Below are 285,297 nucleotides of genomic sequence, written 5' to 3'. Positions count from 1 at the left end.
CTGCAGTGCTGCCATCGATCAGCTGTTACCCACCTCCACAGAAGGAAGCACTGGGGTTTTTTTATCACAGGACAAACAAATCCATGGCACATTAAAATGCACTCACTCAGTCACACTCCCTTTATCAGGAGTATTTCCGTCATCTTTTCTTCTGAGGAAATTTCCCACCTATCTGAGAATTTCCCCACTTCTTCACTCTTTTAAGTAAAAAACCCCAAAACCCTGGTATTTACAGAAGTAAAAAATGCATAATTACTCACTACAAATTGTGACTTTCTCACTAAAGAGAAGCAACCAGAAGCAGATCTCTCAGGAATACATGGAGTTATTTCTAGGAGGTGAAGGAAAACATCCTCCCTGGAAGATGTCACTTCATGCTAAATACCTGGAAACATTTTGCCAAAGATTTTGGTGACCCATGTTGTGTAACTTTCACGTTTCTTGTCCAGGAAGGGGAACTGTTTGCAGATCAGTGTTACTCTTTCACACATATCTAACCTGTAGAATGTGGGCAGTATTTACCTATCTCATAAAAAGCTGTAGCTCAGCCATGGTTTTTAAGTGCTTCAGCTCAGTAAAGAGCTAAATGAAAGTTCAGCTCTACGGAGTTGAAAATGTAGTGCAGTTCACTTTCTGTCTCTGTTTACCAGATAGGCCTGAGTTAATTATTAGCCAACCTTCCAATACTTGTTTCCTCCTTTCAAACCTTTTGTGTATAAACCATGTGTATTTGTTCAGCCACTGTTGTTGCAAGATCACCCCCACCCAGCTCAGAGTCCAGATGTTTACCAGTTTTGTTTAGCTAATAAATTCAAAGATGGGTAAGATAAGACAGGCTTTGTAAACCAATTGCTGCCTTTCATTTTAGTGATACTCCATTTCGTTACAATTTGGTGTTGTTGGGTTAAAATTTAAAGTATATTACAGTTTGAGGCCTTTAAAATTCTTCTCCAGTATTACTATTTGGAATGGTAGTTAATGCTTAAATTAGTGATTTAGAAAGTAAGAGTGACATACAGCATAGATAGGCAGCCTATGTGTCATGTATATTTATGTCCACACACATCTACATTCTTGCCACATTAAATTATAAATAACCCAGTTTCCTGGGGAGTATTTAAGGTTAGAAGTCTTACTTCTGAGAGTGCTGTCTGAAGGGTTTTTAGGCACTTTTAATCACTCTTGTCCTCCATAGTGTTTAGGGTTCCACTATGCCATGAATAACAAAATAATCTACAGTTTTGAGCTGATGGGATTTGCACTCTTCATAGTGATATTATTCAGCACAGATGCTCCAAAGAAAGAAGGAACAGAGACCTTAGGCTTTCCTTAAACTTTCCTGCAGTTGCTGCTATCAGTGACCAAGGCTGTGGAAGACACAAGGACCATTTCACTACTCTGTTTTTAACTTAGATATGAATGTTTGACAACTATTGATTTTTTGTTATTCTAATCTCTTAACTGTTGCCCAGAAGATTACAGTTCTTAGAAACAAAAAGACATAAAAACAACCCTGCTGAGTCAGACAGAAGGGCTGACTAGCCCAGGACACCATCTCCCAAAAATGGCTCTGAGGGGCTGCGAGGGCAAAAGTAAGAACAGGACAAACACAGCTCACACTTGTTTTCAGGGGACTCCTGAGATGGATGTAGTGGCATCCAGTAACCTGGGGATTTCTCTTCCATGCATTTGTCCAGCTTTCCCCAGCTGATAATTTTGTAAATCCGCTATATCCCTGCTAAGCTGCCTCTTTTTCTGACTGGTGAACACTAGGCTACTCAGCTGTTCCAGGCAGAGAAGTAATTTCAAACTTTTAAGCATCCTTCTCTGAACCTTTTCCAACTCAAATGTATTATTTTTGAAATGAGGAGACGATGCTGTTTTTTTTCCTATCGTTCATATGGGATCCATGTCTGAATTTCACTCTGTGTGAAAAAAAAAATCCATATATTATACAAAAATAGAATCCCTTCTTACTTTGCAATTGGTTTTGCACTTATAATATTTTTTCTTCTTTTTTTTTTTTTCCCCCCTTTTTTTTTTTTCTTTTTTTCTCCCCTCTTAGGTACTTTGACAGTTTTGAACCTTCTGGCATTAAACAGTTACCAGCACAGTGCAGCAATGTAAGAAGTCCTACAAGCAGATAGAAATGTCCAACCCTGCAGGCAGCACACCTTTTCTCAGCTATTAACAGAAGAAAGAGAGTGGAAAGAAGAAAAGGGAATTAGTAAATGACTTTTAAAAGCACAGGTGCTTAGAATTCATAATTCTGTGCTGATTTAGGAAGTCATGAGACACTGTAAAGACAAAAAGGTAAGAAATGTTAATACTGTTACATAGACAAAGACTATTCTTCTGCTCTTGTCACACTTCTCTGTGTTTTTTTTTTCTTTTCCCACCCAACTATTTCAAAGGCACATCCTTACAATGACGCATCAGTTTTCTGTCTGCTTGAGGTTTAGAAATAGCTGAGCTGTTATAAATAGATCACAACCTGCAAGAGACAAAGAGGATGGAAATATTGTAAAAGGTTAGCTGAAAAAAATGAGATGTGGGTTGAGATTTCAGATGTCTCCCAGAGTGGAAGTGCTCAGTTTGAAATGCTTTGTTAACTACAGCAGAGGAACCCGTGCTCCTGGGGCAGCAGTGAGGAGCAGCCAGGTGGAATCAGGTCACACTTCTGGTCACGGTGCCAAGCAGGGAGTGGCATCCAGCCCCGTCTCTGCCAGGTCACGGGTCAATGACATGAGAAGGCACCTGGCTGTTCCTTGCTGTGAAGCTAAAACACAAGAGGCAACCGCTCTTTTAGACACTGTAGAGCCACTAAATCAGAACATATAACTTCGACACCATCGTTGTTCTGGCAGTACTCGTATGCTCCAAATCGGTAGTGTTCACCAAGTTTGCTTCCTCCTTCCACTTTGCCTCCAAATTGCCCTAACTTTAGCCAAGTGTCTTAGCATATGGTTGAAACCTTGTCCTTATCCAACAAGGTGGTGAAAAAGTCAAAACTGGGAAACAGTCTAATATCCTTTTGTTTCCACCTAAGTACTCCCTTTGTCATGCGACTAATATTGGACCTGGACTTTGCTTAACCTGTGCCTCCAACCATCACTGGTTTTAACAGAGGTTTAGGGCAGTACACACTGCAGAATCAGGTTCTTTAAACCTAAATAAACATTCTGCTAAAAACTAAACGTGTTGGTTTTTTCCACTGACAACAATTTAGTTTCCAGGTTTGGAAAAGAAACACTGCTGGGGAGGAATCCAATGTAATTATTAATGAGCTAAATAAGTATGGAACTATTAATATCTTCTGAGATTTTGTTCTTATTTATTTTTATCTTCAACTTCAGATGCTGAAATAAACAGATATTCTGAAGCTTTCCACTGAGAACACTACAGTCCTATCTTAAACACATTGTGATCTGCTCCAGCAGAGGCTGGAGCACCTCTGCTGTGAAGACAGGCTGAGAGATATACAATTTTATTATTTTTTTTTGGCCATGTAAATGGCAAGACCTATTCCTTGGATTAAAGAAGAAGAATAGAAAATGCTGTGTAAAATCAGAAGTAATTTTCTTGAACAGTCTTTCAATATGTAGAATACTCAACCTCAATTTAAATTTGTTTTGGTCAGGGAATATTTTGCTGTGCATTGGTATTGTATTTCCTTCAAAAGCTATTCTCAGAAACTTAATTTAGTTAAAAGCTGAGAACTCAAATTCCCATTGACCTCAAGTAATTGTCTAGTGATCAGGAAAACAGGGATATCGATCCTCTGTGCATTTTTCATGGATGTAAAAGACAATGTTATCAAAGAATTCCTTGTTTGAATGCCAGTAATTGCTGAGCCCCTTTGCTCTCAGAGGAGATAGAAGGGATAGAACTTCCTAGGGATCAGAGAGAACTGGTCAGCTTGACATTCCTCAGTCATATCCCTGCAATTATTAAAATGTTAGTACATGTTAAGCTCAATAGTACTTAGTACACTCAGAATACAGTGTAAAAGGCATACATTTATGTTATTGGAGCCAAGTGTGGAAGCAAGGACCCATCCTGCCAGGACATAGTGGACAGAGGAGGTGGGTGTCTCTCTCATTTTTAACTATTCCATCTGCCTAGTAATTTTGAATTTTTATTTTAACATTTCTAGGTTTTATTTAGAATAAAATGTGCATGCATGTGGGGATGGTTTAAGTTTTAGAAGTTTGGTCTTTTCTGGGCACCTGACTGTAAGACAAGGTCTAAGCAGATCCATCTCAAAGCTCTGGACAGCTAAGCCTCCCTCCCTCCATGAAGGCAGCCCCACGCAGAATTAATTGCAGGTTCAGTGGATAAATTATGTCAATTGTCTCTGGCTCCTGCCTGGATTACAGAGGCACTGGGGCCTTGCACACCCTCCAGTCTGTAGCAGTGGAGCTTATGACAGGATCAAGGTCATCTGTGTTTGCACATAATCAATGGCATCAACGTTAGCAGCAGCCCAACATACACAATGTGCTCTGTGGACAGCTAAACTAATCAAGTTTTATTTCATGTGGGTTTGTCTATTAATGCTTTTACAATCCACTCCCTTGTCTCCACCCCTCTAAAAGCCTGAGCTGTTCTGCCCCTTCCCTCCAGTTCCCTCCTCTGTTCCCTATACCTGACCCCCAGTTCTTCACAGGGTAACTTAACTGCTGCTCAGCTACAAACAACGATTCCCTGGCCAAAAGGAGCCCCTGTGGAGTTCATGCTGGGGGCTTTCCTTGCGTGGAGGACACTCCCTTGCCTCTCTCTCCCTTGCCAGCCACCAATGTTCACACAACCCTGTAGGAATTCAGTGTTTGTGAGACTGTCACTGCACATCAAATTTGATACCTGCTGGTGGGTTCAGGGGTTCTTGAGGTGAAAAATGTTTACAACTGTATAAGCAGACACCATGCAAACACCAATCTTGTTTGTTGGGGTTTTTCTGAGGGGAAAAGAAGACCCATGCAATAGGAAAAAGTATGTATATACACACACAGAAAACAATGATAGTAAATGGAGTTACTGTAACTAGTATTTGCTTTTGCACGTTGCTTTGCCTTCTCTGTGCTAACAAATGTCATACTTTAAGAGCGTTAGATTAAAAATCAGAGGAAGAGAATCCTCCAGTTCCTGCCAAACCAGACTGAGCACTGCAACAGTAGCTCTGTGTCTTACCAACTGTGAGTATTTTGTCCTCAGTCACCATTGCATGCAGCTGTGCATGATTTACTGATTCACTGGGTGACTACATCTCATTTCCTCCTGTGAGATTTTTCTCTTATGGGTAATATAATTGCTTTTAGTGTTTGAAAGAGTAGGGAAAGGCTACTTTGTTCCTCATCATGACTTAACTTCTTCCCAGACTTATGCTGGGATATGTATATACTGGTGTGTTATGAAGAACTTCCTAAAGAGGAAAAAAATAATGCCATAGTTGCCTTAATGTAGTGCCTCTCCTAGTAAAGGACTGACTAAAAAAGTTGGTTTGTTCATGCTACACAAATTATATTCAAGGTCTGATGGAAAGGAAAGCTTTTCTGTTGTGTGCATTGTACTCTGGAGCAAGTCCTAGCAGTACAAATCTCACCTTCAACTGATCTTTCTAATCTGACTGATGTAAAAGATTATTCCTTTTTTTCTTTGGCTCAGAGTTAAAAGCTGCTAAAGGACAGCAGGATATTTTGTGTCAACCAGAAATTCTTGATTTCCGAGTACAGCTCTAGCTTTTGAAAGAAACCAGTAAGTTTTCCTAAACATTAAAATTCAAGCTCCTAGAAACTGTTTCCATCTACTTTACCATTGCCACTACTGGAAAATAGCAGCACAAGATGCATATATTTACCAAATGCTTTTCCATGAAAGTTTTATGTGTCATGTTGTATTTGTTTTAATTTTCCTTTAACCTAAGGAACAAGTTACTGAGTCAGTGGACACCACTGAGTCCTTCACAAGAAAAATCTACTACGGTTAGCAATGTGCAATTCCAGGAGGTATTTGTATATAATGTTGTTTATATTACTTTTAAAAATAACCGCTTTATTTTTTCCGTTTATTTGGGGCTTTCTTTTAGACGTTGAAGGTTTTGTTTGGTTGTTTTTTTAAGCAGTGAGGCATTTATAACTATTTATGGCAAGTACTCATACCAGGGTATATAGTAAAGTGGTAAAGGACACGTGAATTGCAATCTTTATGAAGTAACATATGCATTGAACCAAAAGCCCCCAGAAATCCACAGGCATTCTTTCAATTTCATGGACAAGTTTAACTCGGGCGTGGGTTTACAGTGAAGAGTTTATTATATGCCATGCATATGTATTAATTGTGTGTATTTTATAAAGTATTATTTCTGAATATCCTAATATCCAGGTACATATTTATTAGTGTCACTTTGTTAGCTAAGAGAAAAAGATTGTTGTTTCGTAGTTTCTCTATATATCACATTTTACTGTGATTCAGAGCTTGATCCCAGAGGTCATTGAAAAAAAGAGATCCTTCCGTGAGTTTAAATGGTTTTACACCTGACTCAGCTTTTTATTTTCTGTAATGTTTTTACTAGCAACTGTTTTAATAGAAAACTTTGTACTTTAATTAGCTGCCCAAGGTGAAGGCTTTTTTGAAGTGATGCTCAGTGCAAGGAGGCAACAGACCCCAGTCTGAGCTATGTGACCTAACTCAGTTGGTACTGGGTTGAGCTTTTAATTTAAATAAGAAACCATTTCTATATTTTTATATGTATCTATGAAGAAAATACTGTGAATGACTCTGTATTGGTCATATTCTATATTCTGGTCATCAGCTGTAAGTTCTTGTTCATGTGCCAAGTTATGCAACAGCCTGCAAAGAAGTGTTACTCATTTTGTCCTCCATTCAGAGAGCAGTGCATTTGTGTTTTTTTAAATGAAATATCACTGGCCCTTCAGAAACCAAGTAGAAGGAGGGGGGATGATCAGGGTGTAACTCCTTAAAGACACAGCTCCAGGAAAAGATAATCCAAGCCAAGGTGCAGAAGGTGGTGACATTCTTTGTGTGTAGTGAGGGGGTCCCTGCGTACGCAATGTTGAGTTACCAGGGTTTAAGGAAAGATGGCTTTTATGGCTCCAGCCAATGTAGTCTGCAGCTACAAAGATCAGATTTTCCTCTTCAGTTCACAGACAATGACTGGAAATTACTTGAAATAACATGTTCTCCCTAAAAGCATTTGTAGTAACTTGCCAAAAAGTCTCCATTGTGATTAAATCCTTTTGGTTGGAGCTGACATCTGGTAATTACAGTGATGTTTTGCAATAAAACCCCTGCTCTGTGAGCTGGTAGCTGTCTCTCAGAGCTCGGCAGGGCTACAGGAGGCCTGCACTCCTGGGCTCCTCAGACGTGTTTTCTCCCTGCCATTAATTAGCTGTGGGGGAGATTCACAGAGATTAAGAGTCTTGAAAAATCCTTCCAGAGACAGATGATAAACAAGCCTTCTCCTGCCCCAAGTCATCTTCCTACAAAAATTCAGCTTTTTGTCTCCCGTCTCCCTCACTTAGAGGCCTTTACTGCTTTTAGTCGGATGGTGTCCTCCATGGCCTTTGTATCCGTATGCAAAAATCATCCCCCATCCTGTGTTAGCCTGCCAGGGGAACAGCCGTGGGAGAGCACTGCTTTCCATGGGGACTGGTAAGGACTCAAACAGGTTGAACAGCCATGGTGCTCCCCTTCTGCTCTGCTTGCCTCAGTTATGCAAACTTGTAGTTTTCTCTCAGCTTCTTCCTTTGGGCAAAATAATGTTTGGTTTGTTTCCTTGAGGAAAGGAGGTAAGTGTCAGAAGATGCCAGCAGTAATGCATTTTCCCTGTGCTGTCCCTGGTGTCTGCAGGCTGGTCCGGTGCCCCTGAGAGGGGTGGCCAGGGGAGTCTGCTGGCTCCAGTGACTCTGCTTGGACCATGGCCCGGTCTGAGATCTTGAAGGTGATCACTGAGCGCTTGAGCTTACTCCTCAAACAACTTCGCTGCCTCCCGTTCCGTGTGGGGCCGATAAGCACCTCAAACCTCAGGCTGGCCTTGCACTTTCGATTATTCCCCTTCTTTCACCCAGCACGGCGGAGGGCTCAGCGGCGCGGGGGGGCCCAGCTGCTGCTCGGGAGCTGCCCTCCCTGCCTCTGCTTCTCCGCAGTTACTGGAGGGGGAGGGAAGTTTGTGTCGTTGTTTTGAGCCTTCGTGCCTTTTTATTTGGACATCATTCTCGAAACGGTGCTGCTGAAGGGATGATGCCAGCGGCCGTGGAAGACACTAGAGGTAATAATTTCACTCTTTACGCTGCAAATACATCTTTGAAACTCCCGAGGAGCAGGAAGCACCGTGCACGGTCTTAAGCTTTTTTAGGGCCCACGAGCGCTCCCTAGACGCGGTTTTCACCCCCCGCTGGCCTCGCGGAGGGGCAGGGCCGGCTCGGCGGGGAGCCGAGCTGCCTCCCGCCGCTCCCCGCCCCGCAGCCCCGCCGCTCCCCGGGCCGCCCCGCCGCTCCCCGCCCCGCAGCCCCGCTGCTCCCCGGGCCGCCCCGCCGCTCCCCGCCCCGCAGCCCCGCTGCTCCCCGGGCCGCCCCGCCGCTCCCCGCCCCGCAGCCCCGCTGCTCCCCGGGCCGCCCCGCCGCTCCCCGCCCCGCAGCCCTGCGCGACCCGCGGCGGCGGCTCCGGGCGGTGCCGGCCCCGTCCCTCCCGCAGCGCCCCTGCGCGGCGACGCGGGGCCTGGCCGGGGGGCGGGCGAGGGTGCGCGGAGCCGCCCGCAGCAGCCGCGGCGGCAGCGGGAGGAGGAGGAGGAGGAGCGGGAAGGGGCTGCGATGCTGCCGGCTGAGCGGCCCCCCGCAGCCGCCCCCGGGCGAGGTGAGTCAGCGCGGCCCCGCGGTGCCGGGCCGGCAGCCAGGCCCGGCTGGAGGCCGCCCCGGCTGGAGGCCGCTCGCCTGCCCGGCCCGCGCCCCGCGGGGCTCCGGCAGCACGGGCCCGGCCGCGGGTGCCCAGCCGGGGGTGGCTGCGGCGCGTCTGGCGCTGCCGCCGGGAGCCGGGCAGGCAGCGGGAGCCGGGCAGGCAGCGGGAGCCGGGCAGGCAGCGGGAGCCGGGCAGCCGCCGGGCGGGTGCGGCCGGCCCCGCTCCCCATCGCGGAGCCGGCACCGGCTGCAGCTCCCTCCCCACCGGCGCCATGGGCCTCGTCCCCGCGGCCGCCCGGGGTGCTGCCCTCGGGCCCCCGCCTCAGCGCTCCCCTGCCCTCCTCAGCGGCCGCCCCGTTCTGCTTTGCCTTTCCGGAGGTGCCTCCCGGGAGGGACGGAGCCGCTCAGCGGCTGCTCGGAGCGGGCTGGCTCGGCTCCCTTCGAGGTGCCCTGGGGGTGGTTAGTTGCGGCTGAGCAGCCACCCGGTTAGAATGCCAGCCCGCATCGCCAGCCGCCTGGCTGAGGGGTGACCGCCGAGACCCGCGGGAGCGGAGCGCGCAGTGCCGGGGGCGCCGGAGGGGTCCCCTGTCCCCGGGGGTGTCCCCGGGGGTGTCCCCTGTACCCGGGGTGTCCCCCGGGAGCTCCCGCACAGGCACCCCTGCCCCTGTCCCTGCTGCCAGCCTCCCGGGTGGCTGCCACTCCGTTGCTTTAGTCCGTAAATTACGATGTTTTTTAGTAAGCAGGTGGTCATTTGCCGCTCTGTTTATTAAAACAAGCGTAGGATCAGGTGCTTGTTTAATAAAATCAGTACCATAGGTGTTACGGGTGCCTGTTAAGATGGAAGTGAAACCCTGTGTTGACACCCATAGGTGGTCGGCAGCTGTGAAGTTTTAACAGCAGCTCTTTTAAAAATGTCTTCTTAGTGAAAAATGCAGTGTTGAAGAGTGATAAACTTGAGTTTAGCAGAGAGGTGAGTGGCTGTTTGAAGACAGCATTGAAGTATTTCAGTAAAAACTCACCCAAAAGATGATTATGTTGCTAGGACATAGAGGTTCTAGTTGTCCACTGTGTTTAGTAATGATTGTAAAATGCTAGTTTTGTACGTTGGCTAATTTTCTTGTATTTGTTTCCCTGGATAGAAACAGTGGACAAAGAGGACATCAATGTTATTGTTTGTATTCTCCGAAGACATCTATCTTATTGTTTGTGTTCTCCCAAGACCCACAGGGCAGTAAGGGAAAAGAAAACAATCCTCTTTTTAAGAATGATGGCAGCGAGAAACCTAGTAAAAGTCTGAAGAAGGTTTAAATAAAATTAATTCACAGGTGGAGTGAGAATATGAGAGCAAAAGCTGCTGGTGTGAGGACCTAATGTGAGGAAGCTGTGGTTAGTCATGAGCTGTTAGCAGGCACAACTGAAATGCAACCTAAAATTCATCTCCATCTTCAGCTACTCCGGGCACTTCCCTGTGCTGTGGTTGAAGGCAGGTTTGTTGTTTACCATCATTCATGAAGTGTAAAGCTTGGCAGTGTGGGTCTGTAGTTGGTAAATCAAAAACTGGTGAAAAAATTGGAGGCGAGTGAGGCTCAAAATAAACATTAAAAAATAGAACCTACTGGGGCATCTTAATTTGCACACATGAATCAGAAAACATGATTGGAAAGCAAGAGTCGTAAGTTGTTTTTCCTTTAGCAGATGAGGATCTGATGGTGTTCTTGGCTTCTTTGCTGTTAATACTAGCACTATTATATCAACTTAGCAACTTCAGACCTATGAAAAAGTGCATTAAAACTATTATAAACCTGATCTTGACATACTGTAGTCTCTCGATCTAATTGACAGTGTGTCAAAGTATGTGGGGTTTTATAGACATATCAAACGAAGTAGAAAAACCTATAGACCAACACATTTAGTGCAGTGAATGCCAAGCATCACAAAATAAGAGATAAGCGTTTTAGAAAGAGGTGGTTTCACTTCATGGAAACTTGGATTGTGGTGGTTAATGTTACAACACTAATGTCTCATTTGAGATTCAAAACAAATATATTTCTCAGCACCAAGTTACTTCACTAAATGTGACTTCTTCCTGATTTTATGAATTCTGAGTAAGGTGTCTGTGCTGGGGCCTCACAAGAGCACTGCTTACCTTTAGAGGGCAGGGGATGGTGATGTGGGCAGGTGGGTCAGCCTGACCTGAGCTGGTCTGTATGGCTTGGCAGGGGACAGCCCTTCCAAGGGCTCTGTCTGGAGGCTGGCACACCTGAGAGAGGTCTGGGGACATGATGCAAGAGCAAATGTGAAGTCTGTGCAGTTCTCTGTCTTGATGTGAGTTGTTTGCATAACATTCTCCTCCTTTTTGGCATGGACACAGACAACAGCAGCAGGCTTTTCCTTAGGGGTGAAATTTGCTTGGAAATGGAAGACATGGTCTATTATTTATGTTTATTACAGTGATGCCTTGTAGGCCTGCTCAATGTGGGGCTTAATTCTGAGAGATGCTGCACAGCATAGCAGAAAGCCTTTAATCCAGAGGTTTTGTAGTTTAGATCAACGAGACAAGGGGGTGAGGTGAGCTTTCTTTGGAAGACAGATAGTTTTTAAGTCTACTTCTCTAGCACAGACCTCTTCTTGAATCAAACAGTAACTAGTGACTGAAAGGTTTATTCCAGAAACGTTTTTTCTATTAGCAGATTTTTAAAAATGTTTGTGTGAAAACTGGATGTGGAATTTAATGTGTTTGCTACAAAGTCAGTTTGCTAGTCAGTGGAAGTCTGAAAGGGGTTAAGTAAGATGTGGTGCCATGTTGGCTGGCTTTGATTTATCCACACAATGCAAAGAGCAAGCTGGTCTGCCATGTTCTTACAGCTGCACGTTGCTTGAGAGATTAATTAATGATTCCTGTTCTGAAATTCTACTCTTAAGAGTATGTTTTCCAAGCCTGTATACATATGAATCTTCTACAGTGATTTCCCTACATATTAAACAGGTTGAGCTACTCTTGTTCATTTGCACTGTCTTCTGATGAGCTGTCCCGTGGGTTTTGTTTGTTCTTCTACATTCAGTATACACCCAAACCCTGACTTTGAGTCTCTGCCTTGTGATTCTTAATTATAATTTAATTCTCAAAACTCAGTGAACGGAATATACATGCTGAATAACACTTATTTCAAAGCAGCAGTACTCCTTCACCCCAAATCTGACTTTCTGTTGGTCTGCAAGTGAAGTTTTAATGAGTTTTAATGCTGTAAACTGTATCATGATGTTTTCCCTGAGAGGTTTAGGGATTTGCTACCTGAGCCTGACCTGTTCATTGGCCTTTTTTTTTTTTTTTTTTTTTTTTTCCCTGAAGTACAGTGCAAAGCAGGTGTTTTGAGGTGTTGTGTTTTTTCTTCCAAGGTTTTGGGAAGTGACTCCAAGGGAACAGCTGAGTTTTTGATATAATATGTTATTATTGACCTTATTATAATTTGCCTTCCTTTTTTAAGGAACTCCTTGTAATGTTAGGTTGTCTTGAATAGATTAGCGTTTTATCCTTTCTGAGCTTGAAATCCTCTTAATTATTAGGAGAGCTAGTGTAAATGAGGATCGATTTAAGAAACAAAAAAGGCAAGAATGCCAAGAAGATACTTAACTAAAAGCAGAATACCCATTTTTGCCTCTTTCCACCTACTCTCCAAATAGCTTCATTACAGTCATTAAAATGACTTTTGTCATCACTGAATTCCTGGGACGAATGCTTTTTTCTCTGTTCCTCAAATAGTTGCTCAAAGATAAAAGTCTGTAGAAAAGTTACTGTAGCTGTTTGCAAAAGATGACTGGCTGAAAGATGTGTCATGGAAGGGTTTGAAAGTGGATTTTGACTTGCTGGAGGAATAGATAACAAACTGGGTGGCAGCAATCTGTATCAGGAAACAGAAAAAATAATAGACTCTAGTGCTTATCTTAAAAAAATTGTATCTGTGCAAAGCTTGAAGGAAAAATAGTCTTGTGGTTAACAAGTATATTCTTTACATCTGAAAAGAAGCGCCTGCACTTGTGCATAAACTCTGTTCTGAGTTTTGTAGTGGTTTGGAAACATAAACCTGTGGGGAGACAAAAGCTTGTTTGTCAGAGGACTGAGGTGCTTTCTGGTGATGTACATCTGCTGTGCTGTCTGCTTGCTAAGCCTCTTCACTTTCCCTTTGTGGGGCTTTCTCAGGATCTTTGCTGAAGTTTCTTCCAGTTTGTGTGCTTGGGCTTTGTTGATTGTTTGTGTGCTTACCTAAGTTTAGGGAAGATAGCTTCAAAACTGTTACTCCTGTTTTTCTGTGAAATGTTACTACTCTGCAAGCTCTCTGGTCTCACTTTTCATGGCTGGACTGGTGACATTCAACAGTCCTCTATCAAAACTTTGTGCATGTTCTGTCTCAAAAGAGTGAAAATTTAAATTGATACTGAAATCTCTTTACTCTCTGAAGCTTTCTTCCTCACTCCTGTTCTCTATTGTTCTTTTTAAACTTGCCAATATGCTTTGTTCTATCCTTCTGTCTTGTGGATCTGCAGATGTTTTTGCAAAAAGGGAAGGTGTAGCATTTGAAAACTATGGTTAAAATAACCAGTGGGTAACTAGTCTCTTCTCACTTAAAAGTATGTTGTTTTTCCATCTGTTTGACTTGCTGCACATTCAATCACTGAATGGCATGGCTATTTTTTCAGTAGAAGGAAAGCTCCACAAATTAAGTTTTTTGTAGCTTTTTCAGTAACAATACTGCTTTGTTGGTTTTCTCATTTTCAGTCATTTTTTTTTTAGAATTAAAAAACCTGCTACATAAAATCACTTTCAAAAACCTGACTCCTAAACAAACTAGCGATCAAAACATTAAAGAATGCCATATGGCTCCTACTAGTCTTGATGCTGTTATATTTCTGGAGAGTACATTCTGTGTTATTAATAATACTCAATGAAATGCTCCCAGGGTGGGAAAATATTTACTGACATTATTGTGAAATATACTTTTCATAGTGTTCTTACCCAAGATGTTCTAGTCAAAATACTAGGAGTGTATCTTTTGGATTAATCCTTGCAGTGGGTTAGAAGCAGATGGATACTGGGGCAGAGAAGAGTTAGGGAGGGAGGAAGAAGATGCAGTAACACAAGTGTTGAAAGATAGCTGTGTAACAGTTTTAGTAGAGCTTCTTATATATATATGGATGGTCTCTGAAGGAACTGGAGAAGAAAGCAGTCTGTGTGTATGTCCTGGCATCGTTTTGAATAACTTCTGACCTTGAATACATGAATATTTAAGGTCCAAGATGTTTATGCAACCTTTTCTCTTGAAGTGAAACCAGAGATCCTGGTAGATAGTATCCCATAGAAATGACATTTAAAAGTGAAAAACACATGCAAACCTTGTGAGCGTTCGGGTTTTTAATTGTGGTATTTGTAGACTTGTCTGTCACTGAACTGTGTAAGGTTTAGATTCTTTTAATGGACTGCTGGTTTTAGATGCATCCACGGCTTGTTCTGTCAGCTGTCGTGCGTGTTGGATCAGTAAGAAACAATTGATTTAACGTACTTGTGAATGTAGGCATCTCTTTTCTGTTATTAGCCTTGCCTCAGTTTGCAAATCCATTGTCAGTATTTAAACAAATTCTGAATTAAATAATTTAGAGGCACTGGAAAGAAATATCAATGCATGACTAGTTTGAAGGGGATGATGCTGAGCTTTGGAAGAGTGCAGTTTCTGTGGTGCTCTTTGAGGGGGAATAAGGTACTGATGTGCAAAAAAATACTTCAAATTCCTAGAGACTTGATGATACCATTGTAGGGCCTGTGCTTATTTTCTGTCCCTTTGTTTCTTGCTTTCAGATCTTTGATGGCTTTGAAGTTGTTATCCCCGTTTTGAGAGTCCCTTGTGTTAAAGCCCCATCCTAATTCCCACCTCTCTTCCCATTCAGCCTAGAAGCTGAAGCCTCCCATCAATTTCTGCAGTGGTTGTGGAGTGTTTGGAAAATCATGTTTCAAGAGGAGATTGATTACTCTTTTGAAGGTCATCATGAGGCTTTGTATAATAATTTGTTGCAATAATTAAAAAAAACCCAGATACATATGTGGCTGTATTATTTAATTTTGAAATCATGGCTATCCTTTGGTATAGTATGGACTACTGGAAATAAAGCAGTTAGCCTTGGGGGAGAAAAGGCAACTTGAAAGAAAAGACTTGCAAATGCTAGCATTTAAGTGCCACAGTACCTTTGAATATATAAATCATTCTTTATCCTAAATGTGAAAGGTGCTTTATTGCACAGTGTTAAAGATGCTCTTGGGAGAACCACATAGAATTGGTTATGAAATATTTCGTGATGCTACCATGTACCAGCAATCTAGACAAAAGGCCTACCCTGGTATTATGTTTATTGCTCAGGAATGTCACTTACAAAAAAGAAGCTGTCTTTGTCCTTGGTGACTGTCATTGCAGGTCTATTCCCATGTGATACCTTTATCATCGTGTGCTTTATTTGTTTGCAGGGTAGCTCTAGTTCCTTGAGAGGTCACCAGATACTGGATGCTTGTGGTAAACCATGGCAGCTGATGATAAAGTTGCCATTCTAACCGACGATGAAGAAGAACAGAAGAGAAAGTATGTGCTTGCTGATCCTTTCAATGGCATTTCCAAGGATCAAGACTTGCCACCTCAGAACGAATCCCCTTCAACGGAGACAACCACAGTCCCAGATGAAGAGCTAGACTGGTTAGAGAAGCACTGCGTCAAAATAAACAATGATCTTCTGATCTCAAAGGTCTTTTATTTTTTCTTCTATTCTGCATATGGCTCCCTCTACCCCTTGCTGCCTGTGTATTACAAACAGCTGGGTATGACACCCGGTCAGAGCGGACTTCTGGTGGGCATCAGGTACTTTATTGAGTTTTGCAGTGCTCCCTTCTGGGGAGTGGTGGCAGATCGCTTCAAGAAAGGAAAGATTGTCCTCCTCTTTTCGCTTTTGTGCTGGGTTTTATTTAACCTGGGGATTGGTTTTGTTAGACCAGCCACCTTAAGATGTGTACCAAAGGGCCTTCCCCCAGCACATCCCACCAATGCAAGCAGCCTTTTAACAACAGCTTTGCAAAACGCCTCGATGTCTTCTCCAGTAACCACAGTGAGTACTTCATCCCCAAAAGTTCGTGGCAAGAGAGACCTGCTCACTTCCAGTCCGGTCACTTTGGAAACAACAGGGACAGCTAATCCTGAAGTAACATTCCTATTAGCTACACAGAGCAACGACGTGGCGTTGGTCTTGGAAAACAGTACCCATTTAATTTCGAAGAACGCCACTGCTAGCCCAGCCTTACCAGGGAATGTGACGCCGAGTACCTCTCCAGCTGCCATCACCACCAAGCCAATGCCTTCTGACCAAGCTGTGCTCGTTTATGATCAACAAGAAGTTGAAGCCATCTTTCTTCTCATTCTGCTGGTTGTCATAATAGGAGAATTCTTCAGTGCTTCCTCTGTTACTATTGTGGACACAGTAACACTGCAGTACCTTGGCAAACACAGGGACCGGTATGGATTGCAGCGTATGTGGGGGTCTCTGGGCTGGGGGCTGGCCATGCTCTCTGTGGGAATTGGCATTGACTATACCCATACAGAAGTTGTTATTGAAGGTCAAGGTTGTAAAGCTCCTGAGTACAAGAACTACAGGATAGTTTTCATCGTTTTTGGTGTGCTGATGACAATGGCATTGATTGTGGCCACTCAGTTCCGATTTCATTATGCGCACTTCAAGCAGGATGAAAATAAGAGAAAAGAGGCAGAAATCTCACAGGTGGACAGAAGTGCCTCCAATGAATCCTCTGATAACACTCCTACCAGTATGAGCCAGTCGCAGTCCTTCAGTTTTTGGGACCTAATTAAACTGCTGTGTAGTATCCAGTACGGCTCAGTGCTCTTCGTGGCATGGTTCATGGGGTTTGGATATGGCTTTGTGTTCACCTTTCTTTACTGGCACTTGGAAGACCTGAATGGCACCACCACTCTCTTTGGAGTTTGTTCTGTGCTCAGTCACGTGTCTGAGCTGACTGCCTACTTCTTCAGCCACAAATTGATTGAATTGGTTGGTCATATCAGGTAAGATTGTTAGCCATCCTTAAAGAACTGTACAAAAAAAAGTTGAATTTCAGGCCCAGCTTTAGTTACAAAGTGAAATTACAGTTAATGCTTTTTCTTTTTTTTTTTTTTTTTAAATGCTGAGTCCTGCTTGCCTGTTGGAGTTTTTAATTATTATTTTAAGAGCTGAAAAAGCTCTGAAATGCTTGCTTTGCATTTAAGTTGCATGTTGGTGTGTGCAGTATACCTGGCACCACAACCTTTTGCAGACAGTTCCCCAAGACATCTTAGTTCACTGATACAGAGCTCTGTTAGAGATCTTAACACATCACCACCTGCTCAAGGCTTGTCTGTTTTGACATATGAATACTATTCATTCTAGGGTTTTTTTTCCTGATGGGTAGCAGCATTCAGGAAACCTCCTTTAGCCTGCTTCTCCTTGTGGGCAGTTCTTTGCCCCCACAGTAGCCTGGAAAGGTGTCACTTGCACACCAAGAGGGGAGGAGGACGACATGATGAATTGAGGCAAGCACCTCCTGTGCACATGCCCTCATAATCAGCTTCTGGGTGTTGGCAGAATGAGGTTGCAGCCTGGTAGTGTCACTTTCCAGTTCAGTTCTTGCTCTCTTTTGTTGGAGCTCTGTGTGTTAGCTGCTGAAGGGAGGTGGCTGAGCAGGGCTTCTGCCGTTCTGCTTGCCTTGTGTAAGCAAACTGATTCTTCCAGCATGCTAGTGAATTCTCTAAATTCACAATTGGCTTAATTTCTGTATATTCTAAATCTCTTTACTTTTCTATAAGAAAGCTCAGGGGAGGAAAGATGGGGGTAATCTGAATTAATGAAGTTGTAAAGGTTTGGGGTTTTTTTTATATATATTTACTCAGGTACTCTGTGCAACTGAGCGCAGTATTTTTTAAGTTATCTGCTGTGCATTCTGTTCTGTGGCTTTGCTCTCTGTTTTTTTGTTTTGCTTTTGTTGGGATTTTTTTATTCATTTGACCTCTGCTAGAAGTTTTTAGATGCTGAGCACAGCAACTCGAGAGATTAATTAAAATATGGGGGGTTTTCTGCCTTTAAGCTGAGGAGGATCTTTTACTTTGAGCCGGTCTTTTAATCTCTGAATCTGACAATAATTAGTATGAGAAAATACAACATCTTGCATGCAAAGACTGGAGGAAGGAAATGATGATGGAGGAGTGGTGAGAACAGATCACAGTCTTGATAGCTAAAGATAGCTTGGATGTAATCTTTCAGTGTGTGTTGTTATAGTACAAAATTCAGGCTTAGACTTCTACTAGAGAAAAAACAGAAAACACAAAAGAATGGCAGGCTTGTGCATAAAATGAAATATAATGGGATAGGAGCATTGGCCAGTAAAAAGAAAGATGTTGTACAGGATTAATGCCTTTTTATTATTTTTTTCTTCTTCTTTGCATTGTTAAGCCTATGAAGCCAAGACTGGATTAAGATTCAGTTGTTAAAACACTAGCTCCTATTTGCAGTGAAACAACATTCTTTATACGTACACCTGGGAAACGCATATTAGTCATAATTTAATGTCATCTGATGCTTACTTGTGTTTAGTCATCACAGTTTGAGATGTCTCCTTCTGTTTGCCTTTCTCCTTTTACTTTTTGGACTTTGTATAATGCATGGTTTGTTCAAGAGGAGGCAAAATTTTTTTTGAGTAATAAATATGAGTTCACAGCTCATTCTTTGCTGGTGTGTGTATGTTATACACGCTGCTGGTGTTTCTAGCGTTGCATATTAGCAGGTCATGAGATGAATCTGGAGTAATGACAGTGATTGGTTTAGCTAGAAAGCTGTTAGTGTCTGTACAGACTTAGGAGAGGAGGGAACGTTGCAGATGTTAGAAGCTGTTAAAAAGATAGAAGTCATCAAAAAGTGGGGGGAAAGCCACAAGTTCCTTGTGACGGAAGAGCGTACAAAACTGGCTATCAAATGTTTAGACAGAATGGTGTCCTGCATAGAAGCACTCATAACTGCCATTGACTTCAGGAAGATGATGTTAATATCTGGAAGTAACCTCCCACTTGAGGTTAAGCTTGAATGTGTTTGACCACAATTCCAGAATGTAAGTTTTTATAGGAAGCAGACACCAGTAGTCATGGCTGTAAACAGCTTGCTCTCCTTGGCATAAGTACAGATTCAGTGCTTTAAATGTTTTAACCTGTAAATTGAATATGGTGTTTCTGTGTGTACTGTGTATAGGGTTCATAAGGATCATCTGCTTACATTATCCTGCTCGGTCTGATAAAGAGCCCAAGTGATTATCAGAAATACATTTTTGAAAAGACTGTAAAACACAAAGGTTCTCAAGCCACATACGCCTCCAAAAGCACAATTAAAAAAATCTCTGTAACCTGTAATTTACCTAAAACTCTGTACATATGCCAACAAATTAAAAGGTAGAACCTGACCAAATTTCTGCTCCTAATCTCTGATTCCAGATCTTTCTGCAAGTGTAGCAAGGCAGAAAAGCACAGGTAGCTAAGTGTGTTAGTGATGAGGAAAAAACTTTGAAGCCGGAGGAGACATATTCACATCTCTGGTCTGGCTGTGATAGGAAGGAGCTGAGATGGGGAGAAAGTTCTTGGTGCACAGTTTTTCCTGGGCAAAATTGAAATTAAGCTGGCAAGAACTGGTTCTAAACAGAGTGCTGGGCACATCTGTACTGCTGAGGGGAAAAAACAAGTGTATGGTGAGGTGATTCCTTGGTATCCCCAAGTGTGTGCATCACTCTGCTCCTTCCCGGTAGGGGAATGAAGAAAGGAACCTGCAGACCTTGTGTGTTTGTTTAGCTTTTGTGGCAAATGTGTCCTAACACACTTCAGAAATGTGATTGTACCTAAGAATTACATTAAGCTGTGGCTGTGAAAGGAACAAAGTTATTTGTTTGGAACAGAAGGCATTAATTAAGGAGATAGGAAATTTATGATGCATGGCTCAAAGAACAAGTTTGTTCTCTTTATTGTGTAATATCAAACTTTTTCATGGCTTCCCATGTTTTCTTCGATGAATGCTTGGGCCTGTGTTGCCTAAAGGCAGCTTAAACCAGCTGTTGATGGACATTACATGTATCTGGAAGCCACACATACTGGTCTGATGTGTGATTTGAGGGGGGGAGTTCCTGTAGGCTTACCAAACTGGCTGAAATCTGTAAATCCGTGTTGCTGTAAAATGCATAGACCTGTGTTGATAATTTGGAATGGTGTTTGATATCTCTGACATGATGGAAACTATAATACTGGTATTTCAGCTGTCAACATGTGTATTTGGAGACCTCAGATGTTAACAAGATGTTGCATTTGTATTATTGCATCTCTGGATTTTTCATTGGCTATGTGCCATTTAATTAAATCTCTGTGATTTTGTATGCTAACTAAATAAGCAGCACAGAGAATGATGAGCCCTTTCACAGTATCTGTCCTTACACCTTAATTATCAATTGCATTTATTTCACTTGTGCCAAAACGGGTCAACCAAGAAGCCAGGTTTGGACAACAAATAATCCTTGTCTCTGAAAAAAATCTTTATAAACGTTGCAGTAACATCTTTTCTCAAGCTAAAAACGTTTCAAATTAAGTCTTTGTTTCCTAAAAAATAAGAGAAAGGTAGTTTGATGAATAAGCACCCTGGAGGTAAGCTAAGCTAGAAAACTTGAAGGGAAAAGTCATCAGGTTAAACATGTGATGGGAAATGCACTGCAGAAATAGTCTTTGTGCTTAATTGTTTAAAAACTGGTTTAAGAGTGTTTTTTCTCCTCCTTCTGATCTGCAGCATCTGCTGCTTTTCAACAGAATGGTTAAGTTTTATCCTGAGGCATGTTGCTATTAACCATATTGCTTCTGTGGGATGTGTTTTTAGAGTAGCTCTTAGCAGTTTGCAGATACTGGGACTACAAACTTATATTAATTGGGGTAAAATTAATTAATACAAACCTGCACCAGGCTTACATTAAAATGGAAGATTGAATTTGTGCATGATGAGAAGATTGTTTGGAAGGGGTGTTGAATGTGCTCAGAAAAGGTCTCTCTGAAATATGCAGAGCGTGGCATGGAACTACAGAGTTGAGTTACAAGGGCAGCAGACCCTCTGAGCTTTTGCATTATTATTTTTTTTCCATTTGGATTTGGAAGAGAGTCCCAACTCTCTCAGTGTGAATGTGTTTGGAGTGGGCGAGAGGAGAGTTTGAGTGCAGGACCTGGAGTATTTATTTTGTGTTGAGCAAATGCTCAGCAGCAAATGTATTGGCAAACAGTACGCTTGCAGATGATTTCTGAAGCAGTAAGGTATATTATGAAATACCAAAAAAGGAAAGTGCAGACTGTCCTGACTTCTCTTTCCCTTTCTTCCTTCAGAGTGCTTTATATTGGTCTTGCCTGTAATACAGCTCGATACATTTACATCTCGTATCTGGAAAATGCCTGGACTGTCCTTCCGATGGAGGTTCTTCAAGGTAAGACAGGGCAGTCAACCCTTCAGTGTAAGATCAGGTGATTCCATTTATCATGTTTTCATGTGAACTGTTATTAAGTAAAAATCTGGTATTGCTCTGTTTTTTTGACCATAAATATCCCAGAGTGTCCAGGCTTATAAAACATGACTGTTTATCTTGGGAAATATTTGACGTCAGAAGGGTGGGTTTGCATTTGACTGTGCACAGTTCTCTGTTTATTCAAACAGAAAAGTGTGAGACCAACACACCCTTTAGCTAAACAAAGGCAGAAGCACGAGCTGGGTACACACCTACTGCAGATCCTGTTTGGTGGTAAATGTGATCTTCATTAAATGCAAAAGGTTCTTGATAGGTTGTCGAAAACCAAAACAAAACATAGCTGGGTGATTCTGCCTCTGTTAAAATATTCTTTAGCTTTTCAGTGACTATAGAATTTCCTTTTTTTAGTAGCTAGAGAGGAATTTCATGCAATAGCTTTGTCTGTGCTAGTACAGCTTCTTTAAGATACTTGCCCTTTAACTAATTTAAATAGGACAGAGGTGTGGTCTGGGAAAAATAATTAGAGCTTTGTTTTCAAGTCGTGTTATCAAAGAAGTCTGTATGATCTTCATTGCAAAGTGAGAGTGTACATGGTTCTAACTTAAATTTTACAACATTTTTTCTTGTCTTTTCCTGTCACTTCTCAAAACCAGATAACGTCTGAACTATTTTACTTGTTTTTCTTCAGGATTTGAAGAATACTGAAGTATTTGGGTTTGCAAGCTTACAAGAGAATGGTTAATTTAAATGCAGAAAATGTTTTCTCTGCCTTTAAAAATAATTGTACCATCTTTTTTAAAACTAGTATTTTGGTTTTATACAGTACTACTTAGAAAATTTTCCACATATTATACTTAGAAATTTTATTCTTCTATGTCCAGCATAATTGGAATTTGCATTAACTTTTTCTACTATGTTTACAGAAATATTTGTAAGGTAGATTTTTAGCTTGAGTTATAAAATGCCATTGGAGAGCACTGTGTAGATGTCTACATTTGCATAGAAAATAAATGTGTTTGTGTCCTGGCTCCTTCCCTCCCTGCTAACATGAATAGTTTGTGTTAAAACTGCCACAGCAGCAAACTTCTGAATTGTTAGTGAAAAAATCCCAAACCACAACTCTTGAATTGATACTTCATCAGTTATACCAAGTGTTAAAATACAAAAACGTTGCAAAGAACCTGAAAAATGCCTTGTGGTACTGAAACATCTCGGGGGAACAAATGATGAACACAAAGCTTTGGGTGTTACCTTCTAGGTAATCCTGTTTCAAAGACACCTCAACTCAAAATATAGGAAAAAAACCCTTGTGTCTCAACAATACAGCCATAAATTTGTGCCCGGAAGCATCCTGTAATAATGATTGAGAAAGAAGTTTCTGTTACTTTGAATCCTGGTTTTATTCTTCTGAAATTTCAATACGAATTGCTTAATATGTAGGTTTGGTTTTACAGCAAGGCTGTGAGGGAGCTTTTTTGGTGGTTTTTTTGTGTGTTGTAATCTTCAGTAATTGAGATTTAAAGAAAGAACCGAGGACCTTCAAAATAATACTGCCTCACGTGCACTTTTGTTAATCTTGCTGTGTGCAGTCATTTGTAGTCAGCAAATGAAAAGGCTGAAAGGCAAACACACACAATTTCTCAAAAGCCTTTGTGTTGTACATGCTCTTCTTACCCTGCATCTGACATGGTTTATTAGTGTCCACGATGTGCATAGGTGTACTATATGTGTGTCTAATTACTGCTGGTACATTTGTAATGTGCCAGTAAGCTCATTCAGTATTGCTAAATGGGAGATCAAGTTTATGTTTTTAGAAGTAACGTTGAGGGTTTTTTTTCCTCTATTACTTTCCCCTCCTCACTGTTACCAGTTTTGATCTTTTCTAGATTTGTTATTTCTTTTGCAGCAGTTACCAAATCCTGTTTCTTTGGGCTCTTCTTTCTTTCCTACACAGCCACTGAATCTGTAGGTAAGGGAGAAGAGGTGACTCCTTAATGAAATTTGCTGAGGTGGAAGCTGTTATTTTTGTTAAGTGAGTTTGTTGACAGAGTTGTAGCTGCTTTCCATGTATAAGGTTAGGAGTATTTAAAAAGAACAAAAAGAGAGTAGATTGTGTCATGAGGGCCATGTGACTGCATCAAGTTGATGGTCTTTTAATTCCTTGAACTTTTTCCAGGAAGCTGTCACGTTCTACATAATTCCAGTTCCATCAGCCAGAGGGATATTAAGGTCAACAGCAGTTTCAGCTGACTTCTGTAAAGAATTTATTTTTCTGTTTAATATGTCACTGCAATACAAGAAAGATTGTCTCCATGTGCTGTGCTGAAGGGCATGGAGAGATTTCTGGAAGATGACTCTGCAAACTGCATCTATTGATTGTAATAAGAACCATGCTGTGCTTTAGTTGCTGCCTGTAACTGGGATGGGGAGGACTCTAAGTGCGTTGCACTCTCGAAGGAGTGGAGGAGAAGATTCAAATTCAATTCTTAATTTAGAGTTTTTAATCTGTATGCTGTATTGACTTGCACATGCAACAGATAAAAATAAGAGCCTAGGCTGAATCTTTAATAACTGAAAATTTCAAGATGTCCTTGTAGGCAAATGCATTCAGCGTGTGCATATATAGAGAGATGTCATGTCATCAGTTTGCAAACATGCAATAATTCTTGGTCATTTCTCACGTAACAGATTTAAGTTTTGATATGCTTGTTAGCTGCAACTTACTTTTCCAAAGCAGTGGTCCAGGTTCTCTGGTAACAGCTGTGCTAGCTCACCAATTTGCATAACAAGAATTTTCTAAATTACAAAACTATATTGATGACCCCCAAATTAGCTACTTTAAGTCAGCAGATACCGAACAAACTCCAAAACAAGGAGTTTTTAAGAAGTGTCATCTACTGATGCTGCAGCAACACCATTTTGTCTAGAGAGCAGAAAGCTTGGGTATTTAACAGATACATCTCCCTTGAAGTAAATTTGGATCCCAAAATCTTCAGCTCTTGGTTTATATGTAAATTATCCTAAGTTTGCTAAAGATTATTATTCTAAGCATAACACTAGGGTTTTTACACTTCTTGGAACTACAGTCCAGATGGTGAAGTGAGGGTTAGTGGTTTTAGCAAATAATGTGTGTGTGTATATGTGTGTGTGTGTGTATATATAATGAACAACTTCTTTTTAAAAGAACTGTGGTTAGCAGTAATCCAGACCAGACTTCCTATAAAAGTAGTTGTAATAACTTCCAAATAGTTACAGTTGCATAAATAATTATTATAAAAATCACATTAGTGATGTACACACATTAAAAAACCCACCACCCTCCCTGTACTTTTACAGGCGAGTGAAATAAGCTGGTTTACAGGTATGGATTTAGGTTTCAGAGGAACTGGGAGCACTGTGTTCTATCTGGATTGTCTAGTAAAGGTGAAAACATCCAGGAACCTGTTTGTTAAGTTATGGCCTTTTGTTTTCAAACAAATACAGTGGTATTTTGCTCCACAGTTCAAATAATTTCTGGTGTGTTTTTGATTTGCCTGGCTTTAAAACTTGACCTACTCTTTAGTAGCTGATAAAGCTGAATGTTTTACATTAATTTATATCCTTTCTAAAACAAAAACCTCATTATCTGTATTAGATTAGCTTTGCTTTATTAGGACAGTTCTTGGTTACTATTTCCATTGCATATGTGGGTCTGCATTTTTAAAAGCAGACATTCAGTGAGCTGTAAAACTGAGCTTTTTGGATGGAAAAATCTGAGTTTTAAAGCCTTAAATTGTAAATGGTGAGGTAAAATACACTCGTCCTAATGTAAGCTTTTTATTTTTCAACAAGATGATGTGCTGTTACCAAAACCAGCTCTGCAGTGTATAAAAGTAGCCTTTACAAACCTGAAGCTTGAGACATTTTTAATTAGATTTGGAATGAAAATTAACTATACAGCCTTGTGGACATGTAACATCTATACCTGAATACAGTGCTATTTATCATTCTACAACTAAGTAAAATCCAAGGTATTCTGGGAGTATATTACAAAATCATGTCTTTTCCTGCTCTTATGAGTCTTCAGTCTAAATGCCTAAGTAATTATTGAGTGTCCAACTGTTCACTAATAAGTCAAGCATAGAGGACAGAAACATGTTGACTGAATCATCAGCTGTGCCAACATTTTTTTAAACTGAGGCAGTAGAGTTTAGGCATTGGTAAGCTGTGATGACTATTTTAATACCACTCAAGTAAGAAAAGAAATATTCCCACACAATCTGAGGGTGGCAAAATAGATCAGGCTTATTTAATGTGCGATGAGCTAGTTTTGTTTTTCCAACTTCTCCACAACCCTGCCTTTTCCCGTCCTCTTCTTCCCCACTCCACCAAAAAACCCCACCGAGCAGGTGCTTAAAGCTGAGGGCTCCACCTGCAGCCTGTTCCTGAGTGCTGGTGGTCATTCACTGTCCTTCCCCTCATGGGAGGAGAAAATGTTCCTAGCTCTGAACCAACAAGGCAACTGCCAGAAAGAGATGGCCGCTCCCTGAGGAGCTTGTGTGTTTGCCCATCCAGACCACTCAGTGTTAAGTACAGTCAGTGCTGGTGTTGAGTTCAGAGACAGTTTGCTTGGAGGCAGTTGGTCTGGGGAGGGAGGAAGAAGGGCAGGAGGGGATTAATTCTTGCTTCTGAAATGACATGGATATCTCAGATACTGTTTGGATTTTATCACCTTTGCACTGCCATCACTGTGGCAGTGAGGAGGCTGCTGAGAGGCATCAGTGCTTTCATTGCCTGCAGCTTATTAAATCAGGACTGTATTTCAGAGGCCCTGGGACATTTTCCAAGGGACGAGGAATCTGGCAGAGAGACTTTTTTAGGGTGCTTTATTCCATCTTCCTAGGGACTGTGTCTTGAGAAGAGAATTGAGGCCATCTTGGAGAAAGAGCTGTTGACAGACTGCAGAAGGAGTTGTCAAGTCTCCCTGCAGCTCGGTTGCCAGCATCACGTTACCAAAAGCTGATTGGTACTCCACAGCCATTTGTCAAGGAAGGGATGTTGTTGCTTTTCTCCAAGGCGTGCTCCAGCTGGTGGGGGCAGTGGATCTGATGTTGCGTTAGTCTGCTGTGGACCCCGTGCTCCTCACAGTGTTCCATCCCTGCAGGTGTCACGCACGCGGCTATCTGGGCAGCTTGTATTTCGTACCTCAGCGCGGCGGTGCCTCCGGAGCTGAGGACGTCAGCCCAGGGAATCCTGCAGGGCCTCCACCTGGGTCTGGGCAGAGGATGTGGGGCTATGATTGGAGGGGTTTTGGTCAATTACTTCGGTAAGCAAAAATTGTGTTGAAGGTTTTTATTTTCTTTATTGAAACTCTGGTTTTACTGAGCTATGAGTTTTAAGCTTATTTATGCATAAGGTATTGTTATGTTTTGAAGAGTAATACACTCTGTGTAAACCATGGAATCATAGCACTGCTTAGGCTGGGAGGGAGCTCAAGAGATCTCCAGTTCAGGTCCCTATTCAAAGCAAGGTCAGCACTGAGTGCAGGCCAGGTTGATTATGGCTTTGTCCTCTCAGCATTACAGGTTGATTAAATACATTATACCTAGATATTTTTAGTTTTGTATGAGCAAATCTCCAACCTGATCTGTAAGTAAGATGAATTAATCCTTTGTGAGAGAAGAGGTTGATACTATGCAGCCTCTCGATGAACAAATGAAAATCTAATTACTTGGTTAAAAATCCTTTGCAAAGTCTGTTGAAGAAGCGTTAGGGGAGGACAATGTAATGAGACAAGCTAATAAGAGTCTACATGGGACAACACATAATGCTGACTGATTAAGTTAGTAGATTCTCAATTTAGAACAAAAATCTCGTTACAGGTCCTGCTGCCACATTCAGAGGAATAGGGATGGCTTGTTTAGTGATTCTTCTTCTGTTTGCACTGATCCAGTGGATGTTGGTTCCTGATGAAGAAGAAGGTAAATACTTATGTCACTGAGAACACTACAAAAATAGAACTTGTGCAAAAAAGTGTCTCTGAAGCTCTCTGCAGCTTCAGTTTTGTGGGTGTGGTGTCTTTACTCAGATTTTGATAAAGCAGTTTGTTGTTGAGTGAGCAGGTTTTTCTTGAGCAAAGATAGAAATTGAAATAGTTGTGGTGCTGGTTGAAGAAGGGCAGCACCAAGTTTGGGATCTCTTCAGGAGGAAAGTGTTACATATTTTACTACCTCTATGTCCTCTCAGTTCTGGGTTAGTCTTAACAGCCATTTCAGTTGCATCTGTTCTTTAAGGTCACCCTGACCACTGTATGCTCTGAGACTCTACAGTCCAAGCCACCTCTGCCAGAAATTGTAGAGATGGCTTCAGAGGACACAGACTATTGTAGCTGCCTCAGTTCTGTTCTGGCATCTGAGAAGTTTCCCGTCAGGTGCAACTTGAATTTGTACATCTTCACCCTTATGAATATAAGAGCTAACCAGAAATTAAATACTTGGTGCAAAGTTAAGGATTTACCATAAATCTTATTCTTACAAAGACAATAAAACTGAAAAATTCTGGAAAGTCATGATTTTTTGAGCTGCTTTTTACCAAAATGTTACTTTCTAGTGTGAGCTTTGTGTATGATATGAAAGTTAGTTTTATTTAGCTGGAATATTAATGAATTGTCCTTGACTAGTTATCAAGTTGCCTGTACTGAAGTGTTCAAGTATTTGTTTTGCTAGAATTTTCTTCAACTCTGCTCAAGTGATAATGGCAAAAAATTGAAAGGTGAAAAGGATATTTGCTGCTTCAGTTTCCCATCAACTTTTGGTTAATTACACATGAACCTACAAAAAAGTAGTTTGTTCTTAGTGGCCTTATTCTGTTTAGTTTGTTTCAGTCTTGAGTTTTCATTTAATACACACTACCCATCTCAACAGCCTGTCCTTTCATTCTAAGTTATGAGGTTGCTCTTGACCAGACCAGCTGCATGAGTGAAACTCAGCATATGGTCAGGTGTGTGCAGGATCAGTCTCTTCCTTTCTTCACTAATAGAGAATATCCAGCCATGGCTCAAAATAGCCAGTACTATCTGAGAGTCTATAAACAAAATACAATTTTATGATTTTGAAAAAAATTACAGTCTTTTTAATTGGTAAAGTATTTCTACTCAGAAGAAATATTTTCTCAAGATTTACTGTATGTGCTGTTTATACTCACAGACAGCATACAGCTGTTACTTAAAACATCCAACAGCTTCTAACTATCTGTTTAATTACTTTTCATATATAAATACTCTGGCTCTTGAGACTGTAAGGCACATTTTGTTGGGTCATGACAGTAATTTTATGGATGATGTTTCCAGACAGTTGTGAAAACTCTTTCAGATTACGAGAAGACCTTAGATATAAAGATCTGTTGGGAGGATTTCTTCCTTTACTTGACACTCTGCAACAGATATTTTGTCTCCTCCAATATGTCACTAACTTGTTATTTTCTCACTAACCGTGTAACTTCATTTCGGTAACTATGGTGGGATGGTTTGTTTCTTAGATAAAAAAGTGAAGAGGCAACTTCTTTAAGTCAAATCAGTAGGTTTAGGAACTGTTCTGATGAAGTAGGCTGTGGGACTTCACTGAATGGCGCCTGTTTGAAGCTAGTGTTTAGTTACAAGTTGCAAGGTACAGGCTTGATGCAGGTAAGTTTGCTGCAGGTCTAAAAGACTGATTTTCAATTTGCATGTAACATGAAAATTACTTAAGTTTCCATGTAGCACAAATAAACATATTTCTAAGAGCTAGCTGGAAAAAAATGGGCTGCCTCATGCTCATTAGCTCCTCCTGTTCCTGCAGCCATCTAAAATACCTGTCTGCAGCTGCAGAACAGCCTTGCTTCTACGGCCACATCCACCTCATATTTCCCTAGCTAGGCTGTGGCTTGTCCCACTCCAGGCTGTCTGTGCCAGTGCTCTGCTTTCAGTGCAGTGATAACCATATTATGAAAGCAAGAAACACTTTGTTTTCATTGTCTGCTTCACATTTCTTTTTAAGCTTGTTGGCTTTTGCCAGTCATTCTTACTTTGCTTTCAACTTCAGAAAAGACAATGCTGGCAGAAAGGATCCCAGTGCCTTCCAGTCCTGTTCCCATAGCAACTATTGACCTTGTACAACAGCAGTCAGAAGATATCATGCCTCGGACTGAGCCCAGACTCCCTCTGAAGAAAACTAAACACCAAGAAGAGCAAGAGGATGTCAACAAGCCTGCCTGGGGCATCAGCTCTTCCCCTTGGGTCACTTTAGCTTATGCTGTCTACCAGATAAAAGAGATGGTTAAACTATCCAAAACCAATCCAATTCCTGAGAACCAGCCTTTGCAGGTAAACTTTTAATGTACAGGAAGTTCTTATGTATTTGTTGGGTGCTTGAAAACCTTTATAGCTGTGTCAATCTGTTAGTGCCTGGCAGGTATTCTCCATCAGCTTGTAATAAGTTTGGAGTTGTGAAACAGTAGTTGAAATGTGGCATGAAACAGAGATGATTTCTGAGTATAGTACAGCAGGATTAACTATTTTTGCAAGTATTATCTACCTGAAGAGGAGAGGAAGAGACATAGAAATACACTGTTTTACAGGCTTGGATATACTTGAATTCCCTGTAAGTTTACATTTGTTTTCATATTAGGTGAAATGTGTGGGTTATACATTTTGCAGAATTTCTAAGTTGATGCTTAAGCATGAGAAGGCACAGCTGCTTACCAGAGTGTAAAATGGTTCTTACTGAGTTTTGCTTCCTTGGGTAATGCTGTCAGATGTCTGCATTGTTGCAGCAATAGGCCTTCTAGACAACTACTGATAAGGATGCAGAGCCTTCTTTTCAAATCAAGTTCATATCTTTTTTTAATCTAGACTTATACCAGAGAAGAGCCATTTCGTGACTTAAAATATCTGATTGCTGGTGCTTATTTTACACCATTTCCCTTCTGACCAGTCTCCCCTCAGAATACCTTTTTAATACCTTCAGCTTCATCAATGATTGATGGGCTTGGATTTTGAGCTATCATCTGATGCTTTGGATGTGCCTTGCAGAATGAAGCTGAAGCATACTGCTTGAGCAAAGTAGGGAAATGCTGTCAGTGCAAGTTTTAGAAGAGCAAGCATGGTTAATGTTAAAATCTCTGTGTTAACCTGTCTGGAAGAGTGGGTGAGGTTCCTTCTTCTGCACCCGGTAGGCGTAAACACAGAAGTGCTTTTTCCACAACTGCCATCTTTAGAAATGGGTCATTTGGGATATGAGTATGAATCAGCAGAGCACGATGGGTAGGAATTTCACCTGGTCAGTGATCTCCTGTTTTTCTTATTTGTCTTTATTCTTGAAAATGTATTTACAGGCACATCTGCTTTAGGTTGGTTAAGTTTGTGAAACAGCCTCCTTAAAGTGAAAATAGATTATTTGGAAGGAGGGTCAGTGCACAGAAAATGGAATTGGTGACAAAAATTATTCCTTATTATTTATTTAAGATTTTGAGTTGATTTTGCTATTGCTTGCCTGTACTCCTTCAAGCAAAGGGACATACTTGCCATATTGTCTGTTCTTCAGTGGAAAACAAATAATCATAGATAGCGTGTCACTTCCTAACGTGAAGTGTAGTAGTGAGAAGACTTGCTGTTTGAACCCTGGGGAATGTAACTGGTGTGTAAATGTGCTCTTCTGTTCTGTAGTGAGGCCTGTTTGAGTAGACTGGATGGAATTGTACATCAGTACTGCAAAAGTTGTGCCTTTCAGCAGGTCCAAGCAGTATGTTGGGGAGGGAAGGAACTGTTGAGGAAAGCTGTGTTTAAGTTGCATAACCAAAAAAAAAACAGAATTGTTTGGTCAAAAGAATGATCATCTTTGAACATACTGAAGTCCAGTTAATTGTTTTTTTACCCCTTGAAACACAACAAGTTTGTTTTTTGCATGCTTCTTGGGAAAGTGCAGTTAGGAAAAGAGATGGAAGGTAAGCTACTGTCTGCTTGCTGTTAGTGTTATCTGGATTTAAATGTCCTACTTTTGCTTGGCTTCTTATGTTTGATTTGTTATGTTGCGGGCATTCCAAGTAAGTGCTTTGTGAAATTCCAGGAATGCCTGGATGCATCTGGGGGTATGTCACTGGGGATAGTGCCATGAGTGCTTGCATTCACTTCTTGCACACAATCCTTTCCCCTCTCTTTAGAAAATCAATGAGAACTGCAGTGCTTCATCAGCCAGTTCAACGAGTCAGCCCCCAAATCCGACAGATTCTGGGCAGTCCAGAAATTGTTCAGCACCAACACCTACAGCAACATCAGATTCCCAACTAGATGGCGACCGCGTTGTGTCGGATCATGATGCTCAGCCTGCTGCTGCCGGGCCCTGAGATATGCTCATCTTATCAAATCCAGTGCATGGAATTCTGCTTCTCACCTGGGAAACGCTGGAGTAGGAGCTCAAAAGTAGGACTTCCTTCATCTTAATGATCATAATATGATGCAGTGCAAGCTTTTAACTATATAAAGAATATTTATATGACTGCACAGAGCAACACGAGCAGGGAAGCCAAAAATTTGGAATTCTTGAAGAAAGTGGTGTGGCTGGATCCAACGGTAGGAAGAATTCTTGGCTGCTTTGCTAAAGCTGAGTCAAGTGATATGAGATTTCTTTGCCACCTAGAAAAAGGGAGTTTGCTCTTCACTTGTTGAGGCACAGAGTGTCTTGACTCGGTGGGGTGATTTTCTCCTTTGAATTTGTTCTCTGGACAGAAGTAAATGACTTTTTAGTAGAGAAACTGAGTTTCACTGCATAGTCTATGAGAAAAGATCCAATAAATACAGAAACAGCTTGAAACTGTCTCTGTAAAGATTTCTCAGAAACAGATCAGTTTTAGCAAGTGTATCTTCATGTTATGGATTAATTAAATACATATTCAGAGAATATGTTTTTGAAGGTAATGTTATCTTGTTTGAGATAAAGGTTTAGTTCTGCAAAGAAAAGATTCTCAACTGGTGTTTTAGTGAAACAAAAAAGCTGGAGGAAGGCTTCTGAAGAAGTTAACCTCTGTGCTTGCAGCCCCTCAGTTGGGCATAGGTTGTGTGCATTTGGGTAATTTTAAGTTTGATGTTGTATTGAGACAAGCATATTTGATGAGATTGCACAACCTGAGATTTATCAAGGGTTTCAGTGGACACACTGTCTTTTTGGGTTTTTATTTAATCATCTATACAATGGTTTATTTAATGCAGTGTAGTTAACATAGTTATTTATTAAGAAAACAGTAAGCTTTAAGTGCCTAGGGAAGGTGGGGGGTAGGGAGGAATCACCTAAAAATCTTTAGGATTATAGGGGCAAAGTTGTTGATGCAGAAGTCAAGTAGAGTGAGAGATTCTCAGGAGGAAGCAAACATAACTAAATTGCAGTATGTTTAGGAAATGACTTTGCCCAATGGGAAGACACTGGAAGACTTTGCATTGTTTTGTGACACTTTTCAATATTAACTGCAGCCAGCTCACTCGCTGGTGCACAGTGAATGTTGCTGCTTGAGAGATGTCCTTAGGCTCAAGGAGGAGTCTGGGGGGTTTAGTCAGGATAGTGTTTTGGCCCATTTGCTTTTATTAACAGCTTGTTCGTGGGAGATTCTGAGCACTCAGCTTCTACGGGACTGAGTATTGCTCAGCCCTCCCTGACATCAGATGCATGTGATGTGTCAGGCCTGCCATGCGGAAGGTGTGTGCTGGGGGACTGTACAGTGATCCAGAGGGAAGATGAACAGGAGCACAGGCTTAGGTGAGAGGAAGATGGCAGCAGCTAAGCAGGAAATCCAGTTTGCTTGATTGAAGAGGTGTCCCATAGCTGTGCTTTAGCTGTGCTTCTAAAACAACCCATGCTCTGGTGGTGCCTGGGACCAACACCATAGACAATAACAAGAAACATCGATGACTAGCCACTAGTTACTTCTTTTGCACTTGAACTTAAATGTACTGTACTCACATAAATCCTCATGACTTGTCTAAGTGTCCTTTAAAATCAGAAATGTATTTATTGTATGTTTGTATATCTTGGGGGAGAGCTAAAGACTGAACAGGTGACAGGACAGAAGGATGCTAAAAATCATCTTGAGGCAAACCAACCATTTGTTGAGTTCATGCTGTTATGGTGTTACCTCAGCTGCTACTGCATAGCACCTGGATTGTGAAGTGAAGAGCTTGTACACTGTGTTTACACTTCAGAATTGTGTATTTGAAATGCCTGCTCTTTTTGGAATTGTATAGTCATTCTATGTTGCAAAATGGACATGCACACCTGGATTTTGATATTTGTGAAACTGTAAAACCTGTGGTAAGAAATATATCCCTAATGTATTTAATTCTATCAATCTGAACTTTTATTACATTTGCTCATATTACGCTGCCAGCAGTAAACATAATAACTTGAGCTGAAAAGAATTCAACTTTTTGCTAGGTTCACTGCCTGGAGGATAGTGAACCTAGAGCCTGGGAACTACTCTGGAGCAGCATTAATATCTGTTCCATGATAAAATCTGATAGTAGGCACAAATGTCCTTGTGTGGGGCAGGGAGGGTGTAAGGACTGCACGCTGATGGGCATCATAAAGAGGCTGACATCGGGGGAAGAGTCAGAACTGGATTACATTTGTCCCCTGGCAGTTTTGAGAGAGAGGCTGCTAAGTGCTGGTCACGTCAGACCGTATGGCAGTACATCCCATTTCTGTTTCTGATTAGATTTCCATGGTTGCACCTGCCCTGTACAGTGGCACATTTGCCTGGAATTTGTTTTTATCTCAGGCATTTGACAGTTCAGTTTTTACGGTGTCGCTGCTTAACTTGTATGCATCCCAAAGTGACGATGAGGAGAGATCTTGCATGTGTGTACTGTGACCTCCCTTGTCACTTCATGAACATGGCTTTGTGGTAGTCTGGCTCCGTCAGAATGGGAATGACAGGTTCCTTCAGGGAGATGCATTTGAGGTAGGGGGGACACTTATTTTGGAGCAACCTCAGGTAATGCAGAGTTACAGGTTCTTACATCTGCAACAAGGGATGAAAGCTCAGGACATAAGTTTGCGTGGCTCCTCCTTGTCGTATGTCCTGCTGTTCTGAAGACAGTAAATGCATAAGGGAGAAGAACCACATATTTGAAAAATACATTTATTTTTAAAAACCTTGGAAGTACAAGGCAGTATATCAGGAATGCTGTACCGTGAATACAAAATAAATACGAAATTCTAACTTTTTTGAGTGCTGTGAAACAGAAGATAAATGTAATTCATCCTTCATTAAGGAAGAAAGGCTTTTGTAAAAGTTAAAGACAATGGATTAATACCCAGATTCTGTTCCAAGATATTCTGGCCGAACACCAGACAATACTTACCAACTTCTTAACAACTGTGTTTCAGTAAACCTGTGCAATCTCCATATATCACAGGAGCACTGTGAGTAAGCTCCCTGTTGGCAAAGGGCTCATATGACAGGGGTTGGTTTTGGCACATTTTGTTGATCAGATGCTTCTAATGTCAGGACAAGCTTATGAGGACTTTTAAAGTAAGTATCAACTATCCACTAAAGCAGTCTTCATCTTTCTCACATGCATAAAACCTGGTTTGTTCTTTTTTCCTTCTTTTTTTTTTTTCCTTGTTGGCATCCATATACCTGGTATTGTTCCAAGTAATTTAGAAAAAGGGGCAGTGTCTGAAAACTCTAATTGCCTGCTTTGTGTAGGGGTGTTTTTCCATTGAACATACTGCTTAGGTAAAATACTACCTTAATGTGTTACCTGGGCTATTGTATATAAATACACATTATGTACTTAAGGAAGGATAATCACCACTGCCTCAGTAAACAAGAGGAAATCAGAAGCACTGTGTTTAAGCTGATTCTGCCCCGTGGCCTCAAACCACATAGATGTGAGTTCTTAAGTAACTACAAAGTACACTGAAAAAAAGTGTACTTTAAAACATGCAAAAAATATATAACATTAAGACATCTCTTCAAGTATCCTTTTTTGACTAATCTGTAATAATTCTAAGTACCTCTTTTTCATGATGGCAACACAGGCAAATGCTAAATAAATCCTTATTCTACAGTAAAGATCATTGTTTGGGGTGAGGGAGTTTCCATCCTTCTCCCAAACCATCAAAGGTCATGAGGCTTTCCTCAGTTTTCACAACAGCTAATGCTTCTGGCTTCCTGCTAGTGACAGAACCCCAAGCCAAGCCTGACTTTGGGGTGTGCATGGCAATTTAACTGTGAATTTGGTAATAGCAGCCTCTCTTTGAAGTGACTCCTGCTGCTAGTGGCCTTCCTGAACAGAACTCTCTTGTAGTTTTTTAATGTCGTGGTCTTACCAGTGAGTGTATCTTGGATCATCTACATATGTATTTATAAATTTCTGGCACAGAAGGGTGGTAAGTGTCTCCTTCCTGTAAAATGGAAGTTTCTTTTCAAATGAAGCAACATTGAAGTTCTAGGAAGGAGGAAGGCCCATATAAGTAAGGCTTTCAAGCACCAACTCCAAGTCCTGCTTTATACAGAGGAGCTGTTGGAATGTACTACAGCAGCACTTCTTAGCACTGTTAGAGGTAACAGATTTTCTCCCTTGTCCAGCAATGGACAATGAGAAACCATGATAGTGCAGGTGCTGCTGAAGTCACACTGCATCACTCTCTGTGTCACAAAGAAAATATATCCCTTTTAAAATTAATATATCCTGCTCTGAAATGCCCTTCTGGAGAGCTGACTGCTTCCCACCACCCATACTGGTGGGTCTGTAAGATCAGATGGGGACAGAATTAATAGTCTTATGTTTTCTGCAAGTTGTACTGGAAGGCGAGGCTAGAAGAATACAGGGATAGTGTAAAGAACAAAAGAAGGAATTTACCTGTGCAGGTGGATAAACTGAGGGGACATGATCTACTCCCTAGCTGAGGATTGTGTAATATATAAGCTGAAAGATATCTGCCTAAATTTCTGTCCCTGCTCTTTTCTTTTCCTCCCCACGCACCTCCTGTGGTAAGTCCCAAAGAGGGATAAAGAAGGGGGGAGGAAGGAGCAAGGTAATGCTCCCTCCCTGTTTTGCCAGGAATTACTTTCCACTTTTTATTGAATGAGCAAACTACTGAGTACTCTGAGGACAGTGAAGCTGTGTGTGGGTTATCTGTATTCCCAGTTACATGGTTACAGCATCACTCCAGCTCTGCTGACAGCAGTTCCTCCAAGCAGCTGAAACAGCCTCAGATTTTGTCACCTTTTCTGGGCTGTTGAGGCCTAGAATAGAGGGCAGTGCCCATCGGAGGTCAGGTGACAATAAAATTGAAAGCAATAGTAAAAATACATTTGGGGATGGAAGTGCTCTGCTGCATCATCTGTCAAGAGACAAGCAGAGGTCTGAAGGGTTCAGCAGCGAGGGATCTGTAGAAGACAGAAGAAGAGTCTGTGAAGAGACAGAAGAACAAAGTACAGTGTCACTAGAGCAGAGACCAAGAACAGAACAGTGCAAGCAGAGGGTGAAAAGTCATGCAGGGCTTTGAAGAATAGTAAGCAGAGCTTAAAACATATGTGGAGAGGCAAAATTAAGCTAACAGACAGCAACCCCAGCCAGAAGCGCAAACAAACCTTGTTCAACTGTGTTAACTCTCTGAATCTTTAACATTGAAAAGTCCAGCAAACACTAAAAATAGTTTATCAGCACATTAACAGCATTATTGAAATTGTTGGCACATAGGCTACTTAGTAATTACTAAGTAGAGAATTAAAAATGGCTTCTCCTCCTAGTGCTCAGCACAGAGGACTTGACGATGAGAAGGGCCAAAACAGGTTCTCTGTTCTCTAGAGGTAGTATCCTTGGAAAAACATCCTGGTGGGACAGGCTGCTGTCAGTACTTGCTTTGGAAATTGGCAAGGTTTACTTCCCAAGTTAAAGTACCCATAGCACTTGAATCCTCTTCACTTGAACAGCAACATCAGTGATACAGGAAACTTTTTTTTCAAAAATCCTTGTTTGTCCACCAGCAGCCACAAGAAATCACCAAGCATAAGTTTGCAGTCTGCATCCTTTCTTTCTAGCACAAATGTGTTTTCACTCTGTTTGTTGGTTATTTCCCAAAGCTCAGAGCAGCTCAGTAGCATATGGAAATGGAAGGTGTTTATGCATTTCATCTTCATCCTCCTCCTCCCCTTCATGGATGGAACCAGCTGGATCATCTTGCTCAGATTCTGCCAGCATCTCAAAGAGCTGCTCTTCCAGGAAGAAGCTCCCAATGCCATATTCCTCCTCGTGTGCCTTTGTTTCTGCAGGTGAGACGTGGGGAGATCCCAGAACAAAACCTGCAAACCTGCCAAATTTTGAAAGGGAGAAGTGATCAGCTGAGAAATGAAAAAATTACTGTAAATGCAGGGGATGCTGCAAGGTGAGCAGGGATGTTGTAACGACAAGCAAACTTGACAGCGCAGATGAGGGGAAATTGTGGCATGAGCAAGAGAGGCCTGAACCATGGAGAGCAGATTGCAAGGGATGGCAGCAACCCTGAAGATTTGTTTTCCTGCCTCATCTTCTTTTCAGTCTTTCCTAGAGAAGTAACTTTTGCTCTTCTGGAGGCCATCTGCAAGGTCTTGTGACTAAGCAAGACAACCTAACTTCATTTTCACATCTTGTCAGTACTCGTGGGGTAATCTAGAGTAAGCACTTGTACAGTGGGATAGATGGTACTTCAGCTTCTAAAAATAAATTAAGCTGTAGCATATTTGAGACAAAGGCTGTCAGGATTCAGGTAAATGACATTCCTAATGGAAGGAAAAATGGTGAGAAATTCACATTCCTACATTGCTGTGCTATCACCTTGCTTCTGGTGCTGCATGCACCAGGGCAAGCTGAGTTCAAGTCTTGGCAAAAGAATTCCTGCTTTTGGTGAACTTGGAGCCGCAGACTGGCAATTCTGCAGCTGCTCCAACTAAGTGCCAAACTGGAGGTCTGGAAGAGCAAAGCATGAACTTGGCACTGTCCCTACCTTTCACAAATTGCCACAAACCTTACTGTCAGTGGACAACTACACTGAAGAGAGAGAATGGAGCTGGAGGTTTCTGGCAAGCCTGGGGAAACAGACGGCAGTTCTGACACCAGGGTAAGTGTCGACAGCATCACAGAAATGTAGGAAAAAGGCAAGGCAGCTATATTCTGGAGTTCTGGTAAGCTGATCAATAATTTACACTTTAGACTTAACATTTCTGTGAGATGAATGTTGTCACCTCTCCTTGGAAGCACCGTTAGTCTAAATGGAGAACAGAGTTGGACTGGTTGTGCTTTACAGGTTTGCCTTCTGTTGGAACTGTCTTCTGATGCTTAATGGAAGCTTGCAGGGGTACTCAAATTTAAATCAGCCTTCTGTTGGTTCTTATTTTTGTATCTTATAGTAGTTAATACAGTTCTTATGAATTATTTAAGTGATGGCTAGAAAATGCATGTCTTGCTTCTTTTGTGCATTTGGCAGTATTTTGTTTTGCAATACTGCTCTGAGTTGTCACTTTGTATCTTTCTTTCATGCTACAGAATGCAAATATCTTACTATTATATAATATGCTTATATATTATTATATATCTTGAAAAAGTACATTATACATGAGTATAGTGAAGCTGACTGTAGCTCCTTAGAAATTGTGATACTTGGTTCTATGGCAAAGGCCAAGTCTTTGTGGCTGCGTAATATACAAAATATGGAAAAAATACATTCAGTTTTGGGCCCCTCACTACAGAAAGGACATTGAGTTACTAGAGCATGTCCAAAGAAGGGCAACAAAGCTGATGAAGGGTTTGGAGCCTGTGTCTTGCAAGGAGCAGCTGAGGGAGCTAGGGTTGTTCAGCCTGGAGAAAAGGAGGCTGGGGGGAGACCTTCTTCATCCCTGCAGCTACTGGAAGGGAGGCTGCAAAGAGGTGGGGATTGGTATGTTCAGTGAAGTGACAGGACAAGAGGTAATGGCCTCGAAGTTGCACCAGGGGAGGATTAGATTGAATGTTAGGAAGAACTTCTTCACTGAAAGGGTTGTCAGGCATTGGAACAGGCTGCCCAAGGCAGTGGTGGAGTCACCAGCCCTGGAGGGATTTAAGAGTTGTATAGACACAGTGCTTAGGGATATGGTTTAGTTAAGGACTTGTTGGCATTATGTTAATGGTTGGACTCATGATTTTAAAGGTCTTTTTCAACCAAGGTAATTCTGTGGTTCTGATGTGCTTCTGATACCTCGAAGTTTCAGTTTTGATGAAAATACTCTGCTACTATGATTCATTTTATATTCTGCAGTATTTTCTGGGTGCATTTATCTGACTCTTACCTTCCTAACCCATGTTTGTCTAAAGTTTGTCTCTTTAGCTCTATCTGGTGTAGCTACTTGTTTGACATCCTAGGTGTGGCCACTGCTTTTTTTCCTGTGTTCTTAGTCTTAACTATTGGTTGCTACTTCAAGTAATAGGATTTTTTGGTGGTGCAGGCTTGTAGTTGGAGAGTTTAATGCAAGTAATATTTAAGCATGAATCTTCAGTATGCCCCAGTTTTATGCATTGCAAAAGTGCACTGCTCTAAAAACAGAAAAAAGGGCATTTCACTGGGTAGACGGCCAGCTGAGTCACTATGTGGGAGGTTGCAGAGGCATCGTAGGAAGCCTGTACATTTTAGAGAAAGCTGCCATTACCATGAATTAGCTGTGAATATCTGCAAACTCTCAGAGTAATTTATGGCCAGAGAGGAACAAACAGGCAGTTTAATACCACCCAGAAGTCATATCCTTGAGAGGTGTGGCTGTGATCTTTCATGGGATTGCTCCAGTAGATAAAGCTACCTGCACGTCTGGCTGCATGCAAGATAAACACACCTGGAACGGTGCCTGAAGCAGCGTTTGGGTCTGCTTTGTAACAGTGTCTGCACACTGTGTCTCCTGTTTTAGAGAAACCAGGTTTTCTTACCTGTGTGGGGACTGGAGTCTGGATACAGCTACCCATGATGGGAAGTCAGGGTTCCTGCAGAATGAGCGTAGCTCCTCCAGAGCTCTGCTAGTTTCTGCTTCACCTTGTTCTCGATACTCCTCTTCAGTAAGGCACTTAAACACTAACTTTTTTGATTTGAAGTGGTTCTTCATTTTTCTAGAAATAAATGAGAACAGTGTTTTTTGAAGTCTCTGGCACATCAACATTGTTATCCTTTTTCTCTACCACCTGCTATTAACATGCATTAATCACCTTTATCCTTTTAAGAGGACAAGCTACATTTCTGCATTCAAATTTTAGGACAAGGTGTTTTATGTTTGCTAGTCTGTTTACACTGGTCTTAACCAAAGTTGTAGAATTCCACAGAATGGTATCTAATGAGCTTCAGATGAGCCTTGGATCACATCCTTACTGTGTATGCATGGACTAAAATCTCATAGAATTAAATGGATGGCTGCTTGCTCAGCCATTTTTAGGTGCAATATGCAAAATGTTTGTGGCGATACGGGCTGAATCAAAACCCAGTCTGCATATATAACTTTGAAGATAAGCAGTGCTCTAAATCTGTTATGAGTTGTTCATGTTGTTTACTAGATCACTTCTCTTAAATCGTGCTTTAAATTACAAAACTGAGTAGTCTGAGGCCAAAATGTTTACAATCTGATGTTTTTTTAGCTGCTGCGTAGCAAAGTATAATATAATTAGCTATCAATTAGAAAGTGTGCCATGTTCTGTTCCCTGCTGTCGACTGCTTTCAGTTTAAATGTTGTGATGAGTTAAGATAAGCAAGGGCTGGATGCCTGTAAAACTTTCAGCTCTGTATAAAAACACCTGCTCCAGCCAGCACCCTTCACTTTCCTCCCATTTCCCTGTAAAGCAATGATTAAAGGTCAAATTAAATCCCTTAATCAAAGGTCAAATGGTAAAGGCCTGGCTGGCTCAGTGGGATTTTAACAAATCATGCAAGATTCTTAGTTATTTTGATGTATCTGCTGCTCTGAACTGTGTATCTGCCATCGTGGCCTTACAGTTTGGTGCTACCACTTAGAACTTTGAAACAGTAAAACACTCTCTTATCATCCTCCCAGGAGAAATCTGTAGTGCTGTATTTCAGTGCTTTTAGGCTTTATAGAAGCATCAGTTCATGAAACACAAAGAGGTCCACATGGAGAACAAACTACAGTGTTTCAGGGTAAAACAGCTATGTTCTGACTTCTGTGAACTTGTAGCCAAATCTTACTGATCTCGGACCAGCTGAACCTGCTTACATCAATAAGTATTCATCCTCTATGTTGCTTTTGAAATAGTGCTTCTCAGCTGCAGGAAAAAAATCAGTCTTCAACAAATGATAATTTCTACCTAAAATAAAAATCTTTAGCCCAGTCCACATTTCAGCATCTAAAAAGATCAGAAAAGCAAAGCAATATGTTCTTCAAAACTAAACAATATGTAAAAGACTAAAAAATAGATTATTTGCTTTTTATTCTTTTGGTTATGCCAGTTCTAGCCTTTGCCTCTTCCTCGTTCTCTGCAGTTCAGCCTAAGTCCACAGCTACAGAACAGTGTGAACTAAAGTCTCTTAATATGGGTAACATCACTGAAGGTAAAAAGCAGATTTAAATTGGCAGGATTTCTTAGAATCTTCACTTGAGTGATGTATTTGTGACAACACATGCTGCACATTCAAGAATGAGCAAACATCTTGTTCCCATATTGCTAATGAAAATACTTAGCACTAAGGTCAACATACTGCAAGCAGTTCCCCTTCCTAATGCCACAATATCAGTGGGGCTCTGGGAATAAGGGGGGGATGTCTCTGCAGTGACAACAGATTTGTTTCCACAAATTATGTACATCTAGGATAACAACCCTGGAGAACTAAAGTAACGGACACCGTTATTTTTGTGGACATGGATTTTTAGTGCCTGAACTCTTCACCTGCAAGGACTGACACTTTTTAACACCTGCTTCCTAGCTGGTAGTGGACAGTTTTGTCCCATAAGGTTCAGTACCAGGTACCTGCAGATCTTCTCACTACACATGAAACCAAGGCAGTATTGGTGCAGTCCAATCATTCAACCAAACAGAAATGTTTTGGTTACCATATGCTGCAAGACTGGAAGGTGCTATATTTGTACTTAAGAGCCCAGTCACATTCCTTCATTCTCCACAGAACAAAACTCGTGCTTAAAACTGCAAAATGGGAAATAATTAAACTCCTGCATCACAGGGATTTTAACTTTTTCTATTGCAGTTTTACATTTTATAAAAATCTGGACAGTATTAGAAATTCAGAAATCATTACTGACATACAAGGGCTTTTTTCATTATGAGCCTCCAGTACTTCCTGGTGATGCAGGGACCTGGACGTTCACAAATACACACCTACCTGCCTATGTGACAAGCAGCACCAAGGGGGTAACACAGGCCTTTGGAGCAGAGGCTGACTGCTATAACTGCATATGCAACTTGAGGTATGGTGACACCACAGTAAATCAAGACAAAGGCTGTTAATTGCAGCGTCCAGGTGAAGAGGGTTATGCTCAGTTCAGTGGTAAGTGGTCCATGCTGATAACAAGTGGCAAAGCTGATGATTCCAACAGTCAGAAAATACCCTGTAGAAACAGAAAAGAAGGACATGGAGAAAAAGGTGCAAACTGTCCCTATAAACCTCATTAGTTCAGTTCACAAAGCCTGCAGCTGCTGTGAAGTAACAGTCTGCTGTTTTGTGTCTTCTCTCAGACACCTGAATTACGTTGTACGTGCTCTGTATGAGGAGATCTGTGAACAGCCTTTTAGCTAATGCTGTGAGCTGCACGAGTTCTCCCCATGCAGGAACGTTGAGGGAGATGCCAGAGCAAGAGCTTTGTCAGCCCCTGCAGCCACATCCAGTTAGCAATTTATGCATATGCTGTTCCCAGATCCAGCAACATCCATCCTGGCATAGCTGCCCTTTTGCTGTTGCAGGGAAAGTATGTAATGGCAAATCAATGAACCTACAGGCAAAATCTGCTCTTAGAGCTGCTACTGGCCCACTACATCAAACTCCTTATTTAATGATACAATGTGAGTGAATGCTCATTGGAGTGGATCAGCAACCTCAGGAATATTCCAGTGTCTGTGGCTTAGGAGAAAAAACTACTCCATAAATGAGTCAGTTATATTGGTTTTTATGGGCAGGTATTCATCCAGCCACTAAATTAAACCAGAATCTGCAGCACATTTTTTTATAATTTTCTTACCCAACAAGTAGTTTCTGTGTTCAGACCACAACCACTGCATATTCTCTTTGAAGCAGTAAATAAAATAGAGGGAGGACATCCAGCAGCCACTCATTAAGATCCAGAAGGTACTGTGCTATAAATTTAAAAAAAAAAAAAAAAATTAAAACCTTAAAAAAAAATTCAAGTCAGAATCAGGACCATTGTGTGCAAGGGAACTCACAGGCCAAACCAGGTGTGGTATCTGGGAGACCTGCAGGGCTTAAGACTTACACTGTACAGTGCTTTGCACATTACAACTAAACAATATAAATTCTAAGTGGAGCAACTGCATCTCTGTGTTTGTGTATCATGTCCTATGTTGTGGCAAAAGCCTATTGCAGTGTATTTCCAATTAATGCATCTCAGCAATATTGTGGGAATGCACCGGCTTTGTAAAACTAAAAGAAAAATTCACATCTGCTTTGCAGTGAATTGTCTCTGGTGAACAGAAGAGAATCTGTCCCAGTTGCCACTAAAACTACACTTTGATTTAGCTTGATTCATAAAAAATTCAAAAGCCAGCTTACCTCCAGTCCAATAAAAATAATTGATGCTTCAGAATAAATTCTTCTTGTACACACCACCAACAAACTTTAAACTCAGGAGCAAACTAACTGAAACTTTATTCTGACCTAACTATATTTCCTTGACACAGCAAACCTATAGTCATTTCAGTGAGGCTACTTGACCACAAAACCAGAGCAAGATTAGAATCTGGCTCTGTACTCTTTGATTCCTTTATTATGATGCTAATCATTATTATTATTTTGTTTTATAAATGTAGATTTACCCTTGGAATAAACCTTTTAAGTGTCAACAGGACAAAGACTAGCAGGGCAAAAACACCCAGTATTACTCCAGAAAGGTAGAAGAACTTGGTACTCCTGTAAGAGAACAACAGAGAACATTGTGAGAAGTATAATTTCTAATTGGTTAAGATGCCAACATTTGTAAAAACAGCAGTGATCTTCAGTAAGAACTGAACACAGCTGTAAGTTAAGAGTTGTAGTTACATGATTAACAGGCCCAGTTTAGATATTAAATCCATGTAAAGAAAAATTCCCAACAGATCCTTAAAGTCACTGAAGATGTTACAGGCTAGGAGATTGTGTTGGGTGTTTTAAAGATCACACCATCTCTGATTTCATTGCCTTTCTAGTTTCTGGTAATTTCATTTTCTTCTACAGTTCTGTACTGCAGGAAAAAGTTTTACATTTAAAATGTAGAAAAACCTCCACAAACCCCCAAGTTTTTTCCTAAGCTTATTCATGTATAAAGCCTGAGTCTTTTAATTCAGAGTCAGCTCTATAAAACCTATTGCTGCTGTGCTTGTTTTAGAGGTGCCTCCTGAAAAGTAATTAGTGACTCATTTTGCTTTGAACTCATGGGACACGTTTTGCAGTAACATTTAGTATCCTCCCTTACAATGCTACACAATGTGCATGAGAAGAACCATGGGCCAAGGTTGTCACAAAGTTGGAGGCAGATGAGGCCCCAGATAACCTCATCCTAAGCATTTCTTGTTGCAGGAAGGCATCATTTGTCACACATACAGCATTGTTTAGCACTCAGCTAACCTAGCTGGTCTACAAAGCAGAGAATTTTTCTGAATGCACACACTTGCTGAGGATTGTCTTGGAGTCTGCCCAGTGCAGGAAGCTTGGATACAAGAACCCTAACACAGCTAAGTGATTTAACAGTGTGCAGCACTCCAAGATATGTCACAATCTGTCCAAACACAAATGGTATGAAGAAGTTTTAAATACATGTTCAGTTTCCTTATTTCACTTTCCCAAACAACTGCCTCTTTAGCTTAGAAAACAGACCAAATATGCACAAGCTTTGGGAAGGAAGGTCAAGAACCAGGAGTTAGTACTCACCTGCTCAGGCTGTTGGCAAAATGGAACAGAAAAATCCCAGCTACAAACAAAAACAAGAGCTTTCCATCTAGCACTGAAAAAAGGGGGGAAAAAAGGGACTTTAGGCTAATTCAGTCAGACATGGCTTATATAAAATAACAACAGAAAAGTCCCCAAGCTTCTTACAGAAGAGATGGTACGTTCAGTAACTGGGAACACCAAGCAGTCTGTAAGCTAAACTGAAAGCTGTTGTACTCACTTTCCCGCTTCACGCTCACGGTGTACGGCTCGGCTTTGGAGGGCTGTATTTTGAAACAAATATCATCCCCATATTGTTTTATGCTCAAGAAAGTTTCTGTAGATGTCTCTGGCTTCCAGAAGACTCGAACAGCACATGCAGCAAACTCAAAAACGGTTTCCGAATTGCGACAGTTGCTTTTTTCTGAAATAGGCTCAAACCTGAATATTTCTCTGCTGTTAACTTTGACCTAAAGACAAACCACAGAACACACAGAGAAGCAGCTCAGAATTGGGGTTGTTTTTCTGAACTATACAGCATGTGAGCCATGTGATAATGAAAATCAAGATAGAGAGCTCAAGAATAAAACTGAAGTGCAATTCTTGTTGTTTAATACGGGTTATTAATATTATGCAAATATTAATTGTTTAGGTGTGACAAAGAAAAAATCAGCAAAGTTCTAGAGAGGGGCCTCAAGTTCGTTCACAAGCTTGATGGGTTTGGTTTTACCATACTTGCCCAACACACAAATTTCTACCAAAACCAGTAATGTGACTGACCACAGTTTCTTTTGTGGATGTCCACAGGCTTCCCCATCCCCCTCCTGACCTGCAAGAAATTTGGCTTGTTTTCTTGCAGTTAATAATGCAATGTTCATGGTAGGGACAGAAGAGGGATAAGGAAAATTAAAAGATATTACCAATATATTTAAATATAAGCAAGTTCCTGTGGGATATTTTGGGGTTTCTTGCTAGTTCCTAGCACCCTTCCCTGCCAAACTGGCAAAAGATCTTGTCTTCTGACATAAAAGATCTCATCATCTGAGACCAAATGATCTTCCTGAAGATTGTGAGAGCTCCTGATCAGGGCCTATTAGACAACAAAGACCCATCTACCAAAAAGTGATGCAACAGGTAATAAAACAGCTTCTACTGGGAGAAAAGACAACATGTCAGCAAAAAGCAACTTGTTGTGGTAAAAACTCTGAATTTCCTGCTTTTAAACAATTATTTCAGGAAAGTTTGTGTGGCAGCTGGAGGGTTTCACTACCTGAAGTTTGCTACCATTCACAGAAACAGCTGCAGCATGTTCCTGAGGAAAAAGGTCCTGGGAACAAAGAGATGTTCTCCTTTCTTATATCTGAAAGCAAGTTGCTCCAACAGATATGAAGTGAAACTATTTCCATCCCTCAGCTGGAGACATACTTTCCAGGGAAAAAAAAAAAAAAAAAAAAAGGAACCACACAGCTTTCAAGCTCATGTCTAAACATGGTTCTTATATGATGACCCTCTTACTCAGAAAAACAGAAATGCACTGTTGCTGCTTTTTCAGGAGTTACAATCGAATGCACCTGTACTGTGGCCTGGCATGATGTCCTCCTCATACAGAGAAACCAAACTTCACTGCATCTGAAGTGGAGGATCACAAGGCTGCATTTTTATCACGGTCCTTCCTGTAGACTATTCAAACTATCAATTACACAAGTGATACTGCTTTGATCATGCTAATTGATGCTAATTGCTGGCAAGAGTTCACACAAGATATATTGCATTATCGGAATGATCCCCAAAATGGCCTCTTACCTGAAGAGTCGACCAAACGTACTGTAAGTGAATGGTTCTGTTTTGGACATAGCAATAACAGTTTTCATCCCATTTCTGGATGACATCCATTTCCTGCAAAAAGCTACAGTTTCTACCTGTGAGAGGGGCAGAAAAGTTTATTTTAAGCATGTATGAAGTGCAGATGTATGAGTCTCCTCCATCGTTGGGGAAACAAACATAAAATTATGCTGCAGGGTAGCATGTTAAATATGATTTAGATGAAAATTCAAATTCAGACTTCAAATTGAGTCATTTATGCCCCAGAGTAAACTGCAACACCTTTGCGGAAAAAAAAATAGAAAATCATTCAGAGTGAAATTTTTTTTTTAATGTAATCCATAAAAGCTTGGCTTCTGTCTTCAGTGTTTTGATGGCACTGGAATAGGGCCTGTGGGCCAGAGTCACTGCTGGCACGGGTGGGTGTAGCTGTGTGGGAGTTGATGCCTGTAGCAGTGGTGAGCACAGCTGTGGGAGGGTGTGCAGGTCAACAGGCTGACGTACTGAAACAGTCACTCAGCACGTGGTGCGCCTGCTGGTCGCAGAAACCAGCCCCCCCTCCCTCAGAAACGTTCCTCGTGTTAAATCACCAGCTCTTTAAAACATTTTCCTGACATAGTCCAGCAGTGACATGTAGTAAAGTCAACTGCACTGATACCTTGCCGTAAGTCATTTAATTAAGGATGCTGATTGGCCTAACTCTCCTCAAATGTTAGTGAGCCCCTACACTGACTGGATTTGTACACTCACTAAATTGTACTTTTGAGCAGAAATGCACCTAAAGGATGTATGGAGCAAATTTTGAAGAATAACATACATTCCCATCTATATATGTGTGTGTGTATGTGTAAAATATACCCTACAGTGCATTTACCACAATGTTCCAGGAACATAATTAAAGGGAAGAATAAAGGAAAGAATTACAGATCTGAACAGAGGGAATCATCTGGCTCAGTGAATAGAAAATGTAGGTCTGAGCCAAGCTCAGTAATAACTGCTAAAACACTGTCATACACGCAGAACAGCAAAATTAATATGTGCAAAACAGTCTCAATCTGGACAAGAAGATCCTGTTTGCAGGTAAAAACCTGCCCTGGTTCTACAAGGAAGCTGAACTTAGGCTAAATTATTTTTTAACCAATGTAATTAAGCAAATGAAAAATACCTGTGTGGATGTTCTTACCAAAGTTTATTAAGTAATTCCAGAATTAAAGTGTCTACAGATGATCCTGCTAAAATAAATTGGTTTAAACTTGAAATTTGGGCATTTTATCATGAAAAATTAACCATCTGATTAATTTTAATCCATGGCACATCGAGGAGGGAGCACAACCCTTCAGACAAGGCCTGGCTGTGCCTCTTGACAGGCACTTTAAGTCACCATTTAAGTCACCAGCTGAAGGTGCAAAAGGGTTAATTTGTCTTTGAAAAGTGCTGCTGGCTGAGGCAGCAAGCAGGTGAGGCTGGGCACGAAGATGAAGATAATCCAGTGATAGGCTATAGCAACATGTTAGCAGGACCAAAGTGCAGCCCAGTGCCCACACCTTCCCTGCAGGGTGTATTTGGGTTTTCTGCCACTAAACCATCGATCCACTTCAGAAATAATGGCCTCCATACACAATGCTAGCCAATACTTTTTTACACCCCTTAGTTTTAAGGCATTTCCTTGAGAAAAACAGATTAGCTTCAAACATGGCATCAGCTCCACAGAGTGTAACAACCATGTTCCAAAAGGAAAGATGCTTCTGAACAGGTACCTGTGAGGTGGAGGAGGGTTTAGCTACCATGAGGACACACAGTGCAACTCCTAAGTCTGGAGGTTGCAAGCACTGGAGATAATCAGCATCTGTTGCAGAACCAGGAGGATGCCCAAGACTTGGAACATCAAAGCCAGGGGGGAGGAGTTTTGTGAGCTACGTATCACTCCTACAGCTGCGAATAACCTTTAGGCTTTTCGCTGCCCTGATTAGCAAAGGATCTGCTCTGCACCCAAGCTTCCCGAACCAAGCTGACGAGAAAGCCCGAGGGAGCAGCACACCCGGGACCCGTTTCCCCTGCCCGTGCCACCCGGCCTTCCAGCCTCGGCCGCCAAAGCAGACGCGGGGCTCTTGGCTCTCCCAGGCCAGCCCCGGCGCCTGCCCCTCCCGCTGTTCTCCTGGAAGCTGAGCCGGGACGCGACGAGCAGCAAAAAAAACCACCCAGCAAAACGCCCCAGGGCCGCGCCTGCTCCCCGAGACGCCCCGGGCGGGGAGGCCGCGGGCACGGCCGGGCAGGAGGCCGGGCAGGAGGCGGCCCGTCCCGCAGCCCGGGGAGCCGGCTGTCCCCCCGCGCCCTCCTCCCAAGGGGACGGGTGAAATCCCGCCCGCCTTCCCAGCCTGCGACCGGCCGGGCAGGGAGAGGTTCCCAGGCCCGCCCGCCAGCCCCGCGGCAGCGAGGGAAGCTCGGTACCTGCTGCGGGCGCCTGCCCGCGGCCCCGCACGGCCCCGCACGGCCCCAGCAGCAGCAGCAGCGCCAGGACGAGCGGCCCCGGCGCGGCCCCGGGGCGCTGCGGCCCCGCCAGGCCCATGTGGCGGCCGCCGGCTCCGGCCCGGCCCCTCCCGATGGCGGCGGAGGCGGGGACGGGGCGGCCTGCGCTGCCGGCCGGGCGGGGGTTCGGCCCGGCCGCCCGGTGCTTGTTGGAGGAGCCGCGGCCTGGCGGGGGCAGGCGCGGCCCGTGGCGCCGCGGAGGGTGCGAAGCCGGGTGTCCCTCCCGCCCCGCCCGTGCAGGGTGCGCGCCCGGGAAGGAAAGGAAAAGCCACACGAGCCGACGAGCTCAGCAGGTGCTCCCGGGCTGCGGTCCCTGCCCGAGCGGCCGGGCAATGCTGCCTGTACCGGCCACGGCCCGGGGTGGTCCCTGCCCGCAGGCGTGTGAGCAGCCTGTGCCGCCCGCGGCCCGGGCCGGGGCAGCAGCGGGGAGCGAACCTTCGCCTCCGCAGGCACCGCCTGCCCGAGGCCGCTTCCCCGGCAGCCCGTGCCGCGCTGCAGCCCGGGGCCCTCGGACCCCCCCGCCCAGCGGGGCTCCCCGCGGGAAGGCTGCGGGGCTGGGTGCGGGGCTGGGTGCGGGGCGGGCTGACGGCTGCCCTGGGCTGCCTCGGCAGCCGGAGCCGGGCCGGAGCAGGACGGCGCGGCCCCGCCAGCGCTGGGCAGAGGCGAGCGGGTCCGCTCGGCCCGGCCCGCTTGCTCGCTGCGGCCCTTTCGGGCGGGCTGTGAGTCGCAGCGTTCGGGTGGAAAGGGCTGAAGCGTTTTTCCTGTTCTATAAAAACCAATTAACACAGTTTTGCCAAGGCATTCTGGCATCACCAGCGTCTATTTTTACCCCGAGCCCCACTCGGCCTTTCCAGCCCGCTTGCTTGGCAGCAGCGCGTTCTCCTGGCCGCGGTGAGGACGAGGCCGCTTTGTTTTTGGATTGCTTAGGGCTGGATCCAGCTCCCGGGGGGTGCCAGGGTGGGCTTTTTTCACACCTGAAGTGGGCTGCCCACTGCCTTGCGCCGTGTCTCGGCGCTGCGGGGAGCGGGCGGTGCGGGGCGGCAGCTCTGCCTGCCCCCGCAGCCGCTCGGCACCGAGCTGGGATCCTTTCCTGCGAGGGCTGAGGAAGTGGGGAACGAGGGCAAAAATAGTTGGGATTTGGTAGCATGTGCAACATCTGACAAACTTCAGTCTCCAGAGGAAGCAGCGACTGATTTATATCTGTATTTGTCTTGACGTAATTTGGGTATTGTCTTTATATAACTTTTCGGGCTCTTTCTCTAGCAAACGTGAAGAAATAAATGCTAGATTTTGTGTTTACCAGCTTCCCTAATTAACCCTTAAAAAGGTGTTACCTCTCGGTTGTGTGTCTAAACAGCAAAAGACAATATAGCCAAGTTATGAGTGGAATCCCTTCTCACGTTTTTCAATTTGCAATATTTTTTCAGTTATGTTAACCTTGTTGACAGTATTTTTTCTGGGAAAGCAGACACTCCACGTTCAGATCTCTCTTGTGTTTTCATTCCTAGGGCTCTTTGCACTTCACTGCTAATTAACTTCCAATAACTGTCATAGGGTTACAGTCAGTCAGCATGAATCAGACAGAAAATGTAGCTTTAGGGGACCACACTCTGTCAAAAACTATTATAAACCTTGCTTGATTTCCGAGGAGAACGTACTTGCTCAAGAAGAAAGAGCAGCTATTAGGCAGCACACAGCCACAGTAAGAAATCCTTAATAACAGAGATTCGGTGCTTTCGTTAGAGCCTTCCTTCCAGAGCAGCTCTGATTAATTATGTGGCATTTTCCTTGCTTCCCATTTGTTTGTTTGGCTGCCTAAATGGTGCTGTTGCTTAGGCCAAAGCTTGGGTTCTGAGCTTAAAGGTGGTATTTTTAACTGTTTGCTCACAAATATGATCTGAGAAAGGGGAGGTCACTTAGAGCTTCTGTGAGCTGAGTTGTACCTCTGCCCTTCCCAGATCTCATAAGCTGGGAAAGTTGAGTGAGACCAGCTTTTGGCTGGGAGAGCTTGGGTGAAGACCTGGCTGTAGCAGGCAGCGATGCTGGTGGCCCCGGGAAGGGGTCACATTCCCAGGATGCAGGGCTCTCAAGCCCAATGCTTTTGACAAATTGCCACTTCAGGATTGGAAAGGCAGCAGGTGATCCGTGCAGAGCCACATCCCAGGTGTGTGCTTTCCCCTCAGGCTTTTGGAGCTGTGGGTTGTGCCACCCAAATACACTCTGACCCCTGAGACACTCCTTAATGTCATCCACAATGCCCTTGTCTAGCTGCTTAAAAGCTGAATGCAATGTTAGATGTAAGACCAGATCCTCTTCGTGCCACTGAATCCTTTTTGTTCCACAGAGACCTCAGCTACTGGCTGAGGAGGATTTGTTTGGCCTTTGCAGGCACAGAAAGAGGCCCCAGCTGCGCAAGGAGGTGGTGGGAAGGACCTCTGCTCCTCAAACCCCACCTGCCCCGGGCCCCAGTGCTGTTGGGACGGCCCCTCTCCCCTGCAGCATCTGCCAGCCCAAGCCAGGGACAAGGCACTCGGGGTTACAGCTCCCACCCCACAAGGTGATGCTCATTACCCAGTTACAGCCTGCTGGTTACTTTCTAATTAAAGCTAACAGGCTTTTAATTTCCTGATGTGCCATTACAATCTCCATGCATGCTCCTAAGGATGACTAAGGAGGCTTCCTCTGATTTCCCCCCCTTTCCTCTCACCTCCCTTCTCCCCATGCCAGCGATGGGTGTAACATGTTTGCAGAGTTACAGGGTGTTTTATCTGTCTTTGACCAGCCCCGAGTGGATGGGGGTTTGTTGAAGCCATGGCATTCTTGCTTTCTTAGATCTGGCAGGTAGGCGTTGGATTGTGTCATTCGTAGGAGGTGAACGTCAAAGGAAGTGGGATCAACTGCTGGAGGAGGTTTGTAAGCCAGGTACTTAATATTTGGCTTCCTGGAAAAGCAAGAAAAAAAAAATAATAGCAAAACAGGCAGCCTTTGTGTCTTTAGTTTCCCCGTGTAGTCAGAATAACACAAATGTGCCTGAGAACAGTTGGGGTGTTTTTTGCTTGTTTTGGTGTTTTTTGTTTGTTTGTTTTTGTGGTGGTTTGGTTTTGTTGGGGGTTTTTTGCCTTGATTTATTCAGGATGGAGAACTACTGTATGTCCCTTTAAATAGTTTCACATGTTTTTGTGGATTCTGTTGAATGTTTATTCCAGTAAAACAAATAATCCATGTTCTGTAAGTGCCCTCACAAATAATGCCATTTATTATCTGGTGCATTGTGTTGTCTTTTTTATCTGATGTAAAATGGTCTCTTAGAGTTAAAATTAGACAGAAGAGCCATTTGAGACTGTCTTGTTCATCTCCAGTTGTGGTTTTTTTTCAGAGGTGCATTAGTCTAAAGTTTTTCAAGGGCTAAACACTGAGTTATTTTTAGGGGATAAAAATGATCTTCAGAAGAAAAGTATAGCTACTTATTTTTTGGTAATTGCTGGTTTATTTGACATGTATAGATACTGCTCTACTAGGAATATTTCTTTCTCCTAAATTGCTCTAGGTAAGAGGTATCTTTTGCAGTCCTTGTTCAGGCTAAGCTTAAGAATTAACATGAGAAATGTTTTCTCCAGAGGTTACCTGTGTCCTGTCTTATATGGATTAGGCAAAAGGACCATATTTTTTTCATGATGCTGTTTTTTCCTAAACCTTTGCTTATTTAATCACGGTGCAAGAGGCTTATTCCAGCTGTCCATGCTTCTGAAAATGTGTGCCATAACATGTTCTCCCACTGCCTCTCAGGCTGGGGTCAGGCCTGTCTGAGATGGGAGCAATAGGAATGTTTTTAGATAAACCCTTCTGAGTGAAGCAGCTTTTTTCCTGCTTGCATGGCTTCCAGTCTACACAGCTTTCTTGGCATTTAACCCTGCACTTGTTTTCCCACTGCTATCAGGAGGAAGGAAAGCTCAGTCAGCCCACGGTGAAGTGTTCATGGGAGGTGTTGTCTTTAACACAGTCCCTCCCTCTGGCTTCAGCAAAGTGTTGTGGTATAAATTCATTGATCTCTTTGATATTATTCCTGATTTACACAACAATAAGCAGTAGGTAAGTCAGCACAACAGTAAGTTAAGTAGCAGTGGGCCTTAAATATTTATCTGGTTTATTTTTAGCATGCCAATTGCAGCTATTTATATAGCAAGGAAGCAGTGATACAATTCTGACTGGATTCCTCCTTGTCTTCAAATCTGCAATGGGGAGGCAGTATTATTTTTTTTTTTTGCCATGAGCTCTTCTTTATGATGTTGAATTGGCTCTGATTAATATGTTATTGACTTCATTTTTCAAAGGCCTCTTAGCCCCCATTTTTAAGCGTAAGGGATCTCATTACTCATCTAAAGGAGCATCAGTGCAGTCTAAGAGCAGCTGTGAGGCTGTCCCCTGGTGCTGTGCAGGCATTTGTGCCTTACATGGATTTAGTCCCACGGTTGTGAGGATGCTCCACAGTAAAGCACACAAAGCTGCTACTCTCATCTTGTACAGCAAAACGAAAAAGCACATTTATGATTGGTTATTTGCTTGCTACTAAAATCCTAGAATAAAACATTGTCCTAAGAGAGGCTTTTGCTGGAGGTAGGTCGGGCAGACAGTGGTGCTGGTGTGAGTGAGCCCAAACCTATGCTAGTGTGGCAGGGAATGACATGCCCTCTAAAAGACACATGAAGGATAAACTAGGCTGGTGGATGGAGATGCTAGAAAGCAGTGTGTGGTTGTACGTGTTGGCTCAGAAATTAGTGCTTTTGGCTCTTAGGCTGCTGGTTTCTAAGTGGCTCAGCTTAGTAGTTACCAAAATGCATTGCTTTCTTTTGATTATGGATGGGCTGTGGTAAACAGGTTGGTGATACTAGCCTGGTCTTTAGTTGGCAGATAACCTACCGCTAATGTTAGTGTCCTGATGGATAGTCTGAGATTATGAAATTATGAGAGCCTGGGAAGGAAAGAGAGCTAACTGATGAAGTCAAGCCCCCTGAGTCTGCTACGAGCAGCCACAAGAGGTGGTACCATCCTGTAAAGAGGCCATGTGAACAATGGAACAATGTCTTATTCATGGATGAGTGTCTGTCTGTCCTACCCTTTCAGCTTTACCTTTGTATTAACTGTTGTTGCTTTTCTTTACTACATTTATACACTAATCTCCAGTAATTGTTCTGTTATTTGGTGAAGCACTCTTGGAAAAATGAGTTGCTAGCAGTGTTAAACAAATGCAAAAAGAATTATTATCTTTCCAGTGTTTTTTTTAAATGAAATCTTAGTCCTGATGTGCTCAACTGCCTTCATTATTAATCTCTGTATTGTCAGAGGAGCCTGTCAAGCTCTTTAAGATTAAGAAGCTCTTTTTTTGTATTAAGAAGATTGTGATAACATCTTCCAATTACTTTATAATCACACTTTGGCACAAATGCTGCTGCAGTTGCTGATGTACCATTGGGCTGGTCAGGCAAAGTGGAGCCAGGTGCATGTTTGGTAGGCTCCTTTTCTGATCTGAGCCTGTCCACAAGCCAGTGGCAGAGCTAACCTGGCTCAAAATTAGTCCTTTATGTTGATGCTCTAAGCTTGAGTAATTTGTTAATAGCCAGTTGGTTTGTGGAAACTTTCTTGTGAGGCTTCACGTGAGAAAATGCTCCCCAGCAATTTTAAAGAGAGGTGCTAGCCTGCCTTGACTAAGGTATGGAGGACAGGACCTGCTGCATTGCCTGATATTATGCTGAGGAAAGCATGGGCACCCCAGCAATTGTCACCGGATTTAACCACAGAAATGGTGAGAAAGAAGTTACAGCAGGGAGGCTAGTGCATCTCATGGCTCTTGGGTACAAGACAAGGGTAGCCTGTGGCTCTCTGCTGCCATGCAACCCATGAAGTTCTGGGGTGTCTTGCTGAGTCCTGTTCTTTCCTACATGCGTGCTCTGGCTGGTCCCGCCCAGGCTGGCAGCTTTTTTAGCACACCCATAACCAAGCACTTCCAAACTACCCAAAACTTCTCCTTGCTCTCTCAGAGCCTGTTGGTCTGGGTTGCTGACTGTTTCTTTTCACAGCCTGCCATTGCTCACCCGTGCACTTCTGTGCCCCTTCACCCCACACCCACGGGAAATCCACTGGTGTGGAATTCCTGTTACCAGCAAAGCCTGCCAGCTTGGCATGCATCCCCTCCCTTCCCAGCATGCCTGGCATTTTTAAATTTCTGCTTTTCCTGCCTTCAGTTCTGGCCCTCCTTCATTATAAAGTTTGTGTGCATCTTCAAACAGGCTGCTTAACAAATTATTTTTATTTTATTTTATTTTTTTTTTTCCTCAGCAACTCAGAGTTTTTTGACTGCTGCATTTTTCCTATCTAAAAATAAACATGGGAGAGACTGAGAAATGTGCTAGTGAATGAGTAGGTAGAGATATGTCGGTGGCTTTGCTTGATGGATGGGTTTACAGTGTGCATTACCCACAGGCAGCTTTCCGGCGTCTTTCCCTAAAACAAGGTAATTTGCTCAAAGGGCAGTGTCCTGCAGAGAGCCGATAAGCAGGAGGTACCTGGGGTGTGTGTGTGAAGGTCTAGGTGGGGCGAGCCAGGATGTACAGTCACCTTGCCCTGCTGGTCACAGCCGCTGCTGCAGGCTCTTGAGGAATGCAGGATGTGCCCCAAATAGGTCTTTACAAACGTTCCCCGCTGCAGTCATTTCAGCCTTTCCCGGCATTCCTATTAGCTCTCGCTGACAGCAGCAGGATTTTCGTGACCGGCACTGCAGCAGAGCACAAATGCTTTATTTCCTTTTTCGTGCCAGCCCGAATGTGAAGGTAAAGACTTGGCTATAACTGACTCAGATGGAAGGTTGGACAAGCCCGGGCTCCTGTCTCTGGCAGTGGCCAGAGAAGCTCCAGAGAGTCACAGAACAAAGGAAGCATAAAGTAATCCTTCTCCCCACTCCGTCCTCCTTGCAAAGTGAGTGTCTCCAGCTCTGGCATCTATTCTAAGATAAGAAAGAGCAACCTAAAGAAATGGGGTGGCGAGGCGAGAGGCGTTCTCTTCAAAGTACCAGTTTTTTGATCTGGTGCCAAATGCAACAAATGTACCTGCCAAATGCCCTTGTGATGGGACTTGTCCTAGGGCTTTACAGCATCACACCTCACTGTCTGTGCCTGCTCTTCTGCCTCTGTTGGAGACAGTGGGTTCCTCTGATGTTGAGACCACTGCCCAGCCTGAGCAAAATTCCTCCTGCTCCTGACTGCAGGGCATGTCTCTGGAGCGTGAAGGAGCAGGAGAGCCCTGTCCATGCCTTTAGCAGGGCAAGACATTAGTGAGAGCTGTAACTTCTTGGCTAGCTGAGACTGGTGAAGGACACATAGGCTGCACAGGGAGACAGCCTGTTTCACAGTACTGTGTTCTTTGTCACAGCCACTCGTGGATTCAGACCCCCTTCTTAAAGTTAGGGTAGATGCTGGGCTGGTCCCTGCAGTTCCTGTTGTCTGCTTATGACCAGCCTTGCACCATACTGCTGTTTCCTCAATGTGTGGAGCCACACTCAGTCTGGTCATAAATCTGCTAAAGGTTGTGGCATCAGTGCCATGCTTCTCTGAGGCACTGGTGCCTTGACAGTCCCACCTCAGGATAAGGCCTCCTGAACTGCCTGTATGTTTACTGCAGAAAATGCATGAGAGATGGAGGCAGAAGAGTGACTCCAGGTTGAAAGCCAAAACTCTTTGTTTCCATGAGATGCCAGGTTTTTTAATTGCACAGTGCTCTTCCAGCCTTTCAGGTTGTATAACGTGGGTATTAAAGCAAAGGAATTTTTTTTATCTGTTCACTTTTTTTTTGTCAAAAGGTTTAAAGTTCCCTGGATGGTGGTCTTCTGTCTTGGACATTTTCTTTCACTCCTGAAAAAAAAACTTCTAAAGCTTTTAATTTCAAAAGCAACCACAGTCTGGAAGAATCAGCTTTTCTTCTGTGTCATTAAACCTCAAGTCTGAATTCCTGGAATTGTGTTTCCAAAAGAAAGTGTCCATAGGCAGGTGCTATTTGCCAGCTGATTCAGATCTTTGGCAGTTCCCACCTCCAAGCAAGCTTCCTTGGTGCAGCGACGCTGCGGGTCTGTTAAGCAGGCAAACACCATTCCCAGCTTCAAAGAAGTTTCAAGTACCAAACACACCAGGGTGTCCTGCCAGCTCCATAAGCCAGACTGCAGGCTAAGAAGGTCAGAAACAACTTAGACACACCTGGAAACACTCCTAATGAACGAGAGCCTCATCTCTGTTGCTCAAGGTGTCCAGCAGCTCTGCAAAGATTTGAACGACGTGTGAGCCAGACAGGTGTGGCTTCAGCAGCTTGGATGCCCCAAGAAACTCAGCAGGCTAATATCACGCAGCCAATGCTTGTGCATGTCTTAATTCCCTTGCATGTATCTCTCTCTAGCCCTTGTGTAGGGAGAGAAGATCTTTGCTCTTCCAGGTAGCTAGATGCAGAAAGAAATAAAAACATCCAAGGTTGTGCTCAAAGAAGGGTGAAAAGCCATGCCTGCTGGCATCAGGTTGGGAGAGGCTCAGAAACATCCTGTTTCACAGGAGGGTCACTGCTGCCAATGGCACAGCTCTTCTCCTGCCCTTCCTGTCCACCCTGCCCACCATCAGCAATGGCATCTTCCAGGCCAAGATGCCCATCTTCTCTGAACTGACCTTGTGTGGCTGTGGAACATCTTTAGAGTAATGTTAATTTTGGAGAAAGACTTTGACTGCTTTTGAGAATTAAGCACTTTTAAAGCATCTCTCAGTGAGCAAAGCTTGCAGTGCTCACCATCATTGGCCGATGTTATGTAGGCCTATATTGCTCTGTACATGTGTCCCATGGTTGGTTTTATTTCCTAGCTGTGTGTTCAAGAGTACTGGTTTCTTTTGCTGTGAGTCATAACACCACCGTCTGGAGAGAGAGCATTGCTATGCCCACTGAACGTGGAGGTTTGACACTTTTGAAGAAGAGCAGTGGAAATCAGAAAGCTGTGAAGGGGTTACCTATTGTATGCATAGAGACTGGCAGCTGGGGGGAAAGGGCAATGGGGAGTGTGCACAGAGGCAATGGCTATAGAGTTCCTCAGCCTCTTCTAGCAGAAGGATGGAATGCACATGGGCTCACTTTACTCCCTTTATTTGAAGGATAACTAAGCTTTGAAGTCTTACCTAAATGTAGTTATGATGCTCAGAAATGGAGCCCAGTGCTGAGATGTTCCCTGCAAGTCAGGGTTTCCACAGTTGTACTGCAGGTGGGACCAGCTTTGGGCAGGCATCTGCACCAGTTGCTGCCACTTCTGTTCTGATCCCTCATTAATAGCATTTCCTCCCTCATGAGAAATACTGAAAGGAGGTTGTAGCAAGGTGGGTGTCGGTATCTTGTCCCAAGTAACAAGGGATAGAACAAGAGGAAATGGTCTCAAGTCACACCAGGGAGAGTTTAAGTCGGATATCAGGAAAAATTTATTCACTGCAAGGGTTGTCAGGCACTGGAACAGGCTGCCCAGGGCAGTGGTGGAGTCACCATCCCTGGAGGGATTTAAAAGACCTGTAGATGTGGTGCTGAGGGACATAGTTTAGTGGTGGATTTGGCACTGCTGAATTAATGGTGGACTTGGTCATAATGGTCTTTTCCAACTGATGCGATACTGATGAGATTTAAATTATTTTGGTGGTTTTGATGCAGAGCAATTGTAGATCCTGTGCTGTTATTGATTTACTAGTATTGATTTTCAGCACGGCTAACGGGCAGCCAGCGCTAACCTCACCATTCATCACCTGGCACTTCTCAGAAGTGGACGTGCTCTGGACAGTTTCTTGCTCACTGATGCTGCAATACACCCTGCTCCCTCTGGTGCAAAGGCAGCGTTCCTCCTCTGCATCTGCAGGAAAGAAAATCTTCAGTTCCAGGCTGAAATAACTCCTCTTCTGTGGTAGCTTTATGCTTTTGGTGTATTCGGAGCAAACATCAGACTAGAACCAGGCTTTCTGCTTAATTTGCTTTAGAAATGGGGTTATTACCACTCACCATGTGTCTTAACAGCCACAGGGAGGCTGAACAACACCTTGGCAAATGAGTTCTTTCATATTTAAGACCCATGTTTTTACAACTGGTTCCTTGTAGTGTCACACCTTGAAATCAGGCTCATGGGTGTTGTGTGGGACATGGCAGGTGCATCTACAGAACCATATTTGACTTTTGGTACTTTTTATTACTGTAAGTGTCAGTGTCACACCTGAAATTAGATGATGCTTGTAAGGCACACCTCCTTCTGCTGCTCTCAGCCCTTTTACCAGCACTGCTGGAAGAGGCATTAGAGTGTCTCTAAGGAAGCAGCTGGGGCAGAGGGGAGGTGATGCCAGGGCTAGGCATCTTGGTTTGGTTGCCAGTCCTCTCAAGTGAGGCTTGACCACAAACTTGTGAACCTCGGGCACCTAGGAACTGTGATTTATTCCTTAAAGCTGGTAGATCCCCTGCCACAGAAACCGCTTTAACCCCTTTAGTTACAGTTTGTAGCACAAATCCTGGGTGCTTAATTTGATTTATCATGGCTATTGGGAGCATAAATGTGTTTACAGATTTGTTGTGAAAGCTTTTTTGTGTGTTTTTCTCATAGCAAGTCAATTTCCATGTGGTGCAATTATGCTCAAGATGTTCCCTGTAGCCCTGGAGTGGTGTCAGATTATACTGTGTGTGCATGTTGTTCTTCAAAAGGATTTTGTCTGAGCCATGATGGGCTGTGTTGAAGGGAGAAAGGAGCTTTGTCTTTTATTAAGAAAAGCATGCAAAGCTTAAAACACAAGAAATTCTGTCAAATCCTGTTGTTTTATTAAAGAGAGATGCTTGTCTCTGTCTCCTGAAAAGTGAAACTTTTTCCCCATTAACTCCCTTCCTGCTCCATCCAACTCTGCCAGAATGAAGTCCAACCATCTGCAGCTTGCTCCTTTTGTGCTGCTGCCTTTTGTCTCTGAAATGTTTGCTTCAGCACTGAAGAGTCTGGACGGGGGGAAAGAGATTACTTTAGTTTGGTTTGCAAAGTTTCTTAGTTTTCATTTGGTTTGTCATCCCACATAGTTTGGCCTAGAAACTTGCAGAGTCTTTGATGCAGTGGGCCAGGAACCCCCTGTGAAGCCTGCTCACCGTCCCACCAAAGGATGCTGTGGCACAGGAACCAGCTTGGGTGTCCGGGGCTCCAGCACATAGTGCTGCTCCAGGGCTAAAGCTACCAGTGCTCACTGTCAGCTTTATTTTCTCTCTCTATTAGCTTGGGGAACAACACAGTGCAATTTAACAATGCAGTTTCCTGCCTGATGGCAGTTCAGATATTAAATGTCACATCTGCCTAATACTTTCATTCTTAACTATGACAAGTTTTCCCAGCACTTCTAAAGAAGACAGTTGTGATGTGTTTCATTTCCTGATGAATGATAGTAAGAACCCAGAATTTGTTCTGTAACCCACGATTATCATAATTGTTATTGTTATTATTGTTGTTAATAATTACTGTTACTAGTTGTTATTAGTAAGCCTTGTAGAGGAGTTACAGGGAACAGCAGCAGAATTCTCCCTGACGTGGGAAAGGTCAGGGCTTTCAGATGCCATCATTTGGAGTCTATAGCCTGTTACTCTGTGTGTTGGTTGCAGTTTTCTTTTTCAAAGTCATAGCGAAGGACCATCCCCAGGGCTGTGCCTCTGCTCTCTCTGGCTGCCTCCTTAGTCTGTCCCCTCCTTACAAAGCCCCTCTGTCCCAGGGGAGGTGGCTGAGCCCTTGGCTAAGGTTGGCACTGCAGTGAACAATGCAGGCGTTTGAAAGCTAGAAAGCTCAAAACTCGTGTTCCTGTGGCCAGAGAGATGGTTGGAAAGATGAAAGGAGACACACACACAGTGTGAGAGGGCGTAGGGGGCTCTGGTGTTTTAGGAAGTGAACAGAAGATGGGCTCAGTGCCTGTGATGCCCAGAGCATCACTGTTGCAACCAATAGAATATCCGTGCTGCAAAAATGTGTATAGAAGGACATGAGAAGCTTGCAGCTCTGCTTATTTTGCTTCTCATTGAGGAAGTCCTGGCAAATACCTCCTAAGTGCTAATGAGGTAAGAGTGCAGGAGAAAGGACACAATAGATTGAAGCAAAGTAGAAGGGAAAAATCTATATGGCAATTGCTTACTAGAAGTAAAGGCAAGGGATCTCTGACAATCAGCTTCCTGGTGGCCCCAAGAAGATTCACACCAGCTGAGAGTCTGGTGCCAGAAACTGAGAGTGGAGCTCAGAGAGCAGAGTAACAGTGTATGGAAGCTTCAGGTAATATTTCTTATTGCCTTAGTAATTCCAGATCTGCACATCTACTTTGCTGATGGAAAAGTTGGCCTTTATTAAAAAAAAAAAAAAAAAAAAAGCCTGAAGCTCTGTGCAGGTATGTAAGAATGTAACCAAGAATGTAGAAACACACCTTTGCTGGCTCAAACAGGTAGATATTTGCCAGATTTTCCAGAGCAGTTTCTTTCTTCAAAAGAACATGACCATTAAAAAACCACAAAGGATATTTTATGGAAGCACAGTGTCCAAGCCATTTTACAGAATTCAGGTTTTCACTGCTTCAATCTGGTTTAAAAGCCTGAAAGATGAGCCATTTTTAAGTGTTTCACAAGACTTGTGAGTCATGCAAAATCCTATCACATTTTTCCCTCTGGTTGAAATCACAGAAGTTACAAATGGTAGAAGAGCTATTAAATCACAGATAAAGAATGCTGCAAGATGGGTTGGTAATAACAAATAAATAAAACTCCCTGGTTTTTCTTCTGGTTTATAGTTCCCTGGGCATGAATGCAGCAGGTAAGAGCACAGTATCACAGCTCACCCTCAGGAAGGAGTGGCATGCAGCTGTATCCCCTTGGAGAGTCGCTATTCCCTCTCTTGGTTTCTTCACCGCTCCAGGCGAACAGAGATTTTAATACCACTCCTTTATCTAGCACTGTTAACTTCCCCACCCTGTACCAGCTCAACTTCTCTGGCAGGTATGTTGGGGGATGGTGGACCCAAGCTTTCATCTGCTCCCAAGTCTTAGGCTAACAAAATTGCCCATTCATGATCCCACAAAACATGCTCCACACCCGGATTGCTCCGGGCAGGCAGGTAAGAGGTGACAGCTGGTCCCTTCTCTCGGCCCTCCTGGTGCTGCCACTTCTGTAGGGTTAGGATAACTGTATCCTCTAGGTATTTTTATTACTAGAATAAATCCTGCCTGGAACTATTGCTGGGGTATGTGGGGAAGGGTTGGACTGGCCTTTAAACTTTTTTTTTTTTTTTTCACATACTCCTATGCCACTGTAATTGTTGAGATCCTTCTTTTAGCTTCTTTTCCCTGAAATGCTGTGGTAAGGCTTCCCAGATGTTGTGTTCTTTGTTGGCTGGGAACTCCTAAAGATCAAGAAGGAGCTGAAGGAAAGCACTAGCCAGGAAGGGTCTTAATCTGACCATAAACCATAGTCAAAAGAAAAGTCTCACTTTCTATTTCAGTTACCACTTTTGGAGAATGTTTTTGAGGTAAAAAATTACTTTTGGCACAAATAAAAGTAAATTCAAATAATAGGAAAAACATGCCAGTTTTGCCAATATTTTTTTTTGTGGGGGACAGGGGGAAAGAACAAACTAAAAAAACCCCACAAACAAAAAACAGTATCAAACAGTATCACAGCATCATTCCGGTTGGAAAAGACCTTCAAGATCATTGAGTCCAAACACTACCCTAACTCTGCCAAGTCTTCCACTAAACCCTGTCCCCTGGCACCACATCTGTCTTTTTAGATGTCTCCAGGGATGGCGGCTCAACCAGCTCCTCAGACAGCCTGGATCACCAAGTCCACTCCCACCCCAGAACAGGACAACCCCAAAGTTCGCACCATGTCTTTGAGGGTGTTGTCCAAATGTTTCTTGAATGTTGTCAGGCTCTGTGCCATTGCTGCTTCCCTGGGGAGCCTATTCCAGTGCTCCACCACCCTCTGAGTGAAGAATCTCTTCCTAATCTCCAACCTAAACCTCCCCCTGCACGTCTTCCTACCATTCCCTTGGGTCCCATCATTGGTCACTAGAGAGAAGAGGTCAGTGTCTGCTTCTCCTCTTTCTCTAATGAAGAAGCAGTGAGCTGCTTCCTCAGAGGGGAAATAATTCTTTTTCATTGCTTACATAATTGAAATCTGTATGATTAAACTGTTTTTTAGCTGAGGGAAAATAGCATAGTTCAACGACTTGGCTTGTGGCAGAGAGAAGAATAGTTCTGCTTCTCAATGAACGTGAAACATTCTTGCTATTAGATTTCTGATGACTTCCCCTTGCTACTTTTTTCAGGTTCCCATTTTCACACATTTTTTTTCTTTCCCACAGTCACTAAATCTTCTCTCTAAACAGCTCCTGCTGGAAGATAAAAGAAAATAAATCCAAATCACAGTAAGTTGGAGCTGTGCACGGTGTTTTTGGTGTAGGATCTGCCATCTGATATTTCCTTCAGCAGTACATGTGAAAGGTCAAGAACAGCCCTGAAACATCCTTCCGTGTAAAATTAAACAGGTCCTGCTTTCAGGTGATTCCATATATTGTAACGATCTAATTTATTGTCATACGAATTTATTATAAAAGATCTTTTGTGTACGTTAACTTAGCTAGGTCTTGCCAATGCTAAAAATAAGTCTCAATACAGAAAAGGCTTATGAAATGAGCAAAATTGTTCATTCCCACACAAAAAAAATTCATCTGTTGTGAAAAACATTTGATCATGTAACATCTCTAGCTCTCTGTTTCTTGAGGAGTAACAACAGACCTACTTCGCCCTGCTTCTGCAGGTAGTGGGTGTAGTAACTAATGTCTTATATAGTGAGGATGCTGACAACAGATACAAAGACTTGTTGATTTAAAAAAATCAACATAAATATCAAAGGATCTCAAAACAGAGTTTCGTTACTGGAAATGTTAGGTAAGTGATGAAGCTCTCAGCCGTGCTACTGCTCATCAACTTGCTACAGATGGATCAGCAGCTTAAGAAGATCGTATCTGGTTCTGTCTTTGAGAAGCTGGCAGATCATTTTGAAAACAAAAAGGTCTGTACAAAGATTATTGGAGTGAACCTTGCAGCTTCCACGTATTACTCAAAGGTGACGATGTTTTTTCTGCTTTGCTTCTTAGCAAACCCTTTGGAAGAGGTTCCGGATGTATTTTGGTTGTTTCAATACCTGCATGTGACCTTCCTCACTGGTGTCAAACTTGCACAGAGGAAAGCAAGCCCTAGGCTTGCAGACAGGCAGGTCTGCTTGTTGCTAAAGCCTGGGTCTCACATGTCTGTGCTGGCCACCAGTTGCTTTCTGACAGATCACAAGGCTAGTTGCTGTTCCAGTTCATCCAGCTGTTACTGGTGCTCTGAAGCACCACCACCTGGGTCATACAGCAGGAGAGAAGACTGATTTTGCTGCTTTACCTCAAGGAAGAAGGTAGAAGAAGGACATGGTGGGACTCCTTACTCTACATCCAGTGGAGGTGGCTGTAAGACTTGTCACAGCAGTCAGAGCCAATGATGCTGTGATGCATGCTTCCAGCTGTCTCAGGAGGGTTTGCTTTCACCAAAGGCTGTGAGGTGTCTGGCTGTCTTTGTGGATTAGAGGAAGAAAAGTTGTGGTTTGTGTGTCAGTAGCACCAGAACATCCCCAGCATGTGTGCAAACTCTGTTGTGCTGCATCCCCTTGGCTAGACGAGCCCAGTTTTTGAAGACAGGAGTATGCTGAGTGGTTTCAGCAGGTGCAGATGGTGGGGATTGGTTTTATGAACAGAGTTTAGCAGAAAAAATGAAATCCCCCTTTCCTAAGAAGCTTGACCTGTAGGCATTGTGGCAGGACTGCTTTAAAAGGCAGCAGATGTCTGCTTTATCCCTTTGGGCAGGATGTTCTGCCATGTGAAGAGCACTCTCTCTGAAATGCAAAATGCATCTTGGTTATTGTACAGTGGTTTTTCCCTGCACTGGCTTGTCACCATGGCACTGCACTGGGAAAGCTGCAGATCAAAAGCTTGACAGTGCTGCACAACTGAAAGGTTTCTGCTTTCCTTGTCCATTAAAAAAAAAATCTAAATGGAAGACAAGAACCTGCCAGCCTTAGGTTACTCTGCAAGTAATTATAAGAGCAAGCAACAGCAAGATACTTTCTCAAAGGTGAGCAGATGATTGGGCCTCTTCAGTAAAGCTGCAGCAAAGGGGTCATTCAAAAAGAACTTTTTGAGGCCATGGAAAGTGGGTGAAAAGAAATAGCTAATGAAAAGGAGAAAATGCTCATGAAAGGAAGTGTTTTATCTGATATCAGAATCTGTTTGCTTTCGTTTTGATCCTTCTGGTTTTTTCTGTACATAGCTTTTAAAGGGCCCTTGAGTTGTCTCAAAAGGTTGTTACTTTTTCAGTGGCATTAGAAAGGCTGAAATTATATTTGCAGTGAGGGTAAGTGACTCTCTTGAGGTTTTGGCACCAACAGCTCCAGATTAACAGGAAATGCAGGCTGAAAATCAGTCCCTCTGGGCCCTGGATGCTCCAGAGAAGACAATCTAAGTTTTGTGAGTAGGATCAGAGCAGGAACACAGTATTTGCCATACAAGGATTGTCTATCTGGAAAAATTAAGCCACTCAGAATGAATGCCAGTTCATCAGCTGGAGGCCTCTATTCTTTTTGTTCAGACCATCTCATCTGTGGAAATCAGGGAAGCCCTGCTGTTGGTTGCATCAATGGGAAAAGCAAGAATTCCCTTTCTGGTATTAGTTTTGGCTGACCAAAGATGTATTTCTTACCAATATCTGTAATTTAAAATCGCCTCAGGTTTCTAGTTCCCAAAGTGAAAAGAGTCTGGAGTAGATTAAAGCAATGACTGCTGATCCAAGACTGGTTCTTGAGATGCTCCATGAGTAGGGAGGTGGCTTTAATCCTGACAAAGTGAAAGACCAGGGAGGACCTGGCAATGGAAAACGAGTGCAGGGGACACAAGGACAATAACAGTGAGGGATGTGTATATTCATACACCCATATGTACAGCTATGTCTCAGTTACACAGAAATGTTCCCTGCCTTGCCAGCAGTTACTAACTTGCTGTTTTCCTTCCAGAAAGAAAATCCTTGACAGACATGAAGCGATGAGTAATGACTCCACTTTCTTCCATTCCAGCTGCCACACAGGCTGGTCCCCCGTTGGCCCAGCCATGTGAATGTCTTAACCTTTCCTTGTTGTCCCATGTCTGTCCTGTCACTTACGGGCCAGTCACTGTTGCACTGTGGCAGGGCTGCCTTCTCTCTGCAGACACTGTGATTGTTTTTACAAGAAGAAAGAAAGAAGATAAGCAGTGTTATATGTCTGGGGAAAATGTCAGCACTTAAACCTGAGTCTTGCTTTTCCCTCTGAGTCGTCATTGCTGGATCCTCTGCCCTTCCTTGCAAGTGGGTTTGAGGAGGTGGTTGTTTTGGCTGGAATTGGAGAGGCACAGGTGGTACCACCAGCTGTAAACTGGAGGAGGCACTTCCTGATTGTGACCACTGCCTACACACCGATCATTGCCAAGAGAGGAGCTGGAAGGCACAGAAGCCTTCTCCTTACTTGGAAAAAGGGCCTGGAGGATAATCATTGCTCCCCTCTCCCACGGGCTTTCACCTGTAGGCTTTGGGCTTTGCAAGTGCTTGGCTTCATGGAATGCTGGGATGTGAATAACCCTCAGCCATCACCGAGATGTGGATAAACTGAGGTGCTGAGTATTTAAATTAATGCAACTTACATTTAGGCTCTTGGGTCCTGAAGCTCAGGACCTTGCTCATCCTGGCAAGGAATTTGGGATGTTGCTCTTAGGGGGTGTTTTCCTGCTGGCTATCTGCATATGCAGGATTATCCTGGTCTCAGCTGGGAGCATACACTGTCATTTGCAGTTATGTTTATTGCCAAGTTACAGTTTTTTAAATTATTGTCTGATGCTCAAGTTTCCACCTTCACATAATGGAGGCCTCTTGCTGGCCCTGACTTGCCTTGTCTTTAGGAAATTTGGGGTGCTTTGTCTTCTTTGCTGAAAGCCCTTTCTCTGCGATGATCCCTTGGCCCGTTGCTGCCTCCTGGTCTTAGTTTTCAAGTAGTGTCCCAAATGTGGGTCCACTGCCCAGGGGACAGCAAGTGAGGGAGAGCCACCAGAGGCCTGACCTGCCACTGTGTGCTCCTCACCCACGGGTGAGGAGAGAGCCAGATGAAAAGATTAAAGTTACAATCTGAAAACCCCTTGGGCTGCTGATGAGAGCCAAGCAGCTGCTGCAGAGCTCAACGCCTGCTCCAGAGGTGCGGTGCCACGTGCTGTTCCTCCTCCTGGATCTCACCCTCCCTTCCTGACAACTGCTCCAGCTATTTCTATAGACCAAGAATTATATAATAAACCAGTTTTGTCTTGAAGGAGACTCCTGGGCAAAGCCTCAGCCCTGCCTGGCAGCACGGGGGGATGATTTTATGTTCCCCCTCGTGCTCCTGAGACTTTGGGGTTTGCAGCCTCCACCGGTGCCTGGTTTGCTGGTGTCACAGCTGCTGGATCCTCTTGGTTGGGATGAGGGCCCTGCTGGCAGCAATCAGCAGCTGCTGATGAGGAGAACAACATGGAGAGGTCACAAGTCCTTTGATGCTTTCCCGTCCCTCCACAGAGGCCTCATATAAGCCTCACCCTACTGAACCCACTGGTAGATTTGCCCAGTTTTATGTTCCTTTCTCTGCTTTTTAGTGTATTTTCTCACTTCCCACCCTTGCCCTCCTGGATCTTCAGTAGGGCTGGGCAAAGACTGGCCTGTCTGGCTGAAAGGCAGAGGAGTAAAACTGTGTCCCAAACTGCAATACCTGTGTCTGTAGGTATGACACAACATGAAATGAAATTATTTTTATTTGACTAAAGCAGAGTCTGAGGCAAGATGATTTCTCCATTTACTACTTGGTGTACTGAGCTCTCTGAAGTAATTTTTTCCCAATTTTTTTTTTGTTGCCATTGTTTTTAAGTTTTGGGGTGTGTGGTTTTTTTGTTTGGTTGGTTTTTTAAAATCAGAAACAGGGCATTTCAAAGCAAAAAGCTCATCTGTGCTATTTTGATAATCTTGAAATGGTATATTCTGACATCTCAGAAGTTCCTTCTCCTCTTTTTTGTACTTTTCAGATGAAGCTCTTCATCAGACACAAACTGAACCTGTGAAGATGTTCCCTTCCTCCAGGGCTCCCCATTTCCTCACAGTTCCCAGCTATCAGATATTTTGCCTAGCTCTTCCCCAGGGCTTAGGTGTCACCAGAGAGGAGGGAGCACTGGTGACTTGTCACTGTAGCAAGAAATGGTGTGGTGGCCAGACAAGCAGTTGGTGGTCTGACTATCGTGGGCCAGACATGCAGCACTCCCCCATGTTTGGAGGTAGACCCTCCTCAAGGGAGGACAGCAGCAGGACCTGTGTTTCCCAATTGACTGAAACAGGCTAAAATACCTAACAGGCACAACTCCAAAATGGAATAATTTTCCAGGTTAATGCCTGTTTTGATGAAGAGTAAATGAGAAGATTTAGCCAAGTCTTGTTTTATGACCTGTATGCTTGCACAAGTCTTTGCCTGTGATGAATCTGTATCCTCAAACTGGTTATAATTAGCACACTATTTTATTTACATAGGCTTAATGTTATTCAGATGACAAGATGAAATTCTTTGATCTTCAGGGTACAAGAGGTGAGACTATGATGACTTTAAAGAGTTGCTCCTGGCCATAAAATCTATTTATTTGAAAATCAATAGAAAGATATCACTTGTAACGTTGATGAGATAATTTCTTTTGCTACTCAGCCCTGACCCTGTTCTCCTGGTTTTCACCCTCCTGTCAAGTTTAAATGTCCTTCTTTTTTTTATTCTTTTTTTTTTTTTTTCCCCTGGAAGCTCTGCTCTGTTCTGCTCCACCCTGCACAGCTTTCCCTGGTTGGGGGGGGTCCTCTTAATTTGTAGCCACTTTCTGATTTAAGTGCACCTGGCATGCACTCTTCTTCAAATCTCTTTTCCCAACCATGCCTTCAGCTGGGTGCTGTGACCACCAAAAATGCATCCTGCTCCATCTCCTGCACGTTATGGGATGAATTTGTAGAGTGTTTTGGAGACTGAAAACTTTCTGGGGCGTGGTCTCCAGCAAGTGCTGTCATCAATTCAGCAAGTCCTGCCTGCTGCACAATGGTATGAATATTTATGATGATAACTAATAATCCTGGCCTCTGACCCAGCACTCTTCTTCAGCAGATCTAGAATTGCTTCACTGAGGAAGCAGTCAAATCATTATCCTAATTTCCAGATGGGGAAACTGAGTTGCTGGAAGGTGAAATAACTTGTCCAATGTCAGCAGAGGAGAGCTAGGAACTCAGTGCAGCTGTCTCTGGTCCCAGCTATGTGGTCCAGCCACTAGACCCTGCAGCCTCCTCAATGACAACTAATGAAATCCATGCTTGTGCAGTGCCATTTTTGTCTTCTCCATCAACAGTGAGCAATTTGAGTGTTTTCTTCAGAGGCATTAATAGCCTTCCAAAAAAATATGCTTCAACATGCATTTTCAGCAGTGCTCCAGCATGTGCCATGACCCAGCTAGCAGCTGTGACCTGCTGGAAGGAGGCAGATGGAGGTGAGGGGGAGAGGTGGCCCCTATGCCTCTGCTCTCTGCTCCTCCTCTGCTGGTGGCAGTCAGAGAGCCTGGGGACCGACCAGAGATGTTCCGTGTGGAAGCTCCTCAGGGAGCTGCACCAGCTGCTGTCTTGGCAGCCTTAGAGCTGCCTCTGGGCCTGACTTGCCATTTTTCTCCTTGAATATAATTGCTTGCTGCTGATGATCTTTTTTTTTCTTTCTTTTTTCTTTTTTTCTTTCCCTTTGACTCTGTGGCCCTCATATCCTACTCAGATTCCTCATCAGTCTTGGAACCTGGGAATCCTGAGGAAATGGAGAACTGATCATCTGCAGATTTCTACTGTGCATTATGGAAGTGTCCCTATGCTATGTGTGAGTTCAATCCTTATTTTGGTGCAGTCAGGCAGAACATCAGAGAGTCAGGCTGTACCAAAGAGGTCTGTGCGCTGAGTGGGGAAGGAAGGAAGGAAGGAGCCGCTTCTGCTCCTGCCTCCCTAGAGGTGACAGCACATCTGGCTCTTCCCCCTTGTTCACCCCGTGCTTCACCTCCCCGCGCCCGACACTGCTCAGCCTTGCCAGTGTTCTGTTATCTCTTGCAGAGGTGTCTGGGGCAGGACTGGTGGGACAGCAAGGGCTGAGCACATCTGCCTGGAAATCTGGGTGTGCTGTGGATGAGCCTGTTTCTCATTCTTCAGAGGTCCTGAGGAACCAAGTCACTTTGTGGAAGTGGCCAGAATTTTAAGCAGAGGCTTTTTTTTCTCTTTGTGAAATAATACTCATGCAGGTACCTTAGCATGGTGAGAGAAAAAGTATGTGTAGAAGGTTGGGTGGGTTTATTTGGGTGCAAGGGCATATGTGTTCCTTGTACATTACACTGAATGCTCATCACAAGCTTTTCAGCACTCTATAGGGCCTGTGTCATGAAGATCAGTCTAAATAGTACTCATGCTAAAGAAAGGTCTTAAAATTGTGCATTTATTCCCTAGCTTGCAAGCTTTTTAGGAAAGAAAGGAGGTCTGATATAGAAGTTGACTTCTGAGCTGAAGTTCTGCTACGTCCATCATTGGATCCACCTGATCTGTTTACTTTCTTAGCATTACAATTTCTTGCTTCCACCTACCCACTCTTACTACACTACAACCATTTCAAAACCAAAATATAAAAGCATGAAAACAGCTGAAAAATCACCAGGATTCTTTCCATCCCACCCTTCCCACTTGTGCAGGGAAGACAACTTCTGAAGGAGACTTCTACCTCCAGGTGTTAGGACATTTGTGAGAAGGCTCATCCCCTGTGGGATGTAAGAGGAAGCAGTACCTGGGCAGGAAGGGATTTCAATTTTTAGGATAGGACAGGGCTAAAAAAAACCTCTGTGAAAACACTTCCCTGCTTTTTGCTGGGGAGTCTCAATTTGTCTCATCGGCTGCCTCTGGCTTTTTGCCTGGTGTTCTCAGATCTGCTGGTAAAGGGAGGCAGCAGAGCTGTTATGTCCTATTCCCCTTCTCAGCACAGAGTGCCAGACAGGAGCAGATACGGCACCATTTCTGGTCTGAGGGGCTACATCCTGCCCAACCCTCTCCTGCATCTGCCCTCATACACCTTCAGTAGCTCAGGACAGGGATGAGTTGCACCTCGTTTGCTTTCCAAAGCACAGCTAAGTGCAGTAACATACCTGCAAATCAATTTGAATGCTCCCGAAGAAGTGATGTTAGTGTCTCTAGGACAGGCGTGTGCAATTCCAGGTGTGCAGGATCTCTCTCTGAGTCCCAGCACAAGATTGCACTGGGTGGACTTTATAGATGTCCTGGGAACTTCTTGCAAGAGAAGGGGTTTGCATTGAGTGTCCTTGGTGAAAATTTGACTTCCTGTCTTGACGTGCACCTCCCCTGCTCCTTTTCCACAGAGAAGTGGCTGCATTTCTGTTGCACTGTAGGCGTGGCATATAAAGCACCTCTCCTTTGGACACAGGCTGGGAGAGTTGGGGTTTCAGCCCAGAAAAGAGAAGGCTCCAGGGAGACCTGATGGTGGCCTTCTGGTAACTGAAGAGACTGCAGGAGGGCTGGGGAGGGGCTTTTTACAAGGGCATGGAGGGATGGGACGAGGGGGAACGGATTAAAACTAGAAGAGGGGAGGTTTAGATTAGATATTAGGAGGAAACTCTTTCCTGTGAGGGTGGTGAGACACTGGCACAGGTTGCCCAGGAAGATTGTGGCTGCTCCATCCTGAAGTGTTCCAGGGCAGGTTGGATGTGGCTCAGAGCAACCTGGTCTGGCCAGGGGTGTCCCTGCCCGTGCAGGGGGGTTGGGACTAGATGATCTTTAAGGTCTCTTCCAACCCAAACTATTATTTGCTAAAACATTCAGGACAAGAAGTCTACAAAAGTGTGATACTAATAATATTTTACAGCTTTAATTACCATGATTGTAGTGCCTCGAGGCATATGCAAAAACATTTTGAGTGGGAGGAGAGGAGGCAGCGCTGTGAACATTTTTGTGGCTTTGCTGGGCACTGCGCAATTGAGTTTTCTCATGGGAACAGCGGCGTGCCAGGGAGAAAAGCGGCCTGTGCCTCCTCGTCTGCTCGTCGGGAGACAACCACAGTCACTCCTGCCTCAAGGCTGACCATGCCTCTGCTTTGCAGAGGGGCTCCCAGGGCAGGTGCTGCCCGTTTCCTGCCGACAGCAGGTAATTTTTCCTCAGGCAACGTCCCTTCTGTGCACTGTGCAGTTTGGCCCCTGGTGAGACTCCAGGATTGGGCAGTCGCTGATCTGCGGCACGGATCCGCGGTGGCCTGAGGCGCGGCCCGACTGCTCCCGCGGCCTGTGGATCCCTGGCTCCTGCCCTCCTGCCGCCCGGCCGGACACATCAGCGGCTCCAGGGTCACGTCGCCAGTTCTTAGGGCTCAGGGGTTACGAAATAAAAGTATCTTCCTAGCTACAGGGCGCAGCCTTCTTCAGCAAACTTAGTGAAGGCTTTGTTCCTAGATAACGTTAATGTTCAGGCACATTCACGCGGTTTCTGGCAGCGTTTCGCCGCAGGTTCATCGTGCAGCCCTGTGAAGCCAGCAGGCCTCCTCTGTGACAGACCCCGCGAAACCCAGTGCTCCCTGGTTTCCAGAGCCAGGCCGAGGCCTGCTCCCCGTCACCTCACGACGTGCTTTGCCCGCTCTTGATCTGACCCTGGGTACATTGTATGGATTTGTGTGCAGACCTCAGAAACCTAAAGGAGGATACTCTGATGAAACCCCAGAACACAGCAAGGGCCGGCTGCCGCCCGCAGCCCGCGGTGCCTCCCGGCCTCGGGCAGGAGGTTTTACACAGAGGGTGGGCAGGGGCTGCTGGAAGGGCCTGCTGGGGTCACCCTCGCCGTGGAGCCCGGGGCCGGCGGGACCCGCTGCCTCCGCCCGGCTCCCCCCGGGCAGGTTCGGCCCGCGCGCCTGTACCGGGCCGGGCTCCCGCCCCGCTTCCCAGCGCTGCCACCGCCTTGGCCTCCCTCGCCCTCCGCCCCGCCCCGGCCCGGCCCGCCGGGGAGCCCCGGGGCCCGCAGCGCCGCCAGCCCCGCGTGTGGGGGTGGGGGGTGGGGTGGGGGGGGCTGCCCCGCCCCGGGCCCCGGGCCCCGCTCCGCGGCGGCGCGCGCTGCCGGTGCCGCCCCCGCGCGACGGCGGCCTCCGCCGGGCGCTGCGTCACGCGGCAGCCGCGCGCGGGCGGGATCTCCCCACGTGACCGCGCGGGAGGGGGCGGTGCGTGTGTGTGTGCGGGGGGCGGGGGCCCCGCAGGCCGCTCCCTCCCGCCCTCCCTGCCTCCCGCCCGCCCGCTCGGCAGGACGGTTCGAGCTGCGCGGGGCGGCCGCGCGGGCCCCCTCCGGCGGCGGCAGCAGCAGCAGCAGCAGCGCGCAGGCGGAGGCGGTGGCGGTGGCGGGGACCCGGACCGGCTCGCCCACCCGCCCCGTCGATGGGAAAGGAGGAGCCAGGGCCGGCGGCGCGCAGGCGGGAGGGGCGCTTGCGGGAACTTCGGCGGGGCTGAGTTTGCGGCGCCGGGACGGCAGCGAGGGAAGCCCCGGGCAGCTGGCGGCTGCTTTCTGCGGGGTACGTGCGGGACGGGCGGGGGGCGCGGGGCCGGGGAGCGGGGGCAGCCCGGCGTGCCCCGCGGGGGACGGCCGGAAGGAGCGGGCGGGTGGTGCGTGGGTGATTCCCAGAGAAATCCGGCGCGGGGGGGACGGGGGAGTGGGCGGAAAGTAGAGAGACATCCCTGCCGAGCCTGCTGCCGCGGGGCGGGGGCGGTGGGGCAGGACGGGACGGGCGGGGGCGGCGGTCTGTGCGGGGTGCCCGGGGGCCTGTGCGGGGTGCCGGGGGGGCTGCGCTGTGGCACCCGCCGCCCACCCTCCGCAGGCAGCGGGGTGCCGTGCCCCGCGGTGTTTGCCGCCCCCCGCGCAGCGCTTCCCCCCCTCCTCCGGCCCTGCCGCCGTCGGTGAGAGATGACGGGCTGTCCGGGCCTGGAGGAGCCCTGCAGCCGCCCCGGCACTCGCCCGGGTCTCCGCTCAGCCGGTTCGGCTCGCTGCTCCCAGCACTCGGTGTCGGGACCGCAGCGCGGCCGCCGGGCCCGTTTCCTTCGGGGCCGTTGCCGTTCCGAGGCCTGCCCGGTGCCGGTGCCGGCTGGGCCGGCAGGTAACCCTCCCCGGGCCGGGCGGGACCCCAGCACCGGCCGGGGGCGATCGTGAAGTATTTGGGCTCTGTTTTTAATCGTTCTGCGATTTCTTTTCGCACGTCTCAAGTTTCTTACTGGTTGAGGCGAGATACGCATCTCTGTTTGAATGTGAAACTCGCTTAATAGGTTGTATTTTGGCACATCTCGCACCTAGACAAGACTATTTAATTGGCTAAGTCTAATTTCTGCAGCTACATGTAATTTTCTTCTGCTAAAAGTCCTTTGGAAAAGCTGCAAAAATGTAATGAATATGCAAAGCAGCCAACTCTCAGATCGAAATCCGGTTTGTCTTCAGAGACTTTTCAAAACGCCCAGAGTGATCAAGATATATTATGAAATAATCACTTTTCCCTAAAATACAGGAATGTGATGTTTCGCACTTTCTTTTTGTGTGTGCTCCTGATTTAATTGGTGGCAGCTCGAACGTCATTCACCTGAAATGAAAATCTCTACAAATCAGTTAAGAGTTGCTCAGTTGCTCTCACTTGTAGTGTAACCTTAAAAAGCAGGAAACCTGCCCGTGAAGTGCTTGCCCCGTGCTTACATCCCACAGCTCCCGAGCTTTCCTTCTCCCAGTACTTCACCCACATCCCACCACCTGCTTTCTGCGGCCGTGCATCTTCCTGCCTCCTCCGGGAAATGTGCAACTTTGAACTCGGACCAGGCAGAAGGGGAAGAAACGGGTGTTTTCCTGCGGGTGAAGATGCTGAGCTGGGCTGCGGCCACCGGCGGGTGTCTCGGTAGAGGGAGCCGGCTGCAGGAATAGGTTGCGATTCCTGCACTGATCGTTCGCTAATGTTTAGTAGCCCCGTGTGGTGTCTCTTTGAGGTTTTTGTTTTCTTTTTTTCCCTAGGAGTTGTGTTTGTGGTCAGAGTTCAGGTGACATCCGGCGTTTGGAGAGGAGGGCATGGCGTGTGGGGGTGATAGGCTGTGAGTGTGGATGAGGTAATGTGAAAAAGGAGAAGGCAGGGTTGTGGGTTGCAGGGACTGAGTGAAAAATCTAACTTGTGATTTCCTGGTCCTTCTGTGGCTATAGCAGTATGCAACCTTGCATGTATTTTAAATGGTTTTGTCTGTTACAGGTAATTTCCTAGTTTCTTTGTTTAGAATGTATGTGAAAGACAGCTGCTGTGTGCTCCCGTACTCCTTACTGGTAAGGACCCTGAGCACAGGGGGGGTTAAGTAGCAGCTCAGCAGGCATCACTCATTTATTCCTGCCGACCTTTGCATACCAGCGAGGGTTTGCAGCTGGCCAGGTCTTAGAACATGCACTTGATTGCTCCTAAGGCAGCAGATGATTCTGGGTTGCTTCTTGGGCTTTGCCAAAGGGCATTACCAGGCTGTTATCCTGAGCCAGGTTTGTTTGGGATCACAGATAAGAAAGCCAAAGATGGAGCAGGCTGTAGGAGAGGGGAAATGTGCATGGTGCCCAGAGGTCTTACCAAGGAGCTTGTGCTGGTTTCCTTGGCTCTGAACTTGCCTCGTGTCTTCTTGTTGTGAAACCTCTTCCCGTGCTTACCCTTTGCCCAAAAAGCAACCGTCCCTGGTGCGCTAAGAAATGAGAACAGGGGTGGAAAGCAGTACTTTACATCTCTTAGTTGCGATGAAAAGGTCGCCTGAAAGATGCATGGCACTGAGACTTGAGTGGTGTGCTAGGGCTTGGCCATGGCTGGGTAGGCAGGCAGAGCCAGGCAGCAGCAGTGCTGTGGTGCCTTTGGGTTAATGGTCCCTTCTCATTCCAGCAGCGTGGGGAGGCTGTCTGGGAAAGGGGAGGGAGGGAGCCTTCCCCTTGTAAAAGTTCAGAAATACTTGGGATGTCATTGAGGTGAGTGCAGAAGGAAGTCGGTTTGGTGAGAGGAGAAAAGAGGTCAAAAGGAGGAGTGTTTGAAAAAGTCCTCTCTGCAAAAATTGGTCGCTGTCTTAAGTGGAAAATTCGTGTAGCTCTCTCTCAGGAGTTACTGTACTAAATTTGGAAAACAGAATTGGTCTTCAAAGTGCGAAACAAAGGGATCTCAGTCTTGCTTTAAATGCAAATCTCAATGCAGTCTGAACTGTGGACTCGCTCCTGACGCCTCCGTAGTACATATTAATCCAGTTTTATCTGTCATGAGGAGATTGGTTGATTAGAAGCCTCTAGGTAAAGGCTTGTGGACTCTTCCAGCCTGTGGGCTGGAAAAATGAGCTCCATGTCTTGCCTGGAGCTCTTAGGCTGGATGTAATTTCACTGCCACCATCCTTCTAGGAGTCAGTGTAGCTCTCTGCACAAAGTCCATTTATGCAGATTTTGTGCTAAGATGGATGAGTTTCAGAGTGAGCGGGTATTCTTTAAACAGTTATGTAAGTTAATTTGTGGTATTGATGGTAGACAGTCGACGTCAATTGAAATGGGAGGGGAGGAACAGTGTGCTGAAATGCCACTAACTCATAAGCTGTTGGTTTTGTTTTATCTTGTCAAAGTTTGTATGGAATGGGAGGGTTTTTCTAAGAACTTGTGTGAAGTAATGACATTTTAAAAAATACTGAATTATGTACTGTTTAAAGGATTACCTTAAGTGATTTTCCTCATTTTCCTTGTTGCTGCTCACATCTTTGAGTGTAGACAGTACTCAGTTGTTTTTCTGCAATTAACCATTATTTTTGAAAACTAAATTGTATTTCTAAAATATGTAGCTCTTAAATGTTTCCAGTTTCACCCTGAGTTCCAAAGTGCAGTTTAACTCTTGAGCTCGCCAGCAGCTCCTCAGGGTGGCTGCTCAGAGCTAAATGACTATTGCTGTCAGTTCTGTTTCACAAATACCAGCATATAAAGAGTGATGTGTGCAGCTGGTGGTTTTGGTTTTTTGTATTTTTTTCCAGGGCTTTACTTCCTGAAGAGATTGTTTATAGGTATCCTGTTGCTGCCCCCTAGATTTTTCTAAAGTTTCTCCTAATTTCATTTTTCTCTAGTAGAGTTTAATCAAAGTTTTGTAGCAGAAGCCTGATCTTTCAGAGACCTCCTGAAGTTATGTTTGTTATATCTGTACATTTATTTTGAGTTGCTGAAGTGCATGTTGTAAAATCATTTCTTCAGTAGTTTTACTTTTGATTACCAGTCTGCCACTGCCCCTAAGCATACAAATATTCTTGCATCTGAGTTTGGGGGCAGGGGTACACATTATTAAAATAATTTCCCCTGAGTGTGTGCAAATAGTTCTGTAAGTTCTGATTTTTAGGTCACTGCAGTGTTTTTTCCCAAGTGCAGTGTGATAGTAGAGTCAGAGCAATGGTAGCAGAGCAGCTCCATGTTTTAGTTCTGTTACTTTTCCCAACCAACTATAAATTACAGGCTTTAGATCTTATTGATTGGTGGTTTAGCTTAATACAGTAATTCTGGAAATTACCCGCTTGTAGTTGTGAAAGCCATGGTAGAGTGAGGAGGTGTGTGTGAGATCTTAGAATTTTCTGGAGAGTTTATTTCTTGTGGGATAACTGTGGATAACGGGTTTTATGAAGTTGAAACCTGTGCAAATGTTTTTTCTGCAGACTTGAGGGTAGAACACGGCTGCAGTTTGTCTGTTGGGGGCCCTTGGAGTGCAGTTGCTGTAGTACGGGATGGTATTTCATGTTGTAAGTGTCACTGACGTGCAGGCCTGTTAGCCAGTGGGATGGGCAGGTGAATTCACAATAACATCAACTGTATCCCTTGGAATCAGTCAGTGTTTTTGCTTTTGTCTGCAGATGTTGCTACCATAATTAGAATCAGCAGATGCATTAGATCCTTTTTACATGAAATGTGGAAAACTCTAGAAGTACTTGGTTCCAAAACACCCTTTTACTGATCCTGCTTCATTAAACCCCTTGAGATCTGTGAAGCACTTTTCTGCCTTCCTTTCCTTTTACAGTCCTCCACAGTGCTGTGGGGTGAAATGATTTGAGAATTAAGGAGAATCAATTGAGCTTTTGCTTTTTCTTTAGGGGATCGAGTATTCAGTAATTCTGAGTGTTTTGTTATCGTTTTGATATAAAAGAGAGTCAAGTAGAAGCAGTGAGCAATATTGAATGACATTCTTGGGAACAAACATGAAGTGGGAATGCTGAAAACAAGCTGGCTTCATGTTTGAATCATCTTTATTGTAGGTGCATCACAACTATCTGCTGATACTTTTTTTCGCAAATGTTTGCATTAAGTTAGCTAGTCAAAAATGGAGCTATAGCCCCTTTTTTAAATTTCCCTAAGTATTCTTATAATGAGAGAGAGAGAAATCTGTCCTCTTGAGTTTACAGCCTTATGGCAGGAGGGGCAGCGGGAGGAGTGTGTCTGCGTGTTGGCATTTTGGTGCTCATCTTCTCTCTGTTTTTGCTGTTTGCAGGTTCTGTCATCCGTGATGGCATCAGCTCTACCGAGAACCCTTGGGGAATTGCAGCTGTATCGAATACTACAAAAAGCAAATCTGTTATTCTACTTTGATGCCTTCATTCAGCAGGGTGGTGATGATGTCCAGCAGCTTTGTGAAGCAGGTGAAGAGGAGTTTTTGGAGATAATGGCTCTTGTAGGCATGGCTAGCAAGCCGCTTCATGTCCGAAGGCTACAGAAGGCGTTGAGGGACTGGGTCACAAACCCTGGTCTTTTTAACCAGCCTCTCACCTCCTTACCAGTCAGCAGCATTCCAATATATAAGTTGCCAGAAGGGTCTCCAGCATGGCTGGGGATATCCTGCAGCAGTTATGAAAGGAACAGCAGCACCCGAGAACCTCACCTGAAGATTCCAAAATGTGCTGCCACGACGTGTGTGCAAAGTGTGGGTGCAAGCAAATCCGACGTGGGGAGCTTATCACTGCAGAGTGGCAGTGAGCCGAGGCTCTGGCAAGGACACCACACCACAGAGAGTGAACACAGTCTTTCCCCAGCTGACCTTGGCTCTCCAGCTTCGCCAAAGGAAAACAGTGAGACCCTGGATGCCGCCGCTGCTCTGTCGGTTGCTGAATGCGTAGAACGTATGGTTCCCTCCCTGCCCAAAAGTGACTTGAATGAAGTCAAGGAGTTACTGAAAACAAATAAGAAACTGGCAAAGATGATTGGTCACATCTTTGAGATGAGTGACGAGGACCCTCACAAAGAGGAGGAGATCAGGAAGTACAGTGCAATATATGGCAGATTTGACTCAAAAAGAAAGGATGGCAAGCATCTCACCCTCCACGAGGTAAAATACCTTGAGCGACAGTGGCTTCCTCCCCTATTTCTACTCCCTTTATGAGGTGCTGTTCACAGGGAACACTTTTTGTACAGGCTCTTCTCACCACATGATGAGAGTCATGTGTCTTAAAGGAGCCATAGACAGTCCTGCCCTGGGGTAGAAGTCTCGGGTGCAGTAGGAGTACCCTTGGATGGGTGTGTGCACTGATGACTTCGGCTTGGTGTCATCAGGTTGCTGGGTCACTGGCGTGGCCTGTCCGACAGAGGGTTTAAAGAGTTTGTCACTGAAGTAGCAAACCACTATTGTGCTGAGCATGGCCCTTGGGGTTCTAGGCATTCAGCACATTTTTAGGGCAGTCCTGTCTTGCTACTCCCTTGCAGCTTTGGGAGTAGACTGGTTGGTTGGAAGATGAGTAAATAAAATTGCTTGTGTCTAGTAACAGGATCACCTGGTGTGGTTACTACCCTCTGCTATCTTCCTTCACCTTGAGGCTCAGCTCTGTAGCTTGTGCCCTCAAGGTAAAAAGGATTCTGCTGGTGAGGTCCCTAAACCCTGTGGGATGGGATTCTTTTTGTGTTTGAATTGGGATGAAGCTTAATTATACAACCTGTGGGGTTTTTTGGGCTCAGTGGTCTTAAGCAGGTCAAGTGAAGTGTAGACTGTGTGAGGAGGATGGGAAACAACCTCTCCAGTACTGATGGGTGGCTGCAATTTGAAGGTTTGTCCTTTAATACCTGTGTAGCATCTGTTGCCTCTTGTCCTTTAAAGTCCGTGCGGACCTCCTGTGCCTTTCTTCTGGCATTCTTGAGGCTCACACGGCATGTGTTGTAATGCAATAGGTGTGTCTGTGTGGGGAATAGTTTCCTAGTGCCAAAGCAGAGTACAAGAGGAGAGCAAACATTAATTGAAAGCAGTGCCAAAACGCTGTTGATCTGAATGCTGCATCAGCATTTTCACGGTTAACAGTGATTGCAAAATTTCAGTTGGATTTAAAATCTGGCATGTAAAGCTCAGCTCCCAAAAGGAAAGGCAATGTTTATGTTACAGGAGTGCCAAAAAACTGTACTGGCTTTAGCCTTTTTTTGCTTCAAGAAGTTTTGTAGGTGTGTGATCCATAGCATAAGACTAGCTTGCCTTTATGCTGCTGATTAGAAGGGCAGAAGGCAACAAGGTGTGTTTTTTTACATTTTTGTTTACATATTTACATTTATAAGGCAATTGCACAACACCAGCAGTGACTTCACTAGGGCTTTTACTATGGACTGGGTAGATGCTTCCAAGGGAACTTGTCAGTAGTGTGCATTTCTACCACACGGGTTTAGTTGTGCAGCTCTCACGTGCTTTGTGGCTTTATGTTGAGCATGTATAATCTATGAATTCATCCAGTATGCAAGAGCAAATCTCATCTTACTTCTCTGACCTTGTGGAAGTCTCTCCCATAGCAGAACAAGTTGCTTATGAGATGGAGGCAGGATTTGAAAGGATTAATTGTGTACCTTGCTGCAGAATCAGGATTCAGAGAAAGGGAATTCTCCCCACCTGAGGATGGAGGCGGTCATGGTATACAAAGTGTATAGCTGTGTGCTTTTGCAGTCTCTCTCTGGGTTAGTGGCTGCAGAAAATACACCTAAATCTGGGCAGACTTCTCGTAGGATAATTTCCTGGCATCCAGCGGCACAATGGAGGTGGACATTTGGAGCAGCTTTTGTGGTAGGCTCAGGAGTGGCACTGTGAAGCTGGAGAAGTGAATACTGGGGTGGTGCACTGAAGGAGCAGGGTAGCAAGGAGCTGGAGGAAAGGATGACTGCTCTGCCCTGTTGATCTTTTTTTTTATTATTTTATTTTTTAGTACTGCACTACAGATCTTTACTACATCCTTGTAAAACCATGCTTAAAAATGGAATGAGAGCATGGTTTGGCTTTAGGAAATATTTCTATCGCTCTTATGTTTAAGGGCACAAGATCAAAGGAGTATGTGTTTGACTTATGCCTCACGCATGTGGGGCCTCGCTGAACTTGATGGGAACTGCATGCATGCAAGCAAGAAGAATTTGCTCATAACTGGTTTATTGTTTGCTTAAAGAGGCTGGATTTCACAAAGTTTTGTCCTGAGCACTTTTTTTCTCCATTTCCATTTTAAAGCAGAAAATACACAAATAGCAGCAATGAGACATTTTTCTTTTGTTTAAAATCTTCTAAACCAGAGTTTGCCTCATGTAAACTTACCTTCATTGGATTTTTTGTTTTGATGGCTTAAACCATGTGCTGCTCAGAGGGAAGGACCTTAAACAACCAGGGAGGTAAGTTTCTGCTTGTCCAGAGACTGTGTTCCTGCACATGTTAATACATCCCAAGGCTGTCATTCTGTCTCACAGTTCAAGGTTTCTCTTTGCAGCTGGCAATGAACAGCTGAGTAAACTTTACTGAGAACTTAAAAAGCTTAAGTAGAGGTTAGCTTCTTAATGTACAGATCCAGGGTATCTCTGACTCATCAAGCCGAGTGGAGTTGCATGCACATTTAACTCAAACTTGATGAAATTATTAGTGGTGAATTACTGAGAATGTTTTCTGTTTCAGTATGAACAGTAGTATGAGCACTGGAGTGCCTCAGAGGGCTTGAGCAGCCTTCAGAGGCCAGTGGGAGCTGTAGAAGCTGAGCTGGTTTGGAAGTGTGTGCTGTTGGTTGGATTATCTGCATAAGACATAGATCTAGCATAAGGTCACATGCAAAATCTTTTAAACAAAGAGATTCCAAAACTAATACACTTACCGGCCATAGTCAATCTATTGTCTTGGTATTGCACAGCTTTTCCAGCATGGAGAGCACTTCATGTTTAAAGTTGGACTAGAGGGGGGATAAGTACAAGGCATGTCCTTGAACTTGGTGGCCTGTACATGTTTGAGTCAGATTTGTAATTTGGGTGTTAATATTTCGGTGCTTGTTTAGGTACCTATAAAACTGAAAAAAATCCTGTTTAATAGTGTGAGAAACAGGAATAAGAAATGTAAGTACTAAACTTTGTCTAGCTCAGTCTCTTTTGCTGACTCACCAAAACCTTAGGGCTTGGTATTTAATTATGTGTTTTTAGTGGGGAAATCTATAAACCCCATCAGATGGGAATATACCCATCTCTTTCTGTAGCGCCTGCACGGTTATATGCAGCTCTATATCATTAAGGCTTTCAGAAAACAAGTCTTTATTTTTAGGCATGCAACACTTTCTATCTGCAGTGTTATGCCTCCTGAAAAGGCAGGAAGCCATGATGCACTTCATTAAGTCTGGATGTGACCTGAAAGAAGAAACCAGGAAAAACAAATATTTGCCTTTTTTCATGTATTAGGATGAACAGCATTTGCCTACAACTACCCAAAGCATTTTCAGTCATTTCAGCTCTTTGCAACACTTCAACACTTCATGGAGGGAAAAGAAACATCTCAAATGATTTTGTAAGCATTAGCCATATTATTCATCCTCCGCAAAGTAACAGCTGTCACTGTTAAATTAATGCCTACTTTGGATGGTAATTGTTTTCATAGATGTTGTATTCATCTTTTGGTTTTTGTATCTTTTTTCCCTCTGTGTTTTTTCTGAAAAGATAGACGTTGTAGAGCAACTGTTCCTGTCTAAGGGATAATAATTTGTTATTTTAGTACATTGTATTGCAACCTAAAGATGTTTTACTGGTTAAACTTAAACTTCCCACCCTTGTAAATCTGACCTCCATGAGTTTTTTGTCTTTTTCTGTACAGAGATTAAAAGACCAGCAGCATATCTGGTTTGCCTGTTTAAAGACATGTTTGCACTCTGATTAGCATTCAGGTGTTGCAGGGAATGCCCTACTCAGATCAAAGGCTTTTATGCTAAACTCCAGGAAAAAGTGCTTGTGAAATATTTGGAGCAGCAGTTCAGTGTGAGATTTTACTAGAAATACTCCATGAGCACAGGCCGCTGAGAGGGTCTCAGCTCTTCTGATGCATGTTTTTGTCTCTTCAGCCTCCCTGGAGAACGAGTGTTGCATTAGGCAAAATGTATTTTTTCTAATTTGGCTGACATCAAGCAGGGTGGTGAAGGACAGTATGGTTGGGTGGTGTTCATGTCAAAAGACAGCTTCCATTGTGCAGGGATGGAGCGTGCAGTGTTTGGGGTGAGTTGCTGCCCTCTGTGGCTTAATCCACGAGTAACGTTCTGCAGTGTGGTAGGCAGCAGGGTAAAGGAGCAAGTTTCTTATCCCTCTCCCAGGAGAAACCATTTAACTGCAGGCCTGTTGGTCTGCCCTCAGATTCACCTTCTGTCTGCTTCCTTGAGAACTGCTTCTTGTATGAGCAGTGTTCTTGGAGTCTTGAGGTCACGAGTGTGCGGTCCTGCCTGTCCTCAGCCACCTAACCCTGTGTGCTGCACTGTGGCTGTTCTTTGCACGGCCAGATCAGGGGTTGGTGATGGCACATCTCGGTCCATCACCAATATGCTGACTGTGCTGTGGAAAACCTAGCTGCTTTGTAATATTCACTAGCCTGAGACATACAGAACGTACTGTTGACAGTAGCCACAGAGCAGCTGTGCTCATTTGCAAGAAGCCAAGCCTGTTCAAAGCAGCTTATTTCCTAGAAATAAGGAGCGCAAGAGTTGTGGGCACTTTGGAAAGAAAACACCTGTAGTATTCTGTTGGCCTCTTGGCTGTTGTGCCTCATTACAAGCGCTGGCTGTTGTTCTGCAGCTGAGGAGGAAGGGCAAGGGTCTCTTCAGCCCCTGCTTGCTGTGGAAGGAGCAGGGAACCTCCTCTCTGGCATCTCAGTTTCAGTGTCTGTTGTTAACGATAATAATTTTGTTGTTTGTGCTGTTGATCATAGGCTTTCAGGCAGCAGTGTTGTTAAGCTGGTGCAATTCACGACAGTATCACCGCTTCCCGTGGGCTTGCTGAAGACCATTGTGAAACATTTTGAGCCTTAACTTAAGGCTTCTTTCTCCCCCCCACCATGAAACTATTACCAGCAGCAGAGGCCCTAGATATGTGTCCCAGCAGGCTGGGGAAAACATCCCTGAAACAAGTTACATTTGATTCATGTCTGAAGATAGCCTTTACAAACACGAGGGTGAGAAACAAAGCTAAAAAAAGTGTGATCGTTTCTTAAACCATCATCTTCTACAGAATTTATGCTGTATTCACCAGGGAAAGCCATCTGTACCCACACTGTCAGGGTTTGGTGTTGTGTTGTGTTTTTTTTTTTTTTTCCCAAGTCCTGGGCATATTGCGTTTATAAAAATAGTATTCCCTGTAAATCAGGCTTTGGGAGCCAAACACTGTGAACATTCAGAGCTACTGTTTTATGCTGAGATTTAATTAACGCTGGGATGAGGCACAAGCAGCACACATTGAGAGAGTCTTACAATCATGTTTTACTTTAAAGGACATTAAGTGCACCAACTACATCTATCTCTTTTTTTTTCCTCCCAGAAGCTAACCTGGCTTAGTAAGGGTATAAATAAACTGAATAGACCCTCCAGGGTAGAGTATGCAATTCTAGACAGTTTTACTTGCAATTGAATTTTTTTATTATTGCAGAAGGATAGGTACTTCTACAAGTATGCAGAATCATGAACCCCTGTTCTTGTGTTTGATTTCCAGCTAACAGTTAATGAAGCAGCCGCTCAGCTGTGTGTAAAAGATAACGCCTTGTTGACCAGGAGAGATGAACTCTTCGCGCTAGCTCGGCAAATCTCTCGAGAAGTTACGTACAAGTATACTTACAGGACCACCAAGTAAGGTTTTAATTCACTCAAAGGACCTTTAATTTCAGGGAACTAATCAGCCTGATAACATTTCTTTTGAAGCACTAGGGATGCTTTCTTCTTGCTCTTTAGTTAGCGAAGTGCTCTTCTGAGGAAGATTGGAAGGTGTTGTTTAAGTTGTGAAGCTTTCAAGCTGCTGATATTCAGCTGTCTTGAATTACCTTTTTATTTGCTCTCTAGTTTACCAGATTTTGTGGTGGTTAGTATGTGTTCAGAGCAATCTGAGAGGCTGGCATTTTGAGTATTTGAGGCGTTTGTGGATTTCAAGGTTAATGTAAATAGAAAGAGTAGCCAAAGCTGCTTAATATAGTGATTATTTTTTCCCATATACAGATTTGGCTTGTTAGTTTCCAGGGAATGAAAAAGGTACTGTCATGGGGAATGGCTTACAAACTTGGTTTAAAGAAGCTGAATCCTAGTTTCAGTTGTTACTATTCTGTTAAATGAACTGCTGTTACAAAACAGTAACAAAGGCTTAACAGCTTTTATATACAATTAAAACTGTAGAAATACCTTTTATTAGAACCTTTTATTATTTCCTTTGCTCCTTTTTCTTCATGGTGGTTAATGTAAATATACATCCATTCTGGGTAAGCAATGCCAAAAGCATTTCTGTAATTCTCTGTGCTCAGGTAGCTTTCCTTTCTGTTTGGAAGAACAGTGCATGGGTCTCTTGAGACTTTGGAAGAAAACACAAGGTGCTTGTATTCCTCGATACTTAAGTGACATTTACTGCTATGTCCAAATGAATTGGAGGCTTTTTCTGTGTATCTCACTTGTTCTTGCCTGATTTTTTGTCTTGACTCTATTTTCATTATTATTTCTGATGGTCAGGGTTACTGTGCTATTTACTACTGTGCATGTGTCTTTTCTTCTAGATCTAAATGTGGCGAAAGGGATGAGCTGTCACCAAAGAGAATCAAGATAGAGGTACAGTGTTATGACTCCTGCATTTTGACCTGTGTATGCTAATTTTCACTTGTTTTGAAGCGATCTGTCTCAAGGAAATTTGTCAGAAAAACATTTGACAGTTGATGGGTGTGAGGGAGGGGGAGAACATCACCACTGTCTCTGCAAATGTAAAAGCTTAATGGAGAAACCTGTAGGAGCAGGGGTTAAGAGTAGGATTTGCTTAATGGTGAAGTTACTCTCAGTGTTTTGCACTCTGAGTAATTAGGAGGGGGAGGAATGGGACTGACTGACTTCCTGTGGTGGAATAAGCTTGAGCACTATAGGAAACGTCTTCCTGTAAGTTTTTAAGTTGGTGTGAGGTGGGGTTTTCTTAATTTGCTTGAGTCAACTTTTGATCATTGTCCAGAATCCAGAGTTCTGGATAAGGATTGGTGGTGCAATACTAGTCATCTCTGTGCCTTAATTATAAAACTGATCGTACTGAAAAGTCAAAAACTAAAAGCTATATATGTCAACACAAATGGTTGTGCCAGTAGATATTAATTTACAGGGTTTTGTGATTAGCTTTGTGTAAAAAGCATGTGTATACACGGCTAATGTATATAACTGCAACAGAAGTTGCTTAGGGAGATGCTGGGAGTTTCTTATTTGGAGTGCAGAAGCAACGTGTATGTGGCTTACCTTTTTCTTCAGCTACCACTGCTGGAGAGTTATTTGAGGACTTTTAAAAAATCACTTTAAACATTTACAAATTGTAAGTATGTATATTTCTATTCCTCATAAGAATAGAGATCTTTCTTTTTAGTCTATTTTTTAAACAAATTACCGTTTCACTGTTACCCGGGTATCTAATTCATCCTTAGTGTTGTGGGTTTTCTTACTGTCCTGTATTACTACTCCAAAAGGTGTAGGTTAAATGCTCATGAGGAGGTAAGACAGGTCTGAGCTAGGTTTGTGTGGCACAGATAGGTGATATATTCTTAAACTGTAGAGGAAGGTTGCAGCATATTGTGAGATGTGCTTCTTATATGTAATTCGATCTGTGATAAATGAGAAGCCGAATGCAGGGCTTTCTTTTTTTCAGTAGTGCAGTGCTTTGTTACCTATATAAGGGCTTTTCCTGTGAGGCAAGTCCTGTTGAGAGCAGTTAGTTTTGAAAAGGAAGTTATGAATATGTATATAGAGTAGTTAATCTTATTTATTAAGTTCCCTCGGTCTGTGTTCAGTTGTAGTTTGAGTTTATATAATACAAAATATACATGTACATTGAGTATTTACTGTTAGCTTTGGTGATAAGTCAGTAATGCCATATAGATGTGTTGGGATTTGCTTTGACCTATGCCTGTTCCTCAGTCCAGAAAAAGTGTGGAGAAAAGCTGCATTAAATTATTTTACTGACCTTCACCATTATCTGTCTGACCAACATGTTGCAGGGTGGTTGCTTAAGTCTTCCTCACTTTTTTCCAGTCTAGTCCTAATTTGTAAGAGCTTTGCTTGAAGTAGTATTTCACTATTAGATTTCAGCATAAGGAAGTTTTTCCTTCATTCATTAATAATTGATGATGAGCAAGTATCTAAAATGACACACTGGAAGGGAGGTGCCTTTTTACACAGGGTCTTCATTGAAAGAAAAAGCAGAATTAAAATCCTGAAAAATACAGGCTGAAGCTTCAGGTTTTTTGGAGAGCAGGTGATTGAACAGGCTTAGGAGATGGGCATTCTCTTATTTTCTGAAATCTTAAGAGTCTGACAGGCCTGCTTACTCTAGCTCAGTAATTCTGAGAAATGTCTGCTTGGTTTTCTTTTTATCTGAAATTACCAGTCATATTTTAAAATGCTTGTGAAAAGTTAATGTCATGACTGCACAAAATACTGTTTCAGAAGTAGGACTTTATTCGAAAGAAGAAATTGAAAATTAAACGAAATAATTTTTAATTTGGTAGCATAGCATTCATAATTATGAAATTACTAGTGTTATCAGTGTAAATTGTTCTTTTTCCTTACAAGTTTGGGAGTCTTCTAAGGAGTAAACTGTTACTTCAGTGTATTACAGTTTGGAGTTGCACTGCAAATCATGGACTTTTCTTCAACAAAGTTTAAAAAAGACACAGTACTACACAGTAGATAATTTTTGCATCTGGTGTTTCAGGTTTCTGGACTTGCATTTTGGGGAAGAAAAAAAAAGGGGACCTTTTTTTTTTAGTAGTAGTATGTGTGGGAATTTTGTGGGAGGTTTTATTTTAAGAAAGATAGGGGTAAAAATAGTAGCAAATGCTGTCGATTTTTCTTTTCTGGATAGGTATTCCTTATACTGTTTTTAAAGTTAGCTTGCTGTTATGCCAGTATCATGCAGAGCATCTGAACATGGGGTGAGTTTGTTTTCGTAACTGTCTCTAGCTTTTTTCATTTTTAATATATATATTTTTTTTGTAAAGGTAACTTTCCCTTTCTGTTTTAAGGCTAAACTCTGTGTTTTGATTCACCATTCCTTTACCATTAGTTCTTAATGTCTTTGCAAAGTGTGGTCTAAAATACTAGTGTTTGAATTTGGACTTTACACCCAGTTTGATTCCTGTAAAAGATAACTTAAAAAAAAAAAAGAAGATAATTTCCTGAAATTTATTAACACTTAAAAAAGCTCTAGAGAGACTCTGAAGGTCATCCTGGAGCAGAGCTGTGTGTGAAAGCTACAGCATTGCTGGGGTAGAGCCACCATTGTGAATTTACCCTCTCCATGAATACGAGACGCACACAAGCATTACAAAGAAACAGTATGCCATGAATTACATCAAATTACCTGTAAGAGCCTTTCTCCCCCTGTGAGCTCTCCCCCTCTTATTCGTAGAGTGGGTGGGCAAGATGTGGGAGTGAAGCGTAGGGAGGAGAAGGGAAAAAATGCCAGGCATATGAGAGACTTAAAGGTGCAGAGGGAGTGAAAAAGGGAACGGAGTGAATTGGGATTTAGAAGCAAATTATTTAAAAAAGGGGTTGTGGCTCCTGTGTCTGTTCTGGACCAGGAAATAGGGATGGAAAAGGTGCATCCTCTTGCAGAGCAAGGATCTCTCCTGCATGGGTGTTGTGGGGTGGGGGCACCCCTTATTTTTGTCATGTTCTGTGACTCAGTGCCGGCACTGCTCAAAGCAATGAGCTGTTGTGGCAGCAGCTCAGAGAGCAAAACAAGTCTCAGGTATATCAGACAGAAGGCATGGAGGGAGAGGCTGCTCATCCCTTTGGGGCTGATGAGCTTTCCCTCAGAGTTAGTGCAAACAGATAAAGAGCAAAGAAGAGAGTTTAAAAAATATTCTTGGCATCTGTTGTATAAAGGAATCGTTCTGTGTGTCAAGTGTCTGTGCTCAGCTGAACAAGTGGGGTGGGGAGAGCTTGCAAAAGCTGGTTTCATGGAGCTCTGTGGGAGTCAGGGGGCACAGATAGGGAGACCTGAGCAGAGGCTGTGAAGAAGCATCTTCCCTCAGTGCCAGTATGGCTGGAGGAAGAGGAGAAGCTCACCTCCAGGTTGCTGGGGAGGCTGGAAAGAAAAACGAGTCGAGCGGTGGGATTTGTGTTGTTCACAAAAACAGCAAAAGCAGTAGAAGCTACTGTTTGCATAGGGAAAATGTCATTAGAGGGAGCAGAAAAGCACATGTGGGACTGACAACATCTGCTGCACGAAGCTGCTTGAAAAACAACTGAGCAGTAGCATGGCAAAACAAAACTGCTGCGCTGCATGCAGCAGCCCCTCCAGACTGCAGAGGGAACAGGAGCCACCGGCAAGCGTGGCACAGAGCAGGTTGTCTCCTGGTCCAGCCTGCTCCTTGTCAGCCCTTACTGATGGGATGAGGGGGAAGAGGACAGTGGTAGGGAAGGGCTTCAGGAAGGTGATCCAGAACAGAATCAGCATCCAAGCGTTGTCTGCCTGATTGATGGGTGACAGTCATGGCAATGGGCAGCTGGGCTGGCTGTTAGAAAACAGCCTTTGGTTTTTTGTATTGGCAAGTGTTGACAGAGAGGTTACAAAGAGCCGTGTTACCTGTTTTGTTGCAAAAATAGGATCCTGAGTGATAGGTTTTTGTGTGTGCAGTTTTTAATCTTCTTGCATGTAATCATTCTCTCCCAAACAAATTGAAGTCTAGCTATGAAAATGGTCAGTGCTCATGGAAATGAGCTGCGGAGCCTTTGTTTCTAGAGGATGAGGTTTTGTGGCAATTGAGTTGGTTAAGAAATTTTGCATACCTATCATGTTTATTTTTTCCCTGAGGGAATATGTTGGGTGGATAAAAGCAATATGCAATGTTCAGACAGTTTTATTGTTGTTTTTTTTTTTCCCTGAGCACAAAGAACATCTTTATTTGTGTTACATGGCACTGAGGGTCTGACCACTGCCGTGCAGGTCGGTGGGTGCCTGCCAATGGCACGGACCCTGTCATCCTTCCCCTGTGTTTCTTCTGAAAGATGGCTTTTCTTCTTCTTGGGTTGTAACCCATTTGTTTAGCTGTTGTAAAAAATGTTATTGCTTACATGCACGTGCCTTCAGAATCATCAAGGAAAAGATATCTGTTTTAGCCTGCTTTTGATACCTGGGCCTATAGATCCTCAGTGACATGTCACTGTTCCCAGGTTTGGGTCTGTCTCAAGATCTCTAGCTTCTTCTCACATTTTAAGTCACCTATACCATGCTTTTGTAAACATTACTGGATGATCCTCTGTTTTACATGAGCTTTCCTTTTATAACGCTGAGCAGGATAAATTTCTCATCTTGAACCTTTGCTTCGATGATTAATTTATTTTAATGGAGTCTGGCAGGCTTTCACAGGTACTTTATTTGCTTTATTGGTACATATGCAAGATGCAAAATATTTTTTTGCATGTCAAAACCATTTGAGACTGAAAGAAGTCTTTGCTAGCCTGCTTTTAAAATGGTGGTATTCCACTTTGTGATACTAGTATAGGTTCTGTGTGAAGTCCTTTGAATTTTTGGATACTTAACTCAGTTTCTCAAGGTTAGTGTAACCAGGGACTTTAGTCTTGACTACATATAAACTTGATTCCTTAAGAATCAACAAAGCTGCTATATGTAATGAGTGACAGAAACCATAGTCCTAAATCTGCCTGGCAAGGCTGAATGTAAACTAGTTTAATGTCAGTGACAACAGTAGTCTGGATTCACCTGAAACTGTGAGAGATGAGATATGATTGTCTGTGTATGCCATTTTAGATACGTGGCAGTTGTAGAGGGGCGGGGTGTGTTTTATACACAAACTTAGATGAAGTGGATGCATGAACATGTAAATTCCAGTCCAGAGTTTTCACAGAATTTAAGGAATGTGTTTTGGGTTTTGGCAGTTTTTTGGGTTTGTTTTTATTTTCTTAATTTGAGTATATGGAGAGGATGAATAAAAATTAATAATGTGTCCCTCTTGGTGTTTGGTTTCTTCTTATGCTCAATAGGATGGTTATCCTGATTTCCAGGACGCAGTCCAGACGCTCTATCAGCAGGACAAAATGCCACTTGCTTTAGCTAAAGGAAAGAATGAAGACTCAGCAGCTTCCCAGGTAAATAAAATACAGAACACACTGGATAATACAGGTCATGTCTTTGTAGATTTATTTTGATGTATTTTTTTGATGACTAAAGTAATAACCTTCAATTTTCAAAGGCTACCTAGCTTAGCTGTGGTTGCATCACTCTTAATTTGGGTTTACCTTCTGAAGCTGTTCTGACACAGTGCTGCAGCTTTACCCTTGTTGATTTCCAGGAGGTAAGATCTAGTGTAGTAAGCTTGAATAATATGTGATTGCCTGTTGGGAGCAAGTAGGGTACTATTGGTACAGCATGTGCTGAGTTACTTGTGTGATTAGCTATAAATGGAAAGTTCAAGTTACTGAGCTGATAGGAATAGAGTAGGCGATCTTGGAGTCCTCAGTTCTGACATTTCTTGTAAGGAGAAAGGCCAATATATGTAGGAAATACTGAACCTCTGGATCCAAGAGGATAAATTGCTTTTCTAAATAACATCTAGCCTGGTGGAAGTGCCATGTATTCAAGTATCTAGAAAGCTATTTGTAAATGAAGACAGGTTTCCGATTTTATTTTGTCTTTTCTGTAGTGCATCCCAGCCTTGGGACAAAATCTGCATCTCCTGCTGCCCATTGTTGCCAAGGAGGGATTTCATACTAAGTTGCAACAAATTTATTTTGTATAGCTGATTTGGGCAAACATAATTTCCAAATTTTCAGAGATTACATTTAGGAGTTATCTGAGACTAGATGTGTTACTCTGTCTTTTACCATCTTCTGTGGCAAAGCAGTGGACAGTCACACCAATCTGGTCATCGTGATACCTCTGCAAGCAGTTACGCTACGTGTTCTGATGTCACATGATGAAATTAACTTGATTTTTGTAAGCTTATTTTCATCTTGTGGATGCTTTGAATTTTTTAATTGGTCACTGCTGCACAATGGCTAGAGGCTTATTTTAAGCTTCAGTGTATTTGCAGCTCTACAAGTTTTTTATGGTGATCAAAACCATTAAACCGTTATTGCTGTTTAAAATACTTTGTTTTCATCCCAATTAAACCCCAAAGATGGCATGGGTGAGAAATGTTTTTTTTTATTTTATTTTAAAAAATGGTATTACAATTACAAAGTTTACGGGAGTGACAGAACAGCAAAGTTAAAGCACACTTGAAGTCAACTATTTGAAAACAGCTCCTTTTTAACCTACCTCTCAACAGTAGGCTTGAGCTGTCGGTGTTCTTCTGCAGAACAAACCTAATGAGCTCTAGGAGTAAGTAAATATTGGTCATTACCCTGCTGTCGGGGTCATTGCTGTGCTGGAGAAGCTCAGATTTTGCTGGTCTGTCGTGCTGTCACTGTATTTGCAGAGTGCTGAACTGTGCTGAGTAAGCAGACTTTCATGGGAAGTCTGGGCTTTCATTGTCTCCCAAGTAAAGTTAAGTACTCTGCAATTAACAGGCCTCTGTACTAGTTGGAACAGTTACAGCATTACCTGTCAGAGAAACTGTTGTTTTTTCCTTTTGATACAAAGTTGGTGTTCTTTCTGTTCTTCATTGTGGCTCTTCTAAATCAACTTTCTTGACTTGTGATTTGCTTTTTATTTTTGCAAGATGCTTATTTACATTCTTGAGAACAAGATTATATGGAAAGTTAGAATTCTCTTGGCATTAAAGTCAATGACAAACATTCAGACGGCATTTCCTCCCACGTTGCGCTGCATTGTTTAATTTCACTCTCTAGAGGTGGATAGGTCTTGTTCTTCTTCTAGACAGACATTTCACACCTTTATCCCCCACAAACATACTGTCATCCTACACTTTCAGAATGGCAGATTTTTAAGCTTGTGTAGTGTTGTTTCCTAAAATAAAGATTCCAAGATGTCTGGTGAAATCTTGGCATAAGTTTTTAGCAGATGTTGCTATTGCTCTTGGAATACTTTGTGAAGACATAAATTTTAACAGAGCTAAGTGGATAATTAAGACATTCTTTTTTGCTATTCTTGAGATTCTCTTCACGTAACCTGCAGGCCTAAAGTGCAGAAAGTGATTTTTGTGTTTTCGAAGAACAGAATTCCACATTGCATTTTTGTGAGGATGAACGACAGGAACTTGAATTTAAAGTATTCTAGAGTGACTCAGATGTAGAGTATGAAGATCTTTATGCTTGCAAAAATATTTTGTTTGCTTGATGGTTTTGAAGAAACTGTAAAGCACACATCTGTACATATGAGTCAACAAAAACCTATATCTAGGCTTAGTCTTGTCTGATGCTGTTTTTTTTCCCCTGCGTTTTGACTTGCTCTATGTATGTATATAGAGGGAATTTTTTTTTTGCTTTATTTGCAGTCAGAAAAGGTGATGGCAAAACAGATGGAGTTTCTTTGCAACCAAGCTGCATTAGAGAGACGTCTTTCCACAGGGTGTTACAGACAAAACTCTGAAGAGCACAGTCCCAATGGCATGTCATTAGATAATGCTGATGGACAAGGTATGGTAGCTTCCAGGCATGGAGTTGCTGCCAGCAACTGCATTTCATGTTATGCAACCTTTGTCAGTGGTGTTATTTATCTAGTGTAGCACCAACGGAACACTGAGCACTGAATGGACAAGACAAGATCTCTGCCCTGAAGTGCTTACAGTCTAAATAGTGGGATCTGATGCACAGTCAGATTCTGCTGTTACTCTAATGTATCCGGGCAAACTGCTTTCCCTGTGGATAACGTGGGGAGGGAAGAAGGTAGGACACACTATTATTATTGTGGGCTTTATCCTGAGTTGTGAAAATAGGACAGAATGTTGAATTTCTTGTATGTTCTTGCTTTGTGGAAATTGAAAGTAAAGCAGATAACGTAGTTGGTACTCCTTTTTGTTTACCTGTTTGTGCACTCTAGGAACAAAACCTGAGGAGCTCGCTATGTAAATTACTTACAACTAAGCAGATTCTAATGATGTTCTTAGTAGCTTGTTGATCTTCAAAAAGCTTACAGTTTTGTGGTTTTCACTTTGATTTACCAACTGGCTATTTTGTAGCTTGAATTAATTTTAGGAGTGTTTGTTTTGTTTGAGTGCTTTCTGTTTGGATTTCTCTTTTTGCTGTTGTGAAATGAGACAAAATGTTAAAAACAGAAGAAATACAACCAGAAGTTCTGGTGTATGTTTTGTAAGAGCTAGTTTGTTTAACAATGGGGGAGGGGAAGCAATAAAGAGAGGAACTAAGGGAACTGATACAAGTAAATGTGAAAACATAGGTTCTCATTTGTACATGTTGGTCAAGCAACACTGTACACAAGTATACAGGAAGAATTAGATGTGTGGTTTCAGCTCTTCTTGATAGTGCAAATTTCTTTATACCATATATCCATTGTGCAGTGAGAGTGGAAATTTTTAGAATCTCAGAAGGGTTTTTTGAGCAGAATAAGAGATTTGGTGTTTGGGTTTTTTGTATGGCTGAGTGTCCGTCTTTAGCAGTGCCTGAGGAGTAGTCTGCAAAGCAGCATATTTACATAAGCCTTGTTTTGCTAGAAGTCTTCCCTGAGCAGCTGGAATTCAGGGTTCACTTTCGTTGATAGAATTATGATAGATAGATGGAATGTCTTGAAGTATCTACGTGATTTTTAATATTGCTGTGCTGTTAATGCATCAGTGTTTCACTGTGAACCACTTGCAGGTGAAAGACCTCTGAATCTCCGCATGTCAAATCTGCCGAGCAGGCAGTTGCAGCACATGGCTCTGGATGGAGAGCAGCACGTGGGAAAACCGCTGTGCAGCGATTTGATCCGGCTCTACCCCAGCGGGGAGGCCAAGTCCCAGTCCTCAGGTTAGTGCTGTCCCTGCTGCATTACCCACCATTTCTTACAAAGCCTGTGGTGAACTCTCTTAATACCTCATGTCTCAGGGTGAAGATAGTTGGGGATTTTTACCAGTTCCCTTTCAAAATGTAAGTCCAGAGTGCATCTCTGCTAAGCCCTGCTTCTGCAGAGAATTGGAAGGAAATCTGTGGGGATTACTCTGTCATCACTGCAATGTAACTGAAGTGGTTCTAACCCGGTGGAGTTAAAGCCCTGTAGGAGTAGGGAGAATTGCTTCAACTGTTAGTATCCATGTGGTTCATGGACCCTATTCTTGAATTAAGAATATCATATTTTTGTTTCCAAGTAATGTTTTTAACATCCATCTTTCTTTCTTTTCTTAATGCAGAAGGCCTTGGTATTTTAAAGGATTTTCCTCATTCGGCTTTTAACAACATAGAAAGGAAGGTCATAAAAACAGAACCTGAAGACACAAGATAGTCATTCTGCTGTGTCGTAGTAAAGAATGAAACTTCAAGAGAAAAAAAAAACACAAAACAAACAGCCTTAATAACCAGTGTTGCCTCATCCAAATAAGAGATTTCAATAGCCAAAGCCTAAGAACTGGTACACTAATCTGTGGAAACAGGAAAGCAAGAGACACTGCAAACTAAAACAGTTAATACAGGTGGATAAACATTCCTGTAAAAGTGGTTTTATAGCGTGGGAAGATTCACAAATTAATATTGTGGGTCTTCATTATTTAAGAATGTATTATGTATCTGTATAACTTATCAAAGTAAATCTAGATGTCGGGACGTGTATTGAGTCCAGTAGATGTGGCTACAGTTCATTTTACTTGAAATTTCAATGTCTACTTTAAGTGTACCTAGCGTAGATATGGTTGTTAAACATTTGAATTAAAAATCCTTGGAGAATTAGGAATGCGAACCTTGTGACACAATTAACAGCAAGTTTGCAACAATATTTGTAGAAAAAAAAAGGAAAAAGCATAAAATATTTCATGGTTTAAAATGTTATGTGGAATATAGCATTTGATAGACCTAGACCCTGACTCTGTATTATAGCGGACGTACTTGACACTTAACTAGCGTTACATTCAGCAGCCTTTGTGTAACACACTTACAGCATCATGCCCACCTACAGTCCAGGAGTGTATGGGACAGGAGTATGGAACAGTCCATATTACTGGCTCCCATTTTGGTTGGGGAAAACTGTGGTTTGATGTACTGTGCAATTACTAAAACCTCATTTGGTAGGAATCCCAAGAGACCAAGTAGCATGGATAGGGCTGCAAAAATTGTGATTCAGACCATTTTAACTTTTTGGACTTCTCTGTGGATCTTTAAAAAAAAAAAAAAAGAGAAAAAAAGAAAAAAATGCATCCTAGGCATGGCAAAGATGAAATATGATGCAAGATTTATGCATCGGTGTAAAAGGTTGCACTTGATATCCAGAAACCGTAAGATCTTTTGGAGGAGAGAGACAAGGAGTTGTGTCTTTAGCATGTGACTCCTTATTAAGTGCTGTCCAGCCCACATGATTCTATGAATATACCGTATACTGCATACAGTATGCCAATACCTTTCTTTATATATGTGATTAATTAACATCTGTATTCTTTATTTATTTGACAGTTTTTATTTTTTGTACATTTTCACTTTTGCAGATGTCATTTTATCTAAGGACAAATAGCTGGCGTATAACTTTGGAATTCACCAGGGTGTGGTTTGTGTGCATCCATTTTTTCCTGTGTGCAACTCCCGCAATAAGAGTTGCTCTCCTGCAGTCAAAACAGTTATATGCCTTAGTTTCTGAATACAGTTTTTGCCTACAACGTGTTCTGGAGAGGAAAGGGAGGGCTGAAGAAAGTGAGTTATCATGCCAGTGGGTAAACTTCCATATTCAGGTGTGCACTTCATGTCTGCAGTTTGCTCTGTGTCATAGATGTGTATTAATGATGCAGTCACAGTCTATGTTGTACTGTCAGCAAAATGTGAGCTGAAATGTCTACACTGCAGTCTCTTACCACTGTAAACATATCTAATTATTTTATCACTTTTGATTTGTGGAACAAAGCTTTATAGTAGAAACACCAGTAAACAACTTTTTATACTATTAAAGTATTTGTTTTTTTAAAAAAAATGTTTCTTGAACTGTATGGTACTGTTTCACTTACTGAAGTATCTGTAAGCAATGGAGTTTGCAGCTTTGCTGTTAGAAATAAGAGATTGAATGTGTAGTTATATTTCCTCTTTCCTGTTGTGTGAGCTAGTAATACGGATATTTCTTCAGTTTGTAACGTTAGCCAGTGCCCTGGTTAGTATCTGAGTAGCTTTCATGAGATGTGTATGGAACTTGTTAAAGGACAGCTTAAGGTTTGAACTGTTCAGTTGGAGTGATAGAAGGTACCAAGCAACAAGACTTTAGAGATGCAGGAAGTGTTCTGGTTTTTTCAACATCTGGCATGATCAGAAGCTGTGTGTGAATCACAGAAGAAGCTCATAAGCTTGCTGGTCTCTGATTAAAGTGAGAGGAAGGAAGAACTTGCTAAGCAGCAGGCTGTTTCAGTTGAGTCCAGAATTTATTTTGTAAACACTAATGTATTAAATTTGCTATAAATTAAAGTATATAACAGTTATATTTTTGAGTTGTAAATACAGTACTTTGTGTCACAACCAGTTGGTTATCTCTAGAATATTTCAGTTTATAGTCCAACAGGACATTTCAGTCTCAATAAGCCGGAAGCAATTTTTTTTTTACGGGTTTGCAGCTGTATCTTTCCTTTTTTAACTGGGGAGGGAGGGATAGGGAGGGGGTTACATTTCAAGATTGCACATACATTTGGTCATAGCAAATATTCAAGCATTGGTCTTTCCATGACAAAGGTCTTGGTGGACTGCAACTTGGCTAGCATCTGGAGCTGCAGGTGAGGGCTTGCCCTCATCTGCTCTCGGAGGGTTGCTAGATTCAGGATACTATGGATCAAAGCCCAGCCCTGCAAATGATGCCTGTTCTTATTCACTTGTTTATATTGTTGCTTACAAAATAAAATTCACCGTGAGAACTCTTTAGTTTCCGCAGGGTTTTTCCTTTTTTTTTTTTCTTTTTAATTGTTTTCTAAAAGGAGATGCTAATTTTCTGGGGCTATGGGAGGAGGGAGTAGCTTAAACTGCAGCTCTTGCTGGAGGAAGCCTTTTCCTGCTCTTGTGGTTGAATCCTCATTTATGGATGGCCTCATGTGCACAGCCTGTGGGGAACCCCACCAAAAACCTTCAGAAAACTGGTTGCTGAGATGACCCAGAGGTCAGGTGTCCTTCAGAGCAGAGGGAACAATCAATCTGCTTGGCCTGGTAGGGTCAGAGTAGGGAGCAATCCCTCTGCCTACTCCCAGCCCAGAGATTAAATGTGGGAGATTTGAACCAGTGACTTTGCTGTTTTCTGTCTGCACTTCCAGTGTGATCTTGCTTTATTTTGGGAGCAGCAATAGGAGAAGGAAGGAAGGAGCTAGGCACTGTTGTTCTTGAAGGTGCAATGATGGGACAGAATATACCACAAGTTATTTATTGATCTTCCAGAATGCACACAAGTATAACTGGAAAATCTTTTTTTTTTAGCTTAATCTGGGCTGAGCAGTGACTGACAGAAGTGATGTTGTACCAGTGAGGTCCTACTAGGGCCTGCAGCCTTCTGTCAGGCCCACCAGATTAATTTTCTCATCAAGCTGCTGTGAAGCTCAACACTGTAAGGTCCTCAGTTGGAAAGCACTGTTGGATTGAACAGACATTACAGAAGGATCATTAATGTTAATCTGAAATTTCAGGAGATTCCTCTTTCTCAGGAAGCTGAAAAAACTCATTTTAATTTGTATTGCTGGCTACCTGCCTAAAGCTCCTGTATCTTAATTTTTCCAGCGAAGCAATTTATACGAGGGTCTGCAGGGAAAGCACCTGCTCATGGCCATGCCTTTACTCCCAGTGAGGGCTTTGCCTGTGGCACCCACTGCAGAACTAATTTCCTCCACATTTAATTTTCTTCTCAAAACAGGGGAGATGTCCACAACCCCCGGGTTCAGATGTGGGGACGGGTGATCTTCCAGTGGTCCCTAGTTAAGGCACAAACGCCTGTTGCTGCAGTGCCTGGGCTGTGATCACGCTTTGGCTGGGATCTGGACTCCCAGGGCAGTGAGGAGAGCACACTGTGCTCAGGAGCCTGTGCTTCACTCCTTCCCTTGAGCAGGGAGCGATTTTCCAGCTGAAAAAGCAGCAGCAGCAGCAGCGTCCCTGGCAGCCCCGCTGGCCGCAGGGCGGGGGCAGGGGGGGGTGCCTGGGAGCCCTCCCGCTGGGCTGAGGAGATCGCCAGCTGTCTCCTGAAGCGGGAAGATGAGGAGAAATGCCACCAGGCTCTTTTTCTGCTGTACAGAAGGGTTGAAAAGATGTTGTGCTGCCGTGATTCAGTGGGGAAAGGATAAATCCCTCACACACACCTACGCACCGCCACGAGAAAGAACTCCGTGGGCGGAGAAGGAGCAGAACACGAAATACGAATTTCCTCGAGCTGCTGAGGAGAGATGGCTTCCCAGAGCCCTCCCTCCGCTGTCTCGGCGTCTCGGTGCCCGGCCCGGGCAGGCCCCGCGCTCCCCCGCCCCGCGGCCGCAGTTCCCGCCCAAAGCCCCGGGCTGAGCTGCCCGCGCATCCCTGCGGAAGGTGGTGGAGGTGCCCCCGCTGTGGAGAAGCGTGGGGAGCCCCAGGGTAGGCTCCTGCCGGGCCCGCGGGGCCCAGGCAGCTGCGCAGCCCCAAGGCCGCGGCCCGCGGGTGAGTCTGCGGCGCTGGGCGCGGCGAGGAGCGCGGTCCCGGGGCTGAAGGGGCTGCGGGGCCTCCGTGCGCGTGTAACAGCACCCTGGGAGGTCTTTGGAGGGGTGGGACCGCCAGAGATGGTCTCCAGTGGAGCAGGGGCCGGGCAGATCGGGGGGGGGGGCTCAGCCCCTGCGGCCAAGGCACTTGCTGCTGGTTTGGGGAGGCTTAATTTACATTGCCAGGCTTCTTAATTTTGTTTGCTTTCTTAAATATTTTATATTGCTCCTCAGTACATTTGAATTCCTCTTACATCATTAGAGCATGTGTGTATGCAGTTAATTTCCTATTACCTTGGGGATTTCAGACAGCTTCGTTCTCAGAGCTGTTTTAGAAAATCATTTAATCACCTTGGAAAATCCTGTGTAGCCAAAAAATCTTGTGTTTACTTATTACTCGGTTGTAAACTGGTGGTGCAAAATATAGCAGTACTGGGTTGTAAAGCTGCACAGAAGTCTCTATTGAAATCCAGGAAAAGGAAAAAACTTAACTCTTTGCATGCAGTGACATGGATGCAAATGATTTGTTTCATCACAAAGTTGGGCAGGAATTTCCAAGGTTTCTGCAGAGCCGAGTAACCCCCCCAGAATCAGGGCAGCTCATCGGTGACACACCGAGTTAGGATGTTATCTTATTTACGCATTTTGAAACCCTGCAATGACTCACCCGTGTGCCATTAAAAGTTTGCACTTCAAAAATGTGCTTGGCTGCAGACAAGGGGACATGTTGAACACCCCAGTGAACCTCAGGGAGACAGCCCTTCCTTTCCCCAGGCACTGGGGGCTGCTCGGCCCCTCATCCCTCTGGTCCCCAACAGGGGATTTGCACCCACATGGGATCGCTGCCCCTGGGGCCCTCAGGTTCAGCATCGCCCTGCTGTAAAACAGAGTGAGGTGGTCCCTCCTTTAATGCAGATATGTTGGGGGAATATTCTTGTGCTTCACAATGTCATGTCCAAGTCACTTGTCTCTGTGTTCAGCAGCTCAGGTTACGGACCCAGGGTGAGTGTAAAACCCACCCTATTTTTAAGAGATAAAATCCAGCCTATTCCCTGTGCACAGAACTAATCCCCCCGGGTGGCTGGTGAGCCCCAGCTGAGCCCAGAAGGGCACAGCCCTGGCCAGAGGGGACACGGCCAAGGGCTGCTGCTGGTTTCAGAGGAGCAGGGTCAGCCTTGGGATCCACCTCATGCTCATTCAGGAGCTTCAGCTTCACCGCTGTGCTCTGCCTGATCCCAGCAGCATCCCGCCCATATCCCCCCTCCCTGGCTGGCTTCCAGCTGCTTCCCGGTTATTACCGTAGCATCCAGCGTGTTTTACTTCATACTCATCTCTTTTGCACATACCGGCCCACTCACGTATTAGATCCGAATCTTTTTTTTTTTCCCCCCTCTCTTTTTTTTTTTCTTTTCCTTTGGCTTGACAAAGCGGTGAGGCACGACACGCTGCCTGTTGTGACACATCGTGACAGGTCCCGTCAGTATGGGATGGCACAGAGCAGCCGTCTCCACTGTGTCCCAGCTGCACCCCCCTCCCTGGGCCAGACCCACCACCTCTCAACAGCATCCCACCTCCAGGGAAGCAGAGGAGAGTGTTGGATGCTGTGGATGGTGATGGCACCAAAGGCATCCTGGCTTTTTATACCCTTCCTGCCAAAGCAGGGAGAAAGACATGGAAACCTGCAGCTCTTTGGAATGCCCAAAGCCTTGCTGCCATCTTCTTAGATGATATTTTGGCTTTTCTTCCTCCCAGGTGGTGGTGGCCACATTAGCTGAAGGTGGCTCCGTAGGGTTGGTCAGGACCACATAGTATTCCCTGCTGTATCGGTAGCATTGAAAGGTGAAGTGCCAGAAATAGCACAAAACCAGAATTCTCAAGTTATTTTGGTGGTGAAGCATGTGGGGAGTCTTAAAGAGCTATTGCTGTACTTCTCAGAAAGATAAGAAAAATGTTAGAGCTTAATGGGAGCAATGAAGCACAAATGGAAGGAGGGCAGATCATACCTTCTTGCAGAGGAGCTGAGGTGAAGCTGGGGAAGATGGGACCAGTGCCTGGCTCCAGCAGGGCTGGCACCTCTGTGGCTGCGTTTTTTTCTCTTCTTTGTATCTGCTGAAATCTTATTTTTCTATCTGCTGGCCTTCCTCTTCTAGAGTGACCTACTCTTAAGGCTAAAAACGTGCTTCTACTGGCTGGTGGACTCTGAGTTTTATTCAAATTTGTAGAGGAAAAAGGTTGGAGTAACATTCAAAGTGGCCATTTTAAAGTACACATCCACTGCAGAAGATCTCTGATGTAACGGCAGGTGTTGTAATTATGAGATAGAGAAGAATTCATGTTGGTGCCTGAAACCAAGTTTAAATCTCATCCTCATGCAAACTGTTTCCTCTTCATGTCCAAAATGTTCCCTTATGAGGAGAGGCTGAGGGAGCTGGGTCTCTTTAGCTTGGAGAAAAGGAGACTGAGGGGTGACCTCATTAATGTTTACAAATACGTAAGGGGTGAGTGTCAGGGAGATGGAGTTAGGCTTTTCTCAGTGATGACCAGTGATAGGACAAGGGGTAATGGGTGGAAATTGGAGCATAGGAGGTTCAAGGTGAATATACGAAAAAATTTTTTTACTGTGAGAGTGACAGAGCACTGGAACAGGCTGCCCAGGGAGGTTGTGGAGTCTCCTTCACTGGAGACATTCAAAACCCACCTGGATGCGTTCTTGTGTGATGTGCTCTAGGTGACCCTGCTCTAGCAGGGGGGGTTGGACTAGATGATCTTTCGAGGTCCCTTCCAACCCCTAAGATTCTATGATTCTATGATTCTATGAAAACAATGCCCTGGGTGCCCATGGAGTGGGGTCCCATCTCATTTCCCAAAGGCATTTTGTTTCTTCCCTTGAATGTAGATCAGCAGGTTTGAAGAGCAGTGGACATGGTGCCAATCACCTTTCAAGCTCCCCGTGTTTCTGGATCTGTTTCATTTCACCCTTGGCTCTACTGAGTGCTGGCCACATGGGGCTGGATCTCAGGTTAGGCACTTGTTAGGGTAGGTTTGGGGTTTTTTTCTAGCCAATTCCACACAGTTGAGGGCAATCAAAGATGTGAACTGCATGGCTGAGACGGAGCCGGTGAAGCAGGTGGCAAGCTTGCACTCAGTGCAGGGAGGGAAAAAACCCTGCAAACCAAACTGAAAGGCTTTTAATTAAAACAAAAGATTAGATCAACGAAGTATTACAACAGGTGGTTAAATCCTGCGGCTAAACAGCCTGTACTTTGTTCTCTGAGTCTGATGCATGAAGAGAAACTTTCTACAGGGCAAACAAGGGATCCTGAATACATGGCATTAAAAGTAACACAGCAAAATTGGCACCCACCTCTTACAAGCAGAAAGCAGAGACATGTAAATGCACGGCTTACACCAGCGGGGCCTCTTGAATGGTGTCAAAAGTTTGCATTCCCATGGGATGGGAAGAGACTGATGGGGTTTGCCCCTCGCTGCAGCTGTGCAAAGAGCTGCTGGCCCCACTGTGCCTCCAGGAGGGGTTGGGGACACTGGGAGATGTGGGTCCCAGGTCACCCTCTTCCCTTGGGGCTTATCCCCAGCTGGCAGGGAGGCTGGGTACAGCCATCTACCCTGGTACAGACACTGTTACGTTAGTGTGAAATGTTCTGCTCTTCACTGGCTGTAATATTTCCAAAGTGCTTTGAACCATGCGTTGTTGGCACAGGCAGTTCTGCAGCCAGGTTTGGGAGGAGGTAGGAGGTGTTACCTGCTGCTGCTTACCTGGCTGCCAGCCCCATGAGGTGCTGATGAAAAACCTAACAGACATGCCCTGTTCTTTGTGGATGAGCTACCCCTTGATTTTCAGAACTGTTGAGCAATATTTCAGTCTCCTGATCTTGGACACTTAACCTCATATACCTAAAGGGAGATGATGATGAGAAGCTACTTGCACCCTAAGGTGCATGCACCCAGTCTTGCAAAACACCCGTGTAGGCATCTCCTACAGCTGGTTGCTTTTCAAAGCTCAAGACGAGAAGCTTCCTGGATCATGCTGGGCATCATGGTCAGCATGACAGGAGACACCCGGGCCACCAGCATCACGCTGGTAGGTTGACACCCTTCTGAAGGTCCTGTCTGAACAATGTCCCCTGGAGATGCTGCGGGTCACCTTGGTGGCCCAGGGTGCTGCTGCCTGCCCAGTGAGCGCAGGCAGGGTGAGGGCAGGTGCTCCCTGGGCGTTGGCAGCTCCAGGGGGTGCAGTTGGTGCATTTGGGATGTGCCCTCTCTGCAGCTGAGCAGCACAGATGAGCCCAGGGGCATTCCCAGCATGGCTTGAGAGCCCTTCTCCAGTGGGGCCTGAGTGCCAGGATGTAGAGAAATGGGTGAGTGTTCTGCCTGCTCTCACAACCACAAATGGTACCAGGAAGAAGAATCACTATTTGGGATCGATAAAATTTTCCTTTGAAGTAAGGCTGGAGGCTGCAAAAAAGGAAAAGAGAGATGCACCACCAAACTTCAGTTTGGTTGCTTTGCTCTACAGTCTGCACCCAACAGAATTTAGAGGAACGTCTGTCTTCCTGAAAGACAACCTTTCATCAGACAAAAATCCAACCCAAACCTCTCTTTAAAATGTTCCAGAGGGAGTAATTGGATTAGCTATGGCTTTGCACTTGGGGAAAAAAACAAAACAAAACAACAAACCACACAAAAAGACCCAGAGCTGTCATCTGATGCTTTTAAAGCATCTGCTGAGCCACCATTTTGGAAGGCAGGTAAATATGGTAGGTCCCAAAGGAGCGAGGCTGCTCTCCCTAGAGTGGATACCAGCAGGCACAGCCCCAGGTTGGAGCAGAGCTGCTGGAGCAGGAGCCCTGAGGAGCGATGCCATGCCGAGACTCAGCACCGCCTGCTATTTTTCGCGGGATGAGGAAAGCGCTCTCGCCTGACCCAGGGGCTCCTTCCCCCCTGGGCGAGGACAGATGGTCTCCCGGTGAAGGCGTGGGACTGGGAATCGGGAGCTCTGGATGCCTTTCCCGGCTACATCAGAAACTTGCTATGTGGCACCACCTACTTCTGTGCCCACGTTTCCTCCTCCTCCTTCCCTCTCGCTCGCTGCTTTTCCCAGACCTTTCACCTCACTGCTCAAGTGTATTTTTTCTTCCGCAGAGTGCTTTTCACAGACTCGAGAGCCTCCTGGCATGCTGTCACCAGTACCTGGACCAGACACCCACTCCTGCCCAGGCTTCTCCCCCCTCCTCACTCTTCCCATCAATCTCTCCTTTTCCCTTGCAGAGCTGCTGCCGCTCAATGTCTCCTCCAGAGACTGCTTGTGGCCAAAACTTCTCCTTGCTCCACTTTTGGAGCACGGCTCTGGATTTTGCCGCAGGCGGTGTGCTCAGAGGCACAGGAGATCTGGGTGCTGAGGGCAGAGCTGGGTGGTGGGAAGGGTCCAGCCCCTGTGTGGGCAAACCTGCTGGCAGTAGTATCCTGCTATGAGTGGATGTGACTCATGGCAGAGCAGCCTGATTCAGCTTACGGGTTTTCTGCTCTGGACTGAACAAAACCTCAGCAGCTGGGTACTGCTCATCCTGTTGGGTGCCTTTGTCCCAAGGCTCTGGGGTTTGCTGTAATTTGCTGTTTCAAGGTGATGCTCTCCAGTTTTGGACAGAGTGTGTGCTCTGTGCAGCAGGCACTGCCTAGCTAATAAGTTTAGGGCACGGTTTTTTACTCCCTTCAGACTATCAGTGTGACATGACATTGTGCCTCCCCTTCCTGTGCTCCTTGAAAATGTCAGTTGATGTTAAGGGACTAATTGCAACATTTAGGTTACTTACTTCTGCCTCAAAAGGATGAGGTGCCTATTCCAAAGCAAAAACTTCTACAAGATTTCTCAAGCTGAGTCTGGTCCAGGCTGTCAGTTTGTGTTGCTGCTCCCAGTCACCCAGGGGACAAATCAAGGTGACAAGCCACAGAGCAGAGCCAAGATGTCAGCGTTGTTAACTCCCCCCAGCAGCATCCTTGGCAGCTGCTGGTACTGCCCAGAGTGGGCACCAGAGATGGGCTGAGGCTGTGTTGGAGGCACAGCTGGGGTTGCACAGCTGATCCCACTTGAGATGAGACTTGGGCTTGCTCGTGCTCCAACCTGCGTTCACACAGCTTGTGTTGTCCCAGCAGCCCCATCCTTTGAGGTCCTGCTCCAGGGGTTTCTGCCGTGGGTACACACAGCCAAATCCTGGTGTAAGACTCCCTGCTACACATGGGGCATAGCTCTGCTTGGGTACAGCAGCCACTGATTAATTCAGGTTTTCAGTGGTGAAGTGAGGGGAAGCAAGAGATACTGTGGTCAATGCCTTCAGCAAAGCTGTGGCAGGTCCTAGTTAGCAGACTCATGAGCAAGCTGGGAGGATACCTTCTGGATGGAAATGTCAGAGGTCCACATCCAAGTAGGATTGTGCTTAAAGAGGAGAGCAGATGCATTTCCAAGGACCACTGGTCCTTCACCCAGAACACAAGGGTAAGGAAAGCTGGCTCAAATATGCAGAAAAAAGCTGGGGATGAGGGAGAGGAATGATGCTAGCAGGATAAGGGGATGCCAGCTTACAAACCTTGAACCTACAGCTCGAAGCTTTTAGACCCAAAGGTGGGATGAGCCCCATGGTGCTGAGCACAGGGGCTGACCCTGGTGATGTCCCCATGTGCTGCGGAAGAACATGCAGAGCAGAGCAGCTTGTGAGCAGACCAAAAGGTGAACTGTAGGACTGGTTGAAAATATCTCTACTTTTCATAGCCTAATAATATATCTTGCATGTAAATTAGGTGTCTGATGTGTTTCCACCATCATCAGCAGGATTTTTATCTGCCTGAGAGAAAGGGATCTGGGTAAGAACCTTGCGTTACTGAATAAACCTGCAAGAGAGGAGAATGTAAGATCTAATTAAATTAAATCTTATTTAATGCTTGGCTCAGGATGGTAATAAAAGAAGAGAAACAGTTTCCTTGTTGTAATACGGTAGAGCGTTAATTAAAAAAAGAAAAAAAAAAGACCTAAAATTGTTGTGATGCCAAGTTGCATTAATATCCAGCTGTTGTGCTTTACATCTGCTCAAACAGTCCTTTAAAACATATGGCTTTAAGTTTGCTTAAACAAAAGCCATGATCAAGACTGATGGGCATCAAACAAAAGGGAAAGCAGAGATGTGCTGTGGTCCAGGGGCAGGAGATAGGGTTTCTCAAAGCTTTGTTCTCCAGAGGAAAACACAAACTCATAGTCCTTCCTACCTCCTGCTGCCACTGCAGCCTCCAGTGAGGAAATGTTTCTGCATGGTGGAGATGGTAGGGCTTCTCCTTTCCCTGGCCAGTAGAGCTGATGAGAAAAGGAATAGTAATTCATAGCTAAACTTGTAACTTTCTGTGAAATGAGGGATTCTGAAATGTTTTTGGACCTTCTTAAAACTTTATTTGCTGCAATTCATATAAAAATACTTTAATCTTATATTCTTATCAAAATAATTCTATTTTATTTTTATATTTTAATCTACAAATGTATCATAAATGTAAGAGAAAATCTTAAGTTATATATCTTGGGTCCTTCTTTATGAAACTGAAATGTGACTCTGAAATATTCTGGATTCACTAAATCTGCTGCTTTGTTGTTTTTGTTTTCCATGGAGATTTGCAGGTTTAGAAAGAATTCAGCACGTTTGTGTGCTTGATTGCTAAGCAAATTAGGCTGTAGCAGAAGTCATTTGAAGTCACCAGTAAGTGACAGAGGTATAAAGTTCATCAGATTTCAGGATTCTTATGAAATGTCACAAAGCGAAATAATCTGTAGCTGCTGAATTAGAACAAACCCAAGTATTTTCAGTGTTCCATAAACGGATTTTGGAAAAAAAATCCTTTTTTTTTTTTTTTTTTTTTTTTTTTTTTTTTTTTTTTTTTTACTTTCGTGGAAAATTTGTTAGGGTATCTCAAAACATGGTTAGTGCATCGGGATGTTTCCCCAGTCCAACTTTTCATGTCATACCTGCAAAGGCAGCACATTACAATTACTGACACATCATAATGTGACGTAAGAGCTTCAACAATTTTTTTTATTTTTTTTTTTTTAATTAAGAACTGCTTGGGCTTGATACAGATTAAACTACCTTGCTTTTGTTTCTAGATCAAAGCATCTTGTGTTCCTGTTGTAACAAAATGGTTTGACAGTTTTGCTGGGGCACAAATTGGAGCCACTTTGATCTAGAACAAAGAAGAGATGTCTCAAAAAGTACCAGATAACAGCTGCTCTTTGTGATTATAATGCAAAATAAAATGAGAATATTTCAACTATTATTCTTGTCATAATATGACATGATACAATGACTGCTTCTGACATGCAATTTAACAGGTGAAAATAATATTATTAGAGGGAAACTCCATAAAATAAGAATGATTTTTTTTTTTTTAATGGAGGATCCTTCATTTATAAAGTGGAAATTTTCATCAATGTTTCATGAGCAACTGAATTCTGTTGCAAGTGCCTTTGTGATGGCACAAAGACTTAGGTTTGAACAGAAATTAAGAAAGGGCTCTTGTTAGCTTGGAGCAACCACCTGGGGTGTGGAGACGCTCTTGCAGCATCCCCTGTGTCACAGGACAACATAAGACTTTGGATTTGCTGGGAACAGGAGGGGGATGCTGGTGTCCATTAGAAAAAGTGGGGAAGCTGCAGGGTTTCTTCCCAAGAGAGACTTGCTTGTTCAGGTGTTTTCCAAAGCTGCATTCAGATATCCTCTGTGGTCTTAATTTAGGATTTTGTAGTCTTAATTTCTGGTTTGGCCTGATGTCTCTCCATGTTGAAGAAAGCTGGTGTGGGATGGGAGGTTTCCTTAGCCTGCTGGAGCTGGGCTCTTGTGTTCCTCACTCTCCTAACTCGGTCTCCAGGTTGCTGTGGCCTTGTGTAGCCCCACCCCCTCCTCAAACATGCCCCCTCAAACATCCTCCCCTGGACCCTCTGCAGGCTCCTGGGGCAGGCAGGGACCAGCTTGGCCTTTCCCAGTGCCCCACAGCATCCTGCTCCTGCAGGCTAGCTGCTCAGGGGCACAGCCAGGAGCAGAGGAGCTTCCTGGGATTTGGGGAAGGAGCCAAAAGTCACAGTCTTGCTCCCAACCAGCTGGTAAAGTGAACTCAAACTTCGGGAGGTGTCAGCGGGGTTTCTGGCCAGCCTTAGCCTCGGGTGCTCTGGTGAGGAGCAGTGAATGAAACACAATTATTTTGTGTATGTAAATTGTCTCCTGAAACAGGCGTTTGGCAACCCTAATGGTTTTCTGCGTGCCGGGGTGTAGCCAGGCACTAAAATAAGTCAGCCTGTAGGAGGGATGGGAGGTAGGAGATAGGGAAAACTCTTTTTATATTACTCCCCTTGCTATATTAAGAGGCACTGTTCCCTTTCCTGGCTCGAGAAGAAGCTCTCCCTCAGCTTGCAGTTGGTCTCTCGTCCTGGTTTAACTGCTCAAAACCTGGAATTTAGAAACCCTTGTTCTTGGCGTTGCCACCTGCATCCCCGTGCCCTGCAGGCACACAAGGAGGCTTTGGCTGTGTCCCCTGGGAGCTGGAGCAGGAGTTTGGCCTCTGCCACGTGTCCCATCTCGGTGGCCAGTTGCAGAGGGAGAGAATACAGGAGCTGGGTGTGACACAGAGGTCCTGCTTCTCCAAAGAAGGGTGTGATGGCCAAGGGGGACTTCAGGCACCAGGGTTGCATCTTGTCTCTGCCTTAGGGCTTGCAGCTGGGGGTGAGGCTGCTGGGGGTGGCTAACTTTTGCTACATGTTTTTTAAATAATGGCACTGATCTCAGAGCTTTTTTGGATGGGCACTGCCTTAGCATTGTGGAAACCCAGACAAATAAACAGCAAATAAGTGGCTCTGACTCAGTCTCTGCTCACAGCTAGTGACTCCTTATAGGTGAACTTCATCCCATAACGACGATAATTCAAGCACTCCTGTATCATCTGTCCTTGGAAATGAACAAAAAACGTTTAATGTGACCTTCTCAGGTATATAGGGTTGTTCTGCTCAGCTGACACAACTTCCCTGCCTGGCTGGGAGCCTGGCATGCTGCTGGAAGCTGACTCTGAGGAGGAACCAAGAGCAGGCTGTTTGCTTCCCAAAGCGAGTGGGAGTAGGCGGCGGGTGATGCTGCACCCCCGCTTGTCACGGCTGTTGTTTTCCGCCAGAGCGAGGGGGAAGAGATGCAGACACCAGTGAGAAAGCTGGATCTCACTGAAATGCTGTTTCTTCCCCAAAGCCTAAACACACCCCAATCCATCAGGCTGCTGGGAGCAGAGGCCCTGCCTGAGTCTGGGGGGTGCTGAGTAACACCCTCCGAAAGCCATTCTGCTGAATGTAAAGATTTGTTGTTTTTCTACAGAGCCTCAATACTGAGTGGCAGTGGAGGTGGCCGTGCCTTCTATTTCACCAGGTTTTAGGATAAAAAGCAAGGCAGGGGAGTGATCCCACAGAGACATATGTGTATTTATTCACCTACTGAGAAGCATAGATGTTTGTGGGGTACCTACCACCTCAACCCTGCATCTGAGATCACTCTGCTTGTCTAGATGTTGCTGTTAACATCCACCCAGAACTACAGCATCATAATTTCTACACTAATATGACAAAAAGCAGAGGAGACCCTGTGGTAAAGACTGCCTGGCTGGTGAGCCAGCTGCTCCACCAGAGCCAATTTCTGCACCTCAAAACCACCCTCCTGCCCTTCAGCAGTGCAAAGGGAGTAAATGGAGAAGATATGGGGTCTCTGCATTTTGGCCTCATGCTGGGACCCAGGGGGAGTCCTCGCCTCCTCATCAGGGTTAGGGCTGTTGTGCTGATGACTGGGCTGTGAGAAGGAGGAGGAGAAGGGAGCGGGATGCTCTGACTCCTCCTGCAGGAACGAGGGCTTATTGCTGGGGCTGGTCGTTGTGACTCATGGCACCTGGGGCTGGTAGGCACCCGGTCCCTCTACAATGATGGTGACTTCCAGGCATGCAGGAAACACATCAAAGGGCTTCCATCAAGACTAACTTGGTAATGACAAATTCACTTTGTAAAACAGGGCTTTTCCAATGAGCTCACTCCTCAGTGGTGCTTAGAGAATTCTCCCCCTTTGCTCACATTGTGTAAACACTGATTTACTCATGAAACCAAACATGTATTTTATAGCCTAATGCAACATTATATTAACTTTGAGTACTAATTCAAGAAATAATCCATTTCCGTTGTGGAAACAAACCCCCACTAATTTTCCACCGTAGGAACGTTTACCTTGAGCTCTATAAAAGAACCAAGTGTCTAGCAGGGCCTCCCGTACTGGGAGACAACTGATCCAGTATTTTTCTACAGGCATGTTTCTACAGGTAGCAAGTAAGCCATGTTAGCTGTTACATCTATATAGGTGTCACCCTGTCTTTTATTCCCTTTTTTGTCCTTCTTTCCCCAATCACTCCCTCTTCATAAGCTCTTTAGAAAGGGCTCCTGATGCCATTTGCAGCCCCAGTCTGACATTAAGAATATTGAGTACATCCAAGACTTCTTCCTACAATATCAGGTGGGCTTCGCAGATTAGGCAGGAGAGTCCTCACTAGATGACTTTGCTATAAATCCTCATGAAATCTGCTCTGACAGGGACAGGCGATCCCTGCACAGAGCCTGCTTGCAGTGCTGCCTGCCTTGTGATGCTTGGGTTTATTTTTGGAGTACTTGGAGTCTTGAATGTGTTAGGCTCTGAGATGCCATTTTGCTTCCTCCCAGAATAAATTTGGAGTCTTTGTGGTTGAGGGAAAAACCGCCAAGTTTAGATTTTTCTTTCCATTGTTAAATAGAAAACAGAAGAACCATCCTTTAAAGCTATTCTTTATATGTATTTCAGAGAAGAAAGACAAGACACAAGCCTTTTTTGCTCTGCAAGTCACCTTGGATTTCCATTTGCCATGCTCACACCACCCTTTTGTTGCTTGGTGAATGGAACCAAATACAGTAATTATATTTTTCTTTTTTTTCTTTTTTTTTTTAGCTCTCCAGCTGAAACCAAAGCAGTGATACTGGCCCAGCTGGGAGAGGGGCAGCAGCTGGACCCCATTCTCCCAGGGATTTGCTGATTACATTTCCTTTGGGCAGGGCAAGATGCAGGTTGTTCCTCCTCAGGCTGCCATGTTAGGGTCTTTGGTAAAGTTTCTCTTCTGAAAAGAAGGCAAAGCTATATTTAAGCAGTTGCTAGTTTGACTTTTTTTTTTTCTTCTTCTTCTTTGCCGTGTTGAGAAATTTCCTTGGTAAGGACAGAGAAAGAAGGATACAAGAAGATGGATGCTCTCATACCACCTGAGGCTTCGGTGAGATTAAAGCTTTCCTTGCTGTTACTGGCAATCATGAACAGAAGCTAAAGATGTGTGAAACTGGCCTTTGCAGTGCTGCTTGTGTGTGCTTTTCCTGTTGTCAGCTTCTCCTGTGCTAGTCTGACCTTCCGACCAGCAGGACACCAGCAGTCCTGTCATACCAGTTCAGGTTCTGTTGGGGCAGAGGGTACCCAACAAGGGGGGTTGTTTTGCCATGCAAGAAAAAGCCACTGAACTCATTGTGGACAGAGCTGGGTCATGGATCTCTACAGGAGATGTTATGGGTCTCCTCACTGTTGTAACCAGGTGGGGAGTAAGAAGATAAATGGTGCTTAGGGACATGGTTTAGTGGTGGATTTGGCAGAGTTATGTTTACAGGTGGACTTAATGGTTTTAAGGGCCTTTTCCAAAATAAATGAATCTATCATTCTAAGACAAATATGAACCAGTATTCGGCTATTAGAGAGGTGGGATAATCCCCCATGAGGCTTTCACTGCCACTGGGGTTTAATCTCAAGGACTGACTGAGGTGTGGCTATGCACAGATTCATGGAGGTGTTTAACTTAAGAGCATGTAATCAGGCTCACTGTAAGCAGGTCTACTAGTGTCAAAAGCCTTTCTGGCTGCCTTTGTTTGTTTAGAAATGGCATATATCAGTGTTAAGGAAATAATTTAATAATTAAATAGATTTGAAGTTAAATCAGCCATTCTCAAACTAAAGAAATGTTTGAGGAAGATTTTTGGGCTTGTTTAAGAATTGCTGGCAGTGGAGAGAAAACCACCACCCCCATCATAGGGTGTCTGGGGGCTGGCTCCCCTCTGCAGGACAGTGCCCATGGCTCTGATAGTGCGGAGCCTCCCAACAAGTGTATTTTCACTCCTCCAAATGGATTTAACTCCTGTTGTGAGTGGTGTTGCCAGCTGTGCCTGTGCTCACACACCCATGTTGTTAAAGGCTATGTTGTTTGGGTGTTTGGGCCCTGTATCGACCTTGTTCCCTGACATGCAGCTTTTTCCCTGTGCCATAGAGTGGGAACAAACGTTCCCAAATATTTAGATGTGGCCAAGGCTCTTTCAGCAGCTCTGAATGGAGAGGGAGGGCTTGTGGTGAGAGCAGCCCAGTGCCAAGATGCTACAGCTGTGGTGTAGAGGCAAGGCTGAAAAAAGGTGTTCAGAGACCAGAGATGTGCAAGCCTCCACCAAAGGGAAACAAATATCCCATCATATCCCAAGAGAGGTTCAGCCCTGAACCCCAACAAAAGATGCATCTTGATCGCAAAATTTGCAAAGAAAATAAATTTTAAAAAATCACCCTAAATTATAAATAAACAGGGAGTCTTGTGCAAGACCCTGGGAAGGCTCTGAATGGGAACATTCAGGCTGGCTTGCTGCAAACCTCTGCTCCAACAGGCAAACGCCCACCTCCGTGCCCACCCACCCACCCACGCACGGCTGTCACGTTCCTTCCACCTCCTGCATCCCTGGTAGCCTGGGATATGGGACATGATTAATGCTGGGAGTGCAGGCATGTGAGTAGTATTTGTCTTGATCTTAAATAAATAAGACACGGATGGAAATAATGGAATAAACAACCATGTTTTAGCTGCAGCTCCTCTGAGGTGTATCATTCAGAGCTGATGTGTTAGGAGCAAGAGGGGAAAACAGGCAGTTTCCATATGTGTTTTTAAGATTCTTTCAGATTCTAGCAATATATTGCATATAATTTATAGACCCGGGAGACAAAAAGTCTCCTTCTTGAGCCTTGATTGCTTTACTGCTTCCTGCTTGGAAGCTCTGCAAGGGACCAGCAAGGGCTGCATGCTGCTTTCTGAGCACGATGCTCAGCAGTGCTGGTGGCCATCAACATGCTAAAAATATTTGAAACTGTTGAGACTTGAGCTGCCATATAATACCTTGTTCTTAAAACCCCTGGTAGCACAGATTGCAGCTCTGGCTATTCAAAAGACTTGATTCAACTTCAGCGAAGCTGGTGAAAATTTGGGTGAGGCCCAAGGCAGTATTTTTCAGGCTGGTGAAATGTGCTGTTCTCTCTGACTTGCACGTGTCGCTCCCATCAAGCACAAAAAAGCAGAGGGAAAGTGCAATGCAATTGAAATCAAATCACGAAATGTTTTTTCTACCCCTTTCTCTTCCTCCCCCGGTTCTCCTGAAAACAAACAAAAACAAAATGAAAGAAAATGAACAAAAACAGGCAGAGGAAAAAGGAAGAAGGGGTTGCTCAGTACCTAAGTGCTATATAATTATAGGTTTCCTGGAAAAAACACCAGGTGAGGTGTTACTCTTGGCTCCTGAGCCCTGTTGTGCTCCCTGGGCCACTCAGCCTATTTTTTACGCTTTTTGGGCTGTACAGGATTGGGGCACAGCTGTGTTTTGTGGTAAGGGCTGGTCACCCTCCTGGTCATCATATCACAGAATCATAGAATAGATTGGGTTGGAAGGGACCTTCAAGCTCATCCCCTGCATGGGGAGGGACACCTACGAGATCAGGTTGCTCCAAGCGCCATCCAACCTGGCCTTGAACACTTCCAGGGATGGTCGCATCCACAGCTTCCCTGGGCAACCTGTTCCAGTGTCTCACCACGCTTAATGCGGATGTTATTCCCATGAAAAATTATCCAATTGAAATTCATGCTTCACTAGCACAAGATGCTTAAAATAGTAACCATCCTACTCCACCTGGGCACAGTGTTCCCTGTGATGTACCACACGGTGCTCATTATGACATATGGCTGGCAGATAGGGTCCTACCTCTGTCACCAGCTGCTGGGGAGAGCTGTCACCAGCCACACTGGGTGCCCCTGCTGGCTTTGTTTAAATAAACCTCCAGCTCCTGGAGCTCCCTCACTACTGGGCTGTGCTTTGCAGGGGAAGATGGATGGGCACGGGTACCCCTGCCCTGCTGGTGGCAGGTGTGAAGGCAGTGCTGAGAACCATTAGGAAGATGGATGGATGGATGGATGGATGGATGGATGGAGAAAATGAAAGGGTGAGCCCAAGCCACTGGGAAGCTTTGAATCTAGCAGCAAGACTTGGCTTTCAGTTACTAATCTGCTGTGCGGAAAGGAGTTAATCTGGGTTTATACCCAGGGAACAGAAGGAAGCCATTTGGCCCTGGGTGGCCCATTTCTAGTTGCATGCTTGCAGCCCTCTTCTTGCAGGGAGGTGACAGGAGCTTTGTCACTGGCTTCAGGAAGCTCAGGTGAAGGCTCCAAGTTTCACATTTATATATTTTTTCTTAATATTTAGCATTTTCGACATGTCTTGGAATGATCCTTGTGACAACTTCATGAAACCCATCTGCCTTCTCTTTTTATTTTTTTAATTATTTTTTAAATGCATCCGTGCAAATCTAAATAAGCTATTGATAGTGACTTAACATACCCTCTGTAAAAGTGTGAACTCTGTGTGCTCAGTGCCTGTAACCACCCAGTGCAAATCCACTAAGGTATTTCTTAACTGGGCCTCCTGTCCTCAATAATTTAGGTGGTGTTTTTTGCAGATAAATCAGGGCACCAAAGCATTTATTTGCTTTCAGTGACAGGCACCATCTGCTACACGCCTGCAAAGTGTTCAGGAAGGCCTCCTGCCTGGCTGCTGCGCGCAGTGAGGCTGTGGCAATGAGAATATTAGCAGTGGATTTAGCACCAATGTTTGCAGGCAGATGAGGGCAGAGGGGGTGTCTGCAAGGTCAAGTGCGGGCAGGGATAGCAGTCCTGAGAGTGGAGGGTCAAGGGGGTGAGCTCAGGCCTGTGACGTGGCAAACAGCCTCCAGGTGGGAAGGAGCATCCCCTAGGTATCCACACTCTTCTGCGTCAGCAGCCCCTCAGACCTCGTCATGGCTTGAGGAGCTTCCAGGCTTAGAAGTGTTCCCCTGTAAGTGCTACCTGTGGAGAGATTGCTGGCTGAAAATACCCACTCGGGAGGAATTTGGGTACCCCGGGGCACAGCTCTCAGGGTTTGGGATAATGAGGAACCACAAATCTGCCAGATAGTAGGTGTGAAGTCTTTGATGAGCACAGCATCTCAGTGGCACCCTGTGTGTCATTACTGCCTTCCTCTGTGCTAGCAGCCAACTCACGCAGCCCCTGAGGTGCCCAGGACTGATCATCCCTGCCACCTTAATTAAGCTGTGCTGCTAGTGGCAGCCTGGCTCCTGCTGAAAGGGGCATGTTAAGGTCTGGCACCACCATGTTGCCATCCGTAAGGTGAGGGAGAGAGTATCAGACTGGTAGGGGTGGGAAAATGTTGCTGAGCATCACTGTGTCCTTACATCTCAGAATAACGTTATCCTCAGTATATATATATTATTTTTTAGAGCACAATTTGACATTTAATAGGAAATAATTCCTCTTCTTTTTTTGGATAAGTAAGCCATTCACTCCTGGAAAGGTGTTCCCAGGAATTTTCTACTCGCTGCAGCAGGGTCAGCTCTCTGTGCAAGTCAAATGGATGCAAAACAACATACATGTAGGCTCTAGTCTACTGGGTTTAGATCAGAGACGGATCAGATGACTCACAGGAATCTATGGAAATAGATCAAAGTAGCAGCACACGTTTGAAGGGAGCGTTTGCGTTCGGCAGGGAGCGGGTTGGGTTTTTTCCTGAGCGCGGCTGGGAGCGTGAGTCAGAGCGTGGGCCGGCGTGGGCGGCTGCATCTGTGGGTGTCGGGCCGAGACAGACGCAGATAGATGGCTGCAATTAAGTAGTTAGCAAAATGACTGTAATAGTAAAATGAATTTAAAGGCACAGCTCGCAAACGTGGCCTTCCCAAGCAGCTCCTTTCCCAGAAGTTTGGGGGCCGGCAGGCATTTCCCATCGGATGCTCCGCTCCAGGAGCCAGTTATCCCTTGCTGACATGGGAGGCAACTCGGGTGGCTGCTTGCTGGAGGATGGATGATTTCCAGGTGCTGTGCATACCCTGAGGAGGACACAGGATGGGTGGTGAAGGATGTCCGGAGAAGGACAACGAAGCTGGTGAAGGGTCTAGAGCACAAGTCTAACGAGGAGTGGCTGAGGGATTGCTTAGCTTGGAGAAAAGGAGGCTGAAGGGAGACCTTATTGCTCTCTACAACTACCCAAAAGGAGGTTGTAGCCAGGTGGTGGTTGGTCTCTTCTCCCAGCAAACAAGCTTAGAACAAGAAGAATTGGCCAGGTGAGATTTAGGTTTGATATTAGGAAACATTTCTTCACTGAAAGGGTTGTCAGGCACTGGAACAGGCAGCCAAGGGCAGTGGTGGAGTCACCATCCCTGGAGGTATTTAAAAGCTGTGTAGATGTGGCACTGAGGGACATGGTTTAGTGGTGGCCTTGGCAGTGCTGGGTTAACAGTTGGACTCAATAATCTTAAAGGTCTTTCCCAGCCAAAATATCTTGTGACTCTAACTGCCTCCAAGGGTTCTGGCTCAGCTCCTTTGCTATTGTTCTGGGTGCCCCTGCAGTGGTAATAGCACCCATCTGACATTGGCTAGCCAACTCCATCCCTGCAGGACCCACCTCTCTGCAGCTTCACGTGGGAGCTTTTGGGGGGAAGTAGAGCAAAGCTCTCTTCCTCGCCGCTGTTTTTAGGTATTGCTACTTCATGCCCTGCCTATCAGATTTTAATAAGTCTGCATGACATGAGAGAAATCTGATTAAAATAAATAAATCACTAGAGCCCTCATTCAATAAGTGACAAAGAAAACCACATCTTGCAGCCACAAACCTGCATAATCAGCTGAATCTCTGCGCCTGACCTGGGCGAGAGATACCGTGGTGCCAGATACCTGCTTGGGACTGATGTCTGTGCTTGTGGTGTTTGAGCTTAATTTCCCCACATTAGTGCCACTGACTTATTCATTAGTATCAATTTACTGAAGTCTGTTAGTAACTTTTATGTGGTTTTTTGGGAAAAAATTGTAAAAGTCATCCTCCAAGGCCAGCTTTGCCGTTCTGTGAATTTAAGATGAGAGGGAAATACTTCCCTATGCATTTTAGTGCCACATTTAATGATGAACTACAATTAGATTTGCTGTCAACAAGGGCAAATGGCTCAGGGTTCTCATGAGCCATGAGGATCTCATGTGCCCAAACAGAGGGATGTCCTGCTGCATCTGACAAGCAGGTTCCTTCATGTTTCCAGACTGCATAGATCTGGCAGTTTAGGATAACCTGTGTGTTCCAGTAAACCTCTTAACTTCTGCTAGAAACCATGCATGTTTATTAGTAGTATTTTAATACAGAACTTACATGGATCCTGTTTAAGATATTGCTTGGTATGGTTGCCCTGCACCCCCCTATCTGGCCCTACACAGAGACATATACAGCAGGGATTTCCTTCTCCAAGCAGATGGCTGTGGAAGGAAGGTTTTATAACTTATTTGGGGGGTTTTATTTGAGATGTTCTGCATAGATGAGGAACCAAAGTATGGCTCCTCGCTCTAATTGCTACACAGAGCACATTTTAGCTGGGAGAAAGTGTGTTGTTTTGAATAATTAAAAAAAACCCAACCTCTTGAAGTAGTAGATGTGTAAAATTAATGTATTTTTAAAATTGTCAGTATAAGTGCTTCTAAATGCGTCCATGTAGCACATGCTGCCCACGCAGTTGCAGCATCTCCCAGTGTGTGTGAACAGCTCTGTCCCCTGCTGAGTGTCATCAGAGCTGCACATGGCCACTGCCAGCTCCAGTGCCCAAATCTCACCTAATTTCTGAAGTCCTGGGTGCAACACTTTGCTTTTTGCAGCTAAACAAGGTTGCACTGTTGTCCATTCCAATACCCTTTCAGCTATCCCTGCCAGCAGGAGGAACAGCCAGCCAGTGGTGAGCTGGGAGACATTCAGGCTGGCTGACAGATCCTCTGTATGGAGGAAGAGGGGCTGCACGGAGGTGCTCACCTTACTTGCTGGCATTCCTGGCACATTGTCTGCAAGCAATTTCATGGAATCTAAGTTACTGGACATAGCCCAGTATGTATTACATATGTATTACATAGCTTTTACTTTTGCTTTTCATTTTCAAAAACCTTTGGACTACAGAGTTATCAGCTATCATAACTTAAAATACTTATGTTTCAAACTGTGGTTTACAAAGGGAGAGAAGTCAAATTGCAACACGATTTTTTGGAGGGAAGTTTCTATGCCTGTCTGTTCTAGGACTGGGGTGCAATTACAGCTTCTTGGAGCTCAGTTTCATTTACCACCCCTGATTGTCAGGCAGGCAGATGTGTGCCATTCCCCACTTCTCAGACCTGTAATTTGGCTGCTGCTCTGCCATGACACTTGTCTCTGTTTTAATTACAGTGATCACTCAATCTGGAAAGCTATTTCACGGGGGTGGAGGGCTGGGTGTTCTGAGCCCTCTCCTGCTTCCAGGCTGTCCGTGGAGCTGGGGCTGCTCCCCAGAAGCTTTGCCCTGCTAGTTGGGCTGTGGTGGCCATGCACTGGGTAGCAGTGTAGGTTTAAAACCAGGTTGAGATGACTGCAAAACTGCCGGAGGTCTGGGATGCTGGATAGAGCCAGGAGCTTTTAACCAGTGGAGTTTTCTGCTTTCTAATTTTGTGTGAAGTCTGATTTTATTATTACCAGTTGTTGTTTTTTTCCCCCATGGCAATTGATGATGTGTTTTGCCTGGATCCCAAGTGAGATTGTGCCAGCTGGTAGCTTCCCTGAGCGAGGGGTGTGCTGTGCCTGCCTGTATCCCTGCTGCTGTAGACCCACACTTGTCCCTTGCCTTGTCCCTCCCACCCTGATTGTCCTGCTACTGTGCCCTTGCACACTGCTCTTCATTGCCTCTCCATTCCCTGCTACTGTCTTTGGAATCAGTTTGGCTGGAAAAGACTTTTAATGTCATTGAGTCCAACTGGTAACCCAGCACTACAAAGGCTGCCACTAAACTGTGTCCCTCAGCACCACATCTACACATCCAACCTAACCCTCCCCTGACACAAGCTGATGCCATTTCCTCTTGTTCTACCACTTCTTCCTAGGAAGAAGAGACTGACTACCACCTGGTTACAACCTCCTTTTCGGTAGTTTGAGACAGGTAACAAGCAATAGAACAAGAGGAAATGGCCAGGGGAGGCTTATGTCAGATGTTAGGAAGCATTTCTTCACCGAAAGGGTTGTCAGGCACTGAAACAGGCTGCCCAGGGCAGTGGTGGAGTCACCACTCCTGGAGGTATTTTAAAAGCTGTGTAGATGTGGTGCTGAGGGACATGGTTTAGTGGTGGCCTTGGCAGTGCTGGGTTAACAGTTGGACTCAATAATCCTAAAGGTCTTTTCCAACCAAAACAATTCTATTATTCTGATTCCTGTAGTGGAAGCACAGAGCCATGGACCAGCTCGTGTCAAAGCCACAGCAGGGATGGCAACCCAACCCTGGGGGTTTGTGCATGCCCCAGCCCAGTACTGCTGCTCCTGTGCTGCAGAGTGGTTCAGCAGCCAGGAAGAGGTGCTAAAAAACAGCAACAAAAATGTCTTGGAAGGTCCAGGTGAAGACTTGGCCATGCCTAGCAGAGATTGTGAAAGGAAAACAAATCCCATGACCAGTGAATAGAGCATTGGCCAGAAATTTACATCTCCTTTTTACCATCTTTTCTTTCCCTCCAGCTGTAGTGAATGTGTTGGTCACCCTATTATCTTATTATTAAGTTTTAAAGCTTTGCCAGAGCATTTCATTTCAGTAAAAGATGCTTTTCTTTCTTTGTTTTATTGAAAGTGTCTTCTCTTGCTCAAAGCAGGTTTATGGAAGAAACACTAGCCACCACTTCTTACACAAGTCATTTCTGTTTCAAGAGTATTGCAGGTTACCTTAGGCTGATGGAGCCTGTAAGCAGTAGATGGGTCTCAGGATGCTTGAAGCTCTGCAAGGCAATGTCAGACAGTCATACTCACTTTCACAGGGCTGGTGAAAATTGATTTCTACAAAGCAGCTACCCTCTCCTTTGTATTCAGTCCAGGAGGGGAACAAAATATAAGGCCGTATGGATTTTGGAAAGGATGCCCGCTTTTCTGGGAGCAAAGTTAGAAGCAAAACCTATCTCCAAACAAAGATAACATGGCATAATTAAAAAAAGAACCTCCTGGCTTTATGAACTGTAGTAACCAATGTTCGTATTTAATAATGTTACAACCGTCTTCATTTGTGTCACTCCTAGTTGCTCAGCAGATGAGACCTGGTGTTCCAGGGGCTGCTTGCATGGCAAGTTCCCCCAGGTAATACTAGCTTAGTGGTACTAATGAAGGGAAGCTCAGGTCTCTTAGGCAAAGCAGGGTTTGTCACACCCTCCCACCAGTGCTCCAGCAGAGCTGAAGGCACTTCCTATGGCCAAATTCCCTTCATCCTGGTTCTGCTGTCCAAGAGGTTTCCCCTGCAGAGCTGAGGTCTTGCAGCAGTCTGATTGAGAAGATATTCGGGCTCCATAGTATCCCACTGAGTAAGAACAGCTGCTGAAGTGTTTTTAAAAATTACCTAGATAATGTTACTTGAAGCTTAGAAATTGTTGAGGTGAGAAATTGTTATTGAGTGTGGTTTTTGCTCACTGTTCACAACTCACATCTTGGAAAGGGGCTCTTTGGGGCTCTTGGTGCTTCCAAAAAGAAATACCACTCAAACCCTCACCTTCATATGTCCTGCTAAAATCCCCTATCGGTGTATTTAGGCAGGGCTGGGCAGCCTGTAGGACCTGGCTGTGACCCTGTGCGAGCAGCAATGCTGTCTGAAGTGGCAGGAAATAGCAGTATTTCCTGGAAAAAAAAAATTACAAGGCACGTGTAAGATAATGTTAACACCCCTAACAAAGACGCTGTTGTCAGACGTCTTTGCCCTGCATCAGTAATTCCTCACATGAGAAGGAAGGGTGGTGTGTCCTGTTAGAGAACTGCCTAGTGAGAGGTGGCTTCTGAAACGCTACCCAGGTCCCCTGCGTGGCATGTCACACATCTTTGAGGCACCATGGTCCTCGCCCTGCTGGAAGGTAACTCCATTTATGTCCTCCTCAGGACGATGTACCCCAGACACCTTCAGCCGAGGACAAGCATGTTGCCTCCAGGCAGGGGATGCAGAAAGAGAGGGACCTCGGCTGAGGCTACATCTTATTTCCACATGACACCTGCTGGTTAGAAGGAGGCATGGCTGCCCTTCAGAAACAAGATCTATTTTGTGGCTTTTTTATTTTTACAAGAAGCACGTGTCTCTTTCTGCTTGCCTGTCCGGGGTTTCTTGATGCTCCAAGTCAGTATTCTCAGTTTTCTGACTAATTTTGGCAGGTTGGAAAGAACTTGTCCCAAGCACACGTGTGTACGGGACTCATGTCGCTAGATGTTAGATTTCTTTGATTCTGCAAAAGATAAGCTTTCATAATATCTATCCTTAAACTAATTAAACTTCAAATTATTTCAGTGGCAACAGAAATTGCTCTGAATGTGAACTGGTGCAACACAGCTTAATGCCATTACTGTAAGGAAAGGTGACCATAGTTTGACATCAAAACAGAGCTCTTGAACATCACCAAATTTTATTTAGTGCTTTATCACTTTGCTGTAGAGATATTATCAGTTTTGTGCAACCTCTGCCCTCTGTGTTACCTTAACTGTCTGCTGCATTTGCAGGAAGGAGGCAGGAGTGATGGAGAGTAGGAGCGTGGAGATCCCTGTGACTGAGAGCTTGCTTATCTCTGTGGGTCCCAGCAAAAATCTGATGGAGTGCTCTGGTGCAGGAGTCAAATTGTACTTGGCCAATGTTTCGCAGGACCCAGAAGTGCTGTGTGTCTGCAATGCATATTTACACCTTGGTTTTCTGCTCCAGCTGGAGAAGCAAGGCTGGAGCTGTGTAGAAACTACCTGACCTGGAAGCAGGGAGCACCTGGCCTGTGGAGGCTGGCTTTGTGTCCAACTGTGTTTGATGAAAAAAAATATAAATATGGGAAAATATATTCTGTGCCCAATGCTTGATAATGTTTGTGATGAAGGCTGCTCTCTGGCTAAACAGCAAATAATGACTTGCTGAAGGCCTCTTTCTGCTCATACAAATCCTCCTAAGCTTATTCTTAAATCCAGTATCACCCTGAGTGCACTGGCAGGTTTGGAGCGTGGTCCTGAACGTGCAACCTGAAAAGGTTGCAAAGCCTTGATTTATAGTGTCACTATATTCTTTGTGTGGCTGTTTAAGAATAATATAATTCAACAAACAGTAGTTGAATGTGTTCATGTCAAGTGAAATCATTCCTTTAAAAGGTTTAGTTGTCAGGTATTCATTAAAGAGGGTTTCACATCAAAATGATAGTCACTAATACAGTGAAAACATCTTTTATAGCTTTCAGGATTTTTATGTGGCATTGTGTAAATGCCAGATCTCCACAGGCATAGAAATGTCTTCCTGGACCTGCACAGTAGTTACAAGACTGCATTTCTCTGGTCCCCTGTGGAAGAAAATCAGCATGGTGTGTTTGTGTCGTAGGAACAAGGATGTTCCTGAAAGGCCTTATATAAATAGGGCATGAAGGACTGTAGCTGCCAAGTTAGCATAGCATTCCCATCACTTCTGCAAAGTGTTGTTCACCTTGTAAACACTAAAACTGGGGTTTGTCTTTTATTATGTCCATAAGGTTAAAATTACCAATCTAACTTTTTTTTTTTTAAGTGTCTGAGTTAAAATGTGGTTCTGGCTTAAGCTATGGAAAGACAGTAGCAATCTGGTTTCTTCAGACTTTCATTATCTGGATGCTTTAGAGAATTTCACTAACCTTGAAGACTGCTAAATCAGCATTTAGCACAAACCAGACCTTTTTTGCTAATCTCCAGGCTGGAGAAACCCAGAGGAAACACAGTTAAGGCTGCAATGGCAGAGACATTGAATTTGGGTTCAGGTTAATGGGAGCTGGGCCACACTTGGCTCTCCCTGAAAGTCAGGCAAGTGCCTAAATATGGATGGAGGCTTCTCACTTTAGACTAGCTATTTTTGAAGCTCCTGGCCCCAGTTGGTGAATTGATGGAGTTTCGGTTGCAAAGAGCAGATGGTACTCACTAGTGATCCAGGACGGCTTTTTTACATTGGTGTCAAAAATAGCTCAGATGCCAGCTGCAGCTCTTTTGGGTCAGCGGAGGTGAATTCACAGAGTGATGTGCACAATATTGCAACGTGCAGTGGCAGGGAAAAATCAGGTGCTCAATTTAGCAGCACAAAGTGCTTTAAAATGGCTTAAAACCCTGTTTCTCTTGTCTTTTTGCACAGCTCGATTCCTTCTGCGTTTTGCTCAGCAGTAAACCAAATCACCTGATGCTATCAAAGTGCTGTTCTGCATAGATTTAGCTTTCAACTTGCCACAATTCAATGTTTTCATCCAGTTCTTGGAGGCAGCTTTGGCTGTGCCACTGATGGGGCACTGCCCGGAGGCGGGGTCTCTCCTGGACCCCGTGAGCTGGAGACCTCACTCAATTTTGTGGTGCTAAGCAGGGGCTGGAGGCACTGGGCTGGAAGAAGGAACTGCTGTGCCCTTGTTTGCCTTCCCAGGAAATCTAGTTTTCAAGGTCCTGGTGGGAAGGCTGCCAAGCGGATCTCTCTAAGAGCAGGCAGCTTGAAGAGGAGTTTAAGAGTACTTCATTTTTATTAGAAAACCAGAAGTGATTTCTCTTTCTCAGCTTATTGCTCATTTTATGTATTGCTGAAGTTTAGTTGTGATCTTAATGAGAAACTACAGGAAGGTGGTGTGGTGTCAGCAAGGATGATCCTTTTTTGTTAGTTTAACTGGGTGTGTGGCCTCTATTTTATTTTTATTTTTTTAAACTGAAGTAAGCTGTGATGTATAAAAAAGGGAGTTGGCATCATTTAAGGCAAAAAAATGTACTTGTGTAAGAAAGCTGGTCCACAGGCACACCCTGCTGGTTTGCAGGGAGAGTGCAAAGGAAATATCTATATATATACCGTTTATAAGAAGGCATGTTTCCTGTCTTTTTATAATCTACATGAACTTTTTTCCATGTTATCTCTTTGTTTTCCTTTCTGAAAACATGAGCAGTGATGCATGAGCTGCTAAGGAGGGATCTGCAGGAGGTCACCTGACCAGGAAAACTTCCACAGCAGATCCCAAAGCTTTTGGGAATCTCTCTACCAGATCTGTATGCCTACCATTTATCATATGTGCAGCTGAAACAACTCAAATCTAAAGTAGGTTGTATGTGACACATCTCCATGCCCTGAGAGAAGTAAGCAACACTGCAAGCTCAACGGTTGTCAGTATTTTTCCACATGAAGAAAATTACCGGAATAGCAACAGAGGAAAAAAAACCCAACACAACAGTTCTTTGATTCTGATCTGGAATGTCTCCCAGATGCCCATGTGATGATTGCCTCCATATGACTTTCCACACACACATCCCCCACCCCCCCCCCAAAAAAAAAAAAAAAACCACAAACCAAAAAAACCCCCCCACACACACAAAAAACCCCTCTAGGAAATAATGCTCCCTTTACCCCTGAATAAAATGCCTGCAGTGGTTCAGAAATAGTTACTCCAGTCGATCTGCACACGCAGACCTGCTGCAGTTGACAGCATGACTGAATTACTTGGGAGCAGTAAAGTGTCTTCAAATTGTATCTGGCCTCCATGGGGCAAATATTAAGGCTGATATTTTGAAGAGTTGTAGGTGATTGTTGGACATCCCATTTGAAAGCTCTCAAGTAAAGCCAATTTTGAAAAATTGCTATGCAGCTGGAAATTAGGCTTTTTTAGAGACATCAGACCAGAGATAACCTTATTTGTTAGTTCTGAAGTGGCTGAATGCCTGCATTTTTTGGGAGACATACTGCAACTCATATGTTTGGGGGTCGTAAGACTGACATCTGAACCACAGAGACATGACCCCTGGGGAGCACAGCTGGGAGCACCCACCTGGGTCTTTAACCTTCCTCTCATGATTGGGATAACTAGGGCAAGCTGGTATGAGCACAGCCCTGTCTGTGATAGGTGGGTGTCTTATGGCCCTCTATTTCCCTGGCTGTAGCAGCCTGCTGAGGTTATGCTTGAGCTCTCTGCTCCTGAGTATGCCTGTAGCACTGGAGGAATTCATTGGGGCACTCTTGCGGTCACCTGGTAATCAAAGTGATGTGCCAAGGAGGTGGGAATATGGAATTTGGACCTCTCCTTGTGAAATCGTGGTGGAAAAGGGGATGGAGAAGGAAGGGGTTGCCAGCAGGGCAAGCGGGCTACATGCAGAGAAGCTTGGGAAGCTCACTGAGGACCAGAAGTCCCCCTTAGAGATAAGCCACATTTTCTTTTGGCTATTTATCCTCTCCATATCCAGTGTAAATACTGCTTGTGTTGACTCAAAGTCTTCCTGACTTGTTAGAGAAGGAGGTGATATTACAAATTAAGGTGCCTAATTCACTCTCACTGGACAAGAACTGCAAGGAAAAATCATTGTTAATATGATGATTCAGCTTTCATTCACCCTTTTTCCAGTGCTCCATGCTTGTATTTTTAGAAGCTCTCTTTCAGCCTCAGAAATGGTCTATGAGAGACCCTCACGCCTGGCAGGGTGCCTTTGGGTGCTGTGCCCCGGGAATGGGGAAGCTTGGATCCCTTCACCTCCGTAGCCCTTTTTTATCCTGTATGGAGGGCTTTACCTGTGTGAACAAACTGGTTTTCCACAAGCTGGGTTCGAGCCCTGCAGCGCAGTTATCAGCTTGCACCTGCAGGCTGTGCTTCTGGACAGCTTTTCTCATGAGCTCTAACTGCTCTCCCGGATCCCTTCTGTGAAATGAAATGACGCACTTTCTGTCTTACTTACTTTCACAGGTTATATTTGTCGGGGAAATTATTAATCACTTGCATTTGCTAGATTACCTTTGCATTTGTATAAACCTATAATGAGCTTATAATGAGTCAGAGCTAGATAGCCACCGCATGGTAAAATAACCAGCAGATTACAGGCACAGCCTCACTAGTAACAATCTATGTAGAGATATGCTCGTGGGTATCTTACAGTGCTTTTATATGGTGCCAGTAGCACTTCAAAGCCTTGGAAGACAGATCTTTGTTCTGCAGCACCTGCAAAGTAAACAGCCAGCCAGGGGAAGGGCAGCAAGGGAGCAGCAAATGAAGCCGAGATGTTTTAAGCAGTTATGTTATTGCTTGCATAATTAATGTCAATGGCATGAGGAAAATGCTGGGGCAGGTACCTTTTTTTTTAAGGTTGAGGGGTTTTGTTGGTTGGTTTGTTTTTCATGCGGAAAGATCCCTGTCAGTGGCCACGCCTGGTCACGTGCCAGTTCTCAAACTTTGTGAAATGCGTGGAAAAGCTTGAGCTGCTTTTGTTGTTACAGCAGGGAAGGACTATTCCTTGTGCTGTTAAAAGGAGAAGTAATTCGGGTATGGCAGGCATGGGAGGAAATAGGGAGAGTGGCTCAGAAAAAGTTCAATTTAGTTACAACAGGTTTTATTTTGTTTTGACTTTGTAGAAGAAACAAAAATACCCCTTGTTTCTGCATATCCAGGTTGCATTGTTTTTACAGCATGTTCCTTTTTCAGTCCTCCTCCTCCTCCTCTCTCACACACACAAAATGTTATTTTGGATGAAGACGTCACTGTGGTATGCATGGGGGTGCTACTCAAGGAAGTAAATAACTTTTTAAAAAGTGCCCCACAGCTGCTCTTTTCACACTACAAACCTACCAGTCAAAAATATTTCTGTGGTCCTCCAGTAGCTTTAATGATCTCCTGGCCTTCATTCTAAGAAAGTGTTTGCAAGATGACCATGAAAGCAAACAGGAGGTACTACACACCCTGCCTGACAGACAAGCCCCCTGTAACATGACAGCCCTGATTGTTATCTACAGTGGACAGCACGCTGATGTACAAATACCTTTGATTATTATGAGATTAATTTGGGGTGGAGTGGTAATCCCCGGCGTGCTCTGCACACGCCTGGGTGCTCACGGAACAGGGCTGACGTGCCGCTGCCACCGGCTGCAGCTCTGCTCCCCCAGCCCCACTCCCTGCACTGCTGGGAGGGGAAAAAGGGATCCCAGGACTCTGGAGGGAGACTCTGTTACATGCTGTCTTTGCAAAGTGCTCCTCAATGTCCCTGCAGAATGGAAATGCAAGTCAGTAGGCAATGTTCTACCAGGCAGAGTAGTGAATAAAATCGGGCAGCAGCTGCAAGGTGACGAATTGCAGCTTGTCCCTTCAGCTAACATGACTTCTTTTTTCCCCCATGACATTACTCCAACTGAATGCTCTTGAGGTTTGAGAAACCACCACATAACTAAGGACATTTCAGCTTTGGAAGTGAGTCATCTCCAAGCTAAGGAACACGGCATGACGCCTTTTGGTTGTCTGGCAGAGCAGGGTGACTTCATTTATAGCTCCAGTTGTCAACCTTTGAGCAGACCAATGGCGGGTGAAAAGAAAAATCAATGGGAAATTTACTAATAACTTACAAATAAATGATACATTGTTATTTCACTATGTCAAAGTAATTGCTGTTGTTTTGGCAGAGAAGGCTGAAGGCTAAAGATACACTTGGCCGCTGGCTTGCTATCCTTGACTTCCCTGTCTGCAGAAGATTATCATAATCTCTGTCACCTTGCTTCAATAACTCATTGAATCTATGCCTGAAACTGGATCTGGGCAATAGGCTTTCTTTAATAAAATGTTTTTTTAGGCAAATGCCTAAGCCACTTTACATAGCAGTGAGGTGTTAGTTATTAAGACTTTTTGTGTTAGGACGGTTGACACAGAGTAACTTTACCCAGGTCATCACAATTGTATGCAGAACCAAGTACAAACCTGCATCTCTGCAGCTCCTTTGAAAACGTAGGACTCAAGTAATCTGGGCTGAGCTTTACCAATTCAAGCACTAACGTGGTCAGGCTTAAAACCTGGCTTCTAATTTGAGTGTAGTATAAATATATATGTACCCACTGTCTGAATATTCTTCTGTCCCTTCTTCTTGCTTCTCAGGTTTGCTACTGCAGTACCTGAAATTTCTGTGGTTTTCAAATTGCTTTGCAGTCCCTGGATCTGAGGCAATAGTTGTTTTTTGCTAAAGGCTCAAGTGGGAGTTAGTTGTGCCAGTGTGCATGTTACTGCTGATTCTCTGGTACAGTTTGTGAGAGGGGTCCTGGGAGAGATGAGCAAGGGCCCAGCCCAGTCTCCTGGGAACTCAGGTCATGGCAGGGACTTGTTTGGTGGGGTTTTCCCTATTTTCTGTAACACTTGCATGAATGCCATGCTGGGGATCTGGGATGAGGGGCAGAGCTCTGTCAAGTGAAGTGGTGTATGAACATGTGATAATGAGGGAGGTGCTGGAGAGTTTGCAAGCAATTGTTGGTGGGCAAAGCTTGGGTACAAAGATCACATGTTCTCTGCACTGTTTAATTTGGGGGGAGGGGGTGTGACTTTTTTTTAATGGTGAAGTCAGCTAGCATTTAGCAAAGGAAAAAAGAAAAGAATTCTCTTTTTCTTCCCAGTTTGACACTGGTACAATGGATACCAGAGCATAGGTCTATTTTTGCAATGAAGAATAAAGACTAAGGGAATAGCTAAACCCAGTTGAGCCTGAAGCTTTGCCTTATAAGGGAACTGCCAGAAAGCACAGTTCTCTGGCGAGCCGCTCCTCAGCAGAGAAATCCATAAAGCAGTGATGTGTCAGAAAGGAGGCTGCAGGGATGGCCAAAAACACAACACTCCTTGAAATAACTTCGCAAAACTTCAGTGAAGGAGGCTACCAGCTTCCTTCTAAAGAGTGGTGTGTGCAGTCACACCAAAGAAACATCTACAGGTTTGCCTGAACAGGAGTGCCCATTGTCACAACCAGTGCAGAGTCTCTATTGCAGACTGGTACTTTAGCTGACTTCTCCTCAGCTGGAAGTTAGAAACAGCTTCTGGACCCCCATGCACTTTCAGCTGGAGGGAGAGAGCTCCTTCCCCTGGTTTAGGCAGTGTTCCTGGCTGTAGCTGCTGGTTGTGACCCTATCCCTCAGTCTGAGCTGTCCTCTCTAACTCCTGGGACAGATCATTCATACTGTGGTTCCTAAGAGCCCCATTCTCCTGCAAGACGTGCCCCAGCAGCCCACAAGTTTTGAGAGGGGAAACCGGGCTGATAGGTTCTCTCCCTGTGGCACAGGTCCCTTCCTGAGTTAGCGTGGTGTTGGAGGGAGTGGAGGTGCTTTGCTGGCTCAGCATTGAAGGCAGTACATTTTTTTTAATTAAAAGGGTAACTGGTTATGAAATGTTACTGCAACCCTAATGTAAATAGACATTGGCAGCTCCAGTTTTTTTGGAAGCATAATCAATTTAAATAGATCTGCTCCTGCCTGCCAGGCAGCCACATGACTCCCCTGAGTTTTGGCGTCTCAGCTGCGCGGCAGCAGTTGTGGAGGACTTGCTGGGACAGGGCAGGATGAACCACAGCCTTGCTGGGTGAGTATAAGGTTGTCTTTGTGGAAGGCAGCCTCCCAGAGCAGAGCATCATGGCAACACTCCAGCCCCCAGCTCTCCTTGTGCTTGCTCTGGTGCTGCAATCACAGGCGAGTAAAATGTCCTGTCTGACAGAAACTGAATTTGCGAACGAGCAGATGTGGGAAAGTTCCCTTGCTCTTTTTGGAAAAGAAGGGGCAAAACCAAGAAACCACTGCCACCTTGCTGTGCAGGGACTGTCATCCAACAGACAAGCTTCACCTGATCTTCCCTGGTGTTGAGCCCACCTTTGAAGACCACAGGGCAGAGATATCCAACGCTTTATGAATCCAGCTTGATCAACCTCCCTGCTCTGGAGTTAAACATATCCTCCCTGAAGGGCAGAGGTAACTCGGAGGAAGGAGCTTAGTGCGAGTCATCAGAGATGCTTTGAACCTGCTCATTACTTTTGGGGGAGCAGGTTCAGCTCCAGAATATACCCGGAGGGCAAGTTGTCATGCAACATGTGAAACCTGCTTGTGAGAACATTTGTGTATATCCACTGCGACTGCTGTCACTAGGTGCAGGTGATGTTACTCTGTCCCACATCTGTAAATCTGGGATAATTTTTAGGTGATAAGAAGCTGGTGTTATTAAATGAAAGCTACAGATCCCCTCATTTAAGGGACTGATGGTCTAAAATGGTAAATATATATACATACTGCTGTGCATGGAAAAGCTTTATTTGTACAGAAACATCTGATATCAAAGAGTTAGGTCTGATTAATGAGCCTAAAGTTACACTTCCAGAGCAGTCTTCAGAAGTGCATGGATGTTTCCCCACAGTAAGTATGTCCATACGTAAGCGGCTCCGTAGAGCTCTGAGACCTCATGTGCTGGGCACAGGTGCAGAAACCCTGCACCTTGCCAAAAACTCTCAGGCTTTAGCAAAAGTGAAGCCCTAAGAACAATAAATCCTTTTCCACAACACTGTTTCTAGTAACACTGTAAAAATGTGAATTTAAATTAAATAATTCCCTGTCTTATCCCCACCAGTTCTCAGTGCTGTGTCCTTGCTACCAGTGGGACCACTTTGCTGGCTGGGGGTTTTTAACCTCCTGCATGGGAGCAAGCCCCACCAGAACCTGTCAGATCCAGAAATGCTATGACGAGCCTGTCCCTTAGGCATGTTTTGAACCTGTGCAATTCCATCTCAGGCTGCAGTTAATCATTGATCTTTCTCAGGTGTAAGCTACAGTCTTCTGAGAAAACAAAGCCAAACATACATTGCTGCCCCAAACACAGGGGAACTGAGTGGGAACTCCTAATGAGTAAAGTTAGCACCTGGTTCAGGAAATGGGCTATAGCCTCTTTTGTATGAGCCTTGGTTAAAAACTTCAGTTTTGTCTCTTGAAAGTATGGTAGTGTCTAGAAAAGTATTCTTGAGCATCTTTTCTCTAACCTGTGGTCTGTGTGTGCTTTTCCTAGCCGCTTGTCTCCAGCTGGCATCTATCCCTAAATGCATAATGGAGCTTTTTGGAGTGGACAGTCATACAGCTCTGTTGTTTCAGGTGTACAGCATGACTTGCCCTTGACTCATAGGCTCATCTGGGCTGATTTTCCACTCAACTTGTGCTCTTTCAAGCAGCAGTGACTGCCAGGTGGTGGCTGTTTGTGCTGTCCTCTCGAGTGTCATGGCTACATGGGCTGGGATCTGCTACTCGTGTTGCTGGTAAAAAGCAGTGGCCGACATTCCTCTGGCATCCACCAGAGACACTAAACACCTTGGGCTGCCAGCTCCTTGGTGTGGTGGTCCCTAAATGCTTGGAATGCATTTGGCAGGCAGCACTGCTGCTGCTCACAGCAGGCCCAGGGCAGCCACTGCACTGGCTGCAACACTAGCCTGGTAGCCAGATGTACCTGGAATACTATATCCAATTCTGGAGCCTCCTACCCAAGAAGCTCTTGGAGTGAATCCAGAGAAGGGCCACAAAGATGATCAGAGGGCTGGAGCACCTCTTCTATGGATACAGGATGAGAGTTTGGGGTCAGTCAGCCTCGAGAAGAGAAGGATCCAGGGAGACCTTATAGTGGCCTTCCAGTACCTGAAGGGGGGTCTACAGGAAAGCTGGGGAGGGGATTTTTATGAGGGCATGTAGCGATAGGACAAGGGGGAGTGGTTTCAAACTGAAAGAAGGTAGATTTAGATGAGGTATTAGGAAGAAATTCTTCCCTGTGAGGGTGGTGAGACACTGACATATGTTGCCCAGGGAAGGTGTGGAAGCCCCATCCCTGGCAGTATTCAAGGCCAAGTTGGATGGGGCTTTAAGCAGCCTGGTCTAGTGGAAGGTGTCCCTGCCCATGGCAGGGGGCTGGAACTAGATGATCTTTAAGGTACCTTCCACCATGGCTTTTTACATCTGAAAAGATATACTGTACATGATCTGTGTCACTGTCTTCTCATTATAGCTACTTGCCTATTAACATAATACTTTCATTGTTGTTTGGTTGACAAATTACATGCTGGGTGCTGTTGCACACTCCAGCGAGACAGTTTTCCTTCCAGTCATGGCGTTTTTTACTCCAGGTTAACTGGCAGTGCCTCCTGTTTCACCTCACTTCCACTTCTTTCATCTGTTGGTTCCCTGTCCTTGTTCCTGAAGCAGTGTCTGCCCTCTGGTGCATGCGGTGTTGGATTTTTTTGTTTAAGTTTAGTCAAAATTCAGGGGGGTCCGGCCTAACTTTAGTCTGAGACTATAATTTTCACATGTAATTGCATGGTTTCTTTGCTGTTGTTTTCTTCTTCCCTTGCTCACAAACCCCTCTGCTCCATCTCCTGCCAGAAGCTTGACTAGATCTGCACACACTCTGGTATTTAAGCATGGACTTCGGAGATTATGGATTAACTAGTTGATCTGGGGTGTAAATCTTTATTTCTGGTGTATGTAGGTATATTTTGGCTTTGATGATACAAGCATCTCCAACTGGACAGCTTTAAAGATAATGTTTGTGATCTGAATCTTATCTTTTCTGGTGCTGTTGCTCTAGGAGGGGATGATGTGTAGCGAGACAGTCAAGTTGCCATACATGTGTCTTCTGGTGGCTTTACCATCTTGTGCATTCTGTAGGGCAATATTGACTCTGGGCAGAAAGATGGGAGAAGGAAGCTCCCTCAATGCTGCCAAACCACATGAGTTATGCCGGACACAGGCTGTATCAGGGATGACTCACAGGATGATGTGTCAGCTATGTGACCTTCTGAGCTGGGGCTTGGAGCCAGCCGGAGAGCATGGGCTCGCTCAAGATAACTCGTGCTTTCTTTGTCATTGTTGTGCAGTCTCTCCAGTGCTATGGCTGATGTCACTTGTGTGTCCCAAAGCAGATGATGGTAGTACTGCTGGTAGTCACCTCAGCAGGGCTGGAGTAGTGAAATAAATGTGGGGGTTTTGGTTGTTGTTCTTTTGTTTTTCTGTTGGTTTGTTTTTTTAAATGTCTAGATGAACAAGGAAGGATCTCTTCTACTTGCCCTGTGTCAGAGCTCTTGGGGTGATCTGGCATATCCAAAAATGCAAGTTGGTTAATCACTTCATCCATAGGATTGCAAACACAGGACACAAGACATTGTACTTGTGGTGCCACGACTATAGTATTACAGCACTTTTGCTGGGGCAGGAGGTGCTTGCTTTGTGCAGTTGCAGCACAACTGGATTGCTGAAAGCCCCCACCTCATTTATCTTCAGCTCCTTGGAAGTGCTGATGGCTGTCAGGCAGGCTGCAGGTGGCTGGGAGGTGAGAGCAATCTGTCTCCTCCAGCAGCAGCTGGGAGGGGTGTTTGTGTGGTGAGGAGGAGCCAGGCACAGGTATGTGGACTCTGGCTGTGCACACCTGAGAAAGCTGAGGGGAAGCCTTGTGTGGGTTTGTTTTAATCCTTAGGGTTTAGAGCCAAATAGCTGCACTGGTTTGGAAAAAGCACGTTGGTCCTGTATGCAGGAAGGCTGCCCAAAGCATGGAAACGGGCCAATAACTCTTATTTCAAATGCTGCAATAGGTCACGTCCGTGGTATAAATGGCTGAGCCCTGCTCCTGCTCGCTTGCAAATCCTCCCTCTGTCTGACCAAACTCTGCCGTGGGCATCCAGGAAATCCTTTCCACTGAGTCAGAGGAGGGACCCTGTTGTGTAACACAGGGTTTGCACTCTGGCGTGGCTTCCACACGGGATTAGGGCAGCATCTGCACTTTCCCTGAACTAATCTTCAAGTATGCTGGCAGCCAGCCTTTGTGGGGGTGTCCCTGAAAGTGTAAAATGAGTTAAAGGGACACCAGAGCCCCCCTTTGCAGGGACAGGCAACAGCCGCAGGACTTGTCAGGGAGAACCAGCGGGCTCCATTTTACAGCTGCTTCCAATCATTGCCATTTCCTGGATAATGGTGTTCATTTCCTTCCAGATTTTGCTTGCCTGGGAACACAGGAACATCTGCTCCTCCAGGTTTCATGAAAGATGAACTTCCCCACAGCAGAAAATGAGCTTTTTTTAAATTATTATTGCTTTTTTTTTTTTTTTCTCCTTGGAACAGTTGCTTTAGGCGAGGTTCAGCTCTGAAACATGATGATAAAAATCATAATCTTGCCTTTGTGCCTGGTTATCTGCTAAACAATTTCTTCTCCTGCTGGCCCATGACATCAGCCCTGATGTTCAGGGCAGCACCCAGAGCTGCATCCATGCCAGGGACTGCACTCCCGTGCGCTGCCTCGTGCTGCACAAAAGCTGGACAGATTGGCAGTGCAGTGGAAACTTGCCTGCAGTGGAGACAATCCTACTGAGGACGCACAGAATGCTATGGAAAGAGGCCTTTCCCTTTCCTAGGTGTGTACAATCTGCTGCACTAGTGTGAGTGAAAACTGAAAAGGTTGACAGCAGTGAGAGTAAAGAGACTATTTGCTTAGGAAAATACACCTCTTTAAATGGTTGTTCTTCTGTGTAAGATTGCATTTAGACTTCTGGATGTTTTTTTTTAATAGAATATGACATAGTCCATCTCTATAGGATCACTTACAGAACATAGATCATAGGTTTTTTGCATAAAACCTAAGCTAATTAGCTTTAGTAAAAATGCTATGTACCGCACAGTTACTTGTTGCTTTTCTCCTCTCATCACTGTTGCTATACGGTTAAAAAGTATCTGTCCCTTTAAGGAGAAAGAGAGAAGTGGTTAAGAATGATCTCTTTCTTGTGCAGCCCAATTCTAATTAATTTGAAGCCCTAGCTCTCTTACTACCTGCGGTGCAAGCCTAGCATCCCTTACAGCTTCCTCCACCTTTGAGGAAGCATTTATACAAAGGACCTCTCTTCTTTGGCCATCTCATGGCCTTGCAAGAAACTCGCCCAAACCTTCACACACACAAGCCGTGACCCAGGGGACTGCAGTTTCCTGGGACCCTCCTCCCTGCTCCAGACAGGGCACCCAGCCATCCCTCTGCCCATGCCCCTTCGAGATAGTGTGTATCAGGATGCCAGACCATTCAGAAATGTTCTTCTCCATTTGCAGCTCTGATGTGAAAGCCTCTCAGAGCTGAAGGGAACAAGCAGGCTGATTTCATACATGAACTCCGAAATGCGCATTCAGAGGTTACACCTGTGACTTCCACAGCACAGCTGCCTTGTACCCATGCCCTTGAGCTCAGAAGACCAACAGGGTACAGAGACTGGCTTTGTCCTGCTAAGGGCAAGCTGAAGCCAGTCTGCTCTGCTCCTACTCTTTTTGGAGCACAAACTTCCCAACATTGAGTTTCAACAGGCTCGTGACTGTCCATCTGGGTGACAGCCATCCAGTGACTACACTGCTTCTACCCCTCATCCCATGCTTGTGATGCTCTTCCAACATTTAAGATGTAAGTCTCAACATGCCAATGAATGTTGCCCAAACGTTACAAGCATCCAAGGGACTGAAATAAGCAGGCGAGAATGCACAGCTGTAACACTACTGAAGGTGCTTGTCCCTTTTCTCCTCCCTGTAATGTTTAAAAGACCATGTTGGAGCCAATTGTGTGCAGTCTATTCAGGGATGCAAAAAAAAAAAAAAAAAAAGCTAGCAGTCTTTTTTCAGAACTACTACATGGGAAGAGCACTGTTGCTCATGGTTTTCTTTTTCCAGACAACTGCTTAAGCCAATGGTAATCCTGAGCAGAGCTGAATGGCGTTGTCTAGGCTGCACCAGGCATCCAGAACTGGGCCAAATCCCAGGGAAATGATGATCAGTGTTCCACTGCACACATCCCTCAGCTTTTCTGTAAGTACAGGGTCACTGGAATGAGTTGGTGGATGTATCAGTTCATTAACTTAATAAGTTAATGGTACTCGTTATGTAATTTGGTATTGAGATGTAAATTAACCTTTTCCCTATTAGCTGTTAAAATAAACGGTATAATCTCTATATACAGGATGTTTGTAGAAGATTCTTAGTTACTAGCATGTGGATTTTCATTGATTATTTCCAGTGCTAGTAATCATTAACAACTACTGATAGTTTAAGAATTACTTTTATTTCAAAGGGTAGAATTTATTTGGCTGTACACCACGGCAGATTAAGTGAGCCACACTGAGCAGTTATTACCTCTGCCTTCAATCATATTGCTGTGTAAAGAGGTAATACATCTTACTTCTTGTGCTTCTTCAACTCTGAATTTCACCTTTAATATAATTATGTTGACATATCAAACAATGTAAGCAATAGTTAATTAGAACAAAATGAGTTGCTATTTAATAAAAATCTTTTCTGCATCATTCTTTCTCTATTAAAGTATATCAACCAAAAGACAAAGAGATACAACTTAGAAGATAAATAACCAGAGCAAAAACTTGCAGATATGCACAAAGTGAAGATAAACTGAAACTAAATAGAAGAACTGCATCAGAATGCACATGATGAAAGTCCAAGAAATAAACTAAATTAACTTATTGATTGCCCATGACTAATAGGAAGATACGTGCCCTACCTTGAGGATCTGTAATTTTGCCCCAGACGTGATGTCAAAATCGAAGCTGAGAAGGAAACTGAAAGGTGTTTGGGTGATGTTTTCCTGAACATAGATACATGAATGTGTATGTTCTGCATCCCTTCTTCTCCAAAATACTCAACATAATTAATTTTTCATTTTTTCTCTTAAAGGCCATTTAGCCCAAAATATCCTCCCTAACATAGCTTGGTTCTGGTCTCATTGCTCAGACTTTGCTTCATCAGAGCCAGTCCTCAAGTGTGTAATGAGTTTAGCCTAATCCAGCACACATAGCAAAGAGCCTGAAGACAAAAAAAAACCTTGTATCAGATGGGCTACTGGTAGGCTCTATTAGATTTGTTCTCAGGTTAGGCCCATGATGTCTTGGGTGATGATTGGAGGGTGTTACAAGGTTATTTTGTGTGCAAGTATGTGACAGAATAAGGGATCATCTAGTAATTCCAGAACTGCTTGTATTACTCCTAAAAGCAATATATTCATATTATCCAGACTGACAACTGGTTTGGCTTCATGCTATGTTATAAGGATATATAATTGCCTGGAGTTCTGCTTGTTGATTAAGCTACCAAATGAAGCTTTATATAAATATTCAAAATACCCAAACACTTGGTCATCGTTTAAAAATTGCCTGTGACAGGAAGGCTGTGAAGCCCGTTGTCTGACAACATCCCTTTCCTGTGGGACAAGGCCAAGTACGCAGACAGAAACAAAATTATCAAAATTTTTTTGGCTACTGCTCTTTCTTTGAGCCATCCTCTGGCACTTCTAATCCAAAGGTCCTTGAGATGTTTCACAGATTTATTATGTGAAACTCTCCTTTCTCCAAGAGGACAACTATTGCTCCTCATTTTTGAACCCAGGTTGTTTCACTCACACAGTTTACAGAGTGACCCAATTCAGTAGCTGTCTCAGAAGAGCTGAGGGGGTGACAAGCCATGTGTAGGAATGAGTGACTTTGCCACCAGAGATTGTGTAATGTTAGAAACGCTCCAAATTCCAACAGCACAACCCAGTCAGTCAAGGCAGAAACCCACATAATTGGGTCTAAGACTGCTATGGAAACTATGCTGAGGACTAAAAAGACTAAAAAGTAGAGAATCTGTTCTTGCATGTTTTTCCATCAACTCCTCACTTGTTTCAAGCCCTCTTTGAATAGATGAAGCATTATGGAGCAGTCAGAGATGATGTGAAAATGTTCTCAGACAGCAGCTAACTCTAAAGAAACATGAAACTTTTACTTTCACAGAAGTTCCAAATGCACCAAAAATACCTTACAAGATTTTTCAATGTTTACTTGGAAGTTAGGATGAACATACAAGCATTTAAGTACTAAACTAGTTAGCAGCAAAAATACATGTTTAATCTACATTTAGGTTAATTTACAACTTGGATTCCTCCGTGTTTTTAATCTTTGAATTCAGTTTTGCAAATCTTCAGCCCCCACCAGCCTGCTGGTGTGGAACTGTTTGAGAGACCTTGTCTAAATATTAAATACCCTTGGAGTGTGATGGTACATCATGTGCTACTGGGAGGGCTGCTGGTAGCCTGTCAGCAGTCACCAGCAGCACGCCAGCTTGCCTGCTGGTGCTAAGAGTATCTGCTTTGCTACGTGTCCTTGCCTCCTTGCTTTCAACTCCTTAAGAAAGGTGTTTATGAAGAGAGAATTAGATAGGAAAAAACCCAAACAACCTCTCTTCAAGGTTACATCCTTCAAGAATTAAAAAACACTGGATGTTGTTCCATTAGTCTCTATGGGACTGTTTGTTTTTAAGTCAACAGGGCCACTTAAACAGCTTGCAAGGAGACTTGGAAGTCATGGTGGTTGCAAAGGAAGACACCTCAAGTGTCCATTCCTCTTCCCTCAGTATGGCAACAGAAATGAGGTGACAAAAATACCAAGGCAGAAGGAAATCTGGTGATTATTTTGCCATTTCAGAGGCAGTGGGGTTTTGTTGGTGCTAATGTTATTCCCTGCCCGTGATCAGAGTGGTTTCTGTGTACTCCAGAGGAGCCTTCTGGAGGTCAGAGAGTTTTAAACTATCTGGATTACCACTTACAAGGAAACAGTTTCCATTACAGTTTGATTGCTTATTTTGCTTGCTTGATTTTTATCTTGTTTTGTTTTCCTCCAGGAAGAGTACTCCTGCTCCTAAGGCTGGATGTCCTTGTAAGCTTAAGCTTCTACATGGCCACAAGTAATTTCAGCCTCAATTTGTGAAAGGGCAAAATCAGATGTATGACAGAGGTGTTCTCCTGCATTAAAAGGGATTCACTTGTGTGTCTTTGCCTGAAAGACTACATTTCTCCAAGTCCCTTTTTGTAACGTGCTGGAATTCAGAGCTGAAAGCAACCAGCTTAGGACGAGGTGTGGCTGCCACACACTGTCATCTCCATCACTTCAGGGCTGGAGGTGGCAAATGCAGATGCTGGGCAGCCAGGGACTGCTCAAGCCAGCCTGTGGTCAGCTCAAGTGCCCTGTCCTTTGCTGACACGCAGGCAGCAGTTCTACGTGTCTGGTCTCAAAAGCCGGGAGGTGTGAGTTCACGGGCTGCCCTGAGCTCTCAGGGGACCTGGTGCGTGCCTGGCACAGACATCTGGGCAACAATGGAGCAGCCAGATGATGATGTTGCCTGTTCTCTTTGCTAGCAGGAGGTTACTTGTGGATTTGGAACACAAATAGAAGATCCAAGATTGCTCCCGTTCCCTGGCCTCCTGTAGTATCACGACCTGGATTGCAGTTTGGCAGTTGTCGTCAGAATTAAGCATGAAATAGGATTGTGGGTGGAATGCATGGGGTTAGTAATTTTTGTCCTGGTTGGATTTCTGAGCTTATTACACCTAAACATGTTAACCTTCATTTTCTTAGATTAAACAGTAACTTTACAGGTTATGCTTCTATGCTCAGAGGAAGCTGTTTGGTATGTTCTGTACAATCCAACTGGGAATGTTTCTTGTGACTGAGCACCTTTCTTTTTAATTGGTTTCTAAATGCTACCCAAGTGTGCAGCAAGTTAGCCTCACAACATAAAAAAAAAAAAAAAGAAAGAAAAATTAGAAACTGCTGCTAGAATAGATTCAAAATTGCAGTGTCTGGTCCTCAGTTCTCTTTTGGAAAGCATTACCCAGCAACAAATGAAATGGAGCCAACATAACCATTTAAAATAGCAAAGTAAACAGTTCATGTCATAGTTAAGATAATCCTTAATTTCTGCTGCTTATCTGAGATCTGCTCTGCTGATCTGCTGGGAGGACTTAACCTTCCTGAAAGCTGTTGTTGGTGTATGTGCTTGAACCGGGAAGACCTCTTTCCATTTCAGAGCCTGTTCTCCCAGAAGATTAACACTGCTATGCCCCCTCTAAAAAGAAAAACCTCTGAAATACAGATTAATTTTAGAGGGAGATACTGGGAATAGTTTGCTGCAATACAGCTTAAAGGAAATACTTTAAAAATATTGCCTATTTAAGACTCACTTTTTCCGTTTTCTTTTTCTTTACAAAGGAGCTATGTTGTCTGAAATTCTCATGATTTTCATCTTACAGAAGTGCATGTATAGTTACAGAAGGGAAAAGAGAATCATGGCTTTATGCTTTCTGTGGGTCGTGTAACCAACTCAAAATGAAAGCTATAGGGAATTTTAATTTCAAATTTCTTTGCGCTATGTCAGAAACCATTTTTGTAATTTTTTTTTTTTTTCCTCTCTTGGGATGTTGTGTGAAACACAGAATGGCAGAGCAGATGGCCTGTCTTCTCTTTCCAAACAGATGAGCAATACCACTTTGTTCAGGAGGGAAATCTGAAGGGGGTTTCTCTGAGGTGTGGGAAAGCCCAGTCTAACACCTGGATCAGAACAAAAATCACGAGTTGGTCTAACAGGTTTTAATGTATAACACTTTTCACAAGCAAATGGATGTATTTCTGATATGATCTTTACTACGTTTCTTATGGCTTATTTTAAAATTAAAAAACAATTACAAAAATCCATATTTAAATTAAGACTCTCTAGTGTACCTGTGCCTTAGGGAGGAAGTGAGAGAATCACTGGGTGCAATGTCTTAGGCTTAGTCATAGCAGGAGCATTGAGTGCTGGCCTGAAATTTGCAGCAAAAGCTCTCAGAATAGGGATGAGTCATTATTGCCCTTGAACTTTGTGAATCTGAAACTATATTTATCATTTTGCATTGTTCCTGAGCTGTGCATTTGTAGTTTCACGCACAGAGCAACTTGCCACTTCTGCCCTGAGGAGCTAACCCACACACAAGGGGATTTCCAGGGAGAGAAGTTGAGGATTAATTTATGGGAGTGAATTTTAAGAATAGCTTTATTGAAGAATACTTGTGTTGTGAGGTTACTGATGTGAGAGTGATACTAAAAGGTTAAATAAATTAACAAGGCAATAGCACACAAAGTTAAAAAAAAAAAAAGGAAATAAGTAAAATTGGAGAGTTCATGTAGGGTCAAGAATAGGTAACATGGGGTACTGTAATGAGAGGCAAATATTTTTGTGAATCTAGTACTTTTTCCTTTTCCTTCCCACAACCTTATTTGCAATGTTCCAAACAGAAACCAGAGCACTAGAAGGAAAGATCCAGATCATTACATTTTGCTTTCTTCCTCTTCTTTCTTCCCCTCCCTTCCCACATAGTATAAGAGATGAATTAGATGAGTTTTTGAACCAAGTCAGTTGCTGAGCAGCTGCCTTGTGAAAGAATGCAGCTGTAACACCAAAAATACCACCTGGGCACTAAAAACCAGCGGGGAATCTTGTCAGTGTCTGCAGAACGTGTGTTCAATTAGTGACCAAATGCACACACTAGAAGTGCACTTTCTGTCTCTGGTCTTACAGCAGCAGCCCCTGCAGAGAGGATGGAAAGGGTGCTGAAAGAGACTTCTATCTTTGTAGTACAGTAAGGAATTAAAAAAAAAAAGAGAGAAAAATTATTATTGGGATGGCAGGATACAGGAGGCAGTTATTGGCTTGCCAAAAAGACTTAGCAAATGGAAATCCAGAATTAGTTCTAGGTAAGGTAATAAGTATGTGAGAACTGTAGGTACTTTGCATTTTTGTATGTGAAGTAACTGTAGGCCAGGATTACACATCCCACGCTGGTATTCCAAGTTTCCTTGTTCAGTGGGAAGGAAAACCATTGGTGTGCTGAGGCAGAGTATTACCAGCTATCTTTAAATCTGCTTCCAGAAACTCTCATGGCTGCTGTGACAATTTCTTAGCAGGGAGAACTCCTGAGGGCATTTGTGCTGTGGTGCAAGTATAAAGCAAAGGCTATTCTGAATGTCTGTTTGTACTGATCATCTCAAACTTGGCATGCATGGAAAACAGGTAACAAAAAAAAACCCTCTGTGTTTTCCATGGTGCTTTAAGAGCAATTTACTGTGCCTGGACAGCTGAAACTTTCACTCTGAGGGATGGTGGAAAAGAAAGTATCTTCAGATTAAAACATTTCTGGTATAGTGTGCTGCAAGATCATTTCAACTCAAGAACTACAACTTCTCCACCTCCAAGTCCCCCATAAATATACCAAAAGAAATAAACCTCAATGCATGGGGAAATTCTTCACAATTCAGCAGTAATAGAACTCCAGAAGTATTTATACTTTTGCTCAGAAAAGCGTGGTTCCTAAGCTGAGAAAGCTAGTGGCAACTCAAATACTGGTTTCCATGGTGCCATTACTAATGAACTAGGATGTCAACAGATCTCATCTTCTACTGTTACCCATAATGGATTCAGTTTACTGATGCAGTTTTGTACTCATCCAGGACCAATTTAGCAATGGGTTACGTGAGCAAAAAGTTGCACAGGCTAACTGCAAAATCCGTTCCTTTCCAGGCGCTGTGCCCTGGCCCCAGCAAGCCAGGACGTGGCGAGAAACGCTCCGGGCTCTGTCAGGAGCGACATTCCCGCCTGGCCGGGAAGCCCGGCAGCCCGTTCCCTGCTGCTCTTCCCGCCGTGGCCCTTGGCGTGGCACTGCTCCTCAGGCCTGCAGGTGAGACCTGCAGGTGAGACCTGCAGGTGAGACCTGCAGAACGTTCCCCCCCTGGTTAAACGTGCCACGTGGACACGAAGAGCAGCCTCCCCGGTGCACCTGGGCATCTCCAGCGGGCTCCCGAGCCCCTTGGCCAGAGGGGGCTGGATCATCCAGCCCGGATCAGGGACCGACTTCACCTGCCACCCGCTCCTCTCTGCGGGCAGAGACGGTGCGCTTGGTAGTTGAAAACGTTATTTTTTACTAAAATCGCCTGTATCCATGGCAACCTAAACCTGACAGGCCCGTCTCCAACCCCTCCAGACGGAGGGAAGCGCCGCCGGGAGCGCCTCACGCTCCCCGGGGCCCGTGGGGAGCCCAGCCTGCGGGTGCCGGCCTCGCCCCGCGGCCCGGCCGGGGCGACGGCTCCTCAGGCTTTGCCCGCCGGGGAAGCCGCGGCCGGCAGGAAATGGAGGCGGCGGGCAGGGCGGCACGACCAGCCCGCTACAAGCCGCCGCCCCGCCGCTCCTCTCAGCGCGTCACCGCCGGTCCCGGGCCGGACCCCCTGCCGGTCCCGGGCCGGACCCCCCGCCCGGCCGGAGCCCGAAGCGCCGCGGCGGGACCGGCCCCCGCGGCCCCGGCCGCCCCTCCCCGCGCGGCTCCCGCCCCAGACCCAGCGGCCGGCGGGCGCCGGGGGGGGGGCGTGGCTGGGCCGGAGTGGCGTGCCGGCCGGCCAATGAGCGCACGGCGTGCCTGACAGCTGCGCGCCGCCCGCCAATGGGGTGCGCGGGGCGGGCGCGGCGGGGCGCGCGCGGCGCGGCGGGCGGGCGGCGGGCAGTCGGCGCGGGGCGGTGGCGCAGCATGATGCGGCTGTGGCGCTCGGCCTTGCTGCGGGACCTGCTGCTGCTCGGGCCGCCGGGAGCGGCCGCCGCCGGCCCCCCGGGGCCCGGGCCCGGCCCCAGGCGCCTCCCGCCGCCGCTGGCCGCCTTGGGAGCCAGCCCCGCCGCGTCCCGCCGCGGCCCGGGGCTGCCGCCGCCTTCCGCGCGGGGTCTGTGCACTCGCTCGGAGGGAGCCTTGGAGGAGCCGGGGAAGGGGGCGCAGGCGCCGCCGCCGGTCCCGGGCGAGCCCCCCGCCGACAGCGGGCACAGCAACAGCCACGGCGGCGGGAAGGAGCTGGCCGGAGGCGGCGGCGGGGGGGAGAAGTGAGTGCGGGGCGGGCGGAGGGGCCGGGCCGGGATGCGGAGGCGCCATGTGAGCGCGCGCCTGGCGCTTGCGGGAGGGCCCGGCGGGGCCCGGCGGGGCGCGGGGCCGGCAGGTGCGAGGGCCAGGCGGCCCGCAGGGCGCTGCTCCCCGCAGGCATCGCCGCTCCCCAGGCCCTGCCGGGCCGCGCCCCGCTGCGGGACCGGCTGCGTGTGCCCGCGGGTGGGTGCCGCGTGTGCGGGGCTGCGCGGCCCGGGGGGGCCCTTCGGGTGGGGAGGGGCGGGCGGGGAGCGGCCCGGGGCTGCCCGTGGGTCGGGGCCCCTCGCCGTGCCCGGGTCGGGGGCTGGCTGTGCGGGGGGCCCGAGCGGACAGCCCGCCTGGCTGCGTGCTCCCCGGGGCTGCTACCTGCGCAAAACGTTTTCCAGGAGAAGTGAAAGCTGCGTCATCGTGCATTAATTATTAAAGGCGATGCTGTGTGGTCTGTGGTTCTGCCTCGGAAGTTTTGTAGCGCTGTCTTCTCCACGTCTGCGTCTAGCACAGTAGTCAGGGATCGGTGTCGCCGCCAGCCAGTGGTGTGTACAGATGTTTATAGGTGCTGCAGAACGTGTCCCTGCACCAGAAGGTCCTGATCTGGCCCTGAGTGACAGAGGTGCATGCATTAAATATAACGATAAGACTGTGTATGTAGAGTTTAAATTCCTTCACTAAGAACCTGCAATATTCTTAAAATAATTGGTCAGGACAGGGGTACTGGCTCCAGTTTGTGTCCCTGTTGCTGACCAGGAGTGGATACCAGGGTTAGAGTATAATAGTGAGGTAGAGGGATTGGTGGTTCTCCTTAGCACTGTGCTCTGTTAGTCCTTAGCATTACACAGGTCATGAAAAAGTCTTGTTCGTTTCCCACCCCCCCATCTGACAGTCTGCCCGTGGCTTGTTTGAGCCTGGCTGTGCTTAGTGTCTCTGGGAGCCTGTTGTAGGAAGTTTGACAACTGTAAGCTGTAAAGACCCATCTCCTTTGTGTGTGTTTGGAACATGCCCCTTAGCTTTCCTGTAGGCAGTCCATCTGCTGCTTCTGGGGTGGCATGATTAAAATCTAAAACCAAGCCACTTTCCCAGGCTTTGCTATGCTTATTACCTAGATGAAAAAAGCAAAAGACAGAGGAAGGAAGGCCAAGAAAGGAGTACCTTGTTTTAAGGCTGAGGAAAGTCTATATTAGCCAAATGCTAAGGGGAAGTCTGGAAGAGATTCCATGAGGCTGGCTGGGAAGGCCTCAGCTCATTACTAGTTCTGCTTTTGAGTTGTGTATGGGTTTGTTGGGGTTTTTTTTTGGTTTTTGTTTTTTACTCCTTCAGGCGGGGCAAGAAGCTGCCTTGTTCTGCCCCCCTTTCTTCCACCAAATGTCTTAGCTGCTGAGCTTGGTTCAGCCTTTTGTTTCAGTGGTCGTCTTTAAGGGCATCACTTGTAATTTCTGCTGCCAAACTCCTTAAAGAATGCATGCATGTAAAGTTATATAACCGTATACAATATTATACACACAGTATTTATACTGTTGTTCAACTTATATGAAGTCTCCTCTTTGAAACAAACAAAAAAACCCTGTATGGAGCAAATTAAAAAAAAATAATTCAGCTGTGGCTCAGGTAGGTGTGGTTTATAAAGGTACTTCCATTTTCAATGAGAAATACAGATAGTACAGTTAAAAGCTTATGAAATACCATTATGTCAACTATGAGGGGTTTTTGAGGATGTTGAAAAGGTGATTTAGTAAAGAGGTGACATTTTCTTAGACTGAGCTTTTATAACAGCTTCCTCCAGCTAGCATAAATTAGGTGAATCCTATAATTTCTGTTATGTCTGGTAATGTCATCACAAACCAGTTATAGGCTTTTAATCAGTTTTAGCTTTTGACAGAAGGTTATATTTGAAAGTCAGATGCTTGTTCTTTGACCCTTACTGCAACATGAACAAGGAGCAGTTCTATAAAACATGCAGCATATAGTTACGAGCAAGGAAAAATTTGGAAACAACAGTTTATTTTCAGTTCAGACTGTGCAGGAATTCCTATGACACATTAGCCAGCCTGATGGATACTTTCATTCTTATTCTTCTTAATGCAGAATTATGAAAATCTTCCTTAAGTATTTGTAAGTCATACGTTACGTGTGGAAATCTGTGCTACAGTGAGAGAGAGTGCAGGATTTGGAAGAAGGGGGAAGTTCTTCAAAAGACAGGTTTCTGGTCTAAAGTGACAACTGGGCTAAGTCAGGGTAGTCTGTGTGTTCTGCTGATGCCAGTGCTTTGCCATGCAGCAGTATATGATGTTTCAGTTTTGATTGTCAGATGGTTTGTAAGCCCAAGACAATAGGCCTTTTTTAGCCTTTCTTTTTTATTTGTTTGCTTTGGGAGATTATTTATTTTTTTTTCAATTTGGTTGTAAGATCATAGTTCTAGGATACTGGAATAACCCACAGTGTAAAAAGAGCACTGACGTTTTCTTGCTTGTATGCTTGCCTGGCAGTCCTTGTGTACAGAGTAGGAGTTGCAAGTGAAAACCTGAGATGTTCTGTGCAAAGACTGTGCTGAAATTTAGGACAGTTTAATCCTTCATAGAGGGAATAAATTATGTGATCTTCTGGCTGATGAAATAGCTAGTATCCTATTGCATAACCAGAACCTCTTGTGCGTGTTTTTCTAAACATCTTCCACCACCTCCTTATCCCTGGTATCCAGCCTCCACTCTCTGTATCCACATGAAACTTACCATATTTTGGAAAGGAAAAATATTTGAGCTTAAGCTGAGATCGGTCATAGACTGGCAATTCTGATTAATAAAGGCTGTGGATTAAAATGCAATCATACCTATGTTTGTGCCATACTAATTAAAACACAATAACCTAGTATGCTCCTGTGTTACAAAGTTGTATAATATTTAATAGTGTTTACTTCTGCTTTCAATATGACTTCCTTGTTCACTTTTGCTTTCAGTATAAGTGTGCAGTGTTCTGTCTTAGGCTGGACAGTTGTAGGATCAAACAGTTTATCTTAGCTAGAGCTATTTCTAAGTTACAAAATCATTGATTTAAGATGAGAGGGAGGAGCAAAACATGAGCAACTGATTTTTAAAGTGTAGCTAAACTGCAGAATGGTTCATGGAAGTGTTTTATTTACTATTTTTTCTTAAAATGACAAGGTAGTGGTAGGTTCCTTTTTAAGGACAAGGATGAATTCTGGACATACCTTTTAAAATTAATTTTGCTTTTGCACCCAGGCCAGGTTCCAGAGGAATAACTGTATAGTAACCAGGCAGTGGTTCCATCTCAGTGTTGCTTCTGTCGGAGCATGGATGTAATACTTGCAGATGTAAGAGACTGTTAGAAGTGCACTTTCATTAGACCTTTCTTAACTTCCTTTGAGGCTAAGGTTTTGAAGCAACAGTTCTTATTTTAGTAGGCATCAAAGTGCCTGTGGTAAAAACATGTCAATTTTTGGTGTAAGTACATAAATACGTAGTTTTGTCTGAATCTTGGTAGGTTCTCAGGTGAATGGTTGCATACCACTGTTGATGGGATCAATGTCTAACTAGGCAAGTGGACAGGAAGTGGTTATTTAGTTACTTGATGGGTGTTTCTATTTCTTAGTTGGAGATCAGTTATCTGTAATATTGTGACAGGATACCTGTTGTAGAGGGGCTGCCGACTCTGGTTTGCAGCCCTCAGAGCTCTTAGTGGTTGTGACGTCCTATTTATGTGACTGGTATATTGTAGTTAACTATGAGCCTGCTACTATTGTTAGTCTTACTATTAGTATTATATCTTTGTATCTTGTGTTCCTCTGTAAACCTTGTCCTGCATTTTGCCAGTTTCATCTTGTAAGTGCAAAGCAGGAATATTTCACTGGATTTGAAATTTAATCTCTTTCATATTGTAGGAATTATAATTTGGCTTTTGTTAAAGTGAAATGCTCCTTGGAATCTTGCATAAGCATGGTACTGATGTAAAAGGAGGAGCTGAAAGAAAGAATGGTCTGGACTGCAAAGTCCTTTGCTTGAACTGCCTGCTTTCTGTTTTTCCTTACATTGAAAAAGTGGTGTGGAGCATCTACCAGTATTCAAGTCCACAGGTTAAAAGACATATGGTTGTGTAATAGCCTAGTGCTTAATTTTTTTGTTTTAGTTGTTGTGTTGTTTTTTTTTTTAAAGGGAAATAAATATCAAAAGTCATTATTCATGAAATGGAATAAACTGGATTTTCCACTTCATCTGTGGAAACTGCAAGTTCTCTGACTTGCAGAACACGTGCTAAACAGCACTATCTTGCTAAGTGTGCTCGTGGTGCCAAAACGTGGCTTTTAGGTTAAGCAAACATTAGCTACTGACATCGCTGACCCGATAAACTGCAGAGCAAGCCTTTCCACCTCTGTTTAGCTGATAAACTTTATCAAAAGATGGACTATTTGACAGAGCAGTTTTCTGTAAATATAGATATATAATGCCATCCTCTTTGCTTTGGCAGTCAGTGCAGATCCTCTGCTAAATTAGGCTGACTGACCTGATACTGAAAATCAGCAGATGTGAAAGATAAGGAAACTATGTCAAGAGAGAATGTATGCTGTGAAAGGTGCACATCTCTTTTAATAGATGAAAATCTTACAGAGAGGCAGATAAAAATCTTGGCTAAATTCTAAGGTTTTTTCTGCACCCTTCCAGATAGAAATTCCACATTTGGAACAGCTGTAAAATTCTGAATATCAGCTCAGAAACTTGTAATTAAATAGGCTACGAGGTAAGATTTCTTGGTATGTTTGTGGTCTTGTTTTGTCAAAGTGAAGTATGGGAGTTTCCTCTGTCAGACCTTCAGCAATCCAGTCATGTAGCAGAGACATCCCTTAAAACACAAAATTTCAATGCTTTGGGGAGCTTGGTTAAACACTCACCGTGAAATGGGGGCAAATGTAGGGGTGTAGGCTACTTAACTCAGCATAACTTTAAAAACCAAAGTCCTTAGCTGTAGAGTTAGGATGCAGGTACAGGACCAAGCTGCAATAGGTGTGTTAGTAGTTTTGGTTCTGTTGGCTTGACTGGACATACTGTTTTCAAAAGACTGAAAGCACAATATACTGTGTGGAAGACTTGAATTTTCTTTAGGAAAAAGGGTGTTCAGTAATTTGCTTGAGGTAGTTGCAAGCATTTGTTTTGGTTGAATTGCCAGTCTGTCTGTGCATTAGTCAGCCAGCATCATTTGAAAAAAAAAAACAAACCCACAACCCTAACCAGACTGGGAGACAAGGAAAGTTCTGTTGGCTTATAAAGCTGTCCTCTGTTCTTAGTATGCAAGTACAGTGTTTTAAATAAATTGGAAAAATGAGCAGTGAGGGTTTTTTACTACTGGTTTTTACTGCTGGTTATAAGGAGGAGAGGGAGGTGAGTGCAGTCTAAAGGCTGTCTTAAAATTGAAAGGGTGTTTGGATATAATTAGATCTTTATTAGAAATAATCATAAAGCTGACCTGTTGTTGAGGTGGAGTAAGCTAGAACTGGGAGAGGAAGGGGCATTAGTGTCAGTGTGTAAGGTTGCATTGGCCTACCTAGGTTCTGAGCTTTGTTGTAGTGTTTTTACTTTCATACTTAACCCTGAGTACTGGTATTAAAAGAATTACTAACCTTATTGATACTTTCATGACTAGAATTTAGACCTGCTTTTTGTGCACAGATGTATAAAAATATGTAAATTGCTACTGAATATAATATAATAAACTAGAATTAGTTGCAGTATATAACTCATATATTATGATACAGTAACAAAGTACTGCAAATACTATTAGATTATAATACTGAGCTTTAAAATTGATGGCTAAAATAATGTAAGTCTGCATACTCTGCATTTCAATTAGTTTCTATCTACATTTATAGAGAAATTTTTAATTTTTTTGCTTGCCAAACATCAGAGTATGGGCTTTCTCTAAATTGACTTTTGCTTAGAAACAAACCTGAGCACTTCAGAAGACTAAAATAATTGATCCAAAGCCCTTTGCAGCCCAGTGCCCCTTGCAGTTTGGAAGTGTACATGCCAGGTGTATGCTATGATGCTGTACTTACAGGGGAAGCATCAAGAGCTGAGTATAGTTTTGCCCTCCTGCCAGCTGCAGGGTGCTTTGGAATAGCAAGGAGAGGTGAAACTCTGAAGTTAAACCTCTAGAGAATTTCCAAAGGCTTTGAGGGAAAGCTGTCAGTATTAGAGCTTTCTTTCTTGGAAGGAAGATGATTTGGAAATGTTGATGATTTATCTGGTAGGTTTTCTTCACGTTTCGCTTAAAATGGAGGTGTAAGTTGGAAAAATAAAATAAAAAAAAAAGGAGGCATACGGGAAGCATATCAGAGAGTAAAATAGTTAAGATATGGAATACTTGGAGAGGCAGTGTATTTACATAGATAAACACAGTGACCATTGAGGACGTATCTACGCTGTGTGTAACTCCCTCTGCGAAGTGCATGCAGTGAGTTTCTGCTTCTGGTGCCTGAGCTGGTTGGGATTACTTCATTGTGCTGCTGGCTTTGGTGGCTTTCCCTGCAACTGATGTGGCTTACGTCAACTTCTAGGAAGACAAGGGCTTTAGGACTCTTTCCAGGTGTTCCTAAAAGCAGAACAATTTTGAAGAAAGTAATACGCATTAATCACCTCTTTACTTTCTCTCTGAAGCCACTGGATCAGTCTGCTCTTGAGGCATTATTATGAGGCACGTAGGTCTTTGAATCTTATAAATAATTTATCCTCTGTGCAAGCATGTGTCTGTCCTCTGTAACATCGAGAGGGAAACTTGATGCATCTGCTCCAAAAATTTCTAAATATAGTCTTGGTAGTACATGTATGTCAGTAAAAACATTGCTGTGTTGCAATTAAAAATGTTTGCTTTGTGAAGTACTTTTAATATTACAATTTTTTTCCTACTTCAAGCTGAATTAAGCTTTATGTTCACTAATAAAAGCATTTTTTGAGGTTAATGGCAGCATTTATGTTGGTAGTGAAAATGCTTTCTTGTGAACAGTGCAAAAATATGTATAAATTAAAATACGCGCTGAACTAATCTATGTTTTTTCTTTTTTTTTTTTTCCAGTAAAATAAAGCAAGGTCTCCTTCCTAGCTTAGAAGATCTACTTTTCTATACCATTGCAGAAGGTCAAGAAAAAATACCAGTTCATAAGTTCATAACTGTAAGTTTACTGTTCATGGTGCTGTGTGAAAGCTAAGTACTGCAGGGGTTTTTAACGTTCTGAATGAAAGCAAAGAATTTCTGTTATGCATGGGTAGCTACAGCAGTGAACATAACTATGTTTCTCCCTATGTTGGTTCTGTAATTAAGAAAGAGAACAATTGTACTTCTATTGTTATTCACTACTTTACTAGCAAAAGAGTGTGCTTGAAAGCATCTGTGTCTATGGCAGGGCGGGGTAGGAATTGCACTTGTGTAAGGTCTAGTTGGACCACTGTGGATTTCCAGTTATGTTGATCTTTGACATCAGATGCAGCCAAAATGGCAGAAGGATCAATGAGGTGTCAAAGTGTTGGTGTTGATAACACAGTGGCATATGTCTCTTTTTTTGATAAATCAGACTGAGCAGAAGAGAATTTTATTGTAATAACATGTTTTTTCATTTTAGTAATTGTTGTTTTATTGTAATAGGCACTTAAATCCACAGGATTACGTACATCTGATCCCCGACTGAAAGAATGCATGGATATGTTAAGACTGACCCTTCAAACAACTTCAGATGGAGTTATGCTGGACAAAGACCTTTTTAAAAAGTAAGCTTCCTGTCAGTGATGTCACTATGTAATCCTGAATGGCTGTTGTGTGTTACTGACTGCTGTCTTAGAAGAGACATAAGATGTATAAATCTACGTGTTTTGAAAGCAAGAAAACCACACACTCCTACTGATGCTGTTTTCATATGAGTTTGTTCTCTGGCTTTGTGCAGCAGACAGGTTGTGTGATCTCAAGTGTCTCATGTAGCAGTGTTTGCATCTGACCCCACACTGCAACTCACAGTCAGGTGGCAGATAAACTAATGCATGCAGCATGAAGTATTTAGTGTGAATGCATAAAACTTCTCTCTCACTGTGTCAGTTTTTACTGTGAAGTGCTGCTTTGTAGTAGTGAGATGTTCAGCGTATGTATGGAGTTAGTTCTAAAAGTGAGTATATGAAAACAGAGTGAAGTTAAATTACAAAATATGTAGAGATGAGAGCAGTTAAGACTGTAGACACTGCGTTGGTCTGTTTTGGATAAGATTTACGTGCCATATTTTCATGATACTTTTTTTTTTTTTTTAAGAAAAGTCTGTGGTCACTTAGCTGAACAATATAAGCTTTCCAGGTTGTCTTCAGTTCATGCCAAACACACTCCTTTGCTCCCCTACTTAACAGTTTTGTGTGCCAAAAGATTGGTAGTTCAGGGCTCTTAAATCTTGAAATGAAATTATGAGACTATTTTTGAATCCAATTTTATTCCACTTAGAAGGTAAATGATATAATATCTAAAACTTGCTTTTTTTCATGGAGAGTATAGTTTTTTGAAAATTGTTATGTTTTTGTTGTCCTGCAGCATTTTTTGAGTTTATGAAGTAATGCTGTTTAGTGCTATTTCCACTCAAGTTAGAATCGAAAATATAAATGTGTGTAAGAAAGGTGTGTTTACATATATAATTGGATATATGTTATATACATGTAAGTATACAAAATACATAGTATACATCGTATACTTATACTGTTGTATATTTGCATAGCGTATGTAAACATAATCATGAAGTATGCTATGTGTTTTTTATATATATATATAAACATTTTCAGAAGTACACTGAGAAAAAAAATGAGTGTCTGTGAGTGTGAAAAAAATAACAAACCAGTTAACTCTGTAATCAAATGTGGGACACTTCTGAAAGTTATAACATGGAACACCTTCATTCCTATATTTAAGTTCAAGACCAGGTCTTTGCTGGTTATTTGTCAGCACAGTAAAACCTCTAAATTGTTACAGAGTCAGAAACCTTCCTGGGTGTATGTTTGGACTGAAAAGGAAATGCCTTTGCTATTATGCATTACATTGATACTAGAAGACTTCTTTGTGATAGTAATCTATGAATTATTTTCTAGATAAGGGCTCTATATTTAAAAAAGGACAAATTGTTGCTGATTAGAGAGATGAAGATTAGCCTGTGTTCAGTGTTGTACCTCTAGGATTTGATCCTGTGTGTTAGGGAAGTGATTGTTACTATGAAAATCTGTGGTGAGTTTACATGGTTACTTCTTGTGTAGGAAGAGTTTTAAAACAAAGACTACCCAGAGGGTGGAGAGGTCAGTCTTTTTTCACATAGCAGATTTTCCTTCACAGCAGCAGGTACTAACCTTCTTTATAAATGACTACTGCCCAGGTTCAGTACCCCTTCTTCCTAGGCACAATGCATTTTCTGTGTAGGAACTGTACAAGGTTCCTGTATTGTGTTTTTCTCCTAATGTTTAAGGTGTGAAATACAATAATGTATCTATTTAGCTAAACTTCCCTCAGAATGTTGAAGGTTCAGTTCCCTAAATGTGAGTCAGTGATGTCGTTCTCCTGTTGAATTTGAGTCCAAAGGTGGTAGTTCAAATAAAGCATCAAGGATAAGCAACGTGGAGTAGTGATAGCATAAGGTTGACTAAATCAATCAAGTTCAGTAGAAATTACCTGTGAAATATTTTAGCTCCTCTGTACAGTCCACCATTGTAACAGAAGTTTCAACACCTTTTTGGTGGTTCTAAGCATTAGAGTCAAATTTGACTAAATGTGCTTTATTTGGAAGGCTTTTGTCTCTGCAGGGCTCTCCGCTTAAATAAAAACTTGGGGAAAAATTTCCATGTGACAGGAAAACAATGTGGGTTTTTAATCTTTAGTCTCCAGAGTTTCTTGAATTGAAGGCTTCACTTCAGAGAATGCTTGTGAAATTTCTTGAATTAGCAGTTAATTTTGCATCAGTCTAACATAACACATGGCCTTTGTAGCATGGATACCAGCCTGCATCCTGGAAGCAGCACAGCACACTTGTCAGCTTGCTATGTGCATATTTTCTTGTTTTTGGTACCCTGGCTATAGTACTACATAATGAAGTTGTACTAATACTGTATAATTAGATGAAACTTAACAGCAGCTTAACAAGTCTTCCTCATGAAGTGTGCACATTTTAAGATAACCTATTTTTAGATCTCTTTCTATGGCATAGTAGCTAATTTGTAGAAAAATTTCTGATATTCTTTGTAAGAAATCCTCCTACCCTTCAGCTTTTCCTTTAACTCACAGCTTGTTCCTAACAAAAAAACAGAAGACTTCCAAAAGTCCTATTTCTTAACTTACTATTGGTTGTGGATTGGGAGGAGGAAAGACATGAGGCAATGGGAATTATTTTGAAAATGATGGACACCTGTCTGAGATGGTAACTACTGAGTAACAGTTACAACTCTGAGGTTTAAACTTGATTCTTACTCAGAATAACTTACTTGGCTTTGTAAGCTTAGTATTTGTCACAAGGTGCTGTCTGTCCCTCTTTATTTACCTAGAAGTGTGGTCTTGCTAGCTGTGTCTTCTCTCATCTGTGGGTAGGAAGCAACCATCTGGGTATGTTAAGTTCTAAGCATAAATCTGACAATCTGTTGTGGATCTTAACAGGTTTATCTATTTGCTTCTGAGTGACTGTGCTGCTCTCTCCATCTAGGTAGCAAATCCTGAGGAAATCTTCCATTTTAGATATGCTTAACCCAGATATTAGTAAAGGTTTTCATCTTATTTGAGCAGTTAGAAAGCTTTTGACAGAAGATGTAGAGGGCTTCCACTAAGTTATAATATTAATATCTCATTTGTCAAAATAATGTTCATTTTTTCCCTAAAATGTCTAGATGTATTGAATATTTCTACAGACTCATTCTGGCTAGTTGGAAATGGAGTTCCATATTCCTTTTTGTAATGTTTATACTGTAGCTTTTTAAACAGGAAAAAAAAGGTGTGTCCATTCAGCTATATAGATAGCCTAACAGTTCTTCAGAATTGGTGGGAGTTCAGACTGTATTTTTTTGCAGACATGTACTTTGTGTAATCCTAACTTTAAGCTAGAGACCAAAGATTCAGTTTCAAAAAAAAAACAACCCCAAACTTACTTTTAGGTTATACAGCTCACTGAAAGTTATTGATCATAAGGCTTGCACCCTGATCTTCCTAACCTGAATGTATTGGAGCAGTTTCGTAGTTTGAAAATGTTTTAAAATGGGGAAGAAATGCTTGGATTGGGATTTGGCAAGACAGAAATGTTTATGGAAAAAAATGCAATTACAGAGTTTAAAGAAATGTAAAATTTGAGGTAGGAAGTTTTTTATGTGCCTGTCTTGAACACTGCTAAAGTATCTGGGGTGTATGAGCTATGTTGTTTGTAAAATTTGACTGCAGAAAGATTTTTATGTACTTGAATTCCTTCCTGTGATTTTTATCCTCCTCTTCCACTTCTTCTGAGCCTCAAACTATTTGTCTCCAAAGGGTTACCTGTAACATAAACCAGTGAGAATCTCTGATGGGGAGATGTCAGTTGCATGATATTAGAGGTCATCACAGCTGGTGTCCTCCATTGACTAAAAATACTGCTGCCCTGTTAATTGGAGTTTACTGAGACCCCTGTCATGTCCGTGCAGAAGTTGTTCCGGATACCCATCTAGATTAACTGAAACCCCATTTAATGTCTGTGAATTGGCATGATTTGCCTGGGCTAAGCAGTGCTGGGAAAAATACCCAGACACTGACCTCAGCCGAAGTCTGGGAACAATAACTTCTTGCAGAAATAGGTAATGTCCTTAACCAGCACAGCTGTTTCTGTAGTGAGTTTTAATCTCTAGCTTAAAATGGCTGAAGCGAGCATCCTAAACTTGGTGTGAATTCCTAAGTGTGTAAAGGTCCTCCCTGTTTCAGAAACATCATGTGGTGCTAGAGGTTGCATTTCAGTGCCTGCTGCTGCCTTGTTGTTTTCCATGGTCTGTATTAATTCTTGAGTTGTTCTAACAGGTTTAGGAGCACTTAAAATATTTTTTGTTTCTTACAAGAGTGCTCAATATTGTCCAGGTGATTCAGACAATGTAGAAGTGCATCCGAAAGTTATTTCTTCTGCACCCGTAGCTGCCATAACTTACTAATTACTTTTGAAAAGAGGTTATAGCACCTAGAGTAGATAACTGTAATGGAAGTCTGGGAACAAAAATAAGCAGGGTTTTTTGCAAGATGTGTAAAAAGGGAGTGGATTAACACAAAAATTAAAATAAAACCAACTCAATTGCTGTTTTAACATAGAGTAACAAAGCAATTTATTGCAGACAGAGCAAAGCTTAAGATGCCAAAGTGTACAGTGCAAACTTCTCTAACGTTTTGGTTTGACCCCTGGAGATTAGTGCCTACCAGCACTTGCAATTTTTGTCAGTTGAATTTGGGATGAAAACTATTAAGTACAAAACAGTTCAAACTGGAGCTTTGTAAGAGAGGGATATTCAAAGGCAAGATAACGCTCTCTATTCACTGGTCTTTGTGCAACTTCATTTTAAACCGATTATGACTTGTAATAATAGGAATTATCTGTTCCAAGTGACAGTATTTCCCTAAAAAATAATTTTCCATTATTCCAAATAAGTCATTATTGGAAGGGTACATCTGAGTTAACAGTTTGTTTCTGCAGAGTGTGAGGGTGTTAATGAAATTGTTTGCTGTTAAACCTCCCTTTCCCTTTCCTGCACTGGGAGAGGGCTGTTAACACCCTTTATCAGGTCATATTTCAACTGGCTGATAATGGCTCCCAGTTCCTGCTCATCCCCCATCCAGAGACACACTACTTCCAGCAGCGTGTCTCAGCTTGTGTTTTGATCCTTCCTTTATTCTGCTTCTCCTAGATAAGTCCTTTCCTTTTCACCTCATCAGTTTTTCAGATGTGCCAGATGGGCTGATGTTCAGAGGGTGTGGGCGATAATGTATTGAAGCTTAGAAGGCAGCAAAGATTCCTAAGTGGTGATAGTTTGAAGCAAGAGACTTCCAGTTCTGCTCACTGTCAACTTTAGTTAAGAAGATGTTACTAAGTACTTCCACTGGGTTTTGTTCTGATCAGAGGGGAGACTCATTCCAGTTTGAGCACCTAGTGGCCAACTTGTTCAGTTTATGGAAGTGAGAGAAACCCACTCTGAACCTCAGAGATCTAATCTAACTCTGAAATCAGCACTCCTTTGGACAAGGTCTGGGTTAGATGGCTGTCACATGTCTTGATCCTAAGAAGTGTGTGGCTTGTAAGCTTAGATGCCGCTCAAAGTGGTACCACCTTGCAATGCAACCTGATAGTTGAAACTTCAAATAAGAGCTTCAAATCAAAAGGCATAAAAGCAAATGCAATGGTACAGTTTTAAATATTTTTAAAAATAATTTATAACTTATGAAGTGGAAAATTGAAGAGTCTTTATTCTAATAAAGACCTGTTCTTCTAAGCATGTAACTTCAATAGACTGACAGTACTTAAATAGTATGTCATTGCAATTGACAGTAATTTTATACTAATAAACTTTTAAAACTTTTTTTTCAGGTGTGTACAAAGTAATATTGTGTTGCTTACTCAAGCTTTCAGGAGGAAGTTTGTCATTCCAGATTTTATGTCATTTACTTCACATATTGATGAGCTGTATGAAAGTGCTAAAAAACAATCTGGAGGAAAGGTAACCTGTTTGTAAATTCAACTTCAGACTCTGTAGTTTTCTTGATAATAACCAAATAAATTCTTTGTTAATTAGACAGATTTTTCTTAACATTTGTAGCAAAATGTTAAACTGGCAACATGATTAAATGGTTTTGGAAGTTCAACTTGTAAACTGTTAGAAAACAGCTTGTTACCTCTAATCATCTTTTGTAACAATACTTTGTTACAGCAAACAACAATCAATCTTTTGAGGTTAGAACAAGAAAATAATGTTATTTCTTTATTTTGCATAAACTATAAAACTGCTATGTTGCTTGTCAGATTAAACTTAGTCTGTAAAAGAATTATGCTACTCTACCCAACTGGCTGGGTTGTGTGACAGAAGTAATAGTCAACACCATAGCTGTGTTAGTAATTAAAGTTTATTGTAGTGCTACTTCCAATAAATTAATTGAAAACCCTCAAACTTTGTTGTAAGCCAAAACTTTAAATGATTTGAACATGCTGAACATGCTGTAACATAGAACAGAGATTCTTCTTAGAATGTGCTGAAGTTAGTACTTCAAAACAATGTTTTATTTGATAATGATCTACTGAGTATAGTGACTTGTAATGAAGTTTTAGATATACTGGATGATTATTGGTAGAATAAACCAATTGTATCTTGGGTATCTGTCCATTGGCATTTATTTTAATTAACTTACATTAACATATAGTGAAATATTTTGGATGCTGTAATGTCTCTGTTTTTATTTCACATTCCGGTAGGTTGCTGACTACATTCCACAGCTGGCCAAGTTCAGCCCTGACTTGTGGGGTGTGTCACTTTGCACAGTGGATGGACAGAGGTAAAGTCTAAATTCTAGATTTTGATATTTCAATTATTTAAGCTACCTGACACATACAGCACTTCATGGTATCTTATGGTTTGATAAAGAAAAAGCTTCACTGGAGTTAAGAAGTAAAACCCATGTGGTCATATTTTGTAGCATTTTTTTTCAGTTTCTGGGGTTAAGTGTAATTATTTTGCTATTTTTAGAAAATAGTATTTGTAAACTCTGTATTTAAGGCTGGATTATATTGCATTTATGATCCAAACACAATAATGAAACTCCGGGTAATTTCCGTGATTCACAAACTACAAGATAGAGACTGTGCTTATGTAGTATTAATCTTTGGAAGCTGCAGAGCTTTGTCTAATAGTACCCATGCCTTGAGCTGTATTCTTTTATCTGTAGGTCATGATAAATTTAAAAGTTAGTTCCTTTTCTGCATTTTAGCATTCTTACTGCAGCATTGTTACATGATTACTATACATCACTGAAAATTTTTAGATCTATAGCCATTAAAAAGAAAATGAAGGCGAAAACGTCACAGAACAGAGCGTGACTTTGCCTACTCAGAATTGCTTATGGTGACTATGGATTGACATGTTATCTGTTAGGATCTGTGTCTTAGTTTCTTACTAGCCATACACTTTATAGGGGAAGAGCTGTACAAGGGAGGTGAGGTATTTTCAGCTCCCTGTATATATATCTGAATCATAACCTACAGCTTTAAAAGTAAAACTTATCTCCTTTTTGGATATTTTAAATTAGCTTTCTGCTTTTTTGGACATTACAATATGTACTCATTGAAGTTTTTATAATGCTAATTTTTCTGCTGTTTAGTGGTGTGTAGTGTTATTGTTTATAATGCCAGAATGGTTTGGTGAGTTTCTCTGAAACCTCACATTTTCTGCAAAGAAAAGAAGCAAATACAGTTCTGATTTTACCATCAGATAAGTGGTTGTTTGGAGCCTTCTGCTCTAAGATGGGGCATATGCTGCTTGTATGAGTCATTCTTCAATGCAGTCTGACTTAGATATTGAAAGCAAACTTTCCAAAAGGTGGCACTGAATAATTGTAATGAAGTACCAATGCCTTTATTAAAGGGAATCTAAATACAAGTATAATGAAAATAACTGAATTGGATCTCATCTTTATTTTTATCGACATAAATATGTATAGTGGCTCTGTTCAGGTCAGCTGTACCCTGTTGAGCTGGGGTTTGATGCTAGAGCTCTGAGGTGATTTTTTTGCTCTGTTACAAGCCCGTTTCTGAACTTGCTTTTACTGTGTTCCATCTGCAGAAATCACCAGCAGGTAACTTTGCTAGGCTTATTTTATGGAGGCAGCTGTTAAAACCTTTATATCTTTTTGTTCTGCTCTTTAAGGTTAGACTTAAGAATATGCTTCTTTTTTTTTTTTTTTTTTTTTTTTTTTTTTTTTTTAATAGTCCTAGAGTGTTGAAGGGTAAAACCAAGCATTTAACACTTGCCACAGCTGGCAAACAGGACATTTCAAACCTCTTCATCTATGTTTTTCCCAGGCATTCTGTCGGCGATACCAAAGTTCCATTTTGTCTTCAGTCCTGTGTGAAGCCTTTGAAATATGCTATTGCTGTTAATGACCTTGGCACAGAGTATGTGCACAGATATGTTGGTAAAGAGCCTAGTGGATTAAGATTCAACAAATTGTTCCTGAATGAAGATGGTAAGAGATGCATAACACTTAGTAATGCAAATACTCAAATTTCAGAAAATAACAAAACAATCTCCACAGTTTGTTCATTCTTTTCATGTTACTGTAGCCTCTCAAGTCTTACTAGTAGACAGTGTCCCAAAATATTTTGCCATCAGCAAAGCACAGTTATCCTTTGTTGTTCACTTGTGCCTAATTTAGAATGCTGGTAAAAGAAGCTTTATTACTCCTGTTGTATTTGCTAGTATCCAGCTGTGGGGAAAAAGCAAGGATTTTGATAATGCAGGTATTTGAAATATATATTAATTTGCTTGACTTGGTAGCAAGTATTTCTTAGTCATGTCTTCTGTAAAATGATGGTGGAAGAATCAAGCTCGTTACATTGATTTTAAGAAACGTGTATCTCTTCTCATCCCCCTGAGAAGCAGGTGCTGGTGCCAAAGGCCAGTGCTGGCTTGTTTCCAGAAGATGACATTGAGCACATCTTCCCACAGATTATTCTAAGCTGAAATTTGGCTACTAATTCAAAACAATGTTGTTTTTTATTGCCTGTGGCAGGAGTCTTGCAGCAAGTATTTCTCATCCAGTATTATGTGGATTATTTCTTTTTTCATATTGTATGAATTCTTAAGCATGGAAATGTTCTTTCTAAAAACATTATGGCAAAAATCTGAGAAGAATGACTCATGTAGCCTTAGAGGAAATGCTGGATGTTATTTCTCAAACACAAATGTTTCTTCTTAGCAGATCTTTCTCTGTAAGAGAACACACAATGTTTCTGTTGCCATAGTATTGCAATTAATATTTAATTCACTACATAAGACTTGGATGATATTTTTGTCAAAGACTATTCAATTTTGACTTAAATATCTACATTATGAATATATAAATAATACAGAACTATGTTCAGTACATACCTTAAAATAATATTTCCAAACTTAAAATAGATCTTAACGATTTATTTCTTCTTTTTATTATGTTAGTGCTAATGAAATACCAACATGCCTATATATTGCTAAGAAGGAGTTAAGTGGTCAAGTTTTGCTGTCTTGTTTTTGCTTTCCTAGTTTTTCTAAATACAGTGTAGTACAGTGTGTAGTAAACTGCTTTTTATATCCTAAGAAAGCTTTCGTACAAAAAACAGTTTAAAAGTGTGAAAAATTGTATTTTTTTTTTTCTTTTAGATCAATATAGGTGTTCTGTTTTTTAATGAAATGACAGGAAGTGTAGTGCTTATTTTCTGCTTTTTCCTACTTTTAAAATTGAGCAATGAGAAGATTAATTGTTAGGTTATGGTGTTTTATGTTACTGTTAGACTTCAACAGTGTTTATAAGACTGTTACGCAATAAGAGAATTGGGATTATTGAAAGACTGACCCAGTGTGCATGAAAGTAATAATCAGAATTAATTCATACAATAGAGATTATAATTTTTAAGTATGTGCTTGTGTGGCTGTTATAACTGACATGAGAAAAATGTGTTAGCATTTTATCTGTACAGTCCTTAAAGGACTAAAGCAGAAGGTAGAAATGTAATAGGATCATATTTTAGTTACAGGGAGAGAAAGGAATGTTTGAGTGAAGGAGGAGGAGAGAATAAGGGCTTTCACTTGTAGTTTTATCTAGATGTATGAAGCTTGGATATGCAGAGTAGTTGGCAGTTTGAACATACGTCACTACTTTGAAGATCAGATTTCAAAATAAATAAATAAAATATAGATGTTTAATCTATTTGCTTTCTGTTTATTCTGAAACAGTTGAATTTTGTGTTTGTAATCAGGATTTTATGAAGTGAAATACAGGTATTTGAAAACGGGTTAGACATAGATCTGAAGGTATTTTTTACAGTTATTACATTAAAGAATCCTAAACCAGGGTGTTCTTTCACTTCTTTGTTTACTGGTATTGAGAGTCAAGCTGGAACAATGGAGAATGTTACAATTTTAAGTCATAGCTAAAACTGCCAGTTTGTAACAAGAAAGTGATGCTAAATATCATGTACATTTTCAGTAAAATCTGTGCTGTGCAGTAGAAATTTAGAAACTTCTGCAGCCTTGTGAATATTCAGTTTTAAAACTATTTTGTCAAAAGGAACATATGGCCCCCCTAACACTTCAGATTTCTGGAGGATTAAAGCAATTTCTGTGTTAATAAAAAACGGTCAGATTATTCTAGTTGATTGAAGGCGATCAGGAATTTTCCATAGTAAAATGTGTCTGAAATAGGCATCACCAGGAATAATTTTTATGATCATTGAACAGCTTGCAGGTGTTTTCATGCCTATTGAATTCATGATGGAACTAGTCTGACAGTACCTGTCCATATATACAGTTACTGTCTGTTATCCATGCATAGGACTGCCTCAAGTGATGATTATTTGTAGAATTAGTCTAGTAAAAAATGTTGCATTGTACTTGAGGGATTGTCAGGAAATGGTTTATTCTGCTGAAGGATTTTGTTAACCAAAGATGGATTTATTTCTTGAAGTTCTGTGTATGAAAATGTCTGTACAGTGTATGTATGGCAGCATCTGCTTTCTCTGCCCTGGGACTGCAAGCCAGTGGTACCAGAAAGGCCTAAAGCCAGTGATGGGCAAAAAAGGGCAAAAGATCTGGCAGGGGAAAACACTGTAATTTGAGATTATTAGGGGAAATGTCTAGATTACTTATGGCATTATTGCATGGCAGGTTACTACAGCAGTCATATTAATTGTCAAGCAGTTTTGAGGTATTAAAAATACCTATTGTACCATTCAGTAGTGATATATACAGAGGAGATTTTTTTTTGGTAACTAACTAAATTGTATTTTATTTTGAGTTTAGATATACTTGTTCAATAAATTGCAGTTCTCTGTGTAAAAGTCTGTTCTAGGCAAGTATCTCCTTCTCACAGGAAAAAAGCAGAGTCCCGTATTGGTGAAAAATATATTTTATATATATATATTTATATATAAATATACATTTATATTTACATATACATAGGTTATTTATGCAAGAGGCAAATTGTTGAATCAGTGCTAGACTTAATCAGGACACACCGCATGAGCTGCAAGGGTTATTGTGACTTGTGTTTTTCATTGAAGGTAAGAACATGAATTTACCCCAGAGTATAAGGAGATGATACAGCAATATGGGATACTTGCAGAGAAGCTTCATAAAAGATTATTTTTTTTCAATCTGAGCAGATCATTGCCTTTATTATTTGATTATACAAAGAGAGTGTATATGTGTGGTTTTGTTTTTAGTGGTGTGTGTCAGTTAGCTTTTCAGAGTTCAATACCTCTTTCTGAAGATTAGTTGATTAATTTGTTCACCTTTTTGGCAAACTGTTGTAATTACAGTATCAGTCTTCATTCCTTTTGTACCATGTGCAATCCCCTTGCTGATGACACCTGCTCTGAGCTAAATTGGTAGCTGCTCCCACTTTACAAAAACACCTATGTATGACTTTCCTTAAAAAATAATGAAGTGATGGAACCTATATGTCCTTAAGAGGTGGAAAAAATGCCTGGGAATGGAAGTATGGAAGTTTATTGATGGGAATAGAAGACATCTCTTTGAAATTCACATGAATCTTTCAGGATGTAAGATTTTATTTAGGTATTCCGGCCCTCAGAAAAGACCAGTGTATCTTAAGCCTATGGGAAGGTTCTTAGTTGTAGAATATAATAGACTATTACAGATGGAAGGAGCCTACAAAAATCATCTAGTCCTGATGCCTGTCCACTTCAGGGCTGGCCAGAAGTTAAAGCATGTTGTTTTAAGGTCATTCTCCAAATGCCTCTTTAACACTGTCAGGCTTGGGATGTTGACTTCTCTAGGAAGTCTGTGGCTATTGTGTCATGATAGAAGGCTTATCTGTCAATTACAGATATCTCTGAGAAGTGTTTGGATAGTATTATCTCGTGCTATCCAGATAATAATGAATATTGCTTCCCTGGAACCTGGATAGCCTGACAAGGTTTATTCTGCTTAGAAGAGGCAGCAGTGGATTTTTAGAAGGTGTCCCACTCAGCTCTAAGATGTGCTGGTGTTAGGCAGCAGTAGGAGAGACCCTCCAAGAAGAGCATTTGTTAGGGTGTGAAGTCTTACTACTGTACCTTCCCTTAGCTGTTAGAGCTTCCAAAATGGTTGTTCCTTGCTTATTTGTTAAGGGGTGAAATAAAACACAACTTCATTTCAGAAGCACATTCAGGAAAGTCCATATTTAATTTCATCAGAAGGTTCTTGCCGTTCTTCAGGTGAGGGCAGCAGGCAGTAGTGTGTTGATTGTAAAGTGGCCAAAACTGGTACGTGCAGTTTTAGATGTTAAACAGCAAGAGACAGGAATCTTCAGAGTAGAGGAAAAGGTAACCAAGATTAACATGTGACATTCAAGGCAAGTGGAAATGTCTTCAAGGAAATGAGATGCAATAGAATTTCTGAGGGTATTTTCTGCATGTGGATTTACCATATTGGTAAGGTTTTGAGTTGCTGGATCCTAAATAGGCATGACATATCCTTTTTATTACAATATAAATGTTATGTGGGCTTTGGGAGTTACTTTTTTTTTTTTTTGCTTTATACTGTGTGGTAGGTTGAAACCATAGAGATGTGCAAAAGAATCAAGAGCAAAACATTTTTTGTACTTCTTGAATGGTCTTTATATGATTTAAGTCATTAATGTATTTATAGACTGAAATGATACCTGATATTGAGATGAAGCTGTGAAAAAGAGCAGCATGTCTAGAGCAAGAAATGAGGGTGACTGTGTTCTCATGCATGACACCAGTGCTGTGCTGGACTACATGTCTGGAGTTCAGATTCCCAATTGAAGGAGAATATTGAAAAGCTGGAGAGGGTTCCCGTGGAGGGCCAGGGAGCAGCTGAAAGGGGAAGTTAGAGCCTTCCCTGGGAGCCACTTAACACTCTTGAAGAGCAATTACAAAAATGCAGGTTTTGTACCTCTTCTTGGTACTGGCTGATAATATAACGAGGATCAGTGGCCCCACACAGTGGCTTGGAAGGTGCTGGTTGGATGTTGGGGTAGATTTGCCCTCTAGGAGGAACAGGATTGCTAGAGAGGCAAAGGATTTGCCATGTTTGGAGGTTTTCCTAGACTCGGCTTGATAGAGGCATGACTGACCTGGAGGAGATGATGTCCAGATATCACTTCTGACCAGCAGTATGTAATGCTGGGATTAGTCATTTTACTTCTGTCGTCTTAGGCTGGTGTTCAGGTTTTTGGTCCCTGAGGAGAGACAGGAAACAATGAAAATGTTGCATTCTTCCTACTCCTAATCTGGTTTTAATCAAAAGTTGAATATATTTGAGCCGATTTGCTTGTGTTGTTGACACATGAACAGAACAGACCTTCAGTATAGGTGGATCTTAAGGACAAACAGGTTAAATCAGAACAATTTTTATGTCTGTTTCAGAGAGATTAGGAAAGGCACTAACAACTTCAAAAATAGTATATAGACATTAGGTTTGTATTTTAGGGGAGTTTCACGTTTTTGGACAGAAGGTATTGGCCTTACCTTCTCAGTAAGAGAATAACTTGATTTTTTGAAGTTTCTTTTCATACTGACTTTCTGAAAAACACTTAAGAGGAATTTGAGTTTATTAGTTTTTTGAGGTTATCGGATAGCCGTAGACCACTAAGTGCCTTTGACCATGACCAGTGTGGTATTAAAAGGAAAGTGAGTGTGTGTGTGCTGTGAATATCAGGCTAATCTCTAAAAAACAAGTTCCTTTTGGTGTACATGTGTGTGTATTGCATATAAAAGTAGTGAACACTCTGGTTTTTTTAATGACTGTTTTAAAATTTGTTGATAAAAAAAAGTACCAGCAAATAAAAAATAATTCAAACCTGTCACAGTATGAATGTATTGAGAATTGGTTGAGGTTTTAAGATAACTGTAGGAGGTAGATTTTGATGAATAAAAACTTTTACATTTGGGAAAAGACAGCTGATAAGGATAAATTCTTTTGCAAAAAGAGGGAAAAGGAAAAGGTGATTAATTCACATGAGCAGCCAAGAATGACTGCAGTGGAAAATACTGTGATTATAGAGATCAACGATAAAAAGAAAAACTGAAATGTTGAAGGTATATGCAAGTCAATTGTAACATAATTTACATTCTAGTGAGGATGAGTCGATTGTTACTTGTATTTCAGAAGCTGCCTATAGAAATTTCTGATTCTTAAAAGTAATGAGGATTTTGTAGTTGTGTACAGCAGTAATGAGATTGAAGAACTGGCATTCGTTTTAGAAATGTTTTTAAAGGATCTCTATGAAGACTTTTAAAATTACTGAGACTTGGTCACTTGGAGGAAAAACTGGGAAATCCCTTAGGTCTTGTTCCACTTGCAAATGTCGCATTGATCAAAATCTTGTAACACCGGAGAGGATTCAGAATTGTCAAGAAAAGTAATGATGTCAGACCAGTTAATTTACTGGACTGTTAAGTAGTATTAGACTGAGTGTTCTAAGCTGTAAAATACTTTGCTCAGAATTACAAAAAACTGTGTATAATATATTACAATATTTTAAATTTATTACTCTATTCCATAATCATAGCTTTAAGTCATACATTAATGTTAATAACTTTTCACTTACACACATGACTGGTTTTGTTTGACAGATGTGTCTTGGAATATATTAGTAACTGAAAACTTTGTTTCACAGACAGGCCCCATAACCCTATGGTGAATGCTGGAGCAATTGTGATCACATCTTTAATCAAGGTAAAAAGTTAATTTTTAGTTTATCTCAGAGAATTTTAATAGAATGTAGAAAAATTATCTTGTACAGATTATGCACTGTTTTCATTTTATGTAAGCAGTATCTGGTGGCAGTTCACTCATTAGCAGGAAGACAAGAGCTGATATTTTGGAAATAGTAAAACTTCCAGTGCAATATTAGACTAGCAATTTTTGAAGAGTAAGAGTGCAGCTGAAAGACTCTTCTCTTTCTTAGTGTTCTTATATTTTGTTTCCTTCTTTAACTGCACAAGACTTGGCATTCTCTTGAGAGAATTGCCTCATACTTCTTAAATACTAAGAGTATGTCTTCAAGAATATATTTTATAGCACTCAGAATATGTTTCTGAATGTCTAATGCTCACATATAGCATAAAGTTACAAGAGTATTTCTTGCTGTGTTGAAGAAATTGAATATAATGTACTTTGTACAGGAGCAATACAGCTATATTTGCATGCCAGTCTTAATACTGAATTTGTCTGCTATTAACATACTGTACAACTAAATTAAGTTTAACTTCTATGTTACCTATTTTCTGTTGGGATGTTAAATGTGCTTTCTTAAATAAGTGTGTTTGGAAATAGTTACCCATATTTGTTGAGTAAACTGTAGCTGAATAATGACTTAATGTCCTTAGTCCATGGTCTGTTTTTGGATAGCTGTATTTTGTTTTTCCTTAGAATAGCTTTATCTGTCTCTTGAAGTTGTAAATGGCATAAATTCCATGTAATGCTAGTATTTGTTAGATGCTTTTTTACTTGTATTCTCTGCTTTTTTTGGTAGCTACTGGTAGAAAAACTTTTCTAGAATTCTCAGTCCCCTGGAGTTTTGAAGTAGAAAACTTAATAATGTTACTTCAGAAGTCTAAAAATCTTCTTTACAGCCTTGTCTTGATTATGTTTCAAAGTCCACTAGCTACAGTGTGTCTTCTACTTCCTTTTTCCAAATTGTTGACTTTAAAATTACTTAGATCATGATTTTCTGTTATTTTATATTTAAAGAAGGTGTAAGAACTCCTGCTTAAAGACATTTATCTTTAATAGCTATAGGTGAAAGAAAATGGCCTTAAGTATGACAGGTAAATTTATTCACATTTAATATTTTTTAAAGGTTGACTGAGCATTGAAATTCACTTGGATATCAGTGAATTTTAAAATCTGACTTACCACATTTGTCTGAAATGTCAAAATGTTAGTCCTACTACAACATGCCCTACTGGTCATAAGGCAAAACCCAAGCATGTGCCTCTTGCAGAAGGCACATAGTTCTTGATAAACAGTCTACTTCTAAATAGAGAACATGGATTTGTTTAGTGCATGCAATTGTGCCATTTGTTAGAAGGTTGGGGGATTGTTTTTTGCGGGGTGTTCTTTCTTTATTTGTGTATTTGCTGTAATGTTCTTACAAATAGTATTGCATTGCACTGACCTTGTTGCATGTGGTAACTGCACGTCTGATGGACACATACTTATTTCACTCCATTATTTGTTTTTAATGTGATTGAAATGTAGATGATACTATGTAGTGCTTTCAATAAGACACCATGTTATCATTTGAATAACTTAACCAATCTAGACATTTTCTGGAGAAAATTACATAGGGGGTCACAGGTTCAAAGTCACTTAATAGTTACGTTTTTTTGTGAAATAACTTCTTTACCATCTGCAACTTAACAATATTCCTGTGAACTATTCAGTGATTTAAGTAATTCAGGTTTATATTTGATCTTATCTAAGACTTACTTTTTTCTGGAAGAAGTGGCTTCATTAACCCATGTTTTGCCCTCAGCTCCTCTGCATCCATTCTGTTTAAGGTATTACTTGCATATCTTGAAGACTGTGTATGGCTCCTAGAGTCCAAGAAAATTCAGGGATTATTAAACATGGTTGAATTCACCATGTATTCGGATTAGTCTGCTGATAGCATGTTGATAGCTATGGAGAGATTGTTGTATTTCAGTGTTAAGAATGCTTGTATCTATTTGGTATTCATTATTTTATCCCTTTCTGAGAAACTGATACAAGGAGTCTGTCAAAATGTACGTATGTTGTGGTGCACTTACCAGCTGTTAGTATGCATGATCTTGCTCACAACTGCTCTTAGAATCTGACATAAATTACGATTGTTCGTGGATAGTAGATGATGCTTGGTGTAATCTTTTTGTCAGAATATGTAATATATTAACATTTTAGGGAAAAACAGGGTTCCTAGTATCACATAATCAGTTCTGACTGCCTTAAGAATTTGGTATTTGAACCTTAGAACAGAGCGTAGACCTAAACTGTCATGTTATGTTTAGTTCTTGCTACTCATAATAATAAATAATAAAGGGCATGTGCATGTTAAATTGTACATTTATTTGACCTTCTTAGCTGTGACTATATCATACTTTTACCAACTTCCGTGATTCTCCCACTGTCATTTGCTTGGAACTAGGTTGCATTTAGGTTTTGGTGCCTTAATGGCTCTCTTCTAACTGTACTTGCATCACACTCCATAGACTGCTCCAGCAGTTTAAAGCATATATCTACAATAAAAAAAGGTTAACCTGTGGGCCAGTTTTAATGAAATAAAATTTTCAAAAAACATCAAGAGCTTTTTCCCTTGTTTGTAATTGTACAGCCATTTGCCTTTATTAAATTGTTATATAAATTAAATAGTTATAACAAATTTTTAAATAACAGTTATCAAAAGAAAATTGTAGTGGCAATTACAAGAGTTTCTGGAAAAGTGATTTTAGATGAAATGGTAAATTCTTCTGTGTCTCCAAGGAGTTACAGGTGCTTGAAAGAGGATTCAGCTCCTATACAAATTTAGTACAGATTTAGTGTTCTGTAACGATGCAGCTTTCTGTACCTCACATTGACTGGGAGAAGTCTTTATTGCCTGTATTATGGATAGATTTTAATGCTTTGATCTGTTGTTTTGTATTAAACCTTAAACTCAGTTCTCAAAGCATGTCAACTCCAGACATGTCAGTGGCTGTGTCAGGAATTGCCCACTGACACATACCTGTGCTGGCTGGGGCGAGTGCTGTGTTAGAGGAGCAAGTGAGATGAAGAGGAAGGGTCTGGAGTCAAGTGTGTAGGGGGTGGCATGTGGCTGTGGAGTGAATCACCAAGGCACAAGGGATTAATCTTAAGTAACTTATTGTATGCTTCAAGATTCTATCTGCAGTTAAAAGCTTTCCTAGTGTAACAGCAGAGGTTTGGGCAAATGCAGTGGATATAAATCCTGTAAGTGCCAACAGCCACAAGCACTGTCTTACGCAGACAGTGAAGATGGACTCTAATGATCAGTGAAGCATATTCTGTGCTAATTAACTAATGTGGGAAGAATTTAGACAGATGTGGGGGCATAGCAATACTTATAGTCCTTGCAAAAAAATTGGTGTATAAGGAAATGGGAACCCTGATCTTACTGACCCTGAAAAAAATTCAGTGAAAGTCTGTTTTTTTGTGCTGAACCTAGAGAGGTATCTGATACACTTCAGAGCTTTCCAAATATGCTGATAAGTTGTAAAATAAAGGAGTGAAAGAGTGGTACAAAAATTTGTCCAGCTGTGCAAAAGGTCTGTCTGCTCTTGGGCTCCTATTAATTAGGAAACATACACAGTTATAATATAATACTTGAGGAGTGGGAAAATGCATGGTTTATTGGGTTTGTTCAACCATATAGTTAAAATAAACAGTAGATATTTATCTTAATTGCTCTATGCTACCCACTCCAGTTCCCCTTCCTGATAGACTGATGTGTAGATGTACATACATACCACTTTAAAACGTGTGTTGGTGTTGTGATCTTCTCTGACAGACACTTGTCTTTATTTTGGTGAAGTTTCCTCTCTTCCTGGGTTACTAATTTTCTTGTAGTAACTGATTTTATATAGAGCATACTTTAATATTATTCTGCACTTGCTTTTTATTAAAACTCAAGTATATTGGATGTTGTGTGACATAGAATATGTAGGAGTGATCCTTGAAATTACATGTATTTAGTGGTCATGTCTGCATGTATTTTAATACCTGAAGGACACAGAAATAATTCTTACCTGTATTTGAAATAACAATAGCATTGGTCTTAGTGGGTCATATACTGTCTGTGACAGTGTGCTCTCAAGTATTTCAGAGCTGAAAATGGCATGCTAAGCAGTCAAGACACCAGTTCTCAGAGAACAATCCCAGTTTAACAAATAAAGTTATAACCTGTGTAAGTACAGAAAACTGAAATAAATACATTAAGAGTTAATGTAAAATGCACAAATGTAAAAAATGCTTTCTTACACTCTAATGATTTTTTTTTTTCCCCCTGGATGTTTTCATCACGGTATAGTGTTAGGTTATAAATTTGGCTTGAAAAAATTCCAGAAGTTAATTTTAAACAATCTGCTGTTCTTAGATTATAAACTTCTGATGTTTTGATTAGCTTGGCTTAGATTCAAAATTGAAAAATTATTTTAACAAGAGACACATGGCAAGAGCTTATGTGATCAAATCATATAAACACTGAATGTAGATCAATGAAAAGTGGCTAATATTAATGACTTTTCTAATAAATACTGCCTAATTTTGTTGCAAGCTCTGGTAAGTATCCATGGGTCTCTCCTGTGTCCATGTAGGCATGAAACCTGTGCAACTTCTTGTATGTTTTTTCTAGTAGAGATACAAATAATGAAAAGTATCTTGTTTAGATTAAAAAGGGGGAAGATCACTAAAACCTGACACGGTCAAAAAATTCAAATTTATGATTGACAGCCATAGTGTCCATTGTGGTTTTAAGTGTTCACAAGATGGTATTGAGCTGTCTTCTGCAAGTTTGAATTTTCTGCCTATCAAACTGCCTCAATCTTAACATGTTTTGATTTCATTTTGTATTCATTTAGAAGTGTTTTATTCATATGTATATACACACAAGCATGTGTACAATAAGTGTGTATATGAACATATGTCCCAGTACATGTTCTGTTTGTGGAGTTAGTGCATGGAACGTTTCCTTTGATGTCCTAGGCAGATGAATTGCATCTGCACTTCCATAGAAGTGCTTTGAAAGCAACGCTCTCACGGTGCCCCTAACCTTGTCAGCTTACACAGTCAAGCTAAAAACAAGAAGCACTTGTGCAACAAGTATTCTTGTCTCTCTTACATTTCTTTAAATTATTGTGTAAAAGTTACTCAGTATCCTTCATGTTAGGATTTTGTGTTGGCAATTAGTTGTTAATCCTAGACTGTGTGTTGCCTCTGTGTCTCTAGGTTTTTAGGAGAAGCAGCAGTTCCTCTGTCAGCTCCTGGAAGGGGAAACGTATCTTGGGTTTTTTAGTTGTCACCTTGTGTATGGCAACAAAGTTTTCTGTTTTAGTTACTTGTTATGTTAAATCCATTCTGAGGGCTTGGTCATGTGATTACTTAGGCAAATATTTTTGGTATATGAGCATTTTAATGTCAGTAACCAAGTTTTTGTGTTTGATATAACATACCTATGCAAGTGTGTGGTACGTCAAGGACTAAGAATTCATCATCTGAGTTGGAATATGGAAGATTTTCTTCCCAAAATATGAGATTAGATGTAAATTTTAGAAAAACCTTTTTTATACGAAGTTGATGTGGAAAAAGTTTGCATTGAGTCTTTTGTCCACCAATTTTATATGCTCCTATTAAAGTCAGGCATTTATTGCAGGACTAGGAATTTTTTTTTTTAACTGGGAAAAAAAAAAACCTGAAAAAGTGAAATATTATGTATATATTTTTGCAGAAAGCATGATCCTTTTCTCCCTCTTTCTTTTTTTAACAAAAGAACTTGTTTCAATTTATTATACATGTCTAACCATACAATTATCAATGCAGCATCCCATAACTAATGCTGACCCACTTTCCCAGAAAAAGATGTTCATTGTGCATTTGAAAGGTTGAAAAGGTTTTTGTGGTTTAAATGTTGTTACATATTTTACAGCATTAGGATCTATGGAATATTTTGACAACTGCAACAGTTCAATGAAGTTGGTAATTTCTTCTTTTAATTATTTTTCATTGAACAGATTTGGAGTTAAATTTTTAAGACTTGTGTTCTGGTATATCATACAGGAACATTTTGATGAAATGTGTCATGAACTTTTTTATCTTATTGCAAGTTAGCTAGAGTTTATTGCCTTTAAGAGTGAGGTTGTTAGCCTTTAAACATAAGGTAACCACTGATGCATAGTTCTGGCAAAGCAGTGTGGTGTTCCTTTCAGCCAGTGATCCTACGTGTATGACTGCACATCCTCTTGTAGATGAGCTGATGCACGGGCTTCAAAGATTATCTGCAACACCCTAATCCACACACAGAGTGGGAAATGAGACTGGCTTTACCCATTTCATTAAGTAAAATGCTGGTTGATATAAAGCTTTAGTTTTTTTTTCCACTTCCCTTCCCCATTCCAATACTAAACACAGTGCAAGAAGTGTCTTGATTTGTTTGAGATATGTTCAACAGAGTTTTGTTATCTAAATAGAGTGTCTTTAATACTAAAATTATTTATAAAGCTATCTTCTCCAGATACATTGTTTCCACTTGTGTATGTGATGCCATTTTTTTATTTTTTTAAGCTTCCTCACCAAATTCTACTTGGCTACTTCAAAAACCAAAAATCTCCCCCTAGGAGACCGTGTGCTGTTTTTTACTTCCCACCCCTGTTTCAGTGTTTTGCTATAGGAATTTGTAAAAGATTGCCTGTCAGAGACCTGTAAAGAATTAATACATCTTTTAACTGGCAGCTGCTGAATTTGAGAATGTTCTTAAATGGGGGAGGGAAAATATACACCCCCAAAATTATAGTTGTCTTCCTCCCCCAAAAAACAAACCAACCAACCCTAAGAAATAAGTTTCACTAGCATCTTTATTAAGTTGTATTTAGATTTTTCCATACTTTGTTAGCACAATGATGTACTGTGATGTGAAATTCTGTTTTTCCAACTGTTAAATTCTTGATAGTTAGGACATTTAATCAGATCTTAATCAAATCAGATCTTTTTTTTATGAAATGCAATTATTTTCATAGTAAGGGGTAACACTTTATTTTAAGTCTTCAGTCTTAAGTTCTTAGTATGGACACTAGCCATGGAAATATTTTAACTTCAGTAGCCTGAACTTTCCTATGCTCAGCTCTGTTGGTAATGTAAGAATACCTTTGGGTTACTAATGTATAAAAAGCTAGTGTTTTCATTATGATTATCCTGATTGTAGTTACTTTTGTATTCTTTAACTGCTCCACTTGCTATGTAATGCTAAACTACTACACTATGTTAAACATAGAAGGTTGAATAGAGAGCACTTAAAATAAAGCATACCTTCTTCAGTTTAAATTAATTACCACCATACTGGTGTTTGATAATAGTCTTAGAGGATTATTTAGTTTAAATGATAGTTAAAGATTTACTTATCTAACTCTTAAATTTTTTCATTAATATATTAAATGATTGTAGTACCTTAATTAGTCCCATACCTTAGTTATTTGCATTAAAAATCCTAATACTGTTTAAGTGAACTAACTTCTTTCATATGTTAACAATTTTTTTAAATTATTTTTTCTTTCTTGCAGCAAGGAGCAAACAATGCAGAAAAATTTGACTATGTAAGTTCATGTTACAGCATTCCTTTTTAAACTAAATTCAATGATAAAAGTCTTGATGGCAAAGGAATTGCAAGTGAAATTTTAGTAATTTCAAATGTTTTGTCTTTTTATCTGCATTGGGTTGTTTAAACATTTAGTGATTTGGGTGGCATTTGTAAAATTTTGTTACAAGGTTTAGGGTAAGGCTGGAAATTCATCAGTGACAACTTTTTCCTGTCTGAAAATGTTACCATGTGGTTTTTTTTTCTCCCCTCCTCTCTGTCTCTTAACAGGTGATGCAATTCATGAATAAAATGGCTGGCAATGAGTATGTTGGATTCAGTAATGCTACGTGAGTCTTTTTTATTTACTTAATTAAGTAAGGTGGAAAATGCCACAACTGTTGGTTGACTCGTGGCAGAGTTTAGTTATTTACATTGAAACCATCATTTCGTCCCTAATACTAGAGGGTGTCTTTGGCTTAAAATTGACAAGAACTAAAGCTGTGCATGTCTCTGACATGGGTGTGGCTGAATCTCACACAGAAGTGTTGGTTACCTCTTTGAAATGTCATTACTCTGTCGTAGTGCTCTGTTGGTGTTATGGCAGTGAGAGCTGTAAGTGCAACTCTTCTTTTCCTGGCATTCATGTTAATATTTAAGCTCTGCATAGTCATAGCTTTGTATCAAATGTTCAGAAATGGTACTTTATACACTTGGGACTCTGTGCTTTTTTTACTCTGCGTATTTAAAATATTTTTTTAAGACCCTACCCCCCATTAACTCAATGGATAGCATTCTAAAAATCTTGAGAGCTTTTTGAGGCAGCACTGGGAAAATCATAAAGGTTCCACATAGCAGAGTTGCTTCCAGGTTGCTAGTTGGCATGTGTGTGCAGAGAAACAGAGAGATAACTAGCATTTTTCCAGAGCTTTGTTAGTGTAAAAGTGTTAACCATGGAAGGAACCAGACAGGCAAGAATTATCTGTCCTTGTATCCGTACGGATTCCTCCTTTAGGTTTCAACCTGAACTTAACCATCATGATAAACTGTGCAGCTTTCAGCCTCAGATTCCTCTCTAGGGTGGTCTGTGTTGTAAGGGAATTACCCCTTCACTACAGCCTGCTGAGAGATGTTTCCTTCCACTGTGGCCTTTTTAGAAATGTTTCTAAGAGCAGGATCTTGCACTACTTGAGTAGTGTATTTGGATGGATCTTGAGTGTATTTGGATGTCAAAGCTCATTTGGTCCAACAGAGTGTAGTGGGGCAAGCAATTCCTGTCCCTTTAGTAGAATAGAATGTGTGTGCTTGGAAGCAAGGTATCCTTCACATGCAGGTTTATTGAATTACATTACACATCCTGAAATGTTGGTGTTTGTTGAAAATTTGACGTGTTGTCCCATCTTTATACATCTATTTCTATTTTAAGGTTCCAGTCTGAAAGAGAGAGTGGAGATAGAAACTTTGCAATCGGCTATTACTTGAAAGAAAAAAAGGTTAATATCTTCTGTTCATTGTATTTTGGAGGCTGTGTGGTGGTTTTTTTTTTAATATTCTGTAGAGACTTCTATTTAATGTACAGTATTGGCATAAATTACTTAATTACTTAATACTGTTTAGGTTTTCATACTGTTACTCAAAATTCTTTAATTTAGGAGGTATGTCGTTCTCATAGAACACCAAGAATTTTTTTTCTATATTATAGCAATGATAATTTGTTTTATTTGTCATAAAATGCTTTGTTTGTGTTATACAGATGACTTTCTATGCACCTAGGTGCATTTCACAGTTTGCTGATTTAAAGATGTTGAAAGCTGTGCTGAAAAATATTTTAATACCTAGCTTATTGATCTCAGTGCACTGAGCTGTTTTCAAATCAGACATAATTTATGACATTTAAATAAATACTTAATTTTAAATCTGCCTTATACTTCATATGTTGACAAGAATATAGCTTAATTTATGTCTCTCTAAAGGGGATCTTTTTTTTAAAATAGTCTAATTTTACCTGAACAGTCTCTCTGTTTTTCTTCCCCAGTGCTTTCCTGAAGGCACGGATATGGTTGCTATACTAGACTTCTATTTTCAGGTAACTAATTTTAAAATTGAGACTCATTAAAGACTTAGAACTACTATTATAAGCAGGAGAAACTGGTTCCTTCGTATATATGAAGTCTTTAATGGCTTGTAATTAAACTTGTCAGCTTCTGTTAAACTCCGTTTGGAAATGAACTATGTGCATTTGGTACCCAGCTTTGCTTTTGTTTAGGTGTTGTACTGAGGTGTCTCTATTGCTAATGCAAACTAGCAATAGCCTTTAAAACACTACTAGTTAAAAGCTTAAAACGTCTTGTATTGCTTTAGTGAGTCTGACAAAATATTTCTGCTTCTTTGGGTTGCTGTTCTTTATTGTGCCACCTGTAAGTAAAATAGTACATAGTGTTAAACTCTGTGTGTAACTAAAATAGTATGTGCATGCTCTATTGTAAACTTAAGGGTGGTTGTTATAAGTGAAATAGTATGGATATCTCCTTGTTTTTGTTTAATTCAATGCTTATGAGTAAAACAAAGAATCTAGTCATATATCTCCTCCCCTCCCCCATTTTTATTTCACTTTTAGCAAGTGTCACAAAATGAGAGCTTGGCAAGTGTGAGGTATTTCCTCAGAATGGGTTCCCTAAAGTGAAAGCATTCACAACTCACTCAGCCCTGCTGCATGTAGTTCTCAGGAGGCAGTTCAGGTTCTTAATGATTTTGTCTGCCTGGGATAGTTTAAAATACCTCCAGAATTTATTTCTCAAAGTGAATCTGGTTTTGATTCATGAGGCTTGCTGTTGCTTTTGCAAATTATAAAGAGGGTTTTTTTTAATTCAAATTTTATCTTATTTTTTTTGTTTGGAATGAACCTGCTCTAATCTTTATAAATTGAATTACTATTTCTGAAGTAAGGTATATGTGATTAGCCTTAGCTGAGCTCTTGTTGGGTTGGAAGCTAGGTGCAAGCTAATAGTGTACTCTGAACTTCTGTTATTACAGAACAAAACTGATTATTTGAATGTACTGTTTAAACATACATTTTAAATGCTTCTATCCCACTGCTTCATATCCTGATACGCTTCTGAGTGCAAAGTTCACAGGTTAAGAAACATCCACAACTTAACTTTTCTGATGTATTTTAATTTAGCCCCATTTTTGTGCATTGTGATCTCTTAATGTCATGATTCCATGTCATTCTTTTATTTCCCTTTGCAAAAATCTCCTTTCCACCGCATACTTAGAAAAAAGGCCACTCATCCATGAGTGGCAATTCTGTTTTCTTCTTACTGTCTCTACTTCAGTTGTACTGAAAAGGCTAGTTTTTTCTTTTCTTTGCATTTTCTGTAATGCTCCTCCCTTGTGTAAGTGGGAACTTTAAGAACAGGAATAAACTTATTTTCCTATTACCTCTGTAAAGTGAGGATGGGTTATTTTCATTTTAGAGACTCAAGGTACAAAATGCAGGTGCTTAAACTGAGAACCTAGAAACACTTTTTTTCAAAGTAGGTGCTATTATGTAATACTTCATATGTTTAAAACACAGTTGCCATTTTAGATGCGTCTCTGACAATCTCTTGATTTGCAACTCCAGTTGATTGGACTAGGATGTATTGAGTTTGGCACCCGGAAAATAAGAATTCCAGGTAGTAACTACTCATGCAAACTTGGCTTAGGTAACTTCATGAAGTATCATGTAATGACTGTTTGGCAAAAACCAAGAGTACAAGCACTAGTTTGTTTACTTTTCAGAGTAGCATTTCAGGTTGAAACCAGCTTATCTTTTGGTTTCTGCAGAAAAGAGGCAGCATCAGGTGATGGCATCACATCACATTTCCTGATGTGTCACCAAAGTATGTATAGTCTGTACTGAAGCAGGGATCCTGGGAGAAATTGTTGTGTGGTCATATCATTAATATATCAAAAATATACCTGAGAGAAAGGTGAAATAAGGCTGCATCAGCAGAAGTGCTGGCATTAAGACTTGCATGTGCTAGAGCCTGCAGCTTTGAAATGTACTTTTAATAGATTGTGTGTTCTTTTAAGGCTTATAAAAAGCCACACAAAAGAAACTCAAATTGAAAAAAAACCCAGAACGACAGTCTTTCTGTGGCTTTGCCATTTAAGCAGATGCAAAATGCTGAGATTGTTTTCCAGATCTCTTCCTCTCAAAGAACCTAATGGGGGGGTGGGGGGAGGAATCAAGCAGAGACACTAGCTGATGTAACATGCTGTCCCAAACCATTAAGAGGGCCTGCAAACACTATTGCTGGGACCTTTATAGTAGGAAGATACAGACCATATTAATTGATGCTACTAGCGTCACCTGTAACAAATCTTATGCTACAGGTTTTTATGAATTTTGTTTCTGTAGGGACATATTGTTGATCCTGCTATAGTTGGCCTTCTTGTGCTACAAGTATCAGTGTTTACAATCTCAATTTCTTTTTCACAAGCTCTGCTCAATAGAAGTAACATGTGAATCGGCAAGTGTGATGGCAGCGACTCTGGCTAACGGGGGCTTTTGCCCAATCACTGGGGAAAGAGTTCTGAGTCCTGAAGCAGTCCGGAATACCTTGAGTTTAATGCATTCCTGTGGCATGTATGACTTCTCAGGGCAGTTTGCTTTCCATGTAAGTAGTTTTCAGTTACTAACTGTCGGTGACCAGGAAGATGAATCTGTGCTATTATTCTCCGAATTCCAGAGCTTCCTTGCTTGCTTCTGGGGTAGGGGAGGGGGTGTTACATGAATTGTTTTGAAATGGAATGCACGGTATGAGGAAGTCTCATCTAGAGTACACCTCTTAGTACATCATACCTTAGAGTACTTAATATTCACTGCCATGTCATGTTTGGGAAACCTTTTCACATTAAACATAAAATCTGTTCCTTAAGAAGGGCTGTTTATGAGAGAAATAGGTGATGGATGTAGGTGTAACTGGAAACAGCATAAGTGAAGATATCCTGCTATATGTTAGGGAAGCACAGCAGAAAGCCTTTGCAGACAATTGCTTTTCCTTCATCAACTCAGGCTGTTTCATTCATTGCCCTGAGATGTTATAAAAATGGCTGTCATACAGTGTATGTACCAAGCTTCTGTTTTCCAGCACTATGTTTCTTACATGTAAGCATTTTAAGATGTACTGTGTCTTACTTGTGTTTTTAGTAGCATTTTGTTTTGAGTGTTTTTAGTTTTTCCTCGTTGCACACATGTGAAGTTGATGATGATTTGTGTGACCTAAAAGTTACTGCTTACAGAGCTATGGGGATGTGTGACATGTTAGTTCCTGTTGAAAAAAGCAATACTTTTATCCAGATTGTAAATAAGTAGGTTATTATATTACTTTATGGCCAGACTTTGCTGTTTTGTTTTTTTGGTTTTACCTTTTCCAGTCAAGGTGTTTTTTAGGTATCTGGCTTTGTACTACTGCCTTGTTGCAAACTATTCATGACAGGTAGACTTGGGTACTACTGCTTAGTCATAATTGCTTTTCTATAATAGATTTAAATTACCTTTTTCACTCTATGACTGACTCTCTGTTTTACTGAGAGCAAATAACTTGATGATCACATACCTGAGATTGCCATGAATTCTGCTTCCGGTTATTGTCTGTCTAAAAAGAGTAATAATGCTTTCCCAGCTTAAAATGCTTTCCAGATCTACAGTTGATAAATGTTGCATAGTAATATTCATTAAATGCTGATGCATTGTGTTACAATAGTAAAGAATGTTTGCAGAGAACAGTAATTATGTAACTATTCTATAGGTTGGTCTTCCTGCTAAATCTGGAGTTGCTGGTGGGATTCTTCTGGTTGTTCCTAATGTCATGGGTTTGATGTGCTGGTCACCTCCTTTGGACAAGATGGGCAACAGTGTTAAAGGAATTCACTTCTGTCATGTAAGTGGCATTACCTTTCTTATTTGTTTGTTGTTTTTTGTTTGTTTTTCTTTTTCTTTTGCAGTTGATATTTATTGAGCTCCCATTAGTACAGCTGAGATCTAAATGAATTAGTGATTTGTGACTCTTCCATACATACAAATTTTCATTTGATCCAAGGGTGAAAGTCCAACAAGATACATTTGCACTTCAATCATAAATAACACTTTAATTCAGTGAGCATTATGAAAATATGATGCCAGAAACACTGGAGAAATCTACTGTGGAAAAGCTTTGAAAAGGAGCACTTTGTGAAGTAATGAAAGAGCTGGTCTCTTGTACACTGTGGTAGAAGCTGTAGTGCTATTTTTAGACTCCTTTTTCTCTCCAGTCAATATAAACAATTTTCAAAACATGGGGAAATGCAACTCATGATAAAAGAAAAATGTTCTAACCAAGTATTTTTGTTCTGATGTATTTTTAAAACTGCTTTTTGAAAACAATCTGACCTAAAACGTCTTCATAGACCAGCCCCAGTTGCTGGGCAAGCTCTTCCCTAGCTTCATCTTCTGCTTTTGAAAGCGTTGTGTGGGTATGATGTCAAACATAGGTGGTAGTAATGTTATAATCTCACATACGTTTTACTGTCATGTGCAAATAGTAATACGCGTTCACTAAATATTTGCAGGATCTGGTTTCTTTGTGCAATTTCCATAACTACGATAATTTGAGGCACTTTGCAAAAAAGCTTGATCCTCGCAGAGAAGGTGGTGATCAGCGGGTAAGTTGATGTGTGTGTTTAGTGAGTATTGCTTGTAGACATCAGAAGAGATACTATAAGTTCCTCTCCAAATGCAAAACTGCTCAATGACATGTATTGCATCAAAGCTTTCAGATAAACTAGCTAGTTTACCAAACTAGTGGACACTTACCTGGGTGGACCACGCTATCACAGGGTTTGTGTAGTAGAATTTCATGTTAGATTTGAACTCCATTTCGTGCAGTTCATCTCCCTTGCTAGAGTAAGTATGTGGTTTCTGAGAGAAGTTGCAAAGAGTTCTACTGTACTGGGTTGCCTTTAATAAAGTTTTGACCAGCTGGTAGGCTTAGCCTTTCTGTGCTGCAGTTCATGAGGTGTATGTTTAGCATTTTTTCACAGTGATGTGTCTGAGACCACCTGACTTGCTGAGAGCTGCACAGGCAGTGAATGCAGGTGACAGAATGCTGTAGGCAAGTGCCTGTTACTAAGCAAGCAGCCTAAGCAGTCTCTGGGAATGAACTGGATCCACTCCAGCTACAAGTACTAAAGATAAAAGCGTAAGGTTCCTTGAGATAAGAAAAAGCTTTTTGCCTTTATTACTGTTGATGTTTTTACTAAGGCATGAAGGTTTCAGTAAGAGAAACTGCAGTAGAATGATTTTTCAAGTGCTTCAATTTGCATGTATACATCTAAAAAAGACCCAGTTTGGAGTCTGAATTTTTCCTGATTGGAAAAGAGAAAATAACAGTTTATGTGAACAGGTGAAAAACATGAGTCTGTTAGCATTGACTGCAAGTATGGATTTTTTTTCCTTCCAATACACTAATAAATAATGTATGTTGCTTGAACAACTAGCATTCCTTTGGACCAATGGACTATGAGAATCTCCAGCAAGAACTTGCTTTAAAAGAAACAGTATGGAAAAAAGTGTCACCCGAGTCCAACGAGGACATCTCCAGAACCGTAGTGTATAGAATGGAAGGTCGGGGAGAGCAAAACTAAACAAATGGGTTCTAGCTTCATTAAATTCTGCATTTTAAAAACCCTCAAGCATCTCTAGATTTGACTTTGATTTGAATATTGTTTGCTTGGTGTTTCATTTATATATACATTTTGTGTAAATTCTGTATGTTATACCAAAAAGACTGTCGAAGTTCAAGGTGGGGGAAGAAAAGCACATGCAAACAACAAAAAAACCTGTTAACTGACTTTTTCTAGTTACTTAAAGCACATTTACTTTAAAAAAAAAAGGGCGGGCTAAATCTGAATGTTTTCAAAGATATACCACTTCTGTGTATATCTGTTTATTTTTGTTTATATCTGAGAATTTTAACTAAATTAACATCTAAGCAAGACGTTACAGTATGTCCTCTGATCAGGGTCAGCATGTAAAGATAGATTAATTTTAATGAAATGTATAGTAAAATAGTGTCAGCAAATTACAGCCAATTCATCAGTCTCTAAATAGTTTATATTAAGTGGAGATAGGTTGTGAGTCATGTTATTACTGTATCCTCTCTCTTTTTTTTTTTTTTTAATATGAGCTTTCAAATTGCTTTGAACAGAAATGCATCCTCTGGACATGCTAGTGAAGATGATATATATATAATTTTTTAAAATCAGAGCTTTAATAATTATTAGTGCTAACATATAAATTAAAAGAGCAAAAATGGCTGGGGAGAACTGGGAGAAAGAGGGGAGGAAACCTGCCTGTTTGCAAGTTAACTAATGCAGGAGAAAGATTTCTTGCCAAACTATTTTGAGTGTCTTGCTAGCTGCTTGTACTGCCAGCTGGTAGTTATGACTCAGAAGTCTGTCTTACTAATTATGCTTGCTCCACCCTAGAGAGGAATGTGAGGAATCTTGGGCTGAGAGTGGTAACCAACTGAGAGTAGTGAGCAGAAAATATATTCAGAGCACAGCATGTATGTAGGTCTTATTAAAACTGTTTACAGTTAACTGGTAGTGTGCATGCATGGCCATACTTAAAATCAGAGGTTTTCTTTAAGTACACATGAGCAAATTTTTAAAAATATAGCATTAATTTCTACGTTTTACAATGATGGTGAGTTTACACCTCTGTCACCTTGCTAAGAAACAGGACTTTCTTGCTTCTACAGGTTACCACATTGTTCATCTGTATAATTGGATAGTTTTGAGTATCTTGAATAGAGTGTATCCTGAAAGGGTGCATGTAAGCTTCAAATAGGGTCAGAGGGCACAGACTTGCTAAAATCTTGGCACTTGTAGCTATCAGATTCTTAGTGATGCTAAAATTCTTAGTTATTATCAATTTTTATAGTTTTCCCCTTTAAAAGCTTGCAGATAATTTGATCTGTCCCACTCCCTGTACACATACAGAATCCTGTTGAAAACTTGTCCAAGTAACAATAAATGGTATTAGCTGGTTCTGTATTTTAAGAGACAATGACAGATGATTCCTTTGCAAGGGTCCACCCCTTCTCCTCACCCTCTCCCCTAGTCCCTCTATCTAAAACTCATTCATATGTGAGTTTTGCAGGAGGGGAGAGATAGGTTTGTCCTGCCCCTTTTTGTCCCATCTGGAGGTAAAACATGTAAAGGGTAATAAAGCAAAGCTGATGTTCTCTGAGCAAGCAAGCTGTTCTTAATTGCTCCGTTTAGGTACTGTTAGTTTTGCATAAACATTTGAGATAAGCTCTGACTAAACCCTGAATAATCTTCATCTGGTAGTGTATTGTTAAAGGATGGGCTTCCTGTCTTTGAAGCCTAGGATTAAGATGTTTAAGCAAAACAATACAGAACATAAATTTCCAGTGAATTTGAAGTCCTGCTAGGATGAAGATTTAGATTTCTGGTGCATGTCAGTAATAAATCAGTCATTATTTGTTGAATAACAGGTCTTTTATAATCTTGCCACTGATGATAAGGTCAAGTTTGTCAGTTACTATCTTGAAAAGAGAGTAAAGTAAGTAAAGGCAAAGTCTTCAATTATAAATATCTCTCCTGATTGAGGACTTTGCAATAAACTAGTAGCTACAGAGACATAACTAGTATTGAGATCCTGCAGAACTACACATCTTTACCTGAAATACCCTCAGTTGCAAGAGGGAACATAAAGTGTCTGGGCTGCTGATGAAAAGTATTTACAGCGGTGACATTGCTGGGTAAATTGCTGACATAATTGAAAAATGTGTGATGCAGAATTTGCCTGGTCTAATTTTACAAAAGTTATTTTCTGATTTTTAAGTACTACTTGAAGCTAATTTTAAAAACATGGCTGGAGATGGAGAAATTGTTCCATCTGGGTTTCAACTCGAAAATAAGACTCTTTATTTTTATTTTTCAGTTATGTGCAAAACTTATGGTAGAGGCAAGTCCTGCATGGGAAATATAAAATTAAAGCAACTACTAGATCTTTAATATGCATAACAAGAATACTTGGGGTACAGCTTACACAGTCTTTACTTTAGATATTTATATTACAGTTCTGTAATACATGCTTTTGAAGCCTGTCTCGGAATTTAAGCCAGACTCTAGTTAGGAGGGGTCAGGAAGAGACTCCGTTGGACCAATTATTTTGAAACATGCCTACACTCAGTTTCTCTTGCTCTGGCCTGCTGTGTCTGCAGATGGCTAGTGTCCATGGCAGGTACCAGATAGCTGGGCCACAGCTAGTCCTGCCCTGACCACCTGCCCCTGCCTGCGTGGCCTTTGGTGAGCGGGTTGGAAGGAGCGCAGTGCTAGGGGCTGTGCACTGGGTGTCTGGAGTCTGCAATGGTTTTGATCTTCACCTGTGCTACCAGTAATAGCAATTCTTGATATTCAAGCATTTTAGCTGTTTGTTTGTTTTTCTTTGTCAGCATCATTAACATTTCATTAGAAATGTAAATGCTTTTTAAAATTTTATTTTAGCATTTGTGTTGTACTTTTTTGGCTCAGTTGTTAAGTTACCCTGTCTCGTTTTCCATTTTTCATTTGCATTGTATGTTATTTATGTATCTTGATTTCCAGCATGCTTATTTTTGTATTGTTTAATAAATTTATTTTAAGCTGATTTTTATTGTATTTTTTTTTCAATGGAGAACAGATTTGTTTAAACACGTTTTTGAGGCTGAAGTGAGATAGTGAGCACTCTAAACAAGATAAAGTTCTGGAAAAGTAGGTGGAATAAGATTTAGTTGAACCAGTCATTGAAAACCCTCCTAAGATTCCTTTAACATTTTGTACAGTAATCTCATTATTTTTTCTCTTTGAACTGTTATCTTAGAAAGTTGAAAGCAAAAATCAAGTAGCAAAACTTTCTCACTGTGACTTTTCTAATCAAAATGTCATGGTACAGTAGGATATTAATGTCACTGTCAATTTGTGTGGTTTTGAAAATACTAATAAGGTCACTTGAAAAATGTGTGGTTAATGGTGCCAGTGCCAGGGTGGTAACTCTTGCTCCTGATCATGGTGAAGTGAAAAATACAGCTTGTAATAAATCACACGTAGCAAGGAATGTGTCCAAAACCCACATGCTCATAGTAGCAGCAGCAGGGTCTGAACAACAGCTGGTTGAATCTGGGTTCCTGGTAAAGCACTTGCCCTTTTGATACAGGCTTGCTTTTTTCCTGTGAAAATTTATTCAAGATACTAAATAGTAGATGTATTTATAACATGATGATTCCAAGGCAAGGTTTTGTCACTAGAGACATGCCCATACTGAGGATGGCTGTAGTTAGTAATTCAGCTTTTCTGTAAAATGATTTTTAAACTGCAGTTAGTTACACTGGTTTTAAAATTACCTGTATGTTCATTGTACATAAAATATAACGTATCGGAAAAAAAGTCTGTGACTCTTAAAGTCAGAAAGAAAAATAAAGGTAGAAGAGCAGTAGATAGAAAGAGAGAAGCACAGCTGATTTACTGTTGATTTATTTTGGCTCTTACATTTTGGTTTTCGTTGTTTGTGTTGAAAGACTGATGGGTGGGTAGATGAATACAAAGGCAATGGAGTCAGAAGAAGGTGGCTGGGAGCGGGGGAGACAGATGGTGTTTTTTCATTGTTCTTATTTCTCTTGGTCTTGATACATACATGTCATTGATGCACAGTAGTTAGCTGTGAACAAAGTAGTTAATTATGAGCTTCATAGTATATATGTGTGTTTTAGTATCTTAAACATTGTTTGTAGACTTTTAGCATTTTATTTAATAATTTTGTTTCAATATTTCTGTAGTTTCCTGGTGGGAGTTCAGATCAGTTACTCCAGTGAAAGAACAACAGACTTTTTTCAGTGGAGTTCTTGTTGGGATGACTAAATACTCCTAATAATTTCTCTTCAGTGCAGTCTCTTTGGGGAATTTGTCACAAATGTCTATAGTAGTTTCAGGGATGGCACAAGGCTTTAAATCAGGCAGCAATCTAACTAAAGCTTAATTATTTCTTTAATCAAGCTAATGTCTTCTCTGTTCCACATTTCCTGTCCTGTCCATAAAATGCATGATTAAATAGTGTGCATAAAAACATGCTTTTAAAGGATGGGTTCTGCACAGCCCATTTTCTGTTGGGAATTTACGTCCTGGCATATTGAATAGCTTATTGCAGTCTAAATTATTAGTAACTACCTAATTTTAATCAAATGTACATTCCAGTTTACCATTTGCTTCCTCTAGACAATATTGTGTGTGAAGGAGAAATGTCTTGTTTCCTTTTGCTTTTCCTGCAAGTACAAGTTAATTTTGTTACTGGCTTCTGATATGCTTTATGCAGACTTGAGAACATCACTGGACCATGTAGCATTTAAAAGGTTTTGCAAGACTTGAGTGACACAGCTCTCCAGATAGTTACTTCTGAAAATGCACATGCATTTCTGCTGTGTGTAGCAGGCCTTACATCAGAGTTACACCTGCAGCTGCAGTTGTAACTCATAGAGCCCTACAACAGCCTTTAGGCTGGCAGGAGGGAGGTGGCAAGTTGGGGTTTCTTGAATCGGTTGAACAGAGTTTAATTTAGGCCAAGAGGCTAATGTGGATACGTGATGTGTGATAAGGGTGCTAGGCTTAAAGGGAAGGTTGGTGAGGAAACAGGGTTGAAGAAAGGACAAGTGGAAAAGGAAAGAACTTTGGAGTGCTGTTCTACCCTCAGAAGTGTGCCAGCCCACTGCACTTGGATGTGTCTCACTTGCGCAGTGGGCACGTGGGGCGCGCATCTGTGGGCAGGTGAGGCTTCCGGCTTCAGCTGCTGCTCCGCTCCGGGCACGTAGCTGGTGGCTTCTGTGGTGTCATCTGCGTGATTTCCTGACACCAGGTACGCTTGCAGAAAGCAAAAACTGTCTTCTGCAGATCCCTTGTTTCCAGATTTCCTCTGACATCTTTATCTGATCAGCTACAGCAGCTTTTACCAGCTTGAGTAGGACTGTTATTCTGTAAACTGGGGGCAGCTGGCAGTGCTTCTCCTGTTTAGATATCAGCCAACATTAATTTCATGAACTTGGAATGAAGGCTGACTTCTCTGTGCCCCGTCCACGTCTTTGCACGTTCTTTAACCTGTTTGGCATCATGATTTGATGTAATTGTTTTGATAATACAGTCAATAGATATGTTACTTTCTTTGGAAGGTTCTTTCATAGCTGGGTGCTGGTTTTAGGTAGGGTTTTCACTTGAGTTGCCGAACAGCTGCTATACAGAATTTGAAGTATTCTTGTGCACACACTGCAAGTTGGGAATTTATCTTTCTACTGTATCTTTCCTTAGATCAGATCAATTTTACTTAGCTTTGTATGAAGTGTAGGAGATGCTAGTGACTGTAAGCAACCTAACAAGAAAACCTTGAGGTCATAGAGCTTGGAAGGGATCTCTGAAAATGGTTTATTCCATCCTTGGCTTAAAGCAGGATCTAACATCAGTTAGACCATGTTGCTCTCAGGCTTTACCAGTCAAGTGTTGAAAACCTCCAAGGATGGGATTACTGTAACTTCACTGGGTAAAACCCAGCCTGGTGCTTTACCACTTCCATCATGAGGAATTTTTTTCTGACCTCCATTTGCAATTTTCCCTTTCTGCAGCTTGTGATGCAGTCTTTTCACTGCACATGATGAGGTGACCATCATGTGGAAATCTGGCCTTTAGAGGATCCTACAAAGTTAAAAATGGTGCTTGGTCGCCAAAACCTAACATTTTCATCTCCTGCTGTATTTTCCATTTGGATCCTAAATGTTTTCATTGTCTCATTGAAAAGAAAGTGATTTAAGGATTTGAAAATGCTTATATGCCTTTTGTTTTTCTAATCAAGGGTAACAGGCTAAATGCAGGCATGAAGGTCTGTTATTTGCTGAGGGACAGCATGTTACTGTTAGGACCCCTTGTGATCAAAGAGCTTATCAAAACAATGAATTGAGAACGCAAGTGGAGTGATAGGAAGAGCTAAAGTTGCTTGCTTCCTGTTGATGTCATTCAGTGGTTCAGCTTTTTCCTTGAGGCAGGAATTACTAATTCAAAATACTGTTTTTTTTTGACTGGTAGATCTGGTTTTGGTTATATGTGTAGCTTTGGCTTTCTGTATGATGGGAGCATTTCTGCTTCTTTTAACGGACTTGTCTTTTAAACTTCTCCAACCTGTGATTGTTTCAAAACAACTCATTAAAATTTAATCTCTGTCTGAGAATAAACTTCTGATTGAACGTTATATAAAAAAAATCCAACAAAACCACTGATGCCATTGCAGGAAAAGATTAAGAATTATGATTGAGGACATGGAGAAGCAGCCTAAAACATCTGAGTACGTTTCTGCCCCATATACCAAAGGCTGGTGGAGAATAATACGACTGTTCCCAGGGTATGTAGAAAAAAATGGAGGCAGAAATTCTGTTTAATCTAATAAATATTTCTGATGCAACAAAAGCAGGTACTGAAAAAGTTAGAAGAAGGTTTCTCGAGACTTGTTCCTAATAGTTTAGAAACAATCCTCTCAGCAAGAGTGGAGTGCATATTGCTGCTAAGATTTCTTCTTTTATACTTTCATCCAGTAGAGTATAGTCAGTATCTCACTCGTAAAGTTTCAGTAAATATCTTTTGAGAACGTCCTCCTTTATTCTGGGAATAATTCCAGCTCCCAGTCCCCTAGGTAAGAGTAAACTGTTGTCCATAGATTGCGAGGTACCTAAAGCCCGGAAAGCGGGAGCATTACTTGGTTGTGGGGATATTAGTCATAATCAATAGGTCCTTGAAAAGGCAGACATTCTTTTGTCCCCTCTGCTTAATACAGCTGGTGTCACTAAAGCACCCGTCAGCATTCTGCTTTATGTGTGGAGCTGTCATTGATCCCAGTCCTTTGGTGCCAAGTCTTGCAGCGTTAGTAATGTCTGTATCCACTACTTCAAAGGCTCTCGGGTTTTTTCCTGCATCCAGAGTCAACTGGTCAGTGTTCATTCCCTTTGTTAAGAGTTCTGTATGTATTCTGTATGCTGTTTGTTGCAGAAGACCCTACAGGGGTTAGCCTATAAGAGAACTGAATAGAACTACCAAAGTCTTTATCATGAGATGATGATAACCCTCAAATTCCTGTAATAGTTTTCTGCTAAAATTATTTTACTGTTTTGGAGCTTCCAGTCATGATAATTTACTGACAAAACATGATGTTGTTGCTGGTAAGAAGTGCTGAAAAAACTTTGACAGCAGAGTAAGTTAAAGCCTTCCAGAGAGTTACCATTTATTTTTACTGTGTAGCTTTGATGCTTTGAACATAACAGCAGGATTCAAGTATTTCTGTTCAAAATACTTAAGGCAAATGTATACCACCTAAAAATAAAAATTTGTCTAGCCTTCATTTTCTGACTTGCAGGGTGAAAGTCTTCATGCCTTAAATATTTCACTTGATATCTAGTAACTTATTTTGTCATCAGGACGGGAGCCAGGCCGGATTTTTCAGTTGTTCCCTCTTGTTAAGTCACAGTTTTCTGAACTGTCTGATTCTCTGTAGTTATTCTAACTTGGTTTTACTTATTAGATCTTCAAAAATTGTCCTTGTTAGCCTGATTTAAAAGTTCATGAATGCCCATGAAAGATTTGTTTTGTATTTTAAAAGTATGTTGAATCAGTCAACTTATGTCTTAGTGAAAGATGATTAGATTTTTACTTCCTATTTTGGGAGTTTTGTGATTCTACCAGACTTGTCTGTCCAAGCATGCCTGTGCATGGGGAGGGAAGTTCTCTAGTCACTGCATCATCATCTAAGCCCTGGTGAAGCTTCAGCATTATTCACTAAAGGCCTTCTGTGTTGAAAAATTTTGCATCACCTGTGCATTGTTCAGGGGTATCTTTGACAGACCCATATTGGCTGTGTTCTTAACACTGACCTATTCTTAACGTTGCTTACCATAGTAGTGTGTAAGGGAATCTTGAGGCTTATTTGCAGGAATTGTCTTCCAACTAGAGAGGGAGAGGCTTCTGTTCCTGGGATCTTGTTCTCTAGTACTGATGGAGTCGATGGCTCTGGATCTTTAGCTCTGACTTGCTTGTTCTTTTTTCTGTGTGCTCCTTGCTCCAGTTCATCTTTAGTGGTTTTTTTCCTGCTGGAAGGGGAAAGACACTCCTCCCACAGCTTTTCCCACCACCATGCTGAGTACTGCCTGTCCCTAGAGATGGTGCAGAAAGGGAGAGGCTGCCCCATCTGTGCGCCCCAGACATTTCTGTGCTGTTACGTACTATCTTCTAGATAGAAATGAGTTTGGATGCCCTGGTTGGAGGGAAGAGGCTTTTATGCAGGGCTTCAACTAAGCTTCTCTTTGTGTAACCAACTCTCTACCTCTGGAGCTCAAGTTCTGGAGTTGGTCTTGGTGAAGGACTGATTCCTCTGCTTCCTCTGGGGGATGCAGTGGTGGGAGTGTGGGAGTGGAGAAGCATGGCTGGCTCACCCTGTGGCATTCACACATCTCAGGAATGGAATAGATGGGCATGGTTTTTCTAAAAGGATCTCACTTACTGAAGGTAAGTAGATGTTTCACTTAATCAAGTAAACACTTTGTTTAATTATTTAACTTTTAATTAAATACTCTTATCTGTAATTTAAACAGAATCAGTTTACTAATACTTTAGAATTAATTGATAATCAGAAGAATGTAAATGCAATAATCTCTGAGCATGCATTGGCTGAAAACTGGTTGTGGAAATGAGCTCAGTCCTTTCTGTGACCTTTGCTTTTTCTCTGTATTAGTTAATGGATTTATGTTTTTTTTACTCCTTGAGCTTCCTCCTCCTGCCTGTTACTATTTAAGATGAGTGAGCCTTTTCACGGTAGAGAGGTGGTGTTTTAAGGAGGCAGACTCAGAGTAGGAGACTGAACTATGTGTGCACTTGATCATCTTGAGAGCAAGAGGTTGGTGCTGAAGGAGGTGAATTTTGGTTGAGTCTCTTTTATAGCTCCAAATGTAAATGGAAAAAACCTTCTGCTCCCAAATACTGCTTCTGGTGTCCCTGTTAGGTTGTATTTTATGCAAAATATTATGGTAGTAGAGCAGAAATAACGGACAAAAAGTTTAAACAAACCCTCAAGATTGTGTTTTTTCTGCTGCACTGATCTGTTTGTCAGCAAACAGTGACACCTGTCCCATCACTTCCCCCTCTGCTCCTCCTCGCTGTCCGAATGCTCTGCCTGGTGCAGAGAGGAGGGGCAGCAGCCTTCCTGGGCAGACCTCGGTGTTCTCCTCACACACTTGCTGCCGGGGAACTGGGCAGCCCTTCCTTCCCCATAGCCCATCTGGCTGCCCTTAGCAGCTGCTGCCATCCCAGTCAGTAGTTAGATCCTTAATGTAAAGGTCAAAAAACCTTCTAACTTAAAAAAGTTATCCATCACATTTATATAATTTTAAATCAAGTTTTAAGTTAATCGTAAAGCAGTAATATTGCATAAAATGACATGTTCCTATGTAGTCAGCTCAACCCTCCAGATGCAGTCTGGTTACAGAGCACTGGAGCAAGTCTTTGTTGCAGTCATATAAGCAATTAATGCATCTAAATAATTCCAGACTGAAAGCTGTTAGTACTGTATTGCTATCTCAGCCAAGGGGGAGCAGTTTCAGGCTGCAGGAGGGTAGATTTGGTTAGACATTAGGAGGAAACTCCTGTGAGGGTGGTGAGACACTGGCACAGGTTGCCCAGAGAAGATATGAATACCCCATTCCCAGAAACATCTAAGGCCAGGTTGGATGGGGCTTTGAGCAGACTGATCTAGTGGAAGGTGTCCCTGCCTGAGGCAAGGAGGTTGGAACTAGGTGAGCTTTAAGGTCTTTTCCCACCCAACCCAAACCATTTTGTGATTCTGGGAGAAGCTCCTCTGTGATCCTTGGTAAATAACTAGCTGGCTTGCCTGAGGCTGGTGCAGCCGTAGCAGTATGGTTGCTTTAAAGCTGCATTGGATGTGTGTATGTGAACGTACAACCTCTTATGTGGCTGCTGTTCTGGAGATAGTTTGTGGGAGAAGCAGCTTTCAGTATATACATGAGCTGTGTTAGAACATGACTGCTAAAATCTGTAAGGCAGTTACTGAGGAATAAATGTTTTGGAGCAGCGGCACAATGTGAATAACTGCCATGCAAGTGGCATTTTGAGTTAATTCCACTCCAAAACTAAACTCTGTGGCAGTGGCTTTAAAAGTTACTGTCGCAGCTTTGGCTCCAAAAATAAATGCTGCACCCATAGATGATAAAACTAATGGAGCTGGGGTTCATAATCCCTCTGAGCTACAGAGAGGAGCTTGCACCATCTAGAGGAAAAGCAGTGATGGTTTGTGTACTAGGAAGTGGGCTGGAGAGAAAAAAATTACAGTCTGGTTTCCTGTGTTAGTTTCAAAACATGAAAGAGTAAATATTTGCAGACTACAGTGTTATTTTTGCACTTTCTTCAAATTGCATGAGGAAACAAGGATCAGCAGTGCAGAAAATAGGCTAAAGAGCTGGGGGGAAAAACCCCATAGAGAGATGACAGTTTTATGGAGCCTTGTTTGTATTGACAGGTATTTCTGTATGTCATCTGTGTGTATAACTGTGTATTAATTTATTCACCTGTCCTCTATTTATGGTGTAATGGGAACAAAGACTCTCACAAGGAATTTCAGCTTGATACATTTTTGTGAACCTTGTGTTAATTTAAGGTCTTCTGGGCAAGAGGCTCTGTTAGAGGCAGCTGGCATTTGGTTGCTGTAGAGGTAGCTGGGGTTGTGCACCACTCTTAGTAGAGGCAGAAGACTTCTTTTTGCATCTTTCAGAACGTTCTTTAGAGAAATTGTCTTTTTTTATGTAACTGATAGGGTTTTTTGATAGAACAAGGTAATGTTGTGGCTTGATCTGGAAACTGTTTGAAGTGCCTTCATTGACTGTCCCTCCCTAGAAATGCTCAGGGGCAGAATGTCCCCAGGCAAGCTCTGAGATGGCTGCAGAGCAGGCCCTCACCTGGGTGGCCCCTCAGCTGGGCTTGAAAGCAGGTGAATAAAGCACAGCACTGAAGTTGGGGTGCTGTGTCCCAGGAGGCCCCTGGCAGTGGGTGAGCAGGGTCATGGGCATCCCTGCTGTGAAACCGAGGGAATGCTGAGCTGAGGTTGGAGGTGAGAGGTGCTACACGTGCATGTCTGCAGCACTGGCACTGTGGGCATTCCTGAAGGCTTTAAGAAACTTCAGAGGAAGGACAGAGGAACACTTCAGTGCTTTGAACAAACCTGTTTTGTTTTGGGTGGGTGTCCTGGTTTGAGCCAGTGTTGTTGTCGAACCTGAGTCAAATGGAGACAGTGGGTAAGAGTTTATGGTTCAGCCTTAGTTTTTACTTTTAAATGTTTTTCTTATCCTTAGGCAATAACTTTTAATTTATTTCAGAAGCTCCGTTGACTCAGTTTTGTTTGAGATTTCTTTCCCTACAAAGTGCAGCTTATCTTCATGCTGAAGAATGGTATTCTAAAGGAAAACTGTGATTGTCTCTTTTAGACTTCAGCATTTTTTCCCCCAACACTAGCCTTGTCAGCAGACCCTGGAGAGCAGATTCCAGTTTATTACAAGTTAATTGTAAATACAAAAAAGGTCAATCTTTAAAAAAGGTGGTCCTTTCTAGTGTCTGAATGTACAGACACCTGCATTCCTCTAGGATATTCATCTGCAGTTTATCTTTGTTCTTTTAGGGACTACTTGCATTCTAGGTTTGATTTCAAAGTTGAAGCTTCCATTTTGACCAGGTTTGAGGTTTTGTTGTGGTTGGTTTTTTCCAATTTTATTTTGAAGCCTTACATGCAGGGAGAAAGGAATCTCTAGGCTATGCTTTGGGATAGTTGAATTGCAAGTACCATGTGTAAAAACTAGATCACTCAATTGTTCAGTTTATGCCCTAGTTGTTTTTTTTTTTTCTATTTTTTTATGGGTCACTACTGCTGTTTCAGAATTTATACGGGTGTCTTGGATTTCAGGATTTTTTTTTCCATTGATAGAATAAGTGCCTAAAAGTCTGCAGCTTTTCCAGGGAGCGGGAGGAGAGATTGCTTTTTGCTGCATACTGGGATGACCCCCATCAGGGGATCAGCTCTGGGACAAGTAGCAGGACAGTGTTACTGTGCAGTTGAATTGATGGTGATTTGAGAGCTTTGATTGCTTTGTGTGGTCCCTCTCAGCTCATGTAAGGTCAGGAGAACAGGAAGCCTTGATGGCAGCCAGTCTCTTCCCACCATGAAACGTTAATCCTCGCTTGCTAGACAAACGCTCACCTTAGGCAGCTTAGAAATCTATTTTTTGCCTTTCAGTGTTAATCCAGGGCTGAGCCGGATGAGCCCAGCCCTGTGCTGTTGGCAGTGGCTGTGGAAGCCCAGCGTTGCCCAGGGGGAGGGAGGTGGGTGGCATCCCTGGGCAAGGGGGGACTTGGCTGCTGTGACCCAGCTGCTGTCAGCGGGGTGAGGAGAGAGCCCCAGTGCTTTCTGCTGGTCGTCACAGTGTGCTGCCAGGATCTGCAGTTTTGAAATGGCATCTCTCAAACTTTGCCTATGAATGGGGAAGTTGTGCTGTCTCATCCTCAGGGGTTGGTGCAGGGGCCAAAGGAAGAGAGCCAAGGTGTCATGGATGCAGACAGACTGTGCTGCAGCCCTGGTAGGTTTGAGTGGTGCTTGAGAGATGCTTCCAGGCAAGTCAGTCTGATTACTCTGGTGCTTTTGGCACTAGTAAAGAACTGCAGAACTTTATTCCCATTTCAGTGCAGCTCTGAAGCTGGGAGCATTTGTCAGGAGACTGGGTGGTACCAAGAGTCTTGTTTACCTGGGACCTGCTCTGAGATCCCAGTGTGTCAGGACCGGGGGTCTGGACAACAGTTGCTTGTCACTGGGGAAGTCCTGAGCTGCCAGAGATGAAGTTTATATCCCAGTTTATCACACCCCCTCTGTGCTGTGCCAGGGAATGTTTAAAGCTTTGTTCTTCAAGACAGTTGGTCAGGAGGGCAGGGTTCCCTAAAGGAAATGCTGCATTCCATTTTAAGTGCAAAAAATGAGATGTGAGAGAAGAGAGTGGTGGCCATTTTTTCTCAGTTAGCTCTCTTGTCTCTTCCCCCATATCCTACCCCCTTCTTAGTTGTTTTTGAAAGTCTTCTGTCAGCATGTGGGGTCTGGTGCATGTTGAAGTTAATGGACATTCAAGTTTTTGAGAACAGTGTGCATTCAGACAACTCGTTTTCCTCCAGTGTTTTGAACATCTTTTTCTGAAGGCTAACCTGTGACATCGCCCCTGAATACCATTTAAGGAGCACTGGGAAGATTATAGGGGGGTTTGTTTGTTTATCCTTGTTTATATTGCCTTTAGCAACACCATTTTAAACTATTGTGCTTGACTGTATTCCTTAGCCACCTGGAGAAACAGTAAGGTTAGAAGTCATATTTTTATAGACTTCAAATCCTGCAATGCTTTCTAAGAAATTAGGGAGGGTAGGGGGGACAGGACACAGCAGGAAATTAAAATCCAGATTCAGCGACCTTTTCAGCTTAGAGCTCCTCATGGAATTAACCCAGCTCTGAGCAAATCTGTTTTCTTCTGAAGGGTTTGTTTTCTTTGCCTGCACAGCTGTTGGGCTTTCCTCTCCTGCCCCGAGCAGGGAGCGGAGGCTCGCCCGGCAGTGCTGGAGTCGCCCTGACAGAGCAGAGCAGGACAAGCAGCCCCGTGGTGACAGGGATGCTCAGGCAGGCACAGAGCAGGGGCTGGTGCAGCCAGGAGCTCCGGGTTGGTCCCATCTTGAGGCTGGGTTGTTTTATAAGAGCGCTGAAGAGTGTGTAGTGGTTTGTTTCCCTCTCTGGGCCTCAGTTTCCCAGTGGTGCTGGTAACAGTAGCAGCTTGCTCGCTGTGCAGTGCTGGGAGAGACCTGCTGTTGATAAGCATAAGAAAAAAATCCGCTACACTGGTCTATGTGGAGAGAAGTGATTCTCCTCTCAGTCTTGTGTGAGGATTCTTTATTAACCATCATGAGACTAAGGCTTATTTAAATAAGTCCTTTTGTGTGGGCTGGATTTGGATGTGCAGCCCAACTAGGAAAGGAAGATTTAAGGAAGACTGTTTTGGTACAAATGATCTTATCAAGGCTGTTCCCACATACCAGTCAAGCACTTTAGGTCAATTAGACCTGTTAAAATTTCACTTGTGATAAGTAACTTCAGGATATCAATACTGAAACTGAACCGAAACTTTTTTTTTTCATTGGGATTTTTTTGTTTTGTCCACTGAGAAATTAAAACAAACCAAAATAAACCCAAAGCTACCAAGCAACAAACCAAAGGCCGTGGTGTCTGACCACAGTGCTGCTTTGGCAGCGTGTTGCAGCAGCCTGGGGGACAGCAGAGCCTGTGCTCCCACAGCACCCTTGTGTTCCTGCCCCTTCCCTCTGCATGTGCAGCTGGTTTCACACCAGAGTCCTGCTGCCCGCCCGAGCTTCCAGGCTTCCGGCACCCGCAGGACGAGGAGGCCTTGGAAGTAACAGCAGTATGAAAGCTTTGGACTAGGAGTCACTTTGATGCTCAGTTTCCCTTTGTAACTTCCAATGCCGTGTCTCACTCAGTTTATGTTTTTGGGATGTGGGTTGGTGCTTTTTCCTGTTTTTTACCTTTAGGCCCCCCATGTTTATCTGAAGAGTCTGCGGCAGCGGCGTGGCTTCCTGCTGCTCTGAGCTCCCAGTGTTTCCTTCCTTTCACTTCACCTCAGTGTAGTTCTTCAGCATCAACAGCCTTGATTTTTTTCTTTCTGGTGCTGCTCATGTTCTCACCCCCAGACTCACGGAATGGTTAGTTGGAAAGGACCTCTGGAGGGTTTGGTCATCAGGTCCCCTTGGACGTGAAGCAGGACTCTTGCCAGCACTGGACTGAGTCAGTTGTAGCTTCATCCAGCTCAGTCCAAGACCTTTAAGACCTACTAACCTGAAGGTGAAAATAGAAAGTGTGTGGTCTGGCACTTTTGATCTGTAATGCTGAGTGACACAAATACTCCTGAGGAACTTTTCCTTGCTGGTTTCACCACCTGGATAACAAGGCTTATGTCCTGCGTTGGGGAAGAAGTGTTTGTGTACAAAGACGATTTCATTGTAGCTAAGTGAGAAGTTCTCTCTATTTCTGAGGATTAACGAGGGCTGTTCAGTTACACCAGTGCAGGGAGAGCAGGTTTTACCTCCCATTCGACACAGGGTGGAGCAGTTTTTGCTCTGGATTTGGTGCTGCTGTAGATGTGTGCAGTGGTAGGTACATGGTATGTGTGTGGTTTGTTCTGTAGGGTAAGGTTTGCTTCGGCTCAGGTATAGCAGAGGGACTCCAGCCCTTCTGCTTTTGTTACAGTTTCATAGTTAATTAATTCTGTGCAGGAGAAAAAGGTCAGGTTGAAGGTAAACTTTTTGTTCCTGTAGAGAAGGCAAAAATTGTGTTACAGAAGCACCAGTACTGAATGGGGCATATAGAAGATGATGAGCCACTCAATGAGAAACTCACTGACAGAGCCTAAACACTTAGATTAGTTACCTTATCCATGGTGCCCTGCTTAGTTTGAATGGATGCAGCTCACAGGTTGTTGCACAATGTTATTTTTTTCTCCCCTTCAGTTAAAACCCCCATGACCATGTGTTTGCTACTCCCACTTGGAAGTTTCTTTGGCTCTTGATTTTTGCAGTGGCCTTGGTATTTCAGGCTAGTAAGATGTGAGCTGGGGGGGAGAGAATTTTTTTCTTGTACTTTCAAAGTCTTGATTGTGCTTGATTTTTATGGCAGCCTAAGTGAGATTTTTTGCAGATACAAAGCCCCTGGCAGCAATATGTTTTCACATAGTAACTTTTTCTCAAAGTGAATGATAACCTCTTACATGATGGTTTGATACAGATTTCAATATAATATTAATCTAAGGAGCTTATAAGAGGTGCTCCAGAAGATGTTAAAAATGTATTTTGTATTTTCAGGTTTTAAATTGTGTTCTTGAATTCCCTTTTTATGTCTATCTTTGCTGTTTATGGCTGCCTTTTGAGCAATTTCATTTTATACATTATAAAATTTGTTGAATTTTTTGCCTGGATGATGCTGCTGATAGAGTAGGCTGCAGTTTCAGAGTTGAGATGGGTTTTGTTGCTAGCAAATGCAACCTGATTTTTCCATAAAATCATGAAAGTCTCATGTGAAACAGGGGCAGCAGATAGCCCTGTGAGGGTTTGTTTCAGCAATGATGGCTACACTCTGTCTGCTTTTTTCTAGCCTAAGTTAATTCCTGACTGGTTTAAGATAATTATTCTATGAATAATTGTCCTGCTGAATTTGTCTCCTGCTTTTTCTATCCCATTACCTTTAGTGTTGTTCAGAAAACAGATGTATTTCTTCTCAGATTTCCTTCTGAACTAAAAAAGCAGAGATTTTTGGTTTGTTTTTTTTTTTTCTGTACTTGAATTTCTTTTCATTTTGATCCATCAAGAAATTCATCTTTATAACAATGTGACCTTGGATTTTGCATTATTTATCTTAAGAAAGGAGAGGATTTAACCTTTTCCAGCTTGTTGAGAGATATGGCATAAGCTGATTGTGTTAGAAAGCCTCAGGAATCTCTAAATTATGTTATGTCATGATAAAAAAACCAAAAATGGCTTCTTAGCAAAATGTTCAGCTGAATCCAGAGGGATTCTTGGCCCCCCAGCTGCACTCGGAAAGTTATTTTTTTATAAGGAAGGAGTGTTTGTTATTTTTATTTTATTATTTTAATAGATATTTGCATTTCCCAGAAACATAGAGAAGCCCAGCCAAATGTTCAGTTACACCTGAAGTGCTTTTTACTAAAGACAGAATGTCCTTTGCTCATCCTAGATACTGAAAAAAGGAGAGTATGCAGCACCTGCAGGACCTGAAAAGTCTGAGTGCAGGCAGCCTGCTCTGCCTGCAGGGCACGAGCAGCAGAGCAATGCTCAGCTTTGCTCTCAGCAAGGAAAACTGAATCATCCTGATGAAACTTACAGATTATCAAACCAAATTCCCCTTTCCTGCCCATATTTAAATACAGTCTGCAGCCCAGTGTCTATAAAAGATGTACATTCTTTTCGGGAGGTGCCTTCAGTGCGTTGGGGGCCTTTGAGGAGAGGCTTTGCAGGACTCTTAAGTCTGTCGAGCCTCACTGTGCAAACTGGAAGGGAGCTGCAAGAGTTTGTGGATACTGGAGTAAGGAGAGTGGCTCTGTTTCCATCCTGGCTCGGTCTCATTTTGCTTCAGTCTCTCTTTGCGTCAGCGCATGTTTGAGGCGTGAAAAAATAACAAGGAATCGTATGACTTTGATTTAGGAGAGGCACAGATGTTGGCTTTTCTGTGGCCCTGTGAAAATATGCCTGTGTTTTTGCAGAAATCTGTGGGAAACTTGCTTGTGGGTGGTGTTTTTTGTTTGTTTCTCCTCCTTCCTGTGAAAGGTCAGTTCAGCATCGGTTTTCTTCTTTATCTGTTGCTTGGCTAGTAGCAGTGACAGAACTTTATAAACTCAACTTAAAAAGCAACACAGCACTTAGGAATTCTACTGGAAAATGCTGTGAAGTGGTGCCTGGAAGTGGCCGTATCATTTTATGAAATAAGCTGATGTGGGATCCTTAATATGATCTTTATTGTCAGTTTTGGCTCTTGTTAAAACTTGTATGGTTATTATAGCCAAGTCATGCTAAAAATGTTCCTGGGATGAGGTTTGTAACCTAACAGTGTTGTTTCTTATTAGAGTAATTAATACAGCTGAGAAAAGCACAACTTGCTTAAGATTTACAGTATTTGGTCTAAAAAGGTGCTACTTTTGTTTGTCTTTAAGCCTTGCTTTTGTTGTAGAGATTCTTCATGTGATAGAATCATTTACAATAGCTTATTTGAAGAAAGTCTGCATATTAGATGTGTGCAAGGAATATCTGTGACACAGGAAAGCTGGTACCATTTCTTCTCTTCTGCTAACACGGATTTCTCCTGGCATTGGGAGTGTACTCTGGAAAACAAAAAAAAGATCCAAGCACACAAAAAAACCCCAACAACAAAGGACAGAAAGCAAAGCTTACTATTCCAGAGTTTGTCTTCTGAGGTGTTTATGGTTTCTGAATTGGACACAGCAATGCTGTCCTTGCAATTCAGTGTCACTGCTGTTGGGCAGTCAAACTGAGAAGTAGTTTGTCTGTACAGCAAGACTCGTGCTTTTTACACTAAGTAGAAAATAAATGCACATTTCATGATTCTCTTACTGTCCTCATGACTTCAGCCGTGGAAAGGCAGACATACAAGTACTGATGGCAAAGCAAACTGGAGTGAACTCTCCCAGTGTTTTACGCTGTAATGCACAATGTGGCCAGGGAAGGGGATGAAACTTAACAGGTTCATCAGCACTGGACTGTCTGGCCATGCTGGGGTTTTCTGCATTCTCCTGTTGTTTTCTTTTTGAGGAGGTGTCCCTGCCCATGCAGGGGGGGCTAGAACTAAATGATCTTTAAGGTCCCCTCCAACTCAAACTGTTCCGTGATTCTATGATTTGAAAGGAGCTAAATAAATTGGACTTTATCTGTCTTTGTAGGTGAAATCTGTGATAAATCTGCTGTTTGCTGCCTACACAGGGGATGTGTCTGCACTCCGGAGGTAAAGATTGGTGCGGGGTTGGGAATAGACAAGCTACTTGTTTGGTACCTGCTGTTGTTGTTTACTAATGATTATAGTAGTCTGTGTCCATGCTGGGGAGGGACATCCATGCTGCACCCGAGATTCAGAATGTGCTTTTAACACAGGCTTAATTACTGCATTTTAGTAGTTATGTTTTCCTGCCTCCTTTGGTTGAATGCATTTGGAAAGAAAATGTTTGAAAAATCATTTCTGTGCACAGATAGAGAAGTGCATGTCTTTAAACAAACAAAACAACCCCCCTAACCCAAAGAAAGAAACAACTCCAAAACCTAACCATCAGAAGGTGCCCTCACACTGTCCTGTGATCCCATTGTTTTCTGTTTCTTTTGATTGTAGTGAAGTAATTTCCTTCACCAATTGTTTGATAGTGATGGCAGAAAATTCTGCCTGTACTCCAGCCTGCTTTGTAAGTCAGTTGTGAAACTGCCACAACAAATCAGGCTGGTAAATGCACATTGTTGTTGGAGAGGTTAGGAAATCCAGCTTTGCTTTCTAAACCTGGAGCAGAATCTGGCAACATTTAAAGTAATAATAGCAGGAGACAAAATGAACATCATAATTTAGCTAGAATATACCTGAATGTAGTGAGTAGCTGGAAAACTGTGAATAATTTAACTCTGCTGTCCTGGAGCAGCATAGTTTGATGAGAGATTTCCCCCAATACTGTAACACTGTTCAGGATTTTCAGACAAGGGAGTCCTCCCTGGGGTTTCCTCAGCTGGCATAAGTTTATTTTGCCTTATATGAACTAATTTGTTCCTGTTAGATTTTAAATCAGATATGTTGACTGTTATGTTTCTTGCAAAGACATTTTGTTTTCTTTATAACTAGAGACCAGGAAGAAAGTTGAGCCCCTACCTTATTTTTGAAGCCCCTGCCATTATAACTTAAGATATGATGTGCTCTTGTTACCATTTATATCCCCTTGCAGCAGATGTTTAATCATTTTTAGCATAGGGGTATTGTTTGTTGCATGCAATTTTGAAACTTGCTTTAATTATGTAAGACTGCTCTCTAATAGTTTGGGGGGGTTTTTTGGTTTTGTTTTCTTATTTAGATTTGCTCTGTCAGGAATGGACATGGAACAAAGAGACTACGACTCAAGAACAGCCCTGCACGTAGCAGCTGCAGAAGGTAGTCCTTCCTACTGTGTGGATTTGCTCTCTGTTAATGGAACATGGTCAATTTTCTTCAGAGTTTCTTCGACTCTCCATACATGCTTACCTACCTTTGAAAATTTTGTGTGCATATATGTATATACATAGATATATATATAAATACATACACTCACAGTCCTGCTTTTCTTACAGGACATGTGGATGTTGTTAAATTTCTGCTGGAAGCATGCAAAGTGAATCCCTTCCCCAAAGACAGGTGAGTAATTTTACTGTCAGTTTGGAGGAGAGATGCTCCTCTGCACCTCTCTAGCCCCTGTGCTGGGAGGTGTCCATCAAATAAGAATGGAATGCATTGGGCCAGTACGTTGAAGCAGAAGGAACAGGTTCCTACTGGTTCTCTGTAGGTTCTGCAGAACAAACAGGAATAAAAAAAATTTGTGACACCATTAAAACTGCTGTTTAAAAGATGATGCTCATCTTAGAGTGTTTTCACAGGTATTGAACTGTGTGGTCTGTGTGCTTAATTGTCATCGAGTCTTAAGAACTAGATTTTTGGTGCTTTTGGCTCTGTACTTAGGTGCTAATTGTAGAAATACTGTTGCTCCTTCCTGTAGGTGGAATAACACTCCTATGGATGAAGCTTTACATTTTGGACACCACGATGTTTTTAAAATTCTTCAGGAATATCAGGTCCAATACACGCCATCAGAGGATTCCAACAACGGGAAGGAGAACCGAACGGTTCATAAAAACCTGGATGGCTTACTATAATCTTCAGCTAGATCCTAAGAATCAAATCACCTATTTAATTGTGGTATACATAAGTAATGAAGAGCGTGTGTGTTTCTATCTGATAGTGGTATATATTTTACAGAAGTCTCTGTTACTTCAGTGTTATGTTACAGGAGTTTCTATACGCACAGGACAAATCCAATCTCAAAAGAAACAAAACCAACTAAGAATCTCCCTCCATAATGTGAGCAATATTACCTCATGCTGCATATAATTGATGTATAAAAATATTTAGCTATTGTTGGCTTTACTGTGCACTACTTAATTTATTTTTGTGTTCTATGTGAATTCTAGTCTGTGGTCAGGAATTTTTTGGCTGAGTTTGTTGTTTCTATAGCCCTCTTGTTTCCAGTATGGCCAGGATGAGCCAGGGTGCTGTCAGGTGTGAGCGTCAGTGAGGTTTTCAAATGCTGAGGATGCTGATGTAGATTTAGACTGGGTGTGTTAGGTAAGGATCTGCACCTATCTTTGGGAAAAAAGAAATAAATACAAAAAATTTCCACACCACCTTGTTTACATAATATAAATATCAAGAGAGTATGTAGGTGACACTTGTCAATGGTCTAGGCTCGTTCTTATAGTCTTGTCAGGGAATTTGTTTGAAGGTTTGTTTGACCAAATGGTGTAGGGGAACGTGACTTGTAACATCAAACAATGTGTAGTGTGGTTTTTTGGGTTTTTTTGTTTGTTTGTTTTGGAAGTGTTTCTTCCAGTTCCCTTTGTCTCACCTCCCTCCTCTCTCTCCATGTTCAGCTGCTAAAGTCCTTCCCTGATGCTGGGGAAAGCAGGTGCTTCCACTCTATGCAGCCCTGTTCCTTGCAGGTATGTTTGCACTACAGCAAGTCTTGACAAGCTGCAAAAACCTCTTTCCGGGTCACGTGTGGGGTTCTTGGCAGTTGCACCAGGAACCAGCAAGGGGAATGGAAGTATGTGAAGGGCAAAGTACTAAACCAAATATTACATGGAAATCTGACTTAAACTAGGCTGGTAGTAAGGAACACGGATGGAGTGAAACAGCTTTAAGGAGCACAGAGCCAATCAAAGCATGAGCGGAGCAGGAGATAAGCCACATTTTTGGGTATGTTCTCATCTTGCACTACCATCAACCAGGGAGCAGGATATCCCGTCAGTAGGATTCTGCTGGTGTAGCACAGGAGTTCAGCAACAGGAGCACAAATTGTAGGTGTGATGCCTTTGGGGGTGAGTGGTGGTGTTGTGGTGCCACGCGGGAAGTGTCAATGCAGGAGCTTGTTGTTTGCAGAAGTACATTAGGACAGGAGCAGTTGCTTCTGCCAGTTCTGTGGCACACAGCCTCGGCAGTGAGCAGTCACTTCAAGTTAAGAGTTTGATGTTCACCAAACGCCACAATTGTTGGACACAGGCAAGAATTTTAGCACAAGAATTTTAGGCAAGAGTTGTTTAGCATGTGGAAAAGCAGGTTGTGCACGAGAACTGTATATGTGGCTGTTTTTATCCTAGCACGTAGTGTACAAGTCCTGAGTAGATATCGAAGTTCAAATTCTCTGTTTAGGCACCAAAATCCTCCTGAAATAATACCCAAATTCTTTTTAGAATGGTCCAAGCACTTTATAAAGATGATCTGAACCGCATTATCCTCCTTTTGCAAATGAGTCTGTGAAGGCATAGAGAGAAGTAACTTCTCAAGAGTGATCCAGTAGGTCAGTAGAGTTGAAAATAAATCCAGTCAAGTTCCTGTACAGTCCCTTGTGGATATGCCATACTGCCTCCCTGGAGGGAGGACAAATTGCATGGAAAAGTGCTTGATACTCATCACAAGCAGTGACTGTCTTTGTGATGATGAAATCTTGGAAGAGTCTGAACGTTTAAAGCCTTGAAATCACATTTTGAATCTGGCTGGCATGGTTATCAAACACTTTTTCTCAAGAATCTTACTGTTCTTTTTCCTTACTGGTTTGTTTTTTTTTTTTCCTTCTCTTTAACTGAAGATCAGCTGTTTTTCTGAAGGCTTTTAACCCGTTCTTTTCAAGTCCTGTGTCACAGCCACCTTAGTTCTGATCGAGAACTAAACAAAATGGCCTCTTGACTCTTTATTGAGCCACATTGGTCACTCAGTAGCACAAGGGCCTCTTCTCTGCTGCACCCTGAACTAAATTCCAACATACTTTCTTTGGCAACCGTTCTGTTAACTTTAGTGTAGAGGAGTGTTTTCAGATGGACTCCTATTTACTATTCTGTATCTCAGTGCTAATCTGACTTCTTCCATATTTTTTTCCCTATTAAAACATATCCTTTGGCTTCTCAGAAAAATACCGGATTTAGCTTTATTTGATTGACATTTGCATTGTTCATACTGGCATTTGTTTTTAAAAAGACGTATATTACATCCTACACATGTATACAAAAAAACCAAAAGAAGGCATTTTAGCTGAGTTAACATTAAAGATGTGTCCCTAAACTTAATGCTTTCCTGAATCATGCTGAGTGCTTTTAGCTGGTCTTAGAGCTTCAGTGCATTTTTGCTGGTTAGTTTTAGTATTTTCTCACTGTGAGAGGATGCATTCTTTTGTAATGTCCAGTTCAGCAATGCAGCTATTTAGAGATGGTGTTATTTATAAATATATGCAGTATATGGTTTGGCTGTTTATTATTCATGACACTGACATGTAGATTTTACCATCAATAGCTTTTGGTTATCTCCTCAAATGCTGACTTCCTTACGCTCCAAAGAGGACTCCTCCACTCTTGTTTTTATGTCATATCTGTTTCTTCTGTATCACAACCCGAAATCGTTAAGTTAACTTAATGCTTTGTACTCAGAAATGTTGTGATAGTCTTAGCATTAATTAGCCTATCTTTGTGAACAAAATGTGTTGTACCAGGTTTTTTTTGCTTCAGAGCTGGACTATCAGTGACTGTACTTCCTGGCAGTAGCTTCTGGTCATTGTAACTGACTGGGCTGATCTTGACTTTTAGATTCTGTGTTGTGGGGAATGGACGTGATGAATGTATTTCTAGCAGTTTCCCATGAATGAATCTAAACTTCAGCTGTACTGGTTCTGAAAATGAAAGTTATTTATTTTAAGAAATAAAATCCAGATAGTGTTGCTTTTTACAGCATAATAAATGGAAATACCAAGGTGATGATGATGATGGTTTGGGTTTTATTGGTTATGTGTCTGCCTGACATTGAATTAAGCCTCCAGTCGTGGGGAAGGCTGTCCAGGAAAATCCACTTGGGTCATTTCCATTGTGCAAAGCTTAAAGGAAACCAGAATGAGTTTATCCATTAACCTGCACTTTTAGAGCTGTGTCCTTTCACTGGCTGCTTTTTGTTAGTGCTGGAATTCCTAAGTGGATTGGCCAAGTGCCCTCAGCAGCTCTGGCTTTCACTTGCCTACTCATCATTCCTGCTGATCTTCATCTCACCAAGTTTCTTTCCTTTTGTGTAGTTAGTCTGACAAGTGTTAGGTCAGGGATTGTGTCAATAGCCCCAGAGAAAAATGATGCAGAAGTGGGACAGCTTGATAGTTCACATAGTGCAGCTGCGGATCAGTTATCCTATTGATTAATTCAAATTAGAAATTCCAGCTGAGTTTATTGAAGTTTGGTTGGGGAAGAAAAATCAGCTGTGTGATGCAAGCAATAATGAAAAATGGTATTTGAACAGGCACCTTCTAGGAACCCTGTAATACAGTCTGTCCTGCAATGGTGCTGTGAATTAAAAGTATCTATACTGCCTTAAGCTTCAGAACTGTAAGTGTTTAGCTCTACAAACAAGCTTAAAATGAGAAAACCAGAAAACTGTTGGCAGACACATTATAATGGAACTACCCAAAACACAAGAAAAAGGACAAGTGTCAACTGACAGTTCCATTTATTTAAAATGGCAAAAGAATATTTTATTGGGGAAAACCCCTTGCTTTTAGAACTATTGGCCATGTAAAGACAAAGCCATGAATAAGGCCATTGCATTAACTTTCACAAGAGAATTTCACCCTGGTCGATGAAGTATAATAGTAATGAAAACAAACTGCTGCATATAGAACACAAGTACAAGGTGCATGTAGCTCAAGAAACAAACACTTGATTTTTTTTCTTATTACAACAAAGATACACATTCAGCTAGTTACAATAAAAGTATTAAGTCATCAGTTGTGAGATTCTGTAGCACTGTTAACCTCAGTAACCCAGCGCACCAAAAATAAGTCAGTTTAGCAGTACTTTCCATTTAAATACGTTATGTGGTCTAGGTCCTTTGAACTTTCTTTCTCCCTGATTTTTGCAGGGGGTACATCAGTCTTCCTGGGCACAACACACTACATTGAACCAGTCATCTTCTAAGCAGAGCAGTAGTTATTTTCTAAGTACAGAAGTAGCTCTGCAATCCCTCTGAGTTGCACTGGGCACCACTGCTCCAGCAGGCACTGGGAATAGATAGCAGTGGGCTGAGAAGCTGCAGGAGCAACTGTGTCACAGAGTCACAGCCAGGCTGAGGTTGGAGGGACTGCTGGGGGTCATCTTGTCCAACCCCCCTGCTCAAGCAGGGCCACCTAGAGCCAGCTGCCCAGGTCCTGTACGTGACCATGCAGGATCCAGGGTGTTGTGCAGCCCCTGTGCTCATCAGCCTGCACCAATGCATGCCCTTCATCCAAGAGACCTGACACTTAAGACAACCCCTCCTCTTAACTATGAGTTGTTAATCATCTTCAAACATGCTGAGAAACAAGCATGTTCCTCCTCTGGTGGAAGCACAGCTTCATCCTTTAAGTACTAAAGATTGCATAACCTGCAGCCATTACTCAGTATACACTTTGACTTTGCTTTCCTGTTCCTCATTTCTAATTGCAAAACCACTTCATCATCAAAGCCTTCTAGCTATTCAAAGCAACAGTTAAAATAAATGCCCTGGTTCACAGTGCATGAGAAAATTAAGTTCTGTTCCACCTGTTGCAGCCTAAAGGGGGCATGGATTATTGTAAAAGATAGGAGTACCCAGAGCCACACCCTGGTAGATTAAGAACAGTGAGTAAAAACATACTCGATTTAAGAGTAGGCTCTCATTTTGTCTGATAGTGCTGCTAGACAGCATGATTGCAGTCTGTAGAGGTTTTAATCTTGATTGTACATGTTGAGTTGCTAGCTCAGCATGTGCCAGTGCAGCTTTAAAGTGGTGTCCTAAGAACTGCTCTTCATGAGAAAGATTGTGCTAGACACCCTATGCAAAAAGATCTCGCCTTGAGAAACAAGCAAAAATGAAATGCAGATAACATTGTTGACACATGTTCTGCCAGCATGCCCTGCTCTTAGGAAAGATAAAACCAAGACAAACTTCAGCAGCACATGGATTCAGTGGGGCATATACCTGCAGAGTGCTTCTCTTCTGTGATGCAGATGAAAATTCTTCCATCTTCAGAAGTAACTATGCAGAATATATAGAATATGTATATAGGCTACGCAGCCTCATGAGCTAGGAGACAGGCAGGAGGTGCAGAATGAGGTCATCACAATTAAAAGAGGATAGATTGGATCGTTGGGCTCATGTCAATGGTCTGGGCTTCAACAAGGCCAAGTGCCAGGTCCTGCACTTGGGCCACAAGAACCCCAAGCAATGCTCCAGGCTTGGGGAAGTGTGGCTGGAAAGTGTCTGGCAGAAAAGGATCTGGGGGTTCTCATTGACAAGCAGCTTAATATGAGCCAGCAGTGTGCCCAGGTGGCCAAGAAAGCCAATGGCATCCTGGCTTGTATCAGAAATAGTGTGACCAGCAGAAGCAGAGAGGCGATTGTCCCCCTGTACTCAGCACTGGTGAGGCCACACCTGGAGTATTGGGTCCAGTTTTGGGCACCTCAATTCAAGAGAGATCTCGAGGTGCTGGAGCGAGGACAGAGGAGGGCAAGGAAGCTGGTGAAGGGCCTAGAGAATCAATCTTATAAAGAACGCTTGAAGGAGCTGGGAACGTTTAGTTTGAGGAGGAGGAGGCTGAGGGGAGACCTCATCAGTCTCTACAACTACCTGAAAGGTCACTGTACAGAGGTTGGTGCTGGTTTCTTCTCACAGGTAATTAGTGACAGAACAAGAGGGAATGGCTTCAAGCTGCACCAGGGGAGGTTTAGACTGGATATTAGGAAACATTTTTTCACAGAAAGAGTGGTTAGACACTGGAACAGGCTGCCCAGGGAGGTGGTGGTGTCACCATCCCTGGATGTGTTTAAGGGTTGTTTAGATGTGGTGTTGGTGGATATGGTTTAGGGGAGAACTCTGTAGAGTAGGGATGATGGTTGGACTTGGTGATCCCAAGGGTCTTTTCCAACCTGAACAGTTCTGTGATTCTTAGGTGCAAGCTTTCTAAACAGAACCTCTGCAAAAGAACTAGCTTTCCTTTGAAACCTTCTACATACAGCCAACTGTTTTAAATGTTAAATTTAACTAATTCTCTTAAGCAAAAAATGCCATGTTTCTCCCATTGCTCTTGCTGAGGATCTCTCATTACTTTCCCTTCTTCCTCCACTCTGGCATGGTATCCCAGTAACTAGCAATTCTTTAATAAAGAACTTCTAAACAAAACCAGACTGCTGTTTATTATTTGCATTAGTTAAAAACTGCTACTGGACCTTCAGGTTGAGAATCCAAAGAATCAGAGGGAAGCGTGTCACCAAGTCACTGACTGCAGAGCAGGATGCATAAGCTGATCAGCTGTCTTAATGATGCAGTAGAAGACTCAGCCTTTAAGTTGAATATGCTGAACACATCTGCAGCAAGAACAGTAAATGTAAATTAAACAAGCCAAGTAGAGCTCTCATGGTCTACTCTTGGCTAAACACACAGCACAACCAGGTCCTCCCTACATAGCACCAGATTCAAATCTTTGGGTCAAACTACCATGGGGAAAAAAATAAAAAATCCATGCTTTCATTTGGAATTTTTGTCTGAAGCATGTGCACCCCAAAGGCTGGCAGTGCTCTGGTAACAGGCAGGATCTCAACAAGCTTGGCAGGGCAACACTTCCAAGCTGTACCCCTGCTCTAGCTTCCCTCCCCACCCCAGGTCCCCCCAGGCAGGACTACAGTGTTACTCCTCCCTCCCTTCCTGTCCTCCCTTCCCCTGCAAGATACACCCTGGAACATTCACTGTCCTGTTCTTCACCCCTGTCTTTACAAACAAGTGTGAGGAACAACTGATAGCAATTCCAGTCTAACTCTGGATTCCCAGTTTTTCCTATGCATTTGGAGAGACACGTTCTGATGTGTGAAGGGAAAAAAAGAAGAGCAAGTTCTAGCTCAACCCTCCCACAAGAGGCTGATGTGGGATATGTACCACAGTATCGATCTCTGCTGAGCCCACCATCCGAGACACCTCATCAAACTCTTCAGGAGACATTGGGAGCAGATTTTCTGGAGACTGGAGCCTGGAAGGGTGGCTAATGGAAAGAGAAGAGCAAGGGACAAACCTTCACTAAAGTGGGGCACAGCTGGACCACCATGTCTGGCTCTGAGCCCTGAAGGGCCACTAATGAGGTCTCCTGTTAAGAAGACCTAGCCTGTGAGAAATACATCATGCTTTGCAAAGCCAACATGGCTTTAAATGGAAACTGGGACTATGCAGTGATCTACATTATAACCAGACAAGTCCAACAAGTCTTTAAAAACTTGCTTTTCAAGAAATTATTTGCCAGTACCACTACCTGCAAGTTTCTAGGGTTTTTACCTTAAAATGTGTTTCAAAACATAGCACTGCATGAATGTGGTGTGATCAGATTCTTCAAGAGAAAGAGAGGAAAGATTTGACAGAGGTGCCTACACCTTAAATATTATGAAGGGGCATCAACTACAGCTAAAAAGTTATTATTAGATCCTAAAAATCCAGCATTTCTGTGGAAACTTACACTTCAGATACAGAAATTAACTCAGTCTTGATGTAGCCTGTACCCTTGGGACCATCTACATCCATGGGTTCTGGTGCTTCAAGGAAAAAAAAAGAAAAGCTTAATGTTTGGTCTTTTTTTAGCCAGGTTACTTCACATTGCCATCTTTATTGTAGCAAAAATAAAGCCTGTGACCCAGATAATGTGCAAGTCTCTTTCTTACGCATTTTACAGCACTAAGGTTAATTTATTCCATTTTTTGGGGGTCAGATTTTCCTTTTCACTTTTTCCCTATAGAAAATAGGGAATAAAAACAGCTGTAAAGTTTGATGTAACTGTATCAACACATCCTGCCATGCCCACACAGCCAGGATCAGTCCCGTGTAATAGTCAAATGAGTAATGGTTCCAGCAGTTAGTGGGAACATGCATCTCTGAAATATCTTCCAGGCTCAGATGAAAGCTGAATTAGGGGGCCAGGGACAATTACGTTTTCAGTTTTTGATCTGACTGGCTCTCATGTTGTGCCACTTCAAGAGCAGACCTTTTCTGAACCTACTTAGACACTTTTCAGCTGAGCAGCACTCCAGTGCAACTCTCCAACTGCTACCCTTTCTTTCCATGCCACAGAAATTATCCAGTGCCCACGTATCTCAAGAACAAACATCACACTTACACTCTATGAGCCATTTATAGCACTCACCCTCCTTAGGCCTGGAGTAGTATTTTCCAAAGGCATTGTCCTTGGGTATATCTGGGTACAGAAATCTCAGTGGATTTTCAGGAATGTTTTCAGCTGCCATCACTTTGTAGTTGCGAATGATATCGGGGAAAGTGACAGCACAGAGCTCCTTCTTGGTGTAGGGTTCTACCGAGTGGAACTGGGGCTCTGCAGATGAGAGACACAGCAGCTCTTCAAGTCTCAAAGTTTTAGAAAAAAAACATCCAGAAAAGCTGCAGCCACTGCCAGAAATTCAGATGTCAGGTGAACAAAGGGCTTACCTGGATGGCACCTACTGTGATGCAGGTAAATATTTAATAACTGTCAAAGGGAAAGGACAACTGTTCTGTGGGGTAGGAAGGCATGTGGGGGAGAGCACATAGTGATGGCTTTTGGTGCATTTGTATTCAGAATGACTGGGCTGTGGAAATGAATGTGGTATTTCATTCCCTAATTAAAGTTGTGCTACCTTTTCAACATGATGTGATTCAAACCTTAATGCCTATTAGGAAGTTTGATCCCAATCCACCACTCGGAGCTCTTATGAATCATAAAGGGAGATAGATAAAACCACCTTAAATGCTCCAAATGCTATCATCCTTTGCTCAATTTTTGGATGTTTCAGCTGCAAAGGCAGCAAAGGAAAAGGAGTAATTCGGGTACATGCAGCAGTTTTCCTCCAGGTGTTCTAGATTCCGGGCTCATCCAAGTGAAGTGTCAACAACTGCATCAGCCTGGCAGGTGGGGTTGATTCAAGTCGGATGGTAAGGGAAGAACCCTGATTGGATACAGGGGAGATTACAGCTTTTTGTGGCTTTTAAGTCTCTGGGCTTCCTGGAAATAGGGTGAGAGATGCAGCTTTACTAAGTGAAGAAGTAACCTTTTCATCAGGCCTTCTGGAAATGAGAAGAGGGTGACCTGCTAGGAAAATCAAGTAAGTGAATATGTGGTTACCTGAGGAGAATGTGGGAAGGTAGGAACAGATGTGTTGGACTGTGAGTTAGAGAAAGCTTTCTGAGAAAGGAGTGTTGTACACCAGGTGAAGTACTGTGAGAGAACAATAGTATAGAGGGCTGAGTTTGGCTGTATTGCACTTTTCCTGGGAAAGAAATCTTTTGATGTGGAAGGTCATAAGACTTTGGAGGATGTGCAGGTGTGTGGGTACTAAAGGTCTCTTGCTAAGAGAGACCTCAGGGAGGCAGCCTGGTCATCTTGTCCTCAGCAAACTTCCAAGCAAGAAGCAGTACATGGGAAGTGTTACTAGTCCTAGCTGGAACCTTGAACAATTTACTGTGTGGCTTATGGACTACACCAAGTAAGGCTACGGCTTGTGGCTTGTAAGGGGGAGGTGGAAGTGCTGCTAAGGTGGTGTCTTGTATTGGTTCTCTGTGTGGAAGAGAAGAGCATAAAGGCTTCTTGCTCTGGTGTGAGCTTATATTGTGAAGACCAAGATGTTCTCTGTTACTGACTTACCATTTTGAGATTCTTCTACCCAAGTAAATGTGATTGCTCCCTCTTTGCTGCTTTCACTGAACCTTAGTAAGAATGTTCCTGGTTTCTGGTCCTTCAATAAAGCACGTTCTTTCTCTTTGCTGATGAAACCCATGATGCAGCTGTAATGTTGAAAAGAAAAAGCTGAGTTTACTCCTCAACATAAAATCTAAGCTGTGCTGGGCTAGCTGGGAAAACTAAAAAGCTAAAGTACTTGTAAAAGCCTCAGAGAAGGCTTTGTCCTGTGAACAGCTGGCAAGTTAGCAGTAAGGCTGCTGCACTGTGGAAGCTGTGCATCACCAGACCTTCCCTCAGCACCCTTCCTTTTGCCAGGTGGCTTATACAATCATTTTCCTGAGCTTGAATAAGAGACTATTTTCTGTTGTCAAAACTGGGCTGTGGAAGTAGAAGTAAAGTTATACGTGTGCAATGCGGTTAGATTCCAGTTAGAAGTTTTAACTTCAAAACTACATGAAGGTGTTTCTCAGCATTGGCTGATGAAACAGTCTGCTAGCTACCAGACTGCACCCATAAAGTGTGGAGTTTGTTTTGTTCCTTGTGTGTGTTCTCTAGATGAGCTGTTAAGATTGTGTGACTTCAGCCCCCCACCAAATATACTATGCTCAGCAAATGTTCCTCTGTAGGCAAGGAGGCCAGCGTGGTAATTTTAAGAAATTGATTGGCTTGAATAGGTATTGTGGAGAAGTTGTACAAGCCAGAGCTATAGCATCAACCAGGTCAAAACTCGACAGCTGTTTTTAACAGGTCAGAGCTTCTTTGTGCTGCTGGTTATTCCTTAAAAGTATTCCACAAATAATGAAGCTTTGAGTAGTATTTAAAAAGTACTACTACTGTCCTCCTGTGCATTAAATTAGGGAAAGTACTTCTAGGACAAACTGCTAAATATATTTGATTTTGCTTAGAAATTTCAGGTGGTGTGGGCTGTGCAGAGTTATGGGTGTTTGGGGTTTTGTAGGTGGTGTGGTTTGTTGTTTGTTGTTGTTTTTTTTTTTTAATGGCATGCTTAAGGTAGCAAATGTGTATAATGATGCTCTTTAGCCTTCCCATGCCTCAGGCATGAAGAAAGGTGAGTGTTATTGAGACTGTAATACTTATACTTTTGTATACAAGGGGAGTCTATAGCCTCATGAATACTATAGGTTGGTGTCTTGCAAACTGTGAAGACATTTGAATAGGAGTTTTCAGTTTCTATTTTTGCCTTTAGAAAACCAAGCTCTGTGACTACCCAACAGAGCCAGCCAAGAGAGGAAAAACTAGTAGTACTGATCTGTGGTTTTGACTACGTTCTGGATTTAACTTGCACCTCCTTTTTCAGTTAAACCCTGGAGAGGGGCTTGCTCTCAACCTAGAGCAATGAGTAGTGCTATTAAAGCCTGTACTGCCGAAGCCATGTGCAAAACCAGTCCTGGAGGCACACATCTGCACTGAGGGAGAGCACCAAATGGGAGAGAGTGGCAACTCTGCTTCAGTAATGGTGCCAGAAGTTCCTGCTGCACTGGACTCCACTTAGCTAAGAAATATGTAGGCTTCAGGCAGGGAAACAAGGCTTGTAGTGTGAAGGGCTTTGACAGAGCTCATCTGGAGCTAGGGGGTAATAATTTGAAGCCTCCTGCTGTTGTAGATTTTGCAGACATGGGGGATGTTCCACTGAGTGCACTATTGACAGGGTTTCATAATGCAGCTGAACTTAAAAGGCAAGACTGTGGCCTTGGCTAAGCCTGTTTCTGGCAGCAATTTCTTCTGAAATCGGCAATACCAAAATCTAAAGTCTACTAAGTCAGTATTAAAAGGCAAATGAAACAGGTTTTCCATCTGGCAGAGTCTTCCTACTTAATACTCTATTAAAATTGGTAGGACTTCCTTCTGGGCTCCTGTTGCAGACTCAAGTTCAGAGTCTGGCTGCTGCCACCCAGAGGAGGTTCAGAATTAATCTTTGCTTGTCGGTAGGTCTCTTGTTTGTTGTTTTTTTTCAAGATGGATGATCACTTTGACTTATGCTTTGTGCACTTTAGTTTTCCCTGTCAAACACAAAAGAGGCTCTGTTCTAGGGTGTGGAAAGAATGGCAGCAGAGTAAAAAAAAAAAAAAAAAATTCAAAGCCCTGCTCTGTGACTTAAATGGGACAGCTTGGTCATCTGGCATTCTTGCTTAAAAGCAGTTGCCTCATTGGAGGCTTCCTCACTACTAGAATTCATTTCCTCCAGATTTTCTGCTTGAAAATTCTACTTTATTTTATCCCAAGTATCTGCAGAACCAATTTCACAAACTGAGGATGAAACTGCTAGTTTAAATAAGGCAATAGCTACATCTTTGTTAACTTCACTCAGGTCTTACCCATCATTCCAGAGACACAGGAGATGCTTCTTAATAAGCTCCAGGATTCCCTCAATCCACAGCCAAAAGGGAAAACTTTTATCATTTATATTTTCCTGCAATTCAGAGTATGGAAAGGTATGGGTGGGATGGGGGAAGAACAGGGATATTGAAGCATGAGTTTTATGAAGTAGAAGGGAAGCAAGCTCTCAGTCCTGACAGCATCTACTTGTTCTTGCATTTTTCTCACCTTTTTCTTCTTTCCCAACATCTCCATATTCTCATAGGTTTCTTTCCTTTGTTTCTCTACTCTAGAAGGACAGAAACTATTGGGAATGAAGTATGTACTGAATCTTAAGGCAAGAGGCAGTGTGGGAAGCCTGCCTGAGCCTAAAATACCCATAAACATCTAATCCATCATCTCTCCTGCAGCAACACTGGCCTGAGAACAGAGAAAACGCTCTGGTTCCTGCCTAGGCACTACCCTTACTGGAGCTCTTGGACATCCAAACCATCCCATGGGGCCATCAACCAGGCTGGCTAGCAGGACAGCTTAGACACTTTCTCTTCAGACTCCAATTTCAGTTTCTCATGAGACTCATATTAATGAACTTGAGTGCTTGTAGGTCACCAGAGCTATGCTCTTCCCCTGGAGTCTCTTACTGTCTGCTGTCATCTCCTGCTTATCTACACCAGCTTAGGGTTTAAAGCCAAAAAAAGTGTCAAGGGTTCTCCTGTCCTGCTGCAGCCAGGGTTACAAAATCTCATGCTGTAGCCTTCTGCCATGGTGCTGACCCTCTTGGCTGCCCTGTGCTAACTAAATCCTTGCCCTAATTCAGTTGCCCCTGCTCTGGGAAGTGCCTTTCACTATGAGAAAGAATTGCTCATCTTGCTGGAGTTTTTGCTGCTTGCTGTAATAGAACAGTTCTCCTTTTCAACTATTGATAGCAATTGCCTTAATAATGATGAAGATGCTGTGTTTAAAAGATGCCTTTTTTCTGTATAGTTTACACAGCTCGAAATCTCAAAATCATCTACTCCTTGCTCTTACAAGCTCTTTTTCTTCCTGCTGCTACTACTTTAACCTCACCACCAAAGCCTCCCACAACTAGGAAAGTAGAGAATAATTAGGGGCTGCTGCTGAAAAAGGGTTAAAAAACAAAACCAACCAAAACCACCAACCTTCCCTCCACCAAAAAGAAAAACAACACCCCAAGGCAAAATTTCCTGTTCCACCTTCAATTTGAAACTGCAGTCATACCTTGCAGAATCTTGTCCAGGGGATAAGGCCATCCTGAGATCCTCCACTTGTTGGCCCTGAACAGAATAAATTTACTTCAGTCATGTTCCATAAGTTACTCAGTAAGGCTGAAAGAAAAGTACTTAGAGCATCCAGTTCTGAGTGTTTGCTTAAAATCTGAGCTGTTGGACTAAGAAAAGTGCAAGGCTACAGTTTGTCCCCTCTGGAGAAGTTCACTGTGTAAGAATGACCCAATGTATTTGAACCAGACCTTGTGTAAGGGGAACAAAATAATAATGACACTTTCTGCACTGTGCTACACCTCACACCTGCCAGTTTGAAAACTCTTCTGGGAAGGAGACTGAAATCTTGTGCATCTCTTCTCCAGCAGAAGAAAATTGCCATCCATAGGCTTTTCTGTAGGAGCTCGATAGACCATACAACATTTTTGAGGTTAAGAGCTTTCCTGTCTCAACTTTGACTTGTAGGTTTTTTCACAGAAATTCTTCCTAGGTCTACCCCAACCAAAGAGTGACTTCATTCCTGTTGCAATCATTTTACCCTGCTTTGGTTTTATGCTAGCAGTGTTTCATAACCACATCAAAACAGCAAAGAAAATCCTACACTAGGACTACTGTAGCTGAAGCTTTCCAGACCCTGACTGTATTCAGAGCCATGGTCTTTCCATTCCAGATCATGCTATGGATTTCAGTAGTCAGGAATTTGCTGCTTTTTCCTCCCATCTCTCCCAGAATAAATTGGGTTAGGGAACTTGTGATACCTGAGACTGAGATTTTGTCAACTTTCACATCACAAAAGCAGCAGGTCAGTTGCATCCTGGCACCCTGTTAGATTCTGTGTCCCCTTGCACTAAGGGATCCTAAATACATAATGTTCAGCGACCTGGATTTTTTCAGTAGTGTAACGTTTCTAGCTGTAGAGAGAAGATTTAAATAGCATCCCTACTGTTACTCAGAGCTTGACAAGGCATCTCAGAAGTTCTGAAATGAAAGTTGACCATAGAAATGTGTCAGTGGTCACTTTTTCTTCCTGATGGTTAAGAAGAGTAATAGAAATTACTCTTCCTGTGGAATTTGGATAACTAACCTCTTAAATCATTAAGCTTTTTTGTCAGATCTTGTGTCTTGTGGAAATTAGAGGAACGGAGTTAGAGACTGCAATGTTGTACTTACCACCTAGAAACACAGATGGTAAATCCTTTTAAATATGAATGCTTTCTGAAACTTAAGGTTAGTGGAATATACTGATTCAACAGTATTTTATCTGTAGTGTACTATGCAAACTCAGTAGCTATGTCAAGTGCTTTGCCTATCAGGAGAACTGACAAGGAGTTTGGAAAACAAAATTCATGGACAATTAGGCTTTTACTAAGGACTCTCATCTGGGATCCATCCAATTTAGTATCCTTCATAGTGCTTGCACTTTAATATTGCAACTGTGTTTATGTGGATAGAATAAACCCCTGCCTGTACTTGGGGGCATGCATGAAGTTCCAATTGATGGTGATGGATTTAAAAACTGACCCAAAAAAACCCCCCAACAAAATGTCAAGAAACAGCTACCTTCAAAAAGCTCTTCAAAAGGCTGAAGTAGCCCCAGTCTGCACTGCCCTAATGCATAGAACTCCTTCCTAAGTTAGAACTGGAGGTTTTCTTGTGACCTGACCTCCATTTGCAAACTCTACTGAAAACTGGCAAACACTCCATTGCTATGAAGTGATAATATACGAGGCAAAAAGGTGTGACAGTCAACGAAAGCTTTAAAATAGTTAGCAGGACAGATGTAGAAATAGCTTCAATTGAAACAGTAGAACCAAAAGGTCCAGAGCCCTGGAAGCAGACCATACCAAGTAGCTTCTCTCCCAGCATGCTCAGCTGATCTGGGTTAAGTCCTCTCTTTGTTACAGATGAAAACTGCCAACTCAAAACTTCAGAAAGTGTAGACCACTTTGCATAAGGTGGATTCAGAAAGAAGGACAAGTTCTAGAATGGAAGGGAAAATACAATCTACAGTTCATAAACATTAGTTTTGGAATGTCACTTGAATTTACAGAAGTATATTGCCAAAACAAAATGCAGACTTAAGAATGAATGTCAGCTTGAGACAAATCTAGAATAGCAAGCTGCTATTCTGGCAGGCATGCCTTGCCAGGAAAAGCAGTCTCTTGGACTTTGCTTTGGGCATGTCTTCTCCCAGTGGGCAGAACTCCTAGATTACTCATGTATGCTCTATTTGAATTCCTGAATGTTTATTTTGCTTCTCACTGTATATACTGAATACAGTGTGTAATTATGTGAGTCTTAAAATTTTTTCTGCTTAGGATAGGTAAGTAGGTCACTGTGATTCTCCATTCAGTCAACTGATTGGAAAAAATGCAGCAGCCACATATATGGGCAATGCTTGAAAATTATGTATAGTATTTCTGATACAATTTTGGGAACTGTGGAGGCTCCTCTTCTTGCACATAAAGAGGTAGAAGTGTGTGTGTGTTTGGAGTTTTCTGTGTTTGGGTTGTTTTTTTCAATACCTTGGGATCAGTAGACAGCATGTTGAACCACAAAATGGAGGCCCATCCACTTGGAAGCTGGCTCACATTTGAGATCACAACAATGGGAAGGGATGTGGTCTGAAAGGGACACAAAAGGAAGCACGTTAGATGGCCTGTACCCCTGCTGCAGTCCTTCTCTGCATTACTCTGCTGTAATTTTCTGCTTGCATGGTCCTTTCACTTGAACTTTGTATGTAGAGGAAAAAGTGCAAGTATGATGAAGTACTAGAAAGATTCAGGTGATTTTTGTCTGGTAAAGACTCCCATTTAATGTTGGTTATGACAGCACTGTTGGGAACATAGTTCCTAGCATCTTGCTTCTGAAATAAATGGAAGCAGATAATTGGGAGAGCTTAAAACATGGGTTGGTTATGAGATACTTTGCAAAGCACATCTACTCCTCTTTATCCAGAGGATTGACAGCATTCTCACATTATATGTGTATACAGAGATGTTGGGAATTGTCACATTTTGAAATAACAAGTGTTTGATATCAAAGTACTTCTAAAAAAAAAAAATTAGGTTTTCAGTATGAATGACACAGAAATTTAAGTCCATCTGTTTAACCTAAGACATACCTCTAGGTCTATTACCAAGCCAGGCTGGCACAGCTGTGTCTCAAAACTCAGAGAGTGAAGTTCTTCTGTTACAATGAGAGGACCCTTTAATGAAAAGCAAGTAATTTAAAAAATAAGAACCTTTCAGGGACTGAAAACTGCCTGGGGGGAAGGTAAGGCATTTATCATGAGGGAGGGAACCTCTATAGTCCATGGTTACTTGCTCTGGATCTCAGAAACAGCATATAAGTCAAAGTCAAGTGTCAATGCTAACTTCCTAAAACTGTTAGAATGGGCATTCTCTTGGTACCTTTTTGATTCCTACCCCAAAGCCACAGAAAAATCTGTCCTTGTCAGAAAGCCCTGTTAAAGCTAGCTGTCAGTGAGGGAGAGTCCAGAGGGACACCACTCTGGCAGCAGTTCTCACTTGTAAACACCTCCTACCTCCTGACTTTTTTTCCCAGAAACACTGAACTCCTCTCCTATTGATCTGTCATCCTATGTATTTCTTAATGGCACTAAGTGGAGGACTATCTTAAATGCATGAATACCTTTTTAGCATTGGGCAAAAGCTTTACAAACAAGGTTAGTGCTGCTTACCTCATTTGTTCTGCTTCCTGCGTTTTTCTGTTCTTTCAGTTGCTGCAAAGGAACAAAAACCCTGTCACTCATTTACTTCAGCCACAAATGAAAGTGGTAAGGGATGCAAAGGTTTGCCTGCTCCAGTTGTTCAACTGCTTGCAGACTTGCTACACTAGCATCTGATGTGATTTGGTTCTGAGGAAGCCAAGGGATTAAGCTATATGTAACTGCTGCACTTTTATAACCCATTCATCTGTGAAAACAGATATTGTACCCTTTTGATGTAATGCCTTTGTGAAAGATGCTGTAGAAGAACAGAAGCAGTGTGCAATCTGGAGGAATCAGAAATACTGGTTTGTCAAAGTACCCCTCTAAACTGGACAATAAACTTCAGGCAGTATCTCATCTGGGCAAGGAAGGGAGACTTCCGTGTTCACTGGTTCAGGAGTTGCATTTTTAATTTCTGTTGTAATGATGGAACCAATATGATTTATCTTGCAATCTGCGGATCAAGTGTTGCACAGTCTGTTGAAGGCACAATTTCTTGTAACTGCCATCTCCTAGACAATTTTTCCCTTCCAGTTTCAAAGCTCTTTAAACTATTCCAAGATCTCCCACCTAGCATTTTTAATAATCTTCTCATTCTCCTCCAAAGAACTCAGTGCAACATAAGCTGTATGGCAGCAAATACTCTTGTTTGCATCTATAGCCTCATTTCAGTGACAAAAGCATTTCAGTTGAAACAGGCCAAAAACTTCAAAAAGGGAAGAACAAAGGAAGATGTTCAGTTCCTCTTATGCAAAAGTAAACAATGACTTCCACAGCAATAGCAATTTGTTTCCATCCTACCACACCCTCTACCCACAGAATTACATGGATGTGTCAATAGAAGAAAAAATCCCCTACCAAGTGCCTGAATTCTGCTGCTAGACTTCCATTAGTAGATTCTTCCATGTTCATTACTTTTGTGCTCGTTCCCAAAATATTAAATTTCCTGAACCTTCACAAAGAGAAAATAATAGTCTCAAATTGATTGAAAGAACCCAATATTAATATCCCAAATTGTAACGTAACCTGTAACATACCCTTTGACTGAGTTCTTCTCATTTATGTCTCTGTCAAAAAAAAAAAGACAAATAATAAAAACCTCTTTAAGATTCTGCCACAGATACAGAAAATGTGGGTGTGTGTTTTAGTAGCTGCCTGAGAACTGGCAAAAAGCTGCTGTGAAATCCTTTGTGCAAAGGAGAAGCCAATTGGTTCAAGCAGTCAAAATTGTGCTACACAGGTTATCTCTTAGTGAGGCTTAAGTTTTGCTATAGAGGCTTTGTAATCAAAGTAAGTCCTTTTTTTTTAATACATAGGCTTTAACTCTTGCTCTTAGAAAAAGTATACAGTACTGTCATTCTAAACCTACTTTAAAAGCATCCAGCTTGTTGAATGAATTGCTGCATCACTTGAATCAGTTTTCCCACCAGTTAGGGTTTTACAGAGTTGTATTATATCTGGTGCACTTCTCAAAGCCTCAGCTCCCACATCCACATAAGTATTTATTTTTCCTTTTCTCCATTTCAATCAAGTTTCTGGACCCTAGATCTGTCTCAAATGAACAGAATGCCTCTTAAAAACTTGAGTGTGAAGACAAAAACCCACCTGCTTTCTAAAAGCACAGGCCTCTCATGACCTTACAGCCACTGTTGTTATTTTGGAGAGCCTGTTATCTTCTTTCCCTACCCTTAAAGCAAATGCTGAGGTCTTCCGTGCTTTGTGACAGGTCTCTAATGACAGAGACCTAGAGCAAGGACATGGGTAAGAAAAAGGGAGGATGCACTTGCTGCCATGGAGAAACAGCCTGCTCCTGGCCAGCTGAATACTTGTCACATGAGTGCCTTTTGGATTTCTGAACACGAGGACTGTTTACCACTAACACACAGGGATGAGAAAAATGCAACATACTTATCAAATAGAACTTTCACTTTCAAGTTGTAGTTCAATTCCTGCAGTTTCACCAGCAATCTGGAAAGAGAGGGTTTCTTAAATGATGACAATTGCAAAGGACAGGTTTTCTTCTATCACTCTGCTTATCATAGGTATATTTATGGTGCACAACTCAGGGCCCCATATAAACTCCAAGCTCACTCCATGAGACATACCATACTTGCAGTGACAGGACAAATTAGCAAGGCCTGTAGACACTGATCCCAGGTCCTACTTTAGAGAGGAAACTAGGGCAAAGGAGTTACTCTTCTGCATGACAAAGAGGTCTGCGTGTGTGTTCTGCTGTTCCAGAGTGTTTCTTGTACATGTGGTAACTCCTGGTGAAGAGTAAAAGCTAAATGCAAGTTAAACTTTGCTAGAAGACATCACTCTGCCCCATGGCACTACCCTTCTCCTGACCTCAGCACTTGGGCTACTGAGTAAGAAGTGCAATCCCCTTGGCTGTAGGATGGCAATGACACAAAAGGCTAACCTCAAAATAAGATGGGGAAGGGGAAAACATACCTCAGCTTTACAGTGAACTGTACTCCTGTCTTCAGAACTAATGGCCTCTGAGGATGCGTTGGCATGCAAGGCTGCCTCTCTACCACAAAAGAGCTAAGGAAAGAAGAGATTAAAGACACTTCAACTTATTTATGTTGTCTTTAAGGAATAAGAAATTACATTAAAAAGTGAGCTTTAGAAGAATGGTGATTTACCAGTAGTACTAGATCCTTTATTCATTCAGTTTCAATCTACAGAGGTCTTTGTGTGGATTTCTTTCACTTGCATCAACACTAGAAATATTGCAAGTATGAAGTGACTTCATGAGGGCTGGCTTTTCTTAGGCTGATGGCTTGAGGAGGGAAAGTGCTACCCTGAACTTCCCTGAAATCAAACAGCATGTGAACATGGTGATGCAACTGGCATAATCCAAGTGAGGAGTGTTGCTTCACTTGCCACTTCCCAGTGCTTGCTACGGTCTTTTGGTTACGGAACTGTGAGACAGTGCTCAGTAACAACACATGCCCAAGAGCCAGATAAGCTAGCTAGGGATTTGATGAGGGCTAGCTAGCCCCATGTATCAAACTCCTGAGGCTAACCTGTTCTGATATACTCCAAAGTGTTGCTGTCTTGGGCATCTTTTGTGCAGCACACTGCTGTGGAGATATAAATTCTGAAGTATTTTTACTGTTTACCAAGTCCTGTGCAGCATGGACACTTTTTTTTCCACTATACTCACAAGTAAGACAACTAAAGAGCAGTTGACAGATAATTAACTGTAGCTGGACTTCTGTAGTTCTTGTTGCCTTCACTTAATTAAAAAGCAGCACCTGTGCTTTCTAATTGAAGATTAGTGGTCAAAACATCTGAATGGGACTCTGGACACCTGGGTTTTAGCCCCCCATAACAAGGTATTGCCTACAGTATCTAAGCCCCTGCTTTTATTTACTAGTTTCAAGTCTTCTGCAGCATGTATTCCTGTATACTGTATATTGAAAGGATTCTGATCTTCTGTGGGACAAATACGAGTTACAGTAACTTGCATTCCAGAGGTGGTACAGCAATATGGCTGGCCTCTCCATGCTGGAGACAAAGAGAAGGCAGGCATCCAGAGACAAAGGGTTGGAGAATCTAGTGTGTATTTATCTTGAGCATAGCTTGTTGTGGATGGCTTCTTGCCTCTGTTTACTTGACCTCTGCAGGACTGAAGCTTAAAGCAAGGAAAGGACAAACAGACTAGGAGTTTAATTCTCTAAGCAGTGCATATTGTGGCATAGCTCCTGCTAACTTCAATGATGACTGATCACAAACCCTTTCAGTGGGCCTAAACTTGTGGAAACCCTAAATAGGATAAATCTCAAAACCAGTTCTTTAGTTTAATGTTTGTGACAAACCTAGGAAAGCCTCAGAAAATGGGAAGCTAGTGTCCAGGACACTGAGGGAACAGAAGGAAAGGTGGCCTCCATCCATTTACTCACAAAAATGCAAAAAAGACCCTTTTTGTCTGTTACCTCTGGATGAGTTGTTTGAAAAGACTGTGTGTCTGATCCTGCAGAACTTGTTTATTTTTTGTGATGGGATCAGGGTCATAGGTAAACTTCTGCTCCAGTTCCTCAAGCTTTTTGAGCTGCTGACGAACTTGCTGTAGACTTTCAGCAATGGTGGTGAACCTAGAATTACACAGTTGTATTACTTTTAGCATGGCTTTGTATTGCAATAATGCTGAGACACCAGCCAGGAGGCTGCCTAAGGACTAGGCAGTGCACAGAGAACACTTCTTGCTAATTTGAAACGTGCTGAGGTAGTAAAACCAATGAAATGTAGTTATGCTGTGACAGAATCAAAATGTGTAATATGCATAATTAGTGTATTTCACAGATCTGGTGTTACAGAATCACACACTTCAAGCTCCCAGCCAATGCAGTCATTGACTGGAGACTTACCAGTTCTGTAGCTGGTCAAGACAGGCATTGGGTGGGCCACCAATACAGGCAGTCTGTTGCCTGTGTTTCCACTCCACCAGCTCTTCATTAATAAGAGCACTCTGTGTGTGCTCTGTGGCATTCAGCAGCTGCACTATCTTGTTCACCACTTCCTATAGAGAATATTAAATTACTCTGTTAAAAACACAGGAAAACTAAGTACTGTTTTTAGCCTTGTAAAATTCTGCAATGATCTTGAAGTAACAGTTTGTCAGCAGAGGGTGTTTCCTAAAACACCTGCTTCTTTTTAGCTTGTGTTTGCTATATTAAGTGAAGAAACAATGCACATTCAGCATTGCTGAATCCTAAACAGCCAGTGTCTCACATTCACCTGTCCCAAGTGTGTATCTGGGAGCACCCAGTGCTTGCTGTAGATTTGAGCACTGCAATGAGAGAAGCACCTTTTAACATAAATCTGTTTTTCCTCAAAAATGTGACACCAAGCTGGGAGGAGTGGCTGACACACCAGAAGGCTGTGCTGCCATTCAGAGAGACTTAGACAGGCTGGAGACTTGGGCGGGGAAAAACCTGATGAAGTTTAACAAGAGCAAGTGTAGAGTTTTGCATTTGGGGAAGAAAAACGCAATGCACCAGTACAGGTTGGGGGCTGACCTGCTGGAGAGCAGTGTAGGTGAAAGGGACCTGGGGGTCATGGTAGACAGGAGGATGACCATGAGCCAGCAGTGTGCCCTTGTGGCTAAGAAGGCCAATGGCATCCTGGGGTGTATTAGAAAGGGTGTGGTTAGTAGGTCAAGAGAGGTTCTCCTCCCCCTCTATTCTGCGTTGGTGAGGCCACATCTGGAATATTGTGTCCAGTTCTGGGCCCCTCAGTTCAAGAAGGACAGGGAAGTGCTTGAAAGAGTCCAGCGCAGAGCCACAAGGATGATTAAGGGAGTGGAACATCTCCCTTATGAGGAAAGGCTGAGGGAGCTGGGTCTCTTTAGTTTGGAGAAAAGGAGACTGAGGGGGGACCTCATCAATGTTTACAAATATGTAAAGGGTGAGTGTCAAGACGATGGAGTTAAGCTTTTTTCAGTGAAGACCAGTGATAGGACAAGGGGTAATGGATACAAGTTGGAGCATAGGAGGTTTAAGATGAATATCAGGAAAAATTTTTTTACTGTAAGAGTGACAGAGCACTGGAACAGGCTGCCCAGAGAGGTTGTGGAGTCTCCTTCTCTGGAGACATTCAAAACCCGCCTGGACGCCTTCCTGTGTGATGTACTCTAGGTGACCCTGCTCTGGCAGGGGGGTTGGACTAGATGATCTTTCGAGGTCCCTTCCAACCCCTAGGATTCTATGATTCTATGATTATGTGATATTTTCCCTCTCACTGTTGTTTCAGCTTTACATGACAGAGTTGGATAAAGGCTATTAGAAGAGTTGCTTACAGAGTTTCTAGATTTTCAATCAGGATGGAAAAAATGAAATCTTAGTTCAACTAATAGTAATAGAAAAGCCTTCTTCCATATAACTTATGCCAACCCAATGAAAATGAATGTGTGTTCAAAATGAAGTGTGGTTGCCTTCTGAAAGAAAACTGGTCTGTTACCTTTCTCTTGAGGTCAAGTGATAAAAACATCATCTTGAGATTCATCTGTTCCTTCTTATATTCCTCCTGTGACACACCATTGGAGTCATGCTCTGTAAAATAAGTCCAAATTGTGAAGTTGAGGCTGAAGGAGTGGAGCAGGTAATGCTGGTTGAGAACAGGGAAGCACTGGGGGGAAGAGGGACCCTGCCTGGCTAACAAAGTGAAGTATACCTTGAAAGCTTAAGGGAGGAAATATTTACTGCCTCCTAGACGTTTTTGTGATTTCTCCTTTCCCCTTTCTGGAAGGACAAAGCCTACACTTAGAGCACGAATGCAAGGAAAATCCATTACCCCAGTGAAGTAACTGCAGAGTTGCTTGCTTTTTAGAGCAACAACCTGATTTTTTAAAAGATACACACAGAGCAATTTGTTTTAATGCTGACTTCAGACATGTGTGACTCCTATTAACTAACCTGGCAATAGAAGCTAACTCTTTGAAGGGAGGATGTTTACAGCCTCCTGTGAGTAGCCCAGGCAGACAGATCCTACACAGCTGCCCTAGCTGCTACCTCTGCTGCTCCCTGACCTTAAGTTAGAGGTAGTTTTCTGCCTCATGAAAGTGTTAACCTGCCTTGGAGTACAAAGAGGAAGATCACGGCTTAGTGCTCCCCTTAGCATCTTCTGAACGTGCCCCTCTTCTGAGGGACAGTCAACTGCCATCATGTGTTGGAAACTGAAGGGGTGTTTTTTAGAACAAAGTAATGAAAAAGACCAAGATCATGTAATGAAACCAGTGTGGACTACAGCTCTATGTGCCTCCCTCAGTACACAAGGGCCTACAAAACTTGAAGCAGGAAAAGCATTTTTAAAATACAAGATGGCAAAGAGAAGCATAAAATGAACTACTTAGATGTATGGTTGAATAGTCAGTCTACAGGGTTAGCTATTTCTAGTAGGAAAGGGATGTAGAAGACAAAGGAATGCTGTGTTAACAAAGGTACTAACTCTGTTAGAGTAATACACAGATTTTCAGGAATTTAGGTTTCAGCATAAAGAATTAATAAGGGAGGGACATTATTAGCAACTCTGACTACACAATGTTTGGTTTAGTGTTCTGACATAAGACAGCAGAGTTACAAACCATATGCAATAGAGTATGTCCTTGATAAATTACTGACCTCTGTTCTGTGAGGTTTTATACCTAAAGTCATATTCATCTTGCATATTCTCTAAAGTCTTGATGTCTTGCTCCACATCCTATAAAGCACAAATGAAAGTGGCCACAATGGTTAAATACTTCCATGTAGTGCAAGATTTCTGATTGGGAGCTGCCCCAGAACCAGCCATTTACAGAGATGAAGTCCAGTTGTACAGCAATACTTTTTCCTGTAACTCCCTAACAGGAAATACCCCTAGACTTCACCTTTTATTTACCTTTCCTTCTCAGCTAACTAAAATCTGCTAATTATAAAATACAGAGGAGCCATCACTGTCTATACTGGCTACAGCAGAAAAAGTTGGAACAGCACACAGCATTTTAAACAAACACTTTCAGACTCTTAGGCATTGCTTGCAGACAAACACCTACATGCTAAATGAAAATAATAAATAGAAAAATAACTATCTTCTAGTTAACAAAATGGTCAGTATATGATTTCTTAAGAGTTCTTTCTCAGTTGCTAGTATTTCAGATAAAAAGGTTTTGTTGCTGAAACTCAAGCACAAGAAATTTGACTGATTTAAACCAGTCAAATCTGTCTCTACTGTGGTGCTGTTAAAAATAATTAGTTTCTATTTTCAAACAGTCACTGATGATAGAGTTAAAAAACAAACCAATACCTTGTTTTTACTTGTCATTTTAGAAAACCTTATTTTATGTACTGAATGCTTTTCAACAGGTATGAATCAACAAACACCACTTTAAAGAGTTACACTGTACTTACCACAACACTGTTTTTTACAGCCTTAACTTTTGCATCAAGCTCCTTCTGCCTGTCCAGCATCCCAACCACAGTGTTCTGTATGCTCCCCACTTCCATCTGAGGGAAGCAAGAAGAACAAAAACAAAAGTCAAACCAGAGTGACTCAAGACAGCAAATATTTTTCATTAATGTAACTTAGTGTTTTTCATTGGCAAAACAGCTTAATGAAAAATGTTCTGATAAATCCTATGAAGGCTTTATAATATAAAATCAAATTTGAGTGAATTTGCAAGAAAAAAAGGATTAAAAATGGCTGGTGATGCTGCATTTTTTCATCATAGCAATAAAAAGCTATAAACATATCCTCTTTTCTCTTTGCACAAATCTATTCTCTTGTTTATTTTGTGCATCTTTTAAATGTATTTAATTAAATTGGTGACCCTGTATGTTGGGTGACATCTACATTAAATGTCAGACTCAACCATAGAGGATATGGAGAGAAACAGTCTAAGAGCAAGAACAAGATAGGTCTTGGGTACAGGCAAATGGGGTAACCTGGTATGCATTTTTTTTCCTAGAAGGCATTCAAGCACACTGTAGATCTCTGTATAACAGAGCTTCTTTCAAAGCTTACCCAGTATCATTCAGGAATCTTACTGCATGACATCAACTCAGGCTTACAGTAATTTGAAAGACAGATTTTTCTTTTCATTCCCTGTATTAGCATTACTATTGGTGTCAGAAACTTGCTGTTTCTCTAACATGGGACAGTCAGGTATGCATTTTTGCTCTGACTGATGCTTCAACTTAAACTAAAGTCATCTACAGTACTTATCTTGGGAAACTAGCAAAGGTCCCCCTATCACAGATTTTAAACTAGACCACTAAGGCAATATGAGCACAGTCTAACACTTGGGGTTCTCCTTTGGTGTTTAAGATGCTTATAACAGTGCTTGCTCTGCAGCTTATCTTCTGAGCTCTGGGAAATGAGACTGCTTACCAGAAAGCAGCAGTAGGGCATGATGCTGTACCTAGTGCCAAGAGCAAGTGTGGGAAGACTTGTTTCCCTTTCTGATGATGCAAATGTACTGTGTGCTGGTAAGGCAGCTGTGTGTGCCTTACCTCATGTGCCAGAATAGAAACTGAACAGCTCAGTGCAGCTACAAGGGAGCAGGGAGTGGCTTTGTTGGCTTTGACAGTCACGTTTTCAGAGGAGCTGCTTTTGGACATGGTAGTTTTAGAACCCTTGTTGAAAGCCTATGCCTTTCCACTCTCTACAACATGCATTCAAAACCTTGCTCTAAAGGAAAGCATTGTGGTATCAACACTTACTATGCTTGGTCAGTCATTGCTTTATTGCATAAGGGGGTTACATCTAGCTGTCTAGTTTGCATGTCTTTTCCAACTGCAGAATTTCTCTTGTAGAATGGTTTTTGCCAAGGAAAAATCAAAAACATGAGAGGTCAGAGAACAGCCAAGGAATGTGGTTCAGAGGAAAGAAATGGGCTTCATTTAAAAAACAATACCAAAAGAACCCACAACAAAACAAACAAAACAAAACAAAAATACTTTGAGATAACTGGGAAGGAGAATGATCACAGAATGATTTGGGTTGGAAGGAACTTTAAAGATCCTCTACTTCCAACCCTCCTGCATGGACAACCTGTGCCAGTGTCTCACCACCCTCGCAGTGAAGAATTTCTTCATAATGTCTAACCTAAATCTCCCCTCTTCCTGCTCTGATCCACTACCCCTTGTCCTGTTGCTACATGCCCTCATAAAAAGTCCCTCCCCAGCTTTCCTGTTGAAAAAATAATTGTAGAGATCACACCACTCAAGGAATAAAAATTGCTTCCTTGCCATTTCCCATCTAAATGCCTTGCATAGCACGAACAAGATGCACTATCCAAGTGGTATTAGATTTATACTGGATATTAGGAAGAAATCCTTTACTGTAAGGGTGGTAAGGCACTGGTTGTCCAGTGTAGCTATGGCTTCCCCCTCCCTGGAAGTCCTCAAGGCTGGGTTGGATGGGGCTTGGAGCAACCTGGTCTAGTGGGAGGTTTCCCTGCCCATGGCAGGGGCTTGGAACTAGGTATCTGGTCTTTGAAGGTCCCTTCCAACCCTAAATATTCTGTGATTCTATGCTACATAGTACTTTTCACTTTCATGTCTTTAAAAAAACCACGTTGGGCAGAGGGAGGGCAGCATGTTTCTTCATTCAATCTTTTTCCACTCCCTCAGTCCCAAATAATAGGAAAGGGCAGATACAACTGCAGCAGGTATTCCAAGACTAAGTTACCTGACTTGACAACTGGGCACTGTTCAGTATTTTCCTTTCTTCTTTCAGACAGTTGTTGATGATCATTGCCATGTGAATTGGGTCTTCTTGGAAGTTATCCTGGCATTAGAGAGAGCCTTGTTAGAACTTGTAAGTTCATACTTCTCATCTCTTGTCCTTCAATGAGCTGATTGGCAAAGAGATTAGTGAGTGGCTGTGTGTGTGTCTCAGGGCACACATGTGCCATAGCATGCTCCCAAGGCTACAAGAAGTGTGACAGCTGCAACCATCTCCAAGAATGAGTTTCTGTTTTAGTTCCTTAGTGGATGAGGAGATGGGCATTTGCACAAAACAACAGGAAAAGGCCAGAGATGTTACTCAGAGAACTGAGACACTTCCCTGTGGTTCTAGAAAGCTCATCCTCTCTCAAGAGCCACCATCCCACACCCCTGAAGTAGAGCTGCTGGTTTTGAAGGGTGGGTGTTCTAGTTTGACAGGCACAGCTCTTGCTCACTGATGTAAAGTGCCACTTATGAACACAGTTGAGGCTTGATACAAATTCAGTCTTGTTTCACATGCACAGCAAATTGGTTGAACCATGCTCTGAATGGTGTACTGCCCTGCTCTGCCCAGGAAGGTGCTCCCCTGGGGGTTGCTGAGCTGTACTGGTCTTCTTGACTGATCTTTCATTTCTGGTCTATAGTTACTATGGGCTAAGTACAGCCTGGTCATTTTCTCCTCAGAGAACACTCCCCTAGTCACCAAGTTGTGGTGAGAAGTTAGGTGAGTGGGAAGTAGGCTGTGGAGAAGGTGACTGTGGAAAGATACTCATGGAGTATAGGACATGGAGTCCTACAAAAAGGAGGTGAGGACTGACTAATGAAAGGAAGTCACCTAAGAGTGTGTTCTGGACTGGTGCTCACTGTCAGTTGCTTCAGCACTTTTCTTTGTCAGTACAATATCATGCCCTGAAGTGCATCGTATTGTTCTTTGTTATTAACTGTAATTCTGCAGCTACAAGGGGAGGATTTCTTCCCTGTGTGTGTTCTGCATCAGAGGCTTGTTAGGACACTGAGGAAACTGGCTGGGGAAGGGGTGGTGTAAGTGAAACTACGTTTGAGTAAGTGTTCCAAATACATACAGTAAATACCTCACAAAAGACAGCTTTCTAGAGTTTTCAGAAGCTGTACCTGTACTGGTAGTGAAAGTAATTTTCTAACTGTAGAGAACTGAAATAAAAACAGACAACATCTGAAATTTGGCTTTTAAATTAGGAAATTCCCTGGGAAAACCACTCATGGCAGGCTAGTTTGTTTAGTGGCATCCAATTGCACTATTGCAGCAATTCAAGCATATATATATATACACACATATACACACACACACCCTCCCCCAGGCATACCTGAAGATTACGTTTGCTTTTCCTTATGTTGTGTTGCAGCAAAAAGTTGTTTTCTATCAGGAATCTACTAAATTGATCATCAAGCTGTGACAGCAGGTCATGGAATAACACTGTAGCAAATGATACATCAGTGGCTGCATGTTCCCTAGAATAATTTAAGGCATGTTTGTGTTAAATAGACTTTCAGTACAGCATTCAGAAAATGCGTACAAGAGTACTTTATCTTTAATCCCCAAGTCCTGTTGCAGTGTATGCAAGCACTAAACATAAACCAGTTTTATTCTCTCAACTTTATTTTCCTTTATACAGAAATGTTTTCATTTGTATTGTTGTTGGCACATTCTGTGTAACTTAATTTATCCATTCCATGCACATCAAGAAACTAAAAGTGAACCTGATGCATGTGCATGTTGTACCACTCTTCTAAAAAGACACTCCACATGTATTGGCAAAATTTGAAAGCAGGCAAACAGTGAGAGTTGCCAGGGTAGGAGCTGATCAGTATTAAAACAGTTGCTTTTGTTACAGACCAACTGAGGGAAACATGAGTTACTCTAGGTGTCAGGACCCTCTGAAATCCCTGAAAAGGGGTAGGAACACAGGCTACAGCACCCACAGAGCTACTGAAGTGTCCTACCAGCAGCAAAGGCTCACCCAGCGGCTTGCTTCCCCAGTATTTTTCAGCCTGTAACTGTGTGTATGAGAACATGGCTTATCACACAACCTGAAAGCAAATTCCTGTGCTTACCAATCCTGGTTTTCCAGCCACTGTGCCAGGTACTGCCTGATTTCCATAGGAAAGCTGTCATCATACAGCTGGTGAACTTGCTCCAAAAACTTGGAGTCAAGTTGCTGTAGCTGATACCACTGAGTCATCCTGAAGAGAAAATGATGCAAATGTTTAAGCAATATTTGGAATAAACTGGTGAAATGCAACTAAGTTAAAGTTTTCATGAACAATGGCAAAATTGGAGGAGTAGGGAAGGAAAAGTGCTTCCTGCAAGCAAACGTTTTGTTTTCAGCTGTAACAGCTTCACAAAGCTATTCATTAAAACTGAATTTAACTTCCGTGCTTGTTTTAAAAGAAATTTCTTTTTAAAATTGCAAAATAAGACAGTGTACTACTTAAGGAAAAGTAACTTGAAGCTAAATCGCCCTTTTGTATGAAAACTTGCATTTTTTTATTTTCCTTTGAACCCCTTTTCAGAGCATTTAAGGTACTGGTAGTGCTACAGCTCTCTTGCTTAACAGGGGTATGGGAATGAGGACCTGTGCATTTGCTATCTGTACTCTGCAGGATTGAGGTACAAACGTACTCCCGACCACACAGAGGTGGAAAAAGTGAGAGTGGAAAACTAAGAAACCTCTATGGGTCCATTTTCAGGTGTTGTCCTCAGTTACCTGCGCTGAAACTGTACTTGGATCTCCAGTCACTTTAAATGGAGAAGTATTGGAGAGCTGTTTTTCCTTTTATATGTTTTAGTCCCCACAATCAAATTTTTAGGCTAAATTAAGTCATGTCTGCAGTAGACACAGGTTACTTAAAATGAACCAGTATGTCTGAGAGAAGCTACGCTGTAGGATAACACTTCTGACAGCGTGGCTGTATGTTGGTATATGGGCCCTGCTGCAGACCCATCAGTGTCTTCTCACTGGGCTGCAGGTGATCATCTTGTAATGGAAATGGCATGTGAAGAGATATGTTCAAGGAACAGTCCAGGCTGAGAAAATGGGTGGTGAGATGCATGTGTGCTTGGATCTGCAGCCTTTAAAAAAAAAAAAGGGGGGGGTAATAGGACCTATCCAAGGAAGAGGGCAGCAACAGGGTGAAGGACCATCTGATATGTGGCTTCCTGACAAATCCCTTTATGTTTATATGCCAGTTCCCTCAGCTGAGTGGTGTGTGCTGTGTGTGAGAAGTAAGCATGAGTAAAAAATGCTATTATGTTTAAAGAGAGGGTTTTTAGGATTGTGATTTGCATGGGATTCAGACTGCAGGTAACACAAGGCTTGAGCATGCTGTGGTGCCACTGAGGCAGTTCCATGGGACACCGGTTGAGGAAAGCTGGAAGAATTTGTCCCAATGCATGAAGTTAGTCTGCTTGGCTATTTCCCCCAGGTGCCTAGATGAAGATGTACTCTAATATTCCTGTGTCTAAAAAGCAATTAGACTGGAAAAGGGTTTAGGAGCAGCGACAGAGAAGCAGCCGAAGAGGCTGGCAACGCAATCCTTGGGGAGGCAAGCAGGGAAACACTGCAAAAGCGGGAAGGCAGCACAGGCTGTGGAGGAGGCATCAGAGATGCCAGTCCTGGGATGCAGGGCTCAGCCTGCCACGGACACAGGGACAAGTGCAGGGCGCAAAGTCCGTCCTGCTGCTCTGCCTCCCCCTGGCTCAGGGCAACACGACCGCAGCCCACGGGTGTCTCTGGGGAAGAGAGACCCTGCTGCAAGCCCCGCACGGGCAGCTGCCTCAGAGCTGTCCGGGCCGGCGTGCCTCAGTACCCCCGCAAGGGGGGTGTCCCTCGGCCCCGCTCCTGCCCGCGCTCCCGCCGCCCCCCCCCCACCGCGGCAGCTGGGGACCAAAGGCCGGTGGGCAGCCGTCCCTTCCGCCGGACACCCCGCACGCCCGGGCCTGCGGGGCGGACACCGCAACCCCGGGCCGCGCCAGCCCCGGGCCGGGCCGCGCCAGCCCCGCCATGCCCGCGGGTCCCCCCCCCCCGGCGGCTGTTGCGGCCGTTACCGCCGTTACCCGCACTCACCGGTTGCCGAGCCGAGCCGCGCGCGCTGCCCGCCGCCCTCCTCCCGGCGCCCACAAATACCCGCAGCGCCGCCGAGCGGGGGGCTGGCGGCCGGGCCAATCAGAGCCCACCCTCGGCTATCTCGGCCAATGGCGGCGCGGCGCTGCCGGACTGCCCCGCCCACTAACCCCTTCGCTTCCGCCTAGGGAACGCGGGTGTTCCCGGCGCTGCGCTGCCCTCCCGCCGCCCGGCGCCTGCAGGCGGGAGCAGCGGCGGAGGTGAAGGGTGTTTAAGAAATAAGATGGGTGAACGTGTTGAACAGGTGAAAGGTGCTGCCCGGGAGGGGCGAGGGGAGGGCTGTCCCCGCAGGAACAGGGGTGGCTCCACCAGGGAGGCAGGAGAGGAGCAGGAAGGGCGCTCGGGTGTGAAGCCCAGGGGCTGCTCCGCCACGCCAGGCAGCGAGGGGCGGCCGGAGGCTCCCACGGCTTTACCTGTGCCCCTGGGCATTCCCCCCGCCGCCGTGTCCCGGTGCTGCCCCGCCCTGCGGCTCCCTCTGCTGGGGGCGCCGGTTCCGCCCCCCCGCCCCAGGCCTCCTTGGGAAGCCCGCTGCCCTGCGTGCCCCGCCCGCCCGAGGAGGGCTCGGCAGCCCGGGCGGGAGGGCGGCCCGGGCGCCCATCGCCTCAGGGCGCGGCCACGCCCCGCAGCCCCTGCGCGGCGGGAGGCGGCGCAGCCGGGCGGGAACAGCCGCCCACGTGACTTCGGGGAAAAGCGGCGGGGAACGGGAAAGGGGCGGCCGAGGGGAAGGCGAAAGCGAAACCTGCGGCTGCCGGAACCGCAGCCACCGCCGGCCCTGCCCGCCTCGGCCCGGCCCCTGCCCGCCTCGGCCCGGCCCCTGCCCGCCTCGGCCCGGCCCCTGCCCGCCTCGGCCCGGCCCCTGCCCGCCTCGGCCCGGCCCCGCCTTCCGGCCCGCGGAGCTCTTGGCCCCGCTGGCCCAGCCACGCCAGCCGCGCGGCCCGGCCCTCCCGGGGCCTCAGCGTCGTGCTTGGCGGGGGTTGAAAGTAGCTCTGAACTGCGAGCAGCAGAAAGCGACTCGCTTCGCGTTGTTGGAGGGAGAGATTTTGCCGCTTTTCCAGTGCTGCCGGTGGAAGGCTCGGCGGGTGAAGTGAGAGGCTGGCTCTGGAGAGCAAGGGCAGGGAAGGCCGGAGGTGGCTGTTGCTGCAGCTGTGGAGGGAAGGCGTGCAAGGTCCTTAAGGGGTTGTTCAAAGAGTTGCAGTTGTTTATGAACTGTAACCCAGATCGTCATCAAAGTCGCAGAAACTTCAAGAATCTTAACATTGCAGGCAGCACTTTCAAAAGTCCCTGGCATTTTGTCAGTTGAGAATTTCCTTCTCATGGAATATCTTTTGATAAAGAGGTTTCCTTTCGTGTCATCTTTTCTTTCATCAGTCCTTACTTGCCAGGATACAGCCAGTGCTACTTGGACAGACACAGTGCTACTTGGACAGACACAGCAGTGTAGGATGCGTCAACAAGGACTGGAAAAATGAAAGTTTGGGCTTTGGTGCAGGACTCTGGGATACTTGGATCCTTTTCAGTATCTCTTTCCTCAGATGGAGGAGAAAAATCATAGTCCATGGAAGAAACAAGTACGTAGAAGGCCTCTTTGGTAAGCTTTGTGGCATGAGATGCTACCGAGTAGTGGATACAAATGTGATTATAAGTAAAAGCTATAGCAGAAAGCAGCTGAAAGTTTTTACATTAATTTAATTAAAATCTTTACAGTGACGTGGCAAGACACAAAGCACAAAACAACTGTGAGCTTCCTCCCTGTTAGTTTTGACTTTGCTGCTGCAAAATACAGTGAAAGCACAAGCACTGTTAGTAAAAGTACTCAAAAGCAGATGTTTGGTTTCTTCTGGCAGCATCTGAGGCATCCCTTTCGAGGTTTTTTTCTTTCACACACACACACACCCCCCCCACCCTCCTATCATTTTACTAGAGAACCCTATAACCCTATTACTTGTAGTGGCATAAGGACAAATTTTTCACTTTTTTATGGAAAGAGGCTTGGTCTGTATACATCTGTCTTATAGAAAATTAATTCAGTGTTCCTTTAAAGCAGCAAGCTGATTTGAAGTCATAGGCCTTTCAGTTAAATGTCAAACCTAAACCTTGCACAATCTCTTTTAAAACTACAGTAGGAACTGTAGTGCCAAAGCCTGCTCCACAATGCTATTCAGTAACAAAACGTGTTGGACTCAAGGCTGGAGAGTCTTGGAGAGTTGCATTGCATGGGGAGCAGGGAGGAAGGAGATAAGATTGAGTCATGTGCCATGTTTGTACATTTTTACAATGCTTTTTGTGAGGTTTAGATGGTCCAAAGTATGGAATAGCCCTCATTTTCGTTGTAATAAGACTGTGAGAACAGGTTAGAATGAAAAGGCATGCAATAGCTGAAGCAAAGTTATGTTTGCTGCTTTAGAAGCTCAGACTTGAGATCAACAAGATGACAAGACCCTGTTTTTGTTGTATCTAGAAAAAATTCCACAGAGGAGTCTAGGTATCCAGCTTCAAGCCAAAACCTGTTTTTTATTCATACTGATCACATAAATTATAGATGTTACCAAGCTATGTACACAATTGCTCTTGTTGTTCTGGAAAATTATTTATACATTATGCTGAGAGAAAATTACTTTGTATCTGCAGGCATGTAACACTCTGTCTCACAACACATATTGCCCAGGGGCCGGTGAATTTTGTAGCTCTTCAGTAACTGTTTTTAAAAACTGCTTCTCAGCCTGCACTTACCAGATAGTATCTAAACTCTGACAGGTCAGGATTTTTTCTTTGTAGGCTTTCTGATACTACTTGCTGTAGTATCTGAGTGCTTCATGCATAAATTGATTTACTTCTGCAACTATTTTGAGGGGGGTAGGTTTTACTAAACCTCTCTTCCAGTGCCAAAATGGAGATGGCCTTTTTGACATGACAGGTTTTGTGTCTGTTTCCTTTCTGGAACTCCTTTCTCCTCTTTGCCTTGCCTGCCTTCCACAATTTCTGCAGTGGTGGCAGATAAAAATCTATGCTAAAGTTCATTCTTCGTTGGTAAACAAGCAAGTCCTGGACACTTACGGCATGTTTGAACTCAGAGGGGTGAGAATCTTCCATTTAAAACAGAAACTAAACCAGTGGTGTACAAGATGATGATTAAGCAAACTTTTTAACATAATAAATCTGAATTTCCCCAAACATGTTAATGTATTTAGTTACCCTTATATGCTGTTCTCAGAAGCAAAACATATTGTTATACTCTTGTATTTACAGCAGTTCTGTGGATGTTAATTCTGCAAGTAAAACTTATCCCTGCTGGATCCCACTGAAGTCAAACAACTTCTAATCCAGAAAAGATCTGGCCTTTTATCAGTGAGGACAGCAATTCTGACTTGCAGGAGGCTATTGATAATCCCTAGGGAAAAGATTCCTCATTTACATGGTATTTATGAGAGTAAGAGCCCCAAGAATAACATCGTATTGGTTTCCAAGAAATGCTCATTTACAAAGATGGCAAGAAAAAAGAAAATTCCGTGTCTTTAACCCATCCAGAGTTCACTTGATCACTAATTTTTTCAGTCAGTTGAGTAAGGAGAACTCAGCTAGAAGAAAAGAAAGAAAATATTAGTCTTATTTCAGTAACTCTTTTCATTCAGAAATAACTGCAGATGAAACCTTCTCTGGCTCAGGATAACTGCAGGGTCACTTTGACAATGTGTAATACCAACTGGTAAGGATCTGAGACTCTTGTTTCTAGTTCTTTACAAAATATAGGAATACTCATTAGAAAACACTGTGAGAAACAGTTGCAATAAAAACTATATATCATTTTTATATGAAGTTTTGAGGTTCTTGCAGCCTGCTTACTGGAGTCTGTGTTTTCCTGGTTGGCAGGGGAATCTGGAGAGGAGGGAAACAAGGGAATTCAGTAAGACTGCAGGAACTGTATCTTGCTAAGACTGAGTTTGCCGAGTTGTAGGATGTTTTGTCCTGCTGCAGATTTCACTCGTTTGCTGTATCTCATACAGTGCTTTTTATTGGCATCTCATGGAGAAAAAGAGTTGCTGTAATAATGCAGATTGCCTGCTTACTGTGCTTAACCAGCTCTTGCCCAGGGTAGATTGTCCTGTGAGAATTTGCAATTATAAAGAAAACCAGTCTCCATGTTTTCCTTAATTCCCGTTCAGCAAGTTAAATAGAATGCAGAAAGGAAGGAATTCTTTAAAAATCTTCCAAATCTATTTTCTCACCTAGCAGAACTTGAAAACATTTCTAGCAAGAGCCTCTAGTAATCCACCCACCATCTAGCAGCACCGAACCACTTTCCTAGTATCCTTAAAAAGTGCTGCATGATTGTATTTGACTTTTCCACTTCACCACTGAACATTTGTTTTGGATGGTTGTGACCCCAAAAGACAGAGATGGTCACAGCTGGTTTGGAAGTTCTGGACGGAGCTGGTTTGAGAACTACTGCCTATGCTAAAAGAAACCAAAAACGTTTGGAGCCCAATGATAAACAAAAGTGAAGCCAACTTTTCTTTTCACTGCCACAACTCTGGGAAATGAAAATGCATGCCTAGTTTAGAATGAAGTGTTTTCATATGTATCAGTCAAACAACAGATGAGTGGGGACACTCAGATTAGGTGGGGTAGCTTTTAATGCAGACTTTTCATTCGGGCTAGTATTTCAATTTTAGCTTGTCAATTTTAGTGTGTCATCAGCACTATCATAGAAAAAGGTGAAGCAGAAAAGACAGGTATTTTGCTCTTGAACAGATCTTCAGCTTTGTCTACATTAAATAACTTTGTTTGCATATGAAGTTTAACTGTGCTTCTAGTCATTGGCAGTTGGGATTCCGGTTTAGTTTTGCTCTGTTTGTGTGTCAGGAGGAGTGTTTACAGAGAGGCACTTGAAGGGGAGTTGACTGGCCTTTAAATACATAACCGTTTTAAGATCACAAATCATTGAACATACAAAAAACTAAGAGCTAGTATTAAAAAGGAGGTTTTCTTTAAAGCTGTCACGGCCAAACTACTGATGTGTTTCCTGATAGGAGTCTGCGAGACATATCACAAGTGGGCATACACCAGTGCTATGAGTTCACTAAGCCGCAGTGATTCAGAACACAATTTCTAGCCAGTAAGTAAAAGAGGAAGATACTTTTAATAAAACATTGGTTCAGTATTTTCCTGATCTTTTTATATACTTAGTGAATATTAGTTTTATTTTCTAAAAATGTTCCCATTTACTTTTAGTTTCTCGCTTGCGTACCCCTTGTAGAAACGTGCGGCACTGAAAAGTTCTGCAAGTTTGCTGAATCAGAAATTATGTTCCTTGTGGAGGTTCCCTGAGCAAGTCAAGTCCTCTGTGCTATCTACAGAATTAGTAGAATTGTTATGTATTTTTCCAGTGTAAAGGATTCATTTCTGCAATAACTCAGTTCTTTCAATTATGCCATTTGTGGTTCACTGGCCTGCGTGTCAGATCATTTCACATAACATCCTGATCCATTTAGACTAGGAAAGATCTGCACTGTTGTATCAGATTGTACTATGGCAAGTTAAGAAAGAGCTCTAGCTTTTTTCATAATTGTTTAAGGAGCCTTTTTATAACCAGCATGTGTGTTGTACGTGTCCTGTTTGCTTGTTATTAATTGATGAATGGAAGAGTTTGCAACATACAGCGGTTTCGATCACTGTGGGGCTCAGGTGTTCTCTCAGCACAGCATAAACACTTGGAGACATTGGAAGAAGATCTGATGGAGAATGTGGATCTGTAGAATCATTTAAGCTTAAAAAGAAAAAAAAGAAACAACAAACAAACACAAAAATGATCTTAAAAGCAGCCTAAATATCTCTAACTTGATGCATAGCAGTGGAGTATGGTGAAAGCTTAGTAAGTTAGTTCAGCCTGTACTTGGGCTTGCTGGTGGCCCTGTGAGCACAAGCCAACAACCTGGTATATGTTTAGAAATGCAGGTGATAAAACCAATGGAAGAGAGGATAAACCTGACGCAGAAATACCAGCTGCTGGAGAGGAAAAGGAGACAGTGAAAGATAAGTAGATCAGAGTAGTGTAAAGTCTACATTCAATTTTTAAGTGTTTTGCCACATGGATAGCAAAATAACTAGAGAAGTAAAATCTTCCCTTTCTTGTAGTCCTTGCCCAAAATACAACCATGCCATGTGTTGCTATCCCAAACTATTTGAATGAGGGAAGGGAGGCAGGGAAAACTTTGAAAACAGTATATAAATTTAATGAAAATAACATTTGATGTGTAATACATCTATAAGGATACTCACATTTTGGAGACTGGGATAAATACAGAAGGAACATAACCTTTAACTCCTCCATCTGAGGGCTTTGAGACTAAAAACAAATATTAGAGAAAGTAAATATTGCCCAGTAATTTTATGATTTATTTGATATTTATTATCTGCTTTAAGTGCTGCAGATCATAATATATTAAAAGAGAAATGTTTATGTTTAAATAAGCAGCCATAAAAATGAGGGGAATTCCTGAGATTAGTCTTGGAGTTCAGGTTTTAGTCACATAATTGGCTGTGATCCCTTGGTATGAATCACTATTGCAGAAAATAATAGAGTAACTGACAAGAGAGACCTTGTTAGGGCTTCGAAAAGAACTACACAAGCTTGCTAATTGTGATCCTCCAGATTTCAGTTCTGTAAATGCTTGTGTGGAGCTCTGTCTCTACAGATTCAGCTTCAGCAATGTCTTTTACATGAAATTATGCATATACATAATACATGAAATTATGCATATACATAATTTTTAGAGGATTGGAGCATCAGAAAAAGTCCACTGAATTGAAATGAAGAGGAAAAACATTTGTAGCCTCTAAATATGTTTGTGTAGGAATCTGAATTCAGGTGGAATTGTAACCTTTTATATTGAAAGTCCAGAAGAATCTGTATTATCTCTTTAAAAAAATCAAGGCTTTGAGGGCTTTTTTGAGAGAGAGCAAGTTTGATCTAAAAATGGCTTGGCTTTTAACTTGAACAAGAAAGAGCATGGGCCTGAATACACTTGGAGCCATTTTTGTGTAGTCTTTTTGCATTTTCCAGTGCAGTATTTCCAGTGCATTGTATTTTCCAGGGGTTGTACTGCTGAAATAAAGCAGGTCTTCCAAGCTGTTTGGAAAATACAGAATTTCATTGAAATTGAAGAGACAGCATGCTACAGTGTAACACAATTGTGAAGCTGATAAGCAGGATGACTTTTCAGTTTCGTTTCCTTTAAACACCTGAGCACTGAATTTTGCAGTGTTAGCAGTCAGGAAAAAAAAAAAAATCCTATTTTTTTGAGTCTTCTGTCCTAAGATCTATTTCTTAGCTTCTTTTAAATATTGTTGTCATTGCCTCTACAGTAGCCTCTAAGGCCAGGGATGTATTTACAGTATGAAGCTGCCTAAATGACAGATGTGTGTTAAAACAGTTCTCTTCAAGATGCCTATTAAAGAAGGCATCTTTGCAGCTGCTTTGTAGAAAGGAGAGATACAAATGGAGCCCAACCTTCATTTGGCTGACAGCTGTAGTGTTTGCCAAAGGCCTTATCTTTGGGAATGTCTGGATACAGGTACTTCAGGGGGTTTTCAGGGACGTTGTCTGCCATAATAACTTTGTAATCGCGCAGAATGTCGGCGAAGGGCAGTGCAGATAAGCGACCTTTGTTATAGGGCTCCACCGAATGGAATGTCACGTCTCCTGCAGAAACACAAAGGCACCGTAACTGCTGATAACTGGTGCAGCAGCAGCTGCAGTTGGGGTGGGGTTTTTTTGCCTTTCTTTTGCAGTTTATAGCGGCGTGGGTTTTATACGTTCGTGCCAATGTTAGTATCTTTCAAGTGACACTTGCTGAACACGTGGAAACAAATGTAAAGTCTGCAGTAAGCATGTACTCCTAATGAACTCATAGTTAGTATAAGGAACCCAGATGCAGGCTTTCAGAGTTTTAGTTTGTGCTTCAGTAAATATGATGCTTGCCCAAGACCATACTAAGTAAGACATGATACACATGAATTTTGCTTTTAAATCAAAGAAACCATAGCTCCTGTATTGCAGGTGTATTGCAGAGTTTTCAGGTTTGTTATTTTTTAAAAACTATACTTACCATTCTCTAACTGATCCACCCAGGTAAAGGTAATTCCACCCAGATTGCTTTCACTAAACCTTAATAAAAATGTTCCTGGTGTCTTGTCTTTAAGTAAAATTCGTTCCTTCTCTTTGCTGACAAATCCCATTACGTACCTAAAGTATAACAGGAAATCACAGGTTTGCTTATGGGAAAATAATGGAGACTTCAATCTGTGCAAAGTATCTGGTCAAACTTTATACAGGTGTCAAAGCCTGGCTACAAAAGCTTTGTACGGTCTTGAACTGTGACAAAAGCTTCTCATGAGCTACATATGGCATCGAGCTCAAAGTACTGTGAAGCATGATGAGCTTTATCACAGCACTTGACTGTACACTGACAGGACAGATAAACAGATCTAAAAATGCATTTCTAAGAGATTGAAAGGTATTCCCTTTTAGCAAAAATTTCAAGAAGTTATAAATGGGAAGAGGGAGACAGAAGTATTAAATGCTTTGCAAATTGTCTTCTGCATAGCTAAAACTGAGATTAATAAAGAACAAAGACACAGCAGAGAGGGATCAAGATACAGCCCTTTCCTCATTGCTCACCCATCAATCCAAAGTGGAAGAATGTGTTTTTTAATTAAGTCCAGGATGGCTTCAAGCCAAACCCAAAAGGTAAAAGACTTTCCAGGCAAATGCTCCTAAAGATTAAAAAAAAAAAAAAAAGAAAAAACAAAATAAACAACACAAAACACTAACAAAACCAACACACAAGAAGAAAACTGTAATAGTGGTGTTACCTAACATCCACATGACATAGCTATCTCAGATTCTTAAGAATAACCTCATCTGTTCAAGTGAGAATGACAAATCTGAAGTGCTGTTGGGAGTACTGTCTTTCAGCCTGACATAAAACCAATTGGTTTTGATTTTTAAGACATGCTTTGGAAACACCTTATTTTTCAAGGAAGAAAACAAAAACTAAAAAACCCCCTAAAAACCCAAACAACAACAAAAAAGTCACACTTGCTTTTTCTTCCTGGTTTTGAAACCACATTTTGAGAGAAACAATGATGAGAAAATTGAACTTCCTTCCAAGGTTCCTTAGGTGTTTAATGTAGTTAACACGGTAAAATGTGTTTGCCCTCCTTCCTCAAGAACTCTTCTGTTCCTCATCAAAGTTACTAAATATATTGACTGACCTAAAATAATTTAGGTCACAACTGAACATATGAAAAAAACCACACTACTGCATGCTTTATGAAAAATGTATTGTCTTCTTCTGTATTCTTCAAGAAATTCTTAAATTTATTGATCATTTACAGAAATATATAGGGCACCTTGTAATGACAGTTTCTGATCTCTAGCAATGTAACTAAGTAGATCCCAACCATTTAACTTCTGGAAAGAAAAATTTCCTATTTAAATGTTTATAATGAATGTGATTATGCTGAGCTACAAGTCCCATGTATGGCAAGTGGGAATCTTACCAGTAGAATCAGAGAGACACAGAGTTAGCCCCCTGTGTGTGTTAAGAGAGAGAGAAGTCTAGTTCGACTTTTGGAACCATACCTTGCAAAACTTTGCCCAGGACAGCTGATAATCATTGTAACTGACTTGTTGTCCTGAGAGAGAGAAAAAAAACAAACAAACACAACAAACCACAAACAAGCACCAAATGGTGAGTCTATTTTTCTGAAGTTTTGAAATAAGATGCAGCTTGTGGGGACTACATTGCATCCAAACTTGGAGAGGCATTACAAGGAGCGTGCTAAGGGGCTGTAGATCAGTATTTCTGTATGTCTTTGGAGTGGCTGATAATGGTAGTTTTGGGAATATTTGCCTAAAGTAGTCTTGGACATTTTCCCCAATGCTTTGTGCTCAGTTTCAGTTTTTAGCCCAAGTTTTACTTCTCTCACCTTTCACTCTATCCTGAGCTTCCATATTTTAAGATAATTTATTTTTTCTTTCTTATAATTCTTGCTGATTTATGATAGCACCTCTCAACTCCACTATCTCCACTAAGCAAGAATCTCCAAGAAACCATCAGAAAAAGTGACTGTTACCCAGAGAAACCAGTCTTTGCTTCTCAGCTTTGAAAGCAAGAAAAGTAAACATCCCCCCAGTCTTTGACAAATGCTTTTTTTCTTGCCTACCAGTAGAGGTATTGTTACACCCTAGGCTCAGAGTTTCTTACAGCTTACAATGTATTTTTTAATTGTTTCTTCTCCAGAAACAGGTAAGACTTGCTTTTTTTCTGCCAGCTCTCACTAAGGCCTCTCCTTTCTGGGAAACAGTCAGATAAAAGTGTTTAATAGTTGCTCTAGTTGAAGTTACAGGGCCTCTTTGCTCTGCTGTCACCAGTGAAGGATGGGTCCCCAAACTAAACCTACAAGGACTAGCACTTGAAACAAACCACGTAGGCAAGCAAAAATGCTTCCTTTTGCTTTCAGAGGTATGAGATAATTACTTGCTAAGAAAAGAAAATAACATCAGAGATCAGTGTGAGTCTGATGCCCTCTTTCTTAAGTTTTGCAATCTGGAAGTTCAGAAGTTGAATCACTTTGTGGTAAAGAATAAGCCGATGCGTGCATTTCTTTAAAGAAAAAAAAGTAATCGTGGCATTTTTGAAGTCAGCTCTGGAAGTGAAGGTCATGCTTAAAGTTATTACCTGTGACTATCAAATGTAAGAGCCCAGAGGCAACTAAAATCTGTATATTTCTATAATCTTACCTATTAGTTTCTCTGCCAGCATGCTGAGCTGATCAGAATTGAGTCCACGACCGACATATGATGAAAATTGCCAGCTGAGTACTTCTAAGAGCTGACTTAAAGTGGCAGCAGGAGGATTGTTGAAGAAAGACAAATTCTATAATAGAATTAGTGCTTTGTTTAGACAGTTAGCAACAACAGAATACACTACAGGCTGTAAAAGAAGGCTGTAAGTACGAGAGCAGAATCCAGAAGTGTTAGAAACGAGGCGTGTGGGGGGGACACTGGGGTAAGTGCTGTTGCTCCCACCTGCAGCCACCCAGTACGATTCATTTGGGTGCATGGGGAGGGAAAAGGGGAGGGAAAGTGAGAGTATGTGTGTGCATAAAATACCTTCCTATGCTTCTCATAGTATTGTATGTTAAGAGAGTGAAAATATGTTTAAAGCCTATCCCATACATGTAGATGCTCTCACTATGATACTTAGTTCACAGAAATCCCAAATTGTTAGATACTCATATAAATGATATGTTATTGAATTGTTTGGCTCATCTTTTTAATTTGGTTTCTGGACTGCACATATAATGAACATACTGAAGACTGTGCAGGAGTCACTGAGTGGTAAGTCCAGGCTGCTGGACAGCTGCCCTGCCACCATCCTTAGGCACACTCCATAGTCAACTATCTCACCCTTTCCCTCCTCCAAACATCCATGTGACTGCCACAGATCCCCTGCTGCAGGCCTGAGAGCTATTGAGAGTGCTATTCTGTGACCTGCAAATACAGTAACAGTGACTGAATCTAAAAGACCTGCTGAGCCAGCAGGAGCCTCAGAGTGATTCTGCTTTTGTTCATGGTTAGAGCCACTAGAAGGTGCTACCTGACACTTAAAATCTCCATAGAAAGCACTAGCTCCTATAAAATGCATGAGAGAAAGCAGCAATACAATACAGACCCATATATCCATCTACTTGGACAGCCTTGAATTGTACTAGTACAATTACTTTGTATCATGTACAGTTTTGGTTAATCACATCCAAAAAAGACAAATTCAAACTAGAAGAGCTGTGGAAAAGGGCTATCACATTTCCTTGGTTTAAGAACTACTGTTTTGCCTACAAAAAGGAAGGATAAATGTGCATATGGTTTTATATTTGGGCAGAGAACAAAAGATACAAGCAAACATTAAAGTATGATGTTTATAACAGTGTATATGATAAAAATAAGGCCAGTTGAAGAGGGAAATGCAGCCTTTTCATAATGAATATATTAGGTAACCAAATAATAGAAATGTTAAAATGCAGGAAGTCAGTATTTGCATACTGAAGACCTACCTGAGGATCGTTGGTTGATAAATTGTACCAAATAATAGAGGCCCATGCATTGGGTAACTGGCTGACATTGGAAATCATCACCACAGGCAAAGAGCTGGTCTGGTGGAAAGAATAAATGCAGTGTGTAAATGCTGCTAAGGAAAAGTGTTAGTGGTGTGTTATGCTTTGTTTTCTTTTATTCCCTTTTTTCTTCCTCTTTAGTTCCTCCACCCCTCAAAATACTGTTCTTTAGCCTGTGGAGCAGGACTAACTGTTGGTAACTGCATTTCAAGAGAGAGGTGGTGTTTCAGAGGGCTTTCAGGACTGGGCTAGCTGGACCTAGACAGAAAGCCTAGCTGTAGCTGCATGAAGCTAACCTGCAGCCAGAAGAGTGATTTGTGGCAGTCCTTATAATTTGAAGCAGTTCTAAAGATCCATGTTAGGTACAAAGGGATGTCTGTAGCCTGTGACTTGCAATTAGTAGCATAGACTTTCTCTGACACGTAAATTTATAATGCTAAATGGAGAGATGTGCCTGCCAGTGAACATGAAATTTTGTGAATGGACTTTTTTCAGTGACCTCAATGGGTAACAAAATTGTCATGAAAGCCAGTATTTGAGCTTCTGAAGAGAGAGGCTAACAGTATTGCTGTGTGCCTGCCTGTGTTGCTTTCTGTCCAGAAGTTCTGGAAGTCTGTCTGCTTATGGTTACTGCTGAAGACAAAATCTATGATAGATGGATTTGTGGTCTGGCCCCACATGGTTGTTCTCATGTAAACTGCTGGAAAATGGTTTTTAACCCAGAAAATCTGGCTAGGATACTCACTTCCAAATTTATAGTCAATCCATACAGGCAGACTTGGGTTTCAAAGCTGATGGAGTGCAGTTCCTCGGTCACCATGTGAGGGCCCTGAGGGAATAAGGAGGTTTTAAAACACAGAGTTAGCATGTAGCTCTGCTATAGTGATCTGACTGCTGAGATTACACAACTTTCTAAGAAAACATGTATCAAATACATAAGTAAAGCAGGAAAATAAGGAAGTGAATGAAACCATTTGTTTCTTAAATGCTGACATGCAGTTATTCCAGAACTGGTGGTTTTCCTAATGTCTATTAAAAAAAACCCAAAACCACAACAAAACAAACAAACAAAAAAACACAACAAAAAACCAAAACCCAACAACTCTTGATTGTTAAAACAATGCTTTTAAACTTCTAACCTTCGCTTTCAATTTGTTTAAAGCATTGCTTTAAAACAGTGTCACACACAAGAAATTAATGGATTATGGCTTTGATAAATGTTATTGAAACAGTCAATTAGTAAAGCAACTTTAGGAAAAGCTGGAAACAGATGTTAAACTTCAAAGAGAAACCAGAAACAAAACAAAATGCCACAGCATTAATGACGAGCAGGCCGCCATTTTACAAGAGATTTGTTGTAAGTATATGTAGATGATACTAGTTGAAGGAGTAGAGACCTAAATCATTAATCAAAGTAAAATTGGTATTAAAAAAACCCTCAACTTTTTCTTGGATGAGATAGAAAAAAATATAATCTCTTTGTCATAGTTGATTAAAGTTTGTAGTGCAAGTATTTTGTTTTGATGACAAACCAGCATAGCTCTGTAAAGATCCAAATCTCTGGCCCTTGGGAGACAGATCTTTTAAAATACATTTCCATCCCCAGGAGTCAAAGTATAAAATCCTCTTTGTCCTTTTTCTGTTTAGGTTTTTTCCTTCCATCACATGTTTTGTCAGATTATTTAAAAAAGAAACAAAATAAAAATCCCCAATCAAAATGTTTCCATTTACTGAAACATTCTGCTTTCAGTCAATGTAAAATAAAATTATTCCTTGGGGTAATGTCTCATACAGGACACTGCAACAAAAGATATTGTATAAATGAGAGGCTGAGACCACAGGAGATCCTCAGCCATCTGAATAATAAGACTGTCTTGCAAAGGGAAAATCCAACTTAGAGCTGAAGGCTTTTGCATGAAATACTCAACCCCCAAATGAGCTCAAATGTTTTAACACAGGTAGAGTCAACCCAGCTCAACCTATATTGCTCACAAAGTTGAAAATGGTTGATGAAACTCCCCCTCCCCCTATTATGATTTTGCAAATACTTAGTTTCATTATAGAAAAATCATCCGGGCAAAAAAGCATAAGCATGAAAGGATAAATCTCAAATATAGAGAGCTTCCACTTTTTTTTTTTTTTTTAAATGAGGCAAATCATACTTTACAATGACACTCTCGGTTTGCTAAACATCCTGTAAGCAAACCAAGGTTTTAAATCACTCTAGTCACTGTTAATAAAAAAGCTTGTTCAATGTTAATAACGATTTGACCAAACAGAAGCTCTAATTGAGGAAATCAGTTAGCAGTGAACCACGTCACAGCTCAGCTGTCCTAATTCTCCACAACCCTGTATTTTATATAGTTAAAAAGGCACCATGTGTGAAAATAGGAGTGAAATGCTACCAAAAGTAGAGCACCAACAGTTTTACATCTACTTTTTTGCTTTTGCTTGTCTTGATGCAAATGACTTTGCAAGTAGGAAAGTAACTGGGAGGTGAACCTTGAGTTTCAGTCTTGCTAATCAGGTTGCAAGTTATTCTGTTCAGAAACACTGTGTGAAGCATCCAGAAGTACCTTCTGCTTTTGGTTAAAATTCTCCATGCTGATCATACCTTTGCTTTGTATTTAAAGACTGCTTGTAATTGCTTGTGCATATATAACTACACCTGTTTGGACTTTGATATGAGGGATTTTATAATTATTATTTATTTTGAAACTTGCTATTTTATGTTCACCCTCAGTGCTTCTACTGTGCAAAAAAATTACACTGGTGTTGACATATCTTAAACCACTACAGGCAATTTTACTTATTGGGAAATAGGTGGCATTCTTAGAAGCAACTAATGATTTGTTTTTTCCTGGGAGACAGTAATTGTTGTGGGAGCACTGGAGAAGGCTGTATCATTGGCTGCAAGCTTCTAACTCTTGCTTCAGTCAGAGGTTTATCTGCAGGCTTTCTGTTAAATAGCACTGCTAAACGTGTGGTGGTGGTGGTCCACTGCCACCCTAGAGTTTGTGTGAACCGGTGCCCTTCCCCTCCCTGCCTTCACTTGCAGGATGAGGACATCCTGCTTCACCCCTGCTGGGGCAGTTCCTGTGCCACTGATGCAGAAGGTGAAGGAAAAAAAAAAAAAGGCAGCAACTTTCTTGGCTGTGGCACGTAGGGGAATCACAGTAGGAAGCCAGAACTAAGGAGAAGGGTGTGGGGTAAAGCTGTGCAGATGGTGAGGAGCTGGGTGGGGGATGAAGCACAGCGCAGTGCTCTGGATGTAGGCAGTGCTGGAAGTAACACAGGAATGCCATGAGGACTCTGTGGTGGAGGTGGAAGCAGGGGCATGGGGTTCTAAGTATAGGTGAGCACCGATGCTAATACTACTGATTCCTACTCTCCCCAAAAGCAAGAATGTTTGGATTTTAAGCTCCTCTATGAAGAAGCAAGCACTTGCAATACCTGTTCACCTTACAAGCCAGGTGGCATGTCTCTGCAGTCTGGGTACTGCGAAGTACCTGCTGGTTTGTCTAGGGCTAACCTGTCGTAGTAGAGTCTCACCACAAGAGGGGAACCTACGACCGGAGTCGCCTGAGTGTTGGTGAACTAAGCACCCTGGTCCTGGTTGAGGCAAGCAACCTCCCTTGATGTAAATACTACTATACCCTTACTTCAGCTGTAATCTTGGCTAATAGAATATATATATATATGTAAAAAACAGTTCTTATCGGAAAAATAGTTTCAGCATAAAACTCAAAGTTTATTTTTTTTTCAAAATGTAAATAACCAAAAAGGTGGCCTTAAAGAGGAATGTGTATGTTCAGATTACTACTTCTACTTTCTAGTGGAACTTTTCCATACACCAATTTGAGGCATGTAATTAAAATTTGAGTACTTAATCCTGACAAGTTCTTATTTTACTTACACTATCTTGTGATAATTGGTCCTATACTTAATATAAGAATATTTTCCAAAATCTAATGGCAAATGGTTGCCCTTTGATTTAAATAAAACCTTATGTGAAATACTTTTGAGAGTAATAAAAAATAACATGTAAAATAAATGCACAAACCTCATTTCCTTTGCTTCCAGCACTTGACTTCATTTCTTTGGGTTGCTGTATAAAGGAAAACAGTATTTATGTGGCAAAAAAACTACAGATAGAAGTACACATAAAGACTGTCACTTGTAACCATGTTGTTCTTAGTACAATAAGGCTTTGTTTATAATTTACAAATACACTGTAGTGAAGGCTCTAACACCATGCCTTGGAAAATCTATTCAGTGAATAGTCTTGATATTTTTAAAGAAACTAAGTTAATGTAAGAAAGCATTAATTAGGATGCTTGCGATGGGTATGACACCTAAACAGCACTAACGACCATTAATCTCCATTTCTTTTTGCAAAACTGCACTGAAGCCCAGCATCTGTGCTTAAGCAAAAAATCCCAACCCAAAACACAGGTGAGGGAGTCTAGTCAGCAAGTGTGATTCACTGGGATACTAGAGAAGTTACAGAAGCAGTATTATAGTTTCTCAAAATGCAGTTAATGCTTGCAATAATTTCAACCAGATCTAAAGCATTCAATTAGATATTCCTCCTAGACAATGGAGGTGTGCTTTGGTTTTCTGGTTTTGTTTGTTCTTTTTTAAACAAAACTCAATTTCTGAGAAGCTCTGTAATTCAGCATGATTAGTTTTTTTCCTTTTCTGGCATTGTTAGGATTTGCTTTGTCATTTCTGTAAAAATATCTAGTCTGATTTTATGGAACAGATAAAGTACGGAACAGGATAAAGAGGTTCTGGGAGTAAACTTTCTGCATAAGAAAAAAGAAAATGGGTGTAGACTCGACAATAATGCAGTTCTCCCTGCATAGATTTTAAGGAATCTGTTTCTTCAGACAGAGCACTGGAACAGGCTGCCCAGAGAGGTTGTGGAGGCTCCTTCACTGGAGACATTCAAAACCCACGTGGACACGCTCCTGTGTGATGTGCTCTAGGTGATCCTGCTCTGGCAGGGGGGTTGGACTGGATGATCTTCAGAGGTCCCACCCAACCCCTAAGATTCTGTGATTCTTTGCCAGAGGTGCATGAGAGGAAAAAAGCAGCCAAACTCACCAAATGCCGGAATTCCACTGACAGGCTTCCGTTTGCAGATTCTTCCATGTTCATTGCTTTCACGTGTGTTCCACACAGAACAAATCTACGGTTACTACGGAGGACGTGACACTTTCAGACTCAAATAATATCAGATGGGATAAATTAATAAATCAGATATTTTATTTTCTTACCTTACAGTTGAAACATTCCTAAAACAGAAGAAGGGTAGGGGGAAGAAACAGGTTGTGAATCAGTAAATGTGTAAGCCATCCTTGCACTGAGAAACTTACCTTGATAGGGCAGATTTTGCCTTGTTAAAGTTAATTCATGTTACCAATACAACTGCAATTTGAAAAATAAAGAACTGAAATTTGTACTGTCCAGTTAGATTTTTCTGTCTTGCCAGATGCAAGTAGTTTATTTAGCTTGTTTTCTGCCATTGCAATGATGTGGGTATCAAAATACTAAACTTTTTTAGAAAGAAGGAATTTATGTAGAAGTGCTGGTTTCAGGCCAGGGTAAAACTCTAAACTTACTAGTTTCTACTTACAGCACCAGGTTTTCAAGCACAATTTTCATGTACTATTTAGAGCAGTTGCATTGAAGGTACTGGGCCTATTAATGCAGGCAAAGCTAAGTGCTATTTCAAAGGTAACTGTCCCACTTTCATTTACATTTTTGTGTGATACTGCTATTTCAGACTGATGGATTTTATCTAAGCCTATCTTAAATGGACTACTTGCCTCCAATTTGAAAATATCAATTAGAAACAGCAAGTTAAAAAAAAAAAGACAACGAAGTCTTCCACATTAAAAAAAAAAAAAAAAAAGAAACAAAAAAAAGAAACCAAAACATTACCCTGATGTCTTAACTGTTTGGGGGGTTCATTGTTGCTTATGTTTTGGGTTTTTTTTTTTCTTTCTAGAGCAACTTCTACATTTGATAGGGTAAAAACTGAAAAACCTGTGTTGTCTCTGTAGGGGGAGAGAAAGAGAGAGAGAACATTTTCACTTGAAAGTTTCTTACTTGTCAATGGTTGCTTTCACTCTGATCTGGTAGTTTAGCTCTGGCAATTTAATTAGCAACCTTCAAAACAGAAAACGTGAAAGTGAATATTAATAGAATAAATTTATCATCAGAAAATATTAGAGACTAGTAGCTCCACAACAAAGGATCTGAAATTATTATTACCTGAAAATGGATTAAGCATCTAGGATTATTTTACAATTTATAGGGTTGTGTACTCAGAAAGAGGGACTGAGCTGTGCCAGTGGCAGGTGTTCTGCTCCCCCTGAAAGTATCTGGAAGAGTTAGTGTATGTTTGAGGCAATGGCTAGAGAGCTAATTAAGAGATGAGTATGTATAATCAGTGACTGCATAAAGGATGTATGTTTACTTTCCTTCATGTACCCTTTCCATGCCCCAACCCTCCACGGATTCTTTTTGCTACAAGGTGGAAATGAGATGCAAGTTCCTCTCCAACCTTTGCTCTTTTCACAAAGTCAAGCAAGGAGCTGGTGGGAGGGAGCGAGCTTGTCACTGACTCACCAGAGCCCCCCAACATGCAGAAGTTTCTCTTTCCTACACACAAAAACATTTCTGAGTATTCTGACAGTAGCTTGTATGATGTGGAACATTATTTACTCAGTTTCCAGAGTCCTTAAAAGAAGAATTCAATAGAATCCTGAAGGTGATGAGTTTTGGCCACAATCTGCTTTTCTTCCTCACGCTGATTTACTATTTATTGCCGCTTCTTAGGAGTGACACATTCTGTGGCCTTTATAGTCCCAATTCAGAAAACTCTTCCTGGAGTCAAAAGGATCTCTAACACAAGTTGGTCTGCTTTGCTTTCTAAACTCTGAAACAGCCTCCTAGGATAAAATGCAGTACACAAATGAAGGAATTTATATCAGATTTCTTTACCTTAATTTAACAGTGAACTGTATTAATGTTTTAAGAACCATTGGCCTCTGGGGATGTGTTGGCATGCAGGGCTGCCTTTCAACCACAAATGAGCTGTGTCAAAAGAAGTGAAACAAATAGCTTGTTAGGAATATGCATAAACAACAAGCTGCATTATGGGAAAACAGTACTGGTATCTTTTAGAGATTTATTTCTCTATAGATGCTGAAGTGGGAGGTATGTATTCCAACACTCAATTCTCAAAATGATCCAGTAGTCTAGCATACAGCAGAATTGTTTCCCTAAGAAAAAATGTATTTGGAATACATTAAAAATAAAACCAAACCAAATTGCATAGTCCTAAAATACCAGGCTGATAAAAGTCTGGAAGACCAAGGCTTTTATGAGAACTGTAAAACAGAGCAGGAAAACACACTGATCAGGCCTGAGTCTGGTTAAAAGAAACCATCACTTTCTTTTTTCATAAAAAAAGCAATTGACCATGTTTTGCTTTCAGATAGTTACTTGTGGTATATTTTGTGTATGGCCAGTATAAAAGGCAAGAGGAATTAAGATAATATTTTGTATATCAATACAATGTCTTGGTGGGAAAGAGGATAGCCAAGGAAAAATCAGCACCTGCCATTTTACTTAGAAACCAAACAAACAAGCCCCCAACCTTTCCTCAGTATGTACATGACTTCTACTGAAATAAGTGGATTTTGTGTTCACCTAAAGTCAGAACTTGACCAAAACCCCTTTATTACACAAGAATCTGCTTGGTACCTTCAGCTTCTAGGAGTTTTGGTGACAGCTGTACATACATTTTATACTGGAAACTCTGCCCTTAAGATCCTCAGACTCAAACTTGTTTTTGTTTTTCTTTTAATTTTTTTGTTTTGTTTTTAACAATATGGTGTCATTGTTGCCAATAAGTTGGTGGCAGCTCAGGCAAAGTTGTGTTCATTGTCAAGGGCTTACGTACTTTTGGAAAAGATTGTAGAGCAGGAAGTTGACTTTTTCTAGCAGCTGAGGTCTTTGCACTGGAATTGGGTCCCCGTCATAAGTCAGTCTGGTCAACAGTTCATCCAGTTTTTCTAGTTGCCTTCTAACTTGAAAAAGACTCTCTGCCAACAGAGTAAAACTACAGCAAGAGAAAAGATTAGCATGCAATCCTTCATGTGAACAGCTGCTTAGAACATTATGGCTACTGAAGGTTCTTCCTTAGGGAAATCAGAATCAGTGCTGACTGGTGCTTTCTAGCTTTATCCAGACTTGTGTCCATTAATCTTTTATTTACAGGAGTATATAAATACCTCAAGGCAAAACCTTCTTGATTTTTCAAAGATAAATATTTTTGCAACAGGCATGGTCAACAGCAATGCAACACTGTCTGAGACACTTTAGAAGAAATGTACACAGTTCTGACGTTTTACATGCAGGGCACTGGTGCCAATATTTTCTTTTCTACAGCTTAGTGGTTTTGCAAAGTGCACTCTTTAAAAGGATATTTATATAAAATGAAAAAATTACAAAGACTGAGGAAGAGCATTTCTCTGAAATGTAAAAACAATAACAAAAATCAAATCCAAACACACTTGCTAACAGTTTCATAGGGTACGTGTGTATAAAATCACGTATTTTAGCTATTTTTAACATCTTCACTGTGAAAAAAAGTACTTCAGTGGGGAGGAAAAAACCCCAACACACAAGAAAGGCAAAAATTACTTTTTCTTCAAACCTAAAAAGGTTCTTGTTTTTTTCCTTTCTTTTTTTTCTTATCCTTCACCTTCTCCAGAAGAGAAGTTTGATGAGAGAGAAATGACATTGACATTCTCTGGCTGCATTATCTTTTTAAATATTATGCTATTCTTTAAAATTATTTTTTTTATTTGCAATCATCCTTAGAGCTAGCACCACAGAGACTACTGCTGTTCAATTCCTGTGTAGTTTGAAGACTGGAGGAGTGATGTACCTAGTGAGTCAAAGCATGAAGTGTCTACCCAGCTCCTGCCTAGCTAAAACTCCCTCTGTCCTCAGTGACAAACTCAGTCAGCACAGTTCTTACTCAAGCAAAACTCCCGAGAGGGCTTGTATCATGAATCTGGAACAGCTGTCAAACAAAAAAATTGACTGATTGCCACAGCTCAGGCTCAGTAGTTCACTGTCAAGTTATTAATTCTGAAGAGCAAATATTGTCCACCAAGGCAAATGGTATTTTTCTGTTATTCATTTGTTTAGCTGCTAATGAATTTGCTGCTGTTGCAAGGTAAGTGATCTAAAGGAAAGATCACTTCATGTGTAGCAGACTTCCTGTGGTTTTCACTGGAAACACAGGCTCAGGGCAAGTTTACCAGTTCTGTAGCTGATCAAGCCCACCATGGAGAGGACCCCCAATGCAGGCAATCTGCTGCCGCCTCTTCCAGTCCAGCAGCTCCTCAGTCAGCATGTTGCTCATAAGCATATCAATTTCATGAATCACACGCCCTATTTTACTGAGCACTTCCTGTAAAATAGGAAAGATGTCACAAACTGACCACAGGGAACAGCCACAAAATTCAGCAATTATCATAAAAGTGCTGATTACACTTCTTTCAATTACTCTGAAAGTAGCCTTATTTAGTCCCTATGTCTTTAGTCTCTTTAATTCAGAGGGGACTGAATTAATCCTGAATCTCTATGAACTCTTCCTCAGTAAAACTTCTTGTTTTGGGGGTGGGAAAGAGAATTGTTGCATTCTCTGTGGGTATAACACCTCCAAGAAGTCAGCAAGCACTGTCAAGGTAAAAAAGTCCTCCTTTAGTTCTGTAACTTATCCAGTGCACTGGTTTGCTTCTTGCTTTTATCCATAATAAGCGTGTGGACTCAAACAAATTGCCTAAATGCACTATTTTCTGTGCCAGCAAAGAAGCAGTTAGGGAAATATTTGTCATATTTGCAAGTCTTGGTCACTGAATGCAGCAAGGTACCATTGGTGGCTTGTGTTTTGTTTTGTTTTGGGTTGTTTGGGTTTGGTGGGTTTGGTTTTTTTTTTTTTCAGTTATTAATTACATTTACTCTGAATATTTTCTGCTTACTTTAAAAAGGTGTATTTTGCCAACTCAGTTGTCAGTTTAGCACTGTACATAAGAAGTCCTGTGAAGTGATGGGCTCCCTTCTTCTAAGACCTCCCTCCTTTCTAAGGTGTGTAGAGCCATACCCTTCTTTGAGCCCTTACTTGTCAATTTCTTAATTCTTATTCAAAACCACCCGCACCCACCCAAAACCTTTGGTGCATTTGTAACTCCTGTAACTTGTCTGTTCTTCTGGGAGGAGAATTTGAAAAGGCCTATGTATGCATCTGAGTATTCAGTGTGGGAATAAGGAGAGAAAGCAAACAAACCACAAATGGCAAACTTGCCACCAACCTTTCTCTTGTAGTCTAAGGTGTTGAGCATCGCCTGCAAGGCCAACATTTCCTGTTTAATGAGGGTGCTGTTTTTGTCACTCTGCTCTGCAGGAGGATGAGAAAAATCCGTATAAATGCAACGTGGGTACATGTTCGTGCTTATCAGAGGAGGGAGGTGAGGGGGAAACCATGGCCAGGTGGCAGCATGAAAAATAGTGAAAAAATAAACTGCAGACACAAGTAGGTTACGTAATGGTGCGTTTCATTTGAATAGATTAACTTTAGTACAGGTTAGACATAAGGCTTTATGATTCCACTCTTTAGATGGGTATGTGGAACAGCGAAAGGTAGAGAACACATGGCTGGTATCTAGAAATCTGCAAATTTCTCATTTGTGTGCATACTTGTGTATTATGTACATCTGGCTTGGATCAATGACTGGTCTGTGTGCTGCTGAAATATGCTTGTGGTGTCAGCAGTTAGATTTAAGCCTTTTGGACTTGATGTGAATTGCATGTCTGAGTAAATGGAGGTTAGGCATTTGAAATGGAGATAGTGTGCATCACTGTGGGGATTTCAGCAGCCAGGAGTACTCATCACTGGGTATTTCCTCCTCTCAGTAACTCTTCCTTCTCTGGATCATGCTTTAGTTTCAAGCTTCCACAATCTTGCCTCATGCTCTTCCACATGCAGCTCTTCCCCCTCCACCCTCACCTTCTCCCACCTTTGGCTCTTCTTGCATCTTTCATGCTACCTTCAAAAAAGAAATTGGTGCCAGCTGTGTCTCTGCTGAGCTCTGGATTGAGATCTTGCCATTATGTTAGGGTAAGTGTTTCAGTAGAGGCAGACAAGTAACTGATAGGTCAGCCACAACAATTGCTTGCAGACATTGTAAGGTACAGCAAGCTGGCTCTGCTGGTGTAGAGCATTTGTTGACACAGTGAAATTTTAAGCCCTGAAAGTAATTTATGTAAGCATGTTTTATTTTGCAAGTGGGGCAGGCTTCAGACATCTGTGTGGTTAATAATTATGACTATCAACTCATTAAACCACAGCAAATTGATCTCTTCTGATTGCCTGGCTGTGTCCAGCCTTAAACATATAGGACTGATGTGTCTCAGAACTTGGACACTTCAAGCTCAGTATCTTTGCATGTTCAAAGGGAGATAATACAAAGATATCTAAGCAGGCACAAGTGGACATCATTTTCTTTTCTGAAAGAGATCATGCAGGGGCTGCTGCCATGTGCAGATCTCAACCATCACAGGCTGGTCAAACATGCATGCAGAGTGCTTACCAGCTGGTTATCAACACTGTCTTCAAAAGTCAAGTTAGAAACTAAAAAATCCATTTTGCACAACTCTACTCTGGGAAACAAGAGACTTTTCCACATCTTGCCAAGCAAGGGCCACTTCAAAAGCGAGGAAATTGAAAAATAGGTTATTTAAATTAAGAAAATTACTATTTTTTCATACCATTATCCAGCTTATTTATAGAAAACAACTATACTTGCTTCACAAGATCTGATTTACCCTCTTAACTCCAAAAGAGTCATTATGTTCCAACTTTATATAAACTAAAAATCTGTTTATGTTTATATATAAACTACATATAAATGAAAAAACACCTGATACTGAAGTCTAGCTGCAGAATCAGCCATTTTCTTAGATAATCTAAAAATTATCATGAAAACTCTTACCTAAGCTTTGTATTGTTTTATACCTGAAGTCAAATTCCTCTTGCAAGTCTTCCAAGTATTTGACATCTTGGTCAGTCAACTTTTGCGGGGAAAAGAAAGTAAAATTATTTGGGTGTTCATGGTGACATTGAAAGGAATTTGTTTTGTAATGGACAAATGCATAATGTAGTATTTTCCCTTCCTATCATTTGAAAATCACTAAGCAGTTCTGGGAACTCTGTTTTATTAACTTTTAAAAAGACAACTGAATTATAAGTGAACTTTTATAACTACAGATTTTTTTTACTCATTCAGAAAGCCATCTACTATCCTCTCTCCTACAGTAAAAAAGTAGTTGATACAGCTTAACCAATTCTTGTGTACTTAGTCAATGATATATTGGAAAGTAGGAATGATTACATTTAGCCTGAGCTAAACTGAAATGATTATGCCAATAATATAACTCTCCTTGAAACTTTAAAACAGGACCAATGGGTAGTTATGCATTGACTTCAATGGAAATTGGAATGGGGTGTGCAAAGCAAAGAAAGGAGGAGCCAGCAACAGGAACAGACTCTGGTTTTGCTCTTGTTTTTGTTGGGGTTTGGTTTGGTTTTTTGTTTTGTTGGTTGTTTTTTGGTTTGGTTTATTTTTAAGTGGGTTGTTTTGTTTGGGTTTTTTTAGAGAATTGCTTAAGAATTTGGGTGAAGAATTGAAACATTTTTGCTGCTTTGTTTTTTTGCAAGGGTTTGTTTTCATATGTAGTGCAAAGAGTTTAGAAGATGCTTTCTAGTAATGAAACACTAATTTAAAAAAACAAAAAGATAAAAAGAAGGAAAATAAAACTGTAGGATGTAATCTGTTTTACTTCAGTCTATTTCTGTGCTGTTTATAGGAAGCCTTGATTCAGCCAACAACTCATAAACAGTCCTTTTTAGTTCCCTAAGACATGCATGATAAGGGTCTGAAAATACAATACCTCATTTGCCAAATCAGTACACACAGAATTAGAAACATTTTTATTTCCTCTTTATTTTGGAGACTAAACTTTTAAATTATATGTTTAAGGTATGAAATTACATACACAAGGAGCTGTCTGATTTCTGTATTCAACTAAATTACCTACCAAAAAAACCCCTGTATATAGAAATACTTATTATTTTCACTGGTCTTTCAGGGATGCCTGTGCTTCCCCACAAAGGAAGCAGGAGCAGCATGGGAGGCTGCTGTCTTGCAGCTTTCTCTGCTTTTATCCTGCAATTCTTATAACTTTATACATAGATAGAGATCTAGCATCTCATTCTTTTAAAGCTAGCTTTATCCTTTTAAGGGTTTAATCTTTCTAACTCATCTACCCGAGGGAGAGAGACACTGTTGATAGAAAGCTAATAGGACCTATTTCTAGTACACAAAAAATGTTGCTCTCGAATGGCATGTGGCCAGGTATTTCAAATATAACGTCTATATTGAGACTGTTGCAATAGCTGAAAGTGGGGCTGGGGCAACAAAAAGGCCAGAGGTAATCTGAATCCTTATCCTCCTCTGAGCTGAGCAGGCAGGTATTCTCTGACTGAGCTCTCCAGGTCTCTGTGGGACATACCTAGAGGTTTGGCTCTGCCCTGCAATGGTATGGGAAACTCCTGCAGAATTGTTACCATCAGCTCCCAATGTTCTTCTTCCCTCCTGTCTCCAAAATGTGTAATTTTATGTCATGTAGCCTTCAGCTTTAAAAAGATCTTGGTATGTGACTCGGAAGTTATGAAGGCTGACCCAAGTAACAGAGGTAACGTTGAGGTGACATTGCAGAAATACATTTACTGAACCTCACATCTTTTTGGAAACATTAAGTATGTTCTGACTGAGTTCAGTGGTCTGTCTGCAACTTGCGTAGGGATTAATGTGATAATTTTAAAATAAGTAGCTCTCACACTGAACCCAGAGAGGATCCAGGTATGTCCCTAGTAGCTAGTCTGGGCTGAGGTCCTCAGAATAATAGGACATGGTTGGTGCATCTTGTTAGCAAAAGAATTTGTGCTGTCCAGCTTAATGGTTGTTCAAGTACGTTGCTATGAAAATCACGGCTGTGTAAACAGCAAACAGGACAAAAAAATACCTGTGCACTGTTCTTGATGGCTGACACTTTGTGTTCTATGTTTCGTTGTCGTTCTGAAACCACCGAGTTCTGCAGAGACTTTTCCAGTGGTCCCTGGAACACATTGAACAGTTAATGAGTGGATGAGTGATACTAATGAGTGATGGTAACAGTACTGCAAATTCTAGCATAGAGAAGGGAATTCAGAAGCTGGTCTTCAAACAGCTGGAGACTGGTGCTAACAAGACAAATCTGTTTAGTTCCACAGATTTGAAAAACCTGCTGCTTTACCTTTGAAATCCAAAAGGTGAAAGGTTTTGGGTATAGGGCAAAGATTAAACATCTAGTAAATTTAAGAAACTAAAATGTAGATTATTAGATTTCTGAAAAAGACCCTTGTCACAATACTTGTAAGAATATGTATTTCATCCGCAGATAATAAAAAAAAAAGTCATTTGACTTAAAAAATTCTATTTGGGTTTTAACCATTTAATTTCCCCAATAAAGGTTTCATCTGTAATTTTGAAGATTTTTCTTCAAACCACATGAAAACTATCAATGCCTTTGCAACTTATCAGGTGGAATGTGTTTTGCATTGCATAATTACTATGAATTAATGCATTGCATAACTTAAAATATACACATCTGTTTTGCAAAGAATAATCTCTTTAAAGCCTTTGCCACAGATTAAAGCCTTTGAAGATTAGCTGTGACACAGAAGTCACTCATAGCAATGTTAGCAGCAGTAGAGCCACTAATGAAGTATAAGTTTAAAGGACAACATTTGGCAAGCCCTAGTGCACACAATCACTCTAGTGGAATGAGAGGATGGGATTTGGTCCCAAAAGCACGTGAGCAGATTAACATGGAGCAAATTAATAAACCATAATTCATTACCTGCACAGGCATGCTAGCTGCAGCCAGTATTCTTCTTTCTTCTCTTAAACAGTTTGAGATTATTACTGCTATATGCATGGGATTTCCATGATATTTGCCCTGCAAGAACAAGCAAATACAGCTTCTAAATATTCAGAGTTCAGGGTGTCCCTCTGGAAATCACAATGTGTTTCAGTGTCTATGAGCTACAGCTTAGTGGGGGTGGAAGAGACCCCCTGTGTTGCTCTCAACTGTTGTTAGTGCTGGTTCAGCCTTGCAGGGCAGCATCAGTTAGTGCCATTGCCATAAAATATTCTTAACAACGTTCTACAGAGATCATAAAGATACAACTCTGAGATGTACATCATTGGAAGATCAAATTGCTCTATTGCTAACACAGCTCTTTTGAAAGGGTTTTCCTGTCGGCCTATTCTGTGAATGATTTTATCATGTTTTCCATTTTCAATAGGAGGTTGCTGTTAGTATGTAGCACTTCTGCCAAAAAAAACTGTAAGCATATCAATACAGTGGTGATGCAAGCAGAAAAGCTGCCTCAGCAAAAAGCAGAAGACTTACATTTCAATTTGTATGAACATTTTTTTTTTCTTTCAACAAATAATGTGCTTAAGATGAAAGAAGCAGCAACTCTCTCCCAAGCCAAAGAATGAAAAAATGTCTAGTTTTACACCACCATAAATAAGGTGCAGAATCACTGATGTGTGAGGGCTGGGCAAAATTTGAGCTAATGTTAGTTTGTGCTGTATTTGTCAATTTGGAATGATTGAGAGCTCTCAAGCAGCTTCTTTCATGGTGATGAAATTCAGTGTTTCTCAATATCCTTCAGGCCTTTTGTTCCACAGTCATGTATCATCCATTCAGATGCCCTTTATTCAGTGCTTGTACAGTTCTCAGCCATTCATTAGAATTAATCCAGTTCATTTCTTGTCTTACAAGGTTTCCAGATTTTTACTTCTATTTTCCCCCTCTTTGTGATTAGTTTTTATTCTCAATGTATTTTGCTGCCACCTAGAACTTAATTTATCCTTGCCTTCTCTGGATGTGGCACAATAAATTTATACATGCTTAAATTGATGTGGTGTTTTCCTTTGATATATCCTACCAACTGTTGTATTAGAAACAAGGGTGTGAACACATCCAAGAGGAATGTGAACACATTGCTTCTATATGCCAACTACTACCATGACAGTGAACTTACATTTCTAAGACTTTTTACTGGACAGACTTTTTGCAATAGGTTTTTAGTTTAATCACCAGGTAAAGAAATATTAAAAATTGTGATTATAATCATAGATACTTGGTTTGAGTTGCTCCGTAGTAAATCCCATGCTTTTGGTTACATTCTGGTTCCAGGTAAAGACTAAAATGAAAGAGACAGAACTCCTGATACTAAATAACCAGTGTACAAAACGTTCCCTTCTAGAGAAGCTTTGACTGTCATAGAGTTGCAGGCAATGAAACCAAGCTTTCAAGTGTTTCTAGGGTTTCTCAAATCTTCTCAGGACAAATAAAATACATGCTCCACAGTGCAGGCAGTGCACACACCCCGTGTGTGCCTCCTTTTATCTCTTTAAAAGAAGTTGAAAGTGGTGCTTTACTCCAGCAATAATCTGTATCAGTTACTCTGAGGAATGGGAGTTACGGACTAGACTGTGATTTTAGGAATTTCTCTGGGAAAAAGAATTGGTGAGTTATCCTACCCCACGACACACTATGTCTCAGATGAAACACTAAGAACTCCCTCCCTGCCTGCTCCTTACTGAGCAGTGAAGGGGGATGATTCAGCATCAAGGGTACACTGCTGACTTCCATGTCAAACAGCAGTGCCAAAGATCTGCTGTTACTTGTTTCTCTCTGCCAGCTTCTTGGCTAAAAGAGCAGTAACTGTTCTTGCTGCACACTTCCTTCAGCACAGCTGAGCTTCGTGTCCAAGAACAGATCCATAGTCTTCTTTATAGAGCATATTCCCAAGCTATTGTTGTGAATCTCCAGGGTTGGAAGGGACCTCTGAAGATCATCCAGTCCAACCCCCCTGCCAGAGCAGGATCACCTAGAGCACATCACACAGGAACGTGTCCAGGAAGGTTCTGAATGTCTCCAGTGAAGGAGCCACCACAACCTCTCTGGGCAGCCTGTCCCAGTGCTCTGAAGCATCAGCATGTGAATTTTGCTAGGGAGTACAGGAATGTAGGAAATGGCTATAACCTTCCTGCAAAAGATTGAGTGCAGTGGAGCTTCATGAACAATTAGGTAACAGTAGGGTCCAACAGCAACAGCCAAAGCAAATTAATTGCTGCAAAGCATGGCCATGCTCCTGGCTGTGCAGTGCCAGCCCCTGCCTCGTGCTAGTCCAGTGCCTGCCTGACTCCTTAGTGAGCCATTCCAGATTGCTAACTGGGATGGAAACCACTTGTGCTTTTTCATTGAACAGGTTTTCTGCTCCTCAGTGGACTGAAACTGCTCAGCAAAGGATGAGCTTGTTGCTAGGGTCTGGCACATGTGAAGTCAGGAGAGGCTGGCTGGCAGAGGGGAGAACGGGCCTGCCTCACTTCAGCTGCACTCAGTTGTGTCGCTGAGCCTGCCTCATCTATTTGCACCTTCAGCAGGGGAATAAAAAGTCCTGTTTTTAAGAAGGCTTGGGAATGAAGGCTGTGCTGAGAAATCTGACTGGTGTAAATCTACTGATGTGCGAATTAATTCCTTAGTTCATGTCTGTTAATTTCTGCTGCTTGTTGTTCTTTTTTTGCTGATAAAACAGGGTCCCACCTTCCCCACAGATGGCTAGTGTGTATGAGCCATACCACTCGTTGAGAACAGCAGGCTATCTGAAGCTACAAACCCTGAGGAGTTTTTAGTCCTGTTTTACCATTACCCAATAGAATTCAAGCACTCTAAAGGCTGATGGTTGCCCTGTGAAAGAAAGGGGTAATTTGGCAAAGTCAAGAAGAAATAAAAATCCTCTCTTGGAGCTGGAAAATGCATTCATGTAGAAGAAGCACTTCAAAAGTCTTCTGCCAGTGGGATGTTTTAAAATCCCCCACAAAAAATGCCAGGTATTAGGGACTTTCCTAGCATTTCCAGATACTATTAATATGCAAACCTTTTCAAAACTTTTCTTTCTTTCTTTTTCTTTTTTTTTTCATGAAGAAAAAAACATTTGAATCATGAAATGAAGTGGAAATTCATCTCTCTGTCTCTCTCTCCTAAAGCTCTAGTAATAAGCTGCATCTGTACTGATTCCTGTACTTCTGCTTGTCTGATGCTTGTTCAACTTCACACGATTCAGCATTCCCTTATTATCTGTCTACTGCCAACATTTGCTGTTCTGCACTTCCATTTGGTCTTTTGTTGAGGGCAGAATTTGCTTAAGATGACCTTAGATTCTGGTTGATTGATATAAAAATATTTCCTATCATTTAAATAGTAGTATAGATTGGAAAATAAAGGAAATTTAACCAAAAACAAGCTTGAGAATGGGGAAATCTAGCTCACTGTGATGTGAGCACTGGCAGCCAGGAAAGGAGGAAGGGTGTGGATTCTGTAGTTATGCAAAATTGTATTATTAAGTTTAGATGTTTATAAAGAAAACTTATAATTGTCTTTTAATAAATTCCAGCAAAGAGAAACTGAGGATTGTTTTTTAATCAGAAGTTTCAAATGGAAACATTAGTCTTATCTACTAATATTTCTGTAATTCTGTTCTTAGAGATTTTCTTTCTCCTCTCTTCTGTTTTGATGAGGTCTTCCATATCATGATTTATAACATACAACAAGTGATTTTATTTGGACTGGTGTCTTCTCAACAACTGCTAGCATAACCAAATGAGGGAAATTAAGCTTTTGTTCTGAAAAGATGAAAATTTTCTCTGAATGCTGATGTTTCCTCAGTAGAAAAACCTTCCTACCAGCACCCAGCATGAGCTCTTTCTGCTTCAGAGACATTGGCTGTGATAGCATCTTAATAGATCAGGAACTAAAACAGAGGCATTTCTGCATTACACAATTCATACATGATAGTATGCAGAGTTTAGACTCCTTAGCCAAATTTTAAAACAGCTTGAACTATTTGGGATATGTTAATATGCATGAAACAATGGCTGGAGAAATACAAGATTTAATGCTGTTTAAAACACTTATGACTTGTTAAAATAAATGAGCTTTTAAAAAGAATACCAAAGAGCTGTCTGTTTTAGTGCCTGAAATGTACTGCTTTTCCTGAGATGGACTAAGAAATCTAGAGCAGAAATTCATTCTCTTGCTCTTCTCTTCTTCCTTTTTTTTTTTTTTTTTTTAAATTTTCCAAAATTTAGCTTATTTTCCTGTGGGCAGCTCCATCACAAAGTAATAGAAACTCCAACCACAGCAATGCTGGCCAGCTTTCTATTCATGTGTCAAAGGTCCCTCTATAGTGTGTAGACCTAGGAGTGAATGCTATATATGCACCAAGTAGTGCATATATCTTGACTCTGTTTTCAGTGATTAAAGTAGAGGATTAGGGATTAGTGATTGTTGGTCTCTATAATGTAGAAGAATGTGCCCTGCAACCTTTAGAAAGTCAGCCAGGGTTTCACCTGGTTATCTCCTGGTTTTTCAAGGTGACCTTAAAAGGACTTGAGTAGGTTTTAGTGCTTTCTAAATCTGAAAAAGTGCTTCAAAATTGGGTTGGTTTTCTCCTCCCACTTTTTTTTTTGTGTGTGTGGCTGTGTTTAACAATCAAAAACATCAGCTGTATTTTTTCTTGGCTGTGCTAAAAAAAAAAACCAACCTACAAACTAAACCTGCTTGAACCTTTTAATTATATAGACTAGGAGCTTTACTGGAGGCATGCAACAGTTAACTAGTATGACTGTTGATGTATTTGTTGGAGTTGAATGTATAATTAAATAAGTTGATGGAAGGGAGGTGGGACACAGAGATAGGAAACACATTTACGGAGTCAAGCAAAAATACGTTTCCTTCCCTGTTGCTCACTTGTGATACACTTATTGATGCAGTCGGATATTCTGCATCTTTTTAGATAAACAGATATTCTATCTTTCATGGAATTAAAAAATAGGGAGAAAAAACCCTCTTGTCTGTCATTTTATTTTTGAAAGAAAAACAACTTTAATATAGTTGTGTATCTCAAAGAAATGTGTGGGTGGGAAGGCATAACCATACACACTTATTTCCCATTTTCACCTTCAAATATGGCAAACAAGATTTTTGTCTTGATTTGTTTCCTCCTTTTGTTTATGCATCTGGGCAGAAAGTCTAATGAAGACAGTGCTAGGATACACAGAAGGTGTCAGTCCTTGTGTTACCTTGGTATAGGTAAAGCGTATTTGGAACTTTTTTTGGAAGCCTGTATTCAAAGAGGCAATATTCATGCTGAAAAATGTTTTCTACTAGAACGATGGCTCTGTATTATCTAGGTCTTTAGGAGGAAGTCCTTGTGACACTATCTATTTAGACTGCTCTTGTTAGACTTTTATTTTTAGATTTCCCCTTCCCCCTCTCAAAATACATGAGAATTTCAAGGCAACCTCATTGTTTTAGATGACTTCTATGATGTGTGGGGAAGTCCTAACACACAGGTCTGTAGTGGCGTAGTTCTGCTTTTCTGGTATTTTACAATGTGTAACTTCCAAAGAATAGTACATCCTTTTAGGGCATGTGCAACCAAATTGCAATAGGCAAAGCTGTAGAAGCACAGTAAATGAGCTGTGAAGACAGGTATTTTTCTCCATCCCATAGTTTGCCCCGAGATTCCACTGTTGTACTGCCTCCCAGAAGACAATAAAACCAATCAAGGAACATTCTATAGAAGCAGCAGGTTCCTAAGCAGATAGGGTGATACACAGTTACAGAAAATATGTCTGTAGATCTCATCTGTGAGATGTGGGGGGGTGAATAATGTAGTGATTCTCCTTATTTAAATGAGATTTATTCAGAATTAACAAAAGTACAGTGTTTCCTATGAAAAAGGGTGACACAGCATCTCCCCTCCATCTTCTGGACAAAAAGACCTGAGTACCATTAACTAATCTCTTGGGAAGATGTTTGCAACTAGGCCCTTAATACTCCTGAATGAACGAAGGTCACAAGAGGTTGTTCAGTTTGTTTGCGTGTATTTTTACTTCTGTTTGCAAGTTAGCTGTTACTCATTCTACAAAGACATTTATAAACTTCTAAAGTTGCATTCTTTAAATAAATTAGTAGGAACTAAAAACTATTTTTCTTCTAATAAACAACCTCATTTTTGTTCAATCATTTAAAAAAATCTTTACAAGGTGATGTGCAGTCGCCAGCCAGTGATCACTGTGCAAGGTTTCCCATTTGTACACCAACATTTTTTGTCAACAGCTTTGATGTTGAACTGGAAAACTCACTGGGGCAAGATGCTAATATGAAAAATCAACCTGAATTGTATTGGACTGCAGAACACACTGGTTCAAAACACATTTCCTGCAACAGTTTGTTTCATTGTTGATCTGGCAGGTTATGTAAGCACTAAATATATGTAAATAACATTTTGAAATGGATCTTCTGTGGTGTATTAGAAACTTTCTCTGTTTTGTTCCATTCTCACCCTGTTGTTAAGCTTTGACAGGAAACTGCAACTTAAATAATGGCTAGGTTTCCAGTTTTGCAACTGCTTCTCAGCACAGTGTTTATTAGAGTTGTTTGTTAAGTACCAACTGGAATGTCCTATTTCAGACCTATTGCTATTTTGTCTGTTTTCTTTGATGTACTGAAATAAATGATCAGGAGGTATTTAGAAGACATGTAGATGTTTAGGGACATGGTGTAGCACAGGACTCCACAGACCTAGGTTAATGGCTGGACTCGATGTTAAAAGTCTCTTCCAACCAGCCTGATTCTGTGACCTTGGGATCCCCTCATGCATGTACCTTTGCTTGTGTAAACAGTGACCTGAACTAAAAAAACCTTATATGTTCATTTTAGTTCAATCTGGAAAAGCGCAAAGACCTTCAGTTCTATTACAGAAGGAAAGAAGCTGGGCAGTACAGCCAAGAACCTGAAACAGAATCAGGAACACCCTACTCTGCTACTGTTTTAAGTAGCATGGTGTAAAGTAAGTTGCTATTTGTTGGTACTACTTAGAAACAGGGTGAGTTTTATATGGAAAGAAGTGCCATAATGTAAATACATGTTGATTAAGATGACAAAAGATACTTTTGGATGCTATTCCAGATCTTCCCATAAAAAAGCAGGGCTGTGTAGAGAAAGAAATGTATTCTTTCCTAGCTCCATAGTATAACTATAGTGCTTCCAAAAGCTCATTTAGTTATAACTGGTTGATGTGAATCAGCAAATCTGGTGATTCTGTCTGACCCCTCTCTCCCGTTTTAAGCACACCCCTATGTGCTAATGTGCAGGCAGACCTGCTCATTCAGGCAGAATCCCCATTGCCCTCCCTTCATCTTAGGCTCTAGCAGGGCCAGTGAGTGGGTAAAGTTCACTACTACCTGAGGATCTGCTCTATTAAATGAATACCATAAATATACATAATTTACAGCAAATTGTTCCCCAGAGCACACAGAATACTCATTAACTCAGGCTTCAATGGTAAATGAGCAAAGCAGCCCTCCTCCTTATTCCTGAAATCTGTTATTTCACTTTTATAATGGAAGATGTATGTAATCAGATTTTCCCCCGAATACCGTAAGCAGCGCAGTGACACGGATGCACCTTGCCATTAATGAGAAGGGATTGTTTTCAAAAGTTATCTTGAGACTAGAGCATAAATAAGAGATACAGTTATGAGTAGGACGATGCTGGGAATTTCTGCTTTTTCCTGATGCAGTTGTCATGCACCCATTGCAGCATGCAGCACAGTTCCTGGGACCTCAGCTGAGCCCACGTGTGGGCTGGGCTGCGTCCCATGGAGCTGCACCTCACCTAGTAGGTACCTGCTGAATGCTCCAGCTTGGAGTGGGGAGGAGGGCAAGAACATCCCTGAGATGAGCATGACTGGATTACTCAGAGACCCAGAGGCAAGTGCCTGCCAGCACCATTCCCAAACAGAGTGGTGGGACTGGGGTATGGTGGCCATCTCTGATTCCCAGGGTACTCTGAGCCTCCCCTGTCTTGGCTGCTCCCCTGGTGCACTGCAGCCTGGCTTCTCTCCCCTAACCAAAGATTTTGGCATTTGAGTTAGTAACCTGGTCAGTGTTTGTCTTACAGGAGTGTCTTTGTATTTCACCAGTTGTCTTTGTGTTGGGATTTTTTGTTTTCCAATCATGTCCTAAAGAACAGGAGCTTACATCAGAGACAGTTAAAAACATTCCTTCTGAAAACTAAGATGTAATTGTTCATGGGTTAAGGTCACATAGACCGTTGTATCTGCAATTTGGTTCCTAGAAGTGCTGGGCAGCTCATCTGAGCTTATCATCTGCCATTAACATTTTGTTGTCATGGCAACAGCACCAACCATCTCCTTGTGACTAATCTGCTTGGCTTTTCTCCATCTAGGCTTTAAGCAGCAGAAAAAACCTCATAGTCGCCCTCCTTCTTTTCCCCCACTGCCTCTCCAAAAACTTTCTCTCTTCATCCCTTTCCAGAACCACGGCTGGGGGGAGCTGGAGTTCTGTAGGAAGGTGGACAGAGAATTTAACCTCCTCAGGCGACTGTGCTGTACTGTCTCTCACCGAAAAGCACAGCAGCAAAAGGCTGCTCTGCCATAAAAATGAAGCCGATTTACTGACTAGAGAAGTAGTAATAATGTAAGAATTAAACATAAAGGATTTTAACCTAAGATGTTGACTCTGGTTTTAATATAACATGTGCATTTACACCAGATTAGTGTCAAGAAAGGATGTTTCCATGAAAGCAAGGCATAGATACCGAAGCAAATTACTGAGAGCTGGCAGTAACCTCAGCTGCTTAGCAAAGTTTCTCAGCACTTTGTCAAATTGCAGGTTTCCTAGTCAATGTTTCGTTTTGCCTCAAGATAATTTTGGAAATGTCTGCAGTCTGAGCAGAAATGTCACGTTCCTTAGTTCTCTCTCTAATGGTGAGAGAACAGGGATGGTCCCTGTGGCCTAAAAGCAAAGGTGCCAGGCAGACCTGTCTTCCTGCCAAGACTTCTACTCTTTGCCCTTCATAATGATTGCCCAAAGCTTTATATTGTAAGCATGAGGCAGGCAAGTTCTTACTTCTCTCACTATTGTTATATTCAAGGAGCAAATAATATGTTTACATAAAGATGTTTCAGGTGAAACTCAGAATAGAACATTTTCTCCATTTTATAACAAAAAGTGAATCCCAGGGAGGTCTTTCAGATGGGCTGTGCTTGGATGTGGTGGTGGCGGCGTAATTATCTCTAAATAGCACCAGGAATCTTGATCCTAACAAGTCCTTTGTTGTAAAGCAAACAGCTTTATGAGCCATTTGCAAAGTGTGCATTGCTTCCTCTTCTAAGGCTGTTCTTCATTAATGATCTAGTTGTATTTCTAATTAAATTTGAGTCTATTATTTTGCCTTTTGTCAAATATTACAGATTGCTTTTGAATGACTTGTGTGTGTTCTGAAATGAGAAATGCTGGTTTCTACTATTATCTTGTATGACAAGTATTAATATTGTAACACAACTTGGCTCAAAATAATGAACAAACACTGCGCTCAGATAACGTACTGAGGTTGAACAGCCGTGTGTGTGCATGCATGCTGCACAGGTATGTCTGTGTGTGTGGTATAGAGGGGAAGGAAGAGGAGTGAACTGTGAAATTTCAAAGAAGTGCTTGTGTTAGAGAGCACAGCAGAGATAAAGGTGGGCTCATGGTAACTAACCTTCAGAGAAAATCAAACCGACGCCGTTCGCAGAGTCACCAGAAATAAAACTGCAGCTTCCTCTCGTATTTTAGGAGCCCAGTCTTTCCTCCTTCAAAGTCAGTGAAAAATCTTGCTACTTTTTACAGTTTACCCTCCCAGTCTCCCTTTCCTCTAGGTGGTATGTTGGGATTATATGTCAGTCACCTTTTTCTGGTGTTGTCCCAGATACGTCTGTCACAAACTAGCTCATAGTGCAAGGATCAGATATCTGCAAGCACATCCAGCTGTAGGTGGGGGGACAAATGCCCAGTTCCAAACTTCTCACGTTTTCAGCAATAAAATACAATCAGTAATGCATTAAAAAAAAATACAGAATTTGCCTATTCAAATTTAGGACATTACAGCCCATACTGTCCACACTATGTCATGTACAGCTCATAGGCCATTAATAATAGTTGACAGTTAATAGCAAGGATAGGATGACAGTGGGTTACAACTACCATAGCACTTTTTTCCTGATGTGCTTACCTACCCAATACAGAAATAATTTTAATAGTTGAACTTAGGAGAATGCCTATGCAGCTCTATAGAGCATGCAGCCTATAAATGCATTTATGTTCTAAAAATTGTAAGTTGTAACATAGTATTTTATACAGAAATCCAAAATACCTCTGTCACAGACTTCTTAAGACTTAGTTTTAAGACATAGTTTAAGACATAGTTTCAGTTATTTGCCTTATAAAAAACAACCCCTAAAAAAAAAAACAGCCCATTGCAAGAGTCCAGTCCTACTCCTGTCTGTAGAAACTATTTTGGAAATCAGAATAGACTGTGGATGATAGTGCTAAAGGTCATAAGAAATCAGGAAAAGCTCTAATAGTGAAAGTGATATTCAGTATCTGGTGGTTTTTGTAATGTGTATTTTGAAACTCATGGAGTAGCTTTTTTTTATCTAAATACAGGTTATCTGCTGTCTTCATGTAATGGTGAAAGGCCAGCATTATTAGTGTTGGAGAGAGCTGTTACTTTTTTTTTTTTTTTTGCTCAGCTGGTACCATTCTACTGCAAATCTCAAGACTGAGATCCTTCTTAATAAGTGGTATAATTCCAGCATCACACACATCCTCTCAAGAAGTTCATAACGCTTTAGACTGCAAACCTTCAGACCTTTGCAACCCCAGGGAGCAGAGGGACCTTGCTGCTTGGGAAAGCTTGCTAAGTCAGGGCCTGAGTGCTACAGGGCAATAAAGAAAACAAGTTAGTGCATGTTGTGACTTGTGTGGCATTGCTTTTCAGAGCCAGCAATCAAGTGAAATGATGGGTTAGGCTGCTCCACATGGTCCTTTACTGTTGCTTTATCTAGAGAAGGAAAAGACCAGCCAGGTTCTGGTGCTGCTGCTGTAACTAGAGTATTGTAACTGTTCAGCTCTCTGTACAGCTGTGATGAGTAGGCCTGAGTGTTTTGGCTTGTACTTGAATCATGACTCAGATCCTTGCACCCAAGAAATCACTTAATCAGAAATTGTTAAAAACTCCCCTTCTCCTGCTTCTCTGGAATAAGCCTCCTTTGCTCTTGTGCTCTTCCAGAACACACCAGGACTTAAAGGAAACGTTTTTCTTTCTGGCCATTTTCTTCATAGCCAGTGTCATACCCAAATGATTCATGCCTGTACAGTATTTGAATGCACACAGATACCTAGTTGCAAAAAAAACCCCAACAAACCAAGTTCTGTTGCAAATGAGGTCTTGTTTGACTCTTTTGACCTGGCAGACAGACAAACAATTCTCCCCTCTGTCATTACACTAAGGAGTGTAAACAAAACAAATTCAAACAAAAGAAAAACTTAATCTAAATGTAAAAAACAACACAAAGCATCTGGCAAAACAACCCTCTTTAGCTATGGATTGGAAGCCACAAAGTGGAAAAGGAATTTTACACAGACTGGGATTGTAAATACAATCCCTAGGATTTGGGGAGGTGACTGAATCTCCATCCCTGGAGGTGTTTAAAAGCCATATACATGTGGTGCTTAGGAACATGGTTTTACTGAACGTGGTAGAGTTAGGTTAACGGTTGGTAGAATTAGGTTATGGTTAGACTTGATGATCTTAAAGGTATTTTCCAACCAGAATGATTCTGTGAAAACTCAACTGTGTGTGTCCAAAGCTTGATTACTTGTCTTGGTGTGCCAAATTTCACAGAGCATGCAGACCTGCCACTTCAAGTTTTGGTAGAAATTTTAGAATAAAATGAACAGTGTGAAGAGAAGAAGTAACAGTAAGGGACATTAATTTTGTAGAGCTTGTATGTAAATACATATACCAGTCCTGCTGCATGTGCACATTGTGATGGTGTAGTCATAAATGCACCATGTTTTAAGCCAGGAATACATGAATTCAACTGCTTGTTTCAGTGCTCTGAAATGCTCTTTCCATGTGTATGCTACTGTGGGAGAATACCTTTACTAAGGTGATAAAGCTCTGTCTCAGCCCTTCTGTGGTAAAGTGTACCGAGACCATGACAGAAATAACAGGATTAACCTTTCTGCAGTTAGTTCCAAATACAGTTAGGTAAATCTGATGTTTGAGCAGTTCTGAAATTATGGATAGTTCTGCTACACACAGTAGAAAATAAACAAAATGCAATTTAATTTTAAGCTGGCTGAGACTGTTTGCATAACACTGTAAGAAAAAAAGGTAGAGGTGGAAATATTGTCACATTTTTAAGCATCCACCACTAGGGATAAAGAATAGAAAGAGAGCCATAAAAAGAACAAAATAATTGGCAAGGTCATGCTCAGATTTTCCATATCGGGGGGTGTATGTGTATCCAATAAAGAAAATGTTTTGCAAGCAATAAAATTGTCATTTAAGTACTGATGTAAAACATCATCAAAGAATAGAAAAAAACCCCAAACTTTCATTAAATTCAGATGCCTTTCTGTTTGGTGCAGAAGATAGATGTCAGGAAGTAGGTGACTAATGAAGTGGAACTCAGTGAGTATCCTTGCCTTAGATAAACAATCATTAGAGAAACATTCAGCTAGTCAAAATAAACATAATTTTGCAGAAACCTAACGGAAAATCCTTTAAGCCATTCATAACAAATAATCCCAGCTAAGCATAAAATAGCAAACATGCTAATGATTTAAAGAGTGTTTTTTTTCAGGGTCCTGCTTTAAGCCCCAGGTATGCACTTTCATTCCATAGTTAAATATCTGCATGCGTCTGAAAGACAGTATTTACATATGTAATAAACATGAACATCTATAAGTACTACACAGTCCTATTTTTAAGAGCTCAGTGAAACAGATACAGAGCTAAGAAGCCGCAGCACTTGTATCTGAGCAGTGTGCACTAAAATGTGAATTATTGTTCCACAATATAAGAAACAGTGGAATTATTATTCTGAATTATGTTGATGAAGGCTTGGTTTTCCCAGAGCTGCTTGGAGTCTACAGTGATCCAGACAGCTCTGAGCTGCTCACAGGAACAAACTGTGTTCAACGGGGGTTGGGCACTACCTTTAGAAACCAGTAAGAGTATGCAATTAGTCATCTGAAGTAATGACCCACCTGCAGTAGCTTCCTGATTCTTTTCAGGTTGTGAATCAAGAGAAGATTCTTCTCCTGTGAAACCCGGTCCAGCTGTTCATCCACTTGTATTATCAAATTCTGTAAAAGGATCATTGCCATTGCTTCATTGTTAGATGCAGCCTCCCTGAAAAATCAATGGATGAGAAGCATGCCTGTTTAAAATGTCATAAGAAGTGTCAATATATCTGTGCAGACAATTATCCATTCAGAAATCTAGGCAGCAAAAAAAAAGGCTTTTAAAATATGGTGACTTGCATATAGTTAATTTGTGAATAATCGATTTAATTATCTTTTTATCTATATTCATATAGACTATAAAGTCAGGGTGGGCAATGGAGTCAGGCAGAGGAGAGGCAATCAGGGTTTTCTATTCTCTGGTCTAGTCAATACTTATATTTTTAGCTCACTTTGCAGAGGAAACAGGGCTGATGCTGACTGTCCCTCTCACTCTGTCAGTCACACAGATATAATTTCTGAATTTGCTGCCCAGTTTCAGCCAAAGTTGACACTGGGCTCAAAATCCAAAATATAGCATGTTCTTACAAACTTCATAAGAAAAGTGGCAGGTTGGTAGAGGAGAGGGATCCAAATTAGTGCCTTCACTGAGGAAAATGGCAGTAATAACTTGCTCCAGGGGGCAACAGCCAGATGGCCAGTCAGCAGATATATATCTTCACACCAGGCACCAGATGAGCCTTTGCCTAGCCAAACTATTTGGGGATACAGGAAGACTCTGAAGCTACTGGTGAAGGGTATGTAGGGGACAACGGACACAAACAGACACAGAAACAGGCTTTACAGGTTCTGCTGTTTATGGAGCAGCTTGACACATGAAGGGCAATAACATTAGTGAGCAAAATAGAGGAAGATAGACTTTGGATTGCATGGCATCCTTGTCCTTGAGACATTCTCTCTCCTTGCACTCCAAATGGCAGGTGCCTGTCTGATATATGCCTGGAAATTCTTGCAAAAAGGAGATTTTAATGTTTCCCATGTTCCCATAGCCCCATAAAATACTGGGTTATAAACTGTAAGGAAAGAATATATTCCTTAGCAGTTGTGTGGTTGTGGTTTTGTTTTTTCGGTTTTTGTTTGTTTGTTTGTTTGTTTCAATAATCTTGTGGATTTAGCTTGAAAAATTGAGATGTCCCTTTCTGATACAAATAATTTAAACTTTCATGGCATTTAATTCCTGTGAATTTGATCCAAATTTGTGCATAAGTTCACATTCCAGACAACAACTCCTGCAAATAGGTGCCTTGTTTCCCAAAATTATATAGCCAACTTTAAGTGCAGTTTTGGACAAATGAATAATTTTATGCTGCAAGAAGTAAATGTCTAACATTTCCCTTGAAAACTAACTTGTATTTATTTTTTCTATGAAAAACCTGTAATACCATTAATTTTCTAGACATTTTAAATATAATTTTGGTTAGGAATAAGTTCAAATGACACCTTGTCTCCAGGCATTCCTTAAATGTAGAGTTTGACAGTTCAACAGACTAAATCCATAAATAGTGAAATACTGTTCTTGGAGTGCAGGTGCCTGCATAGTTCACAAATGAGCACCCTAAAATCAGCCAGATAGGTAAAAAATTGTTCATGACTGAAATAATAAGGAAGGGATAAATGTAATCCTACCAGTCTTGGCCTTCTATCCATTGTGCTAGAAGATGCCGGATTTCCATGGGAAAGTTATCATCATAGAACTGATCTACCTGCTCCAAAAACTTTATTTCCAGTTGTTGAACTTGACTCCATTGGGACATACTGCAAAAGAAAAGATTAAGCATGTTTGCCATTGAAAGAGGAATATGAATTAATAAACCAGAGTGCATAAATTACTTATTTTAATTGTAGTTTTTATTATATACTTAATGTTCTTGTTTATTCTGTCTTCCAAAATGGATGGTACTTGGCTAAAGGTAGTCAGTTTAAGGGAAGAGGGAGAACAGGGAGGAAGTTCTCATTGACAGAAATTCTAGCTCTCACTCTTGAATGGGCACCTCTGTCAATTTCCTTCCTTAATGCAAATGTTTTAGGGTACTTTGTGGTGCTTATAAAGCAGAGAGATTTACACAGTATCTTTTTCAAGACAAGTAGCTTTGTACTCTTCAAATCCGGATGAAACTACTCTTATGAAAGAGTAGTAGAAAGCAATTAATTTGCACTCTTCTTAGTGATTTCATACCACTCAATTTTTTCCTAAAGCCATGATGGTTGTATGTTGCTGTGCTGTTCATAGAGCCCCTCATCTTCTGTTTGGAAAGTACTGTTTGATTTACAATCTAAATTGTTTATCTAGTACACCTTTCTCATTCTTAATTGCCACATAATTCTGAGGTTTGACATTAGAGAAAGAAAAAAAATTTGAAAGTGTAAAGTCATATGAAAACTGTAAGATGAGCAAGAGTAGCGTCACCCAATGACAGGCTGTGATCCTACACCACAGGTCATCTTCCCTTTTGTTAGGATGTTAACGAACATCCTAACACGTTAACAAACTACACAAAATCCAGTCATGGATTAAAGATTGTGCTGCAGTAGGTCAATGTATTACATCTGCTTGAATATTTTTGATGGAATTTTTTACTGAAAAAAGAGGAGAGTTCATAAAACCTGACGTTTTTATAGAATGTTGACCTTTTTATAAACAGCTTTTCTATTTCCGATTCTGAATCATGGTTTCAGAATGTCAGTTTGAAGTAGAGAATACATAATTATTTTAATGCATTTGGGTCTTTCACTTTGCATCTTCTTAAGTCAAGAGGTGGTGGGGGGGGGAAAGATGAAGTAGCTCCAGGTGTAACAGAGTCCTGAGTACTTACTCATGCGAAAGTAAAAGTGACAGATTTTAGTTTCTCCTTAATAAAGGCTGGATGGGATGATTCTGTGTGCAGTATGTGTAACGTCAGTGGAAATGTGTGCTGTGATGTTTCCCTCCTCTTTATTACTTCCATTCACAGAGGAAAAAATATTGCCTGAAAGTGTACTGTGTTGCTTTGAATTGCTGAGACGGTTGTAATGTACAGGAGTGTTTCCCTGTGTTTGTTTCTGTTCAGATAGCTACAAAGAATCACAGGCTTTATTTCCTGAGATACATACAAGGAACCAAATCAGGATGCGTTAGTAACTCATGCTCAGGAAAAATAAAAACAGATTTATAAGCCTGTTCACTTCAGTGGGACTTTGTAATTGCAATTTCTGGTGAATTATGGTGATTGCAATACCCTAAAAAATTAGTAAGAAAAATTGGTATTGTTAGCTAAAGGAAATTTTAAAAAGGATGAAAGATTTTGTCTAGGCTTGCCCCTTAGGCCTTCTGTGTAAGGTGCAGGTACGAAGGCTTGCAAAGCATGTGGGTATGGGTTGTAGATGGGCTTTGTAACGTGCTGGGCACAACATATCCTGGCAGTTGTCCTCCCTTAGTGCAAAGGGAGTCACACAAGGTAAAAAGCTCGGAGAGCTGTGGTTTATTTGGGATTGCCCCTGATGGCAGCTGGCAGGAGCAGGTGACATGTAACAGCCAGGATAATACAGTCAATGGCAATAGTGCTAGTGCAGCTGCTTGATGTCCTGCGTTTATAGAATCAGAGAGAGAATCATTTTGGTTGGAAAAGACCCGTAAGATCACCGAGTCCAGCTGTTAACCCAGCACTGCCAAGGCCACCACCAAACCACATCCTTCAGCACCACAGCTACAGGTCTTTAAATCCCTCCAGGGATGGGGACTCCACCACTGCCCTGGGCAGCCTGGTCCAGTGCCCGAGAACCCTTTCAGGAAAGAAATCTTTACTAATTCCTAACTGAAACCTCCCCTGGCACAACCTGGGGCTGTTTCCTCTTGTTCTATCGCTTGTCACCTGGCAGAAGGGACCAGCCCCACCTGGCTCCATCCTCCTTCCAGGGCGCTGCAGAAAGCTCTCCCCTCCGCCTCCTTTTCTCCGGACGAGGCACCTCCAGGTCCCAAGGCGCTCGCCGAACAGCTGTCGGTTTTTCCCGTGACCCTCTCTCTGGCTCTCCCATCCCCACCGAGCCTTACCTGAGCTTTCTCCCGTCCTCCCGGCAGAGAAGAGCCGCTCCCGGCGCGGGGCCCGCTTGCCTCCGGCCTAGCCCCGCTGCTGCCGCCGGCTCCCTCCGGGCCCCTTCTTTCCTTCCTCCGGGCCCCTTCCTTCCTTCCTTCCCCCGGCTCCCTCCGGGCCCCTTTCCCCGCCGCCGGAGCCTTTATGAGGCGCCCGCCCCCGGGCCTGCCGGCAGCGCCTTCCGGTGCGTCAGGCGGCCCGGCCCGGCCCGGCCCTGCTGCGGGCTGCCCCCCGCGGGCTGCCCCCCGCGTCCCTGGGCTTCGAGGGCTTCCTGGGATGCAGGGGCATCCCTCCGAGAGGGAAGATGGGGTCCCTGCCCTGAGGAGACAGCCGTCCAGCGCCCTATCTGTAAATAAGGTTCTTACTGTCAGGGTTATGGCAGCGTGAGATGTGCTCCAAGTGTGGGGTTTTTTCTTGCAGATGTTATTGGAAACAGGTGTGATGCTACCAAAACCAGAGGGAGTGAAAAATGCTGACTTAGAGAGTCGGAGACTTGGTGGGGAAAGACCTTTAGATGACCAAGCCCAGCGGCTGGCCCGGTGCCGCCAAGGCCGCCACGAGGCCCGCGGCACCACAGCAGCACCTCTTTTACATCCCTCCAGGACGGACGGTGACTCCAGCACTGCCCTGGGCAGCCTGTCCCCCTGCCTAACAGCCCATTCCGTGAAGAATTTTTTCCTAATGCCCAACCTAAACCTCCCCTGGCACAACCTGAGGCCATTTTATCTTGCTCTACTACGACCATTTCAAATCCGTTTTACCTCAGCACGGACCCTGAGCGCGTTGTGGCTCTGGTGTAATGTGAAGCAGCTGTAATCTGCCATAAAACAGATCCTTTTGAGTGACTATTGTTTTATTTGTCATATTTTGTCTTACCAGAAGTCCCAGTCATGGGAGCCCAGTCCCAGGCTGTGCAGACCTGGAGGAAGTGTCATGCTGACAGAACCTGCCAGGGAGCCCACCAGGTGGTTTTACACTCTCTGGACACTGGGAGGGACATGAAGCCTTGTTCAAGAGAAAAAGGCAGGTGCTGGAGATGCAGTTAAGAGGAAGATGCCTGTCCCTGTTGATGTGTAATTATATTTTCCAGATAGACCAGAGGGAGAATTGAAAATGAGGTAAGAAGCTTTGATACATAGGCGTGCATAGGAAGCTATACAGCTGGTTTCTGATTTTGCTGATGGATATCCTGGCCTTTCATTCAAATACATACACTCACACACATTTTATGATCTTTCCACAAGACTGCATACTCTAATTTTGTATATGTGATAAATAGTCTTAGGGATCAACTGGAGTTTGGACAGTTTTTTTTTTCCTGTACCATGTGGTGAATCTTCACCATTTTCTGTGGTAGCTGGTTTTCACAGGGTTTACTGTCTACCAGTAAGTTTGTGCAGGTACCACATCGGGACTTTGAATTAGTAATTTGAGGACACCCAGGAAAGAACATTGACTAGTAATTTGATTTCGTGCTGTCAGCAGGGGGAAGTGTTGCACTGTACTTTGTTCTTTAGCCTTTTAAATAAATACTGGTAACTATTTTTCTTTTTAGATTAAGTACTCTTTTTTTTTAGTATCCTTACGTAACTGTTACCCATAATAAGGAGACAGGTAGTTCATACCATCCCAATAAAATAAGACAGTAACATGTTTCCAATTCCATTTTTGTTTGCTTTTTCTCTGCTTAAGCTAGAAAGGAAGCTGTCATTGCTATTAAGATGATACCATGCTTCCTATTATCTGATGCATATATCTTTCAGGCTTGCTTCAAGAGGCCATGAGAAAAAAGACAGGTGTCATTCCTGAAACTTAGGGTAATCAGAAGCCATTTTCATATGAGGTTCAGAGATCAGTTTCTGGGAAGATGGTTCCTATTCCCCTCTTCTTTCCTCCTCCCACTTTCATGGCAGTAAAGGCTGGGATGGAAAGCAGCTGTGGAACCAGCTGTTGGGGGGGCAGGATGCTGAATATAAGCCATGGCTGTGAAGGCAGAAGAACGGGGATGTGATCTTCATAGCAGGGGTGCAGGAAAATGAGTGTAGTTGTTTGTGACATTACAGTGAATCAGGGGGAGCTCTGGGGCTTTACAGAAGCTTGCTGAAGACTGTGAAAGTACAGTCTACTCAGAGGAGGGCAATAAAGAGGCTTTTGGTCCTAGGGTGTTAGAGTTGGGTGGTTGAAGAGGCTGAGGCATGGCTGAATGTGGAAAAGCCTGAGGTGTGTGTGGAGAGATAAGGCAGCCTGAGTGGGAGGGATGTTTGAGGAGCACAGGAGGGAGAGAGGATCATGTGGAGCCACAGAGCTTGCTGTCAGGCTGGTGAGGGCTTAGAGGTTCCCTTCTGAGACTAGAGGGATGGCTCAGCTCTGTGGTCTTGGAAGAAGGATCAGTGGAGTGTGTTTGCACACCATTAAAGATGGGATGATGTTTGGAGATGTGAGGGAAACTACTTTGGAGCAGGACCGAGATGAGAAGAAAGAGGTGATCTAGGTCAGTTCAAGGAAGCTATGGAGCAGAGCTATGTGGATCCTGGAGGAGATGGCTCAAGGCATGCAGTGATTACTGATGAGCTAACACATGAGGAGGGTGTGAAGGAGGCAGCTACATGGGCTGTAAGCAGAAGCTCAGGAGCAAGGACTTGTGGCTCACACTTGATGGAAGAGTTCAGTGAGACACACTGGCAAGGCAGGACAGGCTGAAACAATGCTTGTGAAGTGGAGGGCAGGGAAGAGCCTAAGGCAGCCCACGAAGGGGAATGGGCTTTTTCAGCTACACTGAATCACAGTAGTACAATGAAGGCACAGGCTGCAGCCCTGGAGAGCATGGACAGTTACAGGCCAGAAAAGGTTCAAGCCTCTGAATTTGGCAGGTCAGGGTTAATCTTCATTGTGTAACATTCCTTTTCACTTCACCGGTGTTTCAGCACTGGTCAAAGCAGAAGAATAAGAAGCAAGTGTCTAAATTGTGTGGGCTATTTAAGGGGAATAAAAGTCTCAAGTGATGGAGAATGAATTCAGGACACAGCAATCTTCTCATCAAAAGTTCACAAGGTTGTCTCTAGGAACACTGAGCCAATTTATTACTTTGATCTGTCTAACCAACCTGTAATCAATATTATAATCTCTTATGTTTGGCCTGTAGTCATCATACTCCTTGACTAACCTTTAATTAGAGTATGTGTCATCTATATTTTACATAAAGCAGACATTTAGCTTGTACATGCTCTACATGCATTATGTCTTGTATCTGAACTC

General features: G+C 42.2%; 6 protein-coding genes and 1 long non-coding RNA gene across 18 annotated transcripts; 4 read left to right on the top strand and 3 right to left on the bottom strand.

Annotated features, from left to right (window-relative positions):
* The first annotated feature begins 8,185 nt into the window (after positions 1-8,185).
* MFSD6 (major facilitator superfamily domain containing 6) lies at positions 8,186-33,852 on the top strand. 6 transcript variants are annotated; one of them, XM_051622959.1, is made up of 9 exons: positions 8,784-8,871; positions 14,761-14,941; positions 15,421-17,017; positions 21,377-21,474; positions 26,657-26,818; positions 27,375-27,473; positions 29,571-29,851; positions 31,452-31,470; positions 31,687-31,780. In XM_051622959.1, the coding sequence occupies exons 3-9, from the start codon at positions 15,474-15,476 to the stop codon at positions 31,695-31,697; spliced, it is 2,214 nt and encodes a 737-aa protein (XP_051478919.1). In that variant the 5' UTR covers positions 8,784-8,871; positions 14,761-14,941; positions 15,421-15,473; the 3' UTR covers positions 31,698-31,780. The 6 variants fall into 6 exon arrangements, with proteins under 6 accessions (XP_051478917.1, XP_051478918.1, XP_051478915.1 ...); XM_051622957.1 differs by lacking the exons at positions 8,784-8,871; positions 31,452-31,470 and adding an exon at positions 8,186-8,287 and having other exon boundaries at positions 14,850-14,941; positions 31,687-33,852; XM_051622956.1 differs by lacking the exon at positions 31,452-31,470 and having other exon boundaries at positions 8,785-8,871; positions 14,850-14,941; positions 31,687-33,852.
* A 785-nt stretch (positions 33,853-34,637) lies between these two features.
* NEMP2 (nuclear envelope integral membrane protein 2) lies at positions 34,638-50,044 on the bottom strand. Of its 3 annotated transcripts, none has more exons than XR_007889843.1 (10): positions 49,884-50,044; positions 47,418-47,533; positions 45,856-46,084; positions 45,618-45,690; positions 44,528-44,621; positions 43,717-43,831; positions 42,864-43,089; positions 40,454-40,630; positions 37,117-37,835; positions 34,638-36,934 (listed from the first exon to the last, which is right to left on the bottom strand). XR_007889843.1 is itself a non-coding variant. In XM_051622962.1 (9 exons), exons 1-9 carry the CDS (start codon positions 49,999-50,001, stop codon positions 37,610-37,612), a joined length of 1,374 nt encoding a protein of 457 aa, XP_051478922.1. In that variant the 5' UTR covers positions 50,002-50,044; the 3' UTR covers positions 34,638-37,609. The 3 variants fall into 3 exon arrangements, 1 of the variants encoding a protein (XP_051478922.1); XR_007889844.1 differs by having other exon boundaries at positions 34,638-36,912; XM_051622962.1 differs by having other exon boundaries at positions 34,638-37,835.
* Positions 50,045-74,558: 24,514 nt separating this feature from the next.
* Positions 74,559-99,617, top strand: NAB1 (NGFI-A binding protein 1). Of its 2 annotated transcripts, XM_051623695.1 has the most exons (8): positions 74,559-74,732; positions 79,701-80,531; positions 86,150-86,283; positions 87,192-87,243; positions 92,671-92,775; positions 95,085-95,226; positions 96,406-96,555; positions 96,936-99,617. In XM_051623695.1, the coding sequence occupies exons 2-8, from the start codon at positions 79,716-79,718 to the stop codon at positions 97,025-97,027; spliced, it is 1,491 nt and encodes a 496-aa protein (XP_051479655.1). In that variant the 5' UTR covers positions 74,559-74,732; positions 79,701-79,715; the 3' UTR covers positions 97,028-99,617. The 2 variants fall into 2 exon arrangements, 1 of the variants encoding a protein (XP_051479655.1); XR_007889923.1 differs by lacking the exon at positions 96,936-99,617 and having other exon boundaries at positions 95,085-95,475; positions 96,406-96,492.
* A 1,645-nt stretch (positions 99,618-101,262) lies between these two features.
* On the top strand, positions 101,263-141,444 carry LOC127386732 (uncharacterized). The gene is made up of 3 exons (XR_007889959.1): positions 101,263-101,361; positions 138,305-138,439; positions 141,299-141,444. It is a non-coding gene; the product is annotated as an uncharacterized LOC127386732 (long non-coding RNA).
* A 4,508-nt stretch (positions 141,445-145,952) lies between these two features.
* On the top strand, positions 145,953-205,759 carry GLS (glutaminase). Of its 3 annotated transcripts, XM_051624203.1 has the most exons (18): positions 145,953-146,347; positions 153,456-153,552; positions 154,023-154,144; positions 159,964-160,093; positions 160,843-160,922; positions 162,445-162,608; positions 169,266-169,324; positions 176,914-176,946; positions 177,219-177,277; positions 178,354-178,420; positions 178,963-179,013; positions 181,415-181,591; positions 182,726-182,857; positions 183,525-183,617; positions 203,600-203,661; positions 204,761-204,837; positions 205,014-205,077; positions 205,436-205,759. In XM_051624203.1, the coding sequence occupies exons 1-18, from the start codon at positions 146,007-146,009 to the stop codon at positions 205,590-205,592; spliced, it is 1,965 nt and encodes a 654-aa protein (XP_051480163.1). In that variant the 5' UTR covers positions 145,953-146,006; the 3' UTR covers positions 205,593-205,759. The 3 variants fall into 3 exon arrangements, with proteins under 3 accessions (XP_051480163.1, XP_051480164.1, XP_051480165.1); XM_051624204.1 differs by lacking the exon at positions 183,525-183,617 and having other exon boundaries at positions 145,997-146,347; positions 205,436-205,753; XM_051624205.1 differs by lacking the exons at positions 203,600-203,661; positions 204,761-204,837; positions 205,014-205,077; positions 205,436-205,759 and adding an exon at positions 184,452-187,632 and having other exon boundaries at positions 145,997-146,347.
* A 3,693-nt stretch (positions 205,760-209,452) lies between these two features.
* On the bottom strand, positions 209,453-237,381 carry STAT1 (signal transducer and activator of transcription 1). Its single transcript, XM_051624202.1, has 24 exons — positions 237,309-237,381; positions 235,297-235,425; positions 234,549-234,693; positions 233,168-233,266; positions 230,887-230,982; positions 230,122-230,200; positions 228,962-229,053; positions 227,371-227,522; positions 226,939-227,097; positions 225,449-225,541; positions 224,903-224,962; positions 224,032-224,061; positions 223,853-223,946; positions 222,965-223,006; positions 222,386-222,469; positions 221,787-221,885; positions 221,106-221,241; positions 219,260-219,315; positions 218,020-218,114; positions 215,648-215,787; positions 214,157-214,342; positions 213,476-213,551; positions 212,908-213,010; positions 209,453-212,342 (listed from the first exon to the last, which is right to left on the bottom strand). Exons 2-24 carry the CDS (start codon positions 235,422-235,424, stop codon positions 212,319-212,321), a joined length of 2,268 nt encoding a protein of 755 aa, XP_051480162.1. The 5' UTR covers position 235,425; positions 237,309-237,381; the 3' UTR covers positions 209,453-212,318.
* A 2,415-nt stretch (positions 237,382-239,796) lies between these two features.
* Positions 239,797-282,057, bottom strand: STAT4 (signal transducer and activator of transcription 4). Of its 2 annotated transcripts, none has more exons than XM_051623932.1 (24): positions 282,003-282,057; positions 279,602-279,730; positions 277,940-278,084; positions 264,591-264,689; positions 263,715-263,807; positions 261,623-261,701; positions 259,943-260,028; positions 258,890-259,041; positions 257,521-257,679; positions 256,557-256,649; positions 255,660-255,719; positions 254,825-254,842; positions 254,652-254,745; positions 253,606-253,650; positions 250,288-250,371; positions 249,483-249,581; positions 248,170-248,305; positions 247,009-247,061; positions 246,043-246,137; positions 245,471-245,607; positions 244,873-245,064; positions 243,642-243,708; positions 243,021-243,129; positions 239,797-240,940 (listed from the first exon to the last, which is right to left on the bottom strand). In XM_051623932.1, the coding sequence occupies exons 2-24, from the start codon at positions 279,727-279,729 to the stop codon at positions 240,914-240,916; spliced, it is 2,250 nt and encodes a 749-aa protein (XP_051479892.1). In that variant the 5' UTR covers position 279,730; positions 282,003-282,057; the 3' UTR covers positions 239,797-240,913. The 2 variants fall into 2 exon arrangements, with proteins under 2 accessions (XP_051479892.1, XP_051479894.1); XM_051623934.1 differs by having other exon boundaries at positions 243,021-243,094.
* Positions 282,058-285,297: the final 3,240 nt, after the last annotated feature.

Source organism: Apus apus, chromosome 6 (assembly GCF_020740795.1).
Source record: "Apus apus isolate bApuApu2 chromosome 6, bApuApu2.pri.cur, whole genome shotgun sequence".
NCBI lineage: Eukaryota > Metazoa > Chordata > Aves > Apodiformes > Apodidae > Apus > Apus apus.
Note: the sequence above shows the minus strand (reverse complement) of the source record. Positions and strands in the feature narration are given on the sequence as shown.

Coding starts and splice junctions, on each gene's coding strand:
- MFSD6 (XM_051622958.1), top strand. CDS start 15,474: ATGGCAGCTGATGATAAAGTTGCCATTCTAACCGACGATGAAGAAGAA. Junction 26,819..27,374: donor GGTTTTGGTCAATTACTTCG/GTAAGCAAAAAT, acceptor ATCTCGTTACAG/GTCCTGCTGCCACATTCAGA. Junction 29,852..31,686: donor CTGAGAACCAGCCTTTGCAG/GTAAACTTTTAA, acceptor CCCTCTCTTTAG/AAAATCAATGAGAACTGCAG.
- NEMP2 (XM_051622962.1), bottom strand. CDS start 50,001: ATGGGCCTGGCGGGGCCGCAGCGCCCCGGGGCCGCGCCGGGGCCGCTC. Junction 47,534..49,883: donor CGGGCAGGCGCCCGCAGCAG/GTACCGAGCTTC, acceptor CCCCTCTCACAG/GTAGAAACTGTAGCTTTTTG. Junction 40,631..42,863: donor GCTGCTTGTCACATAGGCAG/GTAGGTGTGTAT, acceptor ATTTATTTCTAG/AAAAATGAAGAACCACTTCA.
- NAB1 (XM_051623695.1), top strand. CDS start 79,716: ATGGCATCAGCTCTACCGAGAACCCTTGGGGAATTGCAGCTGTATCGA. Junction 80,532..86,149: donor AGCATCTCACCCTCCACGAG/GTAAAATACCTT, acceptor TTTGATTTCCAG/CTAACAGTTAATGAAGCAGC. Junction 92,776..95,084: donor AAGACTCAGCAGCTTCCCAG/GTAAATAAAATA, acceptor CTTTATTTGCAG/TCAGAAAAGGTGATGGCAAA.
- GLS (XM_051624203.1), top strand. CDS start 146,007: ATGATGCGGCTGTGGCGCTCGGCCTTGCTGCGGGACCTGCTGCTGCTC. Junction 177,278..178,353: donor GTTGGATTCAGTAATGCTAC/GTGAGTCTTTTT, acceptor TTCTATTTTAAG/GTTCCAGTCTGAAAGAGAGA. Junction 182,858..183,524: donor AAGGAATTCACTTCTGTCAT/GTAAGTGGCATT, acceptor AAATATTTGCAG/GATCTGGTTTCTTTGTGCAA.
- STAT1 (XM_051624202.1), bottom strand. CDS start 235,424: ATGACTCAGTGGTATCAGCTACAGCAACTTGACTCCAAGTTTTTGGAG. Junction 224,963..225,448: donor CAGTTCACTGTAAAGCTGAG/GTATGTTTTCCC, acceptor CTCTCTTTCCAG/ATTGCTGGTGAAACTGCAGG. Junction 222,470..222,964: donor CAGGAAGCAGAACAAATGAG/GTAAGCAGCACT, acceptor TTTTCATTAAAG/GGTCCTCTCATTGTAACAGA.
- STAT4 (XM_051623932.1), bottom strand. CDS start 279,729: ATGTCCCAATGGAGTCAAGTTCAACAACTGGAAATAAAGTTTTTGGAG. Junction 260,029..261,622: donor TAAAACAATACAAAGCTTAG/GTAAGAGTTTTC, acceptor ATCCTCCTGCAG/AGCAGAGTGACAAAAACAGC. Junction 253,651..254,651: donor CAGTGGAATTCCGGCATTTG/GTGAGTTTGGCT, acceptor TCCTTTATACAG/CAACCCAAAGAAATGAAGTC.